Source organism: Molothrus aeneus, chromosome Z (assembly GCF_037042795.1).
Source record: "Molothrus aeneus isolate 106 chromosome Z, BPBGC_Maene_1.0, whole genome shotgun sequence".
NCBI classification, from domain to species: Eukaryota; Metazoa; Chordata; class Aves; order Passeriformes; family Icteridae; genus Molothrus; species Molothrus aeneus.
In genome coordinates this window covers 48,475,095-48,702,635 of record NC_089680.1, presented here as the reverse complement: position 1 = coordinate 48,702,635, position 227,541 = coordinate 48,475,095, and the positions used below count along the sequence as shown (strand labels likewise).

The 227,541-nt window shown below is 40.8% G+C and overlaps 3 protein-coding genes across 3 annotated transcripts; 1 reads left to right on the top strand and 2 right to left on the bottom strand.

Moving 5' to 3' along the window:
- Positions 1-45,227: 45,227 nt before the first annotated feature.
- Positions 45,228-103,319, bottom strand: LOC136568745 (neuronal acetylcholine receptor subunit alpha-7-like). The gene is made up of 10 exons (XM_066568917.1): positions 102,835-103,319; positions 86,756-86,895; positions 73,501-73,545; positions 71,721-71,830; positions 69,330-69,409; positions 67,931-68,098; positions 66,079-66,273; positions 64,709-64,795; positions 51,499-51,608; positions 45,228-46,288 (listed from the first exon to the last, which is right to left on the bottom strand). Exons 1-10 carry the CDS (start codon positions 102,911-102,913, stop codon positions 45,767-45,769), a joined length of 1,536 nt encoding a protein of 511 aa, XP_066425014.1. The 5' UTR covers positions 102,914-103,319; the 3' UTR covers positions 45,228-45,766.
- A 15,292-nt stretch (positions 103,320-118,611) lies between these two features.
- On the bottom strand, positions 118,612-144,498 carry SLC49A3 (solute carrier family 49 member 3). The gene is made up of 10 exons (XM_066569062.1): positions 144,336-144,498; positions 134,400-134,558; positions 133,305-133,524; positions 127,567-127,643; positions 127,312-127,449; positions 126,634-126,750; positions 124,930-125,082; positions 122,954-123,111; positions 121,848-121,960; positions 118,612-120,466 (listed from the first exon to the last, which is right to left on the bottom strand). Exons 1-10 carry the CDS (start codon positions 144,462-144,464, stop codon positions 120,312-120,314), a joined length of 1,419 nt encoding a protein of 472 aa, XP_066425159.1. The 5' UTR covers positions 144,465-144,498; the 3' UTR covers positions 118,612-120,311.
- A 26,721-nt stretch (positions 144,499-171,219) lies between these two features.
- Positions 171,220-226,557, top strand: PCGF3 (polycomb group ring finger 3). Its single transcript, XM_066569567.1, has 10 exons — positions 171,220-171,417; positions 198,379-198,421; positions 205,718-205,835; positions 210,462-210,558; positions 214,305-214,360; positions 215,333-215,443; positions 215,944-216,032; positions 217,699-217,836; positions 219,844-219,924; positions 221,235-226,557. Exons 3-10 carry the CDS (start codon positions 205,727-205,729, stop codon positions 221,280-221,282), a joined length of 729 nt encoding a protein of 242 aa, XP_066425664.1. The 5' UTR covers positions 171,220-171,417; positions 198,379-198,421; positions 205,718-205,726; the 3' UTR covers positions 221,283-226,557.
- Positions 226,558-227,541: the final 984 nt, after the last annotated feature.

Sequence of the window (227,541 nt, the reverse complement as noted above, 5' to 3'; positions counted from 1 at the left end):
TCTTCTCATATGAAGTAATGTTTGTTCAATGGTTTGGCTCAGTCTGGGACATAGTGCTGCTTTGATGAATTTATTCATATTGATATTGAAATGATTTCTCTGGTTTTGCAATAGGTGATTACTTTCAGGGAAGCTAAAGTTACAAATATGGATTCTTTTGTACTTATCTATGTGATAAATTTATGTCATATTTAGAATCATATTATCATAGAATATCCTGAGGTGGAAGGGAAGCACAAGGATTATTGAGTTCAACTCAGACCCTATGCAGGACACCCCAAGAGTCACACCATGTGTCCCAGAGCATTGTCCAAATGCTTCTTGAGCTAGACAGGCTGGGTGCTGTGACTACTGCCTTGGGGAGCCTGTTCCAGTGCCCCACCACCCTCTCTGAGTGGAGAACTTTTTCTCAATCTCCAAGCTAAGCCTCCCCTGATACAATTTCAGGCCATTCCCTTGGATTCTGTCACTGGTCAGCAGAGAGAAGAGATCAGTGTCTACCCGTCCTCTTCCCCTCACAAGGAACTTGTAACTGCAATGAGGTCTCTTCTCAGTTTCCTCCAGGCTGAGCAGACCAAGAGACCTCACCCACTCCTTGTACAGCTTCCCCTCAAGGCCTCACCATCTTTGTTGACCCCCTTTGCTCTCTAACAGCTCAATGTCTTTCTTATATTATGTCACCCTGAACAGCCCCCAGCACTTGAGGTGAGGCTGCCCCAGTGCAGAGCAGAGCAGGACAATCCTCTCCCTTGCCTGGCTGTGATGCTGTGCCTGATGCACCCCAGGACACGGGTGACCCTCCTGGCTGCCAGGGCACTGCTGACTCATGTTCAACTTGCCCTCAACCCTCCCTCAGATCTCTTTCTGCAGTACTGCTCTCCAGTGTCTCATTCCGCAGGCTGGCTGCACATCCAGTACTGCTCCATTTTAGGAACAGAATCTGGCTCTTTCTCTGGTTAGACTTCATATTGTTGGTGATTGCACAGCCCTGTAAATTTGTCCAGGCCTCCCTTTGGGCTCTCTCTGCTTTCGAGGGAGTCAACAATTTAGTAGCATCAGCAGACTTAGTATAACTTCCAGACCTTTTTCAAATGGTACTCTGCAGAAAAATACTGTACAAAACACTTTTAAACCGGTACTTATTCCTCACTCAAAACCACATACCATTATCTGTCTGCTTTTGCTTTCTGTTTTTCACGGTCAGTGGGTGGAAACTACACTGATTACTGCTAATATGATTTTGTTGTATTTGTTTTGAAGAAACATCTTGGCATCACATTGATGCCAAAATGAAGAAATCCAGTAACTCTGTGAATTTCTAGGAGATCAAAGTAATAATTTTAAATGCAGAAAGAAAAATAAAAGTATTACTTTTTTACTGAAATACCATGTCTCAGATACCTATAGTCTTTGGAGGTCTTCTGCTAATTTTTTTAAGCCTCACAACCTTACACTTTATTTTCTATATGTTGTATATTCACTTTCACTTATACAGCTGTCAGTTTATAAAGGCATAGTGTGTATCAACTTTTTCCTGTTTCACAAATTGAGTGAATAATTAAAATGCAGAGCAGTAGCATATCTGGGTACAGCTTTACTCATCATGGGGTTTTTCTTTTTGGGAATATTCACCTGCTGCATAATCACTTGTTTCAGCCAAATGATTCTGTGATTCTCTAGTGGTGAGCCTTCTTCACTCCCTGTGGTCCAGCAGACAGAGTTGGAAAGTTCCTTCCTAGTGTTAATTATAGAGTTGTTAATCTGTTAAGTGATAAATATATATATATATATATATATATATATATATATGTTTGGTGAAAACCTGCAGTTGGACAAAGAGGTATAGCAAAGAGTACATATTTATATATACTGTGGAGTCTTTCAAAAATATCAGACATTGATTCTTAAAACATTAATTAGCAATTTTATAAGCTGAAAAGAAGATAGTTGTATTTCTGGATAGCGAAAATAGGGAGAACAGGATAAGAAAACTGTGACAGTGTTGTAATCAGGAGTTTGCATCTGTTAACAACTCTTAGAAAAATATAACTTCATAGCATAGGAAATGCAATGTTGGCATATGCAAAGCAGTGCTCTCATGGCCAATGATTATCTCTGTTTGGAAATTTTACTTTACTATGACTGTTTTTACATATATTACTTACTTATATTTGTCTGACTGTTTGAGATAAAGGCCTGGGCATCACATGCACAAAGATGATTTTAGGATACATCAAAAGTAAAAAGATGTTAAAGTAGAAATAGCAACCAAACTCAATTTAATTTTAATAACAAAATATACCTGGACCAAGTTATTCTGTACACCTTTCTCAGCTTCATTTATAGGAACATAAAATCAATGCAATTTGAAAAGACCTCTAAAATCATCAAATCCATCTGTTAACCCAGCATTGCCCTGTTCACTACTCATCCATGTCCTTAGGCACCACGTCTAAAATGCCTCCAGGGATGATAGTTTCATCATTTTCTGTTCATATACCTGAAAACCTTTCAGTGAAGAAGTTTTTCTTTATATGAAATTCAAGCCTCACCTGTCACAGCTTGAGGACATTTCCTCTTATCCTACTGCCTGCCGCCTGGAAAAAGAGGCCAAACCTTCCCTAGCGACAATCTCCTTTTCAGAGGTTGTAGAGAACAATAAAGTCACCCCAAGCCTTCTTTTCTCCAGGCTAAACAATCCCAGCTCCTTCAGCTGTTCCTCATAAAACTTGTGCTCCAGACCCTTCCCCAGCTCTGCTGCCCTTCTCTGGACACACTTCAGCACCCCAATGTCCTTCTTGCCATGAGGGGCCCAGAACTGCACATGGAACTTGAGGGGTGGCCTCACCAGTGCTGAGTACAGGGGTGAATTGCTGCCCTGGTCATGCTGGCCAGGAGGTAGGCCAGGAGTGGATTCACCTGCCACCCCAAGAAGCAATCTGATTACATCTCACCCCATCTATTAGGTCCTCTCCTTCTGCAGGGGGTTGAGAGGGTGAAGGATCCTTCCCTTCCTGTGGTGCAGCCAGCTGGGGAGCTTATCTCAGGGGTGGCTGAGCATGGCTCCACCAGACAATCTCCTCTTCAGAAGAGCATCCTTGTCCCTGATGCCTCTTAGCCATTCTGCCTCCTCTCTTAGCTCTGACACAGGCTGAGCAGCTTGTCTACTGGCTGAGCTAGGGGCACCTCACACAAGTGCCATTTAATACCAGTGGCAGGCTCTGGCCCTCCCCACACCCTGACATCCAGATGGATGCATGAATCTGTGGGAGCTCTGTCGAGGTTCCCCACATCCCTTGTGGTGCATGCAGAGGGATTCATGCAGGGATCTGGCTGATGCCACTCCCAGTTGTGCCTGCATGGGATTGGAGCTGCCTCTTGTCACAGTCCCAGCAGTCCTTACTTAAGAACTTCTCTCTGCACTGAGATTGAATTTTTGCCAGTTTAGGAAAACTGCCTGTGGTGCTTGATGCAATCCACTGCTCCAGAGCTTGATGCCAGTGCAGTTCACCTCACAGATTGCATATTTCCTCTGCAATACCTAGTTTTTGTAGAAAAAAGTTTCTGGGATAATATGGCAATTCATTCTTCCGAATGAATTGCAGCAGACATTGCAGGTCTGATGTCCAATATCCTGGGTACATTGGTTTGTGCTGCTGTGTGTCCCTGGAAATGGAGGGGACCAGTGCAGCCGCCTTTTGCAAGGTGACCTGGAAAAGTGAATGAAGGACTTGTATCTGTTTCATCTCTTCCATTACTTTGAATTATATCATGTGCAGTATTCCATAACTAAGCATAAAATGGAGGCATTCACCTATACTCATGGATATACTCTGCCTGTAGCTGGAAATGTGCTATAGTTGTTACTAAAGAGTTCTTTTTCTTTCTGATGTCTGTAGCTACAACTAATACAAGATAAACAGGCTATGTGCCAATTTATCTAAATTGCTGTACTTAGCATCAAGTACACAAGAGATTATTGAATCCAAATTGGAAAAGACAAAGAAATACATTTGAGGTAATTATTTTTCTAATTATTTCTTCATTTGAATATCAACATTTTGAAATACTTTCTGCTGCAGATTTTGATATCCTAGAGTTAGTTCCACTGGAAAGCCACCAAGGTAGTGAGGGGGTTGTTAACACCTGACATATTAACAATGCCTTAGAGAATATTAACAATGTCTGAGAGAACAGGGTTTGTTTGGTGATTTGCCTAGAGAAGACTCTAAGGAGTCTTCTAAGTTGTTTGGGGTCGGGGTTTTTTTGCCTTGTCCTTTTTTTTACCATGTGGGTGAGAAAATACTGGAATAGTTTGCTCACAGAGATTTTTAAATTTCCATCCTTGGAGATATTTAACAGTCTACTGGTCAAGTAGAGACAAGTGCTCCATTGGACAAGAAACCTAACTTGATTAGTCCCACTTTGAGCAGAAGGTTCATATACAAGATCCTGGAAATTTCTTTTGGCCTAAAATATTTCATGATTCTATTGTTCATTATTCTAATTATATATTAAGCACCACGGTGACTTTGCTTTTAACAAATGTGGTCCTTAAATTTTTACAGCTGAGCACAAAATTGAGGCATCTCATAGTTCAGTTTTTTTTTTTACCTTGTAGCCTCTTATATGGCAAAGTTTTAAAAATTATTGCCAGTATCTTTTCTAATGTGATGTTCAATCACACCCATATAGCCTGGCATTACAATTTATTTTGGATTATATTTGTAGTATATTACCACTCAGGCAACTTACTAGCAGTGATAGAAAGAAAACCTATCCGCATTTAATTCACATCTAGGCTTAGCCCTGACAGTTCAACTCAACAAATCCAGACTCTTCTGCTGCGCTGTAAACTGGCTTTTATTATCAATATTTTTGCCAGCAATGCAACCATCCTTTTTCTCACAAAGTATATTCACTCTATGATCCAAACAGCAGTTGCCCCATAAAAACATGTTGATATAAAATAAACAGAAGATGACATTTTGAGGAACCCAAAGAACCCAGCTAAAAAGAAATGGCAGCATACAACAACCGCTTTTATGGAATTAATAAAAATTATTAATTGGGGAGCTTCTCAAAATTTGGCAATTCCTCTTGCCCGATGTAATTTTTCTCTTTTGTCAACCCTGATGGCAAAATATTAAATTGTGGCAGTGAAGAAGCACTAAATGTTTATTTCAATAATTTTTTGTTTTCCTTTCAAAATTTTACCACTTTGGACTTTCCTAAAAGTCAAATGTCTTTTTGAAGTCTGATTTATTTGTCATTGGTAGATCATAGAAGACAGTTAGGATGTCTGAGATAGTAAAACCTCTTGCCTTGATTAATTTAGACATTGAACTAGACAATATAAAAAATACTGAAGAGGTTTGGTCATCTTGAGACTATCTATGATTTAGAGTGATGGTTAAAAATTACTTGCCTGATTTAAGTATTTAGCTACTCTTTGAGATTCCATACAAAATGCCATGAAAATGTTTTTTTCCATCCTATCTGTCCTTATTTACTCTTTCTTTAATACCCACTCTGTTTTCATGCTAAGTGGATTTTGTGGGGTGGGCTTTTTTGGTGGGTTTTTTTCAGTTGGTTGGTTGGGGGCTTTTTGTTTGGTTGGTTTTGTTTTTGTTTTGGGGATTGTTTGTTTGTTTGTTTGAAGTTTTTTTGAGGGGGCTTGATAGGTTGCTTTTTTACTGACTCAACAGGCTTTTCTCTTAAGTTTCACAGCATGAGGATGCGAATAAAACTACTATCTAGATGTCTGCAGCATGACTAGATCTGTAGGATGGTGTTCCTTTGATCTAACACTATATCCTATTGCATAGTGAAAACCTCAGAGGTTACACAAAATTAAACAACAAAACAACAATGAAGCTTGTGTTCCTTGTTTCAAGTGAACAGTTTTGAGACAAAAAATGTGAGAATTTGCCAGGTAAAGAGAAGTGAGCCAGTAGAAATCTCATGAGGAGTTAATAAGACCAAATTCAGGGTGCTGCATCAGTGTTAGGGCATCAGTGTTAGGGCATCAGCACAGGCTGGGGATGAGCAGATGCAGAGCAGCCCTGTGAGCAGGACTGGGGGGTGCTGGCGGGTGAGAGGCTGGACATGACCCAGCCATGGGCACTCCCAGCCCAGAGAGCCAAATGTGTCCTGGGCTGCATCCAGAGCAGCGTGGGCAGCAGGGGAGGGAGGGGATTCTGCCCCTCTGCTCTGCTCTCGTGAAGGATGGAGCATCTCTTCTGTGAGGAAAGGCTAAGAAAATTTGTATTGTTCAGCCTTGAGAAGAGAATGCACCAGGGTGACCTAGTTGCAGCATCCCAATCCCTCTGGATGGCATCCTGTCCTCCAGGAGTGTCAACTGCACCACCCAGCTTGCTGCCATGTGCAAATTCATTGGGGGTGCACTCAATCCCTTCATCTCTGTCACTAATTAAGACTTTAAGTGACACTGGTCCCAATATGGGCCCCTGGGGGACACCACTCATTACTGATGTCCATCGAGACTCTAAGCCATTAACCAACCACCCTCTGGATCCAATTATCCAACCGTTTTCTCAGTCTGCTCATCAAACACTTCTCCCTGCAGTTTAGAGAGAGGAATGGTGTGGGGGACTGTGTCAAAGGTTTTGCAGAAGTTCAGATAAATTGAAGCTGGCCCACTGGTGGAGTCACTGCATCAGAGAAGGCCACTGTAGGCTGATCAGGAAGGACTTGTCCTCAGTGAAGCTATGCTGGCTGTTACAAATCACATCCTGGTCCTCCATGTGCCTTTACATTTAGCAGGAAAATTAATTTTCAGCACTTATTATGAAATGACTGGAAATGACTATATTAATAAAAGAGTGTTCTGTCCATCTGTGGTCTCCAACTGCCAAAAACAAGTTTCCCCTTGTGAATAGTCTGAACTACATATAACACTGTAATGACTGCAGCTTTTGAGGTCCAAATACTTAAGAGGACCTGCTAAAAATTCTGAAAATAAAATGATAAGTGGAAGTTTGATCTGTTTGTCACAGAAGTAGCTGATCTGTTTTTCAGAAGAGCAAGCTGCTAATGCTTGGGAGCTGTTAATAATAATGTGTTTGTAGCTGCAATGGCTGGCAAGGATTTGACAGTACAACTTCTCCAGCAGCAATGTTGTCTGAAAACATCCCAGCTTCCTGTCAGCTCTTTCTTATTCCAATATATGTAATTTCTTCCTTAGTAACTGTTTGTGGAGTAAGGTCATTCAGTCCTTTCTAACAAAAGCAAAAAAAAAAAAAAAAACACATTAAAATATACTTTTTTTTTTTTTAAGTCTGCTTTCAAAGGCACAGTTTACATATTAATTGTAACAGCTGAAATTAATTTATTCCCCCTTCAGTGAGATTTCTTGGATAGACAAATGAGGTCCCATGGTAGTTCAAGAGTTAGCAGATATGCATGTACGATACCAATATCAGGGAGCACTAATTATTCTCCCTGCCTCTTTGCAGGTCCCAGGGGAGGGTAAATTACACACAACATTTTGATCATTCAGCTCCAAGGAGCAAAGGGGAAAGGAATTTGTCACTGACACCATTTGTTTTACACTAAACTCCAGCCCTGAATGAATTTTTTTAAAACAATGAATTTCATCAAAACAATTATGCTTAAAAGGAATTTAAGGAATGAAAAGGAATTAAAGCTAGATAATTTTCATCAAAAAGAGCAGATCACTTAACTCTTTATGAGAAGAGGTTTCAGAGGGAACCACTTTTCACAAAGATACTTCCACTCTTCTCTGACAAGCAAAGGTTTTATTGTGTTTTGTTTGACTTCTGTGAGTGGAAACTTAGGACTTTTTAGGAATTCCTTTCTACCTAGTCCCAGAAGATATCTCATTGTAGAGGTAGGAAGAATTAATTTGGCATGCAAGTAAGCAAGGATATGTTTATGAGATAACAGGTGACAATACCTGAAATATTCCACTTTCGTTGTGAGAGTGATTTGACAAAAAATGAGGCATGAAACATAATTTAATTGTAATTAGAATAAGTTAATTGCCAATTGTAACCTATATTGAAAGATGAGAGGGTGGAGCTTTTAATGAGCTGAAAAAAAACTGAAAATTGAGATAAGGGTGTGAGTGCACTGGAAAAACCAAGCACGAATTTTAAGAATCAGGTCTTTTTAAATAAAAATAAATATATTTATAAGTGAGTTGCCGCATTTCTTATTTTGAAAAGGTGAACCAGTAGACTTCAAGATGTTTTCGAACTGTGCTACTTTATATAGTTTTTCCAGTTTTATTCCAGTTTTGTATAGTATTTTATATAGTTTTCCAGTTTTTCCAGTTTTATTTTCTTCAGATAATTTACACTGAGTTTGGAACAGAAAAAACTGATCCGCTGCATGAAGATCTGGCTGATGTGGCAACAAACAAATTGTGTAAATCGTAACACTGAAGATAATCTGTAGTAACCTAAAACTGAAGGAGACACTTGTAATTTACTGGGAATGTCTCCCACACAGAGTGCTGGGACCAGGAGCTCCAGCAGCTGGACAGACAGTCATGGGTTGGCTTGCCTTGGGATTGCAGTCTAACCAGGGATGCTGCATAGCTTTCTATCCCTGGCTTGGATATACAATACAGAGCACATCCTTCTCAGGAGTTTTGCTTTGTGTGAACCAAAAATCAACGTAGGAGGCTACCTGTCCTTATTACTCCCTTCATGAGAGGTGGTTGTCTGTGGGGATTATTTGTATCAAAAGCAGCTGTTTTTTCCAGCATCTCAGGTCTTCCCTATAATCAGAAGGGTTTCAGTGACCATCCTTCTATTCAAGTATTTCCAAATCTCTTCTTATTTGCAGTCTAAATTCCCTTTTATGGACATTTGAAAGCTCTCATGCCTTTGTGTCTTTGGCTTCTATCAGGACTTTTTCATGCTGAAGGTGATCCATGAACCATACCCACATAGTATGAAAGATGCTATGGGTCTTTCTGACTCCATGACTTAGAGATGTTAAATGGAAACTGTGAAGAATGTGTTTGGAATTTTTGTGGATTTGAAGGAGTGGTCATGGATTTTTTTTTAGTCCTTTTTAATAGTTTGCCATGCTTTTCATTTTTTTTTTTTCTATCTCCCATAGGATTTATAATGTGAGTATTTATGTCATTAATACCAATTTCTGTGGTCACTTTGTCAATTTTCAGTGTTGCAAGTGATAATTAAATGTATGTACAGTCTTACCTCTCCAGGTAAGACAGATGCAATACAGATGTTCTGGAATGATGTAAATACTCGTCATTTTGGGGAATCCTGTAATATATTTGAAAAGGAAGGATTAGATAGGCAACTATCAGATGTAAAGAGAAGTAGAAATACCAGATTGAAATATACAGACAGCATTTTTCATGGAAATCAAGATACTTATTTTGAAAGAAGGAAGAGAGAAATTTTACTCAGTACCATTTATTAATCTTTTTATTTATTTCATTTGAACAGAGAAGGATATTACATTTGCTCTATAGCTGAAAAAACCACTGTGTAGGATTTCTGATTAATACAGTGATATGTCAGGTCTGGATAGAAAATTGATAGCCTGCTTGTAGTGAAAGTCAGTAGGTAAATAAATATTTCAGAGAGGTGACCTAAGTTCATAGTCAAAACTGAATTATTTTCTAGCATCATCAGAGGAATGATTACTAATCAGTTGGAAAGGCTGAAGCTTAATGTTGCAGAGAATTTAACTTGCTTTACCTTGTAGAAACAGTGTTCTTAGTTGAAGGAGAAAGAGGAATAAGAAGGTCCAAATATGCATCTTTTCACATGGCAATACAAAAAGAGAAAAATTAAAACGAGGAAAAAAAAAGACAAAGGGGTGTCCTTAAAATCAAATACATTTTTATATATCTCTGAGTGCTTTTGTATATAAATGTAGTCAAATACTTTGTAAGAAGGTGCAGACAAAATAAGCTACCCTTTAAATGAGCAATAACATCATCATCTTTGTCCTTAATGTTGTACTATAGTCAATGTTTTACTTTTCCAATGATTCTTTTTCAGGGCTTAATATTTCAAGAGTACCAAGCAGGCCTCATACCTAAAACAGTCCAAATTCTTCAGAAATACATACTAAATTATTCAAAAATATTGGCTACTGTCAATTGCTTAACCAAATGAAAAGTTCAGGGGTTTTTGAGCGCTTCTTGATGGCCCTTTGGGAACAAACTACAGTAATCATTCCTTGTGTAACAAACAAGACCAGAGATGCTGTCTAAAAAAGTAGGAGGAAAACCCACCAAAAACTGCTTCTCCTAGAGAACAGTTCTCAGTTTGTGTGGTAATGTGAAACAAGGAACTCATGATAGTTATCTCTGCCTAATAACCTCAAAGGGTAAATCTGTTAATCTAAGACATATTTCCTGGTTTTCTGAACATAAAAAGTTTTATTATTAAAAAAAAATATATGATGGGGAAAAAAAAGGAAACAGCAGAGCTTAAGACCATGACTCTGGAAACCATCTTGGTGGAAGAACATTAATTTTAAAACAACATAGCAGTGCTGTTTGATTTTAATTACTGATGGCAACCCCCACAGACAAGACTACAGTGAGAGAAAAAGGTGACAAAGATTCTTAAAGCCTTCTGAGAAGAAAAAAGAGGCAGAGGAAGAGAAACTACAGAAACCAGATCTATGAAAGCCAAAGAAAGAAAAGCTTTGGAGGAAGCAGTAAGTGTACTGACATATCTGGAGAGAAACTGTACACGTGGCACTCCTTTCCTGGTGTTGTCTATCGGACAGGCTACAGAGAATTCACACTTTCCTGCCTACCCAGCAGGTGGCATCCAGAAGACACGAATCACATCAAAATTTTAGTTTCTTCCTGTAAACCATAGCTAAGAAACTTCTTCTTGGATGTTTTTTCTTCACCTTCTTCCCTGGGGAGAGATGAAAACAGTTTTGTGACCAGAACTTTTGACTGCCTAGTGTGTGACCTCTCCCTGTATCACAGCAGTCAGGAAAAAGAAAGAAATCCTCTTTGAACTAAGACTGACATTGTATAAATGAGAATCCTAATCTAATAATTTGAACAGGTAGTAGTATAGCAGAAAAGTGCTTCCTCCCAAAGTGTTGTTGAGGTCAGAAAATGTAGAGTATTGCCCAGAGTCTTCAAAACCATAATTGTATAGGATACAAGAATACTTTATTATGGCTACCCAGGATGGTTTGCCTTTACTATCCAAGTAGTCCTCAGAAGATAGTTTCTGCTCTTTTGGAAACACAAAAAAGAGTTCTAGGTCAACCATGCTAAAATGTTTGATGAGGTAATTTCAATACCTGAGTGCCATAATTGCCTATTTATTCCATTACATCTATTTTACTCAGAAAATTAAAATCTACTGGAAAGCAGTTTCTATCATGAGGTTTACTCTCTGAAATTCATTCTATGTGAAGATTTATGGGCATATTTATTGTATACATGTGAAGATGCTGGTTGCCAGGTTGTTCTGTAGTTGAGGTCCTTTGGTAAGAGGGGCCAGCTAACAGAGGAAGAGCTCAGAGGCAGCCAAGAAACGTGGCAGTTTGCAGAACAGGCCGCACAGAATGGGGCTCAGCAGCTTGGCATAGAAAGGCATGTGTGTCCTCAGTAGTGGTGTCTCTGCAGCACAGAGCAGCCCTCAACAGCTGCTGGGGTACCTGTCCCTGTGGCCCTTGAGCTGTTATCCTGTCAGAGCTCTGGTGGGTGGATGCTGCCTTCCAGGAGGGCCTAGGGCCTCTTGTTGGGAATGGAGCAGTGGGCTAAGGCTCCCTGTGCTGCAGGAAGTGTGCCTGCGCTGAGAAATGGTGCTCCCAGCTGAAGAAGCTGTAGGAAAAGGTCCACAGATTGTGCAGCAGCAGAGATGATGGAGAAAAGATTAAGCATGTCTTTTCCAAGGTTCTGGCTTCAAGAACTTGAACTTAAAAGTGTACTGAAGGCAGCACAGGTAGAGTGTTGTATGAGAGATGGACACTCCCATTGTGGCAAGTGTTGGAAGTTTGTACGTTCAGGCATTAGGAGAATGGCTTCTGCTCTGTCTGTAGAATTGCTAATAAGGAGTGGGTGCAGTGCTTTTTTAGCTGTCAAGAGTTGACAGCTCTGTCAAATGAAGCCTCTAATTGGGCTGAGCTTGAGCCCTGCATCAGCACCAGGATGAAACAGCAAGTTATGGAAGTGTGAGACTCTCTATGGTGATCCCTTTATGACACTGAAGAGGTGAATAAACAGAAAAGGATCTGTTTTAGTTTTGTTGAGGTAAAATGAGACTTTCTAAAGTCTTGAATTGAAGAAAAGGAAAACAAGGATCACAAGTGTCAGGGCAACCAACAGAAATACAAATCTTCCCTAGTGATGATGTGCATCTGTGGAAATCAGAGCTTGAAGATCAAAGGATTCAAATCACTGTGGGCACCAATGCTGCCAAAAAAAGTACAAAAATCTGGGCCATTGAAGACAAAACTCTCAGAAAGATTCTCATGGAAACTCTCTGGACAATGAAGAAATCATTGACCTACTGCAGCAATCAAATGCAGGAGACATGCTTGCAGTTCCTGAGCAGAAATGGAATAAATTATTGATGCGATGATTTTTGGTTTTGTGTTTCTCCAGGATGGGATTATTTCTACAGAGGAAATGTTGCTTTCTGTTCCATGTCAAGGACTTGCTAAAGTGGATGGATTTCTGCCCTGGGATGGATGAGGAGCCAACTGAGAGGTCATGGATCTGGATTAAAGGCAGGGCAGGGACAGGTGACATTATAGCAGGGGCTCACTACAGGCTGCCTGACCAGGAACATTGAGCAGATGAGTCCCTCTGTAGACAAGACAGGAGCAGCCTCACATTCACAAGCCAGGTCCACAGAGGGAACTTGAACTGCCCTGAGTGCAGTTCAAGGGAGAAAACAGCAGGACATAAGCAATCTGGGAGGTTTCTGGAATGCAGTTATGACAGCTTCCTTCTCCAAGAGACAGAGAAGCCAACAGGGAAAGGCGTTATCCTGGACCTTGTTTTCGCAAGAAGTAGAGGCCAGTGGGGAATGGAAAGCCCAAGGGCAGCCTGGGCTACAGTGACCATAAAATGGTGGAATTTGAGATCTTTGGGGCAGTGAGGAAGCCACATAGCAAGTTCACTACTCTGGATTTCAGAGGAGCACACTTTGGCCTCCTCAGGGATTTGCTTAGTTGAGTACCATGGGGTAACTCCCTGAAGGGATGAGAGGCCGTAGAAAGCTGGTTGATATTCGAGGATCACCTTCTCCAAGCTCAGGAATGATGCACCCCACTAAGGAGGAAGTAAGGCAAAAATATCAAGAGGCCTATGTGGTGAATGAAGAGCTCCTGGACAAACTCAAACATGAAAAGGAAGTGCGCAGAGGTGGAAGCAAGGACAGCAGCCTGGGAAAAATACAAAGATCCTGTTTGAGCAGCCAGGGATAAGGTTAGGAAAGCTAAAGTCCTGACAGAATTGAAACTTGCCAAGGATATCAAGGGCAACAAGAAAATTTACTGTAGGTACACTGGTGATTAAAAGAAGACTAGAGACAATATGGGCCCTCTCTGGAAGGGAGCAGGAGACCTGGTTACCAGAAACATAGGGAAGACTGAGGCACTCCATGAATTTTTTGACTCAGTCTCCTCTGTAAGTGCTTCAGCCACACTGCCCAAATTGAGGAAGTCACAGAAAGTAAAGGGACTGGAGAAACACATGCTATAGGAGAAGATCAGTTCTGAGACCATCTAAGAAACCTGAAGGTGCACAAATCCATGGCACTTGATGAGATTCACCCATGGATCCTGAAGGAACTGGCAAAGGAAATGACTAAAATACTGTCCAGCATATTTGAGAAGTTGTGGCAGTTTGGTGATGTCCCCATTGCCTGGAAAAGGGAACATATAACCTACATTTTAAAAAGGGTATGTAAGGATGGAATGGGGAACTACAGGCCAGTAAGTCTCACCTAGGTTTCTGGACCCATCATAGGTCAGATACTCCTGGAAAATACGGAAGTGCACAAGAAAAAGGTTAGGTAATTGTTGATGACCAATCAGCAATGTGCCTTCGCTAAGTGGATAATGCCTGACAAATGGGTGGCCTTCTCCAGTGGGGTGACAGGATGAAGGGAAATGGCTTTAAACTGAGGCAGAATAGGTTTAGATTAGATACTAGGGAGAAATTCTTTCTTGTGAGGGTGGTGAGTCACTGGCAGAGGTAGCCCAAAGAAGATGTGGGTACCTGGAAGCTGCCCTCCCAAGGCCAGGTTGGATGTAGCTTTGATGGGCCTGATGTAGCAGAAGATATTCCGAACTGTGGCAGAGGGTTGGATCTGGGTGGTCTTAAGGTCCCTTCCAACCTAGGCCATTCTATGATTCTTTAAATAGGGAGCCTTAAGGAATTGGGTACATTTCCCTTTCTTGCAGAACAACTTCTATTTGCACATATTCCATGTAGATTTCTGCTTAAAAGACATTCCTCAACTTCTATGGTGTGGCATAATTTAATTGACATTTTGAGTAGGCTGTCGCTCTGTAGCTGAAAATAACTTAGATATCTCCATCCTGCCCAGAAAGCAGAGCTGAGAAGTTACTTTGTTGAAGTAAAGGTCATCAACAGATTACTTTTAAAATCTTCAGAACATGTTACATAATTTTTTCTTCTTCAGAATTTTTGATCAGGAAGTCAGTTTACATGATCTGCTGGCACAGTGCCTGTAGAATAAATATTAGCTACTACCTTTTCTTGGTATTAACTTCTGCAGCTCTAAAGCCACCAAATGCAACAGAGTCCTCTGGGTTTTAAGTTCACTTCATTATTTTAGAAGTGCACAGTACCCAATATAGAAATAATCCCTTGTCCTGAGTTTCTGCCTTTGGTGAACAGAAGAGAGAGAGAGAAATTTAAGTGGAGTCAGGTCTCCTTCAGCATGACTTAACATTTACATACCAAATGTGCTCTGACAAGCTGTCCCTGTAACCACTTCAGCCTTGGGAGAAGAAAGTTTTCTCCAGTGTTCAGTTCCTAGTTACAGAGAACATGCAAAATATTGTGGGAAAATATATTTCTTTACATTACTACAAGACTGAAGGAGGCAGAAGAAATGTTATAGAAAATGAGTGCCACTCATGAGAAATACTCAGTTGTCACCACTCTGTCATGCATTTTGCAGTGGCAACTCTACCAGAGACAGATCCTGTGTATCAGTTTTTCTTTGAAGTGTTTTTAGTAGGTTTATTTAGAATATCTTTTAAGAAAATAGCCTTTTGCATTACCCATGTTTTAAATGCCCCAAGATAGCATCTTATTAAATTGCAATAAAATTTCCACACTTAGAAACCAGAATATTTGTAGAAAAAAAAGTTTGAAATATTTCCTAGAGATGGGATTAGCATGGACTTTATGAATTTACCCTACAATGTAGGCCAGACTTCTTTATTCCATACCTCAGGTAAGCTTTTGTTCTATATATATGTACATTTATGAGAAACTAAAGAGGTCACTGAAGTTGTAAAAATATTCATGCTTTACTTCCAGCGCATATTCTGTATTAAGTCTTAGTTTAGGTGACAAACAAAATTTCTTTCTCTTTCAAAGCACATATAAACATGTGCATGTATACATATATGTAAGCTTCTTTTTAAGGTTAAGATGCTTAAATAAATCTTACAAAATGCTCTTGGACCAAGAGTGCTCATCCCCTTCTGTTCCAAAGTTGGGTTTGAGATGCCTAAGTCTCTCTCTACAAGCATTTTCTGAAGGGATTATTAGCAAACCACTGACAGAAATTCTGCAAGTTCCTCTTACCATCTTTTGCCATGACTGATTACTATTCATCATCTTTTGAAATCAGGTCATTTTTACTGTGAGGTAGATGAATTTAAACTAAGTATCAAGCAACATTTGACTAAATCAACTTTCTTCAAGGTCACATAAGAACTCTTTAAAGGGACCAGGTTCTTCTACTCTTGTTTTCCCTAATATTTCACTTTTTTTCTCTCTGGTTTATCACTATCAAAACAAAAATAAGAATATGCTGCCTTGAAGGTGTCCCCATTTTAAACTAATTTTCTTGTCATCTTGCCTCCCTAGTGCTGTTTTATGGTGTTTGGCATCTAATACATTGCTACTTCTAGAGAAAAAATAAAGGAATCACTAGTAAGAACTGAGGGTCTATGACATCTTTAGTTTAAACTGTGATCTAGTGCATGAAATCAAGAGTAATGTTTTCAGATAGTCTAGTGAATTACTCCAGGATTTGGCTGTAATTAAGTTACTGAGCTCATCTAAAGCTAATCTGTTCTTCTTTCAACTATTTAGTAAAACTGCTAAGACTTTTGAAGGGAATGATAATCTGGATAGGCTCTTCCTACTACACTTAGTCAGACTCTCCACACAATGTGCACCCATGTTTGTTGAGGTCTTTCTGAGCTTCTGACCAAGTCCTGTCTAGCTTTACACTGTGCCTTGAAACCCTACAGCAAAGCAGGATTTAGAGATAAGGAATGGAATTCTGCCTCCAAGAGACTTCTGACTTTGGTTTGATAACTTGCCACAGGCTTGGGTTAAGTTTTCTCTACTGAAAGTGATGCACTTCCTAATCTTTTATTTGTAGTTCTCTTTATTTGATTTTCACAGAGTATTCTCTCTACTCAAGAGCAATGCCTTGTTAAACTGGATGTGCCATGGCTTGAAGACACGGAGTGATTTATGTGGCATGACTGATATGAAGTGCACAGAAGGAAATGCAAAAGGATGGGATTGGTAGTCCTATCTTCACTAAATTAGGTAACAAAAGAAACTGGATATAGTTGAAAGATATTTCTGTGGTTTTCAACCCATTGTTTTAAAAGGATATTTTTCATAGTGACAGTGTCTCATGTTGTTGAATGTATTTTTTAACAGACACCAGCTCAGCTCTGGCTGAGTAGTTTCCTAAAGCCCATTTCTCTGTTTCCTATGCCTTCATAAAAGGATCTTGCCACACACCTCGATGGGGCAGTTCAAAACTCCTCTTCCACCTCCACAGAAGCAATGCAAAAGACTATGTGGAGTACTTCTCCCTTCTTCCCACACTTACCTGTTCCTTGTTCCAAACCCAGACCATGTCAGTGTTTGTGCCCTTGTTTGATGAGACATGCTGTAATAAACTCTACACATACAAAAAACTTCCTCTAGCAGTAGGATGGGCATGGCTGTCAGTCTGAAAATGATCTATTTGTTACCATAGATTCACTGAAGTTAGACGAGATGCAGGAGATTACCTAGCTCAATCCTTCTGCTCAGAGAAGACCCAAAGAATTATTTACTGATTTTTATGCAGTCTGTGTCTTCTGATTCTCTTTAAATCCTTGTAGTGTGTTCCCAGTGAATGTAATAAAATGTGTGTTCGCTTTGAAGTTCCAAGGGCTTTTATCTTAGAAGTATAAAAAATCTGTTTCTTTTATCTGTGTCATATTTATGACCTAGATATGAGATTATTGATATGGTATGGACTAGACAATCATGGCAGAGAAAATGATAGTTTCATATGTAAAGTTCTTTGGAATTCATATTCATCCAGAATGGGGGCACGATGATTTGGAGCCTTTTCCTATGGAGAAGCAGGAGGAAGAAAGAAATAAAAAAGTGACAAAAGCTTCCTGAGACTCAAGACTGATCAGGTTTTAGAAATTATTTGTGGTAAATTTCCTTATTTCAGAAAAGTTTTGGTTCCTTTTGAATTCTACCTGTTCCAATACTTCTCTGTGAAAGGAATAATGAAATATGAGTCCTGAGAGAGTGAGGGCATGGCTCTCTACAAGCCAGTTCAAGCTGGGTTTAAGGTAGACCCAGACTAGCTTGTAGATTTGTAGCTGTTACAGAGGAACATAGATCTTAAATGTAGTTTCTGTCTGTTCTTCCTGCTTTTTAGAGGTTTTTTACAGCTGTACAGTGCCATTTACAGTCTATATATGTGAATGTAGTGGGAACAGTGGCTTCAGTAAGACTACTTGGAGACACTGCTCTTTTGTAGTTCCTCCCTGTGACATGAAGCAGGTCCAGCTTCTAGAAGGTGACTTCAATTTCTTGAAGCATTGACAGTTACAGGTAATATTATTTGAATTAATAGATTGAAGAGAGTTCTTTCTTTTGCTTGTGGATATACTGAAGCAGTTGTTCCTAGACATGATACATTTTTAAATCAGTACCCCAGATGATTGTGGGTTTTTTTAAATTCTTAATTATCTTTGTATAACAATAAAAAAATAGGATACATGTGATTTTGTCGGGTATTGTTGAAGAAGCAATGGATTTAGTGCTAAGGTACAGTTTGTTTTGCTAATCTTTTCTGCATTCATGTAGAGCTGTATCATTATTTCCTCTGATAACCTCTGCACTTGCAGAGTTAGGAAAAGCACATCTTGGAAAACAATTCAGAGAGAATCTTCAGGCTGGATTTTAACCTCTGCATAAAGACATATCTTCCTCACCTGCATTGGTGATTGTCTTGAGCACATGTGCCGACCCAACTAAGGCTTCTGAGCAATTTCACGAAAAGCAGAGATGTTTAGAAACACATCAATTACACTGTTTGATTGCACATGCTGTTAGGCAGATTTTTACAGATGTCAATATCAAAGTATTTTAGTAATATTTAGGAAATCATATCTTTAGACTTATTTGGAAAATAACTCTACTTGGTCCCTTTAAAATGCCAGTCTCCTTTAAATGTATCCTTATTGTGTCATAATACTTGATGCTACATTGCCATGCATGAAGCTGTGTAACAATTGGCAAGATTTTACTGCTGCCTTAGAAGAAGCTGAGATTTCATCTGCATAGTGTAAGTGTAGATATATATTTCTTTATATTTTAGTATATTATGTAGTTCTTCACCTTTATAAGAACAGCAGCAGGTGTTTTGTGTCTAAAGTAATACGGAATAACTAGATACCTAATGATGCCTTGATTTCTGGTTTTTAGGCCACTACTGCCAAAATTACGTGCTCATGGATTTGGTGGTGTTTAGCTCTTCAGAAAATTAAGTCATTTTCATTTTAGGTCTGAAAATTACACTGAAAACACTGATTTCAACAGTTAAGCTCCAGAGTTTTCAAAATGCAAATCCCAAAGCTTCAGTTATTTCAAAAGTGATACATAATTGTACTTACTATGAACACTCATAAAACATTTGCTTTATTGCAGGCTGGAGTAAATTTCACTGGGATAAAGCCAAGGCTCTGTTGCAGAAAACCATGATGTAGGATGCAATAAAACAAATGGAATACTTCTGGTAAACTGCCAAGTCAGCTTTACATGGGAGTTTGTTCTATGAGAGCTTGTAAAATCTTTAACCCAGCCAAGTATGTAATTTTCATTAGAGCACGTTTTCACAAAGTTAATGTCAGATCAGAATTGTGCTCTTGTAATTCTCACTTACAGTTTAGGATAAATGGAAAAATGCTCTATGATTTAAAAGTCACTATTTGCTGTACTGTTATGTAAAATGTAACCTACACTATAGTGGCCTTCAGGACACTCCCATTTTTTTATGGCTTTTTGAGGTGTACCGCATTACATAGATGTGGTTCGTTTATGAAAGAATGAATGACAATCCACTGGAAAACCATACACTTACCCAGTTCTAAAGCCTGAGAGCTGAATCATAGAAAGGTCTACATAACATATGGCCAGCTATCATTTTCTGCTGCATCTACTCTTCAACCACCACCAGGTGCTCATTTTTACAGCTCTCACGATTTCACTTTGCTTAGATATCTATAGTGTCTGATTTCTTTGTTATTAATTTCATTGACCTTCTACTTTTTTTTCAATAGGTAGCAGTGATTCCGAAAGGGATGTCAGTATTCAAGACATGGTGATAAAATTATATGCAAAAAAAAGATTGGTTTTGCTATTATATGGTTGCACAAACAACACATAATTACTGCCTTTGCAATTTTCAATAAATATCTTCTGTCTTTAGTTTCAATTCTTAACTGTTATCTCCCATAAGTTTTCTGTAGGTTTTGTGCTTTTGTTCATTCTTCTGAACCTCCAACCAATTCCAAACTCCCCAATTCCAAGAAGACTTCCTAAATGCAATTAGAATATTGTTTATTTTGTCCCCCAAATCACACATATAGGAATTAGCAAATATTACTCATTTTAATTAGTTTTGTGACACCATGTTATTTAAAAATTGGATTAGTTCATTAAGCCAAAGTTAACAAGAGAACAAGCTGTTCACATGTGCTGGTTTTGGTTGGGATACAGTTAATTTTTGTCACAGTAACAAGTATGGGCTGTGTTTTGGGTTTGTGTTGGAAACAGTGCTGATAACAGAGATGTTTTCACTGCTGCTGAGCAGCCCTTACACAGACCCAAGGCCTTTTTTGTCTCTCACACCATCCCACTGTATGTGAGCTGGGGGTGCACAAGGAATTGAGAAGCGACACAGCCAGGAGAGCTGATCCCAGTTCACCAAAGGGATGCCCCATGGCCTCATGCTCAGCCAATCACAACTGGGGGAGAGCAAAGGAAGGACATTTGCAATGATGGTGTTTGTCTATCCAAGTCACCATTATTTGTGATGGGGCCCTGCTGTCCTGGAGATGGCTGGACACCTGCCTGCCCATGGGAAGTGGTGAATGAATTCCTTGCTTTTCTTTCTTGTGTGTGTAGCTTTTGTTTTCCCTATTAGACTGTCTTTATCTCAACCCACAAGTTTTCCAGCTTTTACTGTTCTGATTCTCTCTCCCAAACCCACCAAGGGGATAGTGACTGAGTGGCTCTGTGTGGTGCTTAGTTAATAGCTGGGGTTAAGTTGAAACTGTTCGTTTTTCAGGTATTTTTTGCTCATGGGAACTTCCATTTCCATTTAAGCTCTCTGCTTTGTAAAACCTGTCCTGTCCCTGTGCTGCCAGATACTGCCAATGAAAATACAAAGTAAAATAAAAAAACATTTCCTTATAGAATCTCTCAGATAAAATATTTATGCTTTATGTTTTTTTTTAAAAAATATATTTGTGGATGTTGGTTTTACACACTGATGTATTTGTCTTTAGTTATCTTCCTTTATGTTTTAAGACACAACTTATTTATGACTACATGAAATGGGATGAACTGTCATCACTGGAGGTACTTAAGAATATCAAGTTCCAACAAGTCATGACACATTGCAATTTCAGTCCTCATGTATAATGTGGTACATGTAAATACAAGTACTAAGCAAGTACCTATATCAAGTCTCAGGAATGGAAATGTAGGTTCTGAGGAAGCACGAAATAAACTCCAATCTTCCCTTGCTTTTTAAAAACATGTGATGTGTTTGACTCATTCAAAATTCCAGAGAGGTGGTTGCAAAATAAATCATCATGAATAGATCTTTTCCAATGATAGCAGAAACCAGAAGCGGAAATCTCCAGTTAAGTAAATTATCAAATAACAGAATGATTATGACAGAAAGCATAAATTGAAGTTTGCATTTTCAATTCTGGTGGATGAACTTTAAGTAATTCCCAACCAGAACCTCTCTGTTCTGTCTTAAATGTTAGTATTGGCAGAAGTGATGTGGATACAACACCCGATATATTTGAGAGTTGCAAGTAACAAGAGCAGAGGAGCATTGACCTCAAAAATTTGGACCCTTGCAAGGATAAAAAAAAAGTACTACTCACTCAAGTGTAAATAGACCAGTTCAAATTGCCTTGGTATCTGCAGTTCACTTTGTGGCAAATGTGACTGCAATTTTTAAAAAGGACTCAAGAGACATTCTTGGAAGCTACACAACAGTCTTTGTTGAGACTGAGAAAATTTGAAAAAAATATGAATCATAGAATCATAGAATTTACTACTCATTCTATGATTCATTCTATGAGTCAATTTATTCTCAGGAATGTCATCACCCATTTTTCCTAAGAATGGATAAACAAGTACTCTTGGGAAGCATCACATAGCAAGGGAATTCCATTTGTAAAGTGAAGTCAGGCCCCATGGATCAGTTGCAGGTCTTTGAAAGAATTAAAGGTGCAAACCAGTTGTCATACTGGTAACACTCTTGGCATTCAAAGTACTCAGCAAAGTCTCCAATGAAAGAGTAGGAGTGCCTGTACTTGTTTAAACACAAAAACCAACACCAGAGGAGATAGCATTCATAATGGTGCAAGCAATTAGTCAAAACCCATGAACCTCCTTGCTAAGATCACTTGTGTTCATTATGACTGTAACTGCCCTGTAAGAGGGGATGATCAACAAAGTGGCATTATTGAAGACATACAGAGAAGTAAAAACAAAAGCAAACTGAAGAGCTGCTGAAGAATCTCATGCAATAAAATGAATAATAAAATGGCAGATGTATAGATAAACTTTAAATAATGCATGTGGGAAAAAAATCCTAATTCTTCCTTCAAGACAATCCGAGGAGATTTGACACGCAGTCCTATGAAAACCTAAGAGCAGCAATCAGGAAAGGGCAAAAAAGTGGAAGGAAAGTAATGGAGAGGAGCACAATTCTGTACTACACCTCTGTAAAAATCATGTTGGTCCCATTGAATCCTGTGTGCTATTCTGGTCATCCCCTGTCAAAAGCTGCATAAATAATAATGAAAAGAAAAGTTTAAAAAATAATAAAAGATTAGAAAAGAGCAATAAGCATCATCACAGACGTAAAACTTCGGAGGTTTTAAATTTTTTTTTAAGTTTTTTTTTTATGTGGAACAATTAAATAGACTAGTAACTTTCAACCTGGAAAATAAGTTAATGAAAAAAGAAATAACAGAACTTTATATTGAGAAGATAAAAAGAGTGTAGAAGGGGAATAACAGTATACTTTAAAAGAGGAGGATGGGCATCAAATTAAGCCATTAGTTAGCAAAAAAAAAAGAATCCTACTATATGAAATATAAAGAGAAAGAAAACACTCCTAGATTAGGAAAGCATAAGTGCCCCAGAAAGCAAGGTTACCTTAAAGAGGTTCTGAGAAATGAATATTCCATGATATCTCTGATTTTATACTCTCTCTCCATACTTCCTGAACTTGCTTACCTTTGCAACCCTCATCTTATTAATGAAGCTGCTGGCTCTCCTGCCTGGCCATTCTTTCTGCCCGTTAGGAAAGGTAACTGCTGCTTGAAAATGGGATATTATAATAGCTAAACAAGGCCATTAAATTGTAATAGGATGTACTATGTCAACTTTCAGCTAATTTATAGCATGTTTATGCCCATCTCTGCAAAACCATTTATTATACATCTTTTTCTGCTCTAAATCTCTTTCCCACATTCAAATGTCGCAAAATTTTAATGCCACTTTTTATGTAATCAGCATGCTCATCTGACTAGAGCTAAAACCTATTGTAGATAAGTCTATTTAATTCAGAAAATGGAAATCCAGTTTCCATGTTGCTAGAGTCCATCTGTTAACTTCACAGCACCATAAAAAATGGAAAGAAAATTTAAATATATAGTTACTGTTTTTTTCTTTTAATTCCTATAGCTAATGAACCTGCAAAAGGACTTCATGCAGACAGATGGCCAGCATTCACAGAAATGACAGCTACATTTTTTTAAAAAATATTTCTTTTGCAAAATGCAGAGAAAAATATTTTTTGCATTTGTGGGGCTTTTTTTTTCCTGGTGCTGTTAGCCAGGTATGTCTGAAGGTACTGAAGCAGATAGGAAGAGATCATTATGAAAACAATTATTCTGTCTGTTGTATGTAATTAGGATTTTTTCTTCAAGAAGAGTTTCACAGTTGTAATAGTATTTTCTGCAGATTTTATATAGAGACCTATCTCAAAAGAAATCAGTGCAGTATTTATTTCTCTACTATGAAGCATCTCATCAATCATATTAGTTGTGATTCTGCAGAAAACTCTGCACAAGGTTACTACTTAAAACTAACTTATAAAATTGCAAGACAAAGGAAGAAAACACAAAAATAAAAAGTAATCTCTGTGTTTCCAAGCAGTTCAATTAATAAGGTATATATCTGAAATATAAGATCATAGACTGGGAGTGGACACATGGATATATATGCCTCCATTGTTAGTCTCTTTTCATACTGATTTTTGGAAATATTTTTAAATAAAAATACTATTAATGTTCCTTTACTGATTTTACAGTAAGCCAATATTTATCCCACTTTCCACTACAGCCAACAGTAGTTTACTTGTTACCAATGTTATAAATTTTATTTAGCTTCACCTCAAAGTGCAGGAATTTCTTTTTTATCAATTGTTGTAGATACAACTTCTTATTTCTTCAGTCATGCAATGAAAACTTGCCGAGCTATGTGTTCTAAGACTACAAATGCATATTAAAGAGCCATTGGTTTCAGCTTAAATCCTGTTCTCACAACATTTACCATTATTTATCTCACTCTGCACTAAAGATTTCAAAAGCTGAGAGCAAAAATGTATTTTCTTTTTTATATTTTTAAAATATTTTCTTGAGAAAATTGCTGCTGTAACTTAAAAAAAAATGGTTGCAAGATCATTTTCATTCATTCCACTTAGGAAAAAATCTGGAAGAATCTGTGTAAAAAGAAAATCTCTTTACAGATGTATATTTTTAATACAGATATATGTACATGTGTATGTATATGTATATTTTTTATACAGATGTACATATTTTATTTTACAAAGGTGATTAGAAGTTGGGGGAAAAATATTAAAAATGATGGAAACTTGTTTTAGAGTCCAAACCAGGAGATCAACATTCAAGTAGAGATTAGAATTCAAAGAGCTGTTTAAAAAATTTTTCTAGTGCTGAATTGACAGCTTCAACTTTTCCAAGAACTAATGCAGTGGCAATTCAGAGGAATTTTCCTGAGCACTAGTGCTTTCAGCCATAGCACACGGAGAGGTGGTCAGATACACCTCTTTGTGCCCTGGGGGACAAGGTGTGATCCGTGCTCTGGTCATTGCACATTTCTAGAACTGCACAAAACCCTCTCCACACAAGGACGCGCTGCATTTTGCTTTAAACACAGAGGGAGAGGAAAACATTTGTGTCTCTTGTTTGGAACATCTGTGGTGAATTTAATGAGGGTGATACTTTCCTGAAGCCGTTGTTGGCAGGCAGGCAGGGGCCGTGGGCTGCCCTGCCTGGGATAACAAGCGCAGCAGTTGTACTGCGGCGTGGCGGCTGTCTGCTCCTGGCGCTTGCTGGGGAAGAACAGCTCTGCAGAAGGCAGCTTATGTAACGTGGCCCAGAGCTGACACCACCAACTGGCTGCCAGATGGAAGCTGTAAAGCATTTGCAGAACCCAAAGATGTTTTTCTTGTTAATACAGCTTGTCATGGCAAACTAAAGGTAGGGTGAATGCTGGTTACTGACAGGCAGAAGTATTTTGCTTAATTGTGGCATAAAACTAATAGGTCTCTTCTCTGAGCTGTCTCTAGTATCCCTTACAAAAGCAAGGAAAAGGAGGTGAAAGAGGAAAAACACACTGTGTAGACACAGCATATTCCATCTGTTTAACATGTTTATTCCATCTGGTTTAGATATTCTTCCTGATTTATTATGACCTTAGTGAAGTGCTCTTTTTGTTCCATTGACTGGGGAGGGTTCAAGATAGCAGGATAACATAAAGGCACTGTTCTTTCTGAAGGCTAAAATTAGGTGGGCTGAATTCCACATACTCTCTAAAACTGAAGCATTCAGTGAAACAAACGATATTGTAACTGAAGTCCAGGATGTGTGATCCCTACTAATTTCAGACTCAGATTAATGAGTCAAAACTGAGTGCCTTTGAAATATTCTTAATATAACCCAGAGGTTTTGATTTTTTAAACCTCTTTTTTTTTTTCTCAGAAAGAAGAACTTTCTAACTTAAAGACTCCACATATAATCCTTATACACAGAATAGTTAAATATTCTTACATGCTGCCTATCAAGTCATAGGTAATTTTCTTGAAGTCTCCTATTCAAAAATAAGTATATAAAAACCCCCGAATTTCTCATATTAACAGAGACCATTTACCTTTTCCAAGATGAAAAGCAAATTTCCAGTTTTTATCTTCTAACACAAAATGCAATGTCTTTTCCTCACAGTAAGGAGCTTTCACATCTCACCATTTTCAGTCACAGTCACAGTCTTTGGCTTATGTAACTGCTTTACTGCTGTCCTCTTCGAACTCTACCATTATCTTGTCTGCTGAGTGCATTAGCCATTACCCAGCTGATTATCTCTTTCTTGCCTTCACAGAAAGAGCATCCACAGAGAGAGCCTTCATGCCTTTGCAGAGCAGGCAGCAGCTGTATGCTCTCACCCTCTGCAGCAATCCACCATTGCTTGAGTTCATACCTTCATGACATTTGCAAAGAAATACTGTCTGCTTACTTTTATGCCTGAAGTTTCCCCTTTAAGGCTGACCAGGCGTCTGTTCAATGTATTGAGGGAATCAGTGAACAGATTTAGACAATTTATTTCTGGTACCACAGGTTACTGAACAGGGCATTCACAACACTGCAGTGTTTTCTGCAAGGTTATTATAGTTTTTCACTCTTACAAAAACCTCTCTTACATTCTGCTCTAGAACTGGTGATGTATTACCCATTAATCTTAGTACCTGGTACTAAATTCAGGATACTTAAGACTGCATCATTACTGCCCCAACTTCCACTGGAGTCATAGCTTCCAGCTATGATAGCAATGGTAAGGGAACCAAGGTAACTGTGTGCAGTATAACAGAGAAAAATGGCTCCAAAGATGAGGCAGAGCTTCTATACAAACGTCTCCTTTTTGTTGAAATATGAAAGTGCTTTCTTTGCCTAATACTATATATTTTATATAGTCACCTTCCCCATGCGCTAGAAGATACAAATCAAAAACTGGGCATACTATTCTGAACTCTTTTGCAAAGCTTAAGTCAAAGACCCTTGTATATTTGTTGAAATAAGTTTTCAAGCATCCCTCCTAGGCAAAATCCATTTTGATCTGCAGAATGCAGCCCACTATGAGTTTCAAAAGATTTGTTTTTTGGCATAAGAAAGTACATGCTTGTTTAGGTTAGAGAAATTGTTTGGACTACAATCATGTAATCACAGAAAGGATTGAATTTGAATGTCCTTAAAGATCATCTGTTTCCAACTCCCCCACCAGGGGAAGGGACACCTTTCACAAGACCAGGTTACTCAAAGCCTCAACCAACATGGTCTTAAACACTTGCAGTAATGGGCCACCTATTGCTTCTCTGGACCTTCCCCAGTGCTTCACCACCCTCACAGTAAATATTTCTACCATCTTTCTACCATATAACTGACCCTCTTTCAGTTCAAAGCCATTCCCCCTAGTCCTGCCACTACGTGTCCTTGTAAAAAGTCCCTGTACAGAACTCTAGTAGCCCCCTCCAGGTACTGGAATGTGCCCTAAGGTCCTCTGGATTTTTCTCTTTTCCAAACTGAACAACCCCAACACTCTCAGCCTGTCTCTGTAGAAAAGGTGCTCCGGCCCTCTGATCTACTTTGTGGACCTCCAATGGACTTGTTCCAACAGGTCCATGTACTTCCTGTGTTGGGATCTCAGGATAGCTGGACACAGCTCTCCAGGCAGGATCACACACAAACAGATTCATCTCCCTCCCACTGCTGGCCACTTCCTCGCATGCAGCCCAGGATGAGGCTGGCTTTCTGTGCTGCAAGTGCACATCGCCAGGTCATGTCAAGCTCCTTGTCCAGCAACATTCCCGAGTACTTCTCCTCAGGATTGCTTTCTCTTCATTCCCCACTGACACTGATTTTGTGCTTGGGATTGCCCCAACAAAGTGTAGGACCTTGGACTTCATTAAACTCTATGAGCTTTGCACAGACCCACCAGCCTAGATTGTCAAGGTCTCTCTGTGTGACATCCCTTCCCTCCAGTGTGTTGACTGCCCCCCACAGCTCAGTTTCAGTGGCAGACTTGCTCTTGATCCCACCATCCATGGGGCAAAAAAGGTGTTGAACAGCGCCAGTCCTGGCACTGAACCCTGAGGATACCACTGGCCACTGCTGGGACACTGAGCCATTGACCACAACCCTTTGAGTGTGACATCCAGCCAATTCCTCATCCACCTAGGGCTCCATCTGGCAAACCCACATCTCTCCAGTTTAGAGACAAGGATGTTGTGTGGAACAGTGGCAAACACCTTGCACAAGTCCAGATAAGCTCAGTCACTTTCATCCACCAACTTTGTAACACTGCCATAAGCAGCCCTCACATTGCCTTTGAAACTGTTTTACTATATTAGAGAGAGCATATAAATTAATATTTGATTATTCTAATGATTCTTGTGCAGAATTAATTGTCTCTATTCAAATATTTTTTCTTTGTTTCCTTTTATTTTCTTTCTTTCTCTTATGAAATATGAAAATGCAACTGTATTGCTTTGGTATTATGTAGCCCTGACTCCTAAACTATTCTAGAGAAAAAAGATTTTCTTTCTAGATTTTACCCAAGGACTTCAAAGAAATGTGTCATTCATGAGAATATCAACTCTGATAATCTGGTTTTCCATAAATTGCCAGACCCTTAAAAATGGAAAAACTACCAATGACAGGGAAAAAAATGTGTGGAAATGTAAAACCACAAGGTAACTCAGAATTAGATTCTCAGATATAGATGTATCAGCCTTTGAAGACAAACACTGTAAAACATCTCCATGTTCCACACATACCATATAAGGATTTCTTTTTTTATTCTTCTTCTAGCAGTTGTCCTGAAACAAAAATTAATTCTATTACATTTAAAAGACACAGCATTTCTTTAGCCTTCTCATATTCACTTTATTAACCTTTACTTCTTGTTTACTATATCACAAATATTTGCCCTTTGAGATAAAAGTCAGAGCACGTAATAATACCTGACATAATTTTTCTTGTTCCCTTGAGAATGTTTCCACTTTTCATTTGACAAGCCAAATGAAAATGCATTTTGTGTTTTTCAGAGAGTCTCTTTGTATGCCCATGTGTAATCAAACTACTGATACCAATTTAGTTTTAGAAGGTTTGCATGTCTAGGAAGTTTCATTTATCTCTTACCAAGAAACTAGTATTTCCATATAGAATTAGAAACCCTTTCAATCATTACATGAAATTAAGACAAAAATAGTTCATGCATATAGATGATCCCACAAAAGATATAATTTGAAGTTGCAAGTGAAGAAATTGAAAACAAGTGCTTGTTTTGCACATGCATCAATTCTGTTTATGTAGGAAATTGCGCACATATACAAATAGATGACCCAAATTAGCTGTTTGTTCACATGGGCGATGAGGCAAATAAAGGCCATAAAGCATAAATATACAGCTGCAACCATGACCATATTCAAATCAGGTATAGAGTTGCTTATGTATGATGTCCAATAGTCAATGTTTACATCATTTTTACTGCTTGACACATGTACTTTATAGTACTACCAGTATTGCTTTATACTTTGACAACTGAAAAGAACTGATTCTGATATGAGGGCACTTCCACTTTTGTGTACATGACAATTAAAAAAACCTCCTAGATCAATCCAAATACTCAGAATATTTAGAAAGATGAAATAATATTTCTTTGTGCATTTTTATGTTCAGCAGAAATCTGTCAATACTGCATCTGAAACTGCCTCAGTCTTTATCAAGTCTTGAAGATACTTTTTTCTGGCGCATTGAAATACGACAAATATACAGAATCAGGTACATCTATTTCGAGGAAAGGATGAAAATATTTCAGTTATCTGACAATCTGAGTAGAATTATTTATTCAGACTCAGGTATTATATTTGTACTCCATGAATGTGAATAGTTGAGTGTTTTTCTACCTGTTTTATTTGATACAGAGAAGCAATAATCTTGATCCAAAATCAAGCTCACTCAATGCATCTAAGCAATATGCTAAAATTCAGTCATAGTCTTCACAGATGTTTATATAGAAAACTGTTATTTTCCATGGTAAATTATTGCTGATTTCCCTCATTTCCAATATGCAAAATTTTCTGATCAGCAGGCAGAGTTGCAGGGAAGCATTCTTGGCCAGACTTGGCATTAGCAATATTTTATCTAGCAATAGATCTGGCACTAGCAATATTCTATCATGAATCTTGCTTGCAGATTATTTAAGCATTACTTTATTAGTATTATCTGTAAATACATAAACTGACCTAATGGTTTTATTTAATTCCTTCTTCATGTCAGAGAGCAGAAGAGCAACAAATAAACACTCTCCCTTTCAGTGACCACCTTCAGGTGATTCATTTGGCTCACTTTAGCTGTGTGATTTAATTTTCAATACTCAAGCTTGAAATAGATCTTAGGATTTCTAAATCTTTTTTTGTTATTGTGTTGTCTGCAGAACAATTGGGGGATGTGTGTGACAAAGTGTCAACTTTCAGATTGTCCTCCACAGACAAGACAGAGTATTCCAGAATAATATCTGGGATTTTTAATGGGAGCAAACCCCTCAGTTTCAGGGTTCACCTTGAGGATATCAAAAGCTGATACTGATCTGTCACACCTATGTAAAAGTTTGCCATCCATGTCTTCACACTGATATTTCTTATGGTGAATTACATATATCTTCAAATACTTCAAGGAAAATCCTTGGTTTATTTGGATAACATATGTATAGGCTGATTTTAATTTTACCTATTTAATTAATAAGAAAATACTTTATGTGGATGTATAAATAAATGGATGTTTCTGCAACGAGAGTGTACTCTGCTCAGTGCGTGGCAATTGCTGAGACTTTAAAGAATACATTGAAACCTTTTGAGTGTAGATGCAGGATTCCGTAAAATGCCCAGAAATGCCAACCTAATGTTTCAAGTTTGTGGATTTTTCTTAAATAGATTTCTAAAATAGTTTTGTTAAATGAATTATACTTTGTAGATTAAAGGGTGAATTTGATTTAACAATCACAGTTTGTTAAGCAGAAATAATGAGAAATGGCTGTACTACTTGTTAGATCTGGCTTTTCTTGCATAACAGAAGATTCTTGGATGTTCTCTTCAGCCCATTTCCTATCAACTCAGGTTTTAATAAATAACTTCTTAGTATTTATACATTTTATGTTCTACGCTAGCATATATATTATCCATGGCTTTGTGCAAATCCATCACTTTTTGTGGGATAGTGGTTTTATACTTTCTGATTTCACAAAGGAGCACTTTGAAGGAATACTAAAAAGCTATTCATATTCAAGTTCTCAATATTATATTTTTTAAATCCTATTCATTTTTCCTACGGGTACCCTAGTAATCCTCTAAAATCTTCTTAAGCAGGACATTTATAGCAGCTGAATCAAAGTAATATTATATGCTTAGAAACACACAGGATAAGAATTCTGAGACCTTAAATACCAACTAATGGATGCATAAACAAGAAGGAAAAAATTTCTAGTTTATGCTTAAGGTTTTTGGGTAGAATTGCAGGCATTTTGTATAATTCTTAATTGTACTGCAGACCCCCTGGGTAAGTAATTTCATCTCTTTTTGTCTTTGTTTCTGCTCATCACAAGAGTTGATAAGATATGCTTTCTTCTTATACTTGTATTTAATAATGACCACCCTTGACTTTAGAAACACTGTTACATTCACCTTGTATCATTCTGAGTAACCTGAACTGTAAATCATAATTCTGCCATTTATCTGATAGTTTCTACAGGATTTCTAATTATTTAAATTCCTATTCTAAATCCATTAGGCAACAAAACACATACCATTCCTTTTGGGAAGATGGTATCAACTTCAGGTTTTAGAAGCAGTTTTTGAACCAAATTAACGTAGGGGTCTCATAGCTCTCTTTTTGGGGGGAAAAAGCTCCAGTATGTGTCCATAAATTAAAATTAGTTATACCAATTAGGCTTCTATAGCAATAATGTGAATTACTAGCAAAATAAAGGAGAACCCTTCCCATAGAAAATAGGAAAGATAAATAAAACAATATTTAATAAACTTTGTTCCTATGGGCTTGCAACAAGGATTTAATAATATCTAGAACAAAGATAATAAAGTAAAATCATTAAAATTTTAACTAATTTCCTCATGTTTGAGGTCTCATTTAGTAATATATATAAGGAGTTTAATGGTCAAATTAGAAACATACTGAGAAGAATAAGCTTCTTTATGTAGAAATCAGTGAAAATTGTCTTTAGAACGATCAGCTTGAAGTATTAATAAACACTTTAATCTGATTGTAAGCATCTCTTTTGAATTTAAATAGTATTCCTAGTCTGCAATTCAATGGACTAGAATGGTGCAGAATTAAAAAAAATACTGTATATTTCCGGGTATGAAATTTAGGAAATGCATTTTTCCTGTGCATGCATTCTTTTCCTAAATAACTGAAAGAGTTGGTGCATAACTAGAAAGTTGGTGCAGAATACCAATATTAAATTCTGGAGTGAGCCATGTAAATAGGATAATAACCCCAAATATTCCATGGAAATGTGTCCTATGAACAAAGAAAAAAAGAAGAAAAGACAGGATGAGGCTTCTGAAAAGTTCTCTGAAGGATGCCTATTTTTTTCTTCTTTCTCTTCTCTCTACAGCATAAAGAGATAAATACTCTAATTGTAATAATTCTTGAGTTGCAGCCATGAACAAAAACACAGGGATCAGGGAAAAACAGAGATGAAATTGTTCAAGCACTTGCTAGAACTATGTTGTCCAAACTTCCTGGTATGACAGCTTCACTTTCATCCTTATTGGTGCTGCTGTTCTATACTGTGAATATTCTTGACTGAAAAAAATTAAAATAGGTTTTCTCTTCAATAAACTTACTCCTAACAAAAGTGCACTTTGGTGATCCTGATCTTACTTAATGAAATAGAGCGTATATTATAGCATAAAAAGTTAAAGCTTCTAATACTCAAAAGTTTTTTTTGTACTTTGAATGTTAAAAGGAGAAAAAATTTTAATCATAAATTATGGTTAATCAATGGAAGTTGTTGTATAAAGCATCACTGAGCATGAATTCTCATTTATGCTTTGAACATCTTCACAAAGACATTTTGACTAGTGAATATAAAGCATCTATTATTATTGCACTTTTTTCTTTTAAGCTAAAGTGTTCTTTTGCTAAGTACAGACAGGTGCTACACAGCATAAATATTGGGAGTTATAACTCAAATGCTTAAATAAATAAGACCCCAAACAGTAATCATTGTTAAGACTGATGCTAAAAAACATTCTGCAGGGACAAACTGCAGTGTTAGCAGGCTCTTGCCAGGTGCTCCACACACTGGCCAGTGCTGCAAACCACTGTACCTGAAGAGATGTCAGAGCAGGTGGGTGGGATAAACCATTTAAACAATTAGATTAAATTGTGTTGGCTCCTGCTGCCTTGCTGCCCTCGCAGGTGCAGCATGGAACACTTTGTCACCAATAGATCACAGCTCAGAAAAGCAGCAGGACAGAATCCCAGGTTGTGGTAATTTCAGCTGGTGGAGCACCTACTTTTAGGATTTCCTCAGTTTCCCTAATCAGAAAATAAAACCTCTTGCACTTCAGAAAATGTTTCTTAGAAAAATGAAGTGCATGAAGATTGAGTTCACCCTGGGTTCAGCTCCTCCTCTAGCTGAGCTCTGCTCATTTCTCCTGTTTTCTGGAAGCTACTGTTTGATGAGCCCACCAACTGTATGGGAACAGGGAAGGGGGACCAGACTCCTGGAGTCAGAGCAAGCACTGGACATTTTGTGGAAAAATACTGAAAATCTCAGGGATGGATTCAGACAAGCCAGTGGAACTATTCTCACCGAGTTCACTGAGTCTGGATGGTGACAAACACCAACCCTCTTCAATACATCCGTGTAAATCAAGGCAGGCAAATCTTTTCACTGGCCCCTTTTATGGGTAATCACAAGTGAGATTTATGCAATTTAGGTGACATGAGTGTTAAAATTTTCTATCAGAAAATAAAATGTGATAAGATGCAAGGAATGTGAAGTATAAGCTGTTCACCAGAAACATGGTATTCTCTCCAGTGGAACAAAAGTTGCATATTGTTGCTATGATACCTCATCAGGAAAATTTATTTGAGTAGTAGAGATGATTTTTCTAATCACTTAAGACTTACAAATCCTTTTAGAAATACTGCTTTATGTTTCCAAATAGGCATTGCAGGAACATTGTGCATTTGATACATAAGCAAGGCCAATACACTCACTCTCGTGTCATGTTTTTCTCAAAAATGCTTGCCCCGTTTGCCTATAGGAATACTATTATTGGTTAGACCATAATTCTGAGGGCATTTAATTTTTTTCTGTTTTGTAGTATGTTTGAAAGGATGGTATCTAAACATTGTTTTCTGCATAGAACATGATGAAAAGCATTGTGACTAATAATTATTAGGCTGCATTATTCCCAACTACCCTTAATCACACAGTTAATAATTTTCATTAAATCCTTATGTTAGAAGTGTTTACGACATTGTAGTGAAAATCTTAATTGCCCTGAAGTGTATTATGTTTCTTTTCTTTAAGAGATGTCTCTGAATATGTGGGACATCTCTTATTATGCTCTGAAATAGCTGAAAAGCAAAACAGGAAGTGGAAGTTTCTTTTGTATTACCCTGCTATTACACAAATTTTTCTGTTGCTTATAATTTGAAATTATTGTCTTAGCAACTTATATGCCCATTATACGCCAAGAGTTCTTTTACCCAGTCCACATAACAAGTGCAGGAAGAGTTCAATCTTCTGCTTTCATATTAGACAAATCCTTTAGCTTGTACTTTGCAGTGAATCACCAAATGCTCCAAGTTAATTTTAGAAAGGTGAGCTTGCATAGAGTCCATAAGTTGTTGCTGAAAATGCGAGATGAGTGTTTCCATACACAGCTATGAATGAGTCCCAGCATATTTTATGGAGATCAAAGCACTTGCACGATTAGTTTATGTCTGTGGAAAGCAAAGGTTCTGATGATGACTCAAAAAAAAAATAACAATGGGCATTTAGATGCTGAGATGTGAATATAGACACCTGACTCAAAGCTCTCAATTACCCTCCAGATGCCCTTGATAAAGGAAAGCAGGGATCCACATTTCACTAAAAATATGATTATGCTCTGGTATCTAGACCTCCTCAGTCTCAAAGCTACTTTAGCAAACCTGCTTGCGAGCAACAAAACCATCGGTATTTCATTACATCCATGCTATTGGTTAGAAGCGTAGAGAAGATGTGCTGCTAATGTTTCTTAAAATAGAGCAGTTCAGAATAAATTAATTGGTACTGAGAGCTTAAGCATTCTTTCAGTCAGTAAACAAAAGTAATTTTACAGTTGTAACCGTTTTACTAAAGCCAGATATAACTAATTCTGCTTTGAGTATAGGCAGCGCAGTTTTGGGTTTTTTTTTTTGGTCAGTCAGTCTGTGTCAGGCAGCTCTGGATCTGTCCATCAGGAGGGATCCATCCCATTAAAGCTTCACGATGGGTCACTACAGCAGACTCTTTCAGAGTTACCTTCTCTGTGCTAAGTACAAACAGAGCAGTGTACAGCTCCTGCACTGCAGTCAGAAAAGAATATACATGTTCTGCTTCTCTCTATGTTGTGGAGAGAATAATTCCCTGACATCTACCACTAGTATCCATTAGCCTTACTTCTGAGACTATTTCATAAACTCAGAGAACATCTATAAATGATGACTGAATGGAAGAACAGATTTAAATTCAGATAATTACTTTTTAAACATGTATAATTTCTTACTGGATTTTCATATCAGGACACTTTTGTCTGTACTCCTGGAAACTTTTACAGATACTTAGTGATATTGATGTTGAGCTTGGTTATGAATAAACTCTGGTGCTTGTCCCTCTTTTGATGGGTGCCATGTTTTATGAGCACAGTGAACCACTGCTAAATATTCAGTAGATGTGCCCTATACTTCAAATGTTCACTGTGCAATGGATAAATACTCCTATGCCAGGTGTCAGCCACAATTTTATATCCAGCCTCAAGGTACCAAGGGGCTCTGACTGGGATTTCCTCCTGATGCAAAGGAAAGTGTTAGGAGCTAACCAGGGATTCTTATTGTAAGGATGTTTATATGTTGCACTTCTGGGAAGGGGCAATAAAATATTTGCCTTCTGTCTGTTAAAAGAGGTGAACACCATGGCAAAACTCTGCCTGTGTTAAAGACTAAACCCTGAATGGCTGTTTCTGCTACTGGACAAACCCCCTGTTTCCTTTTTCTGTTAGGGAACTCCATGACACAGGCTTCAGTTGTGCCACCTGGAAAACCCTGTCTCAGTGGAGAAGTACTCCACTGCCTGTCTGAGAGTAGAACTGATTGTCATCTTGCTAAGAGACTACTAGAATGTGGTAGAAAATGTGATCCCTGAGCTACAAAAGGCTGGAACTATTTTTTGATGGTTGGTCAATGAGATAAAAAGAAAGCTCTTTTGTTGTGTACATGGGAATGACAAAAGCTACTCTACCATAGTATTATTACATCAAAATCTGTCTAAAATGACATTCTTATTGCTGTCAAACCATAAACAGTGCCTCTGTTTTCATCTATTATCAGCCATGGAAGAAGAGCATGAACACATGTGTGGCTTATTTTTTGCCTTATCCAGATTTGGAAGATCAGCTGGTCCAAAAGCCCACATTTTCATTTGGCCATCTTACCCATGGTATAAATCTGACTGGTTTTTGCTACTGAAAAACTCCCACAAATATCAAAATATCAAAAGCTGAGATTGTTATATTGTTGAATACAAAACATGGTATTATCCTGTGGAAGCAATCATTTCAAAAAAACAACCAGGAATAAAGGACAAGTGATCCAATTCTGATTTTGTGACAATGCTTTTAAGTCTTGTTTTTAGAATGCAGAGGGAACTCTCAAAAAAGGTAATGCTGGGGTTTTTTGAGTATGTCAGAAGAAATGGAGAACATCTGTAGTAGTTTTCTAAATAATGAGGTTTCTGCTCTGTTGGCCAATGCAATATATCCTCTGAAGCCTTAGGAATCTTTGTACAAGATTCACCTCAGGATAGCCATTCTAGATGGCATGTACTGAACCTGACCTTTCTCAGCTTTAACTGGGAGACCTGTCCAGAGATATTAAAGAAAAAGCTGGCCCAAATTTGCTTTGTATTCCTTTCTCTGAAGCTTTCTCTGAAGCTGACTGAAAAGTCAGCTGTGTGAAGTCAAGTCTTTTCCTGGACATCTGGTTGCAATCTGCTGCTATTCTTCAAGACAAAGACTTCTGGGCAGTAGAGAGAAAATGCTGAAACACAGTCCTTGTGGAATATGTGGTAGTCAGCACCTCCACAGCTTGAGCCTTCCAGGTCATTGCACTGCATCAGTCTCTGAGATAGGGTCATTCCCTTCATCTGTCTGATCTCTCTGGAGCTATTGTTTCCCGTTCCACTTTGAATATTGTGTGCTTAGTGCCATTTTCCCAGGTGTGTGGTCTAGAATGTTTCTGGCAGCAATATTCCAATTAAGGCTGAGGACATCTTAACATAATTAGAGAGAGCTAAGTCTCTAGGTGTCCTCCTCATTACCACAAACACTACTTGCCTTTAAAAAACTCCTGCTGAGAACCTGAATCTCTGGCAGTCTTTTCTGCTGACCTTAGATCTGTTTGTGGAGAGTACGCTGGGACACTTAATCCCAGGGCATGTTCATTTTAAATTCAGCAGCAGCAGGAATTTCGTAGAGAGGTTTGCTAGAGTGGTAGTGTCCAGTGGACACATCTTCAAAGAACACCCAAGGGACTTTAACAAACAGGGCATGGCAAATTTTATGTTTGGAGTTGAACTAGTGCTTGAGATTATGTATTTAACACAGTCCTAAACCTTCAATTTCTCCTGTTCAGAATCTTATGCACCCAATAACTAATGCAGAAGATTCTGTTTTTGTCATTTCCATTTCCTTCTACTCATTATTGTATACATATCCTATGTAAGAATCACATAATTTTGCCATGGGATTTTGACATTTGATTGCACAGAATTATATAATTGGAAACTTTCTTGAACTAGCAAAAAACTGTGCTTCAACTCTGACTTCCTTATGGAGTCAAGGTATCTCAGCATTCAGAGTGCTGAAAAAATGCATTATTTAAACACTCAGGCCATATGTGGAGATGTTCACATTAACATGTGATGTTCACATAAACATGTTTTATATTGTCAGTTCTTCTCAACACATAATATGTGGTCTTTTATTTCGTTGTTATCTGCAAAGCTGTAGAAACTAAATTCCATTTAGGAAGGCACAATCAGGTAATGGAAATTGCTGGTCCTCTTAGTTGGACACTGGACTAGAAGGACATGTCATCACCACACTATGCATAATTTAATTGTGCTTCAGATGGGCTGAACTTAGCTATGAATTCCAAGTACAGTTTAAGTATGCAGTGTTAAAACTAGCAAATTACATTCAGTAAAATACTCTGACTTTGTAGTGTCATGGTCAAAAAAGTCACCAAGAGTCTTTCTGTTCCAACTTTTGTTTTTCCACAGGGATTTTTTACAGGGTATAAAAACCTCACTAACAATCTAAAAGTAAAACCAAATCAAAACAACAATAAAAAACAATGAAACAGCCAAACAAAACCCCACAACAACACCAACAACAAAACCTCCAAGCCAACCAAACAAAAACCAATGCTCTAAATGGAAATACATTTGTTTGCTACAGAGTTCCAGAACATGGATGCTAGTTGTTCATATGTCAGGATGTCTCCCTTTTGTTTCCCTTAGATAAAAGGAAAAGGGAGCTATCATCTGCAATTTTGGATAGTCCTCACAGCCTGACAGACTGTACGGACATGGAAGGGTTAATTATGCAACACTCTAGTATTAACTACAAAGTGAAAAATCTTTACTTTTTCTTAGCAGTACTTTTTCTGCATACAATCAAACTGACAGTGCTACCCAAATAAAAATGCACTCTTAACTACTAATAATATGCCTTCTCATAAGATCATAAAAACTAGTGAAAGATTTTCATCAGAATTATTTCTAACTAAAATGAAATTCAGGATAATATTGGTACATCTATTTTTAGAGTTCTCTGTGACTTTGACCTTATCTCTTCCTTCATGAACTTCAATATTTTATGCTGAGTGGATTCTGGGTTTCTGGTTGGCTTTCCTTTTCTGTGACATTTTAATGATTGTTTTCACTTTTTGGTGTTCTTTTCAGTGTCTGTGTCCTGAGGATATTCTATTGGTTTATGGGATGCTTTTGACTGCAAGTCCTTGGGATAATGACAGCACTATGTGCTGGTTTTGAATGGATTAGGGTTAGTTTTTTTCAATCCATCAGGTATGGTGCTGTGTTTTGGATTTGTGCTGAATACAGGGATGATAACATAGAAGTGTTTTTGTTATTTCTCAGCAGGGCTTACACAGAGCCAAGACCTTTTCTGCTTTATCCTACTGCCAAGCTGCTGAGGAAGCTGGGGAGAGACCCAAACTGACCAAAGGAACATTCCAGACCCTCTGACATCCTGCTCAGTGTTTCAAGCTGCGTGCAAGAAGGAGGAAGGAGGGGATGTTGGAGGTGATGGCATTTGTCCTCCCAAGTCCCTGTAAGGCCTGAAGGGGCCCTGCTGTCCTGGAGATGCAAAACACCTGCCTGCCAATGGGAAATGGTGAATGAGTTCTTTGGAGTGTTTTGCTTCTGTGTGTGGTTTCTGCATTCCCTTTGCAACTGAATTATTCTCCACCTGTGAATTTTCCAGCTTTTACCCTTCCAGTTCTCTGCCCAGTCCATCCTGCTGGTGGGGCATTAAGCGAGAATGGCTGTGTGTGGTGCTGGGTTGCTGACTGGGGTTAAACCACAACTCACAGTCACAGAAGATTCCTCATCTACAGAAATTAATCTATTGGTCCCAGAGACTTACTTGGAATTGCAGAGGACATGTGGAGCTGATCTGCAAGTGTAACTTTCAGCACTTTATAACCAGAGCAGGTACCTGCCAATGACAGATAAGGATTTCCTTGAAAATCCATTTTTCTTATCAAAAACTTCATTTGTTTGAGCTGGAAAGTGAACATTTGAATGCATGAAAGATGAAATCTAAACCTTTGCTGAGTGAAAGGTTTAATCAGTGTGTACTGACATAGAATCATTGAACCTCAGAATTACAGGATTATAGAATGTTTGGGGTTGGAAGGGACCTTAAAGGTCATCTAGTTCCAACCTCCCTGCAAGAGACCAGGTTGCTCAGAGCACCATCCGAACTGGCCTTGAACACTTTCAGGGGTAGGACATCTACAAGTTCTCTGGGAAACCTGTTCCAGTGTCTCACCACCCTTACAGCAAAGAATTTCTTTTTAATATCTAATTTAACTCTCTTCTTGTAGTTTAAAACCTTTCCCCCTTTTTCTACCATAATCTGCCCCACTATAATGCTGTACTTCATAGATTTCAGAAATCTCTACCTGAAACACCATCAAGACTATTTTTTCTCCCCCACAATTTAAAAAACATTATAAGCAAGCTTTTTTTTTTGCATTTTCTTTTGCTTTTTATGCTTTTTTCTCAATGAGAAAGGTTTTTCCATTCCTTTTTGACATGAAATTTCTGTGTAAAAAACTTCCCAGTCCTATTTGTTTGCAAAAATAGCTGAATGTACAGCTTTAACCTTGAGGGAGGCAAACAATTAGAGGATATTGAGATTTCTAAGGATGCCTTCCCATTTTTATGTTCTATCATTGAATGTTAATAATGAAAATTTTTGGAATGCAATGTCACGTGCCTGAAAGCTGAGAATGTCACAGATATGATCTTTAAATTTATTTTTATTAGAACTCACTGTACCGTGTCATGTTTATTTCCCCTTTCTGGATGTTGTATATATTGTATAACCATGCAAATTATTTCACCAAAAATAATTTTCTATAGAGGAAATGGATACTCCTAAAGGCAGAGTGCCATATTCCTGTCATTGGTCTGGAATTTAAACCCTATTTTCTCTCATAAATGGATGTAAAAATCCAAGAAGATATAGTGTCTGTAAGAGTTAAGTATGTGTTCTGAAAATCAAATAGTTGAATTTTCTCTTTTTTTCAATAATATCTCTTTTTAGAGTTTTCCATCATAATGAATGAATATTCTTTATTAGCACTCAGTTATTTTTTCCTGCATTCTAATTGTATTTGGGTTTTGGGGTTTTTTTTTGTTTTGTTTTGTTGGGTTTTTTTCATTCAACACATTTTTTCCTTCAGTCAGACAAGTCTGTCTGGTGTGTGTCAAACCTATGTTTTACTTAGTAAGGTCTCCATCAGTTCCTTCCTTTAAATAAAAAATCTACAGGAGCAGCGTGTTGACAGCCTGTGTAACAACTCAGAAGATTCTGTTCACAAAATAAATTCTCTATGTGTTGAAGAACTCGTAAACTTTCTTTTCCAAAATTGTGTCTGTTACATGATCAAGGTATTCACAATATTAAAATAACTGTGCCATGATTAGGACTTTGATTGCTAATAATGATCATGATTATCACCATAAAGATCCTTTTTATTCATACTTAATCAGCTAACAATCCTGACATTTTGCTTTGTCACATGAAAGGTGGGGTTTTCAAGTGATTGAGATGACTAGATTCATTTATATGCTAGATATTAACAAGGAGTAATAAATATGCAAATAATTTCTTAGGGAAATTGAATTCTCTGTTATTGGAAGTTAAGATTAAGCACCTTTTGAAAACACTTGAGACACAGCCACTCGTAGTCCCATACTTGGACTGGAGATAAATGGTGTGAATATTTGTATGAATAACAGACTTGACAAGGAGTCAGAGTCAGAGACCTGAAGACCATCTGAAATGGTGTCAGGAAGCAGTTGTGATGGAGTTTAGCTTTAACAGCTGCAGTATCAAACAAACTCAAGATGCTTTTCTACTGTGGCCAGTGCAGAGCCCTTTGTATTCTCTACATTCAATATGAAAGAAAAGGAGGCAGCATTCTGAGCACATGCTTTCTTACCTACGTTGAAACTTGGATTTTCATATGTTGCATGTCCTTTCTCCCTTAGTCTTTTTGTCATCAAGAAAAGAAAAAAAACCCCAAAAACCTAGAAACCCTTGTTTAGCATCTAATTCCAAACTGGGTATGTAATTTTGGAAAGCCTTTCAGCCAGAGGATCACTGCTCAGCCCAATCCCTTAACCCAGATGTTACCTCACCAAGTCTTTAACAGAGTTCTAAATTTTTGTTCTAAATTCTGCCAAGAGGAGCCTCTTCCCTTACAAAAGGGAAGGCATTTCAGCCTTCAAACCCTAATTGTTTTGCCTTTATTTACTTCTGTAGGGATTTCTCAGTATTTGGGGATTTCTCAGTATTTAACATTCTTATTGTCTAAAATCCCAGATTAGTCCTGTTCTTCATTAACTTTCTTCTGATTTATAGCATCCTCTTTTCCTAGGCACTTGGTAATTCAGAATAATGGATTTAGATCATGATCCCCTACTTCTTTATTGTCATCAATACTGAAAAGTTAATTTCAAATGAAAGACGTATGCAACCTCACTGTAATATAGAAATACTTGACATTCACTGTTGGAAGTTACACAGCTGTATTTCTCATGGTGGCAGATAAATTAGAAAACTTGCAAGACAAAAATTAACCTCCAAAACCAAAGAAACCACAGACTTTCATGTGTGTATCTAGATATGCTAACTCATGAGTCAGAAGTAAATATTATGTTTGACTATATTAATTGTTCTTTATGTTTGATAAATAAACCAGGGCAGATTCTCATTTTATTGTGCTGAATAGTTTTATTGCAGAAACCTATTATGTCTTCTGGGAAATAAGGTGCTCCTCAGCAAGGTAAAGTGCACAAGGACCTTTACTATCATGTTCTGTGTTACCAGGGGACAGTAACATTCCATCATTCCTGTGTAACATTTCTACACGTGCTTGGATTTTGTGGGTTAGTTTCTTGTTGCCCTTTAACTTGTGCAATAAATTAGGGATTTTTTCCTTCTCTTGGAATTAAATACAATACGACACTAACTGGTGATGCCATAAAGAGCTGTGAATCAATATGTCCCAATATTTCAAGTGTACTATAATTCTCAGGAAAATCTTAGATTGGTTCACACTTTATTCTGCAATGTTCTCAATGTACAGTAACCATTTTTCTGTGCTAATTTTACACTGGGTTTTCTACAAACTTTGTGTAACAATGCTATTGCCTTTCAGAAGGCCAAGTGATAAGTGGATAGCAAAAGGATCTCCCTCATATGCGACCTGAAAAAGTAATCAGCAAGTAGTTTAAGTCCAGTGTGATGAGTTCTAAATTGCAATTTGAGTTTTAGGACATGTCTATAAGGGACAATCTAACAGTACAAAGTAATGGCCTATACAATCTAACAGTACAAAGTAATGGCCTATAAATGGATTTTTTTTATTTCTATCAACTTTTACATATGAAAAAAAGTTATTTAAACTAATTTTTCACTGTTGTTTTCAGATAGTTTCCATCCTCATTCTGATCTTAAGGTCTATGCATCTAGTTAAAAACACTCTTACAGAACAACTCATTTAATGTAAGGGAGCAATGCTTTGCATGAGGATGCTAAGTTATTTTGTCTGTGTGATTTAACATTAGCTTTTACCTTTTTTATCCTGTCACTGAAAATTACTTTCAAAAATGCTTTTCAAGCAAAAATATTAGTGGTCCTTGAACAAGTGCTCCAAAGTTCATTTAGCATCCTTTATCACAAGTTGCAGAAATTATGGGATATTTAGACTTTTAACTAACAGAAAAATGAAATTAGTATTTCAGCTGCTGTCCAAGAGAAGAGCCTGGTATAACTAACCCAAACCCCCAGAATGATTCTGCTCTTCAATGAGGTTTTTCTGTTAGGAAAAATCCTCCTGAATTACATTCTATACCTCCTCAAGGACAATTTTGTAAGCAGAAACAGCAAAATGCACAAGAGAAATCACCAGGTATTGGCAGCTTTCTCTGCAGGCTTGGAAAGAGTTACTTAGAGCACAGTGCTTCTATCAAGAAGAAGAGATTTCCCTGAAATATGGATAGAATTAGTGGGGGATTTTACCATTGTTACCACTTGGAGCTGCACATGGAACTGAAGTAACTAGGAAAACTGTGTGAAATATAAAACAGGTCACTGTAGTCAGGACCTTCTTAGGCTGACCTCCTTAGGTGCTTTTTTGAACACAACTCCAAGAAGTATGATAAATCCATGGTTGTGATGATCTAATCTTACTGCTGCAGAGGTTTAACATTCAAAATAGTGAAGTCTCCATTTAAAGCCAGGTATTACCACCTAATAAAGGCCAGAGTGGAAAAGATGAGGGACCTTTTCCTTTAAGAAATAGTAGCATATTCCATCCATAGAACTACCAGCTTCACCATCCATTTTAGATGGAAGTACTTCCTGTTGAGTAAAATCATGATCATATTCTTTCTCTAACGATGATGGTGTAAAGGATCCCATCATGCAGATAGGGGAAATCTTAATTTTTTACTAACCCTGGAAGAACAGTAAGTTGAAAGTCAGCCAGAAAAGAAAATAGATTGTTATTTTCTTCTAGTAAACATTCAGAAAAGTGTTGTGTTACTCCAAAGGGCAAAGGTGTCTACAACAGATCATGTTCTTTCGTAGCTCTGCTGTGATCAGTAGGGAAAATAAAATCATGCAAAAAAGGTGTCATTCCCACCCACAGTACTGGGTAGAAAAAAGCTGCTATTAAGAATAGCGCTTTTTTCCCCCTCTATTCCAGGAAGTGGCATAATTCAATTATGTTTTATTAACATACAGACATTATATTAGAGAATATTTAGGGACAGAAAATTGATAATAAGCATTGATACATTAAAGTTGAGCAAAATAAAAATAGTCTTTTATACACTCCTTTTAACAAAGCTTAGTGATCACATAGAAAGGAAACTGTATTAATATAATTTTCAAAAAATACTACTTCAGTGTAGTAGTAGACTGGATGGGAAATCTGAGCCAAATTAAATCTATGGACCATTTCCTAGATATTATGGAGCCACAAGATTCTGCCTTAATTGCACAGAGTTAGTTAGTATTAGGTTGGCAACTGTGTTCCAAGAAAGCAGTGATATTTTAAACTAAGTAGACTTTCAAGATGACAGAAACAGTTAAGCAAGCATTGTAAATTACATAGATGATTGTCAGCAAGGAGAAAGAAATTTCTTTCCAGTGTCAAAACCAATATTTCCTAATTTAAATTTAAAAAAAAGACCCAAAATGATTTTCTGGGAAAGATACAGTCTTAACAAATTTACCAAGAAAGCATTCCAGTCATTGTGCTAGCTTGAGCTAATATGATGACGGTTTATTTTCATAAATACAATATACAGCATCATGAGACTGTGGAGATACATTTTTCAAATCTGAGAAGTGAATGTCACAGCCACACCAAACAATAATTATAAAACACAGACATACTGAAAACAATAAAATTATGCAAAAAATTATAGTCTTCAATGGTCATTTAAATTAACGATATCCAAAAGTTCACAAATTCAAAGTAACACATTGATACTAGTGTTAACTTGTAATAAATATATTATAGTATTGTAATGTATTGAATTCTTGTATATCACTTACCACAGATCATGACATAATTACATGTGGCACTAGTCTATGAAATAAGTAACGGAGTTCAATACATTTACTATTCAGTAACTACAATCACTAACATCAGGAATAATTATGTCCTGAAATTATTTTAATCCCCTTCTGTGTATGTTAGCACATGTAAGTACACTTCTCTATTTGAGTTAAATTATCTAGTAAAATTACTGGCAATATTCACTTTTTGATTATCATGCTCATCTTTGAAAACCTTACGCAAAATCCTTTGAAACAGCCTCTATAAAATTTGGAGCAGACATGAGTATTGTGAACGTGCAAATGATGGCAAAAAGGGTAAATGCAACCAGACATAATCTGTCTATGACAGCAGCTGCAAACTTCCATTCACTGCAGATCTCTTCACCCTCATCTTGTTTCCTGAACCGCATCGCTATGAACTGGACTTCCTCCAGGATCTTCACCATCACTGGAAGAGTGTCCATTAAAGCTTTCTTTTGCACAAGCTCAATATCTTCTGCTAAGGGGCAGGTCATCTTCCCACCTTTGCTGCCGAGGTCGTTCTGCTGTGGGCAGCAGGGGCTCTCCATGGCATGGTAGCTGTAGATGGTGTTGCCGTTGCTGGACTGGTGCCCGGGAAGGACGTTCACTTCCATGCTGTTCACGCTCAGCTGCTGCTTGGAATAGCTGTACTTGCAAGAGAGGGGCTTTATGTTTTCCCCAGGTTTTTTCATTCGTAAAAACCAAGCACACCAATTCAGCAGGATGACACGGACCTGAAAGAGAGTTACCATGGCAGATATACAGGAGACTCTTCATCATTTAAAATGTTTTTGTGACTACTATAGTTAGTCTGCACAGTTTCTTAGAAATACTGATGGATTTCTTTGTTTTCCAGCTATCTGCTTTCAAAATGTTTATTTGAGGGTCTAGCCTTCTACTAAGGATAGCCCTTTTTTGGATCTGTCTTGAACATAGGGATTTTCAATGCCCACTTAGCTTATAAAGCAAAAGAGATGTAAAATCTTACTTTACAAAATGGTCCTCGGAGACCTATCTTTATTAAATACTTTGAGACGTCTGCAATTGAACAGACAGCCCAAAATTGGCTGCATGGTTTTCAAACATTTCTCAGATTGTAAGGAAAGAGATACAGTTAAATATTTTTGCGTGTCAATGTTTAGATTTTGCTGAAAAAAAATCACTATATGACAGATTCTAGAACATTTCCCATCCCCATTGCTATTGTTTCCATTTAAATAAAAGACCTTGGTTGGGTTTTCATGGCTTTTTGAAAGCTATTTTATACTTCTTTGAGGAGTTCAACTACAGCAGGCTTTTTTTTTCAAAAGAGTAAATCAATTACATTTAGCAGTTCAAAATCTAAGTGCCGCTATTAACTGCTGTCATTTTCCTGTGTGCTGGTGCATCACGAGATGCTCTGACGTGCACATGGCAGATTGTGCCTCATATGCTTCTTGTCAAGGTCATTAAGTGAGCTAACTCCGGAGAGTGCTTCCAGAAATTTTTTCCAGTGAACTGACCTTCAGATGTTTGGTCTGAGCCTGAGCCTGCTAGAATTCCTATTGGTAACATATACGGCAGGAAAAAGGCTGTGGATTCAGTAACGTCTTGTGTGAAGAGCAGCAAACTAAATTAGCAAAATCTTGTTATTATGAGATCCTCCAGGTATTATGCATACAAAAAGGGCATTTGCAATGCACTTGAGAGGGACCCTCCATGCACACAGGACTCTTTGATGACTTTATTTTCCTGGTTGCAAGCCAAATAATCTGACATCAAGGAGAAAAGAGATGCGGCCTCTGGTTTTCCCTTTGAGCCTTGACTCCCAAGGACTCCCTGTGTAGTCCTGCTTACTTTGGTCATGTTTGACTTGGGACCACACTTTGACTGCAAAGATGTTTTAGATGCAGGAAAAGTTGACTCCTGTATTTGCACAGTACAGATACAGGAATACAGGAATGGGGAAATTACAGACAGCACTTGGAGCTACTGCTGTAATGACAAGCATAATTTCAGAAAGGAGGAAGCCTAAGGAATCACAGATAGGAATAGTAATAATAATAGCCAAAACCAATGACCAGTGAAAGGCAGTTGCACAATTTTTTAGTTCTGCAATGTGAGCTCTTCTATGTCACAGTTCTGTACCATTTTCTGTGAGCCACTTTGCTTCTCTCTCTCTAGTCAATGTTTTGTTCTTCATCATTGTCATGGTTTTGGCTGGAATAGAGTTAATTTTTTACCTAGTAGATGGTACAGCATGGTGTTTTAGATTCAGTATGAAAATAATGTTGATAAAATACTGATGTTTTGATTGTTGGAAAGTAGTGCTTACCCTGAATCAAGGACTTTTCAATTTCCTGTGCTCTACCAGTGAGCATGTGCACACAATGCCATGAGGAAGCATAGCCAGCACAGCTGACCTGAACAAGCCAGAGGGATCTTCCAAAAGGATATAAAGTGTGGGGAGTTCGTTGGAGGCTGTCAATTGCTTCTCAAAAACAGGCTGTGCATCAGTCAGCAGGTGGTGAGCAATTGTTTAGTGCATCACTTGTTTCTCTTGCATTTTATTACTCTCTGTCATCATTGCAGTTGTTATTTTTTATTATTGTTACTCATTATTATAATTAATATTATTCATATTATTATATTGTATTCTGTTTCAATTATTGAACTGTTCTTCTCTCAACCCACTAAGTGCTGGAGTTTTATTCTCAGCATCACAAGGGAAGAGAGCTGGGATGTGAGCAAGTGGCTGTCTGGTACTTAAATGCCAGCTAGATTTAAACTATGAAAGTCCTGAAAGACTGTTTTCCATGATTCATATTATTTTGCTTTAAATATTTCATTATTTTCTCCACAGTCACCACAAACAAATAATTACCCATAGTGTTGCAGCCTAAAAAACTGATTCTGCCTTTAATTGAACTTACTTAATTATAATGTGCTCAGACTGCTCATGGACACAAAATGGGACAACATGGAACAAAATGAAGGTCTTAATTTCTAGTAATGTGTCAACAGTGTCAGTTGCAAAGGGGAGAGAGAAGTTAATTCTATAGGAATGTGAAATTCCAAAACACTTAGTCAGACAAACTTTCTTATTAGAAAATGTTAATATGTCTGCCTTAACTCTGAAAGGATACATGAGGTGAAAAAGCACTTTTATATAGGAATGCTGCTTTTCCTTCAAGACAGAGGTTTTATTCCTTAGGGAAATTACTTTTATAACTACAGTCAAACCCATTTCCCATAGAAAAATAAATACCCAGAAGACAGTAACACAGCTTTTAATTAGCTTGGATTTCAAATGCCCTATTTCCTTGAAAACACAGACACTCAGGCATCAATCTGTTCTTGTCATAACAATTAATTCAAGAGACAGCTGCAGCATACAGGTTTTTGGATTACAGCTAAGTATGAAAATATGAATCTACACTTTCACCTGCATTGTCATATATGGAATTCTATGAAGGAAGTACACAGGTACAGCTGTCTTTAGAGGTCAACAACCCCTCTGTGAGCCTCTCCTATCTATGATACAGCTATCCTGCTAGCTTCCATCACAGACACCAGCCTGGCCTAGCCCAGAGCAGACAGTCTCCAGTTAAAGCTCTCTTGATAAGGGACATCTGCACCTAGGAGAACTGTGCATGTCCATATCAACAGAGAAGCCTGAAACCTAACAAACCTGCTTTAAGCACAACAAAGAGCCAGAGTTCTCTTGCCTTTTCCCACAAAACCCCTTCTTCCCTCAGTGCTTGGTCTCTTTATACCTCTTTATCATGAAACACTCTTGGCTGTCAGTAGAGAAAGGCCAGTTGAGCTGTAGTCCATTGCTGATGTTATCCACTCCCAAACAGCTCCTTAGCTGGGCCTTCTTTAGTGTTTTTTTCCATGCTAGCTCAGCAGACATTATCAAAAGTGTCCATCAGTCAGCAGCTCTCATTTCTCAACTGAGTAGCCAACATGCCCTGACTGAACACCTTGAATTTAAGTTCCTCTCTTGGAAAAAGCTGGTTTGTAAGTCATCAAAGATTAACAGAAAGGAAGACACAATTCTAAGCAAGGGTATAGGAAAGTGAACACCTACAGAGAGGATAAACACTGACAGGCACTCTCCTGCCTCTTCTATTGCAAAGTGCAAGCACAGACCCTTTGAGAGACAGGCAGGAAAAAAAACTGCTCAACTGTAAATGGTTTAGAAAGCAGCTGTGTTTAGGAAATGCATCCATTCAAATCTTCTGGGTCTGCAGAAGCTCCCATACATGCCAAATTGTCCAATGCCTCTCCCTGCAACTGACTCCAGCAGACAAATCCATTTAAGCAGGAGGTGAGAACAATCCTGCAACAATATCCAATTAATCAGGGCTAGAGTTTGCAATAAGCTGACGCCTGGCTCTGACATGAAGAGAACATTGTGGGAAGTAAGTAAATGGTAAGGGCAGCAGCTGGTACTGGAAATGCAGAAAAATGTAATGCAAAAAATTTTCTTCTTTCTTAAGTTACTTCTTCATTTCAAGTTTTTTTTTTACTGAGCAAAAGTCATTCAAAGTGTCTGTAAGAAACACCTGACATAGGTGGACAGGCAAAATTGAAAAAAAAAAAAACAACCCCAAAACAACAACAAAAAGAATAGAGACTAACACAAATTCTAACAACTGAGCCTTGGCCATGGCTTGTAGAGTCTAAGTGCCTACTTTTATGGGGTCAGCCTCTTCCCTACACACTTGGCATTCACTCTTTTCCTCCTGAGATCCCTCAGCCCTGTCAACTTGTCTGGTCTACGCCTTTTACAGTCTATCATCTGCACTTCCCAGTTATGCTTTCCAGAGTTTTTGCTTCCTGATGGCATGTTGTGTAATGTATGCCAGTTCAGCTGTCAGGCCACTGAACAAGGTTTCTGCTGAAGGAGAATTTGCCACACACTGTATTTCCAGACAAGAAAACATGAGACTGGTAGAGAGCAGGAGCTGACTTGCAGGGCCTGTGAGGAGCACTAACATGAGGCATTGTGTCTGGGATCCTCAAAAAGCAATAAAATGGGTTCTGTTACACTGTTGCAGACTCTGTCCATGAGGATATCCAAAAAACGTTTCCCATATTTGTGCCCTCAGGTTTTGCCTACAAGCAGGTTCATCCAGAATTCACATTCTCTGCTGCCTTGAAAATAAGAGGTTTTTTAATCATACAGCACTTTGGGAAATAATTGGGAAATGTCAGGATAATTGTGTAGCATGAAAAATGTGGTGAACAAGATATCAGAGGATGTTGTGCAACCAGTCTCCTACAAACAGGGTGGTAGATAGTTGACTGTGACTATCTGCTTCTGCTTTTATCCTTTTTCATTCTCTGAACACAAGCATACCTTGCCTATTTTAAAATCTTTTAAATTGATAAAACATAATTTTCTTTTAACTTGAAAATCTAAAGGAAACATTCCTTTTGAAAGCCAGCTGGCACTGGTGCCAGACCTCTCTGGGCTGACAAAGTCTGCTGCTGCAGAGAAAAGAGGGTTCACATGCTAATGCACTGGGAATAGATCAGATGGCAGCAGACAAACTGCCCAGTAGAGACTAGTGTTTGTTTAACACATTCTGTCAGTACTGCTGTCTGCAGGATAAGAAATTAAAGGTCTGCACTTGCAAAATGGGTGGTGAATGAGATAACTTTGTAGTGACTCAACCACTCCATCATAATGTTGAAAACAAAGGCCAAATAGGAGGAACTATTTTAATGGAGGAGAAACTGGTTTTAGTGGAAAAGCACATTTAGTATGCTTGCTCTTTCCCTTCAATTGCAAACAAAAGCATCAACTATGCTGTTTGTAACTGACTCTTCAAATTAATGGAAAACTACTTCTGCCTCTCACCTATAACAAGATAATAAGTTTACTGTAGCTTTTAGACAATTTTCTTTTCTTTCAGTAGTAACCTCCTGAATGTTTCTCACCAAAGCTGCTTACCCATTTGGGCATCTTTCCTGCTTGGGGGTCATGATGGTGAAACTGCAGAACCAGCACTGTTACCACCACAGACAGACCAACGATGACCATGATGCTAGCGAAATACTGAGCTGCAAGCAAAAGGAGGACTTGGTTACAGAGGGGGGGAAATACAAGGAGCACATAATATTCCTTGGCTATGCCTCAAGATCTACACATGAGAGGCACTGCATCACAGCAAACCAGAGAAGAGCGTGCTCACATGCATGAACACCCTCTTCTCTGGTTTGCTGCACTGGAGCATTTGAGCTGTGTATCTGCTCAGCTCCCTTCTCTCCTGTGAGGGAAGGCCCAGAACATACAGAAGGTGAAAACTGTTTGGGTTTTGTCCCTGAAGAGGAGTGTAGGGCCTCACAGTAAGAACACTTTTGTGCCTGCTGCCAGGACAGTGAGAAGTTGAGCTGACAACACCCACTGACCACCAGCATTCCTAGTCCTAAGCCTTCCAGTGTACCAGCAGAGGTGCTGGAGGGAGATGCTGTCCTCTTGGTGCCTCTGCATCTCTCCAAAAAGTGTCACCAGTTCCCCACCTTTGCACCACTATTGCTCACAGGTGGTTAGGCATATTTCTCATTACTCTTAGCACTCAAGACCACTTCTTCCAGTTCCTATGAAAGTACATTAAAGCCTCCTTGAATGCTAAATTTTAATCTGCTGTGCAGGAAAGAAACCAAGGTCTTGAAAGCCAGAACTGAGGCTTGAAGCCATATCTCCTAAGTGGCAGTACAGCTTCCTCATGCCAGATGTGAGGCTGATGCGCTGGAGTGTAAAGCAGAATTGCCCACAGGGGTAATGACATTTGAAGGCTTCAGTGGCAAAATACCAGGGAGCATTACTGTTGACTCACATAATGGTGCAATGTGGGAGAGCACATCACACTGCCCCAGACTGCAGCCTCTTGCCATCCCCAGCCCTCCCTCCTGCAGCTTGAAGGAAAAGTAAAGAAATCAATCAAAGCTCCAAAGCAAGTTTTGCTCTGCCTGTGTTTCTTAATTCCAAATCCTACTGCTTTGGGTGCAAAAAGCTTGTCTACAATAATGAGGTTCTAAGGCCTTCCTGAAAACAAGGCTGCAATTGCTTCAAGAGGTATGGCTTTGCATGACAAAATGAATTACATATCTAGATTAGAAGAATAGTCCCAAGGGTGACATGAATTTAAAGGTCTCTATTGCACTTATTCATAGAGGGGAGAGTCAACAAGCAGGCAGAAGCAGAGCAAACCAGGTTTCATTGAAGTTGTTACATGTCCCATGTTACAGAAACACAGCAGTGTTGATATTGTTGGTTTAATTACTGCCATGAGTGAGTAAATAACTTCCTTAAACTTTACATATTTTGATGCCACCAGATTTCAAAGGCCTGAAATAGTCCATTTAAAATGGCTTTAGCTAGGATTTTTCACATATCCTTGGAAAATTAGTCACCTGGTTAAACTTGGAAACAACCTGATAATATCTGACTCAAGATCCTAGTCAATGATTAGCAAAGGCATTGATGCTCCCAGGTTTTTTTTGTGCTGTAAAGCCAGGAACAGATGTCAGGAAACTGCTGTATAGAACAGCTGTTAAATAGAAAACAGTTCTCTCCAGAACAGACTGGGAACCAGAAGGGAGTCAGGGACCCATAAAGAAGGATATTTTATAGTTTTGCCTGGTGGTAGGCAAGGAAGAAGCTGGAGATGTGCCATCTGCATTTTGAGGGGAGGAATGGGGTGCTCCCATTCAAGGTACACTGAAGTCTTCAGTTGGAAAATAAGGATGGAGGACATAGTGCACGGTACTTGAGCCCTATGTGTTAGTGTGAGGCAGTCAAATGCGTACAAGATGTCTCTGAAATCTGGCAGGTAGATCTATGCCCATCAGGTAGGTGCAGGTGCTGTATTCAGAGAGAAAGTTGCAAAGTCCTGGAAATACCCAGCACTGCTCTAAGGCTGGATTTTGCCAATCCTAAAGAGACAACCATGAAAGTGGAGGAAAAATATAGCAATGATTAGCACAGCTACTGGTCTTTCACATCTCTAGCTGGAGATATGATGAAGGCTGTTGCCTCCTTTTTTGTGATAGGAGAAGGTAGAACTAATAGCCATTGATCACAAAGGAATTGCTAGATCACATGCCCATGCATCACCTTGATTGAAAACCTGACTGTCCTTACAATCTAGAACCAGGCAGGGATGGCCAAGACCCTGGGTCTAGACTCAGTGACCACTCTCGCCTGTAAGGGAAGGGAAGGAAAGCCCTCAGAAAAAAAGGTATGGCTCTGAAATGATATCCTTACTTACTCAGCATTTTCTGATTTTTCTTCCAGGGTTTAATCCTACATCATCTCTTTCCTGGCAGCAGAAAAACATAGTCTTACTGCAGCAGGAGAACTGATGAGGAAGACTCCTGTGCTGTCCTCCATGCACCTCCTTAAAAGCATGGCCTAATCTTCCAGTCTGATCATTTCTGTTCCTGAGAGTCTTTTGCCCTTGCACCAGCAAGGTAAAACCCATCACTTGGTGACAGCTACAAGGGCTGCTGTCCCTGTTCACCTGTGAGGAGCCAATTCAGTTTTGTTATGCCTCAACAATGGTTGTCAGAGGCACGCAGGGCAGGGGTTGCACATGTGCCACATCCAGGAGGCAGCTAAGAGAAGATGGAGGAAAGCCTTGTCTCTGGGCAGACTTTGCCTGGCCACCAGTTCATGTCCCACATGGGACAGGCAGTTCCATGAGCAGGGGAACACTGAAGACACTGTACCCCAGAGACACTCTCCAGTCAGATGGCAAAAGGTCTCTGCCAATGGACTGCTCTGGGACATCAGACTGGGCCAATGGTCTCCTGTCAGCAGGCAGACTTTGGGAGGAGCTGGGGGCATAAAAAGTAACAGCATTATAAGCCTTGGGGGCTCTGTAGGGCCTGTTCTGTCCTTTGCCTTTTGTCCTTTTGGGAGCTTCTTGAGTCTTATGCTTTTGCCCTGGCCCCAGCTGACCTTTGGGCTCTCCTGCCCTCACTGGCTCTTGCTCACCCGGGCGTCTGCCCTGCCTTCCTGTGTCCCTGAGCAGTGCCCTGCCTGCTTCGTCTCTGCATCCCTGCCTGAGCCACCTGCATCCAACCCTGCCCGCCTCCGAGCCTGCCCACCACCATGATCCTTGCCATGACTCTGTCCGGGGTCCTGGCCCTCCAGCCCAATCCCTCTGCCCTCGTGTCTGGCCACTGCAAGATCTATCCACAGGCAGGCAGTGTGCACAGCCTTGGGACAGCAAGGGCACTCCCCAACCCCTGGAGGTAGCGCCCTCTTCTTCCCTCTATCTCCTCTCTCTCTCCCTCTCTCCCATATTTCTTCCTCTTGCTCCATCTTCTCTAGCTCTCTTTAGTAGAGTAAGTCCTTTTTATTTTGTCTTTTCATTACCCATAAATGGTTCTCAGATATAATATTTGCCTCGTTTGGCTTAATTTCGTTCCAGACCATCCATTATTAAAAGAACTCCTTGCAGTTCCCCACAGTGGAACATGACATCACCTCTGGCACCCTCTCTGATTATGACTATGACTCAGCCCTCTCCAGCAGCCCTGTGAGCAGAGAAGCCTTTCCTCTTAAAGGACCAAGCTACAATGTTCATGGATAACACCTCCTTTGGAGCCACAGGGCTTCAGTCTTCTCTCATTCTACCCTAGCCCCACACTGCCCTGAATTAGCAAACTCTCTTTCTGGGTCTCCACTGATGTGGCTGAGCGCAGAAATAGGATGTTGTCCTGTGAGGTGGGGCATGGTGGGGTACAAGTAATGAGATTTGGTCTCCCAAGCAACAGCCTTGGCCTAGCCACCAGACCTTTCTGGAAGTATTTTAGGGACCATCCTAAATCCTTTTTATTCATTTAGGCCTTTGAAGCTGTTGCCCCCACAAAGTCCTATGCCCATGTGTCTGTTGGCAGAGGCAAAGGCAAATCTGATTTTATAAAGAAGCTCAGCCCCTTTTACTTAAACTGCAAGAGGAAAATGCTTAACAACTCCCACTAAACATCCCTCTGTGTTCTACTTGTAACTCCTAGTTACTAGATTAACTTGGAATCTTTAACAATTCCCTTCATTGTGGGAAGTGTCAGGGACAGCAACCCCAGATCAGGGTGCATGTGAAAGACCAAGGATCTGGTTGCTGATAATTCACCTGCTCTGAGGCAGAGCTTGGAAGCGACTGCTCTGGGTAGCTGCCACAAGCCAGAAAAATGCACCAGACAACCTGTTACACAACACATTCTTCAAAGCCATGCTCTTCCTATGGTCAGGCTCCATCATTCACAGCCTAAATGGTGAACAAGACATCCGAAAAATAGGAGGACTCCCAAAGATACTACCCACAACCACTGCATGCCTCACCATCGGCAACCTCGCCCTAATAGGAACACCATTCCTAGCAGGGTTCTACTCAAAAGACCAAATCATTGAAAGCCTAAATACATCCTACTTAAACACCTGAGCCCTACTTCTAACCCTTCTATCCACATCGTTCACCACAGTGTACATGATCCGCATGACCGTATTAGTACAGACCGGTTTCGTTCAAATTCCGCCCTGTGTTTGGAGCCCTTCAACATTCCTCAGGGATACTGAGGTCTGTACCAGTCACTTCTAAATGCTCTTTATAGGTTTTAAAACCAGTAGGATGCTTTCTTCAGCAGAGGTGAGTGAACAGAACAGGTGGTTTGGATGCTTGATAGGTCTTCAAGAAATATGAAATATTTCCTCTTGTACAATTGATATTCCTCCTTTTCTTTGCCAGAGGCATTATATAACAATTTGGATAGCAGTTTTAACATCTAGCAGTTGTCATCATCTGTCCCAGGACAATCAGAAGATGATCAGGTGCTGTTATAATTACAAATATGGATCTAATAAAACCACAGATAGTCAGAAGATCTTCTAAAAAGTCAGTGAGAACAGCTATTTGTTCTTTGCAGGCATACTCTGATGTCACCTACATCAAAAATATAGCAATGATTTGCAATTCATAATTTGAAGAGCATTCGGAACCATTTTTTGATGTTTTGTGTCATTATCTGATGTTAGAGAAGCACCTTAGCATTATTTTATAGATGTTTTGGAAGACATACTGCTAAAGGGGAACTTGATTAACTTCAAGGACTCATTAGGGTAAACAAAACAGAATCCCTAAGATGAATGTTTTGTCTTGATTTTGTCATGGAACAGTGGTATCATATCATATCAATCATATCATACCATGCCAGCAGTTATCATCTGACCCAGATTTGTTAACATAGTCAATCACAAGAAAGAGAGTGTATCTGCACTGTGACCAGTCACAGTCTTCTTGTTCCTGTGAAATACTAGGGGAAGGAGGAAAGTGTTGTGCTCAAATATTCACATTGATCAAGTTGTATGTTGGATGCCTCCCACCGGTGTTCCTGTTTCTATTCTATTTTTTCAGAAAACATCAGGTTTTGCACGTGAAATCAATAACTGGGTTAGAGCCACTCTAAGTCTGGTAATTTCAGTAATTCAGGCTGAATGCTTGGTATTTCTTGTGAGCTCAGAATGAGATATTCACTGCTCCTACTACTGGAAATGGCCCAGGTGAGAGAACTAAAGCCTGTACAGGTTAATGAAAACCTCAGATACTGGCAGAGGGGCTTCCAACCATCCTTCTTCTTTTCTCCTATGGCAGGGATGAGGCCTGGTGCTCGGCAGATACTGTGACAGTCTAAAAACGGTAATGGCAGAGTTACTGAGAGACCAAGAAATCAAAGATAGAGGAGAAAGCCTCTTTATGACTTACTGTTGTACACAGACAGCAAAGAAATACATAAGTGGACATACAATTAGGGTACTTGTGTTTTGAAACACTTCTCCTTCCACATGCTTTTGAAGAATAGACATGGGAGTTTGAAAAGTAAAACTGTTCTCTAATTTCATTTGACTGTATTTTTCTGTAAAGAAAAAACATCCAAGACTCTTGGCTTTGGAAAAGCATCACTGATCATGGAGATGAAACTGTAAGAGCTGCCATGAATGAGAATTTCTGTTTCATGAAAGAGATTGAGTAGGGGCCTGATTCTGACAACGAACCAGGCAGGACCATGAAAAGATAGGGGGGAAAAGCACTCCAAAAACTCAAATAGGGACAGAATAAAGTGAGATGGCATCAGCTGAGAACATACTGTAAGATGACAAAAAATATAATACGGATTAATCTAATTTTCCCTCTAGTGAGAACAGTTAATGCCTTATGTTCCTAACTTAAAACAATCTGTAACTCCTGAAGGTCGCAAAGCACCACATTGCTTCCCTGTCCTAGTAATTTCCAGTCTCATTTGCTCTATGACTAAATGCAAGAAATCACCCCAAGCATCTGCTGCAAACGTACTTTACTACAGTGCAAAGTGTTCATGCTTACTGAAATGGCGTAGGCATGGTAAGGAACAGCAAGGATGGGACACAGCTGGAAAATATCATTATAATGGAGCCCTAAGCAGCAAGTAAATTGTGTTTTTTTAAAAAGCAGAGGAGCTTAGCAAAATAAGACAGAGAAATTCGATTTTGTTAACTGAAGATGGAGATAACTTTATTTTTATTGTGCTTTATTTGATACATCTAGCCAAAATGTCAAGCATCACATGAATATTAATCATAGAAAGTGCCAGTTCCTCATATTTATGAACCTTTCAAACACTGTCTACATACCAGCTTCCCACTTTCTGCTATAAACTCATTTTAAAGAAAAATACAGTGGTGTTAGTTTGGAGAGAGCTGGTCAAAAATAAGGATTTGCAGCACTTTGAAATTTTTTTAGCATGGAAGACAACCAGATATTATTAACTACTTCTCCTGTGCAAGGGGAAGCCTCAAATTGCAAGGTCTAAAATGTGTTTACCAAAGAAACAAATCATCTGACCAGCCTGATACATCTGAATATCTCATTTCAAGATTTGGATTTTGGGCAGAAGCATGCTTTATCTGCTTTGACAAAGTACTTTGAAAATAATACTTCCTCAGAGCATGGGCTAGGATGGACAGAGAGCTGCTAAGTCAGAGCTTATTGCAGCTTTAGTCAAAAGCTGAAAGAGTCCAGCCATGGGTGCTGCTGGCTGCTTTTCTGTGTGACTGTACCTTCTGTGCTACCTGGGGCCTGAACTCAAAGCCTGCAGAGCTTCAGCTCAATACAAGTGCAAAGAGCTGTGTGAAGTTTTCAAAGCAGGCATTTTAGGGTTTGTCTCTATACGGTGTCACCCTGCCCTCATAGTGGTGGGACTGCAGCACAGGAAAACAGAGATGAATTGCAGGAAGGGGGGGGAAGTGCACACAGTGCCATGCGGCCCCAAAAGTTTTGTCCCTCTGGAGGTGATATTGCAGGCAGGAGAAAAGAATACTCAGGAAGGTGTACTGGTTAGGCTCCTCACTGGCTTGGCCTAAATTTTCCAGAGCAATGGCTTTTGGCCATGTCTGACTTAACGTGGGCTGTGGCTTGATCAGTCTTTCTGAAAAACTGGCTGATTTTGGTAGAAATTAAGTATTACACTAGGAGATGAATTCTTTTAAGTCCATGAGCCCAAACTAGCAACTTATCCTGAAGCATTATTGAAGAGTTTCCTACAACAGTGCCTGATAAATTTGATTCTAGTCACTGCTTTATTTGGTACCACTGGATGTGGGACCACATTACCACCAACTGTGTAATCTTAAGGAGGCTCCAGCCAAACGACAGCAATGAAATGTAAGAGTTATAGTTGAATCTGCATTGACTTTGAGGAATTTGTTCCTTAGTGACTTCTTAATGCATGATTTCCTAATCTTAATTATAAGGTTGCTTTTGGATAGAAAACACTGTTTTATGAAACAGATCAGGGATATGAAGACTTTAAAGGAATTCAGGCGTGTATCTATTGCCTAAGGAAAGAACTCATCCTTTCCTGAGAAATGGCCACATAACCATTACCAAAACCAGATCCTTGTCCACTATTATTTACCTAGAATAATAGAATCATTTAGGTTTGAAAATACCTCTAATATAATCGGTTTCAACCATTCACTTAACATGGATCACAATATCTTTATTTAAAAAAATGATCCTTACAGTGTAGAGCTAAATACCTTCAATGTACTTTTCAGATTAATTACCTAGTCCTTTGATTTCAAGAGGCAGAGCCTGATCTTATACAAAGGCTCTAATTAAAATAACAATACTCGTTGATAGCAGTATTTGTTCAATTTTGATTTAGCTGCTGAACCAGGAAATCAACACAGTCAGACATGGTTACGTCTTCCTATGTAATGCACTGGATAAGTGCAATAATAGGCACTGGAAGGTACACAAAATCCACACAAAATTACTGGCATTTATAGTTCAGAACAAATCTGCATAATTACATAGGTTTTTAAAAAGAGAAAAAAAACAATTGTCTTATACCTGAGCTGTATCACACAGGCCTTATGATTTTACCCAGTGATTAGCACAGTCAGACCTGTAATTTAGTCATGTAGCACATCTGGAGTTCTCTGCATTTCTGTACATACTTTCCTCAAGTAATGAACTCCAGTTTCCTACTTATATGGACTCTTGGTAAAAGTAACTTTGAAGAGAAAATTAAAAGTAAGTAAAATCATGGCTGCAGGAAGACACACTTCCCACAAGGCATGATTAAGATACAGTAGAAAGGGTAAGTTTAGGACACAGTTGCTGCTGTATAGCCATGGTCTGAAAGGCTTTCAGGAGCTACACTCTAGAGGTTTTAAGTGCCAGGAGGGACTTCCAGTACCCTGTAGAGAAAGAATCTTTGTTCATAAAGTTGACATGTGCTGGATTCTAGCCAAACTGTTGTGTTTGTAGATGTCATGGGTCTTTGACTCTTTTTATTTAAATGGTTGAGCTAATTGCTGAGCCATGGGTGACTAATGTTTTAAACAGAATCAGAGACATCATTCCCTGGTTCGGCCTTCTCCTTTCATTGGCATCTTTGTGGAAGGGCAGGATTCAAAATATTGTGGATTTTGAAATATTGTCTTGCCTTTCTTTGCATAGATGTGTGCTGTTGAAAACTGGGCTTTGAAAATAAATATTTTCCCCAAAAGGGAGGGTGTGCTAGAGAAGGATAGGAGCCAGCATGCTGCTGGGCAAGGAGGTGCTGATGGGAATGGAAACCCCAAGAAAGCTGAGTGAGAGCAGGGGGCAGCCTGTCCAACTGCAACATATGAAAGCTCTACCCTGCAGCAGGAGCAGTAGGGGCCTGGTGCTCTAAGGTGCTGAGCAGCCAGCTACTGATTCCTAGGTCAAGTCTTGTCACTTGCTCTTTACAGAAAAAGAAGTTGACCTGTTTTAACATATATTAACATGATAGTTGGTAGGCTGCTGAGAAATGGGAATCTCTCGTCTGGGGAAATTGGATATGTGGAGTAAGAGAGTCTCTGCTTTGGGTAGCTTTATAAACAGACAGAGAATGCAGAACACGTACCAAGGAAGGGGTGACCCATTTTGCAAAGGTACAAAAACGCAGCTGTCTTGTCCCACTTGCATCCTTCTGATTATTTAACCTGATAGGTGCTTTGTTTGTTTAATTTGAAGTTCCCCTCAACTAAGAGGAACTAACTTATGATTTCCACATTACTCTGTAAATATGTTCCAGATCACAAAAGCTAGTAGTTTTCTTGGTGTCATATTAGACAGTTCTCCTTTACTACCTCCATAAAGACACTCTGATAGCAGCTGTGATATTTTTCCATATTATTAGAGTTCAGTTGTAAAAGCCAAGGTCAGAAGGAGAAGAAAGCACAGCATGTTAGGCATTAGTGGCTTTGAAATAGCAAAGGCTGTGAGGGTGCAGGCAGATCCAGAGAGGTACGGATGCATGTTTGTTTCTAAAAACTCAGGTCCTAAAAATATAATGCAGATTTTTAAAGCATGTGGAGTCACGTTTTCAAAGTATCTCTGCACCCCAATGCATGAAGACTAATAACAGTGACTCTTCAGCAGATCAGCATGGGATCTTTCTACTTCAAGATCAAATTATGTGCATCCTTCACAAACCATATGCTTTAGAAGACTTGTTTATTCACACTGATCAGATCACACTGAGAAATTGAAAAACTATGAGCATGACCTGGCATATTCTATTCAGCAGCTAAAATATTCTCTGTGAGATCACCTGTAAGACCACTGTGAGGAAAGGATGCTACGTCACTTTCTTAGAGTAAGGATAAGGTTTTCAGGACTCAAGGTAATGTAAAACTGCACAATCCAGCTTTGAGCACTTACTGAAAAAGAGCTGTTTGGGTGCAGAATCCAAATGGATAAGCAGTCTCCCTGCAAATTTGGAGTGGAGCAAGAAGATAAAGGCAGGATTTTAAACTAGAAATACTGTGGAAGGGAGGTAACAACCCACATGTAAATGCAGAAGTAGCAGACAAGGGTGGAAAAAAATAGTATTGGGTAGTCAGAGCAAGAAAGACCTCAAGAATTGTGAAACAAGGTGGAAGATCTCACCTCCAGAGTGAGAAAATGCATTAAGTCTGGGGAATATGCAGGATCAACTGAAACTCTGCACATAGTTGTGAAAAAATAATGTTACTGGAAAACTGAGATGTTGAGGGGACATTTCTCACTACCAGAAGCTCATCAGGAAAAGAAGTTATATGAAGGAGCCACTTGGGTGTGAGGGGCTTCTGTCTGGATGGATGAGAGCTGCTGGAGAACTTGTGGATCAGCTTCAGTGAAGAGGCTAAAAGGAGCGATTCTGTTGTGGGAGTGCATAATAGACCATCCCAAGACAGTGGACATGGGGACTTCTTAAAACAACTCATGGAAACCTCTGTCTCACAAACCCTCATTGCCACCAGGCGCTTGATCTACCTTGATGACTGCTGAAAAGGCAGCACATATATAATGTACAACCAGGGGTGGTACACATTGTGCTTCACTAGCAATGAAGAATTGTTGGGGAACACAATAATCAGTGGCAAACTAGGCTGGAGTTATTGTGACATAGTGAAGCTCAGGACCATTAATTGAGTGAGGACTAAGAACAGAAAAGCATAGACCTTGGACTTCAGGTGAACAGACTTGTCATTTTGGGGAACTAGTAGCTGGGATCCCACCAGGGAATGCTCTGAAAGATAAAGTAACACAGAAAAACCACAAGAGTTTAAAGCATAGTGCCTCCAAAAGCAAGAAATAGGTAAGCACACCAGTAGAGGAGTGTGGCCAAACTGTGAACTCATGATAGGGCTTCAGTGCAGAAGAGATAAGGGAAGCAGAGACGGGCTACAAAATGAAAATTTGGAAGCATTTTCTGTTCATTATGGTTGGTGTCAGAAATGTTAAATCTCATTAATTGAAGCTGGTGTGGGAATCAAAGACAACAGGAAGAGTTTCCATCACTACACAAAGACTACACAAACAGCTAAACAAGGTAAACATGGACTTGCTGCTGAAAGGAGGGGATGATTCAGTGACAGTGAACAGTGATAAGGTCAAGGCACAAAAGTGTGTACTTTGCCTTAGTTTGCACCATCAAGGTCTCTGATGTCTCTGTGTTTAGAGATGGTTCAAGGATGAGGAACACAACCAGCAATAGGTAAGGAAGGACTCATGGATTGATTGTGAGATCTGAACATGCCCAAATCCGTGGGATCATTAGGAATCCTAATGGGATCATTGCAAGACCAAGGAGATGGAGAAAGATAGATGTTGCATCCACCTCTCAAAAGGACAATCCAGAGAACAAGAGCTTTGTCATTCTGACTCCCTGGGTAAATCAGGCAGCAAGTCCTCAGGGAACATTTCTGGACAGTTGAGGAAGGGGGTGGGGATGGGAACAGCCATCCAAAATTTAATAAAAATAAATCATGTCTGACCAACATGATTGTCTTCAATAGCAAATTAAAATATTTGCAGAGAATGAGAGAGTAGTAGATATCATGTACAACAACTTTAGGAATTCTCTGATAAGCAGAAATTGTCTGTCATTGCAACGTCAAAGTTCATAAAAATACATAATTATTCATAGTTTTTCTCGGTACAAATCCTACCTTCTGTGATAGAAGACTGTATTAGTAGAAACTGTTCATGTTAAAGCTAGTGGACTGGCCATAGGCAAGTGTACCCCTTTACAAATTCTAAATGGGATTTGTTTTGTATTATATGCAGCAAAATTATGTCAACAGTGGTTCAAGATGGCTTGTGTCTGCTCCCTGCGCACAAGTTTCTCTTAGAACTGTGTCTGTCTCCATTGTGCCCTGGGTACGTACTCAGAAAGAGGTTTTATTAGTTTTTTGGAAGCTCCTGTATGACACAAAGCCAAGCCAAGCTTGCTGACTTTCACTGAGATTAGTAAGTTTTTTGGAGGCTTTCAGAAACTCTTGCATATGGGTGCCATTGTCCCTACTGTTGCGTGCTTATCTCCTTCCTCCGAGTCAGGCCTAGTCTTAAAGCCTTGAAGAGAGACCATGAAGCTGTCTGAGTAAATGCTTTTTTTTGTCCTAGTCATTGTATAACTTTTTTGAGGCTTTCATTATACAAAAGTGAGGTGCATCTTACATCAGCATCTAGATATATTGTTGACTATTTTGTTCATTTCTGCTGACTAGAACATGTACTTTAGTCATGGTTTGTACTCACAGGTCTTTTAGGTAGTGTTCATTTGTTACTTTGTAAAATAGGACAGGTTTATTTTATCTACCCTGCAATAAGGCCCCATGAGACCAAGGTAAAGAAGCAGTCCTATAAAAAGAGAGGCTGTAACAATGTCTGTCTGGCCCACAATCCCAAATTGATGATCTGCCCCATAGTTGTCAGTACACATTAAAAATGCTTCAATGATATACTTGAATTATGACTGCTGTATCCTGAATTGCTCTTCAGATTGAGGGAAGAGGGAAGGCAGGAAGGATTTGTGTAATTGTAGGGAGGTGGTGTGATGCAGAAGAAGAAAAATTAATTTTCTGCAGTGTAGAGTCTATGTCCTCTCAATCCTTGCAGTTACCTGCTTATTTCTTATTTCCAGTGCCTTTCTGTAACCTCATGTAGGTCCCTTTCATACATGCACATGGTGAAATCCAGGTTGACCTTCCTGACATTGCTGAATGCAAAACTGTAGTAACAAAGAGTCAGTCCTCAAATTGGCTTTGAGTAGCTCTTGAGAGGTATCACACACAGTGTACAAAGCAGTGAAAATCAACTTACCTATTAGTGGGACAGAGTCAGAAGTTGCAGGCATGATCTCAGCCACGAGCAGCATGAATACAGTCAGGGAAAGAAGGACAGTGATACCTGGAGGGAGTGAACATATTTGGGAAGAATGAGGTAAATGAACTCTGCAGCTGCTCCTCTGATGTCTTTGCTGTTAAATATAGCATTGTCCTGATATACAGCTAAGGCAAACCCATGACTTCATGTCTGTCAATGAAGACTAGAACGTCTACAAAGTGCGAGTGTTTTTAGATGCAACTCTATCTGCTCTCTTTTCACTTTTCTCTAATACACACAAACCCTTGCTTCTGTCAAAGTAATGGAGAAATCTTTTTTGCTGAGTGAAACGAAGCTTGCAAAACTGGTGAACTACAGTTTTCCATAACATTGCACAAAGCCCAAATGCTTGTTAAGGGCTTTGCACAGACAGCAGCCTAGGTTTTGCTATCACATATTATATAACATCCCTCAAAGACATGCAGTCTGTTTTAAAAGAAGCTCTTTATTCTGTGTGGAAAGGCTGTTGCTAAACTTAACCACCCTGATACTGAGAAATCAAAAGGTCAATGCATGAACATTAGCTCCTATTTTTATGTCAACATTGTACTTCAGCTCAAATAACTCTTTTCCTTATCCCCATTTTTATTTCATAGACATCAATTGTACCCCTGATAGCCTGTGTTTTATTTCTTGTAAGGCAGGCTGCTCAGATACCTTTTTTTTAACCAAAAAAAGCCCCACTGAGGACACTTCATATGATTTAGAAGTCTCTGTCCTGAGACAGAATCATGCACAATTAACTCTTAAGATGTCAGCTGGCCCAGTCTGGTGTATTTACAGCTCTTGCCTATCTCCTCTTGGAAGGAGACCCTTCCCAGTTTTATCAACACACACAACAGTAAATTTCATTTAGCCCTTCCCATGGCTTTGTTCACAGGGGACACGACTAGGTGTTTTGGGAGCTAATTTTTAAGGTGAAAATCCAGTGCCCAGCTGCTGCTGTTCACAGCTCTTCCACTCTTTGCTTCCTAGTATGTTTCATCTGAAAAAGAGAGTCAAGAGTCAATGAGCTGTGAAATGCATTGAGATGTACTAAAGTACATAAAAACAGGCATGACAGAATATTATCACTGCCGCCTGTGCCAGCAACAAGTTCAGCTTCCTCCCAGGCCACAAGATATTATATGTAGCACAGGATGTGTGAATGCCATACAGAAAGCTGTTATCCTTGCTCCTGTAACCAAAAAAGTACTTCTATTGCTCTTCTAGTGAAATCTCTCTTTGTCGAGCAACATACTGCATGAGGTATTTATTTTCCTATTTTATAGGACACTTATAAAACAAATGAATATTTTAGCACTTACCTAAAGAAATCTTTTCCCCAGAATCAGCTGGCAAAAGGAATACAAGCAGTGCTAAGCCAGATATGAGAACACAGGGAATGAGTAAATTCAAGCCATAGTATAGGGTGCGTCGACGCATTGTGATCGTGTACGTCACATCTGGGTATGGTTCTTTGCAGCATTCATAGTACATCTCATTCCTCTTCCCTGGGACACCTACAGACAGGATGATCAGAGCAGTGGGGAGAGATGCAGGACTCCCAGTTACCTCCCTGGACTGGACTAAGAAGTGATGGTTTATGAGCCAATGTGTGTCACTCTGCTATTCTTGGTCCACCTTCTGTGTTTTCTAGGGTTTGCTTTCATGCCTTCTGAGTTATTCAAACCTAGCTTAGCTAATGAAGCTCATCTGAGCCAGAACAAAAAATCCTGAGCATCACAACCTCAACAATGTGCATTCTGCCTTCCTACATTCTGTGAATGGTAACATACTGTTGATGTGATATTCACTAGCACATGCAGCAGATTTTCTGGGTGACAAGTGCCACTGCTTCTTACTATTCTGTGATCCTCTATACATTTTTGCTCTTTTTTTTGTCAGGAAAAACAGACAGGCTTACTTTTCAAAAAGGATGCCAAGTAAAGCTCAAAGTCTGTTATATCTCTGAAGGTTAAGAGACCTAGCTGTCCAATACAGCTGTACTGCAGGGTTGCCCATGGTGATCCCGCTGCAGCAGATTGCCTGACATGCTCCATGATGGGGACTACAAGAGCACTGGAAATGTCAGGAGAGATGGAAGAAGTCAGCACCTTGTATCTTTCATGCCAAAATTACTCACTTCTCTTTTGTTTCTGTGGACATGACAGATGATGTGACAATGTGTGCATTTTGGCAGAGGCTTAGGAAAGTTTTTTTAAAGGATATAGCCATGGCTTGCCTGAGGTGTTATTTAATGCTTTTGCTGTATGAGCTAAATAAGTCCCTGTTTTGTTCTCCCCAGTCAGGGTTGAAGGCAGATAAACCACAAACTCTTAATCAGATATGCAAAGTTATTGGACAAAAATACCCACTGTAAAGGAGGACTGGAAGGGAGGATTGCCCTAAAATAGCTGGACTTTAGGAGGACTTCACTATGGAATCTTCTGGCTTCTCATAAAACTGAATATAATTTCTCAGATGCCCTGCATGGTAAAAATACTGCATGCAGTGGGGTAGGGCACTTATTTCCTTGTCTGTATATCCAGACCAGAAGATAAACATATTTTTCATAACCTCTCCTTGCAGTTGTCTAAGTTCCATCAATTTCTGTAACATTGCTTGTGACTTACAGCTACATAAATGAGTTCAAAATAACTTACTAGACTAGTTTTGGATATAAATTCTTTTGAAAATACAGGTACCTTCCAAAGCATAGAAGAGAGACATACTAATCTGGGCATTTTATGAACTGGGAGACATTTTGATGCTTTTCTGGGTGAGAAAGATCCTTTTATGTAAAAGTGTTGCTGAGATACTTTTTACACCAATCATTTTTGCTGATGTATTCGAGTAAATGTGACAGTAGTGTTCCATGCACCTACAAGAGACACATCCAAGTTTAGTACTGACAAACTGCTCAGATGTGTCAGGACTAGTAGCTTTCATTTATGTACTCAGTGGCAGGCAATTGCTTCAGAACACAGTGTTTTCAGACACAGTTCAATGAACATTGCTGAAAGGCTGTCTCTGATATGTGATTTTTTTCCTATTTCTTTGCTTCTTCTTAGATCTATATTTTTAATATCTGCATTCCATGTCCAATTGATTGATAATTTCTATATATTTGAGGTTTGCCTTTGAAAATATTGAAAATTTGTAGATTTGCCAATTTACCCACTAAATCCCATTCTCCATTTGAGATGTAGTTGGAAATATCAGCCTCGAGCATCTGCAGGTCAATCAACCAGCCACTGTGAGTCCAGGAGCCAAACTTCAAATCACACTTCTGCACATCAAAGGGGAACCAGCGGACATCAATGTAACATGTGCTCTTCAAAATGCCTGTAGATAGAAATCAGTCATAATCAAGCATGTGCAGGGTGCATTTCATCTTACCTTTATCTGTCTCTGATTGTGAACCAGTTTCCTCTTCAAATATTCTGTGTGATACAGTCTTGGGGTAACCAAACAAGTACTGCAGGTGGAAGATGCTGCCATGAGTGGAATAACCTCCCTTCCTCCACCAGTGAAGATCTCTCTCACTGCATCCTTGAGGTAGGTTGCCTGGGACACTGTGGCCATCCAGGAGCAGCCCAGCCTGTTTCCCAGTGGCAGCTGGCCCTAGCAGATTGCAGGCAGTGTTGCTTGGTCTGACAGGAGCAAAGAGTACACCCCAGGGACTTACTGCGCTGTGACCAGCTCTTTGAAAGGAGTTCCTGGACAGGCCATGCCTCAGACCCACAGCCCTTAGAAAATACATTGTTCTCCTAAACCTTGCTTGGTGATGGCCTTTATCATCTGTGTGGTAACCAAGCCTTGATTTTAACTCTGGATGTGTCTAGTTCATGTTCTGGGATGCTTTAAGAGGTCTAATGGATAGGGAACAACAGGGGAGCAGCCATCAGGGAATGATTGCTAATCCCTGCTGGGCCTTGTTGACCTGCTTGGAGACAGTGTTATGCTATGACACAAAGTTTAGGAATTTTTTTGTCCACCACAGTGAGCAACTGTAGAATAGCCTCTCTGTTCACAGGTGAGTCCTGGATGCTGGAATACACAGGCAGGAAATCAGCAACACAAATTAAAAGAGACTGAGACTTGGGCCTCACTGGCTGAGACCAATCCCAGTTTGTCTTGTAACCTGGATTTTAGCCTCAGCCTGGCAAGAAGGGTTTCAATGCTGAGCAAGTGCTGCTCTTGGGGTCACCTCTGCTCACACACCTCTCCACACAACAGAGACCTAGCTGGAGTGCACATGAAACATGATGACATAGTGCACACCACCTTACTTTGGATGACACCTTAGGGGCACCTCTGGATGTTTTGAGCAAACTGCTCGAGGAATATTTTACTGCTTCATAAAGTGTAAATGTCACTGATAATGAACTTAAATTTTCATAGTGGGTCTGTCCCATTATTAGGCTGTCTAATATGAGTGAGAAAGATCCCAAGGTTGCAAACATTAGGTTGCAAATTTCCACAGAGGGTGTTTAAACACCCTTGGTTTCATTCATGAAGGAAACCTGCTTGAAATTACTTGATTAAAAGTAAACAAATACTCTTTGTGCCCTACCTGGAGGAATATATTGGCAGGATCCAGAGTAGTTCACCAGCACATTTGTGTGAAATGTTGCATCAAATCTTTCATCTGCACTGTAACACAGTATAAACAAAACAGAACAAAATAAAGAAAAAGCAAGCTGATGTGCAAGTAAAGATGTAACTGTCAACATAAAAATAATCTTTTGTCTGAATTAAGTTCCTACATCTGGGTGAAGTGTCCCTTGATAAATATCTCAGTTCCTCGTAGTTACTGTCAGCCTGCACCTCGGCAGGCTGCTTGCATGCTGCAATGTCCTCAAAGAAGTGAGAGGCAGAGTGTTGTATGTGTCAGAAAAAAGGCAGAAGGAAAAGAAGCAAAAGTGCCACATTAGCTGTATCCAAAAACTGGACAGTTGGGACAATGAGTCTTTTCCAGGGCACTTGTCAAAATGAGCCAGCTCACCACATAAATCACCTTATCTGTTATCTTACCCAGATATCTGTAGTAAGAGATACATAGTAACAGCAATGGTGGCCTGACATAACAACTCTGCAGTCTCCTCAGATGCAGAGAGGACAAGAGTTTGCTTCTAGCATTGGAAGAAACCACTGGAGAGAAGTTATTTTAGGAGCTTGAAGGAGGAGATTCATTGAAACTCCAACAGCAGGAGGGACCAAGAATAAAGAATTTCTTTACTATTCGAAAATTCTGAGATAATTAAAGGGGTAATGAGCCAGACAAGGACACGATTCTTCAAAGAAGCAGGTCTGGGGGCTTGTTCCAGAGGGTCTTTTAGAAAGAGATTAGCCACAGAGGGATCCCCTAGCTTGTAGAGCCTTGCCTGTACTGGCTATGTGCAGATCTGTGTTGCATGACTACACTATCCTGCATACCTGTCTTTCAACTGGATTTTAAAAATTCAGAGCCTCCATTACTCTTCTGATCTGCTTTTTATTCATGTCTTGAGTCTTCAGTCCCCAATACAAAACAAAGGGGATGACACTGAAAAGCCTAAGTCCAGAACAAGTGATATTTATCAAAGACATAAAAGACAACAAAAAGGGGTTTTATAAGTACAAAGAGACAAGGAAAAGAGGAAAGGAAGGGAAAAAACAACAGGGTGCAGCGAACTGCAGTTTCCTGCACCCTGTGTGCCTCACTCTTCGCAACCCATTCTCACACAGTGGCAGGAGTCCATGGCAGAACAGGGGATGAACAGGTTAAGGAAATGTGGATAAGAGAGATTGTACTCAGCAGAGCTGATGAAATTTACTCTTGAGAACTGAAAGGACTGGCCGAAATACCCTCTGAAGCATTAAAAATTATCTGTGAGAGCTTGTGGAGAAGAGGGAAGGGCATGGTGAATTAAGGGAGATCAAAGAGAATTCTGACTTCTTTTAAAGGTGAAATTACAGACATCAGCCTAACTTCAAAGAAAATGGGGTGAAACATATGGCACAGATTTGTGAAGGGCCAACTGCATCAAATCAATCTATTTTTCTTACTAAGAGCAGGCTGGTATCTATCTGAATTTCAGCATGTTCTTATAAACTACAGTAATATGGACCAAGCTGTACGCCTCCTTTTTAGAGACTGAAAAGGAATAAAGGGACAGTAAGAAGCAAAGCTGAGGTAAAGAAAAGCGCTTAAACAATCTAGGTGTCTCCAGGCCTCCTTTGGATATCTTGTAGTGAGGATTTGGAATGGATATAGATCATGGTGAACTCTGGAAACTAACAAAATGAAATTTAATCTGGGTAATTAGAAAGTATTACCCTGAAAACTGTCAGAGAAAGACATAAGAGTGAAAATCTAGTAAGACAGCAGAGCTGAACAACAACATCTGGGGTTTGCAATAGATAAAAAAAATAAGTCCAGAATTAAGATATTATTAGAGAAACCCCAAATCCCCTTCTCCTGGAAAGCATTAAGGAAACAGCTGTCTAGAGAGTTTCCACTTCATTCAACACTGTAGCAATGCTGTCTAGAGAGCTAGATTCATCTCTGTAGAAGGAAAAAGAGATTAGCAAATGTTCAGAGTAGAAGAAGAATGATGGAGAGGTTTATAAAATATGTGATAATGGAAATGAGATGAAAATCCATTTGTTTACTTCAATCAGAAACACCATGACACATATAGGACAGTAGCTCTCCTGCAGATACGGTAATTTTGAAGAGACTGTAATAGTTTCCTCTCTGTGTTCACAGAGAAAAAGTTAAAGAAGACATCTGCGGAAGTACGGCAAGGAAGATCAGATGGGCTACTAGAAAAATCTGTTAGCTGATGCTTGCTTGTTTCTGTTACTATTTAAGGATAAGGCCAAATCCATAGAGGGCAAAAGGCCCATAGTATCAGTGAAGCATAGCTGATTTTCTGCACTTACTTCTAGTCTCCTACCAGCCATTTCACATCTGGCTTACCTGTTATACAGAAGAATGTCTGGTACCCAAATCTGGTCAGCAGGAAATCGCAAGTTCTGCACTCCTGGGTATTCGTATTGATCCCAAGACAAGTAAACATCAACCCAGGACTGTTGACAAACACATACATCAGATTATATGAGCTTTTAAAAGTCTTCTATGTTCTTTGTAATATTATGGGAATAGAATAGATTTTGCCAATAGCAATAGTCTCAGTATGATAATAGTTAATTCTCAGTTTTAATTATTAAGAAAGGCTGTCATATATAGAGGAAATAACAGTGTGACTACTGAAGACAGTGCTTAGCTCTTCATCTTGTGGCCAGGCATGCCAAACCTTTGCTGGATGGCTGGCAAATCCACTGGCAGTAGTCACCTACATGAGGTCTGCTGGTTCTGAAGTAAAGTGGTTTTTGAGGTGGTTAGTGGTAGGTGGACCATGGTCTGAGTCTCCTCATTGGGTGGAAATAATTTAATCTGTTACAAAGGTTGGGTGGCTCTTTTACTAACCACCTTGCTATGAGAGGTAGGCAAGTGAACTTTACATGCCAAGGGACTGTTTCTGATCCCATATCCTCCACCTCAACACAGTTAATTCGAGAAAGGTGCAGGAACAGCTTTTGGGAGGAACCTTCTGACTTACAATGAAGCTCAGTGGGAGGCTTGCAAGGGAAACCTTAATCAGTGAAACATCTCTGTGGAACATCTGAACCTGTGGAACATTACTGCAAAGGACAGGACACCTACAGGCTCTGACCTAATAATCCTGTAGTCATATAGGTTTGTCTTGGTTAGTTTTTGCAATATGAAAACACTCATTTCTGCTGCAAATCCCAGCAGGCAGCTGAGGAAGAAACAGCCTGCTCAGCTGAACATATTAATATGAGATAGTGTTTGGCTGTGAAAATCAAAGTGGAATTAGTTTAATCATTCAAGTCTCCCATTGGTTTAAGAACTTTAAGAACTGCTTCCTTCCTGACCACAAGCCCTTAAGGAGATCTGTTTATGCAGCATAAGAAAACACTGTATCCCTCACCATAGGCAGCCAGGCAGACCTGATGGGAAATTCTGTCCTGTAAAGGAGGTCCCTTTCCTTAGTGAAGGTCAGTTTTGCTTATTCTGTGTGACCATGCAGGTGAATCCTCAGCTGGAGCAGGTTGCAGAGGAGGGAGGAGGAATGTTTATGTAAGAGGTTTGTAAAGCATGAGGGAAAGCAATATTCCAGAGAGCTGCCTGCGTGCTGCCAGCAGCAAAGCAGCACTGGGCCCTCTGTGGTCCCTGGACTACCCACCACCCCCTATGAGTAGTCTGCATGTGACCACTTCTGTGTTCAAGGACAGATGCCCTGGCTCCCAGTCTCAGGCAGAGGTGGAAATTTCCAAGAAGTGGTAAGTGCAGGTGCCTGTTTTATTGGGTGTTTGGCTTGCTCATAAGTCCCCATCACTGGTTATGGAGAGGGCCTTGAGCCCCTCGAAGATACTCTTCTCAGCTATGATGGGACTCTAACTCTGGACTCTTTGTTACTAGATCACTACATCCACTGGCAAAACAATGCAGTTGGTTTCCATGCTCAAAAGGTCAACAGGTCTGTCCAAAGGATTAGTGTAGTCTCCAGAATTTAATTTTCAATTCTAAAAGGAGTACTAGGGAAATTTTAAAGGACTCAAAATGCCTGTATTGCATTATACATAATCTATAAGATAGCAGTCTTGCTTTTCTGCTAAGAAATCACATTCAGTTGTTTTCAATTAGAGTTTCTTTACTAACAGAGTTTACTCACCATCTGCAGCCAAGCATTGGTGATCAACACCTGATTCTTCTCATCCTTTGAACAAAAGAGAGAAGGAAAGACAAGAAAAAAAAGGGATGAAACAGTTTGATTAGAGATGGATGAGTTTCTGTGTCTTTTAGAGAATCCACACTTTTGGAGTACATAAACCAAACTCCATGGAGTAGATTGTGAGCTCACTGGAACACCACTATTTGGCCCAGACAATAGTGGCTCTTTTTCTTATCCTTTAAACCTACAGACTCCCTGTGTTTATCATAACTGATCAACAATAGAAAGGAAAGTAATAGATGATTTCTTTTCTTGGGGATGAACTCCCTACCAAGTTTTACCTTCTAGCTACCTGCTCAAAACAAGATGTTTTTCAGTACCACACTACATGGCATAGCTGGAGAGATTTTATGTTGTGTTTGCTGCCGCTGCAAAGTAATGGTGAAATAATGCCAGAAGTGTTCTTTTCAAGTGTCATTGCTATGTACGTTAGCTCTGGCTAAAGGAAAGAAAGGGCTGGCCTTAGGCAGAAGCTATCACTTGGCTAAAAGGACACAAATGCTGCATGAGAGGGAGCTCACACAACACCTTCACAGAGCAGGAGTCTGCAGGTTCATTCCTGCATGCAGAGGCCACGTGGAAGAATCTCTTATAACAGAAACAAAGATGTTCTCACCACCCACTTGGTGCCCAAGTTCTGTGGAGAGTCACAAGGTGCCCGGCTTTCTTCACTTACTTGGCAGGTCCAGGACCTGCACCGTGGGGATGGAGAAGCAGGGCTGCAGAGTCACTATGATGCAGATACACAGGTTCCCAAACACCACAGCAGCCATGCCCTGCACTTCCCAGGAGCTGAGGCTGTGCTGCTCAGGGGGCCTGGCTCACTGTATGCCCAGCTGTCCCTGTGTGTGTCCATGCCCTAGGAAGCTTATGTGGTTGTCTGCAGTGTCTCAGGTGGGAGACATTGCAATTGCAAGCTGCTTGGCAGGCATTTAAACCATACAGAGAGCTCCCTGGACATGCATGCCCTCTCTGGTCATGTCCTTATTGCAGTACTTACTCTCTAACAAGGTAGAAAAACCTAAACTGCCTTATTCACTTTGAAAAAATACCAGTCTGCCCACCTCAAGCTACATTCATTCTGCCTTTCCTTCCTCCTCCCCTCCTGAGCCACCCTCACAGTACATATGCAAAGAAACTTTCCCAGAAGTGTTATGGAAGGGCTGCTCCAAATCAAACTGCAACATCTCACTGCAACCCTAGGTGTGTCTGGTCATCTGTGTGTCCTCTGGAGTTACTTCTTCTGTGTCCCATGCAGGAACTGCAGATTCCTAGACTAAGGCATGAAGGAGAACTGCCCAGAGAAGTCTCCTAATTACTGATTCCCCAGCACAGCAGGCACTGGACCAGTGGTACTGCTGGATTCTTAGCATGAACCTTGTCTGTAGCATCATCTCCTCTTTTTACATCTGGGTTGTTGGAGCTCCAGAAATACAACAACCTAGAAAGGGAGACATCATTGACTATTACAGAAGCACTCCAGCAAGGAGTCCAGCTGTAACATCAACTTCTGGAGGATTCCTGATTTGGCACTCTGGCCAGAGTTAGGCTCTACAGCCAGGCTTCTTTTTACCAGGAAAGGTAAATTTCAGACAGGAAACAGGTCTTTGCCATAATGATCCACATAAAACTGCCTATCACAGTATCTCTTCTTGAGTCCCCTTGAGACCTGACTACACTTCTTCTGCTGCAGTGAGATGCCACACAAAAATCAGATGTGATTTTATATTGTTACGCTGATCACACATTTCCCTTTCTCCTCTTTGCTGTTCCAGCAAATGTACTCCTCTCTATATGCAAACTACAACCCACCTCCAGAGGCCTGGTCCTTCTGCACCCCCTTTTGTTCCCTTGGTTGCTGTGGTTGAAGCAATTGTAAGAAAATCTGCAGAAAAATAAGAGAAGGACTGGGCTTGTTGAGACAAGTTTTTTAGATGCTGGAGGATTCAAACACCATCTTGAAAAATAAAATTCTAAAGTAAAGAATAACCTCAGAGCTGGTAATTGATAGAGTCATCAGAGCTATCTGTGTCCAATGACCTGGGAAATGAAAGCAACCCAGAAACACAAAGGTTGTGTCTCAGGGATCCTCAGAGGCTAACCACCAGCCCATCTGATTGATGCATTCCTGGCCACCAGTGACTCCTGAGGTGTCCTGTAGGGCTGGCAAGCATGATGGTCATATGAATTGCACATCAAGTAGTAACAATATTTTGTGCTCTTAGCCAAAGACTGCTTTATACTCGTACGCTGCACATGTCCTCCTAACAAAGACTTTCTGTGTACTGTTAAAAGAGCTTGAACAACATGATTAAGAATCTGGTCAGCAACAATCAGCCAATGCCATTGCTGTACAAAACTAAGTATTTTCCCCATCTACACTGAAACCTACAGGGAAGGGGAAGAAGGGACATTCCCCATTTTGTCATCTACCTGTGTAAACCTCACAGGAATGCATTAAAGTCCAATGTACATCTGTGAGGCTGGGGGTTTCCATCATGTGCAGATGCCTTCCATCAGGAGCCTTTCATAAGTGGCTCTGATTTACAAGGAAACTAATTTTTTTCTGGCACAGTAAGTTTATACTCGACAGCTTGCAAAGGAAGATATCTCGGCTGACTTCTGTATTTCACAAAACAGTTTGTTGTCCTTACCTGTTTATCTGTGTGTCAAATACTAATGACCTGGCTAATCAGCTTTGACTCCAAACAATTCTTCAGTCAGGTATTCCACGTAGCGTTAAATTTACTGTCTTGGGTCTGCTTTGCCTGCTTTTTCACAGGGCAACTGTGCTTAGATATGTTTTGTAGTCAACAGAAAACTTACAGTTTTGAGTTCTCAAATGCTTATCTAGAGAGCAATGATGGTCTTCCTTGTCTGGTGTTTAGATAGCAGTAAAACCACAAGGTCTAACAAGGGCTTTGGGCTGCTTATGTTTCTCTTAGCTTGGGTGAAACAAAAAAGTCACTTCAGGATGTTTTCTTGGCCATTCATAGACTATTCCCATCCTTGCCTTCAGGCTGCTGAGCTTTTAAATGGCATCTGACATTTTGGCAAAACAGAGAAAATGCTTACATATGCTGGTCAACATGACATGACCAGCATGATATGCTGGTCAACAGATGCAGCCTGATGGGTCCTTCTCGTTGCATGACAGAATAGAACATTTTTCAAACAAGGATCTGAGTTTTCCAGAAGTGCCTGGTTTACAGAAGCAGCAAAGCTGACTTCACACTGGGCAGGCATTTGTCTGGGTGTAGCTCTCCTGCGAAGTCCTTTCTGGAGGAGTACCCTGAGGAACCAAGGAAAAAGTGCCTTCTGGGGCTGCCAAGGACAGGAGGGCCATGGGAACCTTGAGTTTGAGTTCACCCCCTGTTACAGGAGGCATTTTAGAGCTGAGGTGTCTATGGAGCTTTCCATCTTTGTGGTAGCTTTGCATTCTGTAAGGAAATACTTTGGCCTTTGCAGTAGGCTGATTGTCTTGCTTTTCCAGAGCTGCAGAAGAATTACAGCTCCTGCCATCTTCATCATGATCTGTGTGCTGTATGCACCCCTAAAATAGCTTAGCACAGAAGGGACTGTATCTTTCTGTTACACAGACACGCACAAACAAATAAGTGGACAAAGTCTGTCTCAGGAGATCAAGATCACTGGTCACTTAGCTTTGCAGAAATTAAAAGGTAATTATTGAGCTTGGGAAGTGCTGGAGGAAGTTCCCTCATTCTGTGTCACTGGTTTATGCAGAGGGGTTTAAAGGTTAGTTGAGAGGATGCCTTTCCTCCCAGGAGAAAACTTGAATAATCTCTCAGACTGCTTTTTCTGCTCAAGATTCCCGTCTTGACACTGTCAGCCTTGGGAATGACCTTCCCTCTGCATTGGGCCAGCTCTCAGCTCCCATCTTTTTTTGCAGCCAAGCATTGAAAGCAGTCCTGCAAAGATTCTGGGTGAAGCTGGAAAGATCAGCTCTCAGAGGTGCTGTTCCATCATTCCTCTGGCAGTTCTCCTGGTCCGCAAATGTTCAGCTCAGACAAATAATTTTGCTTCTAGTATTTAAAAATGCCAGAAAAGCTGTGGTCACAAGTGAGTGCAACACTTGTTCTCTAAATCCTTCCTGTATTTATCTGGGTCATTTTCTCCCCTTTCTATCTCTAGCCTTACTCCAGTTAATCCTCTGCCTTGGATATCTGCTTATTCCTACAGCCACCTTTGACCCATGTAAAGTGACAGTTTGGTTTGTTCTGGTGCACATGCTGTGACATGTGAATGTTTTAGTTTGGTTTTCTTTTCCCTGCCCTAAATTCAAAGCTTACAATGTATGTACATCTGCCTACATTGTGCACCACTGCCTGTCAACAGATGCTCCTTTGCCAGGTCAACACCTAAATAAAATATAACTGCCCTTAGCCACATAACTACTTGGGTCACATCACCTGGACAAAAAAACTCAAAGCCCTTCCTGGTTCAGTAGTCACATCATATGATTACATGTCATCTATGCAGCAAGGCATTTGTTACCACGTGATCAGCAGGAGTCATTAATTCTTGCCCTCTCACAGAGCCACAGAACTGGGAGTTGAATCAGCCACTGAATTATTTCAAGACAATGATCAGAAAAGTCCCTAATTGAACAGGTAACTCTCAATGGTCATGTGTGACTACTTAGGTACTACTTCAGGTAATTAAAAATTTTTTCCCAGTGTTTTTATACCTGAATATCTGAAGATGAGAAGTGAAACAGTCAAGTGACATGAAAACATTGACATGGAGACTTGTAAAGTTTTGTTAGCAGAGACACTGATCTTTGAGTGGGATCCTATTAAAAATATCCAAAGGAATTGATCAAGCTTTCAAATGCTTGTATGCTCAATCTACAACTGTACAGGCACTCCTTTCCATTGCTGAACCACCAATCTACCCACAATTTTCAGCTGATTATCTAAAACTCAAATGCATTGAATGGTTGAAGGCTCACAGAGCCAGTAATTTTGAGGAGTGCCTAGGTTGCCCTGGCAACATTCAAGTAAGTATTGCTGGACAGCCTTTTTATTTCAGGCCTCTCATTAAGAAGCTGAAATAAACCTTGTCATGGCAACATCCACTAGGTAGGGATAACTTAAGTTTAAGTACTTCATCTCAATCTCTTTAAAAAAAAAAGCACCCTCAGGAGGAAGATGGAAATCAGACAGGAGGGTCCAGAGTTAAGGTGAAAGACTAGGGAGAAATACAAAAATACAAAGAAATAGCAAAAGAACAAACAGCTGCTGAGTATTTTGTTGCCCATCAAGATGAAGATACATCTGGGCAACTGCTCATAGGTGGATATCTTTGTTGCTCAGGATTTCCTCCTATGAATGGCTGGAAGTGATGTCAAATAAGTGTTTTTTCATCTTGAATCACACTCCCATCTGATGCCACTGGCTTCTCCTTGAAGTCATGCCTTTATTGGTTCCGTCCTGTCTTGTAGAGGAATGTGTTCTTTCACTGTAAACAAGAAGTGCAATCTGCCTTTGGTCTGTCCACTGCGTAGCAGCTACTACAAAGGCAGTGTAGTACGCTGTGTAGGCTGTGTGGTCCCACTATCTTTAACCACCCGCATTCTTCTTCTCCCCCCAGTTTGGGGGACTACCATTGCATCTCTATCTGCTGCTTTCAGCAGAATCTATTCACTTGCTTTTGAGACAGGAACTTTACATATTGGAGGTTTTGGCCCCTGTCAGATTATACTCCTCCCCTTACAAGCCCCTGAGCCAGGAGCAATCGCTTGTGGTGACAGTGGAGAGTTTAAGAGAACCCCGTACTTGGAGAAGCACAGCATTGAAAGAGGGACTGTGCCAGAGAAGCCTGCAAACACATGGATGCCAGCCATATTCCTTAGGCTGTGTAATGGATGGTTATCAAAAGTCCTCAAGAGGTTTTCCTTGTGAAAGCCTTGACTCCCTGTATGTCAGAGACCAACCAGACATGGATGTGAAATGCAAAGGCCTGGATACAAAAGCCACTGCAGCAAGTACTAAATCCACACATTCCCCAAAGCTGAGAGTAGAAGTAAGAAATAAGGGAAGAAATGCCAGTTTCTGTTGCCAGTTAGGGCATCAGAGTAGGCTGCCCTCTCATTCACTGGCACAACTGGTGAGAGTCTCCCAAACCTACTTGATTTGTGTCCTACTTTCCTTACCCCTCAGCATCTTCCCACATTCCAATTTCCATTGTGGTGAAAAAAGGCAGTCTTGTTCTTGTTCTGCACATGCGAAATGACTTCAAGTTCCTCCACAAAGACCTGCAAATTGCAGGACTCCCTGCTCCAGAGCTCTCTGACATCCTGGGAAAAGTGAAGCCACCAGCTTTGTCCCTCTATTTCAAAGATAATTCTCATGGAAGCCCTGGAAGCTGGGTCAGAGGGCCTCACATGGCCTTCCAGCGCAGTGCTGCTCTCTAACTGCTTGGATAAACTGACATACCTGCTTAGTTCCTGGGGGAAAGGGTGTTATGTCACCATACAAAAGCTGTCAGTCCACCATTAAAATCCCAAAATACCCACACATAGCATGTAGGTGGTTTTTATATTCTCCAGGGTGAATACCTCCTCCTGAAATAGCCTCCATGTATTTTGTGCACAGTTGGCAGGTGCTTCAAACAAACAGGATTAGACACAAATCTTTATTCTAGGATATTAATTATTAATTGCCCTTTTCAGCATTTGAAATCACAAGGAAAACAGCAGAAGAATTGGTGAGAAAGCCAACCCTGAGTACTTATCCGAGACTCACATTCAATCTATCTGCAAGGTTCCCTGTGTTTTTTCTTTCTATATTTCCATGCTGGTGTGACAGCACAGCAAAAACTAAGGGAATATAGGTATGTTCCAAAACTCAAATGAGCTCTTAAAGCCTATGATTAGGGATAGAAAATGGGAGGAAAGATTTTTACTCATGAGCTGAATTCATTGTCTCTCAGGAGTTACCCTCAGAGAACTCAGAGAGACTAAGAAATACTAGGTTCAAGGCCACCCCAACAGCTTTGGCTTAACTGTTTTACTGCAAATCTTTCATGCCTCAGATTAGTTACCCAAAATTAAGGAATAAACATGAGCTCAAGATCTAAATTCCTACATCTACAAACAACAGAGTACAGTCTTTTCACCAGTCAGACAGAAAATTGCTTAATTATCATTAAATGCCCAAGCTGGATGACCACAACCAAAAATCTCAGAAGCAAATCAGCCTTTTTTTTGTTAGAGCCACTGCCACTATGTACAGCTTGGGGAACCATGCTGAGAGAATACAAACCATGGCATTTCTTCTCACTAGGTGAGCTACCTCCACTCTGAGCTGAGCAAGGCAAAGTCATACAAAATAAAAAGATGCCAGTAAAGTTCAGGTAATTAAAATTCCATCATAATGTTTCATGCAGGCATGTGCAGGTAGTAATAGTCAGGAAGCCATACTACCCATGGTGCTTAATTTCATTGTGCTAGCAAATTCAGATGTTGTATGTTTAACTGGTTTAGTGAGACTGGCATTTTGATAATGTCTGGCACATAGGGGACAGCCAAAATAATAATTCATTGCTCAATTAGCCTTGAATTTCCCAATTTTCATCCTCCCATGCTAATGGAGAGGAATTTTATTTTTTCTTCCTGGAGTTGAAAATTGGTCACACTAAGTGAGTTCTATGACCAAGAGAGAGATTTTGGGATTTAACTCCAATGAATCTGTTGGTCTAGAATCCTTTCTGTAATTTTTCTGTCTGGAATTTTAATGCTCTTGGTCACAAATTGATTTTCAGCTTTTATGATGGTGTCCAGTCTGTTTTTCTTCTCAGTTGCACCATTTTGCATCAGCCTTGCTGTTCTGGTCTCATTGAATTGTCTCCTGCAAGATAAGAGTGACAAAAACTTTCCAGAAATATATGTGGTTTGGTAGAGTAGGTCTTTCAAGGAGATACAGAGTAAACATTGCTCACAAAAGCTATGCAGGAAGCCCAAAATAAATACAAAGGCATTATTAGGAAAGAAAAAAAAGATACTTTAATCTAGAAGGGCTGAAAGAGTCAGTTGAATGGTCAAGCTTACATAGTTGAAGATATCTATCTGTAAAAGATTTGTACGGGATGTACTACAGGGATTATAGTTTAATCTAGTAAATACTGATACTATATTGGGAATAACAAATGAATAGGTGCTTATGTGAACTGCATATTTTTATTTGTTTCCTTGAATTGCTTGTATGTTGATCTGGGTTTACTACATAACACCCAGCATAGATTTTTGTATGTGTGAGAATGCTAGAATGAAAGGTGGGAGGGAATGACCTAGATGCTGTAAGGTCAGTTTAACAAGGAAGAGGTGAATTAGAGCTAGAAAATAAACCTTGAACTTTCTGGCCTTTCAATACACCTGCAGAACCAGCCCTAGAAAGTTTATGAAACAAAATAATTTAAAAACAAGGATATCAGCTGCTAAACGCATTCAGATCTGACAGAAATTTTGTAAAAAACCCAACAGTAGGAGAGCTGTGACAGACAGGATGCACCCCAGGGCCAGGCATAGCATCCCCTCCTGCCTTCTCACCTCTAACTTCTGGCACAGTATACTTACAGGCAGCCTCTAGTTCTGGCAACTCTCACTCACATAGAGATCTCCTCAGCAAAAAGATCTGAGCTCCTGGGGACTGAGTTCAACAGTCCTATTATTTGATGAGCAGATCACCTGAGAAATGAGCAGGCTGGTGAAGGCAGCTTCAATGTCAACAGATGCCTGCATTTAAAAGTTGGTCTCTTACCAAACTCTTTCTAAAAACACCACACAAACGAACCCAAAAAAAAAAAAACTCCAACTCCTTCAGGGTTATAGTCTTTGATTTAGAGGAAACCAGTGGAAGCTTAAGTTTGAATCCAACATTTTGATAAAGTCTGGGTACAAAAGGCAAAAATATCTACGCTGCTAAGCTAGTATGATGCTTATAGTGATAGTGACTGCATCTGAGCACTCGGTGAAGTATGTGAGGATCTTTACTCTTGTCTTCTCTGAACAGCAAGGCTCAGACTCTGTTTTCAGGAAAAAAATCCAAAGTGAATCTTTGTTTTTATCGTTCTGCTAAACACCTACATTACCTTGTCTTGCTGCTTTCCAAAAATGTGGAGAGCTTTGATACACCATGGCAACAACTCTGTAGTTTATAAGTGAGATTGTTTGCAACCTTGTGATATCCCAACCATGAGGTTTGAGATAACCCTGCAGTTCCTAGGATGCACAATCATTTTACACACTGTGCAACTGAATCAAAACAGTCCATAATAAATTTTTCCAGACACAGTATTTGTTTTGAGCTTACAGCCCAAAATACATGAAGATTATGTATGTTTTGGCTTCTGGAAGTGCATAATGACCCATGGATTGCTCAGGAATTTTTTCAGCACTTTTGTGGCTTACTGGTTACTTGCAATTCCTTTTTTTGTCATTATGACCTCTGACAGTGGCAGCTGGAAGGCTGAACATGGAGGAGAAAAGTACTACAGAACTCCTATATATGCAGGGACATCAACAGATGTTTGGTTTTTTTAATAATTTAACAGCGCAACCACATATACACCCCTTCAGATAAGGTCTCCTGCAGACGCCAACGTGAGAAATGAAAACAATCATTCATGATGACAAATAGTTTTCACCTAGCAGCTTCCTTTCACATTGTGCCAAAAGGAAGCACTTGCATTTCCTCTGCTGCAGAAAATGCCATGCCTCATTTCTTTATTACTCTACCCTCACCAACTGACTGGGCTCTCAAACAAAGTAAGACGAGAAATTTTGCTCCAAGTACTCTTGGATGTCTAACCTTGCTTGGGTTTGCAGAGCTTGGCAGTGTCTGACAGTGCTCTGTGAGAGAGATCACCAGCCAATGCCCTCCTGATGCACAGGGAGTGCCTGGACGTCAAGCTCCAAACAAAAGTGACCCTCAGAAATGGTATACATGAGACAGCTCAGCATGAAGCTGTCCTTTCCCACAGAGGACAAGGCAAACTGAACTGAACCTTGCTGTTAAACAGAGGCTGTAACTGTCCCTCTTTCTGGTCACTTGTTTCCTGAATGTAATGGGCCTGTCATGGCTGTAGTTATGAATTAATGTAATTTTGGGAAAAAGTCCAAACCCCCAAAGTCTTCATTTGCATTTGTCTATCCCAACTGTGACAAGTAGATAACATGTTCTTCTCAGCTTTGAGTACGATGGCTAGCTTTGAATCCTAAAAACCATACATATCCTGTGTAGGCAAATACATGCACAAATAAGCAGAAAACATAATCCAAAGCAGTCATGCTTTGACATTTTCTTTGACGGGTTTTAAGAAGAGGAGGTGAGATTTTAAGTAGTTACTTGTACTACTGCTTGGAAAACCACAGAGATCTCAGAGCAGTCTTTTCTCTCTGTGTAGCAGTGTGCAACTAGATAGTCACCAATGCTGTTCTCAGCAGTCTGTCAGCAGAAGTTGAATTTAGGATTCATTAGATTTTAATACAGTATGTGTAGGAAACAGACTTATGGAGGCATGTGATGGACCCTGTCCCAGATAGAAGTGCTTTAGATGTGATGCCAGGTCTTGGCATGGGTAAGGCACAAGGTTCTTTGAGTATCAGTGGCAGACCCCTTCTCATTTCCATGCAACAATGAAACAGATTTGTTTTCATCTTCTTCACATTGTTTTCTCCTGCAGGGAAACCAGAACAGGGTTTCTCAATGGGTCCGCTGTCTCATGCCCATTGCACTGACTGCTTGCAAAGTATCTGAGTGAGTCCAGCAATGCTGTAGTATGTCTTGGCACATGACACTTCCCTGAGCATGGAGTGTTTTTTTCCCAGGGAGTATGATGTAAAAAGTGCCCTCATGGTGGGGCTCTGCCTAGCACCCTGCTCTTTTACAGCAGTGGACCACACCAGACACACAAGTCCTCAAAAAAAGCAGCTTTTCCCTTTGTTAAAGCATACATAATTGCCAAAACTGTGATGCTGTCTTTCCTCTTCCCCAAGTGAAGACCTATGCACCATCTGCTTTGTCTTCCACCAGGCAGAACAGCTGAGAAGGCAGAGTCTACTCACCCCAGACTCCCATCTGATTGAACAGAGATGGCCACTTGGTTTGCCTCATGGTGTCTTAGCTGACAGAGGTTACCTCTTCCTTGTAGCTTGACTGCTTCTCTTTACATCGTTGTGGTTATAACGAGCCTCCTTTTAAACAGACATTTACTTCAGCAGCTGGAGCAGACAGAGGGGCTCATCCTCCACTGCCATCTGTCCAGCCAGCAGTGGAGGATGAGGGGCTTACAAGTACAGAGCTTGTTGCTGGCATATTTCTGCATTGATTCCTGATTTAAGGACTCAGGGGATCAGTGTTTTGTGCACTTTCAGGATGGTTGGTTTAGCCACTTGTTGATGCCACAATGACATTTTCAGTATAGGGATTCAACTGCCAAGTGATTTTTTGTCCTGCACTGAGGAGACAGGCACCTTTTCACATCATCCAAGCTAAAAATTTCAGGTAAGTCTGGGTGTTTTTTAAAACACTTTGGGTGCAGTTTGCAAGACCACAAGCCTGGAACAGGTTCTGATTAAAACAGATTAACATCTAGCGTCTGTACTTGGTACAAAGGTGTAGCGAAAAAAAGCTTCATTTCTGAAAGGTATGAACATCTAGCATACCTATTTCCTATTGTGGACAACCAAAAGGGAACACTGGAACTACATTTCTTATAATAGACATTGACCTAATGTAGATAAAGTACTTTTAAAAAATACTAATTTCCTGAAAGGTTGGGTTTCAACTGTAAAACACAGTTGAAAATTGTTTTATGTAACTTCTCTTGACTTTGAAAATGTACAGTTACAGCCCTATGGCCCTTTAGTACCCACAACCTTCAAATAAGGTTGAAAGAAAATGCCAAAATGAAATAAAGGACTGAAGGAAGATCTTTGGAGCTGAGACACCTCTGCTAAACCTAGAATTGCTTGCTGAAATTTACTTGAAATTAGCTGCAGGAAATCTTTGCTCTTTCATTCATGTAGAGGCCTTTGGTTGACAGTACAGATTTCCTCTCTCTTCCAGTTCAATGCAATTGGTAACATTTCAAAATAGAAAGATGCATACCCTATCTGAGTGGCTCCTGCCTGCCTCCAGGAATACCACAGCTGACTGGACTTGCCACTTGCATGTTGTGATGCTGGGGGGCTACACCTTCAGGGTCCTGCTTGCCTCTCCAAGGAGAGCACCTGGCATACTACACATTTTCAGAAAGATTGTGCGAGCTTTAAAAAGCTTAAATATTTGAGGCTTCTGTTAAATTGCTTTGTGACTGCACAAATATTTCCACATCTCTCTCTCTATTCCTCATTCCCTCCATAACAGTGACAGTGTATCAGAAACCAGCTCCAAATACTGTTCATGGAAAAGGCAGGATGAAGATAAGAGCACTAGTGTGTTCACCTGTTTGCTCTGCTGACAGGGTGAAGATGGTCAAAATTGCTTGTTTTTCTCATGTAGATGAAACAAATCCTGTCTATATATATCATGGTTTGTCATACAGAATCCTCTTCATGATGAAAAAAAGGATTTGGATTATTATGTTAAAATTTTCCGTGGGTCAAATCTCCAATTCCGTAAAAGCATGTTGCAGTCAAGACAATTAGAGGGCTGTGCCTCCAGGTTTTACTTTTATGTATTTCTAAGCTCATCTCAGGGCAGACTCATTCAGCACAGTGCACAGTAAAAATATGATGGGAGAAGAGGCCAATGCCATTATAATATCTAATGAAAAAGTGTAAGTGCAGTGATGGTAGCTTTGAATGTGCACATGGTCTTGAGTTATTGCATCCCACTCAGCTCTGAGAAGAATGTATCATTAATAATTTGTAGTAACACATGGCTTCTAATTGACTGAATTATTTTTTCTGTTTAAAACAAATGGAAAAAAATACATAATTCATTTCCTTAAAGCTCATGTTGTGTCAGAACTAGCTGTGCTTTTACGACGACATTCACTCTTCTAAAGTGCCAAAGCATTTACTCCAGCATTTTGGGAGGATGCTTAGCAAAAGACAGACTGCTTTCATCTTTGATAGCCTGATAAAGAGGAAAAATATATCTCCTGGATGAGAGATCAGATTTGTTATGCTGAATGGGTGCCATAGAGAAGAAAACAGCAAGTAACTTACCACATCAATTATCTGCAACAAGGAAAGCTGGAGCTCAACTACGAGCGGCTGGGAGTCATTCACTACGGGTCGTTCCAGACGATTGTAGTTCCGCAGCAGTTCTCTGTACAAGCGTCTCTGGCTTTCCCCCTGCTGAGAGACTTGAGGAAAAGAAAGAAGGTGTCTGTCATTCACACTGTCACACAGCCACCATTGTACATCTGTTTTGTTGAAAACTCCCTCTTATTAGGTTTGTAATTAGAAAGCAGTTCCTAAAGATATCACCCGAATTCTGCATATGGATGTGATACAGCTTTTCTGCATATGTGAATGATGAACTCTCAAAAAAATTAACTACTAACACTCTAACTCATTAGTAACATCCAGAAGCTACTGAACAGAATTGGGGCTCTGACTGAATATTCCTTGGAGTTCCTCCTGCTGATGGACAGTAGGGTTGAGGCTCCAAAACTACCAGGCAGCTTCCTGGAAGGCAAGCAAATGAACTCATTAATTTGCTTGTTCTTATTTACTAGCCACTGGCTACTGTGAGCCAGCACTTACTTAGCCATATTGTGTTTATATCAAGCATGGGTAACAGGTACCCTTATTTCTTGGAGCTGATGTATCAGGCTTTTTTCTATGCTCAAGAAACAGTAACAACTGTTCTTCCTATCCTCTTCAGTTTTTCCAGGTTTTGGGTTACTTTCCTTGACTTTTTTCCATCTGATGGCAGCACACTTTGTTAACACCTACTGAGGTGGTGGTATAAAGTCTAGAGTATTTGACAGCTACTACAGAGACATTGAATTTCTGATATTACACACTTAACTCAGTTTGCACTGAGACCTGACTCCACACAAAGCTGTCATGCAAGCAGCTGAGCATGTTGAAGATTAGCAGAATTTCAGTCTATGCTTAATTTCCAAGATGCCCTAGTTCCCACCTTTGGGGTGGGTGTGGAGAGCATCCATCTCACCTGCTCTGCCAGGTTGATGGATGTCATAGTTGAGACAACTATGGGTGGTAAAGGTTTGGTGATTTCCCTCAGCAAAGCAAGGCATTTGCTGGCATACACTGCTCAGAACCCTAGTTTCTCCAAAACTGTGTTGATCTTGGTGCTGTGGCTAGTGGCAGCCTGAGCTCTACCTAAGAGCTGCACCTAAGAGAGGGAAGGTCATGGGCTGCAGGTTCCCTGAGGTCAATCAGTTCTGTCAACATGAGTGTGTATTCTCTGAACTGTATAAATTCAATCCCTGGCAGAGAATCTGCACTCTAAATCATTATTACTTTGGACTGAAGCAATTTTTATCCACTGCAGTTACCACTCTCTGTATATGACGGTTTTTACTTCTTGATTGAGGTTGTGATGAATATTTTCTTGACAGTGCAAACAAACTGTAACAACCCGTTCTGCCTTCCCAGCCTCTTACTGTGCTTAGCAAACACTTCAAGCCTGAGACAAGCTGCCCTACAACAAAGCAGCCATGCCTTTTAAAACTAATAATAAATTCAGTTTATAAACACTCCATAGGTCTGTTTAACTTGTGTTCTTTTCATTTTTGCTGATACTCAAGGGAGATTGTGACTTTCTAGCATGGCAGTGCCTAGTAAACAAGAAAGAAGAGTATTTTGGTTCAGTTTAGTAAACTACACCATCACATCAATTTCATGAGTCCTTTTTCCTCTTGCATAACATTCTACATGATCACAGGCACTCAGAGGAGCAAATGCTGTAAGCAAGCCTTCAATAGCCCTTTTTGACACCTCAGTATTGGTTGCTGTGCTTTCACCAATGTGCTTTCTGACCACAGTATCTCTCCTTCAGCATCTTAAGTAATGTTCCCTACTTACTTAAGCAGAGATCTAAGTCCTCTGTTATGGCCTTAGTATTTTCCAGTGCCTCAGCAGGACCAGACACATCATAAATGTCTTGTGTGTGAAGGAAACCTGTGAAAATCTCACATGTTGTCCTATGGAAAGATGCTCTGAGTTTGGAGCAGATTTGCTGTCCTTTCGCTCACCTACCCACCCATGCTCCTGTGCTTTAGGGAAGAAATTACTTTCTGAATTATTGCTCTCATCTTGAGTACTTACATAATACTTGCCTTCAACCTTTCTTTTAAGCTGGCTCCCTCAGCTTTTAAAAGGAGAAAAGCACCCTTCACCAGTCTCTGAACCCAACCAGGTTGCTAGACTGCCCTGGTACTACTATTGTTGGAGTAAGTTGAAGAGCCCCCCAAGGGAGGGGGGCCTTGCAGAAATCTGAGCATAACCCTTTGCTCTAGGCTTTGGAAAGCTATCTTTGCACTGTGAGCTTCATCCATGCTGAAGTCAAGCTGTTTCCTGTCAACAGTCAACAGTCTTTCCCTGTTAAACTTTGTGAGGTGAAATAGCCAAGAACTGTGCCTAATTTTCCATCCTTTCTTCAACTCTCCTCTCTGTAATATAATGCTGGTACTTTGCAGTCTCTTGAATTCAAAACTATTAACATGGTCATAGATGATTTTTTCTTAGTCTGCCGAGTTGGCATTGGTGACCATATATTTTTGTGCTGCATGGTTTTGCTTACAAAATGACATATATTCAGAAGCGATGAAGCCCTGGGGTGTCCTGGCAAAGAGCCACAGCTGCTGTTGGTACCACAAAGAGGTGGCTAGCCTAATCACACTGCCATGTCTCTGCTACAGCTGCTTTGGAGAAAGGAACTGAGGTGGAAATCTAGTCTGACTTATATGTTCACAGCCTTTTTCTTTAAATTGTAATTTTCAAATACTTAATGTTTCATACTTGAGACAGATTTCTGCTTTTTTTCTCCTATGTTTGTGCTAATGCATTTTGACACTACAACTCTGTGTGCTAAATGGAGTGCTTGCTGGTGATGGGGAAGCTTGAATCTCCCAGGACTAGAATAGAATAAGCTTTACCACTGACTACCTCTCAGTCATACCAAGTTTAACCAAAAGCAGTGGCACTGGTTCATCTTTTAAACTAGGCTAGATGACGGCTGTCAATATTTAAGGTTGCCAAGTCAGTCTCCCAAAACCAGTGCCAGACTTGCTTGCCTATGTTACTGGTAAGTAAAAGTAACTGGCAAAGGACGTGTTTTCTAAGGAAAGGATCTGAGAGTTTTTATGACCCACTGCCTCGGATAGTGTCTCCTTTGTCTATGAAGTATCTTTGAAGCAGTAGGAAAACATACAAACTCATTAAAATTTGAGTGAAGAGCAGATTAGAATGTTTACCTCAAGCTTAGCAAGAATCTTGACACCATCTCTGAAAAATTCTCACACATATTTGTCTATGCCTTGCAGGCTAGATAAGAGAACAGTGGGCAGAAAAGTGGCTGAACTCTCAGGCTCAGAGGATTGTAGTCAGCAGCAAAAAGTTCAGCTGAAGGCCAGCCAGTGGTGGAGTACTCCAGGGATGGATACTGGCAACAATGATATTTAACACTGTTATGAATGAATGGGACAGAGTGCACCCTTAGAAAGCTGGGTCTTTTTCAGATGGTGCAAAACTGGGAGGAGTGGCTGATACAGCACAAGGTTTTCTGCCACTGAGAAGGACCTTGAAGAACTTGAGAAACGACTGACAGGAACCCCATGAAGTTCAATGAAAAAAAGTATAAAGTTTTCCTGCACCTGGGAGTAATCCCAGGTACCAGAAAAGGCTGGGGGCTCGCTGTCTGGCAGGCAGGATAGCACAAAAGCCACGAGGAACCTTATAGGTACCAAGCTGACTATAAGCCAGCAACGCACCCTTGTAGCAAAGGTCACCAGCACCCTGAGCTGCAACAGGAAGAACCACACAAGTAGATCAATAGAAGCGATTCTTTCTCTCTACTCAGCACTGGTGATACAGACCTGGAATGCTGGATCCAGTGCTGGGGCTTATCAGTAGAAAGGAAACATGGAATTACCAGATCAAGGGCTGGATTGTTCCTCAAGATTTACTGTTTAATACTTTGAAAATGAGTATTAAACTGCTAATAAACTAAATAACAAAACAGCTCCTGGAGCTTGCAGACCACTGGGAAGCAGAAGGCAACCAATCCTTGGATTGGCTGCTAAGAGCTCTATGGAAAGCAGTTTTTTTGTGCACTACATTAAACTTTTACACGCCTCTCTGGAAATTCCTTCTGTGCTTCTGCATATGCAAAGAAGTCTGCAAGAAGTCTGCTGATTGAATGATTCATATAAACTATAAACTGCTACCAATCTTTTGAGCATAGATGCTATAGTTGTATTTCATGTTTCTTTCCAAGATGTAATTGCTGAGAATTGCACAGCAAGGGAACCTGCAGTTAGGTCCGGCCAGACTATCCATATGGCATCCCCAGGAAGGACAGATGCTCTCTCCTTTCCAGGAGCTGTGCTGTCATGCCTGGTCTTGGCTGGTTGATTTTCCTGCTCTGCTTTGCGTGCCAAGGTCTCCAAACTATAAGGCAAGAGTCCAGCCCTTCCAGTTCCCCAGGTTTGTTCACAAAGTAGTCAGCTTCTTAACTGAGGATGCTGGTCTGAGACATATTCTGGCTGGTTGTGCACAGCAAAGAATAAATAATGAAATACTGACAAGATAGTAGATAGGTAGTAGAACACGGATTTCCACTAGTTTTTCAACAATGACATCTGTATTATCAACCATTCTATATCTGTTTCATAGTGTTCCCTGGTTTTGTTTTCATAATCTCTCAACTTTTGGAGAGGGGAAGCTTCTGTTTTCTAGCTGTTGCTCATTTCTTTAGGCAGACACTTGAGTCCAAATATACAAGTTATTACTTTATTCATACAAGATTATTGGTACCTAACATGATGGCTTTCAGACAAAATATCATAGTCTTTCCATATCACTTTTTATTAACATATATGCATGCTAACATGCCTCTGAATTATAAAATGTCTCTTTGTTTTCTTCTTCTGTTTTCAAAGACAGTTCCTAAAATCACTTTCATTCATAATCCTTTTGAAGAACATGGTAAGTTACAATCAACAGTATGTTTCTGATCCATCACATTATTGCTTTTATATATTTTGTCCCCCAATACTTCATGAAAGGTCTCAAAATTGAGTGATACTGTAGTTGTGACATTTATTCTTTCCCCTTGTAACTTCTGCAAGTATTTCACCACATCTATGTCACTTTTTTCTCTCTGAACTGCTACTTTGATGTGTATCTTTTGTTTTGGTTTATTTTTTTGTTATTTGTTTTGTTTGTTATTTGTTTCATAAAAGAAAATGAGTAAAGTTCTGGCATTTATAAAAAACAAACACATCAGTGCCATTATACTGTGCAGTGTTGTTAAGTCTAGTTGGGTAATGATTGCACTTAATTTTCTTATAGCTGGAATATTTACAGAGGAAAAATCCATTAAAAACTATGGTTATCAGAGCTAAATCCTAGAACTTAAAACTGTTTTCCTAAAACCTTCCTGCCACAGCTCCTTCTATTATTTATTTTCATTTCAGTTTATCACTGTACTTTTGCAGGGATATTTAGCTATTTTTTAGCTATTGCTTTCAGAATCCAAACAGAATGATCACAGGAAACATATACGCACACACACACTACATGCAATAATGAATTATGGGGGAAGCATGAAAAGTATCAGGAAAAAAGCAGGTTGTTTCACAGACCATTTCATTTGCAGAAAGAACTGCAATGGCAAGAGCATTTACAAAATGAGGCATGTTCTAATATTTGGTAGCTATAAAAAACAACTTATTTTTGAATATTTTGCAGATTTTTGAGAATGTAAAGGATGTCATTGCCATATGTCACTTAATCCCCAGAGACACAGATGTGTCCCATCTGCTTTTGTTCTTATGTGCAGCATTGTTACTTTTATCTGTGGCTGCAAATGCACTATTTCTTTCAATGCCCTTTGATTTAAAATGCATGCCATCATGCCTTCAGGGAAACGGATTCACATAAGAAACAATGGAATCACATCAGCTACCTCTACCCCCTGTGTGTCTGTCTGTGTGTGTTTATGTGTTGTGTATTTGAATATTTCTCTCATTTAAAACCTCTTTTTAATCTACTTCCCTTCTGGGTAATCTTTGACTCTAATCTTTGTCTCTCGCTATGCAGATTGTTTCTGCATCTTACACACAAAATTCATCAGCTATCCAGAGGAATGTGAGATATTACTTGACTTCCTAAGCAAGAAGTGTCTAATATTCCTGATACGGGTCATTTTTGTTCTTTCATAGCAGATAAAGACTTCCCAGGAGAGATGGGTATCAAAAAGGTATGCAAGGAAAGGTTTTTTCTTAAAGACTCTAGGCCCATGACAACATACTAAAACGATATAATGAAAGGATGAGCTTATATTTTTGGTCCTATTGGCTTGGTTGCGGGTGTTTTAAAGGCTGAGTAATGTGTGTAAGGTAGAGAGACTCACTTTGAGGTATTAAGAGTGGGATGCCTCTCAATCATATTTATCAACCTTATTTAAACTGCCTCATTACTCCAGGTCAGAAACCTAAGTAGCTACAGCCAGTAAAGGCAAAAAATGTACTTTTAGTGTAATGCTAGTTTGCATTAGCTCCATGCAATACAAGAGTCATTGATACAATACTAGATGCACAGGGAGCACAGGAGGAGGAATCTGGAGCAGTCATGAAGAGAAGGACACCCCTTGTTACACATTACAGAGTGCTGTGGCTGTCTGGAAGCAACTCTTGCCAACTATCCTGGGATTTGTGGAGAGGAGTAGTAATGGAAGACAAAGGGAAGAAACAAAACCGTAAGATAAAAGCAAGGCACCAGTGATATGGCCATCAGTATACTGGACTGGCCTCCTGCACTCCTGATCCCACTGGCTTGCAGAGTATCTTGTCACATCCCTTCATCTCTATGGGTTTCAGCACCCAAACCAGTCAACCCAGGGAAAGCCCTTCTTGGGAAAGCACTATGAGCTTCACCTGTTAAGTGGCATCAATGTGGAAGCTATGGCATTATAGACAGCATTATCAGATAGCTCTGAAAAGGGTCAAGTCAGTCTGCACCTCCCCATCAAAAGTCCACTCTACACATGTGGAGAGCTCAGATCCAAGAAAGTCATAAGTTAACTGACAGGTGTAATAATGATTTCTGTGGAAACAGATAGGCAAGTCTGATTAGGCTGAGAAAAACAATATGTAGGAGGAGTTCTTTTTCCTAAACCAGTGCAGATAATAGCAGTGAGGGAGCCTGCAATGATGTTGTGGTTTAACCCCATACTGCAACTGAGTACCATGCAGTCACTCGCTTACAATCTCCCCTCCCCCAAGAGGATGAAGAATTAGAAAAAAAATTACAATAACATTAATGAAACATATTATTAATAAACTATAATGAAACATAATAAAAATGAAACATAATAATAATAATAATAATAATAATGATGATAATGAAAAGGGAGACCACAAAAAGAGAGACAGAAATAAAACTCAAAGAAGAAAAATTATGCACAACACAATTGCTTGCCACCCACTGATCTGTGCCCAGCCCACCCCTGCCTGAGCAGCAATCAGCCTTTTCTAGTCAGTTTTCCTCAGTTTATATACTGAGATATACTAACTTTCCACAAAGAGAAACATAATCATTTTGTCCCAAGATGTGAAGAGAGCAAAGATTCCAAGAGCTATTCCTTAGTCACAGGGATGTCCTTAACAGGAAAAAAAACTTGTTGCCTTTTTTTATGGTTCAAAGATGAGGGAGAGATCTTGCTCTAAACCATTGCCTCAGTGTGTTATTGGCGAAGCAGTGGTAATCTGGTTAAACTCCTCTGGGCAATGTAGAGGATATGCTAGAGTGGAAATGATACAGACAATAACACTATGAAAAGGAACTGCCCAGTGTGCTCAGAGATGTTGCAGTGCTTCTTTCCATTTTTCCTTCTGCGGTACTCATCAGCTGGTTATAATCCCAGAGACAGCTAGTTTCCCAAGCTGTGAGCTTCTGCCTTGCCAGCCTGCCACCTGTACTTGCATAGCAAAGCTAAGCAGCAAAGTCATTGAGGATGCAATAGGCAAGGCTAGAGATGGCTTCTCCTGCCTTTTTCCCTCATCACTCAAGTTGCAGCTGTTGTCCATGAACAAAGTAAGAGCTCCACTGGCTGCAAGGCACAGGCAAGACACAAACGTCCTTAGTGAACATGGATCTGGAAATGCAAAGAAAGTTCCAGGTTTGTCTTTACAATACCAGAAATTAAATGATGGATAATGAAAAACACAATGTAAGAGCCCTCTGAAAGGGATGGGGGTTAGTCAGATGAAAGTTTTGACTGCACCTTGAATGACTCCTAATTTGTTCAGTGCTTAGTATGTGAACTGGGAAATATGGAGAGACATTTTCTAAATGTTTCCTAAATCTGAAACAGTTTCACACTTGGGGAGCAGAACTTTCATAGCCAACCTATAGATAAGACTCAGCCTTGTTTTAGGCAGCACCAATGAGCTTTCACTAAGTCAGTTCAAACATGCTGCCTGTCTGTGTGAGATATTGTGCTGCCAATCAGCTGGTGATAGTTTGGAGGTCTTGGCAGCAGAAGTGGCTGCTATCAAGGGAATTTTTTTCTAAGGGAAAGAAGTCTGAGGCTTTGGTGGTAGAGGTCTTCAAAGACAAAGGGAACTGTAAATAAGGGTGTGAAAATTCTTAGCAAGAAGTCTGAATTTATTTCACATTGAAGAGAAGAGCTGCTTCTAATACCTCTTGATGAGGAAAATGACTGGCTCTGAGGAAATTGGACTTGTGACCAATCAAACAAGGTTTGTCAAGATCTGACCTAAGACACTTGAAACTGTATGTACTATGCTTTGGCTGACTCAGTCCAGATTTACTTATATGCATACAAAATGGCTTAAAAGCTTACATCTATTTTGTTGTTTGATTTTTTTCCCCCAGACTTTAAAGGTATCAAGATCTCAGTGACAGCTGAGTGTTGGTCAGCCTTGATCTGTTTTCAGAACACTAGATGCTATTGTCTTTTCCTTGGGTACATGGCTCAGGTCCTGGTTTTGTTAGTGATTATATTAAATATTGGTCTCTCCCTGCTGCACCCTGCCAGCCAAACCTGCATTGGCTGAGTCACTCATCCTGGCTAAGAGCAGAAATGAATCACAGTGAAATTGAGGTACTTCTAGAGAATGACGATCTGGGGAGCGTGATTTTGTCCTGTCTTTACTCTGTTGCTTTTAAGCTTTGGTAACTTCATTCTACTGCTCCTGAATTATGGTGGTGCAGACAAAAAATATTAAAACAGAAGTGATGCCCTGTGCATCCAGAGGGAGCAAGACTGTCATCCTGTAATACAGCAGCAATGCCACAGATGCGGGATGCTTGGTCTCTGAGCGAGACCAGAATGAGCCTAAAAGTTAGAAAGTGATCCTGTACTGTCTGGGCAGCCCTCTTGTATTCCCCAGCAAAGAATTCCTGAGACTGCTACAGCATTTTGACCCAAAGGTGAAGTAATTTGTCCATTTGACAGAGACCTCCTCTGGAGAAGAATGTCTCTTCTCCTTACCCACAGACCGGTTTCCTTAGACCTACCTTCTCTGTCATATAATCTGGCAACACATAAGTATATCTGATGGTGCCAGGAGTGCTGAAGTGCTTGAGCTGAGATACCTATCCAATAAATTTAAATTATTATTGGTGACCCTAATATCTTTGGAAATTACATTCGAAGTCTCAGACCTTGAACAAAATGCTACTGCAGAGAGTATGCTACAGGATAGCTGTTTGGTTATAAAAGAAAGGCAAAGCTTTTGCTTGGAGCTCCTGCAGCTGCTCAGTTGCCATTTATGGATTGTATGTGAAGCCTGAACATAAGCAGGTTTAATTCAAAGTTGCTGCCCATTTGCTACTTGAAACAGTGGGAACTGCAAACTATCTGGCAACTTTTTATTTAAGTTTTGATCTCTTCTTCCTATTGTTATAATTGCTTTCCATTTTTATATTTGTTATAAAAGCTGGATTTCAGTTTGCTGACTACCTTTCTAAAATGACACAATATTAAAGGGAAAGCACTCCATCAATTCCTTTATCACTCCTGCAGGATCTTGAAAAAAACCCACAAGATGGCTAAGAATTATGTAAAGTATTATCTGCATGATTATATGACTTTCTACTTTTCGTTTTTCCCAAATGCACTGACTCAGATCTGGTGAGAACATTAAGAAGCATCATTCTTTACAGCCAGCCTGTGCTCAATGAGACCCACTGCATGACACACAGTTCTGTGTCATGAAGCCTCCATAGGGCAGCACTGATCCCTTGGAGTGAGTGAAATGGAGGCCACAAACAACAGGCTGTAACCGAGCAGATGGATTAGAGTTAAAGAGAGATACTTTTGATCTGCTTGGAGATGAGAAAACAAGGGGGAGTTATTTTGGCTGCCTTCAGCTTCCATGAGGAAGGGCTTCATCATGAAGAAGCCAGGCTCTCCTGGGAGGTGCACAGGGACAGGACTGGTAAGATAAAGGTGCATGATGGGGCATTCCCACAGTACTAAGAGAGCCTTTTTTTTATCTGCATAAGGAACACCACTGTCCTTGGAGATGTCTGCTGGCTGACTCCTCAGATAAAAACCCAACAGAGAAGAAGGGTGGGACTGAACAATCTCTGAAGGTCCCTTCCAGCCAAATTATTCTACCATTATATGAACCTGTATAGATTAGACCCTCCCTCACCTCAGCTGCCACAGACACACCTTTTCCAATCTACAACTTAATTTTCTCCCTTTGTATGGTGAAGATCTAAGGGACCAGTGATGTTTTTCCATGTAATCAAAGCTGAGCTTCAGTGAACATTGTGTACTGTCTTGGTCCAGTCTGCAAACTGACTTCAGCCTCTTGGAGCTTTCAGTGAGAAATGAGACCTCCTCAAGCCTGTCTGTTTCTTCTAAGTAATTTTTCTGATCAAATCTATGTTGCATTAAGAATAGAAATGAGGACTGTGGTTTTCTCTTCAAACTTGTGGAATGCAAAAGTGTTGAAAATACCCATTTCTGAATGGTGATAAGGTTTGCAGGCATCTGTTTCAGCACTCCATTAAGCACAGATTTTCTAATTGAGCAAAGCCAATTGATAGCAACGCAAGACGGAGACACATGCACCTCACTGTTTACATACATAAGTACTCATGTTCACTACAGGTTCCTTTCCATTGCAATTTACTGACTCAATTGTAAGCCCTGGGTGGGGAGATTCTTACTTCCAAACACTATATCTGGTTCTGGTCTCAGCCTTCTCATCAGCTGTTTTGCTCAATGCAGAAAGTATTTGATAAGCAAAACTCTTTCTTTAAGCCATATTTTCTTGGGACTGTGTTCTAAAACAGCAATAAACTCCTGTCTGCCTTTCTCATTTCCTGGGTTGATACTGATTGCCAGTGCTAGTCCTACCTGTCTCAGTCAGATTTGATCTCTTTCTTAATTAGTTTATGTAGGATCTCTAGTCAGCAAACATCTTCAAACAACCATGTCAGGACTGATGCAAAGGGTTTTCATCTACATTAATCACACTTTAGAGCTGAAGAGACTATACCTCCCTCCTTGCTTGTCACATGCAAATGAAAATGTATGTGCTACCACCATAACTAACTCATGTTCTTTTCCACAGGCCTTAGAAAAATAAACCAGAGAGAAAGAAAAGTTCTGAAGCTGCCTTTAAGAGATAAAACCTCTGCCTGGAATGAGAACTTCTGCTCTGAGGCCATCAGAAAACTCTGAGAGCTGAAGCGAGGCTGAAGGTACCCAAAGTGCCATCTGGCATCATCCCAAAGACCAGATGGATGCTACTTTCTCATCTGCTTTTGGACCCCTCCCTACATGCAAGACTGCTATACCAATAGCTGCATATAACAATAGGCACTGGTGATGTCATGACTCAGTTGCTTTTTCTGGAGCTGCCCACTTTTTCCAGTTAAATTTGAAAAGAATTAACACAAGATTTAGCTCAGATCCCTATCAGCAAATGCACATAGAAATACCTCCAACTCTCCTGGAGCCTGGCAACTTCTCAGAAGCTTGGGCCAGCTCCACTGTCACAGCTGTGCCTATGATAATACAGATCAGCCTTAGAGCTGTGCCAGTGAATGCACATAGAAGATTACTGACTGAACACAAGGTCTGGTTCATTGAACTATAAAGTCAACCTCAAGAAGCAAGCATGAACAGCAAGTTACTGCAGCAGACAGTAATGCAGAGGAAATAGGGGTTTGCTGAGGACCCTGTTTTAAATGTATTGACAGATATCAATGGCACTAGTGCTCGGGATAACAGAGCATATGTGCACATGCTAGGGACAAGTACATTTATTCCCTTGGCTCCATGAACATGCAATGCCTTAGCACGCTCTCAGCATTCAGAGTGATCAGCTCTGCTGTCTGTGCTATTAGATATTAAAGTAGTGGCAGGGATCTGACAGCAATTTGCCACATCTGCAAGTTGCATATGTGGCATCTTCTTATGCCATCAATATGGAAGAAAAGAGCTACCAGTACAAGCTAAGACCTAGCTCATGTATTTGCTATTTTAAATGTGCATCAGCTGCATTGTTATCTTTGAAACTGTATCATTCAGAGCATCAACATAGAGAATATGGAGAGCTGAGGTGAATAGAACCTTCAGACCTCTAATTAAGGTATGAAAGATTCTAAATGATTTAACTTTCACACATGGTTCTACTCAGATAACAGTTATGAGATGTAAAAATACAGCTACTTCACCAACCACATAAATTACCAATGATATTACACTGTACTCCTATAAGGCACAGGAATCCTTTTATCTGTTCGACTGTGTCTCTTTGGAGTACATAAGTTTGATTAAAACACATCATTGCAGTTCTATCAGGCTTAAACAGCTGAGGCCTGAAGTTTAGACTCCATATATAGGCATTTACGTAACATTATTTGCTCTTCCTACTACACAGATCTCTCAACTCATGTCACCTCAGTCTAATTAGCTCACATTAGAGAAATTGTAGCCTGGCAGTGGAATCTGGCCTTCTGAGGCTATCTTGCCAATGCTTCTGCTGTTGCAGAAACAGCACCTGCTTGCATGGAAGTGATCCAAGAAATTTGTGAGGATTTGCTCCAAGAGATCATGAGTTCTGTTCTGATGTGATCACTAGACCCCATTTAAATAAGCAAAGGTGTGAAAAAGCACGAAATTGGGTGTAGCATTGCAATTCAAATCTGTATTGTGAGTGAGCCAAAGAAAAGCTGCTTGCACCAGCTGGGTACACCCAGTCAGGCTGAATTACTTCATCATTTACATATTTGAGCTGGTTAGCTCACTTGAAGCATCCCCTGCCATAGGATTTGTCCCATACAGCTGAGCACTTATATTCCCACCAGACTGCAGAGAAAGGTTGTTGTCCTCAGCTTGCCTTTGCCTTTGCTGGGCTTTTCAAAGCCACTTGCCCAGTACGACCCTCCCTGATGGCAGTCTGTATAGAACAAAGAACCTGAGAGCTCTGACTCTGGTCTGTGTGGCATGTGGGCACTGTAATGGTCTCACTTGAAAAATAAAAAAGGATATAAAGGCACAGTAATTAGAATACATGGTTTGACTGGAGGCTAGCCAAGTGTGTGTTTAACTTCCCTGGCTGTTCAAACCCTCCAGGTGACCATGCCCTGATCTAAAGGTAACTCCTCAGAGACGCTATGCATCTTTCTGGTCACTGTGACATGTTTCTCAGAATGTACTTGCAGGGTTGTCTGCACCCTATCTCTCAGATTGCATCACATTCAAAAAAAGGAGCAGGAATGGGACTGATCCCTCCTTTGCAATCAATCCCTAGACCAGGTTTTTCAAGTTTCTCCACCCAAGGTTGTTAGGTAGCTGCTGAGACTCACTGGGTCCTTCTACATTCTGGGTGCTTCTTCAAGGATTGCCCCTGGCCTGGAAGGGATGCCTGACCCTGAGAGTATTCACCTGGGATATAGGAAGGTTGAAAACCAGTTTCCTGATTTTTCCTTAGACCCATGTCTCAAAAAAAGCATCATCAGCCCTTTGAGAAAGAGGGCTGCAATGACCCAGCTTCAATGACATGACTACTGGGGCTTCTAGCATTATTGGAAGTAAAGTCAGGTTGAAGCAGACAGTTGAGGAAAGAACTGGGAAAAAAACTGAGTTCTTCATGTGTTGTTTGTGTTTGGTTTTTATCTAGTTCTTGCGACAACTTTCCTGTCAAACAGCCCTACAGGAGTTTTCAGTACTTGATAAATTGCTATGAACAATGTTGAAAAAACTCAGTGCTATGTGAGAGTGATGTTAGCTATGATTTGAATTTGGTGTGACTTCCTTGTGGGTGAACTAAGGAACCCAGGGGGATGTTCATCTGGATTTACTGTTAAGAAATAAAAAACTCTGCTACTGAAAACATGCTAATATCATCTTGAGTTTTTTCTCTTCTGCCCCAACTGCTCAATTCCCAGGTCATTCTGGGGTTTTTTTCCCTTTTTTTCTTTTTTTTTTTTTTACTTAAAAAATCTGTAAAGCTGAAGTCAGTTACAGACCAACACTATCAGAGATTATTTTATTCTGCTTTAGCATTTTTCTGTAAAAGTGCACACTTATAAGCTGTTGGTAAGAGCACCTAACAAAAAATTCTCTGAATTATTTATAAAAGCAGTTTGTCTTCATGTGCTGTATAGAGAAACTAGGCATCCCCTGATGAATTAGTGATTACTCATTATTTAAAAGGCAGGATTTACATGACACACAACTTCTCAAAATGGGAATGTCCACAAAATTACTTATCTTATAACTAGATGTTATAACCCGCTTGTTAGTTCAGCTCCTACAGTAGCAAAGAAATGTCCTGAAGATAGCAAGGTTCTTAATTCAGCAAGGTGGGGAAATATTTTTCTGCAGTACCATTACTACATTAGGCAGATGAAATGTGGATATGTAATAATGAAATGCCCAGATGTTTTACAGCTTCAGATGAATTAAGGAAGGTGAGGAATTATCTTTGGCATGAATAGTCTAGTGCAATATCCCGTATATGCAAGTTTCCAGTGTCCTTGCACTTCTGAAATAGATGGACAACTTTCTCTGCTTTAAAAAGACACTCCTGCTTTATACATAAATTGTGAGAAACAAAACATGGCCCTTCACAACTGGAATACCTAGTTTTAGAATTTTTGATTGCTGCAGACATTTATGTTTCAGCTGAAAGGGACCCATAAAAGCACATTTTGTGTAGAATACTGAATATCTTTCATGACTGTGGCTATTTCAACATTCTCATTTAAAAACACTTTATTGTCAGCCTTGCTATCCTGAATGTTTTGAAATAATCACACAGCTCCTATTTTTTTAGCACCATGCTGAAACTTCTGAAGACAGAAGCTTAGTCAGAGCTGACACCTTAGACTACAGAAGCCCATTATTCTTATTAGATATTTTCAGCTATAAATCAATCTCTGTCTTAACTGTTTTTTATTAAGCATACTAGGAGTATGTTTAATAAAAACAAACCAGAATTAATAAATTTATGTATTTATACAGATTTAATATTTCTACATGATGCACAGAGAATAAGCAGTTATGAATTTTCTTTTGCTTGTGTTTCTCTGTAGAACACCATTGCACTCATACACCTACAGCATTCCCAAATCATTCTGCCCAGCCTGAAGTTATAAGTTCCTGTTGTCAAAAAACCACAGTAAGGTTACATTTTTCAGGAAAGCAAGAAAATATTTCTTTTGAAACACAACCATTTCAATTAATTTACGGAAGTTAAAATAACTCACCTTTAATTAAAAAAAAAAAACCAAAAAAACCCACAAAACCAAACACACGCTTCTTCCTTCTCTAAAAAAATGTAAGATCCCAGCACAGTAAGATCCACAAACTTACCCAAACTGATTACAAAAGTCAGTTAAACCAGCATGGGACTCTAATGAAGTCCAAAATACAAGCAGATACAAGACTTACTGAAAAAAATATTTGGGGTTGGATGTAACTAGCATTTAGAAGATTAAAAAAAACAAACAAAAACCAAACAAAAACCAAACAACAAATCAAAACAACAGCAACAATAAACCCAAACCACTACAAAAAAATGAAAGCCCTGGACAAACACCGATTAGCTTACCTTTAAAGAGTGAGAAGAACAAGGATGACCAGAGGTACAGTGCAGAATAAACAAATGCCAAGCACCTTTCTGTGAGCATTGTCAAAATAAGCTGGCTCTCCTTCCTGAGCAGAGGGTGAAAGAGGATGAAGTCTTGAAGACAGCCTGCAATGACTGATGGATTTGGCAATTACGGTAATAAGGCATCAAACCAGCTTCCCACCAGGGGGGAAAAGTGCATTTGCTCATGTGCTTCTCCAGTCCCCAGGAGCAAAGTCAGCTCAGTGCTTGGTCAGTAAATCCAAACACAAAGGAACAGGTTACATTCCTTTGGACTCACATTGCTCAACACACTCAGCCCTTCCCTGGTCAGGAGCAAATGCAAGTGATCCTCGCACACAGCTGTCTGTGTACTGCAAGAAGGGGGAGTGTGCTGCCTCGGAGACGCTTTCCACATCTCCACATATTGTACCTAACTTGAGACAGCACGGCTGCAGTGTTTCCAGTGCTTGCACTCGAGTGCCTCTAGAGTTGTTTCCCGGTGAAATAAATTAGTGTGTGTCCCCCTCTGCTCCCTCCAAGCTGCCAGGGCAACTTGCAGCAAGCACCTGTGGCACACACCTGCCTTTTCTCCCAGCAGAGGTGGCAGGGGGGATTCAATAGCGCAAAAGTTTGAAAATATGAATATAGCCAATCTCCTGTCCATTTTTTGTGCACCCCTTCCTGTAATCACTTCCACCAGATGTAGGGAGCTGCTCTGAGTGCCCTCTTCCCCAGCTACTGTGGGATTTCGCACTCACCTTGGCTCCCCTTCCTCTCCACAATTTTATCCACTAGCAAAAGAGAGGCAAGGTGAGGCAAAGGCTTGAATTAATTATATTCATCATTTGGGCTTTTCTTTTCTCATTTGCCTGTTCTGAACACTCACCCACTTGTCTTTCACTGCAAGCAGGGACAGCACTTCGTACTTCCCCTTGTTGAATTTCTTGGGGCTCCTGCCTTGACAGGGTACAACCCTGGATTGACTCAGAGAGGATCAGCAAGTCGTGACTCTGGGCAGGAGGAGGGATTTGGGCACTGCCGTAGTGAGGCTGCAGCGGGCAGCGCAAGCTGGCAGGAGAGCAGAGCCCCGGGATGTGGGGCACAGGGTGCGGAGGAGAACTTGCGAGGTTGAGTGGTGGGGCACGGGCTGACTGTGGAGTCTCCCTGGCTGAAAACATCTGCCCTGGGATCAGCTGAGAAATGCAAATTTATAATGCTCAGGAAACATGTGAAAAATCGGTGGTCAAAGAACCAGGAAAGGGGAGGGAAACATTACAAGTGGGGAGAGCAACACCACCAGCGTTAGTTAGTAACACACAAACATCTTCTGCTGTTTTCATGCTTTCATTTTCTTTTAATAAATGTTAAATAGATTTGGAAGGCTGAGACCACAAGGGGCTGGCGTATACCCCAGCTGCAGCCTGGATTGATTTAGCTATATCCTCATACCCTCTCAACCCTGTCACTGGATGGTGGGCTGTCTTCCTGGGGGTCTGGGAAGGGTCCTCAGAGCTGCTGGCCCTCCCTTTGCAGGCTTGCTGGGACGCCCCAGGTGAGTTTTCATTGACCAGCTGCACGTGGAACAACCAGGCACAGCCTCCTCTGGGTTCTCCCAGGCTCCTTCTTGCTCCCCATGGGTAGGGATGGGGACAGAATGGGAATTGCTGCTGGGACCCCATGAAGGCTGGCCTAGGAGACCCCCTGGAGTGGCATCAGGGCCAAGGACTGTAGAGGGGCTGTTCTCCCACTCTCCAGCTGCACTGCTGACCTCCGGGCCCATTTGATGTTGGGCCTCCCCACTGAGCCTGTGATGGTGTCAATAAGCTGGTGGGCAAAGCTCCTTGTGTGCCTGTGCAGGGAAGCCCATAGAAGCTGGAACAAAGCCTCATTTGGGCCAAAGTAGTGCAGGCTGGATGGGACAAGGCACTGCACTATTGCTGCTTCCTACCATCCTCAAAGAGCTGCCTCTGCTCCCGATGCAGCTATGACAGCAGGTGGTGGAGAACAGCAAGGTAGGGGAGGGATGCTGAGACGTAGTGCAGGAGATGCTCACTGACCCCAGGGCAGTGGCCACACGGCTGATGGCAGGACTATTGCAGTGCTGTGGGAACTAGGGGCAGCAGGAGTCCTTGTCTCAGGTCTGATAGTGCTGCAGAGCAATGGAGATTGGGAGCAGCTAAGTGCTTAGGAGATCAGTGAGTTTGATACATGATCACAGCTTCCTGCAGGGGAGATCACTTGAGCAGAGCCCATTGCAGAGTGTGGGAAATGGATTTGTAGATGCATACTATGTGGGCTTTCTGTCAGGCCCTTCTCAGGCCCTTCTCAGGGCCTGACAGAAAGCCCACATACTATGCATCACATGTAAGCTTTGAGACAAGAAATGTTGACTTAAAAATGCCATGGAATAGAACAGATATCGTTGAGAGAGAAATGGAGGTAGAAAAAAGTTTCACAGGATGGCCTTGCAAATAAGACTAGATGCTTTGAAGACACAGAACTATGAAAGATGCATTGTAATGGGACACATGACGGGTAGTTCTAGATGATTGGCTTTAAGGCATCTACAGCATGGTGTGGCAAAAAGCTGACAGGCCAAGAAATGCATATAGTGTATTGTAATTACAAAATAGTCATCTTCTGATTGTGATGGCGTGAATTATAACATCTGTATTGTGACACCCTTTTCATGAGACTAAAAATGGAATTAAAGCTTTTAAAACAACTCTCCATTGTCACATCTTTGGGTCAGGAAAAAGGTATTCTCCAACAGCAGAGATGCCTGTTCTTGCAGACAATTGTGCTGACTGCGGGGCAGCTGCACCTAAACTTCTCCTTTTCTCATTTTCTACTCCCCTCACATCCCCACAGTAGAACAATGTGGAGCATAGTTGTGTCCATGATTTTTGGTTTAGATTTGGGTTTTTCTTAAATTCCTTTAAAAATGAAAGCTTTCATCAGTGAGTGCAACATCACGCATATTGTAGTTCATTTGCTGTATTCACCTTCAGCCACTGAAGGTGGCTGTCCTCCCATTGATGGCCAGGGTGGGGACAGGGAGCAGCTAGGAACCTGGGACCTCCTCCTCTCAGGTGGAACATGTCCTATGGTGCCCTGTGGGCTGGAATGACATGCTCCTCAAAGCTGTCATCCCTCCACACCGAGTACAGGATGGAGGTCACCCTCCTCTTGCAGAGGAGGCACTCAGGCTTGCTCCCAGCCCACTGCAGAAGGCACTCTTAGCAGAAGCAGAGAGGCAGTGCATAGCTGGCCTGCTCCCAGCTGACCAGGCAGATGGGACAGCAGTTGTCCAGCTCCATGGCCATGCTTGCCATGGGCGGTGGGGTCTGAAGACAGCTGGGGATGACAAACCACTTCACTGCCTGTCAGTGACACTGCAGCAGCAACTGTTGTGCTAGATAAGTGAGGCCACAATTGTTGTCTGGCCCAAGTATGGATGGAAGTAATACCCACGTCCCCCAGGAAGAAACCTTCCCAGCTCCCCAGATGGAGTTTTCCCCTCCAAGATAATTTCTGCTGCTGCAAGAGTGACTCCTGAGTGCCTCGGCTGCCTCAACTGAGAGCTCCATTTTGCAAATTACTCACAGGGGCACAGGCTGAAAGTCACTGATCTCACAAGGATGGAAAATCCACCTATATTATGGCTCTCTGCAAGTAGGAGACTTGGTGCTGCAATATCCCACTTTGAGCATGCAAATGCAGACAGGCAGAATCCAGGGGCTTTGCAGTCTATCTCCTTTTCTGTGCTTCTCAGCTCTTAATCACATTTCAAAATTAGGCTACAAGTGAATTCTTCGAAATGCCTGGGTTGCTTTGTTCCACAGACAGCCATTTAACCATGTCATCTGGCAGAAGTGAGCATGTCTGACAACCAAATATACACTGTGGAGTCTATAAAACATAACTTATTGCACTACTGAGCTGCAACCAGGTTCTTTGTTGGGATTGCTGCTTACATAGGTTTCATCATCAGTGCAGGGGCCTGAAGGTGTACTTCTCTCACAGGTTGTGGTTAAGGAAGGATACAGTGAGGACAAAATTATTGTGCAAGTTGTGCTCCTCCTCTCCCATGTCCTGAACTGTGCAGCCACTGAAAAAAACTTTCCCAGAGAAGATAAAACCAGCCCTTCTGGCTGAGATCCTATAGTAAGGATGTACACCTGCCCCTCAGCTCTGGATTTTTTCATTGCTCATCTCTTACAGAAGCAGATGGCATAAATACAGAAACCAGGATTTTTCACCCAAGAGCTTAGAGGCACACATTTTCTCTCACAGCCATTTCCCTGTGAAGCCTGGGATGGACTGCTGCAGACTGGAGTCTTATAGATAGGTCCATGTCAAAGCTCTACCCAGGGGTTCAGACTGTGTTCTGACCTTGTGAACTTATGTGACTTGTTCCTCTTCCTGAGCTTTTGTCTCCTCTGGGTCACATTGGTACAACTCAGCAAGTTTGGAGCTGGGCATCCTTCCTCTGTGGTTTGTCTGCAGGTGAGACAGCTCTTCTACCAGCTTTAACCATGTTTGCTGCTGAGTTTGCCCAGTCAGCCCTTCTAGCATTGACTTGACTTCCAAGCCAAACTCAGCACCTCATGCTGCAAGCGAACAGAGATAAAGGACAACTGGCCACAGTCACACCTTAACAGCTGCTCAAGAAGAAAGGAGGATAAAGAAAGCCCTCATAATGCAGGAAGTACTGGAAAGTGCTTTATCTGAGGAGTGGTTTGGATGAGTTACGAGTGATTTGGGGAATTCTGATAAAGGTGTCAAGTGCTGAAGGATACAGAGCATTGTTCAGAAGTCACATCACCAGGGTTTCACCATGCATGTCAAGCTGCAGAGAACACTCAGTGGGTTCAGCTCCTCTCCAAGGAAGGTAGATGACACCAGGCCACACATACGCAGGCCAAGTGACCTTGCTGGTGAGGCTGGGGATGCTGGAGGATAGGAAAGTACTGCAGCTTGTGAATATATCTGGCTGGTTAAGCAGGGAGCTGGGCTGGGGTAATCCCCATTCTGCTGGGTGCTAGGATGAGGAAGCCAAGGAAATGAGCTATGGAGGGGTCCACTCCTTTTGCTGGTGCAAAGGGAGGCAGATGGTGGCAGGAGGGTCTACATGGACTAGGGATCTCATGGCTTCCCACTCTTGTAGGCAGCAGATGCCTAGTGGGTGAGCTGAGGTGACAATGGAGCTGCCACCTGAACTCTGCATGCTCCAATAGCACGTGGAAAGAGCTGCACAACAAAAACAAGGCACAAGGAGCTCCAGCCTTGTCAGACAGGCTGGCAAGTAGCCCCTTATCCCCAAAGGCTCAGGCTCTGATTCTTCAGCCCCTGCTCTGTCCTTTCCCCACACAAGAGAAGCAGAGAGAAGAGAAAGAGAAGCATATAGGTGGAGGGCACTGCACCAGAGCTCAGCCTAGAGGGGGATTCCGCCTCCTCGGCTGCTTGGAGTCTGCACCACTGGTTATGGTGGATGCTCAGCTGGTCAGGGAGCAATGCCAGCCCCTGGCCCTGCTGACAGGGACTCAGCCAAGACTCAGCCAGGCTGGAGTCAGCCAGCATCCTTAAGCCCTGCAGATCTTCTTATCTGTCCTATTTCCCATCTCTAAATTTCTTTCCCCAAATCAGCGTCCAACTTCCTCCTTCCTGCTGTGCTTCCTTCCTGCTTCCCATGCCTCTTCTTCTTTGTTTCTACCCCACTTTCTGGTTATTCCACTCTGCCCCTCTTTCCCAATTTCTCTTCCTCCTACTGCCAGGCCCTCAGGCTTGATTCTGTATCCTTTTTGTGTATTTTCTTAGCCCTTCACTTCCCTATCACCAGACTTCTTTCTTTATCCCTGTCTCCTTTTGCTCTCTTCCGCTTCTTCTCCTCCTCCTCCTCCCTTCCTTGTCCCTATTTCATTCTCCCTATCCCCACTTTTTGACTCACCATCCCTTTTCCACTCCCGGTCCCTCCCTTCCACTCTCGAACACACGTCCACTCCTCGGTCCCTACCCCTCTCCTTCTCTCCCTCCCGCCGTGGGGCAGCGTCCCTCAACCGTCCCTGCCTCTGTCCATGCCCGGCACACGGGCGCTGTTCCCTCGGAGCCCGCGGAGCCGCGGGCACGCCGGGGCCATGAGCGCGGCCTGCGGAGCCGCGGGCACGCCGGGGCCATGAGCTCGGCCTGCGGAGCCGCGGGCACGCCGGGGCCATGAGCGCGGCCTGCGGAGCCGCGGGCACGCCGGGGCCATGTGCGCGGCCTCCGGAGCCGCGGGCACGCCGGGGCCATGAGCGCGGCCTGCGGAGCCGCGGGCACGCCGGGGCCATGAGCGCGGCCCTGCGCGCTGCCCGCTGCGGCGGGGCCTCCGCCTCCCCGCGCTGTTCCCGGCACGGCCGCGCCGCTCCGCTGCTCCTCCGCAGCGGCCGCCGGCACCCCCTGAGGGTGGGCACCGCCTGAGGCAGCGTGGGAAGGCGGTGCTGCTGCGGCGGGAGCGCGCTGAGGGCTGAGGGACGGGGGCGGGATGTCCTCTGCTGGCGGGTGCCGGGCAGCGGCAAAGACTGGCCCGGAGCGTGTTCCTGCAGCGTTGAGCCAGCCCATCGCCACACCTGCGCTCAGGTGAGTTTAAAAAGGCTCCCCACACTGTCTCGGGGCTCTTGGTTATCGCTGGACGCACGCAAACCCACTCTAGTGCCCCCCAGGAAAGCCTGAACCAGCCCCATAGCCTCAAACAACAAGAGCTCTGCTTGAGGCCCCCAAGACTCAGCCTCACATAATCACAGAAACACAAAATGTTCTGAGTTGGAAGGGACCCACAAGGATCATCCAGCCGAGCTCCTGGCCCTGCAGAGTGCTATCCCAGAGAATCACACCACGGGCCTGAGAGTAGTGTCCAAATTCTTCTTGAACTCTGTCGGGCTTGGTGCTGTGACTACTTCCCTGCGGAGCCTGTTTCAGTGCCCAAACACCCTCTGTCACTGATCACCAGGGAGATCAGTGCCTGCCCTTCACCTCCTCTCACGAGGAAGCTGAACAATGGGATGAGGTTTTCCCTCAGTCTCCTCCAAGCTGAATAGATCAAGTGCCTCAGGCACTGCTCATATGGCCTCTCCTCAAGGCTCTTCAATCATCTTTGTAGCCCTCCTTTGGATGCAATAGCTTCAGGACCCCAAATCCCTGCCTGACTAAACCCGAGGATGCCTGAGTTGTCCTAGGGCCCCCAAACATCCCAAACCCTGCTCTAGTCTCCTCCCTCTGAACCTTGCTCAGCAGTTTCCCCCGACCCTACCTAAATGTTCCCAAACACCCCCATCCCCATGCCAGCAGCTCAAAACCCTCTTAAGTCTGGCTCCAGGGTACCTCCACTTATCCCCACAGCCTACCTGAGTATCTCTGGTATTCTCCAATCCTGTCAGAGTACATTCCAAAAACTCCTTTCAAGGCGTCCAAATACATCTGAATGGTCCTCTGAATGGGTCCTGGAGAATGTCATCTAGGTGTCATGAATACCTGAAAACCCTAATCAAGTACCCTCAAAACCCCCCAAACCTGCCTTGCAGACCCCAAAGTTCCCAACCCCTGCTTCTGAACCACTGAAAGTCCTTCTTCAAACACCCATAAACTGTAATTTCCTATAAACACCCCATAAACCTTTTTTGTAGTCCACAGAACATCCGTAAGTCCCTTCCAGGAGCAACCAAAGAAACTACAAGCTTGTCTATGACCCCCAAAAGTTCCTATACCCTGTGTCCAGGGCTGCAACCACTAAACACCCTGAAACCTTTTCTTTTGAGCCAGGAATACATCTGAAATCACATCCAGCTGCCCCCAAAGACTCATCTAAAATGTCCACAAACAACCTAAACCCTAAACCCTCTGAAGACTTTCTCAGACTTCTCCAGGGCCATGCCAAAGGTTCCATAGATGTCTCACCAAACCCTAGATATACCATGATGTACCATAGCTCCCGCTGCCTCCACAAGATTCTGTACCCTGCCTAATTCTACTCAAAGCACCCAAAATTTGAGTTCTTTTCTACAAGGGGGATTGTCTGAAAGGACTGCTTTAAACACAGAGGTGTGCTGCTTTCCTGCAAAATAGACTCACAATGGCCATAAAGTTTTGCAAATACCTGGCAGGTTCTTTGCAACTTTTCTGTAAGTAAGGTGCTAGCTTCACACCAAAGGATTTTGTACAATGCCTGGTTCCTCCAGGACAGCTCCTCTGCCTCTGCACCCACTACAGTTTTATTCACCAGCCAAGAAAATGAAAGGTTAACAAAGGCTTGGATTAATTATATTCATCATTTGGGCTTTTCTTTTCTCATTTGCCTGTTCTGAACACTCACCCACTTGTCTTTCACTGCAAGCAGGGACAGCACTTCGTACTTCCCCTTGTTGAATTTCTTGGGGCTCCTGCCTTGACAGGGTACAACCCTGGATTGACTCAGAGAGGATCAGCAAGTCGTGACTCTGGGCAGGAGGAGGGATTTGGGCACTGCCGTAGTGAGGCTGCAGCGGGCAGCGCAAGCTGGCAGGAGAGCAGAGCCCCGGGATGTGGGGCACAGGGTGCGGAGGAGAACTTGCGAGGTTGAGTGGTGGGGCATGGGCTGACTGTGGAGTCTCCCTGGCTGGAAACATCTGCCCTGGGATCAACTGCAGAAATGCAAACCTGGAGCAGAGTCCATTATTTTTGTGTTAGATTTATTTGGGATTTTTGTCGTTTTTTGTTTGTTTGTTTTGTTTTGTTTTTCAAATTTCTCTTTAAATGAAGGCACTTGCCAGTGAGTACAACTTCACACATGTTGCAGTTCCATTTGCTGTACTCACCTCCAGCCACTGGAGGTGGCTGTCTTCCCATTGATGGCCAGAGTGTTTGTTGCAGGGCTGTGCAGATGGGGGAGCAGCTGGGTACCTGTGACCTCCTCCTCTCAGGTGGAACATGTCCTATGGTGTCCTGTGGGCTGGAATGACATGCTCCTCAAAGCTGTCATCCCTCCACACCGAGTACAGGACGGAGGTCACCCTCCTCTTGCAGAGGAGGCACTCAGGCTTGCTCCCAGCCCACTGCAGAAGGCACTCTTAGCAGAAGCAGAGAGGCAGTGCATAGCTGGCCTGCTCCCAGCTGACCAGGCAGATGGGGCCAAGTGCTGAGAGCAATACCACTAACCAGCAACAGCTTTGCATGTCATTCCTTTCTGGCTGTGGCAGCAATGCTGTTGGCTTAATAAAAGCCTTTGGGACGGACGCTCTCTCTTGCCCACAGGCAACTACAAAAAGATCTTGAAATTACTGTGGAGTGTCAAAGTGATAGACTTAGGGAAGGGATGCTTATGCTTCAACTATTTGATTTTTGGATGTGTAACTTTCTCAATTCTATGTTCTTTTCTTTCTCCTCCAAGTGGAGGAAGAGCACTTATTTGGGGGGAGGCCAGGCCATGAATTCCCTGAGTTGCATTATCATTCCCCATTCCTTCCACATCTGGAGGATCAACAGGATTGTGCTGTGCATGCACAATCTGTGTTCCTGGTACAAACAGTAAGCACCAAGTCAGAACAGGTAGGAAGTGCTGTCTTCCCTCACTGTGGGCAAGAAGGCTCCATGGGAGTGAAGACTGCTGGACAAGGAAGGGAGGGAAGAGACAAAGCAGTGTGCGTACAAGGGCTGCCCATCCATATGGAGGGGCTGCTGCTTTAGCCACAGGAGCTTTGACCATTGTGACAGCATGGGGGAACTCGGAGAAGTGTTGGTGACGGTCAGCAAAGGAACAGCTTCAGATTGACTCCCCAGCTCCTTTGCAGGCTTGCTGGTGGGACTAGTCAGGAAGCTGAGGACACCTTCAAGACACTTGTAAGCTCCTGAATCCATGTGCAATTAGCACCTCAGAGATGAAGATGTCTTTGGAAAGCAGAGCCCCTCTGCCCAACTGAAGACTCTGCCCTGTTGCAGGGTGGACAGCCCACTCATCCCAGGTGACACTGGTAGAATGAAGCCTCCCTCTGTCAATATCCTAGCTGACCTAAGCAGCCTGAGTGCTTTTGTCTTGTCTGTGCTGACTCCAAGCACTGCCCATCAGTGCTTCCTCTGCCCTTCCATGTCTCTCCTTTGCATACTGCATGCTTCCAGAAACAGCAGTCCCTGAGTGGGACCTCCCCTTTTCCACTCACAACTTGCTTGGCAAGGAAAAAGTGGGTTAAGATGAGGTTGCATGATAGGTACAGCAGCATCTCATATAGCTTCTTTTCCTCTGTGTTTCCTCAGTGCCAGACAAGGCTCAATGAAGGCTGTCAGGTTTCTCAAACTTTTCTGAGAATCTGTCCTGCAGGAGCCTGCAAAGGGAAGTGGCGCAGAGACCTGTGGAGGAAGGCTTGGAGTCAACAAAGCAACCCAAACCATGACTGATATCTAAATATATGTGTATTTATCTATCAGCTGGGGAATTGCAGATCTATTCTGTAACAACACAGTTCTTGCTAATGATTCATTCTTGCATGCTGTTCATCATATCTTCATTTCCCACCCTGTGTAGCTCAGTGCTCAGTAAACTATGAGTACCATGTAGCAGATGCCACCTCCTTAGCATTGCCGCCTGTGGTCCTGAGTGGCTTCTAGTCATGGAGGGAATGGCGCTAAGTCACAAAAGCACTTTGAGGAGAGAGGTTAAAGTAAGCTTGTCTTATGACTTCTGATTTTCCTCCATTTTTGTGTCTAGCTTCTTTTATGCTCTTTCCCAAAATGGGATGGAGGTCTCCCCCATTCCTCACACTGTTTATATTGGTTTGCTTTTGCTACTGTGTATTTAGAATGTTTCATATTTCCAGTGTCTTGTGCTCACTTTCTAGCAACATTTAGCTACTCGAAAACCTTTATTCTGAACCTGAATCCTACTTTGCCCCTTTACTGATTACATGGTTCACATACTTAACCACAAAGTGTGTCTGGCTGTGCCATCAGAGTATTAAAAAGTTCTTGAACACTGCTTGCAGAAGAGTAGTTGAGTATAGTTACACATGTATTTAAGAAAATTTGATATTTCTTATGTCTTGATCAGTGTATTTATAATTCATGGGTAACTAAAACTTTTGCTTTGGTTACACAACTCCCTAACTGAGTTACAGATTTCTCAAAGTCAAGATGTTATGGAAGGTGTGAGACACGAGGACTCTTGCAGAATGCAACTGGACCCAATAGAGCCCAACCCGGACCTATCTAAAGATAGTATGTGAAGTTTCGTACCTGATGGTGGGGAACATGCAACTAGATATCCTCTACAGAACATGTGGCATGTTTGAACTGCTTGACATCATTTGGAAACTGTAAATAATGATCCTGAAAGTCTAGGTCCCATGGTGCTTGAATTACTAGAGGGGATTTGAGGTACATACTACCCACTTGCTTTCTTCATCTCATTGGGGACTTACAGCTGTGCTGCTGGCAGGACATTTTCAGTCCAGCCTTCTTCTCACATCAGGACCATCCCCAGCAATATGTCTGTCACCATGCCTTTGCCAATGCCAAAACAGGTGTTACTTGACAGTGACTGAGACAGCCTAGCTACCGTACCGATACAGAATACCTATAGAATAATTTCTTGTTGCCCTTGTTGTCCCTGGCCAGATTTATATCTATGAGGACTTGTCATGGTTTGACACCATGGGTGCCAAGTGCCAGGCACCCATGAAAGCCACTCACCCTCCTCTGCTACAGCTGGGCAGAGGAGAGAAAAATTTAATGTAGGGTTCATGAGCTAAGGACCAGGAGAAAATACTCCAAGGGCAAAATAAGCTCAGCTTAGAGATACAAAGTGAGTTTATTACTAACAAAATCAGAGGAAGATAATAAGAAGTAATATAAGCCCTTAAAAACACATTTTCTTTTCCCAACCACTCCCTCCTTCCCACGAAGAGCACAGGGAGACAGGGCACAGAGGCTTTGGTCAGTTCATCACCCGAGGTTTTCTTCTGCTGCACAGGGAGAGGAACCCTTTCCCTGTGAGACCATGGGGTCCCTTCCTACAGGAGACAGTTCTCCGTGAACTTCTCCAGCATGGCTCCAAATCTCTGAGCAGCAGTCCTCCCAAAACTGCTGCAACCTGAGTCCCTCCCAGAACTGCTGTGGCGTGGGTCACTCTTCCACGGGGTGCAGTTCTCTAAGGACAGGCTGCTCCAGCCTGGGTTCAGGGCCCGATCTCTCCACAGGGTCACAGCCTCCTCCAGGCACCCACCCACTCTAGCACTGGCACCTCCCCCAGGGGCTGTGGGTGGATCTGTGCATCCACCCTGGATCCTCATGGGCTGCAGGGGCACAGCTGCTTCACTGTGGTCTCCCCACAGCCTGCAGGGAAATCTTGGCTCCAGTGCCTGGAGCAGCTCCTGCCCCTTCTTCTTCACTGACCTTGGTGCCTCACTTATTCTCATTTCCTCCACTTCTCTGGCTGGAATTAAAACTGTGCTCCCACCTTTGTTTTGGTTTCTTATTAAAGATGTTATCACAGAGGCATTACCATCATCTCTAGCCTTGACCAGCAACATGTTCATCTTCAGAGCCATAAGGGATTGGCTCTGCTGGACACGGTGGAAGTTCCAGCAGTTTCTCACAGAAGCCACCTCTGTAGTCTCCCCCACTACCAAAAACCAGGCCAAAAACCAGCTTTCCTTACTTGATCCCTGGTGGTTCAGACAATCTCTCTGCACTTCTCCCAGACTACCTGTGCTTGCCTCCATCCTCTGTGTGTTTCCTTGTTGTGTTTGAGTTTGTCCAGGGGTTCCTGGCATCTATGTAGGCCTCCTGGCATTTTTTGCCTGAGTTCCTTCTTGCTGGGGTGTATTGCTGCCGAGCTTGAAGAAGGTGATCCTTAATATCAACCAGCTTTCCTGGGCTGCTTTTCCCTCCAGGACTTTATCCCTAAACACCCCTGAAGAAGTAAAGATCTGATGTCCTGAAGTCCAGGGTAGTGAGCTTGCTGTGCACCTTTGTCACTGCCCTGAAGATCTCAAACTCCACCATTTCATGATCACTGCAGCCAAGACTGCTCCTGGGCATTACATTCCCTGCCAGCCTCTCCTTCTTGGTGAGAACAAGGTCCTAACACATCTCCTTCTCTATCACTTGAAGAAGGAAATTGCCATTGTGTTCCAGGAACCTCCCAGATTGCTTATGTCCTGCTGTATTCTCCCTTGAACTGCTCTCAGGGTGATTCAAGTTCCCTCTGTGGACCTGGCTTGTGAATGTGAGGCTGCTCCTGTCTTGTCTACAGAGGGACTCATCTGCTCAATGTTCCTGGTCAGGCAGCCTGTAGTGAGCCCCTGCTATAATGTCACCTGTCCCTGCCCTGCCTTTAATCCAGATCCATGACCTCTCAGTTGGCTCTTCATCCATCCCAGGGCAGAAATCCATCCACTTCAGCATGTTCTTGGCACAGACAGCAACTCTTTTCTCGTCTCTCCTGCCTGTTTTCAAAAGAGCCTGTAACCTCTCATTCCAATGCTTGTGTCATAGGAGCCACCCCACCATATCTCTTTGGTGCCTCTTAGCCCATCTCTAACTCCTCTTGATCATTCCCTGTGATGTCTGTGGCATAAGTTCCATCCCTGATGAAGCAGACTTACTGGCTGGAGTGTCAGGAGTTCCTTCATAACTTTTCGTGTATTCTGCTCCTGACCCGCTCCAAGCTCTGGGCATCTCTTGCTGACTTCCCATCAGACTGGAAGGACTAAGAGGGACTGAGGTTCCAATCTCCTGACACCTTGAATTCAAAGCCCTCTTCACCAGCCTGGCAAGCCTATGGCTGAAGATGCTCTTCCCCTTCCCTGACAGACAGAGCCCATGAGCCCTCAGTACACCCAGTTCCGCAAGGTGAGTTATGTGGTCCAAGAAACCGAAACCTGGACTGAGGTACCAGCCTGTAACCATTTGTTGATTTACCTGCCTGACTGGCCCTTTCAAACACCTTCCCTTTCAGGGGGGAATTAATGAAACAGCAGTGTGTAATAATCAGTGGACTGTACAAGGCTCAGCAGCCTATCAGTGACATCCCTGCTACGACTCTCCAGAAAGCAGCACCTCTCCAGAGACTGTGTCAGGGCTCTCAGTACCTCTGAGCCTCTCAGAAGTCACCTACTGCTACCACCCCTTGCCTTTTCTTAGTTGTGCTGGCTGTGAAGTGGGACCAGATGGGGCTGCCTTACTGGTTGTTATACAGGGAGCAGATGGGGCTGCCTTACTCAGCTCCAGTGCCTCTCATGATGTGACAGGTCTTTCCTCTTCAGTCGACAGGGAAACAAAGTGGTTATGCAAGGCAAGGGCACTTCAGGCTTCAGGAAATCTGTGGTCCTTGCAAGCTTCCATTCTTCTGCAGTATTAGCCCCTGCCTTCCATATGTGCTAATGAGGGAGATTTTCTGGCTGTTAGGTCGTCGGCTTATGGGGCCACTGCAGGCTGAGCTTGGGACCAGCTATCTAACACCTTCTCAGTCTCCCTGATGTTATGCACCCTTCTTGCTGTCTGCTGCAGCTCAGCCACCTGCTGCAGGAGGTGCGCCACCTGAGCATGTGTTCTGCGCACAGGTCTGTTGCCTGTCCCTGCCCCAGGAGAAACATGTCTCTTCCTGCAATCTGCGATCTATCCTGTCTATCCTGGTGGTGTCTGCTGTCCCCACCCAGACAGAACTGCTGTGGGGAGAGGCTGCCTGCAGACCTCAGACTGCAGTCACAGCAAGATTGTGTAACCTTGCCTGTTTCAGAAGGCTTCTCTCTGATCCACTGCTGTAATGGGACCAGTGACATGACTGTCCCATCTCCTCTGCTTTGACTTCACAAAAACAGAAGGGTTCTAGTGAGACCCAACTACAGCCAGCACCTCCTTTGCAGGAAGCTTTCTGCAGATTTCCAGTGATACCTACAGACCTAATTGTAGACGTCTCTGCTGGGGTCATGGAAGGCCCCTCCTTTGGCAGGGAAAGGACACGGGTCCCCAGCATACTTGGCCCATGCCTCAACATCAAAATCCCTCTGTTCTGCTAAGATTTCAGCTTCACATTTTCCATAGGTTTTCCAAGGAAAGGCACATCTATAAGTGAGCTGTGAGATAGATCAGTTACACAGTCTTGAAGAGAAGAGTACACAGCAGAAAGTCTCCTTCAGCTGTGGTGGTAATTACAGACTAGCATGGACACTCAAGCCTCTTTTGTTCTAAACACAAAATGGGAAGTTAGCTGAGCCAGCAGGAACAGCTAATGCTGCAAAGCAGGTACCTGCATGAGCTGTCTGGCCTCACTGCATGACAGTGCCATCACACCTTTATGGCACACTGTCAGCATATGACAAACCATAGAGTGAGGGAGCAACTACTCATCAGGAATCCAAAAAGAGCCTTACACATCTCTATGTCTCATCCATTAGTAGACAGAAAAGTCTCCCCTTTTTATCATCTCTTTTATGTGCTTGGATGAAGATAATAGTGTCTCAGCTGGTGCAAGGCAGACTCTCTCTCCAGGGCAACAGCAGGTTTTGGAGACAGTTGCTAGCAGTATCTCCTTACTCCTTTAACCTATCCTTCAAAACAGAGCTAACCATAGTTTATCCTACAGCTAATTTCACACGGTCATTTTAAGAATCTGAGATTATTCTGAGATTATACCTCACAGATTGTCAGTGTAAGTGCATCTAGCAAATACAGGGGCCTATGCTTTGTGCTGCAGATACAACACACCCTTGCATCTATAAAATACTTTTTAAAAGATGATACAGTGAGAAGAGGTTAATCCTTTCTTAAACCACCCTTTATTTAAAAAAAACCATAAACATTTGTAAATATATAAAATTATAAAGTATCAAGTGCTTCTTGCTTCCCAGTACAGTGGAATTCAGAAGTGGCAGGTAAATTTGGCGTTAATCTGTTTGGTGTGTTAGTTCCAGGGCTGCAGAACCGACCAGCTAGTTTTGCAAAAGACAGATATCTCATTCCTCTGACAGGTTTAAACAATCTTGTTTCACTTTGGTTTCAGACTTCTTTCCTGCTCCTTTTGACAAACATCAGTGCTTACTAGTGAGAGCATAGCTGGAGCTGTAGGAACAAGCAGGCTCCTTAGAAGGATGCAAACGTGTTTTACAAAGGGAGAGCCTTCCAGCTGCTAATGGGGGAGAGAGTTCAGGCACTGATAGAGCTCCTTTGTACAGTGTTCCTCAGGCACAGTGTGTTCTTGGCATTGGGACTGTCTTCTAGCTGGACTGGATGAAGGTACTCACAGGTTCAATTTGCATCAAAGTCCCTTAATCAGCAAGTACTCAGATTCCCTAAGTGTTATAAAGTAAGAATTTCTCAGGTAGTACACCTAGACCTGAAATCAAAGCAGGACATTACACTGCCGTGGAAGTTCTGTAAAATGAAAAATCCAGTTGTGCCCATTGTAATTGTCAGTGTAACTGAACTCCAAATGGGATCTTTTGTGTCACTTCCCATCTCATTTAACACTAAAGAACAGATGTCAGTTGCAGAGAGAACAGGTGTTTTTTGATGTTGTTTCTTACTTGGTCTCCTCCCCAAAGCCCCTGTCACCTGCAGAAACTTATGACAAGTCCCTGCACTAGTGTCACCATTGCCAGTTCTTCTGCCAGCTTCCATCATGCCAGGCACTACAGTGTCATTCCCAAAGGAGTGATCCTTTATAGGAGAGCATGACATTAGTCTAATACTAAACCAGCAATTTCATCTTCTTGTGGAAACTTAAACCACTGAAATTGCAAGAGAGGTGAAGAAACAGAATCCCAAGTAAAACAAGCTAATCCTGAATGTCTCAGCATTTTTCAGGGAAGCAGAGGGGTGAGAAATGCTGCTGTATTTAACTTCTGCTGTTTACTGATATTTTCTTTTATAGGCAGCACTACAGGCAAGACTTTTCTTTTCTTGTAGAAGAGAAAGTGACTTATTGTAACAAACTTCCATTACAGATCACATACTTACATATCCCCACTGGAATCGAAGGATGCTCTAGCTTCTACTGTCCTTTAGTTAAAAGGCACAATTACTTCCAACATGAATGGAAGAGTTGTTATGCTGTAACACAGTCCTTAAATAGAAGTTTTCCGCTGGGTTTGTGGTAGGCACAGCTTCCATCTTTCTGAAACCTTCACCCTTGATCCACGTACATGAAAATTTAAAAATGGCTGAAATACAATGCTACCCTCCACTGTGGCATTTCTTTAGGTTGCATCAAGTTAGCTAAAAATTTTAGTTGTGAGCATAGTTGTCCATTGCCACTTTGACCTTTCTGGCAGGACAGCCCTTAACAGCCCAGATCCCCAAATAAACACAAGACTGAGAGATGTACAGCAAAGGTGCTATTTGCTCTAGTCCTTGCTTATTGTGCAACATGACACAGATATCCCAGTGTACCAGCTCAGGATTGGTCCATGCCCACTAGTCTGAGTCCTGGCCCTTGGCATCCCCTTTTGGCCTGTTTAGGATTCAGGAACATGTGCTGTCACTGCATCTTCTGCCTTGACCAAATCAGTACTGATTGTCTCAGCATGGAGCCGCTTGTAGTCAGTGTGGAAGAAGATGACGTAGAAACAAGCCATACCACTGCAGAGGCCAGCCAGCACCAGAACCGGAGCTGTGAGAGAGATACGCTTTTAGGCAGTGAAGCCAAAACTCCCCATGGGTGCAGAAATGGACAGGCCAACTCCCCAAAACAACACATTCTGTCTGACCTCCTGCCAAAGGGTACCCCTGAGGACAGGGTGCAGACCATAGTGGGACATCACCAGTTTGGTAACAGACAAGTCTTGCTTTACCTACCACTGGCATAGAAAGAGTATTTACTTAAAATGTGGAAGGCTTCCAGAACACTGTTCTGCATGACCCCCCAGGCTGGAGGTCTTACATCAGAGCAGACACCGTGCTTGTAGGAGTGTGTGTCCCTCTGTAAGTGTACACGTTTGCGTCCTGGGGGTTAGTGAAAAACATTACAAAAAAGATTGAATCAAATCACTTGAGCTCCACAAGGGAACAGCTCCACACAGATAGTGCTTCTTGTAATATCATCTGAGAGCAACATGTAGAAAAGTATGCTTAACATGAACTTTTATTGATGACAAATTTCTGTTTAAAGAATCTTTTCTGAAGGGAAAGAAAAAGTATATCTAAAAGACTATGCAACAAAGCCTGGAAATAGTTCTAATTTCACCAGTGTCCCAAATGAACATCTTCATCTCCTTCTCCACAGGTTTTTTTCCTGTAGGTATCAGACCACAAAAGGAATATGAATGGGTACCTAATCCCAAGATCCAGCTCTGATCTGATTAAATGGCAAATTGCAGACTTTCATAGGTGAAGCAGTCAGATTGCTTTTCAGGGACAGTTATTACAAAGCCTTGATCCCTTACAGCTAGCAGACCTTATTCTGGGGAGTTTCTGCTCAGCGGTGTCCCCAGGTGGCATGAACCAGCTGAGAGATCAAGACTAGGGTTTAGCCTGCACTGAAAACACTTATGTGCTCCTGTTGATCTCAGTTGCTGTCTCTTCTGACCAGCTAGGAAAGGAAGGGAAATCTGGAGTAAGTGAGAAAAAAGCTCAAATACAGGCAGCTGTCTGTGCAGAATAAAGGGATGTAGCTTTCAGTCAAAGCATTTGTAACCTTGGCCTCCGATATGAAAACCTGCCCTGGCTATGCTACATGGACAGTGTCTTCCCCTCAGAACAGCTGCTTTCCAGTTTTATGAAACTCAAGCTTCTGCAGGGTGACTGCAAGAGAAATTTTAACCCAGAGCTAGCAGTGGCATTCATGGCACCGTAGAGTTCTTTCTATTTCAATCTTGCAGGATTGGTTTAGCAGGAGCAACAAGGAGTGCACCATCAGACTCAGAAAGGGGGTTAGAAGATATTCTACAATAGGAATCAGACTTGCAGGGTTCCTCACACTGAGACCTGGAGAAGAGTGGGGAGTACCTGGGGTGCAACCAAGTGTCCAGCATCATTTCCAAGAACATACTTACTTGTCCAGTCCAGGGCTCCATCCTGGTCAAGGGCACAGGTGGAAAATGGATCCTCAGAAACACGGACAGTGAGAGCTTGTAGAAGAATCATTAAAATCACACCCTCAATCTGGCTGTGGGAAGAAGACAACATGCAGTTATGTTACCTGCCTGAGGTACCAGTGCTGCAGACAGGGCCACCTTCCCCAGCTGGAAGAGAATGATGTCTCTTTCTGCAGCATGGTCCTTCTAGCAGAGAAAGCTACTGCTGGATTCCTCTGGCCCAGGCATTTGGTTAACTGGTTCTGTCCCACAGGGTGTCCAGGTCAACTTCAGACAGAGGGCTAGGGTGGCAGGATCACTATATACTCCCTCTAAAGGCGAGCAGGTGTTGAACTACACCTGTCAAAAACCTGAGGCATATTCACTAGGCAGAGACTTGGAAACACTTCTCACTGCAGGACTGAGGATATAAAAAAGGCAGTGGCTTCAGCCTCCTCCTCATTCACAGCTGGCTGGCAGCAGTCACTAAGTCCACAACCAGTAAGAGACAACAGCCTTCAAAGGCAGTGTCTGATGCCCCTCACTGACGTTTCTTGCTGCTGCACCTCCTCCTGACACAAACACATAGCATCATATCACTGGTGTCACTGCTTAGAGCTCCAGCAAGTCATTCCTGCTGAAATGCAGAGGCAGCCCTAGGCAGGTAAATTGATAACTGGAAGGACAGTCACTGTCCCTCAACAGAGCACTGGGAACTGACTCATCCGTGTACTGTTGTGGGAATGGTGCCTCTATTAGCCATGTAGCCCCCATCTACTTCAGAGGCAGGTGGTGCTGGGCATGGTTAAATCATACTTTGTGCCAACCAAGGGAGACCTTCATCTTCCCTACTGCTTTTCTTGGCCTCTTCCACAGAGTCCTCCCTTTTTAAAACATTTAGCTCTTCAAGTTCATGGCTTAGCCAGCCAGCTCCCCTTGCCAGGGGCATGTGCACAGACACCAGAAAGACATTCAGCAGGACGGCAAGCACTGATATGTCTATCTGCACCCACATCCCTGTGCGTGTGTGTGTGAGTGTTGGAACCCAAGCTCACGTTTCAATTGGATTTAATCTGCCTGCTTACCTTGCAACAAAAATCAGGCCTGTAGATGTACCTTCTCCTACGGGGTAGGAGCACTCCACAGCCAGCTCCATGGCAATGGGGTAGATGGCAAAACCAAAGAAACCAAAGAGTGAACTGGTGATGGCCAACGTGATGGCCTGATGTCTGAACCGAGAAGTCTGTAGGCAAAACAAAACAATACCAAAACCTCAATGCCAGCACTGTTTTGCAGAAAGTCTCTGAACTTTTAACCTGCAGAAAGTCTCAGGGGGTGGCTCACCAGTATATTCCCTACCTTTTTCTGAAAACAATTTTTTACTTTCAGCCCTCTAAAGTCAACAGAAGGCTACAAAATGGAGAGGTGTCTGTTGAACTGAAGTAAGGAGAGGATCAGCAGAATTATCTGAAAAGCACTGGTGTAGTTGTACTACAGTAACTTCACTGGTCAGTAACTTACCAGTAGTACGTTCAACATCTCTCTAGGGCCAAGTGAAACACATACCTTTGTCCCAAAGCAACATAATATCTTGGAAATTATGTTTGCATTAGATTACTTGTGAGAATTCTGGGTTGCTGCAGCTCAATGATAAGGAAAATCAGTCAGACACACATTTGTAACACTAGGATTTTAACATCAAAAGATCCAAACAAAAATGCAAACAAAAAAACCACCTGAAACATTTACAAAACCTGGAGATTAGTTTAGTGCCTAGAACAGCCTGTCCCTAACTCTAGAGGGAAGAGCATGACCTTGTTCAGCCAATGCTACTAAAGACAAAGTACTTTGCAGCCATGCTGCTAGTACCTCCTTCCTTCACCATGTAATAAATTCCCAGAGAGGAGCACAAGGTGTCTGTCCTGGGATGGCAGCAAACCTGGCCCAGCTAAACTGATTACGTCAAGGAAAACTATGTGTCTGGAATCAGAGTTCAAAGCACAAAGGGATCAAACAGATTTGAATGGGTGATTTTTGTTCTACCACTTTGAACTAATAGTCCTTCTGGATGGGATGAAGGTGAGGAGGGAAGGGCAGGAGGAATAGGTTTGCTTGTTGCTCCCAACATAGCCTCTTACCTATTCAGTGCTTCACCTGAGTCCCTGCAAGCTGGATTGTATTCAGATCATCCTCAAAACAAATGCCAGAAAATAAAAAGGGAAAATGCAAGGTGTGCTTTAGGCACCTTGTCCTACATTGACAAAAGCATTATATTTGTCTGTCTCTTCCAAATGGAACTACAATCTCTGGGGCCTTGGTCCCAGGGAAGGTGTGATCACCCTCTAGTGAAAGTCTGGATTTTTTATCACACAAGAGAAATGCACAGGATAAGACTGCTGGGAAAGCAGAAACCTGCACCATTCTGGGTCCTCTGTGGTGCTGTGTGTTGTGATCAGATTCCTGCTGTGTGATGGCTCCCATTGGCAATGGCTGTGCTTGAGTGCAGTACTTGTAACTTGGCCTCATGGGCGTAAAGTCTCCAGGTTGTGCATTCCTCTCCTGGCTGAATTCAAGTGTTTTCCTCTTCTGCCTCTCTTGTCTCTCTCAAGGAACTACTTCAGAACTAGAATATAACTAGGTCCTTCCCACTAATGTCACAACCCTAATACTTACCACTGTTAAAGGCAGGAGTTGGAAAAATATGACATTCTTGTTCATTTTTGTGATATAAATACTTAGCAATTCCCTTTTTTTTTTTTTCTTTAAAAGAATGGTCTCAGGAGTCAGTAAGCAAATGGTGATCCAGTATGGAGAAGTAAAATTATGCCTATTTATCTTTATCCCAATTCAGTCTGTCTCAGGCTCCACAGTGACTGTCAAATCCTCAGTAAAGGATTTTTCTTTAAAATAAGAAATTCCTAGCCCAAAGAGATAATCCCAAAGCATAACACAGGGCTTAATAAACACCATGACATCAAATGACCTTGATTTAAGTTGATGATTAATCAGATAGCAACAGAAATAAGCCCATGAGAATGGCACAATGCAAGGGAGAACTTACCACTGCAAACATGATGCTGGCAAGCGCACTCAGACAGAAACTGATCTTGGTGGACTCTATGAACTTCCTTGTCCGGTCGACATACATGCCTAGCAGGAAAGCACCCAACAAACCACAGACTGTGAACAGTGCACCATTCAGGCCAGCAAAATCCTGGAGGGCAGAAGAACAAGTAATGAGAAACTAGAGCAGTTAGGAAAGACGTTTTAATGTCACTGACCCATCTGCCAGCTAACAGTGGTTCACTTACTGAGGTAGGAAAAGCTTCTTTGCCCATTGCAGTAGCTGAGGCCATCAGAGGGCTATGAGTAGCAATGACAGAGTCCAGGTGCTTTTACAAGTGTGTGGGGGCAGCATGGTGACAGCACTCCCAAAGGATGACAAGTCTCTGGACACTTGTCAAGGGAGGCTGGATGCAGAGCTATAGCAGGTCCCTGGCATTAAATTTTCCAGCCTGGCGCCACAGGGCTCTTCCAGGGGTCGTCAGGTGATTTGTCCATACTGGTGACAACAGGCCCAACTGCCTTGGTACCTGCTGATGTCTATAATTACCCTCCTGGCCCTTTTCTAACCAGGGACCTGCACTGGGACACCCAAAGCATGTTAGAGGAGACACCAGCTGAGTCAAAGTCTAACTAGGGAGGCAGTAAGCAGTGGCTAGGATAGGGTACATGCTCTGTTGCCTGCAGTGATTGCCCTTTGCTTGTAGCACTTCTTGAGCTCCATAAGAACTCAAATGCAGACAGCAATCCTGAAAGCAGAGAAGCTTTTAACAAACTTGGAAAAGCATTTTTGGGACCCTGAGTGGCACTGGAAGGAAAGGGTATATGGAATAGCTTCTCTGGGCTAAAGGGCCAGGACAAGCCAGTCACACAGAGACAAAATCAGGATGCACATAAAGCAAGGCTGCAAATTTTAAGAGGTTTCCAGTTAAAAGCCAATGGAGTGTGCAAAATGTGACCTGGCTATAGAGCCCTGAGCCAGATATCATCAGATCTGGGAGATGAAGAGGGGGTGGATAGAAGCCAGACACGTTAATGTGCATATGTAACAGCTGGAGAGGTGTTTTAAGAGGACCCCCGTGGCAATACATATACCAGAACTGAAGTGCAGCCTGCTGAGAGGAAACGCCTGAACTGGGGGGGCCTCCTAATAAGCAGGAGGGGGAGAGCAGCAGGACCCAGCTGTGCACATACTGTGCTGAACCGTAAAAGTAGCACCTGCTTCATGAGAAGGATGAAGAAACGGCTGTTACAGTACCACTGACCTCTTCTACTGCCCTGGCTTCATGTAAATCTGTCCAAAGAGGAAAAGGTGCTTGCATCAGCTGGTCTTTGACTTCACTCTAGGGCCTGCCTGGGCCCCATTCTACTCTGGAGTAGGTGACAGAAGGCTGCATAAGCAGTGCTCTGGAGTGGCTTAGAAAAATCACAATATTCTTTTTTCCTGAAAAAATTTTTGTTTGCAAATGGGAGCCTGGCCATGGGCAGTAATGAAAATGCATGTCATCTATTATACTAAGAGTCTGACTGTGTTCTGGATTAATCTGCTGCTTAATCTATATTAGATAACATGAGCAAATAAGATATGAGACTGCAGCATATTAAATTGTCTTCATTTTGCTCTGAGTCCTTTATGAGGGAATATCAATCTGACTGTATCATAGACAATGTGGACAGTGGGGAGAAAAGGAAGAAGACTCACATTTGAATACCCCTTTTCACAAAGGATCTGTTCCAGCAGAGCTGAAAAGCAGGTGAACATCCCAATTCCTCCTCCAAAACACACTGCAAGGATGATGTATGGCTTGTTTCTCAGGAGCTAAAAAAAGAAATTAATGTAAATAAGTGGAGGAGGAAAAAGGCCTGTCTGCGACAGCAGACTTGAGGGTCAGTGGCTCTGACTCCTCAGTTGAAATTGCTGACAAGGTAACCCCATGATCATTGACAAAGGTGTGGCTTTGTCCCAGCAATTCAGCCAGAGGACAAGTTTCAATGGGGACCATGTTAGGGAGGGAGGAAGTCTTCAGTGCTCAAATTCTTCTTTGCTTTGCCATGTGCTATCCTAACTGTTACCACATCTGTTCAGAAGATTCAAGTTGTATGGTCCTCTTGGATAAGCCCAAGTCTGCCTGTTGGAGCTATCTGAACGACTGCCAGCCCACAGGTGATTGATCAGACAGTGTCTCTTGCAGCTTTGCTGTGAGCAGCTTCCACTCCCTGAGGAATGAAGGAATACTGATCTCCTTTAAGGGGCTTCCATGGCAGGTTTGGAGGAGGGGCATTCAGAGTTTCTTTTGTAGGCAGATTGTTCAGCATATCCCCTCCTTGCAGGGCTGCATCCCTCAGTCGAGCATGGCAGTCTCTAGGTTGCAACACTTACCATTTTGAGCCCTGTGAAGAATGGCTGTGAGTTGGAGTTGGTGGCACTGGCTGATGGAGGCGTTGGTGGGACCTTCTCACGAATCCCCAGAGTTGCTAGAGCACAGGCTGTTACTGCTGGGACAGCATAAATACCCAGCTATGCAACAGAAGGACAAGACAAGTTACCAGTCTTTCCAGCTCCACCACCTCCAAACAAATAAATCAGCTGGACCCAAATCAACCCAGCTGACTGATTAAAGCAGTTCTCATTTACCATCAATGGAATGTGCTTTCCTTCAGGAACTAGTGCAGGGGACAACAAGTTTGCTATAAGAATGCCCAAGGGATTGGCTGGAAGGAAATAGAAGAGAAATATTTTTTTCATGCAAGCAGTCAGAATCAGGTATCCACCCCTACTGCCTGCCAGCATCACAGCTGCAGTGTGCAGCACTGTAATGAACAAGGACAAAATAAGGCATATATAGGGAGAACCAGGAGGGGAACATTTGGAGAAGTTGACTGTGTGATCTTACTCTTGCCACATCTGTTGTCTCACTTGCATGAAATCCATTCTATAAAACCATCTCCCTTCAACTCCTAACTCCTGTAAACTGTTTTTCAACTATGGACTATGATGTCCTCACTCTTACAAGGCTGCCTCAGTAAATGTCAAGCTAAAGGGACAAAATTAAAATGGGCGAATCCATGTCATCTGTCCTGGTGTTACATAGCAGGAGTTACAGAGGTGTTTTTCTTTATTCCCCTATACCATTAGGCATGTATACATTGTGTAGAGGATTCCTCTGCTCAAGGGTGAACAGCCACAGCTCTCTTAGCCTCTGCTGCCATGACAGATGCTCCTTTCCCTTAATTGTCTTAGTGGCTTCTTAACTGCACTTACACTAATACGTCCATATCCTTCTTATATATAGGAATCTACAACCAGACACAGTTCTTCAGATGCTGACAGGCAACCTCCCTCAAGCTGCTGGCAATGCTCTTTAGGAGGGTCACCAGGATGCCATTACTTTTCTTTGTCAAAAGGCCATGAACAAAAAAAGTCACACTGGGTTCATTCCTGAGACCTTTCAAGCCTTTACATTTCATTTGCAAAGGCCAGGCAGGTATACAACATGATCTCTGCTACTTATCTAGTACAAAAATTACATGGCAGCAGAGAATCTTGCAGATTTTGTACAGGAGGAGGCAGTTGCATTATTATGGGGCTGGAGCTGGGCAGTGTGTGAAGCAGCACTCCTGGGACTCAGGTTGGAAACATCCAAAATTGCAGGCAACAATTTTTTAATGTTAAGGCAACATTCTGGAAATAGTCAAACAAGTAAAGCTGCTTTTCTACTAGCGTGCAGGGATGGGGTTAAGAAAGCCAAAGCCAGCCTGGTGAGCCTGGTGAAGGGCAATGAGAAAGGTACCCTTAAGCACTTTTGCAGCAAAAGGGAAATGTGGGCCTTCTGCTGGATGAGGCAGGAGACTCAGTGATAAAGGACACAGAAAACATAAATGAATTCAATGCCTTCTTCACCTCTTCTTGATTGGTAAGACTGACCTTCAGCCCTGGGATCAGAGGTAAAGTTTGAAGCAATAAAGACTTACTCTCAATGGAGAAACAGTAGGTTGGAGAACATTAAGTAAGCCAGACATACAAATCCATGGGACTGATAGGACACATCAGTGCTGAAGTAACAGATTGTTTCCATTGCAAGGCCATTTTTGGTTACCTTTAAAAGCAATTCCAAGAGGCTCCTGAGGACTGGAAGAGAGCAAATATGACTCCCATCTTCAAGAAGAACAAGAAAAAGAATCCATGGAACTTCAGGCTTTTCAGTTTTACTTTGTTCCCTGGGAAGGTCATGGAATAATCAATCCTTGTCACCATTTCCAGGGACATGAGGGATGAAAAGGTGAAAAGGAAAAATGCTTAACTAACCTGGTAGCTTTAATACAGTGAAATGACTGCTGGATGGATGAGGAAAGAACAATTGACACTGTCTCCATAACAACCTTGCAGACAAGCTGAGGAAGTACTGTCTGTCTAGACAAGGGAGCAGTGAGATGAACTGAAATCCAGCTGAATGGCTGGGCCCAGAGGATTGTCATCACTGACACGAAGACCAGCTGGAGCTCTGTCATCAGTGATGCACCACAGGGGTTGATACTGGGGCCATACAGTTTACCTGGATGATAGGACAGAGTGCACCCACAGCTAGTTTGCAGATGATGTGACAATGGGAGGAGTGACTTGCAGAAGAGATGGCTGTACTGCCACTCATAGGCACTACAATAGACTGGGGAAATAGGCAGAAGGGAACCTTGTGAAGTTTGTGACTACAATATGCTGCACCTCGGGAAGAATAAGAACTCATTTATCAGTACCCCTTCAGACTCACCAACTGGAAAGCAACTCTGCAAAGAAGGACCAGAGGAGGAGTGGGCAGGGAGTCCTGGTACACACTAACTTGACCATAAACCAGCAACACAGCCTTCTGATAAAGAAAACCACCACAATCCTGGGCTCAGCATTAGGCAGTGTTGTCAGCACTAGCAAGTCCACATCTGGAGAACTGTGAGCAGTTCTCAGGTTCCCAGTGTGAGAGAGACATGAATTTACTGGTCCAGAAAAGAGAAAAGATGATTAGGGGACTGGAGCTTCTGTCATGTGAAGAGCCACTAAAAGAGGTGGGACTGATCAGCCTGGAGAAGCTGCTGGAAAGCAGTTTTGCAGAGACGGACGTGGGGTCTTGGTGGATTGCAAGTTGACTATAAGCTAGCAATGAATCCTTGCAGAAAGGTGTCCAACAGCATGCTGGGCTGCATCAGGAAGAGCAGGTGGAAGATCATGATCCTCCTCCTCTGCTAAGTCCTGGTGAGAAACATAGAGTGCCAAGTCCAATGCTGGGTTCCTTGATACAAGGTACCAAGTTAGTGAAGCAAGTCCAGTCAAGGGCCAAAGACATGATTAAAGGTCTGGAACATCTCTCATACCTAAGGAGCCTGGGACAGCCGGGACTAGTTAGCCTGGAGAAAAGAACATTGATCAGCAATTATAAAGATGGAAGCAGACTTTTCTCAGTGGCGTACAAAGCGTAACACAGGAAACTCCACCTGAATATAAACTTCTTTACTGTGATAGCTGTTCAGCACTGAAACAAGATGCTCAGATAAGCTCCTACACCTCCATCCATGGAGATAATCAAAACCTGACTCAACATAAACCTGGGCAACCTGGTCTTGACAATTGTGGTTGAGCAGGGGTGTGGACAAGATGATCCCAAGAGGTGACTTCCACCCCTGTCTGTTCTATAATGATGCTGAGGCATCATTAATAATCCTATAGCACACAACTGTAGCATTTCTACTCTGTGCTTGGGAAAGTACTAGCTTATGATGCCGGTGAAATATTACCTGCTTCTAAGTACATGGAAACAATTAAACAGAGTTTCCAAGGAGATGGATTGCATCTTCTCTGTTGGGATAAAATGCAATTGGGCCTGTAAACTAGTCAGCTGTTTCCATGAGCTATCAACATACTGAAGCAGTTCCAGAAAGTGTAGATGAGGGTTGGAAAGGTATAGGTGAGCATTGGGCTAAATTTGAAAGGACTGAGACCACTTGAGGAATTACATGGTTTCAGTTGCCTTCTTTTCCTGGGAAGAGCTATTGCATGGCCTAGATTATGAATGGAAAGGAAGACACTGGGTTAATCAACTATACATTATGATGGAGGGATCCTGGTGGACTAGCTTGCAGTACTCCACAGTGGGGCTTTGTGTTTTGTGGTCAGTGATCCTGATGCACTGGAACACTTCAGGGTGAAGAAAGTGATATACCAACAGACTTCAGTAAATGAAGACTCCTTTGAATGAAGCAAAGGTCACTTCAGTGCACTCAGACAACTCTTTCTCCTTCTGACACAAGAGAATTTCTTGTGATCTTCACAGGGGATGAGTTCTTGGTCCTGCACTGCTTCTCTCTGAGTAAGTCTCTACAAGTGATGGGCAGAACAAACACTTAAGCTGAGTCATTAATCATTATGACAACTGAGTCATAGTAATTTCAGCTGCTCAGCAGGATCCTGAGTGCAAGGTTCATATTTATCACAAAAGCCCATGGAAGCCTATCCATAGGCATTAACAGCAGGAGGATGTGGAACCAGTTTCTGTATGCAGCACTGATACTGACGGAACTGGAATTCTGAGTGCTGCTCAGCATTAATTACACGGGAAGTGGGCACTGATAAATTGGAGCAAGATGACACAAAAAGCTCACATCAGCAACAGCAAGAATAGAGACAAGTGCGAAGAAGCAAAGGGAAATTTGGCTGTAAAGTGCCTGGGTGGGAGCCATTTGGTCTTTCAAGACAAAGTAGAGAAGAGCTGATAACTACCTGACAGACAGGTGCAACAAGACTGAATAGACAGGGCATAAAGAGCATTGAGATAATGACATTTGCCATGAGTTAACTGACAACTGGATTAAAAGACTGGGGCTGCGGCAGATCCTCCTTCCAGACAGTATTTAAATTTTCTTGAAATTAAATCCTGATATTGTACAGCAGACATTATGGATGTAACCAGGCATTATTAATGGAAGCCTTCCGTAGAGCAACATGCAGGTGCTGCAGCAGACAACCATCACCATTCAGCCTGCACTCTGACATCCCAACACGCCAGACACTGAACAGCTTCAGGTCTTGGGATTCCACTGTTCCTTGCTCTTCAGGTTTGTTCTTTGTCATAGTTAGATTCATTTGGTTCTGTAAAGACCAAGGAGGCTTTGTGAATAAAATGCTCTTTAGCTTCTCTGGCTGCTCTCTCACTTAAAGGAGCCCTTTGTTTGCAGGCTGCAGTCCTTCAGGGCAGTGAAGCACTGAGTGCCCAGTGGTCCTTGGTAATGCCTGTATCATGCCACACTGACAACAGAGCTCCTTCTCCAGCAACGAAGGTGAAGGTCTGTCTCAGCACTAGGAAAAGCAGTGCAAAAATAATTCATTCGTTCTGACACCATAGATCCATTCTTGCTAAACAACAGTGCCCATGCTCTAGTCCAGCAGCAGCATTAGAAAAGCTGCACAGGGCTGCTCTTCATTCCCCACGCCTAACCCTTCCTTACAGCTTCAAGGCAATGGGGAGGGAAGGCAGCTGCTGGCTGTTTTGAGGGAAGGACAGATGGGGCTGCCACACACATAGAGGTACTATGAGGCTTCACAGCTGGAGCCAGTGAACCAGCCCAGTTTCTGGAGCACCTCTCAAGTCCTTGGAGAAAAGAGGAAGAGATTTCTTTGGCTGCTGGGCAAAGTGTCACATGAAGAGAGGAAACAGGTCTATCAAGTGTGGTATCCTGTCTCGATCTGTGCCCAAGAAGCCAAGAGAGGAATGTGATTAGAGCAAGCTTATCTGCTTATCCAGTTTCCCAGATTCCAGGCACTTAGCAAGGCAAGTGTGCTTTCTGCATGGATAGTCCTGCCATTTAGCATCCCCAACATGTTTGTGCAGACAGACAAGTATATTTTGTTTTGTTTCCAATTAGGAATATGTGCTCAGCCTTCCTACTGGATGAACTGGTGGGCAAAATTGCCACAGCAGCCTCACCTCCCTTCCATCCAGTTACAGAACTTAGCAACTGTGACCACTGGCACTACAATGCAATTTAAGACACCTTCCTAAGAAACTGCAAAATTAGGGCCCCTAAATCTTAGTAACATTAAGGGCTGTCGTCACCCTATGTGATATTTAGGCAAAGATGACAACCTGGTCCTGGAAGAGAGAAAGAAGGTTAGGAGTCTGGGTGGTGAGCACTGCACCTGGATGTGGCTTATATCCACTTCTTGTTTGTCTGTGTTGTTGCACATGACTAGAAGACTTTTGGGTGAAGCTGTATCTGCAAGGGCAAATGGCTGAAGTACAAAGGACTTCCTCTGCCTGCTACCTCTGAAAGGCAAACAAATTGCTAACAAGTTCTGTGAGGCAGCAATGTTACTTTGCAGCTATCACTTACACATTGATGCAATCATATTTGCTGTTGCTCTCTGGTGGTCTGGGAACCATAGTGCTGCCAGCTTTGTTGGTGAAAAGATGATAAGAGGCTGTGCTAATGCAGAGAAGCACTGTCCAACAAACAGGTACCAGTAACTCTGGGAACCCAAGCTCAGGAACTTCAGAACGCTGAACATCCGGGTGATGCTACCAACCATGTTCAGCCATGCACTCAGGACCACCTGCAGGTGAGCAGAAACAAACAGGGTTTGCATGCTGAAGCCTGAAGGGCAGAACTTAATACAATGGATTAGCATGAGCAAGGTCTCAAACGCACTACAGGAAACACTGGGTGCTAGTAATCACTGCCTGCAGACCCTCCCCACCCCTCTGGGCCACTGTGAGATGCTCCTGATCCTACCCGCCTCCTTAGGGAGTGTCTTGGGGTGACAGGGAGCAAGGTCGCTGTCTCAACCCCATGTAAGAACCACATTGATGAGAAATCTGAAGTTCGCTAATTACACCTTGCTATCAGTTTGCGCCATCACCCATATTTTGCTGTGAAAATCCAAGGATAATGGCAATGAACCATCCAGCTTATGGATCCTGCAAATGTTCTTCTATTCTATTAGCATACTAGTGTTTCACTGCTGCATTCCACAACACAATTCTGGGATTGTGTACAGATCTCAAGCTGGCTTAGCAGAGGCCAAGCTCTAACCTGACAGGGGTCTCTTGCTTGCACTCTGTCCTGCTATTCCTTAAACTGGCCCAGACAACAAAATTGTGGTGCTAAGACTTTTCCATAGCGGATCTGACCTAATTACAGAAAGCTCTTCACAGAGTCAGTTCACAATATCTGTCCCTGTCAGTTGGCTAAGACAATGAAAGCTAAAGCTGGAAAAGGCAAGCATACAACTTTATTCTGACTTTTCCCACTGCTCTCTCCACCATCACCACAGAGGTGATGTTACTGATCTAGAATAGAGCTTTCAACGTGCTAATTCTCTGCAGCATTTGGGAAGACTCCTATTCAAAGCATGTACATTACTGATTTGTGCTTCTACTGCTACCTCTAGGTGAGATTTCCTCAGGGAAGCAGAACACTTCAACTCACAGCACAGCGGAGCCCCACGCTGTCAAGGACCCATGTTGCCACCAGACCAAATGGGATTGAGATGAGGAGGTACACCATTGAGAGCCAGTTGACTGTCTCCAGGGAAATGTGGAAGTAAGCAGCTGTCTTATCAGCTACAGGAGCAAACGTCAGCCAGAGCTGCCGAACAAAGACCAAAAATCAGTAAGCATCAACACCCCCAACAGAACAGTAATTCAGCATCCCCTCAAACTGAGTTTTGAGGAGGCTCACTGTCTTAGTCTCTCCTTGAAACTGTGATGTTAAGGCTGGTAATAAAATTTCAAACCTTCAGTGTCTGCAGTTACTTGGCCCAGAGCACCCCTTACATTTCACTGCCTCATCCCCAGTCCCCTAGTCCTGATGCTGGAGGCTGGCAAAAGTAGAAGTCAGTACCTTTCCTGTCCCCATGTTGAACAGGTTGGCTCTGACACACTTACTTACCTGATGGAAACCACATGGACTCATTCTGTGTTAGCATAAAAAAACAGAATCTGCCACCTCCTCTCTACAGCTAAGATCCCTTAAACTTGGACTGGTAGTTTCAGTTCCATTTTAATACCTGGATGTGGCCTTGTAAGAACAACTTTACTATGTGTCAGCCAAGAGATACATTACTCCCTGCCTTCTAAGACACACTCAACAGATATAAAATTACCTAGAGATTGCATTATTTAATGTATTAGAACACATAACAGGGAGGTACACACAAAAGAGGTACTTCAACAACTATCCACGTTTTTCTTCCAGCCATATCTGAACACAGCTCCCTAAACTTTGTTGTAGACACTGATTTCATTGTTCCTGTCTGCTTCTGGTTTCTTATGAGAATGACAAGAACTGCTTGATCCTAAAATCAGGTTCTGAGATCACATCCATGAGAAAGAAAATGAGGTACTGCAAGTTAGAGGATGTTTCTGTAGATTCTTTGCCAAGATGCATCCTAGCGCTTTTCAAAAAGACTGGTTTAACCTATCAAATGGCCTAACCATTCAATGATGTCGATTACAGGCTGCCTCACTGTTAGAGGATGATCTTGCTGCTGCTGAATACTCAAGATTATAAAGTTTGCAGAAATGTCAGCAAAAACTTCAGTTATAGCTTTCTACAAAAGAACTACAGCCACAGTTGCTTTCCAGGTACTCCCTTTTGTCATCACAAGCTTCCTCTTCACAGCCTGCATCCTGCACCCAGCATCAGATGTGGCGTTTATGTGTAACTGAAAAAGGCTTGGATAATCTCAGGGGAAGGTGTGCTCTTACAAACTGTTTCTTGTTATTTCCAGGGTTCCTGGGGTTTTTTTCTTACATGATAGGGACCATAAAAACTGTCACATTATACAGGAGCAGAGGGGAGATGGGCTTTTCTTCTCCCTAGAGTCATGATGTGACAACAGCCACACACAAATGATTCTTTAGCTAGGCTTTTCCCCTAGCAGGGAGGCAATGAGTAAATGGTAGTAACAGAGAAGTTTTGAATATATTCTCAGCAGCCTTGCAAGGACTCCTAGCATCAGCCCTTTCTTCTTTTCTGAAAGGAGCTGCCATGCTGTACCTCCTGTATTCAATTCAAAGAATTGAATCAGCATGCTGGGCTCAGACACACCTATGTGACATCATTTAAAGGTCTGGTAGGGGACGGATTTGGTGTTTACTCAGCTTCTACAGCCTGGTGAAGGAAGATGCTAGGTGCAGAAGCAAACTGTACTCTTAGACAACAAGGAGATGAATCCAGGTCACTTTCCAGACTTCCATCAGACAGGGAAGGGAGTTTAATTGTTTAATGCTAATGTAACTGTTTAGATGTTACAAGCATGACTAAGACATGAGCATTAGTTTGCTTATGGGATGCTAAACTGCTGCTAAACAAATCCCAGCTGTGTATTTCCAACAACAGCACTTCTGTGTTCCTCAACGCCTTCTATGCAGGGGTGGTGGTGATGAAACACTCTACCAGGAAACAATTAAAGAGATGATACATTTTGTAAGCCAGCTTCAGGTACATTTTCACCCCCTTGCTCCTCTACGCAAAATGATCAACCATGCATTACATCATTAGGAAAGTGATGCCACTAGCCAAAGCACAGCATTTTCTGTTCAGTGACTGTATGCATCTAGGTGATCTGGGACCAAGCACTGGCACAATTCCATTAGATCTATTAAAACCATTTCATGCAGAAAACCAAGCATAGGGGCTGCCCCGAATTCCTATCCTGAGCAAGAGCTCCAGTCCTAGCATATCCATGTGAGAGCATGGAGGGTGGAAAGTTGCAGCTTGTCCCTCAAAATAGGAAGTGGGTCTATTTATGGGTCTGGAGAGAAAAAGTATGTTTCATTGTTTACCATGTGTTGTTCTAACACAGAAATTCAGAACTGGGCAATGGAGCTCAAACTGTAACTGTAGTCAAAGAGGCCAGTAAATGCCCCTACAACAAAGAGGTGGCATTGTGGGGTTTTGCCTACACAGGGAAATACACAATCAGTATGCCACCTTCTGCTTTTGGTTTTCCCAGTTATGGTAACTTCACCCACAGCAGTTAATAAGCTCTTCTGCTGGAAGCCAGAGCCCTTATCCAACATGCTTTTCTGAAACTTTGCATTGCCAAGGCTGGCACCTACATAGGGGCTGCCCTGAGGTAAGCCCCCTCACGTAGAGCCGGTAAAGAAGATGCAGCTCTCTCTTGGTGAGATCAAAGTCCTGTAAGCTCCAAGGATACAGAACAGAGACAGAGAGAGATTCTGGCCTCCAGCACTCTCCAAGGGCCATTTTCTTCACTAATCTTTGGCACACCAAAACCACAGAATCACAGAATGATGGAATATTCTGAGTTGGAAGGGTGCCACAAGGACCATCAAGTCCAAGTCTTAATTGCATGGCCTGTATCAAGGCTTACCACTGCAGATCACAGTGACAGATACAAGGGAAGAGACAACGTTTGGGGTTACAGGATGTCAGACCCCAGAAGCTTGTTGCTTCTGGAACAGATAAAGAAAGTAGAAACAACCCTACCTCTTGCGGGGTTGTTCAGTCATTGCAATTTTCAGTCCCTGCACAAGCTTCACTTTGTGGAAATACACCCTTGTGGTCTGGTCAAGCTGCATGCAGCTCTATTGCCTGAGAGGCCACACAAAACCAGAGCCTCAGTGTGAGTTGCAGAAGGCATCAAGATGAGTTCTTGCTATGCACTGCACTGCTTCATCTGTGCTCACATGAGCTTCTCCAAATGCAGCTCAATAGATGCCAAAAGGTCAACTCCTGACTGTGATGCTGGCAAGCAATTTTCACTCACCTACTACAGCTTATATCCCTTCAAAGCCCTGCCAGTGCTACAATTAATGAAACCTTTTGGCAAGCTTTGACAAAATTCTCAATTTGGCACAAGTTAGAGTAGATAATGATGAAAGTCAGCAGCAGTTCACTTTCTGGACCACGGCAAGTTAATCAAAATATTTACATGGAAGCCCATGTGTCGGGATCTTTAGCTTGTCAGAGTGACCCCGAGAAGAGCTCAAAAGTCTCTTCTCCCAGACCGGTGCTTGAAGGAGTCAGGGCTCTTAATTTCTCGGTCTCAAGGTTGTTTATTGTATCTTATCTATAAAATTCTTTCTCCTGTCCTGCCAAGATCTGCTCAGCAAGACAGTCCGAGGCATTCTGCCTGCCCCCGGGGCGGTGTTATGTCTTTATACTAAAAACTACGTACACAATGTTTATAATTTCTTTCCATTACCTATCACCTATGTTAGACAGTGAGCTTCTACTCTAAACCAATCTAAAAGTGCCAACATCACAGCAGAAGATGGAGGCCTAAAAGAAGAAGGAGAAAGGCTGGACACACCCAGATCCCTCCATCTTGCCTCCTGAACCCCCATTCCAGAAACCCCAAAATCTACTTTTCCACCCTGTGATAACTTCACTATTATTCTATTTAAACTGTTGTGGCTTGCTGATCTTCATATAAGGTTGGTAATTTGCTCCACGGGTCATAATCAAAACCACAGGTGTTTTGGGCTCTGTGCCAGGGCTTCTGAGACCCCTGGCAGGGGTCTTGGCCATTCTGGACAGCCAGAGGGATGTTCTGGGTTCCCACACCCATGCAGAGCCACTAAATCACAGGGACTCTTACCTTTGCAAGCCAAAAAGCCACAATGAGTTTGTGAGCTCAATCCCCTGACACCTGTCAAAACTCCCTTCCCCAGCAATCTGTCATAGATTTTGAATTAGTTGTTTTCAAATTGCAGCTCCTCCTGTAGTATAATCCAATATCAATCATTATTTCACTGATGTTTGAGATCATGGTATTTGCTCCTTCAGCGTTTAGTTATGGACTTTTCTCTCCTTTCAGATATGCACCTAGCAAATGTAATAATGGATGCTTATTGGAGTTTCTTCTCCAATAATTGGACGTTTCTTCTCCAGGAAGAAGACAGGAATTTTAGTTCCGACACTCCTCTTCTGAGCTCAGGCCTTAGAAACACCTTCATCTCACTGTGGTTTTAGGTTTAAAGATAGCAAAAGCTCCAGTGCTTGCTAGTCTGGTCTGGAATACATACCTCAGCAGGTATACATACACTCTTCACTATAAAAACTTGTGCTCAGCAGCTGAGGAGGAGAACAGAAGGGACCCTGATGATCCACAAGCCTGTTCCAGCTGACACTGGGGTACAGCTGTAACTCCCACTGCACACAGCTGCCTGACTGGGGAGCCATGCCCCAACACTAGAAGAAAAGGACAGAAATGTTTTCTACCCACAGTCAACTCATATCCTCAGCTACAGGAGGGCCTTTCCACATCTTCTTTAACAATGAGGCTTGCACCAGGGCCAGGGCACTGACACTCAAACTATCTGACTAATACCGATGTTGGGAATGGTTCTGGCTCCACTTTCAGCTCTCTTGCCCTCTGCTTTAATCTTCTTCTAGCTGACATTTTAATTCTCCTGCACCAGCCAGAGACTGCCTGGTCCCTTCTCCATTAACTGAGATTTAATCTTCATTAAAGGTGGCTGAAAGGAAGGATGGAGAGGGACTTTTCACAAGGCATACAGTGGTAGAACCACAGAGAATGGCCTTAAATTAAGGGACGGTAGATTTAGATTAGATATTAGGAAATTTACTTTAAGGTGGGCAAGGCACAGGAACAGGTTGCACAGAGAGGTTATGGACTCTCCATGTCTACAGGTATCCAAGGGCAGGCTGATGAACAACTTGGTCTAATGGAAGGTGTCTCTGCTCATGGCAGAGGGATGGAACTAGGTGATCTTTAATGTCCCTTCTAACCTACGCCATTCTATGATTCTATGATCATGATCTTATGACAACTGCAGGCCTGCATGGGCATTCCTGTAATCAAAACAGGTTACAGCTGTTCTCATCCTGATTCCATTTTTAAGTTTTTATGTTGTCCTTTCTGATATCCTTGTAGACCCTTAGCTGACAGGTAAGGGTTTACAGGTGTCCCACTCTCTTCCTCCCAGAATCAGATCAAGTTCTTTTGTTTTTCTCCTGCACTCATTCCCCTTACAACTCCATCTTTTCCTGGTTCAGTTCTTCCACCCTACTGCCTTCACTGTTCCCACTCCCACACAGACTCTCCAGGACCAATTTCACCTGCAGGATCTGGTTTCCCTCCACCCATTTGAAGGGAGCCCAGTGTTTGTCCTTCCTCCCATTTCTGCAGGAGGTAGGCTATGAGACACCAGCTCTCTGTCTACAGTGGTAGCAAGGTGGTGCCTGAAGGCAGGACTCCACACAGGCTCTGCACTTTGGTAAGCAACAGCTGTGAGCTGTCACATATGATGGAAATGGCATACATGACAGATGCAAGATTTTTGGATCTCAAAGTGCAGCAACATTGATGCACCACACATATAACCAAGTACAACCCTGACAAAAGCAGTGCCAGACATGTTCTTCACAAAAGACAAGCTGGTAATCAATGCCTGCTTTCCTCATGAACAAATCAAGATTCTAAAAGTGGAAAGTATTTGCAGAAAGGCAAGCATATGCAATCAGGTAGCGTGGGACTCAGGCCACTTTGCCATGTCAGTGGCAGTATCAGCTAGCAAAGGTTGCTAGATGGAGTATTTTTCATTGTCTAGCATACTGTATAGCTGACTATAGAATGAGACTGTAGAAATGCCCCCGCAGTACCTTTTATGTGCAGTTTTAAAAGAAGGAGCCAAGGGGGTTGTCTTGCATAAAATGGGAATTTCTGCTTCGTAACAGGCACCAGCACAGCTCGCCAGTCCCCATACAGGCTTCGCCTACAGCAATTCTGCCAACTCCAGCATGCATTCTTTCATGTGCCTGAAGACAGCTTACAAGGTGATGTAAGAGATCTTTCTGTGACATGGATGCTGCCTCTTTCTCCCCTGAAACTGGATGATGAAGCCCTTACACCAGAGTCCTCATCTTCAAGGTTAAAAGGAACACACAGCTTGGAAGCAAACAGCCCCTGTGCTCAGCTGAAAGAACCTATGCTGACACAGGAGTTTAGGACATTAGGACAGAGGTGTGATCTTCAGAAAAGGCCAGATTCTTGCCAAGATGTCTCTTTTAGTCTCTACAGCTCTCAAGAGAAGTAGCAGGAAAAAAGAGCAGCAGCTGCGTGCACACGCGTATCTATAAGGGCACTGCTGGAGCAGACAGGTGTGGGTGAGGAGCATGTGCACCCTGCCCTGAAGCATGCCAGGCTCCACTTGTGCAGCTCTCCTTCCTCTCCCAAGTACACTGAGTGGTAGTGTAAGTCCTCCACTTAGTGAGTCAGGAGCCACTTGGCCAAGCGTGAGCTAGCGCCAACCCTCTGCTCCCTTGCTCCTTCCCAGCTTGCTCATGCTGCTGAGCAAAGAACCAGGCAGTAAACACTCTTGGTTTCATTCTTCTGTCTTTTTCTGTGTCTCCGGTGCTAAAGCAAGAGAAAGTCCCTCCTGTGAAACACGAAGTTCCCACCTGTGCAGCTTCACAGGAAGGAGGAAAAAAGGGAGGAGCTATGTGCTACAGCAGCTGCAAGCACAGCATGAATACTCTTAAACATTAAGCCTTCAGATGAAAAAAATCATACTCAAAACCACAGTGGAAGTTTGGCAAAACAAATCTGGGGAGAAACCACAGGCAGAGTTATGTCAACCCCCCATCAGCAGTGCTGCAAAAGACAGCTGGGGATAAATCATCTAAGTTTAGCTGTGGTCACAACATCCTCTTTGCACACGACTTCAGGCAGCAAGTATATTATGCTGATGTCTGCTTATGGCTTTCCTAAGATAAGGCAGCAGTTTTTTACACTATATTGTCAGTTAGGAATTCCCAGAATAGCCCTATTTAGGAAATGACAACAAATTCTTGATAAGGTAGTACCCACTTTGTACAGCAGGGAGAGACAGAGGCTTTTAAACTCAGGCCAGTAATAAAAGCACAAGTAAGGGGCTATATTTATCGTTGGTGTAAAAGCCTCTATATCATATTAACTCCACTCTGCTCCAGTTAATGCAAGGATTTCACACGATGAAACAGCAGGAGGATATAGGGAAGAGTGCCTCTTTCATCACCACATGGTCTGCTCTGGCTTTGCTCAATCACTCTCTAAGCCAGACTAAGAAATACTCCTTTCTCAGCCTGTACTTGCTGCATGACCAAATGTGCTGTCCTGCAGTTAAGTTGCTTCTACCTTGTCTCCTTGACACTGAAAGTCTCCCCCACTCAGTACTGTCTCCTGATTGCCACTGCTAGTGGCACCAAAGGTCACTAATAGAAAACTGCATGTCTATGGACAAGAATGAGGAATACAAGGCATCATTCTGGAAGCTGGATCCAGCAAATGTGGTTCAAGCTAGACAATTCAAAAGTCCTGTGTCCTCACTACATGCATTTGCAGATAGCCTTACACAGATGTACATAGAACAAAATGCTGCACGCAACATCTGCACAGGAATTGATGACACAACTTGCAGGGCAATTTTTCACATCACAGAACTGGTTAATTAATCTTTTCATCTGTAACTTTTAAATAGCAACCAACCACTTTGATTTCATGGACTTTCAACTACTACATCCATTTTAATGTGATTTTTATCAGGAACATTCAGAAGAAACTTTAGCATCAGGAAATGTTTGCTTACAACTTTATACGTTAGCATAGTTGCCATTCCAGATCCTTGCAATGGCTTAGAAACAATAATTCCACTCTAGGATACTTAGTAGGCACCCAGTTTTGAAGTTGTAAAGTTCTGGCCTAATTTCATACCGTGGAAAAATAGTATTATGGGCAGTCAGGAAGTTGTCAAGATACAAAGGAGACAGAACAGGTCATTCTTCCAGGGCTACAAAGTTTTCAGCAACACACTGAGGACACAGTAATACTTGCAGATATACTGAAAAGTTCTGTTTCTTAAAGTTTCACCTTTAAGATTTCAGCAAAGTCAAAATCTGACAAGACATCCTGAAAAAGACTTGGTACAGTTTCCTTCACCCATGCTGTCACTGTCCACTTACAGGGTTTATTTCATGTCACATAATGTTCTTCTGTTGTGCCAATTTAACTGCAAGCAAGCAGTGGGGCCTTTCTGCAGTACACTTTTTTACACTCTTAAAGGATATACTGATTTTCCATTGAGAAGGTGCATTAATTTTTTTCCCCATATACAGCCAAATTCTCACTATGTTTTTTCCATTTCTCTACTCCAGCACTCTTGCATCACGGAATACCTAATCATCCTTCAAAGCATTTAAATGTTTGCAGGTTGCAGTGCCTGATCTTGTCTGCCAGACAGCCTGCATTCACAGCATAGTAATCCTCAAGAACATGAATAATTCTACATCAGTCTGATAATTATCAACAATGTCCTCAATGACTTGATGAGCAAAGATCTGGGCTTCTTTTTCATATACTAAGCCTTGATATGAGGAAGCTTTATGGGTTTATCTCTAGAACTACTGAATTTAAATCAGTTCAACAGGTGGGGTATGACCTGGCATCCAATTTTTTCAAGTCTCTCAGAACAAGGCAGACTAGGCAAAAAGAAGTTCATACAACCATCCGTTTAGTGTATAATCACTCCTATAGTGTTCTGTATATGCAACAGACCCTGAAAGGAAGCTTGCTTCTTTTCCTGACCGGATAAATCTGCTGTCGCAGGCAAGCAATGCAGCAGTTAGCTCCAGCTCCTCTCCCATGGCGTTTCAACACTGCTCTCCTATTCTTAGGCTAGAAACATGTGACCCTCAGAGACGATGAATACTTTCTCTGTCTCCCCATGGCATACGAAGTGTACTCGGCAGCAATTTTTGCTGTGCTCCAGGACACATTTTGCTTCATCCCAGGCTGACTTGACGCTGCGGTACTTCCTGCTGAGCTCTTGGAGATCCCACACACCCTCCCGCCCCATCCTGCCCTTCCCCCGCCACACCCCTCGGTGTCCCGGATCCCACCGGTCAGAAAGGAAAGCGTGAAGGCCTAAGTCATAACCAGAACGACAAAGTTCAAAAGTAAAACCCGGTTATTCCGTCCGTAAGGCACGGCCAGGCTGGCGCTTCTCCGAACTGTGCGCGTACAACCGATTCGGGTGCTCCAAGGATGAGGGGGTGGATCTGAGACAGGGCACTGGGGCAGAGCCCTGAGGATTGCCTGGCTGCTTCTAGGAAGAAACAGGAGGTGCTTTTGGCTCTGGCGAGCCATGTCAGCCCGTCTTCCCTCCGCACCAGCAGCAGCAGCAGCAGCAGCGGCCAGACCTGCTCTCCAGATCTGCGGCACAGCGAGGCGGCAGGGAAGGGCTGTGTGCCCTGTCTGCTCTGCGCCTCCGCCTGCTGCTCGGGCACCCGGGGCTGCCGGCGGCCGCCCCCTTCCCCAGCACTCCGGAGGAGCGTCCCAGCCCAGGCCGGCTGCGGGGAGCGGCTGCCCGCGCCGGGAGAGGCGGCCGCACTCACCATGGCGTTGGAGCAGTTCAGCAGGCACACGACGGCCAGCAGGAACCACCGCCGCCGGTACGTCCTGAAGCGGGCCGGCGGCCCCAGGCTGCGCTCCCCCAGCAGGCTGGCCGTCTCGGCGCCCTCCATCGCGGCTCGGCGCGGTGCGGCACGCTTCGCTCGGCTCGGCTCGGCTCGGCTCGTCGCTGCCCCGTCCGGCCCCGCCCCGCCGCCCTTCCCGGCCTCTCGGGGCCGCCCCGGCCGCGCCGCCGCCCGGCTCGGCGCGCTGGGCTGCGCTGCGGGCGTGCCGTCGCTGGGGAGCCGCCCCGGGCCGGGCGCCAGCCCTTCCCCGCGGAGCCGGGTCTGGCCTGCCGCGCTCCTCGGCGGGTGAAAGCCCGGCGCCCCGCATCAGAGCTGCTGAGGTGCGCGGAACGGGGCTGCTCTGGCGAGGAGACGCCTCTCCTGCTCGTGTGTCGCCAAAAAAAACAACATCAGCATCGCCTCCATCACTAATGCCCGCTGACGGCTCCGCGTTCCCGTGGGAGTCCCCGTTAGCTATCGCCTCCGGCAGCAGCCGAGCGGCATCTGCTGCAGCTCGGGGTGCTGGTGGTGGCATGAGCTGGGAGAAGCCTTGCGGGAGCAGCCCTGTTCGAGGGATGATCGCTTACTGGAGTAGAAAAAGGACTAGAGGAGAATAAGGGGAGAAGTAAGACCCACAGGGGTCTATCAGCCGAAGTATATATAGTTCGGTTATGGATTTTTATGACTGGTTTTGCTGCTGTCTTTCCCCGACGTAGAGACACCCTACTAGATGTTATCTCCTACCCAAAAACTCACCAAGGGAGAAAAATGTAAAGGAATGCAAAAGAAAAGTCTCCACTGGTTTCAAACAAGACCTGTGACTAGATCAGATGAACACTGGTAGTGCCTCGGCGTCTTTATGTCAACTCTGAGATGTAATCACCCTCACACACCCACTGCACACCAACACTCGGCCTCAGCAGTACTGAGATGACAGGCTGATGGATTCCAGAAATGACCCTAAAATACTAACATCCACCATGTCACCGCTTGCTCAGGCCTTTGAAATCCTTGTGCCATTCCTCACCACAACCTGCTAAGACCATATCACCCTCTCAGTAAGAGGCTGAGGTCACTTACTGTTAGAACGACTTTATGCCAAATGCATTGAGCATATTTGGAAGAGTGGGTAAGGAAGGTTATCCTGCATGCCAGTATTCTCTCATGAACAATTTTAGCTGAAATTTTCGGGGATCGGAGAGGAGTAGGGAATAGAGAGAGGAAAATGAAGAAGAAGGAACTATTTCTATCCCATGTCAAGCCTGTTGTTTCAAGGTAGAGGGAAGCATGGGTTATTTGTGCAAGTGAGCAAGCTACTCAGCTTTACTGACTGATAGATTGTGCCTTCTAGTCTCTCTTAGCTGGAATGAGGGGTTGACATTTAGTAATACCAGTTGACATTTTGTAATAACAAGTGGGAATATTAAGGTAATATTATTGATTGACATGTTCATTTATCTACAAATACCTGACCTGGTTTGCCTGGTGTGTGAGATGCTGACAAATGTGCACTGTTGTTTGTATGTTGTAGGCTGATGCACAGCAGCTTCTGCCCTGCTCTGGATAGACAGATGATGCAGTGATCTGAGTTGTGTGCATGAGTGAACTGCCCTCCTGACTCAGCAGTGCTGTCACATGCAGAGAAACTTATCCACCAACATGCTAGGAAGAGCCCAGATGTGTGGGACAGCAGAAAGGCACAGTGGCCAGTGCTCACCAGGAGAATCATCATTCCCTCCTCTCCCTTGTCTCTCCTGGCAGAAAAAGCCCTGTGTGAAAATCAACTTCACTAAGACTCTGTGTAGATGAGCATCACCATGCTCACACCCTCTTCTGCTTAAAATCTCTATTATCATTAAAGATGTCTGAAGAATGCTGTCAGAAACCAAGATCCCATGTGAAATTCCCTTACTGATTTTTTTTTGTGAGTAAAATATGTCAAAAGCTCAAATATTTGTAGGACAGATCAGAATCAAGTCTGCCCCGTTTAGCCCCTTTCGATATTATTTATGTCAAGATAACATGTGCTGTTTACTTGAAATAGTGTCCCCGAAAAAATTGGAGCTGGATGGTGACGGAGATACTTTCTGTGAGAGCTCTGCCATTTGGGTGCAGACATCAGAAATCCAGTGTCAAACAGGGCTACAGAAAGGGAAAAGGACAATGCAGCAGAAGAGAACTGCTTTGATGTTTGAAGCAGAATAATTTACTCCCACACCTGGGAGTAAAATTAATCCTTTTCTCCACTTATCCTTCTAGATGTATTGCCTAGTTGTATGCACCCTGTAAGGACTGGTCTGGAGCTGCAGAAACATAGGAGTATTTCGAGCAGCTCTTTGTGACCTCATTCCTCTGCTCTACACCACATCCCTGATGAACAGAGGCACCAATTCTATTGGCAGCACAACCAGGACAGCAATAGGATTAGTGTTGAAGGAGAATGGCTTTGTCTGCCCTGCATCTTCTCATTCTTTCCTAGTCCTTTGTTTGTTCCTAATGTATTTCTATCAGTCTCTTTCTCCCCAGTGTTGCCCTCTCTTTCCCATCCTATCCCTATTTTCATCCTTGTTCTTGTTTCTATGATCTGGAAGGATAAGCCAGATTTCTGCTTCTTAGTTAAGCAGTTTCTTAGGTACTTGTACTGGGATACTTGTAGCCTCTGATGTGTGAGTATATCTAAAATATACTGATATCTAAGATATACTGTTTCGTAGGTACTTGTACTGGGATACCTGTAGCCTCTGATGTGTGAGTATATCTAAGATATACTGAACAGATCCAACTATGCAATTGATACAGTAAGTAAGGGAAAGAAAGTTTTCAGCAGTGGAGTAGTTGAAATCTCTGTACCTTGGTTGAAAAATAGATATGAAATAACTTTGTGTCAGAAGAGAATTCTGCACCCATAGCACTTTTCAAGTATTAAACCCTCATGATGGTAATTACATGATAATCCAGGTTCCAAGCAGGGTCAGAAATGGTGGCTTAAGGGGGAGGGGAGTATCCAAGATTTGTAGATGCTCATGGTTGAAAGAAATTACAAATCAGAGGGGCTGCAAAATCTTACAAAGTTTTATTAGTAAATGACACTCTTGGCGTCTCAATTGGTGTAAGCACATGGCACTGGGTTTGGGTAATGGGGTAGGTTGAATGAGAACAGAGGCATGAATTGGAGAGGAGGAGACAGAGTGAAAGGAAAAAAAGTCCTGGCTCCAGCACTGATCCAGCTGATGGTATGTTCAGGGTTCTGGGAGCACCTGTGCACCTGTGCACCCAGGCTTTATAGTGGTACCTTCTACAGATAAATCTCCCCATACTGGAGGTAAGTTTCTCACTTTCTATGCAAATTACTAACCCTGTGCAGTCCATTCCTCTAGACTTTTCTGGAAATGGGTTGGGGATGGCTTTGGGGATCTTTGGTGGTCTCAATCCCCTCTTACAGCCCACTTCTCAGCCTCATCCCTGCATTTGTGCTGCATTGTGCTCATCTCCAGGAGCCAGAACTAGGACATTTGTCCCAGAAATGTGCTGCCCTACCTCCTTATGGCCTCTTCTCCAGCCACATCCTGTTCTTTCTCAGTGTATTATTACCAACAGTTCTTGGCTGTTGTCACCAACAATCCATGGCTGGCTCCACAGCTATCTGGCTATTGGTGTTTGAGACATACACACTAGCCCTCTTGTCTCCTAAGATTCTACAGAAATGAAGTCAGACCAGTTTGCTTAGGACTTAATCTGGTCTTGAAAACCCTCAGCAATGGAGACTGCACAACCTCTTTGGGCAACTGATTCTCCTGCTGGATCAGTCCCAGGATAGATGCCACAATGCAGCCCTCAGATAGAGTACAACTCATTAAGCACAACCCTTTGACCTCATTCAAAGTTGGATCAGTTGGCTAAACATCCAGACCAAAATGTCTTCGCTTAAATACAAGAATGCTGGTAGACAGAGTTGAAAATGTTGCTACATTCAAGGTAATTAACATGCATTGCACTCACCCATCCACAAATCCCATTCTTTTATGAAAAAAGGGCAATCAGGCACGTTCACTGTTATGACTTATCCTTGGTGAACCTGTGCTGATTATTCACAATTGCCTATTTCTCCTTCATGTGTTCAGAAATATAATGCGAGAACTTTTTTTACGGTCTTTTTTGCCAGGGATTGAAGTGTGATTGGACAGTCTGCAGTTGCTTGGGCTGTTCTTTGAGTTCTTTTTAAGTATAAATGCAACATTTCTACTGTTGGCAGGGATATCCATGGCTCCTCAAAGATGATTGAAACCTTGTGCTGGAGTCAGATGTCTCTCTCAGCATCCTTGGACACAGCCCTTGTATTTCCATGGACTTGTATAAGCCCAGTTTTCTCCAGCAACTCCTAATTCACCCACTCATGGTGATCTCTTCTGTCCATGAATACCAGGCCTGAAGCCCTAGGAGACCTTGCTGTGTAAAGAAGGCATTAAGTTCCTCAGGTTTAATTGTGTCCACTTAGAGTAAAACACCCAGCCTACTCAGTGACCAGATGCAATTTTCCTTGTTCAGCTGCTTACCATTTAGCAGCTGAAGCTCTTTTTGTAACTATTGACATGAAAGTTAAAATTCCAGCCGAGCTTTTGCTTTCCTGACACCATTCCTACATGCCCAGGCAATGTTTGTAAATTCCTCCTGCGTAGCCCATCCCTGCTTCCATCTTCTGTATATTCTTTTTTTGCACTGGAGTTCTGCCACAATTCCATATTTACCCAAGCCGGTCTGCTTATTTATCTCCTTTTTTCTTGAAAACTGAGATAGCCTGTTCTTACACTTGGTGGAAGCTTCAGAGATCTCCTCACTCCTGGAAAGAGTGACAGGGTGAAAAGCAGCTGTGCGAGAGGTGAGGAACAAGATGTCCTGAGCTGCAGAACTAAGGAGTCAGATGTCTTGGGGCTGCACCTTTGGGTTGACTAGCACTGAGAAAGTTGCAACCCTTTCATCATGGTTGGGGCATTGGTAATATTCTCCTGCATGGATCATCTGCTTGCTGCTGACACTGCAGGTTTCTGTGCTGCTGTGCTAATAGGTTCTTTCCTTAGCCACAGGTTTTCAGGAAACTGTGGGGGCTTTTGTTATATTAGGAATGCTGCCTCTCTGCCATGTATCATTAAAACTTGGTAACATTAAAAAAAATAAAGAGAGAAAGGAAAAGGAAATAGGCAAACTTACTAGTTTTGTGTGTTCTGTACTATCTAAGGAGCCCGCATGGTACCTGAAAGTGTAATTAAAGGCCACGCAAGCTCATGAAATACAGAATGTGTGTATGGGGTGGAGGTGGAATTAGGATTGCTCAAGCAGTTTTTATTCTGGCATTTCCTAATGTTTTAATGTTTAAATTAGCAAGACTTAATTAATTTTCATTACACAAAAATATGGTGACAAGTGATGTTGTAAAAAAAATGGATCCACTGTCCATTGCTTTTTTCTTGCTAGATCTCAGAAGCAAAAGGAGGTTTCTCCAGGGAATCCTGAATTTTTTTTTTTAATCTGGATGTTTTAAAGCTAATAAAGTATGTATTTTTTTGGTTTTTAGCAGAGAGGGCTCTGAAGACTCATTCTGCAGACCTGGAGGCCAGAAGTCATACTGTGTTTTTCCACAGTGCACAATGTGGAAGATGAATTGAAAGAAACTATTTAAATCTTTATGTCGAAGACTGCCATGATACACGTCTAAGACCCTTCATGGAGCAGATCATAAATTAAAAACAACAGCAACAGCAAAAGATTTCAGAAGAGAGAGCAATTATTGAGTGCACAGAGCAAAACAGCAGCAAAGTATCTCCCAGACTGCAAGAGAGTATTGCATATGCAAGTTCCGCATTACTGGCAGGTATGGAGAGGAAACAGGAATGCAGAAGTCACTGCACTGGCATGTTTGCAGACTGCTGAACCAGACACTTTCTTCCGGACATAGATTAGCTGCTTGCTTTGACAAACAGAGCAAAACAGGCCAATCGAATCACAAAAAATATCATAGGAGACAACAAAACGCATGTCCCACACTCTGGGTAGCAAACCAGTTGTCCAGTGGCTGAATCTCTTCACAGTGAGGCATGTCCTGGGAATGATTCCTCGTGTTGCCATTACTGGCAGTTGTGAGCCTAGAAAACCAGCTGTAAGGGAATTGCGAGCAGCTGCCAAAAGCATGGGAAGCTGTGTCACCTCTGCTGCTCTAAGTGCCAGTGAAAGACAAAAGTACATTATGCAGTCTCTGAATAATTTTCTTCTGGGTTGTCTACACTTTGTCTCGCTCCTCCTTGTGGAGATGTTCCTTCTCCCAAGGCTGAGTACCAGTTTGTCTTCAAAGCTACAACTATTACTTCAAATGGGGAGATCCAGTCTCACAACAGGTCTTTTTTGGCAAAAAAAAAATTACATATGCCTTAGAAAGGGGATCCCATGAATGTGAAGTAAAACACACTCCTGACTGCTGTATTTCTGCTGCCAGTCTTTTCTGAAGCCTAAGATTACTCAATGAAAGATGTAAAAAAATTCCTATTTATTTCAAAGTATTTTCTTATTTTGTATTTAGTCCTCCTTGAGCTATTTTGTTTCCATTTATACTTGTATCAATTTTTCCCACTTATACAAGACAAGCAAGTGGAATTATAGTTTATCTAAAAATCTGTCCTTTATGAAATCACAACTTCCTTAGCGACTTGTAGAATAAATTTTTCAAGAACAGAAATGGAAATAACACTTTAGTTTACTATTTTATTTTATTTTATGTGTGAAAAGAAATAATAATTTTAATTTTAATGGCTTCGCAAACATGCATAGCTGAAAGTGTTTCAGAATCATTATATCAGACCATATTTCATGCTCCATTTAAAATAAGCAAATGCAGAATCCAAACAAAATAGGTCCAATTTACATTTTGAAGTAAAAGAAAATTTTAACGATTAGCTTTCCTGAGACAGCATTGTCTCTGCTCTTCTTTTTTCTTTTTTTCTTTCTTATTTCTTTGTCAGCACAAAGGTGTTTCACTGGGTCAGCAGTGTCTGGGTCTTGTCCCCTTGTATGGGCAAGACAAGACAGCCTTTTTCTCAGAAACATTCCCAGATTTGTCCTTTGCTCTCTGCACAAAGAAATGTGTTAAATGGGAGCTAATGAGTGAAGCAAAGATCCACATATTGCCAACACAATTAGATGCATGATGGTCTCAGAAAGCAACAACTACAATTCCAGGTGCACTGCAACAAAGATGAAGATGAGAAGAGATGGTTGGTGCTATCCAGGTGGAGCACACTGGGGACTTAGTTAAATCTGCTTTAAGGATACTGTGCAAAGGCCATACCATTATCATTTTTAAATACAAGACATTATTGTTCATCTTCCCAGAAAGCAGTGACACCTGTAGACAGTAGCTCCATGTCCTGCCTTTCTATCTTCTTTTCTCTTGCTCCTCTTCCTCTTTCATTTTCCTTCTCGCTGAAAAACAAAAAAATGTTGGGTGATTTATCTAGGCCTTTTCTGCATATCTGAGTCATCTCAGTTCAATTTCTAGTGTTTGGAAGACATATTTTGTGGTATTTTATTTCAGTTTCTCTTCAGAGGACTTTACCATGTCATTGGATGCACATTCTGTTATATGCCCCTTCAGCTGGACATTTTTCTGGAATGGAATTCCCTTCCTAAACCTAATTCAAAACACCAAAGAGGATGTTGTCATTTTTGACTGCTAATAACTACAGAGTTCCTTAAAACCTTTTTTAGTTTTGCCTTTCAGTAGTCAAATGCACTAATGCATTCCTTCTGCTTCATACACATTTTCAGATGTAGAGAGCAGCTCAATTATACAGGCTGGGTGAGGCATATATAGGCTGGCAGAGGATTTTGGACAACAAAGTCCAAAGGTCTACAAGGTTACTTCCTCCTCTTCTGCTTTGCCTGTATCTGTGCATGCCAGAAATCCCCAGCAGGGGACTTCTTAATCTCTCTGCAGGAGGACACGCAGTATGTTCTCACACCCACAACACATAGAGGCATGCATGCTTGCTTTGCTCCTGGTCTTCTTCTGTCAGTTTGTGTAATTGGAAAAGAGCAATTCAATATTTCTGTTACACAGTGGTGGCAGAAAGTGGCATGTGAAAGCTTCACAGAAGTCCAGAATTAACCAGTTAATCTCAGTCCTTCTTTTGTTTCTGATATAGCTGCTGACCAGTAAATACATAACAAACCAACTGGACCTAAACCAGCCCAGAAGGATGAGAAATGGAAAAGTAATTATGTTTGTCATGCATGTAGTCAGTGTTACTGAAAATGAGAGCTAGCAAGTATTTGTGAAAGAAGTACAATTTGCTTAGTGCTGCACTAGAAGACCCCTCCTTTTGCCAAGGGAAAAGTCTGTGATATGTATAAGTAACTTTTTGTGTGTGTTGACCTGTTTCAGTCATGCTGGAAATCCCAATGGCTTTGATGTCATATAAATTTTGTAAAAATTGGTTTCTAGGAAGACTAAAAGAAGACACAGCACTGTGCATAAGGAAAGGCAGAGGAGGGTCAGGTATTCTGTGTTCTGGTGAGTTCCCCAAAAGCTCAGGAGCAGAGTTAAGCTGGGCAGTTGACACCCTGTCTCCTGTTCTAAGCCAGCCAAGGCACACTTGCCTCTTGCCTGCTGTCCACTCAACCAAAAAGAGCTCAGGGTCATAAAAGACACTCTATGTCTTGAAGACCAAAAGAAAAGATCCATGTGGTAGAGTGGATACTGGTAAGAAATGCATGAAAACTACATGTTTTCTGCAGAAAGACCAATTTGTTTAGTTTTTTATTACACCCGGCCAGAAAGTAAAATTAGCTAGTTAAAAATCATGCCTATTTTCTTGCTGCTCTTTTCAGTTTTAATGATTTTTTTCCCACAGTATCACAGAGTTGTTAAGAAAATACCTAGGGTATAGTTCAAGTCTGTCTTCAAATTTGTTAGGATAGTATTTCACAAAGAACTTCTTCTGTGTTCTTGTGCTGAATTTCACAGTTGCTTCCCACCTTGAGCAAATACCCAGTTCTTGTTTCCATGTATAACTAACAGATATGAAGACAGAATTATTTAATACAGATCCCAATTGTTATGATTTTAAATTCTCTTTAGGGTCCTGCAGAAGTACTGAAATGCTTTAAAGCTCAACTCCTGTTAAAACTTTATCCACCAGAGGCTGATTTGTTCTCTCTTGTGCTGTCAGACGTGCTAATATAGCTGAAAATGCAATTACACAATTTAAATGTTCTCAGCAGCACTAATTTTTAAAATCAAAATTGTTACAGAAAATTTTAAATACTTTTAGGGAATAATTAGCCTCTGTGTAAGTGATGGGGTGTGGGCTGTTTACATCCTGTGGCTTGAGACTACAAAGCTGGAATTATCATTTGATTTTGAAAAACTCATAGACTGCATGGATGGTAAAGCTTTCATGTGACAGACCTGAACAGTTTTTATTCCAGCAGAAATAATGAGATTGATATTTGATTGTCATTGTGGCCTTTGCACATGCTGAAGAGAGACACTGTAATGTGTTACCCAGAGGAGCTGTTCATACAAAGAGCATGGGATAAATTACATACTACAGAGGCCAGTGAAGGTAACCTGTGTAGAACTGGTTGCTTGTAAAACAAAGGTCAACTGTGATAGCAGAGCCAATGCAGTCAGCCGTTCAGGCTGGTGCTGCAGTATATTATGCCAGCTCATCACTAATGTAAAGGAAAAAAACTACACCAAACCAATTTATTTTACTATATTAATGCTCTAAAATCCAGCTGTTCATTTCCACATTGAACACATCATGATCTCTGACATGACTTCTTGGGCAGAGAAGCTGTCTGAAATGGGCTATGAACTACAAGAGACTTACAGACTGCCTGGCTGTTGTGCTTCACCACAGCATGCTCACAAGCTTTCCTTGCAGTCAGCTGCTATACACTCATCACTTCTGACAGTGGTGCAATTTGTTTATATTCCTGAATTCCCCTTGGGTTGGGGATAAGACTGTAGCTCTGATAGCCATTCTTAAAAACATATAGGCCAGGTTTTCTCCTCTAACCCATCTAAACCTTTAGCAGTCTGCATTTTATTTAAAAGATAAGGCTTCCCTCTATATTAGAATAAGTATTTCAAACACTTTTGAGAAAGCAACAAGCCATCTCTGCAATTTAGCCATACAACTTTCTCCCACATTTTCATTTTCCTAAGGAGAATTATTTTGCGTAAGACTTATTGATAACATTCTTAAAAACAAAGCCATTCATACATTCAAACTTAACTAATTCTATTTTTTGACCTCTGACTATCTTATTGAAGTCTCGGCAGACTCAAAGGTTGACCTATTATGCTAATTATATTGTAAAAAGTATATATAGTTTCCTTTATTTAGGTCCGACATGTAGGTTCACTGCAATAAAAGACTTTATAATAAAATAATCACTGAAGATCTCAGGGAGCTTTTCAAGCATGTATTTAGGTCCTGTATTAATAGTTCATGTTCTGTTCTTTAATCTGGTTTTAACTGGGTGAAGTAGTACCATTTCAAGTAACAGCATATTAACTAATTAAGGAAATAATAAACTAAGTAGAATTATATCACTGAACAGTAACTATGCTAGATAATGTCCAGTGTTTAAACTAGGGTAAGTATTTGCAAGCCAATAGTGGAGAAACTGTGATTGGAGACATTTAATGAAGATGAAGAGTTTTGGTAGGGGAAGGAAGAGAAATCATAACAGCATGGACATCCTCTTGCTGAGAATGTGCATGTGGAACAACAAACACCACTCAAACCAAAGCTTCTTGTGCTCTATGACACTGGCGAACTGTTTGCCTTTCTTTTTTGAAGGCCTTCTCCTGCTGTGGATTGTTCTGGATCACAGGGTCAAATACGCAAATTGTCTGCCTTGGAAACATGGTTGAAGAGCTGTGTAATAAGAGCCAGTCATGTACTGGCTGACCTGTAGCTCAAAGCACATCAGAAATGCAATTTAACTAATCTCATTAATAACATGATGAAACCCATAGCACACACATTGGAGGGCAACTGTTAAGTTAAAACTAATTTGCATGAAATTGCAGGAGTTTTCAATAGTCTGAGTGGAGAAAGAAGTATTATTTTAGCATGTTTGTCATATGTTGCTGTTGTCAAATATCTGGAAAAAGTATTAGGTGTAATGTGCCCAATTTTCAAGATGAAAACATCTGACACGGGTGTGTTGGTTGCAATTAAGCCATAGAGGGTCCTGATGTGAAGTTGCCTCCCTCTTTGCAGGATTACTTTCCAACTACACAGATATAATGTCTCTTGAGCATGCGTGAAGGCCACAAAGTAAAATCTCTGTGAGATTTCTGCTGGAAAAAACGTCTTTCAGATCTATTTCTTAGAAGTCTGCACAGGCAGACTTCTAAGAAATAGAAACAAACTAAGGTCTCTAGGCTGCTGAAGCATTACTGCTTGAGAAAATGAAGAAGAGCTTTCAAAATCTGCTGCTGCATCCCCTCTGAAGAGCATGCAGAAAGCCTGGCTTGCATTTAAAACAAGCAGCAAAAGCATGTCATAGTAATGAATCCTTTTGTACAGCAAAGTACCTATCTCCACTAAATCCTCCTAAAAAAGACTTCTAATAAGATAACTTACAGGCCTGCCTAAGTGGGAAAATGCCTATTATAAAAGTCTGCTCTGTCCTGAGTAAATTGGGAAAAGAGCAACTTTTGGGCAGTAGCACATCTATGATGGCAATGTGGTTTATAATTTCCTTCTTCAGATAACGCCTTAGTAGCAAAACATCAACATGTCTAGTGGTTAGCCCCACATCTGCCTGACCTAAACATTCAGCAATGAAGATAAGATAATCCCTATGGTTTCCATTTTCCCTAATGCTACTCAGATGGTAAATCACTCATTTAAGATAAATAAAATGTGAACTTTATCACTGTCTCCTGGTCATCAAGCTTTTAGGATCTCTCATTTGATTTTGACATTATTTCCAGAAGTCTGGAATTTTACTTATGCATTCAAGAGGTCTTTCTGGTAAAAATTTTACATTCACATGCAGTCATACATACTATAAGAACTAGTTCTCACTGCAGAGAGATCTGGACAAGGTGAGGAAACCCCAATGCCCATTTGCAGCAATATCTGCAAATTGTCCAGTGTGTTTTCCCTTATGGGTATTATTACTCGGACTCATGCTTGGCATAAAATTTGACAATGTATTGTTGCCATACCGACATCTCTAAATTGTTCCAAGTTCAGGAATTTTTTCTCTTGCTTCTATTTAATGAGTCAGCAGTTGAATTATGTTTTTTTAATTTATGTCCAGCAGGAATGACTTGTTAGGCTATTTTTTAGCATCCTTTTGAACAGGGTTCATTGTACAGATGAGAACAACAAGATTGTTTTTGTTGCAAGAACATTAAAGAACATAATAAATTAGATCAACCATGCTCAGGTAATTTCTGCATATAATCTGTAAAATTGCTCTTTAAAGTAATTTCAGGGCAGGAATGTATTTGTACAGATTAACAATGTCTTAAAGGGTATGGAAAATGAACTCATGTCAGCTCCTCCTATCCCAACAAATGTTCTACCTCTGATGTGCAGCCTGTTTTTCCTGCTGGTAGTTTGCTGTGGGTGGGTATGGGAGGATGTTTGGAGCATGGAAATGTTATTACAAAGGCAAGTCAGGACTCCAGAAGCCAGGCTCCTAAAATCTATGGTGTTTGTGAGGGTTTCTCATATTTATCACTCTGTCTGCACTTGGGTCTCCTGTTCATGACCCTGCCAGCACAGTGCCGCTCTAACCCTTGAATCATGCTGCCTGTGAGCCTATGGACTTCTGTTTTCTCTGTCTCACCACTATGTTCCAGGGACTGATCATAGCTTTTTCATTGAGGACAGATGGTGGCTCAGTCTCTGCAAAGGGGTTCCTCCCACAGGCAAAGACAGCAAACAAGGAATTCCTCAAGATCTGCCCCATCATCACCCAGCAGTTTCTGTTCTTCCATAGCAATGTAAAGCTGCCCTCAGCACCAGCACTAGCCTCCAGAGAAGCAGCCTGTGTCACCTGAAAGAAACCTTTATACATCTCAGCTGTGAGTCCATGCTTTCTGGGCTTCTAAGCTTTGGGGTATCCTTGATGCCTCAGGTCAGGCCAGGAAATACATGGTGCTTCAGCTCTAGTGGAGCAGCTCTGCTCTGCAGCTGGGCATTCCACGCCGAGGTAAGCACCTTACCATTATCATCCCTCTTCATCTTTCTTCTGAGTGTGAGCTCCTACCAAGTGACTCCAGCCTGTCAGGAAATGCTTCATCTTGCTCTCACTCTGCCATTGCAGCTGGTAGGGGTCTTGCTGGGCTCTGGCATAGGGCAGAAATAAGGAGCTGAGACCTCCTGACCTGGGGTTTGACTGGGGCGCTGCTCTGCACGGGGAGGAGGGCTGTCTTAGGATGGCTGCTGACTGCACCTTCTCATTGCTGTGGTGGGGATCACAGCCTCAAAGGGCTGAAAAACAGCTGAAGGTGGCAGGGGTCTCTGGAGGTTGGTCCAGTCCAACCCCCATGCTCCAGCAGGGTTACTGGGGATCAGTGGCCAGATGAGGTGTGAATGAGCTGGATTTAATTGCAGAGAGAGTTTACATTAGACAGAGTATGCAAACTCTCTGCAATTAAAGGCAGCCAGTGGCTCCAAGACTGCAGACAGTAATTATATGTGGTTTCTCACTTCCCCATCATATGAGAACAGACGCTGTGGGTTTGCAACAATAAGCCCTTGCCACTCCAAGGAAAGAGCTGATCTTGTTTTCTCCACTCCTGGGGTTGTTGTAAGTATTTTTTATCTAAAATGATTACAGAAGATCTGAGTTTGAACCATGGGATTTACTCTGCTTAAGTGATTGATTTTAGTTTCTCAAATTAACATCTTAGTCGAGCTCCTTAGAATATAAAAATAACTGATCATTTTTGAAGTCCAGCTCCAAATTCAACAGTTTATTTAAAGAATATAAAAATATTTCTATAGATTTTTGCTTCTGAAATTAATTCTGTCTTTTTGAGAAAAGAAGTTTCAGAGACAATTTTAGATTAATTCTTTAGTCCTGAAAATAATTTGTTTCAAGGGAAGTGGATAGCATTTAGATGATTGTACAAAGACAAGTGTTTGAGCAGTTTCTGAAAGGCACTTACAAAAATTTTAATTAAAATACTTTTATCAATGTTTAAGTATTAGTATGGAGTATGTAGATATTCCACATAAAGGTTAGGGAGCCTTTCAGTGGTTTTCTCATGGACAAGAAATCCCTCTGCCCTGGGCAGACAGGCAGTGGGACAGTATTCATTTTATTGTGCTAGACTCTGGATCACTGTTTCACATATCAGCATCTGCCAGAAATGAAAACCAAAATTAATAAGTACTTAATAGTACTTATAGTACTAATAGTAATTAAAAATTAATAATTATATAGGGGGTTTCATGGCATAAAATAGATTACAATCTAAAACCTGTCACTTTTTTACCTCTTATGAGGCCAAAGAAAATCAGGTACAAGGAGTTAGGGCACAAGACAGTGGAAAGAAACACATCTACTCCATCCCTTGGGGACAGTTTTAAACAGTTTTAAACAGTGTTCCCCTGCAGGGCTGGCACAGTGTTAAGGAACTGTTCTATACACCTGCTTCTATGCCATGCACACCTAGATATCTCCTCCTGGAAAAACCAGTATCTGGTACACAAAAACTTCTCACCCAAGAATTCCCCTGTTAAATTCAGGAGAGCACCAAGACCAGTGCTTCAGATGACTAATAAACTCAACTGCCTGAATTTGCTTCTGTGCCACTTAATTTCAAATTCAGGTGTTTTTCTCCTTGCATCAGCACCAGTGAGCCTGGCAGCATCTGGAGATCTGTGCTGAGTTTTGCCTCCCTGGAACTGGGCAGCCATTAACTCCATGGAAAAAGCCCAGCAGATGCTACAGAGATAGAGAAAGTGCTGGAGCGTAGTACATCTGGAAAGGGATGGAGAAAAGACTTTCGTACTGAGACACAACATCTGGAGACAAGAAGGGAGAGAAGGACTCTTTTGGATGTCTTCAACTTCTTTGTGGTGAGGAAACAGAAAGGAAAGAGACAGACCTCTTCTCTGAGGTATAGAGGGACAGCACCAAAGACACTTGCCAGAGACCAAAGGGGCCCCTTTATTCCCCAGCAAGATGCTTGACTGAAGAAGAGACATACAAAGAAGCCATGGGATCTCCACTCCTGTAGATCCTTCCTGCTCTACTGAACAAGTTCTGAGGCACCCTGGTTCAGCTGGTACTCCTTTAAACATGGAGTTTAAAAGTGTGATGGGGCAAGTGGTGGATCAGACCTCCAGAGGTCTCTTGTGAAAAAAATACTCTACAATACTATATCACAGCTTCCTGAGCACTGTTTCAGCTCATTTTCCTGAAATATCCTCTGCAATCTGTTAGCATTCCAGAACTAACAGGAGTAGTACTCGGTGTGTTGGATGAATCCTTGTCTTGGAGGACAAATGCAGACAATAGGAGATAATTTGTTGTGAGGCTTCTTTGTCCTGAAGCTGTAGTATTGGTGACATTGCCCTGGTGGCAAGCTATCAAGTGCATTTCTACTGCCCGTTCCTCATGAAACTATGATGCCTTGATTTATCCTGATTTCAAAAGTTACTAGTGTTTTAAGAAAAAAGACTTTTAATGTGTCATGTTACAGCCAGGCAAACAAGCTGGGATTATTACAAGTAAAGCTTTAAGAAAGCTTTATGGGAATAAAGGGAGTCAGAGGCTTCTGCAAGTCAAGCTAGATGATGGCTACTGTAGAGGGCTAAGGAAAGTTGGTGGTAGAATCTGTAGTAGCAGCACCAGGTGCAAGTAGGTACAAGAAAAGACTAATAGCTTAATCCAGGATGAAAGTAGCACAAGAAGAGTGAAGAAATTTATGAACATATTACTGGAGAAAACAAAACAGAACAAAAACCAGCTTAGCAAGGAACAGGGTAGACCTGAAGTCCAACAGAGGTATATGCTTTTTGCTTATCACAAAGATAGAATACTATCAGTTTGGCATGCTCAAAATATGAAAGTTTTTCACAGGAAAATTATCACAAAGCTACGAGACAATGTGTTTCCCTTTAAAGATAGCTCTTATAAAAAAAAATAATGTGTGATTGACAGCTAGATATGGACTTCGGGATTGTTTTCTATTTCCTGGGTCTTAGCCTTGTATCCCATTATTTGTCCTGGCTTCCTTATCAACAAAACATCAGTGTGCAAGCTGAAAACAACTGAGCTGTGCTGTTCTCCTCATAAGAAGAAAAAAATACAGTCTTTGTATTCCTCTGGTATCCAGCTTCACAAATGTACCCATTGTTTCTGCTTGTTTTCTGCCTGTTGCACTAGCAATACTGAAAAAGTAGTGCTGTACTCTCAGAGCTGAACTTGGGGATTCCAAGAGCCCTCATATCTCAGCTTCAAACTTCTGCATGGCTAGGACAATGTTTCTGTTTGTGTTTTTGCTTTGTTATCTCTGGGAAATACCTTCATTCTCCTTTTAAAGTGTACTCAGCTCCCCTAAAGGTCTGGCTGCTTCAGGAGCCCTGGATTCTGCCATCAACATCTCTTATCACTGTACTCTAAATATGATGCTGCACTGGTCACCATAGTAATACCCTGTCACTGTGAGTCTTTCATGCATTTCTCATCATGCAAATACATTTCTCAATTTTCTTTTTTAAAACTGAACTGCAGTAATCTAACCCACAAATGTCTTGGCATGATCACACTATTAATCACTGACATTGCTTTTTAGAAGCCTGGCACCTTGCTTCATTCTCTGTTTGCAGCTTGCTCTTTGATATTAAAGCTGACTTGTGAGAAGGAAGAAAGGTGGGATGGCAGCTTTACTGCCCTCCAACTCTTTGCCCACTCAAGGCTGCAAAAGCTTATGGAAGTTCTATGCCACTGAAATAAACCTGCAGCCTGCAGATCCTCCCCCACGTGCTTGGAAATGTGGCACAGATGGAGCTGTACTGTCTGTGGGGATTACAGACTGGGGAGAGTGGCTGTGCACAAGAACCCTGTCAGTATTTAAACCCACTCACTAGAGGCTCATGGGGCGAGTGGGTAGAAAAGAATATGGAGAAGAGTTATGATATCCCAGTCTTGGGCTGGGGCCTGTCCTGGGCAGGGAAGCACAGACTGAGAGGTTTTCTTCTGAACAGAGACAGAAGAACTTCTGGAGAACCACAGTGGAAATGGATTTCCTAGCACCTCTAGGAAGGCCATAAGTGAGGCTGAAAAGTAGATTTTTAATGGGCAAAAGACAGGAATAACCCAATGTATGTTTTCTGTTTGTACAGACTGTGAGTTACAATCCAGGGACCTAAAAGGATCAGACCACATCAAATGGAAGTAATGTCTGTCTCTTACTACTGTTCTTTTCAGGTCTGCTTCTCCTCAGCTCCTATTACAACTGTTCCATGCTGCACCATTCGAAGGCTACACATATTACCAAATCACAAAGTGCCAAAAATCATTGTTGAAATAATTTCTCCTTCTCAAAGGAGAATTATGTGCTGTTTTGAATTCAGGAGAGTTTTTCAGGTTGTTCAGTGTCCATCTGGCATTAGACATGGGGCTAATGAGGAGGAATTACTTCTGAGACCACTTACTCAAGTGTAGGTCTCTGAGCTCTCACAGATTTTTTGATTGCTGTGGTTTTTTAATGATAGTTGAGCATTACATGTATTTTAGATAACACGGTAATTGAGCTGGTACTGTTGACCGAAGAGGCTGTTGTAATGAAGTCGTGGATGGCTGCTCAGTATGCAAATGTCATAATGACACTGAACTCCGGAAAGCAAAAAGCACCCATATGGGAACTGTTTGCTGTAGCATGCAACAAATCTTTGAACTGCCCAGTGTTAAATGAGCCAAGCTGGATCTTTAAATAAATGGGTGTAGATTAACCATTAGATTATTATCTTCAGTAATTGATTAAATTCTACCCCACGGCACTCAACAGAATTCTCTTTGACAGAGATTTGGACTCCCCAGGAGAACCCCTTCCTACTCTCACCCATCCCATCCCAAAGAGAAAGGTCATCTGTGGGAATCTGCTGAGGGATTTGTTCATCTCTAAATGAGGAGCACAGAACAGCTGCAACCCCAGCTAAGATGGCCCCAACATTGTTCTCAGTCCAGTCACAGCCTATTGAACACATTGACCATTTTATTAGACTGGAGATAAATGTAAAGGTCTGACTCTGTCTTACATATAATGAAAATTTAATTTAAATGTCTTAGGCATAAATTTAAATGCAAAACTTTTTATCAACAAACTTGGTTAGTTTACATTAGGGACTCGATCTGATATCAGAGAGTGCTGGCAAAACCAAATATAATTGGTTTTGCCATGTAAACTGCTCACCTTCTCCAAAGTCCTTTACTGTCAGCCTAGTTTTCTCCCAGGTTAACAGTGAGGACTAGCTCTCCAAAACCACCAAAACAGTGCTAATAAGGTAGCATTTGAGGTACAAATAAGGTAGAAAAATGTTAAGAAAAAAATCCAGATTTCAAAGCAGGCTAGTACCAGGGGTGGTACTTCACCAGTTCTTGTAGTTTTATCTTTGTTCTCATAGAAACACGGCACACGTTCATTCAAGCTAAAAACCTGAGGGAACCTAAAAGGGATTTAAGAATGGAAGCAAGGTTCTAACTCAATTTTGCTTCTTATTAAAAAAAAATAATTAAAGGCCAATATATTTCAAAAGGGACTAAAGGTATTGATTTAAGAAACCAAAACGAGATGCCAGACTTCTAGAGTGATTATGCAATGCTTCTTATACTGCATCAATTTGAAATACCCTAAGTCATTAATCACTGGTGACTAACATCATCTTCAGAGTTCATAGAAGGAATAAATGTGTTGCTGTCCATGACTGGGAACCTTAGCAGACTAACATTCATTAATCAGAGCTGTAGAGCTGTCTTTTCCTCAAGGAAAATGACAGCTTTATAAATTTTATCTGTAGTTTTCATAGGTGTGGGTGATTTGGCTGACTCATTAATCCAGGCAGAGTTTGTTAATCAGTGGATGACTGCTATGTGTGCCACAAAACCATGATTCAGATTTGCTCCTTTATGGAAATGCCTGATTGAAATAATAGTATGTCTTACATTAAGCTGTAGCCTTCTTATTTTGATCTTTGTTTTCCTAAGAAAAATGGTTCATGTCTGCCTCCTCCAAATCTTTGCTTTCCTTTGCCAATTCAGCAATAAAGTGGCGACCTCAGTCTCTAGCTGTCACGAGGTTTATGATAGCAGGTGGCTGGGTCAAGAGACACTACATCACTGTAGCCCTCTTGATGGAAAGAGCTGCAGTCCTTACTAAACCTGGGAAGGAAGAAGGGGTACAGGAGCCAGGCCTTCACTTCCTTTGTTAGGCTCAGTGAGTGTGTCATTGCAGGAAATTCCTTTGTGGCCAATGCAGAAGGAGTTTTAGATAGGCAATTACAGACGTCCTGCTGAAATGCTTGCCCTTTTCCCACTCAGAGAGCTGATTTATTTCTTTGGTTTTGAGTGAACTAGTTCTTCTACAGTTGTGTAGAAAAACTATCCATGTGTGCAGTTACAGAATGGTACAGATACTGTAGAAGTGAAGAAGACTAAGAGGAGGTAGTTAGTATTCAAATCTTAGTATTCTCCAGTATAAGCTACTGTAAAAAGGTTAGTCATAAGCCTGAAAGTGTTGCAGGCTTTGGTACATGTTGTTGGACAAAGGCTAATCACCTCAAACCAGCAATTCCTTTACTAAAGCTATTAAAAAGAAATATGAAAAAAACTCAACCCAGAACTTTCTGGGCTTTATAGTGGCTACATTTTAGAAGAAGGCCTCCATTCTAAATGTCTTTTCAAAACCTGTCATAAATTCACAGCTTCAACTATATCATATTCAGCATACCTTGTGTTGAAAGTAAGAGGAATGCACTAGTGTCAATTTGAAAATGCAATAAATCTAACAAGCCACGTGGCTTTAGGTCATGGCACATAACCTTGAGACTGCCACATAACCTCTTAGGCTCAATAACAAAAGGGGGGATACCCAAAGCGGTGGACACAAACAGAAGGGGGGACACCCATTTCATTTCCCCTACCAATGCTTTCAAGTTTCCTGCAAAAGAGAAGTGTGTTTGCAAAATATCTGAAAGCGATAAATGGGTAATTGACTTTTACATACACTTACTACATTTTCTGTAAAACTTAAGAAAAAACAAATCCAAACTTTATATGCTCTTTCCTCCACTTTCTCTCTTTGCCCTCTTTCTCCCCTCCTACAGACTTTCAAAGTTTGTTTTAATTTTTTTCCTCCTTCTTTGCAGTGTTAATTAATTAATTAATTTAAAAAAATTAATCTTAGTATTAATTTGTGCTTAATTTTCCCCCTGTTTAGTTTGCCTAGCAGATGGGGTCTATCTCCCAGCCTCTCTTCATTCCTCTTGCAGAGCCCATTGCTTTGCTCCTTGGCCATTCTCTTAGATAAGAAAGAAAAACACTATGCAGTATCAGATGATGGAGAAGTGGAGGAAACAGGTAAAGATTTATGGGTAGGTTCACTGATTATAAGGAGGAATATAGTCCAAACACCTTCACTGTCAATATCAACAAGAGATTTGCCTTCAATTTGAGATGTCTAAGACTGTCTTTGGACAATTATCCCACAAAATTACATCAGTATCTCATCCAAAATAAATAGCTACTTTGGTGACTTTCACTCACCATTAAACATTTCTCTATGTCGAAGGTTCTATCTGTTCCTCCTTCCTGGTATACTCTTCCAGGTATATATGACAGAAGGAGGAAACTTGTTCCCTTGTGAGACAGGGTCACGAAGATCAACCAGAAAAAAGTGATTTACAGTAAAGGGCCTTGCCATGCCAAGTGCCTTGGGAAGGTGGCTATTTTTCACTGAGTCACATTATCTATCTGAATGTTAAATTAAAAAAGGTAGTTCCTAGGTGTGGGCACAGCTCTTGTAAGGTACAGGTCACTAGCAAACTGGTTTAATCAAACAGCTTTAGACATCCTGTTTGCCCTTCATATATACACACATTAGAATCCTTTTCAAATCTGGGAGTCTCTGCCTAAAGTTGAGTAGCTCACATGCTTCTGTGGAACTTCATGGTAATTAGGTGGTACTGTTAGTAGTTCCTGCTTCACGAAAGGCTGTGAGAATCACCCACATGATGCAGATCGAGGTATTTCACTGGATGGTTTGGGTCACTTAGCACAGAAGGTCTCATGCAGAATCCCTGTAGCTCTTTTAGTCACAATAGAAAATGCCATGAAGTCCCATCTAAAGCTGCTCAGGACGTGGTTTCTCCCTGTGCCTGCAGGTGCAGCCTATTCTTGCTGTACTCAAGTCCAGCCACATGATGCAGCTTATCATAAGATAACTTTTTCATCATGGACTATAACTATTTCTTCAGAGTGGGGTGGCTGTTTGTGGCTGTGGTTCGCACAGTATGAATATGCTAGTCTCCCAAACGGATATGATCAGAAGGTGAACACATGAATTCCTGAGGTCTTGATGGCAATAAATTATTATTATTATCGAGCCTTTTTTACTTCCTATGTCATTCTCCTGATTCCTAGATCAACAGCATACTTTACTTCAAAAGCTGTAGCAGCATCTGGAAATATTTGCACTCCAGTACATCTGCTATTGTCACTGATCTGGCAAACTTTAGCCTATCATTAGGATGTTCCCCTATTTTTCCTGCCACAAGAAACCTAGATATTTACCCAGCCAAGAGTGCACCAATCCAAGCCATGAACAGCCAGTTTCTGCAGGAGAAAGCTGTGGGAAATGGTGTCAAAGGCTTTGCCAAAGTTCACAGAGACAACATCCACCGCCTTTCCCTCATCCACTAAGTGGGTCATCCTGTTACAGAAGGAGATCAGGTTGGTCAACCAGGGCCTGCCTTCCCTAAACCTTTGCTGGCTGGGCCTGATCCCCCGGTTGTCCTGTATGTGCTGCATAATGGCCCTCAACATGATCTGCTCCATGTCCTCCCCTGGCACCACTGCCAGACTGACAGGCCTGCAGTTCCCTGGATTGTCTCTCCAGCCCTTCCTGGCAGTGGGTGTCTAGACTAACTTCTGGTCACCTGGGACCTTCCTCTTTAGCCACAACTGCTGGTACATAATTGAAAATGACTCAGTGACTCCACCAGCTCCCTCAGTACCCTTGGGTGGTACCATCTGGTCCCATGGACTTGTGCGTGTCTAAGTGGTAAATCAGCATATGCTGGATTCTCAAGAAGAAATTATTTTTATCCCTTTTTCTAAATGTTCCTTTTTTCTGGAGCCTGCTCCTCTTTACAGACTTTACTTCTGACTTACCACCTCTGCTTTTAATTTTGTACAGGTTGCATGGAAGTGTGTCTGAAACTAAATTGCTGGAATTTAAATATTGATCTTTGTGGTTTGTACTTGTGTAGTCAATCAAAAGACTGACCAGTGTTCTTGTCAGTGTTCACTGTGGCAAACTAGAGCCAAATTAAAACTGATGGTCATGAAGAAGTCAGGAAGGTAAGCACCAGTCAGGAAGAGAACTTCCTCCTCAGTTTCAATGCAATATCTATAGGTGACAGTCACAGGGACCACACATTGCCTCGCACAATGCAGTAGACTGCTGATAACTTTCCTCTTACTGGAGCAAGCTCCAGGTTCTGAGAACAGAATATCCAAGATGCAGAACTCCTGGGACCTGAGAAAGAGTTTCTGTTTTGCTTCTCCCTCTTTTACAAATGATTGCTGAATCAGTTTGTCTCATACAGTTCAGTGGATTTGACTAGGGAATGAACTTGATTTATTTGACATTGAGACCAGAGAGAAAATGAAGGATTTTTTTTCCATGGGAGATGGAGGACCTTGAAAACCAAGTAACAGTGACGATTGAACAGCTCAAGTGGGTTGGAATGATTGAGGGTATAGTTAAGTATTTATCACTTGGGTTTAAACCTCTCTGAATTTTATAGTATCCTTAATTCATAAAAAACAATTATGCAGATCAGTTTAGGAATAAATAAGACTCAGGAATAAGACTCAGAAAATGCTTTATCAATTCTTTAGCAAGGACAGCAGGGAGAAAGATACCAACTCACCAAACCTAAAATATTAAAGGTTATTGAAAGAAACAGGAATTTCCTACTATTCTATAGATGCAGGAGGTTGCATAACAGTTATAGTGTTAAAAACTTATGGTTATTATGCTTATGCTCAGGTAACATCTATAACAAAATGCTGAACAATATTTCAGAATGTCAGAATTTGGGAAGCAGTGAACCTCCAAATAGCCTCTGGCCAAGACAGTTTGCTGGTTGATTGGCCTGTCACCTATGCAGCCGTGTCTGTAGGGGGTGGTAGCTCATAGCTCCTCCTGTACAGGACCTCTGGGTCTTTATTTTTAGATCAGAGGATTAATATACCACGTCTCTGAAGCCAGAATATCACTGTGGTGAAACTGACATTCAAATAACTGTCTTCCAGTGGTTCCCGGGCAAGAGTGAAGTAATCATTCAGTCCTTAGGATGACCATGCAGAACCTATAATGTAAGAATGGCAGTGCTTGGTCTGATGATAACTAAAGAAGCGACACTGCTGCTCCACCTTATCCTCCTTTGTGTAGGGATCTTGAGTGATCTCCAAATGCCCCTCGCAACCTCACACATTCTGTGTGTGTGTTCTGATAATGCCTATATCTTATAGACTGACCCATTAGAATATGGTGCTTAAATAATTTATGCCTAGTGCATACGTGTATAAAAAATAAGCTGATCAATGCTTGAGCTCTTTGGTTTTAGGCTGCATGTTTGAGCCCAGCCCTGAGATCTTTGATTTCTCCATGATTCTCAGGGACCAAAGTGAGGCTGCAGTTCTCTAAATTATCTTTCTTACTGTTTTCAAAGACAGGTGAAATATTTACTATTCTCCAGTACCGGGGGTCTTGCCTGGTCATTATGATCTCAAAAAGGTAATAGTTGGGGAGTAGCCTTGCAATGGCATCAACAGACTCTCTCAGCACTCGCAAACAGTCTCATTCACAGACCTACAGAATTGATGTAGCTGTTGTGCTCTGAGAAACTACTGGATATTAGTTCTCAATATTTCTCTTTCTAAACACTTTATCATAGTAAGTCTTAAATTAGAGTAATTATGTCCTTTATTTTCCTACTTTGTGCTTTATTAATTTTATTTGCTACTTTTCTGCTTTGCTTATGAAAATGTGTTGCTTTGTTGGGTTTCTAGTAATTTCTTTGTTTATACCATTACTATTAACATCCTCATGCTGACCAGTTCCTTTTCACTGTTAGAAGACCTAAAGAAAGTAAAGAAAACTTCTTTTACCTGAGATGTTTGGGGTTCTTTTCTGTCAAGAAGTTCTCAGATTCTGTTCTATGAATTGTTTTAGTGAGGAAATATATGTTTCTGGAAGGTAGAGATTTAATTTACCCATGTTCACATCATGCTCTTATTTGGGTGAAAATTGTGAAGACTAATGCATGTAAAGCGAACTTCAAGATCATTTTAAATGCAGTTTCTAGTTCTCATCAAGTCACTCTCTGAAATTCAGTAGTTTGACCATGGCTCACTGACTGCAATGCAAACAAAAAGTTTCACTTCTCTTCTAATATCCAGTGTTGTAGTTCAGAAAAGGCACTCTAATTGTGATATTAGATGCTTTAGTCACTGGTAAAGCTTATATTTCAGAAACACCACTGAAGTGTGTCTAACACACACTTTAATGGTACTGCCAAAGGCATTAGCACCGATGTTGGGTGATGAGGTTGCGAAGAGAGCAAATCACTGCCTGTGCTCTGAGGGTCACAAATCTTGTCACAGTGGGTATTTTACAGTAAATTGTTGTAGGAGACATGGTCGTATCATCTTGCTTAAGGTGCCATCTTCTAAAAAAATTCTATAGCAAGAGAAAGTCAACATCTATACACCATGGCCTTAATGGTTTTCCCAATTTGTAGTGTTTGGTCTGGAAACACTAGGAAAAAACAAGCCAACCAAACAAGAAAAACAGGCATACAGTTTATAATTTTCTGTACATACTTATAGTTTGTTACTTTTTCTTCTGGCTACTTGAACCCCAGTTCCATGGGTCAGATGGGAAGCCCCATTATTTTGTACAACACACAACAAAGTAATTTGTGGTTAAACTGGAAACAGAATTTATATTTCAGATAGACAAGATGCACTCATGTAACTACATAACCCTTGAACTGAAACAAAGCAAATCTAAAATGCTGACATATTTTCCATTAACTCAGGCTTAGCATCTGGAAAACATAGCTCCCAGAGCCAAGCACAGCCCCTGTCTTGGCACACAATAAAAGCTCCGTAGTTTGTAGAACATGGAGGGCTTGTGCCATATCAGATAGCCCATTTCCAATGGCATTTTTAGACAAGGTGGAAGATTGTCTCATGGCTCATTCTTTGTTGGAAAGGAAGAAAGAAAAGAGGGAAATATGCAGATATTTTAAAGGATCACATTCAAAATATGTGCATATCTGAGAAGGTGAAGATTGGTTTGGTGTCTTTAGTCTTTGGACAGGTGAATTTTTAAGTACTTGCCTTTGTAAGTTAAACATTCAGCTGTTTGGTACAAACTTGAACTCGGCATGGGCTTCCCAAACTTCGTGCAAGCTCTTTGACCTATGAATTCACACCTTCAGGAAGACAGGATCTTGTCATTTTATCAGTCAGGAGTGTTTTGAGCCACCTACAGTTTGATACAGTGTGTCCTGTGACCAGCACTCTTATTAAAATTTCTCCTTCCACCAAGCTCCTACACAAGTTTCCACTCTCATCAGTTGGAAACACACCTGTGCGCTTTTGAGGAAAACCTTTCAGCGAGAAGAGGCAGCTTGGAGCAACACACAGGCACATCCTGCCTAAAAGCCAACCACCTTTGCTGATATCACCTTCCTGCTCACAAGTTGCATGGATTTTTCAAGGTTGGGCACACAGCCTCTACTCCTACCCCTGCTCTCTGCTGGTGTGGCCTCACCTTGAGTGTTATCTACAGTTCTAGACACCTCAATGTAAGAAAAGTAGCAAGCCATTAATATCCAAAGGAGGGCAGTGAAGACAGCTTTGAGGGGAAGCCATTCCAGCAGTGGCTGAGGTCAGTTGGTCTGTTCAGCCTGAAGGAGACTGAGGGGGCATTGGAGTTTCCAACATCCTCACCAGGGGAGACACACGGGCAGGCACTGATATCTCCTCTGTGGTGACCAGTGACAGGACCCGAGGGTATGGCCTGAAGTTGCGTCAGAAGTGCTTTAGGCTAGGTATTGGGAAAAGGTTCTTCACCCAGAGGGTGTTTGGGCACTGAAACAGGTCCCCCAGGGAAGTGGTCACAGCACCAACCATGACAGAGCTCAAGAAGCCTTTGGACAATGTTCTCAGGCACATGGTGTGCTTCTCAGGGGTGTCCTGTGCAAGGATGAGAGTTGGACTCGATGATCCTGATGGCTCCTTTCCAACCCAGCGTACTGTGCGGTTCTGTGACCGGGACATGGCTCGGGCCCAGGCCTGTCGGGAGCTCCGGACCCCCTTTCGCCGGCCCCGCTGCCCGGGGGAGGGAAGGAGGGGGCGGCCGGCGCCGTGCCCGGGTGAGCGCCCCGCGCGCATGCGCCGCGAGCGCGGCGCCCCCGCTCGGCTCCGCTCGGGCCGCACTCGGCTATTTCCGCCTCTTTGTTTTAAACTCCGGGCCGAGCCCTTTAAATCCCCCGTTTTTCTTTTTAAAATTTTCTTTGGAAAGGGAAGAGGGGGCCCGTGTTTCCCTCCGCCTCGCGTTTCCGACTCCTCTGCTCTCTGCCCTGCGGTGGCGCTCGGAGAAGGACGGGCCGGGGAGCGGAGGGTCGGCGGCGGCGGGGGGAGCCCCCGCTGTAGCCCCGAGCGGCGGCCGCGCCCCCCCCGTCAGGTCAGTGCGGGGCCGGGGCGGGCGTGGGGGTCCCGGCCTTGCCCCGCCGAGGGGCTGGGGGGCAGCCGAGGGGCTCGGGGGCGGGGCGGGCCCGGCGCCCCCCCCCCCCCCCGCCCGCCTGCGGGGTATTTGCGGTGTGGGCTGCGGGGTGAGGAGGGGGTGCGGGCCGAGCGTCTTCTCCGCCCCGACGGCTTAGGGGGCTGCGGAGGAGCGGGCCGGGGCTGGGGGGGCCACGCTGGAACTTTCGGGGCGGGCGTGGGGTGGTCGCAGGCGGGGTGGGCGGTTTTGTGGGGTTCCTCTCCCGAAACTGTCAGGGAGTCTCCGTGGGCCAGGGGAGCGACTGTCCCTGTCCTGCCCCGTGTGCCCACCGCGGGGGAAGGAGGCTCTCGGTGCTGGGGGAAAGGCAACCCGCACACCCCCCGCCCCACCCGTTCCTGCCCGCGGGAGGAGTTGCGGTTGTGTGGAGGGGCCTGGGCAGGGAACAGAATCCCACGGCTTGGGGAGAAAGGGTCTCTTTGGGTGGAGGGGTGAAGATGGCGTTTCCAGTAAGGTGGAGATAGAGGGGATACGTCCCTTGGGTGTGCGACTTCAGCCGTGCAGGTATGTGGCTCCAGTGCTGTGTATCTATGATATGAAGTTGTGAGAAATAGGAAATGAATTGGTACTCGTAGGTAAAGTACAGGGGCTTGAATTGTTTTACAGTCTATAGTCTGTAGTCTGTTTTACAGTCTAGAGACAAATACATATGTATGCGCACACACACATGTATATACGTGTGTATCTGTTCAGTATTAAGAAATTTGGAAAGTTTTCTAAACCACTGAGTTCTAGTAACTTGTAGTGTCACATTTGGCCTTTTAAGTTGGTCACTTCTAGCCTCAAAAGTGTTGGGCGTTACTTCAGTGTCCTGTGTGGAAAGTTTTTCATGTCCCAAAGTTTATAAGGTTCAAAGAGGTTTGATTATTGAGGGTTATCAAGCACTTGGATGTTCTTTTGCTGCTTCACATATTTGCAATTTCTCTTTTTTTTTTTGGTTACAAAACTGTTTATGCAGGCTTTCTGTCAGATCAGTTTAGGCTCTTCCTGCTTTCTGTATGAAATGCATGCCTCTGAGAAAGGAGTTCAAGAAATTCTGGTTATTACCCCTACATCCTCTGGAATGTTCTGAAAATATTTTCTTTGGTGTTTTTCAAAATAATACTGTGTATTTTCTTCCAGAGTATCACAGAAGAATTAAGCCCATGGATGAAAAGCTTTGAATTAAAAAAAAAAAGTTGAGATGTGCCTTTATGTTTAAGGAGCATCCTCATCCCATGTATATGTCCTCCATTATAGATTAGTTTTGTTTATACAGAATGAACAATTAAGCATGTGGTAGCTATGTTGTTAGGAGTCGTTTTAGTTCTAGGTACTGTGCTGTTAAAAGATTATTATTAGTTATTTTGGGGTAGGATACTTGTCAACTTTTCTATTCATTCTTTTAGTGGCAGATGAGATTAGAATCTCAACTGTGGTACTCATCATGTGTCTCATAAAGGTGCTCTGAAATTTATGAAATTCTTTTGTGACAAGGGGAATAGAAACAGAAACTTTGTACCCTTTCAGTAGCATTACTATTTCTTTTGAAGCTATACTTGTAGACAGCTTATAATGTGTTTAAGGGAATACAGAAGCTGTGCAGAACCCAAGATACGTGGTGGAAACACACAGGATGCATTAGAAGAGGCTCAGGTGACTTTCTACAGAAAGCTTGGAAGTAGAACATTTCATAAACCAGTTCTGGAGGAAAATTTATTAGATTTTTTTCTTTGAGCTGATCTGGCTGATTTGATCTTGTTACTCTGCTGTCACTGTAGGAAATCAAGACTGAGCACTTGTAAATGTTACAAAAAAGTAGACTTAGAGTTTGTAATTATCCTAGCCTAATGGTAATGCCAAGAATGGCAGAAATTAATTGCTATGATATGAAAGATTTCTGCTACTAAGAGGTTGTAAAGTACAGCATTTAGTTGCTGCAGCTGTCCTGCTCTTACATCTCCTGTCCACTTACATGATTTAGAGGAGGTCATCTCAAAGCTTTATATTTAAGATACAGGTAAGTTTTCTTGTCAAGAACCGTTCTACACTTACTTTAATAGCTTTCATTTCTTTTTTCCCATATGGCCATTTAATATAGGTAATGTGGCCTTTTTAGCTTTTCTCATGTAATGAACTCTCAGGACTGAAATAATTCTGGATTAAATTCCTGAACTCTTTGGGTGACACTATGAGAAGAAGTTGAAGCATTTCCATTGAAACTCTTAAGTAGAGCTACTAAGCTCTGAGCTACAAAGTGGCTGTGGACATGATGTTTTGAAAAGCATGCATGTTGATAGCCTTTCACTCTACAACTACTGTTCTAAATTACAATACCGGTTTACAAGAAAGTGTAAGGACATCTTGTATTTTATAAATAAATATTTTCTCTACTTCTTGCTTTGGGACTGTTGTTGTTTGAACATGTATGTAGTAAGTCAGTAGTTACTAAGTGGGAATTTGTTTTGATAGTAGCATTTGGAGATGCAGTTGATTTAAGACTGTCAGCATTCCTGAGAGGTTATTGATCTATACCCTGGTCTCTTTTTGTCAGTGCTACTAAAGTGATGTTAAAACTTCTCTGATTTGCTGGGTTAGGTTTGCTGTTATTTTTAAAGGAAATGGGGAGGAAAACCTTCTCAGGGCAGTTTGACTGCAGAGGTTAGAAGCCAGGCAGAAGGTGCCCATGTCTTCTAGCTTACACAAGACTTATTTGGAAGCTCTGTCTTGAAGTAGTTTTGCATTACTTACACCACCCTTTTTAAAATACAAGCTTGCTGTATTAGACTGCAAGTTTAGGTGGTATATGAAAGTCTTACAAGCAGTACAAGAGAAAAAAGAATCAGGTTATTCTGCGTTAAAAGCAATCTTACCTATTGTGATATGTAACACATTTTCATTGCTAACTGAAAAAACCCTATAAATAGTGGTTTGTTCTATAATTGCTCTGAAGAGCCTAGAGAAAACTTGCTGCTTTTATTGAAATTCATAGAATCATAGGATGTTTGGGTTGGAAGGGACCTTAAACATAATTTTGTTCCAATTTCTCTACTGTGGACACGGACACCTCCCACTAGACCCAGTTCTCCGGGCAGCATCCAAACTGGCCTAAAACACCTCTAGGGATGGAGCATCCACAGCTTCTCTGGGCAGCCTGTTTCAGTGCCTCACCACCCTTACAGCGAAGAATTTCCTTGTGGTATCTAATCAAGACCTCCTATCTTTCACTTTGAAGCCATTCCACCTTGTCCTGTCAGTAAATGCTCTTGTAAAAAGTCCTTGTCTTTTCTTGTAGACTCCCTCCAAGTACTGGAAGGCTGCTGTTAGGTCACCCTAAAGCTTTCTCTTTTCCAGGCTGAGCAACCCCAGTTTGCTCAGCCTTTCCTTGTAGGAGCTCCTCTAGCCCTCTGGTCATCTTGATGGCCTTCTCTGGACTCGCTGCAACAGGTCCATGTCCTTCCTGTGCTGCGAGCCCAGAGCTGGATGCGGGGTTAGGGTTAGACCCATGTGCAGTCTCACCAGAGCAGAGGGGCAGAATCCTCTCCCTGGCCCTGCTGGCCACCACCAGCAGCCCAAGTCCTTCTCCTCAGGGCAGCTCTACATCTGTTTATCTGCCAGCTTGATTGGCTCACCAAGGCTTCCAGGTCTGGATGCAGCTCTGAACTCTTGCTCAGGAGTCCCTGAGCTTGGGAACCCCCCTGTACACCTTGATCTAGTGCTCACCCTCACACTTAGCTCAGTCACTGCTGGTGATGCTGCCTCATTGTCTGACTGAAAATTAGCTTTTCTCAAGTCAATTTTACTGAATAAGTGCATCTATACTTAAATCAACAGAATATGAAATTGAAATACTCAGTGTGGTGAGAACTAATTGGACTGAAAACCTTATGTGCTACTGGTAGTTTGACTGAAGTTTGTAGAGACCTGAAGTTTTGCAATCATACTGAAGAGCCAGCATTGTAGGAACAAATAAACCAGCAGTGAGTTCTTCAGTGACATTATTTTCTTTCCAGGTCTGCCTTTTCTTTTATCTCTTTAATCAGAAACAATACTTTAGACTTGGAACTTCACACTATATGTAGGAACTTAAGGGTGTCTTTATTCCTTTGACAAACACAACACATACTTTGCAAAAGTAGGGGGTGGTACAGATCATTAAAAGTAGGGGGAATGACAAACTCTGGTGGGCTCAAGTTACTTGTTCTTTGTGCCAGAAAATGAGTGTTCTCACAGTTATGACTGCCTCTTTCAAATCACAATTTTAAGTTGATGGAGCCAGTGGGGGAAATTGTTGAGGAGGTGGGGGTGAGAACTGGGGTAAATCAAGGTATGTATGGTAGCATTATGATAGTGCAAGGATTGTAAGGAAGAAATATGCAAGAGTGATAATCAGGGGTTTTTTTTGTAGTTTTGTTGCCAGTGGAAGAACTTAAACTAGCTCTGACACTATTTTTCATCTTTGTAAAGTGGTATGGAGAAGACTTACTCTCCCTGCAGGTGTCTATATTGGATGATCTTAAGAGATAACTATTTTGTCTTCTGAATTTTTAACTAACAGTAACCTAGAACTTTGTCTACATTAGAAAGGTTTGTGTTCTGGCAGCAGGAAGGAGCCTTCTTGTTTGATACTGAGACTGTCCTAATTGCTGGAAACTGTTGCTTTATGAATAGCACTAAGTTAATTTTGATTTAAGACAGAAAGCATTCTGTGTATGTTTGGTGTCAATGAGAAAATGCTGTGCAGTACCTGAGTAATTAGGAGAGGAAAAGTTAATTTTTTAGGTTCATGGAATGAGTTTGATGTTATTTGCTAACTTACAAATCATTGTTTTGTCAAGATTTTCCCTTAAAAACTTTTTTTTCCTCTCTACATAACCAGACAGCATACAATGCCTTCTCTAGTTGATTATTATCCAGTAACATCACAATTATTATATATAATGCAATTTTTGTTTGAATTATGATTATATTATACCAGTACAGGTCATCTTTGTTATTCTTTTACAATATGCATGCAAACATTACAGTTTTTGTTATCATGAATGTCATTTTTTCATGCAAATGTATCAGTGCAGTGTTTGATGAATTTTCAGGGAATGTGTTATGCTGTATAATTTTTTCTGGTTTGTCACTTGAAAGAAGAAGCTGAAAGATACAGCACAGCTGGCTAAGTTAGAAATTTTTTATTTATGAATAATTGTATGTGACACTTACTGTTGTATTTGAACTATTGAGTATAGAGATTGGCATAATAAAGGCCATGGGTCAGCTGATTACTTAATTAAAGGACATTGCCAAATTTATTTTAACTGACTAGACAAATGTTTTTACAATAAAAAAATATTTGTTTTACTGAGCAATGGCAATCAGTCCAACAGATCTGAGGAACAGGATTTTTTTGGGGTTTTTTGGATTTTTTTTTCAACATACTGTCCATACAAAGTATGTTCCTTCAGAGTGATTTTTCCCAAAATTTGTTGGAACATGGAGACATTTAGAAGCTTAAGCTTTGTCTTGGCACTAACATCAAGGTGGTCTGGGATCCTAACTCCTGCATTTCAGATGATTGTATTTCCTACTTTTTTGTTGTGATAATAACTGGATTTTCTTTTATTTACTTTTTTTCCCCTAATATATAAATTAATTTCTGGACACAAGGACTCAGATATTGATATCAGGATTCCAAATAGGAGGAGGTAAGGAAATTTTTTATGTGCTTTGTAAGTACCTAATCATGCATGCTGCTAAAAGTATATATGCCCCTGTTCCTACATCCAAGTATTTACATTTTAGAATGTAACTTCTGTTAAATCTGTATCTGTTAAAGATACTTCTAATAGTATTTCATCACTTTAAGAAAGTGCTAACACACTGTATTCAAACCCGTCTTAATGCTTGAAAAAATTTTCTTTCCATCTTGGAGTTATTCCTTTCCTCTGAGGTCTGAACCCCACACCAGTGTACAGTGTTTGCCTGATTGCTTCTGTCTGTACTCAGGAGAGCCCCTAAGTACAGGGGCAGGTTACTGTCTGGTTTTGAAGCTTTACCAAACCTTTTTTAGAAAAAAGCAAGCATAACTTGTTAAATGCTTGCTTAAAATTTCTTATCCCTATGTGCAAGTTGTTCTTACCACGTGCAAAAGACCACACTTGCGGAAAAGTTCCATGGTGTGGAACGTGTAGTAAAAAATTACACTCTTGTGTGAAATCCGTGGTCTTAGAGAAAAATGTTTACCTTTTTTAGTAACATTTGCATGGATTTATTTAATTTGTTGAATGAAGTAAGTAATTAAACTATGTTTTCCTGTAGCACTTGCCTTAAACCAATTGCAAAGTACACTTCCATCTTAAATCAATTTATGCTTTAAGATCATGCTTTTTTCTTGGGTTGCCATAAGATGATGATTACTTCACAGATATTTAGTTTGAATATTGGTAAAATAAAGTTCTCTGATTTATGCTTGTTCTCAGATAAATTGCAGGTGGACAATATTTTTCTATTTTCCCTTGAAAAATCCACATAGGCCTTTTCTGTGACTGAAATTTTACTGGGGTAATAACATATTTTACCAAAAGTTTCAATCTAACTATTGCTGAGTAGGAGGAGTTTAACTGAAATGCTTTTTAATATCATGTATTCTTGTTAATAGTGGTGTTAGACTTGGTAGCACCAGAGTAAGTAATTTATTGTCATATCAATTTATTATTTTTCTGTTTCTAGTCTTGTACTTCTCTTTCTTGATTGGCTAGAATGAGGTAGAAATCCCTCCCAAGATCAGGTTATTCTGCAACAATTTCAGAAGACTTGTGTTTATATTGGTAAAATACTTCATTTGTCATTTTTTGACCATTGGCCGTAGTAAAAGTAGCCTAGTATTGTAAATGGCACCACACCAGGTAAAAAGGATTCCAGGTGGAGCAGTTTTCTTCTATTCACTTTCTTGCTTGTGAGATTCTTTCAAGTTTTTTAAAATGTCACCAGAACTGATCTACGTGGTATTAAGTGAATCTTGGCACTTCAAGGTTTCATTTTACTGTCTTAGAAATAAATAGGTGTAAAAAGTACTGTATCAGTTGCAGTATTTTTTAATGTAACATTTTAGGGATCACCATAGATACTGCCCCTGGAAATTGTTGATCTATATCTGTTTTCTCTAATCTGTAGCAGTTATTCAAATTAATTAAGGTTATTTTGTCCAGACAATAATAGCTCTTGAGTTGTGTGGTTACGATTTTATGACTAAAAATGGCTTGAATTTGGACAAAGTTTTGCAGATAGAGGGAGGATAATATTTTGTTTTGTTTCCCATTGGTTTTGTTTTTTCTTTTTTTTTTTGGACAAAGATGTATTTTACCCTGGCCTTTTTTCTAATTTACTGAATTTATCAATGCTATGGGTAGAAAATAATTTTAGGACTAATTATTTATATAAGCTATTCTGTGATCAAATATGTAAATCAATTATGGTTTTCTTTTGCTGCTTCCCTTAGGGAAGAGAAAGTACATCCTGTCCCCATTCTACAGTTCTGCTCTCCATCACTCCACCAAATGGGTCAAATTACTTTCATAGTGGAACTTGATGTACATTTCCAAAGCCAGTGCTCTGTCAGAGCATTTGTTCTCCAGTCACAAGCATCAGTTGCCAATGAATTGAATTTCTGAAGGTGTTTGGAAAGTGTCATAGGGGTTTTTTTTTCCCCTAATCTCTAGTATGGGAAATCCAGACTATAAGTAAATGCGAAAAGTTTCTTGAGTCCTCTTCTGTAGCTTCCATTATTAGGCCTGATGATACCATAAGATATATTCACTGTAAGAGTGAAGACAAGGGAAAAATGAGCTGCTTTTGCTTCTCCCCCAGATTCCTTAGCCATTTATGGTTTCCCATCAGTAACCTTTTTTTCCTACTTACTCATCCATTATTGCCATCTGCAGAGTTTGACAATTTTAGCATTCAAATGGGAAAAAACCTCCAAATTCAGCTCTCTTCTCCCGACTTTAATCCAAAACCAAAGTAATGATTTTTAAAAATTTTTCCCCTGAAATAACATCTTTCTAGTATGAAGAGACCTATACATGGTAAATCCTGAGAACAGAAAGTCTTTGAGATGCCCAGGATTTGCTTTGTGAAGATCGATGGAGACGCGGTCCTTTCTGACCTTGTCAGCCAAACTTTTACTGGTGCATGCTTGTTGTGATGAATGTTGTGTTCTGAAGAATGGAGGGAGACAAGTGTCAGTGTGGGTGTCATCTATTAAAAAACTATTACATTTTTAATAAAATTGGTAAGTTATTTTGGTTGTCTCATATGGCATAGTTCAGTCGCCAAAAGCAGGTCTTCATGAATTCCAGAGGACAAAATTCAAGCCTGCAGATACTACTAGTAGGCTGCAGTAGTTAATAACTTGCAGTGAAAGATTTTATTTTCTTTTTATTGCATGTCATACATCCATCTAGCATTTGAAATTTAGGGGTGTATGAAAGTGATTTGGCCTTAAGAAATTCCTAAGGGTAGTTTAAAAGTATATCTAGAATGGAATTATTAAGATAAGTAGCAGAGATAATGCTTATTTATTTACTTATGCCTTGGATGGACTGTCAGGGTCTGTTTAAGCTGAGCCTTTTCAGAGAATAGTTTATTTCAATAGTTTTTTAACAGTTTGTATCAATGTGCAGCTGAAAAGTTTTGAGTGGTAATGACTATCTGTTTGGATGGTAATTGTCAATTCTGTAAGTTCAGTGATATTTCTAATGATGGATAACTTTTTTATACAGACTAAGCAAAAGATAATTATAAAAAGCTGTAGCTCATCAATGACTTGCCAGTGCTTTCTTTGTATTTTGCTGCTTTCTGATCTTAAACTGTGGATTAGAAAAGTTTTCAGTATATCAGAAAATCATTATGACCATCTGAAATGCTGTCATAACTCTTCACAGCAAAAAAGCCATTTCCATTTTAGTAATTATTTTAGTCATTATTTGTCTGCTTTCATACTAGTTTTCCACATGGGTGTTTTTACTTCGTTTCACCTGTCTGTTAGTGCTGTCTTTTTTACTTGAAATTGGCAAGAGGTAGCTGGTTATTCGGTTTCTGTTTGGGCGTCTTTATTTTCACTAACAATTTCCCATTACCTATAAAAGGTGATATCATGTCTTGTTATAAGGGATTCTGAGGAGTTTCGTGCAAAGATCTAAATGCAGAACATGTCTTCAACTCTTTTTTGGATTAAAACTAAACTATTCCAGAAACTGTAGAGTACCATTACCAGGACTGGATAAGGAAGAACAATTTAACTTTTGCCCTGCTCAAGTATGTATTTTCTATATTTCTGACTTCAGAGAGACAGGTTTCTGTCTGGCCAAATGACAAAAGGCAAGACTGGAAAGGGAAACTTCTACTACCTGGATTATGTGAATCTTTTGTTAATGTTGCAGCCGGTGCTGAGGTCCTTTTAAGAAAAACTGGTAACTAACTGCTTACCTTCTCTGGGATTCAGTTAACCAGCTGGTATTTGGCAATTTAGCAAGTGTTTCCTTGGCTACTCCTTCCTGATTAAACCACAACTCTTGATGGACTAGAGGAAGGAAATACAGACCATCATTTTGGCAGATCTTAATAATGTATGCTGTTAAAACAGCACTTGAGAATTAATGTCAGGCAGGTAGGTGGATGTACCTCTTCTTACACCTGCCTTTTTCCCTGAAGTTTTTCCTTTCTCTTCTGCTATATGAAGCCTGTATTGCCAGAAACTTGCCTTCATCATTAATTTGTAGTAGTATCTGTTAAAATAAGCACCTGATCTCTAAGAAGGTTTTGCTTCCAGGTGGTCGTCTCCAGCAAGAGGAGTGGACAGTTCCAATCAGCAGTTTCTAAAACTGCAGAAGTGAGTTTGTCTAGGCTCTTGCACAAGTGAGACGAGCCTCAGATGAGATTTCGTTGCCTTAGTAATTTAGACCTTTCAGCTCCTGCATACTGCCAAGAAAATTTTCTCAGTTTTAAATAAACCAGCAAATGTCACATCATGGCAGTGATTAGGTCACTGCAAAGAATTCAGATGTAAGTGCTGAAGTCTCTAATGGTATTATGGTTCACTATGGACAGTGTTCTTCATTGACACTGACAGACAAAATAGTGATGGTGTAATGGTGTCACTCTGCTTTTTGGTCAGAGTTTGAGGAGCTATCTGTTAATGACTTGATGCAATGGTTGGAATGATTGATATTCTGTATTTACTATCAGGTTTCCTTGAACTGTGACACATTATTCAGTTATGCAATGAAAAAAAAATTGTTACAGTAAAACTTTGGAAGTTTTTTCTTTCTGCAGTGTCTACAGTGAAATGTAAAAACAAACCCAAAATCCGCAAACCACCCAACAAACTGAAACAAAACCATCAAAAACCCTCAAACCAATACCCAGCAAAACAGAAGAAGTTTTGATAACTGTAGATATTTTTTTCTGTGAAGTATCATTTCATTCAAGATAATGCATCTTTTCATATGCTAGACATTTTACTTCTTCCCTTTGTTCCTACATGCATGCAAAACACCAGATCTAATGCTGACAAAGAAATGAAAATAGAATGTGAGTGCTTTAAAGGTATCATTCTTTCTACAAGTGTAAGTTTTCAAATGTTGATCTGCTGAGAATATTTTAAAATGGGAAGTGGAGTAATTCTCATTGCTGAAATCATTCCGACTTGGAAGTGTAGTTGTTGTTTTACATGAGCACACGTAGCAATGTAAAGAAATTTCAGAGGTGCCTGGCTCATGTCTCTGTAATTATTTCATTAAGCCTGCCACAAGCATGAGCAGAATCTTTCCTTCACATAATGGGACCAATCCTGAGTACAGACATAGTAAGAAAAATTCAGAATACATGAAATGTGAGAGACATGGCTGATGAAATCTAGTTATGAATGTCTTTTGTGTTTTGGTAGAAGACACTCTGTGCTGTCTGAATGGATACAGCACCTAATTGCTGAAAAATTGTAAAGGTTAAAAAAACCCTCTTAGGGCAGCTGGGTTAGTAGTTTAGAGCTGCTCTTTATGTTCCTATTTTGATTTAATATGGTAAAAGTGGTATGTTCAAAATAAGCTCAGATCTTAAAAGCTAGAGTTTTACTGTATTGGAAGGATGTGGTTTCATGCTTATTGGATGAGTCTAGAGGTTTTTATGCCCTGTCTTAGTCCTCCTTTGTTCAAACTATTGTTTTTCCCTTTCCTTTTTATTACCTGTCAGTGTGCCCATTTCTTTCCTAATTCCTCTTAGATATTCCTTCTTCTACTATAAGCCTACATGTTTTTGTCACTCTATTTTGGCAGCCTTCCTTTTAGTCTGGTTATATTGAAGGCTGTTATTTGAGTGCAGTTTGCATTGGTACAAAGGGAGAAAAGGAGAGTTCTGATAAGTTTGATTTGCCCAGGTTACTGTTTTCTCCCTGCCTTTGTAGGGCTGACAAGTGCTTATTCATTGCCCTTGATTCTGCAGAGGACAGATGGGCCTAAGGGGTTTTCGTGCAGCTGAGGAATAGTGTCTCACATTTTTCAGACAGTTCTGCTGCTCAGTTTCAGGCTGATGGAAATGGCTTTTGGACCTTCACTGCTGGCTATCTGCTGTCTTTCAAGGGAAGTTCGTCACATGCCATGAGTGGTACCTGAATGAAAAAGACTTAACCATGAGAAACATATGTGCAGTACAAGGCCTGTGAGGTTGACACTGAAGAGGGGTCTGCTAGAATAGGAGTGGATGCTTCTTCGTGACACTTGCAATCTCAATAATAAGTGATGATTTTTTCCTGGTATATTATTTTGCTTGCAGTGACTGACAAGTGTGGCTTTATCCCAACCGTTAATGGATTAATGTATCATTGAAATTATTTGTAGGTCTCCTTGTTAAAAAAGGGAAGCTTTTAATAGTGTATTCTGGCATATATTTAACAAGGAGAAATCTTCCAGTCTTTGTAAATAACACATAAAAGCCTCTTGTGGTTTAACTCCAGCCAGCAGCCAAGTAGATGCCTGTATTATCAACACTGTTCAGCATATATCCAAGACATGGCCCCATACTAGCCACTCTAAAGAGAATTAGCTCTGTCCTATTCAAAACCAGCAGATTACACCCCTTATTCCATATCATTTTCATCATGCTCAGGTCCCACACTATTCCGTACAAGCTCATTAACCACTATTCCCCTTCCCTCTCTTTGATAAAATACCCAGATGTCATTCCCGTAGTCCGTGGACCACCCCTGCAAAATGTCCGTAATATATCTTTTGATTTCATTTAGTCTATGACGTTGGGCTCCATCTGTTATGGTAATCACTGAGGACAGGAGAGGAGGTGTGTTGCATGCAATTAATTTAGTCCAATTACTGGGCACCAAAGCCAGCTCAGGTTGTGTCACTGCTGTGCTTGGACTTCTGGAAGGCTTCTCCTTTGTTGGTTTGAGTAGTTCCTGTTATATTTACTTCTGCAACATACAATTCAGATAATGGATTGTAACAATTTAATGATATATCCAATATAATCTTCACACCTGATCCTTTTGGGTTTATAGGGTGTAATATTGCAGTGAAATCCTCTTCTTGTCCCCAGCCTTGCTGCAAGGCATTTCCTGTTAAGAGCCCACTGTTAGCGGAGTCCACATCGTAGGACTTCCCGGGGCAGCAGGGACACAGCCTGTCTTACCATGGTCTTCAGCACCGGCTGCGAAGGACTGTCTGCTTCCCCTACTCCAGTGTGGGCCCCACTGATGGGTAACATTGTCAAACGTGTGTCCTTGCCATGGGTTGCAGTTGTTCATAAACTGATTCAGTGAGGGCCCCCTGTGGAGACACAGGTCCTGCCAGCAAATCTGCTCTAGCATGGGTTTCTTACAAGGTCACAGCCTTGTTAAGTCATCTGCCTGCTCTAGCGGGGGATTCTACATGGGCTGCATGGATCACTCCTCCACCGTGGAGAACACATCAGAGTCTCTTCAGCTCATCTTCAGACCAAAGTTGAACCTGTCAGCACAGTGGCACTACCCTGGCCATCTGCCAGTCGTACATCAATGTGGTGTTACCAAGGTGTTCCCAGGCATAACTCGGGAAGGTGAGAAGCAGTGCAGCAGTACAGAAAGCAGTGAAAGCAAAAAGCAAGCATTATCAAGCACTAGACTCTTAATACATGTCAGGAAAGCAAGCCCCAAGGCAAGCACAGGAGGCCGCTGTTTTATCAGCTGAACTAACAGCTATTCAGTCTAATACATCCCAATGGAATGTGTCATTGAAGCCTTTGTGCCTCGTATCTGATGCAAAAAAGGACTGTGATGGTTTAACACGGTTTAAGGGTGTACTCTAAAAAAACTCATGGATTTAGGTAATGACAGTTTAACAGGGAAAGCAAAAGCTGTGTGCAGAAGCAGAGGACACAAGGAAACAAATTCACTGCTACCCATGGGCAGTTATTCAGCCATCTCCAGAAACATTGCCCCGTCTCTTTTAACTGTCACTTGAGAAGACAAATACCATCATACTAAATGTTTTCCTTGTTCCTCTTTCTTCCCCCCACTTAACACGCTATGCATTTTAACAATTACATTTGAGAGAGGAAAAAAGATGGAAAATGTTTTCAAAAACCAAAGTCGGAAGACTTCAAGTTAAGAATTGAGGGAATTAAATGCTAAAAGAAATGGAGGACTGAACAGCTGTAGGTGGAAACAAAAATAGCTTTTGTGCTCTATTGGTTAAACTCCTGCTGTAGTATTTAATATGAAGTAAATAATGTAAACAATTTGTTTGTTTCTCATTGCCAGATACGAGGATTGTGTCTGGGGTAAGAAAGCTGCTGCAGCAAGAGTTCAAAGGAGACTTTGAGTTTGTTGTATCATTGCAGTTTATATCTGAAAGAGCAGAATGTCGGAATAATGGGAGAAGCATGTGAACAGAGTGCATCTTAGAGTCCTCCCAAGCTTTCAGGAACAAAAGGACAATTTTGCAAGGCTCCTTTATAATTTGAATTATATGGTACATGGATAGGTAATTTTATGTAATTTACTGTCTGTTCATTTGAATGCACAAAGACTCCAGAATACCTGCTAACCACTTTGAGGTTATGGAGCAATTCTAGCAACATTTTTGTGCTAGAATTGTGGTGTTGTAGCAGCACAGAGGCAATTATTTGGCAGACCAATGAAGTTGAAAGCTTTAGTCACTTAACTTTTTAAACCAAAGGATATGTAGTTTCTCGGGGCCTTTCAAATCTTTGGATTATTTAACCATCAAGTGCTGCTATCTGGGGTTAATCTACATGGGAATGTGAAAAAGTGATTGTTGGTAAAATGTGTCTTCAGTTGAATTGTAGTACCCTCCTGCTTCTTACCAGCTGGTAGCTTCTGGCCTGTCACTACATATTTCTGTTTAAACGTCTACTCTTACTGGTCTGCCAGTGTACCTGGACCAATAAGTGGAGTCAGGTGACTGAAAACTAGAATTTTTAAGGACCTTTTAATAGATAGCAAGAGGAATTGTCTTCTTCCTCTATTTCAGAAACGATAGAGAAAATTGTTGTTTCTGATAGAGATCTGTGGTGAAAGATATAAAAAATCCTAGTGCTCAGATTATCATACAGTTACTTACTAGGGATACACGTTTTTCTTGTCTTTGTTAATAAGTGGTTGATTTCTGGGGTTATAGAATTACATTTAATTTCTTATATAACGAGATGTTTTTATTGTATAAGTAGGATTTTTCAACAGTGGAAATTAAAACATACATGTGTAAATAGAATGAGGAAGGCAAATATCACCAAAGCTTAAAGATTTTGAGGAGCTGATGGCACAGATCCATAAGGCTTCTTGCTTCTTCAAGGTAAACCTTTCAAGCCCTCCTGGTTTTCTTGTCTGGATGGAGTCAGAGCAATCAGTTCAAACGTACACCGTCAGATTCAAATGACAGCTGAAAGTCATTTGTTGTTTTGAGTTGTCCATCTGTTCTGCAGAGGTCTTCATAATGAATGTTACAGTCTGTTTCAGCTGTGGTTAAGACTTTAAATTACTTCTCTGAAGTGCATGGATATTAAACATTCAAAAAGTGATGTGAAATCAGGTAGTGAAATCTCACTGAAGATTTTTTCTTCATGATATTCAGGACTGGTTTTGATCTCAGTTTTAATTACTGGAAGTCAAGGATCTCTTGGTCTGTGTGAAACAAAGTGCTTTTGTAATGACTTGTAGTTTACATCTCTAAAATCTCAGCATCTAGTATGCTGGAATATGTTCTTCCAGTGTATGCCAAATGTTTCCATAACATTTTGTCAAGACTTGATCTGGGACAGCACTCAAGAGTAGTCTTTTCTTCAAAAGCCAGGAGACCTCTAGCAATGATTTTGATTTCTGATAATGAGGCAGATTTTATTTAGAGAAGGTCGTAATGGTGTTCATTACAGAAAATAAGTTCAATTTTGCTTTTATAATATTTTAAGACTTTGGGAACTTTGGCACTCTAAGACCGCTTCCCAGTTTTATCCATGCTTGTAAATGGATGTTGATTGGAAATGACCTCAGCACTAAAAAGGAAATAGCAGAATGTAATTTGAATGTAATTAAATCAGTGTTTCTTTGTCAGAAGTTGGAAAATGTTTAGTTTGATAAAATCTTGCCAGACAGATGTTTTTATTCAAGCTATCTTGCAGAGAATTTTATTTGTTGTTGCACAAATATTTTTCTGTGTCCTTGTATTTGTTACTTTGTTCTTAGGACTGTGTCAAGACCTTGTCGTGAGCATCTCATGGTCTAAACAATTAAGCATGTTTTAATTGGAAGAAGGGTCTGGAAAGCACCTAAATTAAGAGTTTTGAAGGAAGTGGCTTCACAGACTGAGGAGCCAAGGCAGTGGTGTTTTGCTGCCAAAAAATTTTCCGTTTTCACCATGCAGTGTATCCTCTTTGCTTGAGCATTCTCAAGTTCTCCATTAACCTTCCTGTTAATAAGTGAATTTAGCAGTCCTGCAGAAGACCATCCACAGATTTGAGTCATTCCCAAAGCATCTCTAAGCTTTGAAACAGCGCTACCTGTCTGGTAGATACTGTCTTAATGTGACTCTATTAGGAGGTGCTTTGAACTGTACAGTGGTGAAATTCCAAAGTCTGCTAATCAAGACGAGCTAGATGTCAGTTAAGAAAACATGTTTTCTAATCTAAAGTGCCACAAAATTCTTGCAAGGAATTTTATGGACAATGTAATTTATAAAAGCTTTTCTAAGTAAAGGTTTCATTAATGAAATTTTACTAAAATGTATACCTTACTAGTCTGTATAGGACTTTGTGTACATACAGGTATTGTACAATCAACCACAAATACAGTAGTAAGTCCATTTGATTTTTAAAAAATCCACCAAAATAAAAGCAAAGAATAACTGTGGTATTTTAGAACTTTGAGACCATTAAATCACTATTTCTAGTTGGATTATATTACAAATGCTTAAGATTCTTTAGGTTTTCTCTTACCAAATAAAACATTTGCTTTGAGGCAGTGTTTTCCTCATTTTCCTGTTGTAGTTCTCTGTTTATGTTGCAGCTGCCTACATCTTAACAGAATGAAATAGAAATGGCTTACATTACCAAAACATGGTTTCATATAGATACATTAAATACATTACTTGCATTAGATACGTTACTTGCCGTTAGTGAAAGCAACTCTGTCAAAATGGTTTCTGTTGAGGGCAAGGTAGTGACTGGGCTGAAACACAAACTGTAAGTGTTTGCATGTGACAGTCAAATGAGTTTTAAAAACCATGCCCTCCCTATTAAGAGATGAGCACAAAAGTTGTGAAGAATAATTCTTTATCCTATGACTCTTTATAGTCTGGCATTATAGTTAAGTATGCATCCCTGATTTCTGTGATACTGAGTACGAGTGCAGCCAAAACAAGTACAAGACACCAAGTTTTAAAGGTGTTTTGTTGTTTTCAAAACCTTTTTGTCTTGCCTTTCTTTCTCTCTGGTTTTGTGCTGCTGACTCCTGCTCTGCCAACTGCATTACTTGTCTCAGGGGTTAAAAGGAGTGAATGATTCAGAAGGCTGGAGCTGAAAATGAAAGAATCACATTTCCCTTAGCAGCTGGCACTGCAGGTACAACAAAACTTAAAAATTTTTGTGCTGATGCAGTAGAGCCACCTCATAGGCTGTCAGTTTGAGTCTCCAGATACACCGCTGCTCATTGCAGATCTTCTGCCCAGACACTTTTCCTCCCAAAATACAGAAATTCAGTACTAGGTCAAAAGCTTGTAAATCTGATCCCAGTAATTAGGGTCTCTTACTAATGCAGTTCAGTATCTTGCTTCTGAAATTTGCCTGGCTAGCCAGTTGCCTTCATCCTGCCTGATGAAGGAAAGGTTGATGTGGAAAAAGCATGTTTAAATTATAGGAATTCACAATAGTAAATATCCCTGTATTTTTCTGGTATATTTACTGCCATTTTAAATGTCATTCAAGAAAACCTTGAAGAGTATAATCACCTTTTTATCCCCTTTATTGAGGTTTACAGTCTAGCTTTATGATATTAATACATAAGACCAATACAATTTAGGAATACTGACTGTAGCATGCTGTTTTTGAGATGACTACTTGGAGACAAAATAGTGAACCACTATATAAACAAACAATACTCCAAACCCTAGTATCCTAATACACTTCAGTAAAATAATAGGAAAAAAATATTAGCCAATCTGAAAGTACTCTGAGAATTGGATTTATCTTGTGTTTTCTACATTTTTGGCTAGCTATAGGAATTACATGGTCTTTATAATTGATGTTTCCTTCTCTAGGATGAATGTTTTCTCCAGTACTCAGCCCCACGCCCCCTTTTTTTTAAATCCTTTTTCTTTTGTAACAGCAGCAGTCTTTGGATTAGTTTCAATAAATTTTGAATATTGATTTTAAGATAAGATATCATTTTACAGTGAAATCTGTATTGTGACTTACAAGCTCAAGTAAAAGCACTGCAACTGCATTTACTGTAACTTTTTAAGTTAATACTGATATTGAAAGAAAACTGAAAGTACGTATACAAAATTCTCTTATAATGTATTACTTCATGTTCATTATCATGTTTTATTTCTGATAAGAAATGCCTGCCATCTGTTGCCACTTGCAAAGCTTCCTATTGATGGACTGTGATGGGATGGGAATGTGATCTCTTCCATAATAATGCTTCCAGTGTCTTGGGTGGATGGCAATACGTATTTATCCCTTGTCTGACTCTAAGAAATGTTGAGGCAGTGGAAAAAGTGGAGGAGGAAGGATATGGGGAATAATGCACTGGGGCTGACAGTAGTGATGGTAGGTGGGAAGCAATCAAGTAAGTAGGCCAGGATGTTGCATTTAGTGTGTATGTGTGTACACGTTCCTTACTTCAAAAATCTGCCATTCTCCCTTATTTTTCATTCTCACTGCTCTTCTTCCTAAACAGAACCTTTCAAAATGCCAGCTCTGATTTAGTATTGGTGCTTTATGCATATTAATATAAGACAATTTTTAATCATCATTGCTTGACATCAGGAAAACCTTAATCTTTAATTGCTTTGCACTGTGTTTGCTTTTGCCTTTAGAGCTGAAGGCAGCTAATGCCAAAATCTGTCTCCAGCTTCCTGTAGGGAGGCAGGGTGCTTGTTTCTCTGCTCTTTTGAATTCCCATTTGTACATTCTAAATGCAGTTCCATTTTCTTTCCTCATTATGTACTCCTGCAGCAAAACTCTGTAGTGGGCTTCTATAATAAAGATTTGGAGAAGTTACAGGTGGTCTTTATGGGAGAGGTTAAATAATGGTTGTGCTGCAAGTCAGAGTTGAGAGTATGACATCGTTTGCATTTGTTTTTCTGCAGCTAGCATACTGAGAAGAAAAAAACACTTTTATTGTTATTTTCCTGTATTTGCTTTGACCTTGCTGTATCAAAGGCACCATCTTAGAGAAACTATAAAGCCTGAAACACTTGTCTGGATCATTTAGTTAACTTCACTCTCCCCCGGTCTTTAAGTAAACAAACAAGGTGCTTTATTACATTTCTACATTATCTGAAGTATAGAAGTATTACAGATATTTGGGAACATTTTTCTAAAGCCCACCTAAATATAGCTCTTAGATAGTTTGCGCATGTGGTTTCTTTCCAGTGTATATTTAATTTAAAAAACGCTTTCAGTTTTCTACTTATCTTGTAAGTAATAGTCATATAGCCCTCTCAGATCAGGATGTGATAGGTGAATATAGGAAAGACAGAGGGATTGTTTTACTCACACAGTGTTCTGATACTTGGTCCAGTTTCATGTCATTATTCCTTGTGTTCATCTAGAATTGAACATTATTTCAAAAGATGCTTTACTTAGTGGCTTACAACATTGCATTTAAGGCAGACTGTAACTATTTAAGTTGGCCCATGATACATTCTGGATTAGCCTCTATCTGATTATGGCTGCAGTAAATATTGTCAATGTTTGAAGCCTCTCACATGTTTGGACGGAAGGTACTGTCCATCTGTCCATGCACAGTTTTTATACTGTTAAGTCTTGGCATCTATTAATTCAAATCTACAATGAATCTAATGAAACTCAATATTTATTGAAAATAAAATATGAATCATAGTGCAGGGATTATGTCTTTCTTCTTTGAAGTCTTATGTTATTGGTAGGTGAAGGTGTGGATGTGTTTTAAAGTAAACACCATGTATAATAACACTCTAGTGTTGCCATTTTTCTGACAAATAGGTATTTGTTGTCTTTGGTTGATTTTATTAGAGGAATAATGGTTACTTGATTTTCAACGTATCTTCCTTACTTTAGTGCTTTGTAAGCATCTGTTGTCAGTTGAAATTTTAAACAAGTCTTACATTGTTGATTTTGGTATTTGTTTATCTCTTTGGCTGCAAACACATTGATGGATCAGTTTTGCAACCATTTTTAGCTAAATTTAACAGCTTCCTTCCTTTGCTTCATGGTTCAGGATTCTAATGCAGTAAATTATTTTAATAAAAACTCCAAATCTAAGTAAAGTATAAGAGAAAATACTGAAATAAAACCGTATATTAAAATGTCATTGTATTCAACCTTGGTATTAAATACATGTCTAGTAAATGAGATTTTTGAGATATTTGGCAAACTGAGATTGAATGGCTCTTGTTGTTTGTGGTGATCGCTTTGTGTGTGGGAAATTATTTTTAATATGTTTAACATTTTAATAGTATTTATATCTTACAAATTTTCTAAGGAAGTTAATTCCTGTGACAGCTGGGAGGGGGTGGTGTTTTATGTTCGTCATTTCATTCTTCAGATTGAAATGACAGAAGATGTTACCAAAATTTGTGTGAAGGGAAGGGGTGTGGGACCTAGTTTTGAGTCACTCAGTCACTTAGACTTCAACTTCATTGCTGTTTCTCCTGTCTTAAATAAAATCCTTCTTTTCTTCATTATGCCTTTCACTAATGACATGTAAGACAGAAATTTTGAACATCTTTGCTGTTCTGACAATTGACTGCAGGGCCTGTTTCATTTACTCTGGACACGTGTTTGGTGGGGAAGTACCAGATAGATCAGCCTCTCATTGTACCATAAAAGAAAATATGTGATGTGAATAAAGAGTAGATGGGTAGACTTAAAACTTCTGTGTCCTGATTGTTGCTTCTACTTTATCTCAAACACTTGTGTCAGACTTTACATATAATTTATCATCAGTACTGTCTTTTAATTTACATTGAAATTAATGAACTGTGTGTAAAAGTGAGTACGTTTTGCTTTGGGGTGAACTTTTCTTAAGCCACCTTAATGCAATTATTAATAAAATTGTGAATGTATTTTGAGTAGTTCCTCTTTAACCAGTTAGTCAAGTCTTCTCGAAAAAAGAGCCAGGTTCTCTTGAGTATAATAGGTGAAAGAAGTGAGTACTACATGGTCACTTTCAAGGATGTTTTCATGGAAATGTTGTAATCACGCCACTTCTTTGTTTTTGTGGTGTTATCACACCACTTCTTTCTTTTTGATGACTTCTTGTATTATCTGATAGCTGATGTTACCATTAATCATGATCCAAGTTCTCTAAAATAACGGGGCAAACTTAATTACAAATATATTGGCTAAAATCCCATTATTTGTATTTGGTTGACTTGTCAGCTCTTTGTCTTTTGATCATGAATGTGAAGTGGGAATTGCCTGGTGAATAGTAAGAACTTCTAGAGTAAAAATCTGTCTAGCATAAAGCTCATCAATGAAGCAGCCTCTTGGGTAGTATTGAAGATCAAGTAATACTTCCTATGTATTGGAAATTTTGCCACAGAAATGTTCAGAAAGAGTTTATTTGAGTTGTCAGCTGGTTGTAGGGAGGGAGAAAAAACCATTTCATTCATTTGTTGAGTTCCAAAAGCAATACTAGAGATGAAAAAAAAACCAAGCGAAAATCTAAACAGCTTTTTCAGTTACCAACTCACACAGTCACTTTAAAACTAGGATCATAGGCTTTGGTTTGTAAAAAGTTTTCTCCAGTATTCTTTGGCAATAGTAATGCTCTTGTATAAATTAGGAATTTTAGTATGTCTGTATCAAGGATGTTTTTACTTGCTGTGTGCAAAATAAGGTGGGGATTTTGTCCTTGGTTGGTTTTCTGGGTTTTTTTCTCCTTTTTTGATTTCCTCTAAACTGGACTTGAAATAAATAAACTTAGACTTAGGGAGTATTGCAGGGAGAAAAATGTGATAGTCTAGAGCTTTGAGCTTTAAGTACTGCTCCAGTTTTTCTTCTATCACCTTCTCTTTTGCTTAGTTGTGTTCTCAGGGTTTATGAATGTGTTTGGTAAGCATTGTTCTTGGAAGCAGTTATCTCTGACACAAGCATGCAATAATACAAGTTACTGGGAAGAATTCCATGACTTTTTTGCATCTTATAAAGTTATCCCTGCTAAAGAAAGTTCCTAGTTTATTAAGGAACAGTGAAATGTCCCAGCATCCCCATCCACCTTGTCCTTCTGAAGTATTGGAATATGTAAAAACAAAATAGATGTGGATGTTAGCCTGGAGTAGGAAGGCATGGTGGTTTTCTTCCTAATCACTTCACGAAAGGTAAATGCATTCTCATAACTTTTATATAGGCTTTGTACTGACCTAGTTTTTAATCTTGATTGACTGACCTGATCTCCTTCAGTGACAAGGTGACCCACTTAGTGTATGAGGGAAGGGCTTATCTTGTTTATATGAACCTTAGTGGAGCCTTTGGCATCATTTCCCACAGTATTCTGTAGAAACTGCCTGCTTAGGGCTCAGACAAGTGTGCTCTTTGCTGGGTACAAAGATCTCTGGATGGCCAGGCCTAGAGACTGGTGGGAAATGGAATGAAATCCATCTAGTCATTGGTCACAGGTGGTGTTCCCAAAGGCTCAGTACTGAGGCTGGTTCTATTTAATGATTTTATCAACAACCTGTGTCAGGGGATTAAGTGCTGCTTCAGTCAGCCTGCAGATAACACCAAATTGGGTGGGAGTGTTGATCTGGAGGGCAGGAAGGCTCTACAGGGTTATCTGGACAGGATGGATTGGTAGGCTGAGCCAGTGATATGAAACTGAACAAAGCCCAGTGCCATGTCCTGCCCTTGGATCAAAACAACCCTATGCAGTGCTACAGGTTGGGGGCAAAGTGGTTGAAAAACTTTCCAGCAGAAAAGGAGCTGGGGATGCTGGTCAACAGCAACTGAACATGAGCCAGGAGTGTGTCCAGGTGGCTAAGAAGGCCAGTGGCATCCTGGCCTGTATCAGCAATAGTGTGGTCAGTAGGACCAGGGCAGTAATTGTTCCCCTGTACTCATCATTGGTGAGGCCACACCTCAAGTTCTTGTTCAGTTCTGGGTCCCTCATGACAGGAAGGACATTGAAGTGCTGGAGCAAGTATGGAGAAGGGAAAAGGAGTTGGTGAAAGGGTCTGGAGTGCAAGTCCTGTGAAGAGCCACTGAGGGAGTTGAGGTTGTTTAGTCTGGAGAAAAGGAGGCTTGGGTAGACCTTCTAAGTCTCCACCTGAGAGGAGGCTGAACCCAAGTAGGGATCAGTCTCTTCTCCCAGGAAGCAAGTGATATAAGATGAGGAAGTGACCTCAAACTATGCCAGGTGAGGGTTAGACTGGATATTTGGAAATATTTCTGTGCTGAAATAGTGGTCAAACCAGGCTGTCCAGGGCAGTGTTGGAACCCTAAAGGTGTTTAAAAGATGTGTAGATGTGGCATTAAGGGACATGGTTTAGTGATGTGCTTGGCTGAATCTGTAGTTTATAGTGCCAGCAACTATAGTAGAGTGAGTGAGTGCTACTGACAAACCAGCCAAGCTTACCAGCATGGACAGGCAGGTGCATCTCCTAAGGGGGAGATGGGAGGAACTGACTGTTGGGGTGACCAACTGAGTCTGGATGGCTTCCAGGGACACAGGAGGATCTGGAAGTCTCCATTGTGAAAACGATGGTGAATGTGTTTTTTTTCTGTTTCAGAGCAATCCTGATTTTTTTCTGTGCTCAGTTATTAAGATACAGCTACTGCTTTATTGAAGGTAGGGTACTGGTGCCATCTGGTGGTGTTAGGACATTCCCAGGAATGAGAAAAACCCCTTGTGAGGAATTCCACTGAGATGTGAAAAATTGCTGGCATGATATTAAAAGAGTACGTGGATATATTTTCTGACTTAGCATGTAATTATTCTCTTGAATTAAGTCATAAAAATCTGCACATGTACTCATAACTAAGCTTGCTAGAGCAAATTTAAATATTTAATCTATTACTTTATGCTCAACAGAAAGGTTTGTTTCTAGTAGTATCTTTTATGAAACATTGCTTTGCAAACACAACATAAAAGAGTTTTATTGGACCTTACAATATTTTAAAACTAATTTTAAAAGACAAAATATTTTCTGTTACGCCATTTTGCGAAACCCAGCACAAACTTCTCACTGCTAATGTTTGAAGTCACTGTGTTCTTTTATATGTCGCTTATATATTGTTTCAAAGTAAAAGTTCAACAACATACAACTGACAACAGTTGAAATAAAAAACCTTGGTATCTGAAGCAAAAGCAACCACAGTACTGTTTTCTTTGTCCGTCTGTTGAAATTGTGTCCTGCACCTTAAGTTGCTTACCTGGGATAATATCCTCATCCTTCTTCAGAATACTGTACTGGCTGTATTGATGTTTCTAGCAATGGAAGTAGGACTATGACTGCTTCTCCAGTTCTCTTGAAGTAAATGTCTGACTGATAAGTATCTTGCCCTAGAGTGGAAAAACTTGTAAAAGAGAAAGGTACTTTATTTTAAGCTGGTGAGGCTTTTTAATTAATTTTATTTAGCTGTTACTCTTCATTTGTTGCAGGTCACCATATTATTTGAATAAGTTATTTTAAAATAAATTTCCTTATGGAACAGAGGTCTGTTTGTTCAGTCATTAACAACTTCTATCTTTCTATTGCAACTGATTGGAAAAACAGACTATTTTATTTATAGTTGAAAAAGACATATTCTGTGCTTGTATCTCTTCATAATCTCTGACCTCATGACCATACAACACTTTACTTGCATTGTGATGGCAGTGTGAATTAGACTTAGTTCTAATAACTAACTGCATTAGTTCTCTTATTACATGGTTGTGTTCACAATATCAGGAGCCATTTTTTAATTCTGTCTTTATGGAATAAGGTGTTTCCAGGCCTGTTCAGCTAGTATAGTTTGTGGAATTAGATAATTTAATGTTAATATTTAAATTAATAGTTAAGATGTTAATTTATCAATATTTTTTGGTCAACTTTGAGAATAATGAAACTGATTGCAATAGCAAGGTTAATTCAGCTCATTGAAAATCTAGGTTTAACTAGTGAGTGAGATGCGTGACTTTTGTGATCTCACAAAAGTGAGATGATTATGCCCGATGTAAGCCACACAATCATAACATCTTCTTTTCCACACTTAGTTTTGAATCTGAACAAAGATCTATTGTTGTAGTGCTTTGTTCTTAGAGCTGTGACTTTCACCTTAAATACACTGTCCTTGTGAGTTGAGGTACACCTCTTGCTTCCAGTACAGTTGTTATTCAGCTTTCGGTGCTGTATGACTTTAGTACCTTTCAGCAAAATTATTCAGCTAAACTGTTATTATTTACTACATGTAGTTGTTTTCCTCAGGGTTCCCCCACTGTGAGCATTATCTTTCTGGTTTTTAATGAATTAACATTATTGTGCTATGTTTCAGCGAAAGAAAAATACGTATGCTTGTTCTGTTAAAATAGAGCAAAGTTGTAATGGTTTGTAAATCTGCCATTCTCTTCATTTCTGAATTTGTACCTGGTAAGAATAACTTCCCGTCTTGTTGTACCACAAAGCTAGGTGGTACAAACTACAGTTAGTTTGATAATCTGACAAGTTGTTAATAGCAATCCCAGCACTTAAAAAATCATTAAAGAAAATATTAGTGCTCACTTCTAACTTACTACAAGATCAGTACAATGATCCACTTGCCCAGTCTCCAGCAACCATCTAAATCTAAAAATGAACTGAATTTCCCTGTTGTTAGCTTTCATAGTGCATCACTATCACCCTGTAACTAGAACTGGAAGAATATAGTGATGATTTAGGACCAATTTGGTTGGTTTTTTTCCTCACAAATTGATTGCCACTTCCTTTTTCAACATGAAGCAAAGTGTAACCTTGTCCCCTTCCAGCAGTAGCAAGGGAAGATGTATGACAAGGCCTTTTGGAAGACTGGTTACTCAAGTTCATGTTGTGATGTGCTTTTGGAGTTGTGATAAGCTTCTGAGCTGGTTTCTTTAGAAGCAGAGTGACTGCTCTCCACATTTTGCTGGAAAAATAGGTCTTTTAAATAACAAAATCTTATGGAGTTTATTCTACTGTATGAGAGGCTTTGTGTCCTCAATGGGGATCTTTTTTGTGGATTCCAACAAAAGAGCATCTCCTGCAACTCTGCATTGCTTTCCGTTAATAGTAATTTTTTATTTTGAATTCAGTCAAAGATGTCCACAGTGGAACTGCAAAAAGATTTTTATTGGCATTGTTCTGAAGTTTTTGTCAAGTGCTATCGTTAACAGCTTGTTTTGTCATTGTTTCCATAATTCCCTTAGGAATATAACAGCAAAATCAGTAACTACAGGCTATGCCTTTGATTTTTTGGAGCAGGAAGATGGAACTAGTAGTACTCTTTAACCGTCACTGTAACAGCTGAATCTTCTCTGTGTGAATGAATAAGAAAAATTGCTTCTTCTGTCAAACTTAGCTATTCATGTGAGATTGTTTCACTTTTAGCCAAAGAATAAAGATCTTATTTTTTATTATTTTTAAAAATATAATTTTATTCTGGCAAATAGCTAGAGATTCTGGAAATACTAGTTATTTCCTTGAAAGAATTTTGGAAGATTAAGATACAAAGAGCAGATTACTTGAAAACATAGCTTGAAAACTGAGAAGGCTGCTCGTCTAAATGTCCATCTTCAATTCAAAATGTTTTCTTTTCTTCCAGACTTTCTAGTCCATATGTCATTGTTAAAGAAATCTGCTTATTTATTTGGTTATTTTCCCTGTCACTTATGAAGATAATGAATTTCTTTTTATTTTTCCATCACATGCTAACAAGACTTCTTAGAACTTCTTTTTTGAGCGATTTTCTTGGTCTAGAAGGAGACTGTGTTAAATCTTATTTTTCTTTATTTTTCCTGAGGATCAATTTTTTCCCCATTTTCTTGCTTACAAGTGCTTCTGCCCCACTGTTCTCTTAAATTAATAAATTTAAGAGAACTAAATACTTAGCTGAATTTAGTGAGCTGAGTATTTCTTTGTGCCAGCTTTATTTTGAGGAATTTTGGATTTTAACTTTCAGACTATTTTTCTGTCTTTTCAGGTCTCTGGATGGCAGACTCTGAAAAGAAATGCTGTTTTAAGAGGTATGCCTCCTGTAGGCCAAAATATTCTGGACTGGTTTCTATATAAATGATAAGGCTGTACTTCTGAGGAGTCCCTCTGCTCATCCTCTCTGTAATCTTGCATGAATAATAGTTTCAGTGCTGACATCTCTCTGCAATGTGAAAGCTTGTGCTGAGATATGCAGGCTTGTCATATCAATTTTAGTGGAGAGGTCTGTAATATGTTGCTTAACTTTTTGCTTGATCATCTTAGGAGAACACTGCCTTAGTGGACGAAGAGGGTGATGCACAAACAAAACAAGTCTACTTTCTGAAATGTTCATGTCCACTTTCAGCCATTCATGACTTTGTGTGTGTATGGGTTCGTTTGTTTGCTTGTTTTTTAATTGGAAATATAGTCCAGATTTTGTAAATGCCCTCACTCCCTTTTTAGTGTTTTGTAAGACATCCAGACAGTGAGAGGTTGACACTGTGCCAGCAGTGTGGTTTAAAATAATGTCAGTTAGATCCAAGATGAAGAAATACTAATCTTTTTTGCAAATGATCTTTTTTTCATGTTAGCTGAATGTTTGGAACATTTTCTGTGGTTTTTGGGGTTTCATGTTCCAGTACTGAAAGAAAGTTTCTCTTCTCTCTCCATTGTTGGTATGTTGTTTTTGAATAATTCGTTGCTTGGCAGCTGTTAAGAAAACTGTCTCTTCAAAATGGAATTCTTCTACCAGGTCTTCCATCCATTTCAAGCAGATGTGGTGGCATATGTTAGAAAAGTAGGCTTTTTCTTTGTAAGAGAAAGATTGGTGTGTTTTCTTCTTTTAGCTTTTTTAAACAGGATCTCTCAATTCTTTTTAAGCACCTTGGAGGGCTTCCTATTTCTCTAAAGCAGTGCAATGCTGATTTGTTCTGCCTCCAAAATAATAACCAGGATGAAGTACTAACAACTTGGGTGAAGAGTGGCTCTTCAGCTATTGAAAAAGATCTTGGTGTTGCTCTTTTTTATGCAGTGTTTACAAAACTCCTAAAGAAAGTGATGCTGTGAATTAGGGAAGATGTTATTGCTATTTTCTACACAACCTGTGGACAGAAATCAAGATGAGGTATGCCTCCACTGCTCTTGGAGGTGCACACTTGTAGGATGAGAGGCATTGTACCCAAGTTACAATGTGGGAGATTCCTATGAGACAGTAGGAACATTTTTTGCCAGTGAGGGTGGTCAGGCACTGGAAAAGGCTGCCCAAAGAGGCTGTGGAATCTTAATTGTTAAACATTTTCTGAGTGAAGCTAGAATAGCCCACTGTAACTCTATTTACGTGGGCCTGCTTTGATTGCAAGGTTGGATTAGAGAAGCTTGAAGAGGTTACTTCATTATTTCCATAACATTATCCTATGAATCTGTGTAACATGTTGAAGGGACACTTTTTATGAATTTTAAATTTCCTGTAAAAAAAGTTAAACAGTTGAGGCTCAGGTTGGTGTTTTGTGTGTCTTTTTTTTAGATGGGTTTTTGTTTTCTGGGGATTTTTTAGTTTGTGGAGGGGGGTTTGTTTTTGCTTTGCTTTGCTTTGCTTTGTTTTTTGTTTTTGTTTTGGGTTTTTTTCGTGGGTTGGTTTTGTTTTTGATTGGTTGGTTGGTTAGTGAGTTGAGTAGAATTTTGTGATTAAAGAACTGAGGAGTGACTCCTTACTATTCCAGCAACATGGTTTTGAGGGAGACGTGTGGAAACCCAGGGCGCCATGAATATTTCTCTCTCTGCTCTGGGGTGCCCTGACCCCCAGGGGACCACTGAATTTGACCCTCATTCATTGAGAAAGTTTCCTAGACTTCAGGATAGACTAGAATCCACAAAAGTGTGAAATAGATTATAGAAAGTAGTGTAGGTGTATCACGAGGTGAGAAATTTTGGTTTTAGGATTTTTAGTATGTTGTGGATGGAAGCAACATGGAGGGCATAGGGTGTCGTCCTGGATTTCTTCATGCTGCTTCTTCCTTCTTCTTCATGGGTTTGAGTAGCATTTTGTAATTGGGCAGAAAAGTCTGTATTGTGGGCTCTTTGGGATCAGTTATTGGGTTAAAAGGGAAAATAATCTGGGTGTCAGTTCTTAAATGGATAGTTTAATCTTAAAATACCTTGTAACAAGAGATGGTTAGCCATTTTGTGCCTTCTAATGAAAAGCTGCTGAACTCATAATAATGAGACTGTTTTACTGATAAGAAATAATAAAAACTTGAGTCCTAACACAAATTACTGTCTCAAGTGCCTTCAGTCTAGACCCAGAAAAACTGACAACTGGTGCCTCCACAGAGAAGAACTGTGTTTTTGCTCCAGTGTTTGTTGACTAAGTACAGAGCAAGACTTTAAATTTATTTAATCAAGTGTCACAGTTCAGTCAGTGCATTGAAAGTTTCAAGGTTATCTACAGTTCTTAAAGTTTGAGATTGCGTGCTGTCCAAGGTTACTATTTGAGGAGGTAAATCTCAGAAGAACTAACAATTTAATTAAGAAGAAATAAAGAATTTATGTTTTACAGAAATTTGGCTTTCTTGGCTTTGACTTTCTTAAAACTAAATTAAGGTATGGTATTTTCTCTTGTCTGCTAACTGCTGTGGGGGTTCAGTGGGGGCCTGAGGTTCACAGTGTTCAAATGAGCTATTAGGTTTGGAAAATGATACTGTAAATGTTCAGAATTTGGTCTGTCCTCTGAATTTACCTGTTTTTATATTGGATGGTAGCTTTCTGTGAAACTTTTGCTTATGAATTTGAGTGTGATCCTGTGATCCATGCTCAAGAAGCTCTTGAGCATGTGTCTTCTACAGTGCATGGTGGGTCACATTACAAAAGAAGGCAAATGTAAATTGTGTGTATTAAAGCTTTGTTATGCCTACTAAATCCTACACAGTCTAGTGAATCTCTGTTAAAAAAAAAAAAAAAAAAGTGTCAATTGGGGGATAATGCTTTTGGTCTGATTTTTTTAAATATATATGTTTTTAGGCAAGGAGGTATCAGCCTAGGTTGCACTTCGGAAAAGTAAGCTTATGTTTTATTATTGGTTCAAGCTGGTGTGCATGACTTAAATGTCAACCCAATTCTGTGTGTTTTCTTTTTGCAGCAGCCAGGTTTAGATGTTGTGCTCATGCTAACTTCATTGAGTCAGCGTCTCTGATTTTCTAATGGTCATCAGCAGCTTGAGATCAGTCAATATAGTAAGAACTTCAGCTTGCTTAATACATGGATAGGCAGAGGTAGTAAATTCATTGGATCATATGATGATTCAGATTAGAAAAAGATCATGTCCTTCATGTAAGGTGGTTACCTGTAATAGGGTGTCAGGGAGTGGCATGACTTATGTCAGCAAAGACTTAAGTTGGGTATTGGGGAAAGGTTCTTCCCTCAGAGGGTGGTTGAGCACTGGAACAGGCTCCCCAGGGAAGTGGTCACTGCACCAAGCCTGACAGAGTTCAAGAAGGGTTCAGACAATATGCTCAGGCACATGAGACACGTTAGGGATGTCCTGTGCAGGACAGGATTTGGACTTGATTCCATGGGTCTCTTCCAAATTAGGATTTCTATATAATCCAGCTGCTCAAAGAAGAGTAGACTGAGGTCAGACCAAGTGGATCAGTGTGTTATCCAGGTATCTGTCTGTGCTTTTAAGCTGCATGGTTTCTTGGGAATATGTATTGAGATTTGTGTCGTTTTTGTTTTTAAGGTTAGATTACTTGTTTTGGAGGTATGTGAATTCATTTTTAGCTTTCTTTTCAGCACATAACTGTTTGAGAGATGAGAAGATGAGTTCTGTGAAAGAGATCATCAGGAATTCAGGTTTTAAAAAATATCTCCTTTTCAAAGGGAAGTTGTTTAAGGGAGACCTGGATTTGTCTGGAAAATAGAAAAATTGCTTGTGTGATTCTTAGTCAGACTTGATGTTTAGGATGTTGTGTAGTCTTGCTGTTTAGTTCCCGTTTGTATGAGATTACTGGCATGGATTTTGGTGGGGTGATAACAACTTGGCTGTCTTATATGATAAAAGTGGTGCTTAATTTCTGTTTGGCACTAGGCTGTAGAAACATGGGCATCTTGGGATGCCTTCCCAAGAGCAGATGTGTGGTTCAAGTAGTGCTAGTACCCTGTCTGAACTGATACTGTATTCCAGATAGGAACATGAAAGACATCCTGTATTAGCCACCTATCCACATGGAGTGTTTCTTCTTAAGCATTGTGAGTAGTAGCCTAGCTTTGTATTTCCTAGTGTGACTGTGTATCATATTCAAATGCAATAATAAAGAGAAAAAAAAGTAGTTAATGATGAAATCTGCAATTATGTTATTTACTTCCCCTCAAGTGATACAGAACAGGCAGGTGAATAATGTGGAATTACTTTACATAATCTGGAATTACTTTATGTTTTTAATTAGTTGCTATGATTAGTGAATTTAATTTCTTATACCAGGTTGTAACATTAGTGTCTCTATTTTTCTTTATATGTGTCATTAGTTCTGCTAAATTTTTTTTTTCTATTTCTCTCTAGGAAGCAATTCAAGTTTTCTGCAAAGTCTGAGCATTTATGTTATCTGACTGAACTGACATCTTGGTAATATGCCTATTTTTGCGAGCTTCTCTCTACCTTTCTAAATAGATATGAAGTGGTCTGGCCTTTTTTAAATTTTATTTTTATTAATTTTCAGATTTTTAGTAAGTCCTCTTGTTGTAACAGGTTAACTGTTTTGAAAAGCAAGAGAGGCATTCTGAGTTCTTTGTTTTCCCAAGACTAGAGGATGTGGGTCACAATTGTAGAAGACACAGGCTTAAATAAAGTCTGACACTGATAGCTTGCTTACAAAGCCAGTTACCTCAAAAGCTGTGTTGTTTATTGGAGATTGAAGGTGTGCTGAAGCAACCATGGACTCTGCATGAGCAGAGAAGAGATCCTTCTCCTGTTTTAGTAGCTGCAAGAAGGCAGCAGGGGACAGGCCCTCTGGAGAAATGTCCTTCTGTAGGTTTTATCACCTTTTGAAGTGTCTACTGCCCTGGAAAGACCTCTTACCTTTCTGTTGCTTCTTCCAATAGTTCTTATTTTCAGTCCTTCAGACATCTAATGAGAGTGACTTTCTGTGCTCCTTCAAAAAACCAAATTTTCATAAGGTTGATTTGATAGGCTTGCTCTTGATATTTTAGAAGATACTCATTTTTCCAGTGCCAAAATGTGTATGATTTTTTTCCTATTAGGTTGGAAAAGTGTGTATTATTCTTGATATCCTCCTTTTTTCCCCTGGCACAATGGGCTTTATTACTATTTTGTATTATTTTTGCCTTTGTTGTATGGTTCAGTCATTGTTCTCATAATATTATACCCCATCTGAATTTTTTTGTTTGTTTATTTATGGTTCTTCTAGTGGCAGCATTTATCTCTACTGTTGGGAAGAAAAATTGTAATTTTCTTTCTAGAAAAAAAACCAATTTCTTTGCTTCAGATTTCACTGTTAAGTCTTTGGCTCTTCTGCCTTAGAAGTGCTTGGATTTCTGCCTGTGGTTATCCTGAACACCTTCTTCTGAATTCCTGTCTAGACAAGCAACTAGTTATATTGGTACTGCCTTTTTCAGGATCTGTTTAAGCTAATTTTTTTTTTGTCTGTCATGAATTGTGTTTTTTAGCATGCCCACTTTCAAATTAACTGGTGGCTTGATGCCATCCCTTGAGCTCTTCTTGAAGAGTGATGTTGAATAGCTCTTCCTTAGCACCACAGAAACCTATATACCTCATGTAGTAGTGTTTAATTGATGACCTCATCACTCACCTGAAAGGATTTAATGTGTGTCTGGTTTTCAGAGAGTTAAAAATAATTCTAAAATTAGGAAAGTAATTCAGGTTCTAAGTAAATGTTTTTCACCTACTTTGTCTACTGCAAAACCAAGCTGTTCTTTTATTCTTCTTTAATGGGAGGTCACTAGATTTATAACTAAATCTAAATCTCAAATTCTATAAAGTAATACTGATTTTTTTTCTCCCATTGTTTACTTCTTAACCATGAGAACTAGAAATCTTCCTAGTCTTTTTTGTATAGGACAATGCAGATTGGAATGGGTGGGTGTTGGATATGTTTCTCCATAGTTCACAGTGGAACATTTTGCACTTCTCTGCACTGGAATAGTTCAGATTGGTGTGGAAGTTTGCCATTTGATAGTTCTTTTTTCTTAGTACCACTTCACTGAACACAGGGGAAAAAAAAGATGACAAAATTAAAGATCAGACAACCTTGTTGCAATATTTCAGTGTGAAACTTAGGGAACATGTGTCACCATTCAAATTCTGAAATGTTTTCCAAACTGAGCTAGATGAAAACCAGTATTTGTGAGCCAGGGACAGTAAAATCACTTTAAAGGAAAACAGTGTAATTTGGTGACTTCTGCAGTACGAGAACCAAATATAGTAGGTTGTAAGCAAGTATAGCCTGCTCTGTTAATTGACTAGAATGCTGGTCAAGTTCTGGTAATAGTACAATTTTCAAAATGTTTTGAAAAAAATAATAACAGCTATGTTTAAAATGTAACAGTTTATTTGTAAAGGCATGGGCTTTGTGTGGTGTATTCTCTCTAAGCAATTGGGGTTACTGCAAAAAAAATTTAAATGAGCTTTTTAATTTTTGATTTCTAATATTTTTTCCTTTTAAAGATGTTTATGCAACCCCATGCTCAAAAGAAAGGAATGATGTTTAGTTCAAGTTTTAGCACAACCAGCTGCTCCTCTGCCAGTGAAATTATTTTAATCTGTAATGTAGTGTTCAATTAACTTCTGTTTAAATAAAAGGGATTTCAGAAGGTTTACTTGCCAGCCCCATTGAGAGACACATTCAAAATTATGCTTTAATATAGTGACACAAGGCAAACACTTAAAAGTGTAGTTAAACTGAACAGTTGCTTTGACTTTTCAATTGTCAAAACACTTTTGAATCTGAAAGTCACCTACTTTGAGGATTTTCTTCCTTCATATTTTGTGAGTTTTCTATCATAACTAGACGGAATATGATGACTCAAGCTACCAGGATAGTAGGGTTTTCATCTTAAATCTGAGTCTGTTGGTTGGTAAAGGAACTTATTAGTAGCCACTGGAAGGGCCATTTCCTATGCTCTTGCAATACTGACTTGCAAAATAGTGTGGAGTTTACATTATTTAGTTTCTGTGAAGTCGCATAAAAGTTAGTGCCACGACTGTGCACACACATCTGTATACATTGTACAAAAGTCTGAAGCTGGCTTAACACAAGTTAATCATTTATTCCCAAATGACTTCAGCTGTGTTACTTTATGATACATCTCTTCCACAGACACCAAAGATGCTAACAAGGAAGATTAAGCTTTGGGACATTAATGCCCATATAACCTGTCGTCTGTGCAATGGATACCTGATCGATGCTACTACTGTAACAGAATGCTTGCATACTTGTAAGTAGAAATATAATTAAGTTAAAGTTGCTGACTTGCTTTCTATTTGTTTCTGGTTTTGGGTTTGTGGTTTTAAAACATTTTGTATGGTTTTCAGTTGAAATTTCAAATAGCTATTGTGCATCACCCAAAAAAGTATGTGTTTTACTAGACTGCTTTTCTGTAACAGTTGATTTGCTTTTTTAGCAAAGCAAATGGAGGGAACATTAAAGCTGTGCTGCATAAACTTGAAGCCATATACAATAATAGTGGTAATGTAACTATTAAGAATGCAGTCTGTCTTCATGCTAAAGGAATGTGGAATACCTAGTTCTCTCTTCTGTGACAGTTGATGTAGCATATGCTCTCCACCTGGAGCCTTTCAGATGTCTCTTTCTCTCCTGTTCCTCTGCAGAAAACAGAGTAGTTTATCGATAAAGAATAAGTATGTTGTATTGTATCCTAGAAAAAAGCTTGTATTCCAAAACATTGTGATAAATTAGTTGTTTGTTGATGAGTTACTCCATGAATTTCTATTTTCATGTAAGCTAAGGATGACTTAAAACCTTGCAACCCATCCCATGTTTTAAAATTGTTCTGCCACAATATTTATGTTTATTCTGATAAAGCTAGTAGGTTGTTTAATTAGCTTAATGACTTAGTCCTAAATTTTCTTGGAAGGCAATTATTCTGTGACTGTGTATTTATCATAAAACAAAAAGTGTCGGCACACTTCACCTTTTATATCTGACAAAGGGGAAAGGCAATGTTCATGATTTGTCAGTGATAAGGTTTTTTATTGTATTCCATTTAGAAGCTCTGTTTATCAGCGGTGATGAATTTGTTGCACTTGTCACACTTCATGTTGTTCTGAATATCCTCATAGAATCTAGGATAGTAGAAGGGTTTGTTCTATGATTCTGAGAATCACAGAATGGTTCTAGAATCTATATTCAGTTGCCTGGTCATGGGCAGGGTCAGCATCTGCTGGATCAGGTTGTTCAAAGACCCATATAACTAGCCTTGAATGCTTCCAGTGATGGTACATCCACAGCTTCTTCGGGCAGCCTGTGCCAGTTACCTGTGCCAGTTCTTTCTAATCTCTAATCTGAACCTATCTTCCTTCAGTTTGAAGGCATTCCCCCTTGTCCTGTCGGTACATGCCCCTGTACAAAGTTCATCCCCATCTCTCTTGTAGTGCCCTTCAACTTTTGGAAGACTGCTTTAAGGTCTCTCCAGAGCCTTCTTGCTTCCTATCTCAATTTCCATACTATTGTTTTCACAGCTAGGCTTCTACTTAGTTTTGCCCAAATTTCTTTACTGCTGCTAGTTAGAAGAGTGTATCCAAAATGAGTATCATAACAAGGTAACATGGCTAACAGCTAGAGAGAGGTCATTTTTTATTGTTCTTTAAAAATAAAGCAGAGCCTCACAAATACCCCTCAGCTGATACTGTCTGCACCATCTCTTGTATTTGCTTATGGAGGAAATACATAGATCCACAGCTCTACGGCACTTGCTGCAAAAGTCAGGAAATGCACCATACTACCTTTTCCTGCTGCTTTTTCTGGGGTTTTCTTTGGCTTGTTTCTCCCTTATTTTGACAATTTATATTTTATGAATGCTACTTCGCTCTGTGCCCTGTATAATAAGTTTTGTGGGAAGAGGCACAGAGTCCTTCCTGTGTTTTTAACAAAACTTCATACATGTTTGCATTGTTTGTATTGTGTAAGATATTGCTAATGATATATGTTCTGTAAAAGCATCCTTGCAAAATCCATCATGAAATTACCCTGTCTGTTGAGATAGTGAATTCTCTTCTAAGTCACACCACCTTGAAATTTTCATTCTCTTCTACTCAGAACTGTACATTTTTCTTACCTTTTCAATTTTTCTCTCATTTACTGATCTTTAACCATCCAAAGACTCTTCAGTAGTAAATGAAGTTCTTGGGTCCTTTAGTGAAAGTAATTTGGAGGACCAAGGCCAGCCCTCTGGAGGAACAGGGCAAATTTTTGTAAAAATGAATTTAGGAGAAAGCAAAGTGTTTTCACTTTCTTTCCTACTTCTCTGCTGTGGTTTTAGTTTGTTGGTGACAGGTAGGCCACTAAGTCGCTAAAAATTTCATTAGTAGTAACTAAAAAAAAAGTCAAGTCTTTTTTTAGTTTGTATCTGTTCCTTGATTAAAATTCTAGGCTACATTATAAACACAAAGTTTATAATGTTTCTATGTTTTGAAAGGGAAAACCTCACATTATGAAACGTATCATCTTCTGAATGCATCAGCATGATAAAAGGTCAACTTGAACTAGATACAGAAATGAAAAAAGTCAAGAGAAGTGAAACTGTTGAAATAAAAAGTGAACATTAGCCTTGTCTGTTCCTGTTCCGATGAAACCTCTCTGATGTGTATAAGAAATCAGAAAATGTACAGCTCATGTCCACAATCAGTGCCTGTATATCTGGGTAAACAGAGATCAGAGATACTGGAAAACCAAAGTAGTGCAAAATTCTAGAAGTAATATTGTTTCAGACCACAGAACAATTCCCATGTTGCCTGTCCATTACTCCAAAGACTTCTAGTTTCAGGAGAGTTTATAATCCTGACCTGACCCCAGAAAAAAAAGAACCTAGATGGCTGCAGCAAGCTTCATAAGCCATCTAGCGGCATTTATTTGGATGCTGTGCTCAGACTGAAACCTGCCAGAACATTAGCTAACTTGTGACTAGTTCATTTTAGGAGTTAGTGTTTATTTAGTCCAAGCTGGAAGATGTACTAACATGAGATGATATTTTAGATATCACAGAATGCTTTGGGTTGGAAGGGAACTCTAAAAGTCACCTAATGCACTGCCACAGCAATGAGCAGGGGCATCTTCTACGGCATCAAGTTGCTCAGAGTCCTTGGTGAAGCTGTGCTGGCTGTCTGGAGTCACCTCCCTGTCCTTCACATGCCTTAGCACACCTTCTAGTACTCCACGGTCTTCCCAGGCACAGAGTTAAGGTAGACAGGTTGGTGATTTCCCGATCTCTCCCTTTCTACCACTTCCTAAAAGTGGAGGCAATGTTTCCCTTTTCCTGGTCACTGGGGATTTCACCTGACTGTCAGGACTGTCGCTGTTAGTGGCTTGACAACTACATCAGCCAACTCAAGACCCTGGGACACATCTCGTCAGGTCTCAGAGACTTACGTGTATTCACATTCCCAGGTGTTTGTGAGTCTGATCTTTTCACACAGTCAAAGGGACTTTACACCCCCAGTGCCTCCTTTGCAGTTCATCTATGCAAGAGCTGTGGGAGGAGAAATTGCCAGAGAAGACTGGGGCAGAAAAATTGGATACCTCAGGCTTCACCTTGTCCGTTGTTACTGATTTGCCAGTCATTTTTATCAGGGGTTTACACATTCTTTGACCTTCTTTTTGTGACATACTTACAGAAACTCTTATAATGCTTCATATCCCTTGCCAAGTTCAGCTTCATTTGTGATTTGGCTTTTCTGACCCTTCCCTACCCAAGTTAGCAACATCCCTATACTCCTTCCAGGATACCTGTCCCTGCTTCCTCTGTCAGATTCTGCTTTTATTGACTTGGTAGGAATGGAGTTTGGCTTCACTTTTGCAAATGGATCTACTGTTCTGGCACTCTGCTGGAACAAACTGCTGTGCAAGATGAGCTTTGTCTAACATCTGCCACCAACAGTGCTGTCATCCTAGGTGTGTAAATACACAACACAATGCAAAGTTATAGTACTTCATTTACTGTTACTTTTTTTTTAGTCAGTGGGTGTTTATGTAATTGTACTGTCTTCTTGTTTGAGAGGTAGATGGCACTATAGTTACAGAAATCCTTTTGTTTTGTGTGAAAAGTGCATTAATACCATGACTACATGAACTAGTGCACTTCAAGAAAACCTCCCTTCTTTTCTCCATACCTTTTCAGTTGCAACTTCAAGTGAGTGAGGATATCATTTAGTAGTGTATTTTATGAGTACTGTTTTGGGGCAGGCGAGTGGTGTATAAATAGTTTACTTTGAAAAAAATGGATGATTGTGTGTATACATATAGAAACATGCAGCTTAATAGTGAATCACTACTTAGCAACTCCTAGCAGGACATTTTACTAATAATGAAGGTCTGTGACAATGTAATTTTTTTTTCTGGTGGAAGTTCAGCTGTAGTATACTCTGTGAAAGTTAGAATTAAAATGACACACAAGATATCCACTTTCCTGCTTTGGAATTCTTTTTGTGTGCTGCCACCACACACACTTGTTCTGTAGGTGTCCATGGTTAAAGCAAATATATTTTGTTTAGTATCTTAATGGCAAATAGTTCTTGTAATGCCATCCATGCAAGCTGAATGTTGACCTGCTAGAAATTGTTCTAGTAAATTTTGAAGTGAGATTTTGTGTTGTGTACTGTGCTAAGGTTTTTGATAGTTATAGATGCTCTAATTCTAGTGCATTTTTTCCCTGTATCAGGAAAATTTATGAAAGGTACTTGAAACTGTGTTCTGCAAGATTAGACATATTATGCAGAAAAATGAACTTCATGTAAATTTCAGTATTGTGCATTCTGTGACTGTATAAAAGCAGACTTCTGTTATGCTACTTTTATTCCTTTTTAATTGTGAATGTCTTTTTTACTAGTCTGTAGAAGCTGCCTAGTGAAATATTTGGAGGAAAACAACACCTGTCCAACCTGTAGGATTGTTATACATCAGAGTCACCCATTACAGTATATTGGGTAAGTATAAAATCAGAAGTGCAAGTAGCTTCACTCTCGTCTGGTTCATCCCCTTTGATACAGTACAGCTTCTCTCAGAATTTTTGCTCTTGCTTATCAGCATGTTAAACATTGAAAAAGAAGTATGAGGGTGACTGAGAAGGAGATACAGAATGAAACTTCTGCTATGAGTTTGCAAGGCCTTAGCATGGCAGCTTGTTCCAGACTTAGAAACAAGTTAACTATACACTCAAATGTTTAATTTCTGTGTGATTTTTAATGGGATATAGTCATTCCTCATTTTGTATGCTTGGGTTGTAAAAATTATATATATGAAACATTTGTAGGAATTACACTTTTACAAAATTATCAAAAATTAGTCTCAGTTGAACAGTGCTTTTCTGTGTGACAGTAATAAGAGAAATAATTTTCAGCTTTATTGTTCAGTTAATCTTTCAAAGGTCTGCTTAGGTTGTAGGAACAGATAAGAATGTCATAGAATCATCATAGAATGGTTTGGGCTGGAAGGGACCTTTGAGATCATCTAGTTCAGGTTTCTCAAAGTTCCCTGAAGCCTGGACTGACACCCCGCTCCCCCCGCCCCCTCCTTTCTGGGGGTGGGGTATGCACAACTTCTCTGGACAATCTCTTCCAGCCTTGCCACTCCCACTGAAGAATTTCTACCTATTATCTAACCTATATCTGTCATCTTTTAGTTTAAAACCATTCCCCCTTGTCCTATGACTACATGCTTGTCTAAAAAGTCTATTTCCAGCCTTCTTTTGGGTTCCCTGCATGTACTGGAAGGCTGCTCTGACGGTTCCCTGCAGTCTTCCTTCTCCAGGCTCTACAGCTCCAACTCTATCAGCCTGTCTTCACATGAGAGGAGGTCATTTTCATGGCTCTCCTCATTTTCATGACTTTCCTCTGGACTCACTCTAACAGGTCCACATCCGTTGGGGCCCCAGAGCTGAAAGCACTGGTCTAGGTAGGGGCTTTTTACAGGCAGAGTAGAAGGACAGAATCACCTGCTTCGATCTGCTGACGAGTTTCTTTTGATGCAGCCTAGGTTGCAGTTGGCTTTCTGGACTGCTCTTGCACATTGCCAGGTCATGTTGATTTTTCCATTTGCTAATATCCCAAGTCCTTCCCCTCAGAGCTGCTCTCAGTCACTTCTCTGCCCAGCCTATATTTGTGGTTGGGATTACCCCAGTCCAGGTGCAGGACCTTGTACTTGGCCTTGTTGAACATTGAGCTTCACATCAACCCACCTCCTAAGCATTACTTCCTTCCAGCATGTCTACTGCCCCATACAGCTTGGTGTTGCTGGCAAATTTGCTGAGGGTGCCCCTCAATCCCACTGTCACTGACAAAGATGTTAAACAGCATTGATCTCAGTACTGACCCCTGAGGGACAGCACTTGTGACTGGTCTCCTCTTGGATATTGAACTGTTGATCACAACTCTTTTGAGTGCAACCATCCAGCCTTTCTTGATCCAGCAATTCCGTATGCACCAAGTGCTGCATTAGTCAAATCCAGATCTCTCCAGTTAGGGACAAGGATGTTGCGCAGGACAGCATCAAATGCTTTGCACAAGTCCAGGTAGATGCCATGACTCACCCTTTCCTCATCCACTGTCTCTGTAACCTCATCATAGAAGACCACCATATTTGTCAGACACGGTTTGCTCATAGTGAAAGCCATGTTGGCTGTTGCCAGTCACCTCTTTATTTTCCATCTGCATTTGAATAGTCAAATTGCATGTTCACTAAGTATTTTTGTTGGCTTTTTTCCTCCTTTGCTTGTCAGAAAAGACATTCTTTTTCTTTTCCTTGAGTGCTTTCTTTCCTTTTTACTCCTGCTGATGAAAATACATTGTAATGGTATGTCTGCATTAGCTGTTGCATATCAAGTAGTGTTTTGTCTTCCATTATAAGGAACTTGTGTTTGTTCATAGCATTTTTCAACATGCCTTTCTCACTTCTATAACAATTGCGGAAGCAATGGTTTTAGCAAATGAGTATGATTGAACTTTTATAGAAAACTGTCAATGTTCTATACACACATTGCTCAAGCTCATCCTCATTCAGGAGCCTGTAACTAAGTATACTAAGCATATTATAAATGCCTCCACATTTATAATATACACTCATACTCCTGTATGAGTGTATAATTAAAGGGACAGGTACATGCAAATAGGCAAGAATGAATAAATGACATGTAAGACAACATGTTTGCCTTGGTTCAAAAACCTGGTTTTTGTGCAAAAAGGGCCAGGAAACAACATGATATTGAGAGCAGCTAGAAGGCAATTTGTTATTTGTTTTTTATTGTTGAATACACTTCAACTTAAGTAAGCTGCTTAAATTAGTTGTAAAATATTGCCCATTGAAACTGAAACAGACTTTGTCCAGCCTAGTTTTGGATATATTTATTTACCTTTTTAAAAAAATAATTGACAGTCTGGAGTATCACAAGTGTTTGAAAATGGAGATTTAAACTCCTATTCATCTCTGTCTGAAAAATAGGTAAATCAAATGTGTCTCTTTGTTTACATTTCTAGATACTGTTAAATAGCATCAGAGTCTTAAATTCTTTGGTGCCTTAAAGATCATCTGTATGATCTAGTTCCAACCCCCAAATTGTCACCTCTGATTTAATGGTGGTGTCATACTTACATATTTTTGTTCAAATAATTTTGGCAATGTGTTTGCAGTCCATAAATGACACTTTATAATCTCAGCTTGTACAAATGAGATTGCTACTGGTGAAAATGACATGAATTTAGGGTAAGTGGTATTCTGAATCTTGTAGTGCTACTAAGAATATTGTAATTACTGCTTGTAAATGTCTTGATTTGTCACGATTTCTGTACTTGCTTACTGATCTCCACTGCTGCAGAGTGCTCATGTCAGGTGATGAGAAGCCTGAGACTACTCTTGTAGGCCTTTTCTGTTCAAATCCAATTCAGGACTTGATACTGCAGACACTTTTGAGATTATGACATTGCAGCAGCCAAGGCAGACACTTGAAATGTTTCTTATACTGTTTCTTAATTGGAATTTAATGTAGTACTTAATTTCTTTGAGACCCATCACTTATTTTAGATTAGAATAGGATTTTTCTAGGTGAGCTGGGGATTAAAGTTTAGAATCTTAACTGGCCCCACTGTCCTGCAGTGGGATTGTTGACTTTTTTTCATTTGAGCCACACTACCTCTACAGGCTACTTAGCTAAATAATGTTTCTCACAGTTACTTTGTCCTTTTAAGAAAAAAGTAAAACTTAGTTGGTTGTGGTCTTTTTCTGTGAACTCATCTCATACATTTCAGAAGATCCTAGTAAAGATAATTAATCTAAAAATGTGAGAAATTAGTCTATAGGGGTGAGAAATAAGCTATTATTGATTCTTTTGTAATAAAAATGAGTTTATCTCTAAGTTGGAAAAGAGTTTTAGGTTATTATTATCATACTTGCCTTGTTGCAGAAGGACATACTCAGTGGGGTGAATTCTTCTACAGACTAGTTTTTCTCAAACTTTCATTTGTTTTCTGTCTTAGCTTGTACTTTTTCATAGTTTCTTTTGTGTTACTGTTCTTTCTGGTTTGATAGAAATACTGATTGAGAAGTAAAATTCTTAGGTGAATTTAGAGATTTTTGCATATGGTTAGTACTGGAACTTTTTAAGAGAAATGTTTTCAATCAAGATCATGAACTTAAGCTTTTGATTTTGTTTCTGGTTTTTTGTTGTTTTTTTCCTTGCTAGTCATGACAGAACAATGCAAGATATTGTTTACAAACTTGTGCCAGGCCTCCAAGAAGGTAAGTTGTGGTGTGACCTTTTTAAAGGTCAGTTTGCACATACTTCTTTGACATTAAATATAAAATAAAGTTTCAAGTGATGAAAAGAGAGGCTGGGGGGGTGCAACTGAGAAAAAATACAGTGGAAAATGAGACTCTTTCACTTGTGTAATTTTTAGCAATTAATTTAATTTCATACCTGTACTAGCAGCAACTGAGTGTGGGGTTGGTGGGAGGCAACGTGGGATGTTTCTTCCAAAAGCAGTATTATGTAAAGCAGAATAGTCATTCAGCTTTCAAATGTTGCCATACCATAACTCTAATTTGTTTTTGTTATACCTGTTGTGCAAGCTTTCTAGAATTCTCAGAGGTAAAATGCAATTTTAAAATGCTTTTAGTTTGTGCTATTTTTGAGAGTTCTTTTTTGTTAGAGAACTTTCAATTACTGTTTTCATAATCCTCTTTGATGCTAGATCTGTTAAACTAAAGAAATACTTTATAAATATTGCTCAGTGGTTTTTTTTTTGGTCTTAATGTATGTTAAAGTTTTCATTTAAATAGAGTATTTAAATCTATTGAAGCTGCTTTTTAACCAGAGCATTTCCAACTGTCAGTGTGATTAAATAGATATTTTAAAAATTATTTCTGAGATATTGAAAACCAGAACTATAAATAAAAATTCAAAATCAATGTTTTGACTGAAATACGGTCATATTCAAAATGGGGGATATTCAAAATTAGCTGTAGTATTTTAAATTCCATCTCATTCTAGCAGTAATAGTATAGTAGTAACTATACAGATTACTTTATGCTTTTCTAATTCTGAAAAATAAGATTAGGCATAACTTGATGCAATAGGAGAGATAGAAGACAGTAAATAATGACACCACTGCCACTTGTTGGCAGTCCTAAAGTGGGAGGGGATTTGGAATAACTTCATAAATGTTGCATTAGAACTTTATTACAGGAATTAATATTTGCAATTTTAAACAGCGGAAATGAAAAAGCAAAGGGAGTTTTATCACAAACTGGGCATGGAAGTTCCAGGGGATATCAAAGGGGAGACATGTTCTACAAAACAGCACCTAGATTCTCATCGAAATGGTAAATAGTCCTTTATTTATTCTGTCTTTGGTGGGTGACGTATAGTAAATTGATGAACAGATCTGTTTGAAGTATGTGCCCAGTGAGTACATTACAATCATTGTTTCGTAACAGCAAGGAATAGAGTCAGCATAGGATTGTTGCCTTGTCCCTTATTTCTGCACAGAATTTTTGGTTTTAGCTGTTAATAGCATGTTGCTTGTGGCAAAGTTGGTCTCCACAGCAGTGCCTGCATGGGGACTGTGAAATTACCCAGCTTCTGGGCTGCTAGCAGCTGAACTCCATAGGTGTTCTCCTCTTTCATGTCATGGGCTGTTGGCTGGAAGTGTTGCTTGAGCCGATAAGCACAATTTGAGGATAGCAAAGCTTATTCTATACTGCAGTCCTGAAACTTGCTGTTTTAATTGTATTAGCTCTATCAGATGCTGCTGAGTATGTATGGAGTTTATATATGATAATAATATATATGTATCCCATATATCTGGGTTTTTTTATCTAAGGTGAAACTAAAGCAGATGAAAATATAAATAAAGAAACTTCGGAGGAAAAACAGGAAGAAGATAATGACTACCACCGAAGTGATGAACAGGTAGGCTCATAGGGCATGCTCTAGTTTTATCTTCTGTTTTAGCTGTTGTGGTTTGGTAAGGTAACTTTGATAATCTAACAGAGAAGAAAATAAGTTTATTTCAAGCTACTTCTTCTGTTCTCTGATACAAACACGATGCAGTTTGGGCAATGCTTTTTTGTAAGCATGAGGTTTTACCTTTGGATTTTGGCAGGAATGGAGAATACATTCAAATCTTCTTGCAAATATCTTTATATTTTTGACTGTTTTTGAGTCTTCAAAGTTTGCTGTCAAAACAAATTAATGTAATTTTCTGCTTTCTACAGGAGTGCACCCCAGTGTTACCATCATACATTAAGCTGAATGTGTATTGGTAATTATGAATTAAACCACTGGCACTGTTAACACATTCAGTGCAGGTAGCTCAGAGTGCAGTTGCAATGAGAGCTGCACGCTGAGCTCTGGATGGGAGCCCGAGGCAAGAGGCCATGAACTGCCAACCTTTGGCACAGAAAGGGGCACAGGGACCTGTGGCACCAGCCTGGGGACTGGACAGTGAGACACAGAAGCAGCTGAGACCCCCAGACTTTGGTTCTGTGAGGGTATGAAAGCCCAGGGGTTCCTTTCTTCAGGGCCCCTTCTCCGAGTTACCAGCTGGAGCTGTTATTATTTAGTTACTGCACCACAATTAAGCTGTTTGAAGGACCTGGATGTCTGAGACTCTGCTATGGGAAACCTGGGGTTGAGCTAGTAAGGAGTCCTGGCCTGAATGTGAGTGTGAGGGGTGTAGCTGTGAAGGGGCTTTTTTCCCAGCTTAGGTGGTGTGAATGTGACTGCCAGAGTGGCTCCTGGATGGCCAGACAGGTTTCCTTAACAGCAGGGTTACTAACTTATTACATATTTTGTTTTCAACCTTTAATACTAATACAGTGTTAGCCCTGAATCATAAAAATATTATAAAAGCAGGGAAGCCCACTGTTAAGTTTAGAACACAAAGCTTGTTTGAAGGTGAAACTTCCCTTTGGTATAAACAAGCCATGCCTTTTATGTTTTCTGGTTATGTGAGTCCAGAGTAACTTTAGCTTGGGTTAATTTTCTTCCCAGTTGCCATGTAAGGGAACTTTCAAAGGGATTGTACTTGTTACTAGATCCTCCTAGTGCAATACAAGCATACCATCACAAAGAGTTTAGACTGTAATGAATAGCTGCATGGGAGAAAAAGTGAGAATTTGAAATATTTGTCGTATCATTTATATTCATTCTTTTTAAACATGTTAAAATTAAACTAGATTAGCAGTTGCATTGACAGCAAGAAATTATGTTAGAAGCAACCATTAAGAATTGACAATGGTTTTCTTAATGGTTTTTTCAATGGTTTTCTTCTTCTTCTCTGTTTTCTTGCTCTAGCTTTTAACATATGGCCCGTTTAAGCTATTGACAACCTATGAATTTGGACTGAAGCAGCCTTGTTCCAACATCAAAAATTACTACTTGAACATATTTGTCTTATTACTTACCACTTGGCTTAGGAAATCTTAGAAAATGTGGTTTTCTTAATAGGCATTTCAGTTTAAAGAACACTAGTACTGTACTTTGCTGTATTGGATTAATAAAAATTGCATGTGGAATACATAAGGCTGCAGAAAATTGTTGCAGCCAACTCTTGATTTTTTGCCTTTTCCTGAAGGTAAGCATCTGCTTGGAGTGCAATAGCAGCAAACTGCGTGGATTGAAACGAAAATGGATTCGTTGCTCTGCACAAGCAACAGTCTTGCATCTAAAGAAGTTCATTGCCAAAAAACTCAACCTTTCTTCTTTTAATGAGGTAATATTTTAATTTTTAAAAATAAGTTTACAGCTACAAAAACTTGAAAGGGGTGGGTTTGTTCCTTTGTAAAAGAATGTCTTTTATTCTGATTTTATTTTCAGAAAACAGAAGCATACACTGCTTCTTGAATGCTATATATGTTACATAGCAATTTTCTTATCCTTTCTTGGGTCTGTACAGGACTTTCCAGTTAGTTTGCAGTGCATCTTTTCATGTGCATTTATAAATAGTTGAGCAAAAAGGTTTGGTTATGTGCTTCCACATGTGTTTAAATGGACTCTGGCAAGATGATTTCTTTGATATATTGTAGTTGAGTTTATCTCAAACATTTTAGGAAGTTTGCACTCTACAGGGGCCAGACAGAAACACTTCAACAGTGAAGCCCCGTTGAAGAGAAAGCACTATAAATATGTTGTTCTTTTCTGTGCTCTTAGTGAAGCTCAGTCTGAAGTTGCTGCCTACCACAACCAGATTGTTATCAGATGCCTACTTTTCCCTGTCTTTACAGGGTATCATGAGAAGAATTTAAGTTGAAAGGTACAGAAAAAAAGGCAATACTTTGAACTTCTCCTAGATTCAAAAATTAAAAGTGGCAAACTATGAATGCAGCCCCTGTTTATCACTTGGCTGGATCTTGGTAACAGTTTCTGGACATCTCAGTTGACTCTCAGCTTGACATCTCTCAAATCCATATTATGACACGGATTCACTGAATTTCATTAAGACATTTCATACAAATCAAATAATCTGCTTTCCAGTCCAGTATGTCAACACCTTGCTGCTCGATTTTGTCAACAGCCAATTTGCATCTCTATCACTTTTCCTCCATAGCTTCTGTACACTTCAAACTAACACTCTCTCTCTCTCTTATGGTTCAAGTATATCCCCAAACTCTGCCAGTTTTCCTGAAACAAAACCATGTATCCGGTCTTGTCCTCAGCTGGCTCAGAGGTGGTTGACTCCTGGCTTTAGCCCAGCAGCTAGATAGCTACAATGATTGTTCAAAAGGTTTTTTTTTTTAATATATTCTTTTGGTATATGCGAGTGTAAGCCCTCCGATGCAGTGTGCCAAGATGTGACTTAAGAATCTACTTGGTTTCTACTGAAAGAAAAACTTTTCTGGAGTACTGTTTATTTTTTTGTTATCCCTTTCTGCCTTCTTAAAAATACATAAATGGTCATGTAATCATTGTACTAGTACTAAGTCATATAGAAGGAGAATTTGAGTACATGGTTACTTGGTTGCTTGATACAGACTATTTCAGGTTTGAGTTACTGCTATGTAAGTGGATGGCATGCACATTCAGGGCTTCCTGGGCTATGGGATAAAACATTGTAACATAAGCCAACTTGGTGGAACTTGTTTTCATACATGTTCCCTGGTTTTAGTTCATGTTCAGATATTGTAGTTCAGCTGATTAGTAGTCATATGATCCCTCATACTTTTAGGTTGAGATCCTCCCTGTTTCTAATATCAAGATTTTTAAAAACAGAGATAGAAAACAAAAAATACCTGTTAAGTATCTGTAAAACCCCTATAAATGTAGCATATAAGTAAATGGCAGACAATGTTTTTTTAAAAAAACCTCTGTCCTTGTAACAATGCCACCTAACTGGTCTTAGGTAAAAAAAAATTTCATAGTATTCTAAATAACAGCTCTCTTTGAGATTTCTCTCCCCTTGTTCATGTATTCAAGCTTTTTAGAAGCATGTAAAGCTTTCAGGAAAGGACATTAGTATTGCTTGGGAAGATAAATCAAACATTAAATCCATATCATACTATATTTCTTAGGCAGGCATTGACATGGTCTTTCAGTACTTTATGTTGAGAGCAGATTTTATCTTGTCTTTCCTGGTATGATTTTTGTCTGCAGGGCAACTTCAGGATTACCAGTTCCAGTGTCTTCAGAGAAAATAAGTCTTGTCAAATGTATAGTAATATGTGAAATACATTGTTTGGTGCATTGGGTCCCAGTGAATTAACTGTCACCTTTATTTTGTCAGCTGGACATATTATGCAATGAAGAGATTCTTGGCAAGGACCATACGCTCAAGTTTGTAGTTGTTACTAGATGGAGATTTAAGGTATGACACAATGATTCAATGTAAATCATGAAATGGCCAAATAAAATGTTTATAAAATAGCGATAATTTGGAACTGTACTGCAGTATAGCTTTATAGAAGGTACTTTTATAAATATCTACTATGATATCCTTAGACACCAAGTATTTATTTGTTTCCAGTAAGTGAAGGAAAGGAGAATTAAATATTCATTGGAAGAGAAAAGGGAACACTGTATTAGTTGTCAAATTGTTATCAAGTCTGTCAGAGGAAGTAGAAGCTACAAAAAGTGTTATTTTTAACCCCTTCAGGCAGTAAGAATGAGTAGCAAAACAGAACACTTAGGAGGAGAGTCAGTATATGTACACATGGAGTTACTGGAACAAGAAGTTTGTATTTGTAATGCAAAGCCAACACATTCTGAGCATACAGTGTACGCTGAGGTGAAATCACTTGGTGGCTTTGGATGCATATCTAGAAGAGGTCCGTGTGGGAGTAGAGAAGCATTTTTCTGTCTTGGAATTACAAAATAATTGACCTGTGTAAGAGTCACAGGGTAAAGTCAATGGTCAGTGTTAAAAATGCAGAGATGTCACAAGTGGAATCCTGCTGGAATCTTTTCATATGTGTTTCTGAATGACCTGGAAATGGTCTTTACAGTTCTGAATGACAGGTGATTAACAAACACCTGAAGTTGAATGTAGCTATAGATAAAAGGATACAATGCAAACATTAGGGTTTTGTGGTGTAGCAGAGAGAACCAAACAGATTGATGTGCATCTATACAGTCTACTCTTCACCTGTGAGAGATCTGTGTAATTGTGAGTCATGTGGAAAGCAGAACTGTGAACTGCCCTCCCAAGTGAAAGAAGTGGTGGATGTAAAATGGAACTGAGACACGGAAGGTCCAGAACAAACAAGCTGAAGTAATTGTTTTTATGAGACATGGAAGTCCATGGTGCAGGATGTTGCGGTGTAAAAGTTTGCCTATTCATAAAAAAAAATCAATGATGCTTTCACAGAAGAGGAATCAAGTGAGACCTATTAAATGTGAAGTACCACATACTCTAATTTCTGCTTTCTGGACATCCCTTACTTCAGGGAGTTTTCCAAGATAAACAGATCTGCTCCTGAGATTAAGGGGAAAGGGTTCTTTATCACTTGTTTGAGCCCCACAGATGAAGTTGCACTTTGTCTTTGTCTTGGTGAATTTTTGACAGATCAGATAGTTGCTCTTGTCTTTATTGAAGCTTTAGTTTATGACACAGTTTTTCCTACTGAACAGATTAGTTCTGGATTTGTTTCTTAACTTACTGGTATTTCTGTCTTGCAGAAAGCACCTCTACTGCTACATTATAGACCCAAAATGGACTTGCTGTAAGGGAACTTAAGTGTCCTTCTGGACAGAGCTTTTTGCAGAGACTATCATCTGGCACCTTCTTAGTGCATCACTAATCACATGACACAAACCAGCTGAATAATTTTGGAAGACTGGAGGGCTTTCATAGTGGGCTGTCCTGAATATTTCTTCTAGGGATGTGTTACCTAGACTTCTGGGCAGACAATATTTATACTTTTTTGTATGGAAGAAAGAAGTTTCAACTCAGCAAGACACTACCAGCATTAAGTTTACAGATACTGAAAACACTTCACAGTTCCATGTAGCTCAGCCTGATTTGTCTCTTACAGTTACACACAGAAAAAAAGTTTGAGTGTTGTGGGGTGATATAAATATGTTGCTTTTGACACCAAGTTGCTTTAGTTCTCGCATTCTAAATCTTTAAAAACTATATTTTTGCAAAGTGTTATTGTCTTATATAGTATGCCTGATTGCATTGGCTTTATTGAAGTTATTCTGTAGAGCATTCAACATACCTGATAATACAGTGACTGGTGATAATTTATTATGCTGCATTGAAAACTTAAGAAAATCTGGGAAACCAGTAAATTTGTCATTTTTGCCCAGTTATTGCTCTCCCTCACCTTGTGTTTTAATAAAGTTTTGATACTTCTGTATACGTGTTAATTTGGTAAGACTAATAGAAATAATTTCAGTTGATTTTAATGTGCTGTGATATATATTTTGCTATGGTATAAATTGCACCACGTAATGACAAATACTCACAAGTGCTAGATTTGTGAATTTCTTAAAAAATAAACATTTCTTATGTATTTGTGGCTTGCAGAAATCAGTTTTTAATTTAGAGAGAATTTGCTATCACTAGCTATTGAAACAGTGGCTCTTGGACAACTGTGGGAGTATTGTAGGTTTTTCATTTCACTGATTAAAACTTACAGGCAGCTTTAAATTTCTTTAGCTGTTTTCTTACAAAACCATAGCATTTTCTGTACTGCAATTCCAAACTTACATGGGGTGGGGAGGAAGGGGGAATCAAGACAAGATTATTTTAGCACCTTTTGGCCTTAACTAGTAATTTTGCTTGCATCAGCCCTAATTGGATGCAAGGTAATACACATTAATGTATGTATGGGTACATACATCTATATACACATATAACTATATATGTTATAGAAAGCACCCTCAATGGCACTTAGCAGGGCTCACTGCACTTTTTGTAAGGCTTTTGGAAATAATTGGCTTTTAAAAAACTGTAGTTGAAAGTGATTTCTGCAAGCTATATCCACTATGTATCATCCATAGAACAATTGTAAGAACATTTGTCTGGCACAGGTGTGAAGTCACTGAAAACAGTGTATGCCCTATTATGGCCAGCTGGAAATAGTTAACCTAATTTTTGGAAGAGTTTTCCTATCAGCTGAAAATGCTAGTCGCTATTCCTATTATTAAACCCTGTTATTTTTTGATAAATTGTCTTTTGATAAGAAGCCCTGCTTCCTCTTGCTGTGCTCCTTTGCTTCTTCTGCTAGAAAGTGTTACTTAGTAACTGGAAGCTGATACTGCAAGAGATTTATATAAACATTTTAAATATTCTTCCTCTTGAGTTTTCAAAGCGCTACATTCCTCAGCACATTTCCCTTAATTTCCCTCTCTGGAGTCTTCAGTTCTCCTTTCCCAGCTCTGCTGCTGCTTGTGCTTACCTTTGACAACAGGGCTCCTTATTTTGATTACAGTCACAGATGTGAGGAGGAAGGAAATGAAAAAGAAATTATGTGAGCAGAGAATGAAAGGGAGCCTCCTGAATTGTGGAGATGGAAAGGAGAGCCACACAAAGGCCAGAACATGCTGCTGTCCATGCAGGTGAAAGTGTTAAGATAGCTGCATTTGAATGTTTAGGTCACACAGAACTCCACATCTGGTTCTTGTGTGGTGTTTGTGTGCATGTCTGTGATTCATGCAATCAAATTTTGCTCTGATTTTATCTTGCTGTTTGTGTATTTTCGGCTTTTTTTCTATCTTGAGCATTACTTGATCTGGCAGAAAAGAACAAACAAGATCATGTGTCTACCATTTTTAAAACTTTCCATGAAAGCAGTCAATGCAGGTGGTATGGATGTGTACACAAGCTGACATACTGGGCCTCTCTGGAGCTGTTTCTTACGTGATTGTTACTGTTATAGTGTGAATAAGAGGCTGGCTTTGCCACTGAGGCCCTGAGAATGTGGACAGGACTGTAAGGGTCCCAGCTCTGTGCACCCAGAGTATACACACAGTGGCTGTACCTGATGTAGACATTAAACTAAAGCTGCCAGACAGCATTCTGATTAACCACCTTAATCAGAATATATATATATATATATATATATATACACACAAACAAAAAAATATATATATACATATACACATATAAATGAGATCTGTCTACCTCAAGTGTGTGTACTGCAGGAAACTTTTGTATGATTAGATATTGACGCAGTGCTGTTAAAGTACATTGGGATTTCATTTCTTCCTTGTGTACTTGAGCAACTGAGAAATTAATTACGAACACGCAAATTCAGAAGCCTTTCAAATCTATCTCTTGCTGTAACAACTTACAATAGAAAACTTATAACTTCATAACCATCTTTAGAATCACTTGAATTTGTTATGGTGCTATGAGTATATAGAAAACTCTGTTTATATGGATACATAAATTCAAGCCAGTATTAATACCTATAGCTGGGGTTTTTGCTTGTAATTGTGTGTAACTGCTTTTGCAATGTGTTTAATCTGATAATACTGCACCATTAAAAAAAACAAAAAAACAAAAAAACAAACAAAGAAAACCAAACAAAAAACCCCCAAACCAACAAAAAACTCCAAAGTTACTCAGTTGTTTTTCTAAATCACATGTGATAACATCTTCACTTCAAAAATTGCCCTCAGGAGTGGTGTGACTCTGTCTGTACCATATGTTAGTCTCACTAAAAGACTACAGTGTAGAGCGAGGCCTTCTTTGGGTCAGAGCCTTGTTTAATTTCTGTGACACTTAAGAGACAATTTATATCAAGATTATATTGGGTAAAGTAACCCTGATACTGTTGAAAGTTGAACTAAAATTTGGACACGGCCATACATATTTCTTAGTTCTGATGAGATCATGGTAGTTGATTTTGGCTTTTGTGAAGATGCCATTACTGTGAAGTAGTTTTTATAATTTCTTACGCTGGTAAATAGTTGCAGTAAGGAAGTATCTTGTTGCATTATCCTCAGCAGCAGTGAGACTGATGAATCACCTGGGCTTAGAGTCTCACTAAGTATACTTTCATTAAAAATAAAGAATTCAGATAGAATATATAATATTGAATTTAAATAAGATTTGGGGGTTTAAATTTTAACTTTATAAAATTATTTATTCTATTTTAAGCCTTCTGTCTTATTTTACCATCCAAGTATTTTTGGTTTTAGTGGTCCAGCTTTATTTACGGGCATATAAATTGAAATTGTAAGATGTTTTTACAAGCTTCTTCCTTTTACATTGAGTTTGAGTAGCTTTCATCTGTATGTTTTTGTTTTGTATGGATAAAGAGCATTACTTATGCTTTTGTGCAATAGGTTTGAAACATGCATTTATTAGGCGTATGTTTAAATTGTAAATGTAGCATCTACTTACCATTACATTTAAAAGGAATGTAGATGGCTTTTCTCACTTGTTCAAATGGAGTTTTATTTGGGGCTGTTATTTGGGGGTGGGTGTGTATTTTATGCTTTGTTCCATTTTTTATTTTATGAGTGAAATGGGGGATTTAAAATTTCTGTAAGTACAAGAACTATCTGTCAGCAATATTTTAAAATAAACGATCTTGCAAGAAACCTTAATGTGAATTGTGGAAGCAATCGACAAGACTTGCAGCCTATCTGAAAATGTTTTGTGCCATTGTTAGGTCTGGTATATTTGTGTACCATCACACCTGGGAATATTTTTTCTATGGTTGTGCAATAGTATACACAACACTGTCACTCAGGAGATATGGGACCGTAAAAAATATCAGACTACAACTATGATGGTGCTATTTTTTCCAGTAGGCTATGAGCCTTTGAAAGCTTATCTGGCTCTTATTGTCTTTATAACAACACAGTCCTAGGGGATATACAGATTTTTTTTTTTTTCTACTAGATGATAAATATAACTTGCTGTTTTACAGCATTCTGCATATTACATTGAGATAAAGATAATAGGAAAAAGCCAACCAGTCTGTACATCAGTGAGATGAATCTTAGGTACACATTTTGTACAGAAGGCTTTACTGAACAGCAAAATCAAGTTTCTGCTTTTCCTCAGGTAATCACTTCAGTTTGGATGCTTCACTGAAAACATTAATGCAACTTTAGTTAGTCTGCCTAAAGTTGGTAACAGAAATTGTTCCACGCACGAATCTCCCTACATAAGATACAATTAGATGTTACTTGGGTCTTGAGATCCATTTTTGAAGAAAAAGTTGCAGAGAACAATACTAAAGAACATGGAACAATGCTTCAGTCTCTGCTCTCATCAAAACTTGCAGTCAGGACAAAAATTACCTAGGAACTTGGGTCTTGTGGCAAATCAACAAGTAATGTTTTACCTATTTATTTATATACAAATTAAAGGTATGACTCTACTGTTTGTTCCATATTTTATCCTACTTAAGAGTTTTTTGGAAATCTTTTGAAGCCACAATGACCTGTCCATGTCCTGGTCGTAGGGTAGGAACTACATGTCCAATTCTATGAACATTTACATTGGTAGCTTTAGTAATAACCTGGATGGTTCCACAGAAACCAGTGGGTTCATTCATGCAAACAGAGGTATGGCTGAAGGAAGAAGTCCTGAGTTTTGAGTACTGATACTCCATTATTTTTGTTATTTCTGTTTGAAATGGAAAGTATTGGTTTGATGGAATCTTTAATTCAAGTGACTTATCTGGACAAAAGGAAAGTTTGTTCTTTCCTTCTGCAAACAGGATCATTTTGCAGTTAAGGGACAATTAGCCAGTGCAACCACTAAGCCTTTTATCCTCATATGTGGCGTAATAAAGATTCTGGAACTGTCAGAGTGTAAAACCATATTTTTGGCTTAGCTTCATTTAAAAGTTTACAATTTTTTATGCTTTGTGTTGCTGTGTAATTTCTGTACTACTGGTGGCTAGTTTTGTCTGAATAAGCCTTTTGGGGATTAATGCTTAATGTTTTGATTTTATGATAGTGAAGCTTGTATCCAGTGTTTTGCCAATGAATATTATATGCTTGTTAATAAAAGCAGAGAAACTAACTGAAATGCTGTGAGGCTGAAAGTTTTTGTCCCATTCTTTTGAAGGAACATAAGGAGCTAGCAGTCATTGTAGCACTGAATAAGTGCAGTGTGACTGAAACAGAGGTGGTGTGGCATTGCATTGTCATAAAATCTGCCTTTTACTCAAAACAGAAGAATGGCTTAAAGTATTACTCCACTGGCAGTATGTCTGTGACAAGTGTGTGCCAAGTAACTGCCAGATAGGAAATTAAATGGCTTCAGTCACTGAGAAGGAAAACAGCATTATCCTGGTGTCTTTATGTACCTGGATAAAAAGGTACTTTCCGGACCTGTATTTGTTCCTTTCAACCTTACCCTTACAACCTTACCCTGGTTGAGACATTAATAATGCAAAACAGATGCTACAGTAGGTGAATTTCTTGCAGCATCTGCATTACATGTAATGCAGATGTATAGCTTGTGAATTGCTCTACATGCTGGGTACCTTTATTTATACTCTTGGCTTGCTAGGAACTGCCAGCAACTCCAGGCTGCTTTGAAGTCAGTTTTATTCATACATGAATTTCTTATTTACACTGATATTACCCATGCACAGTTGTCCTGAGGCACTTGCCACTTACTATCTTCATTTAAATATCAGTATGAGAGACTAACTGCAGAAAAGTCCCTTTTTCTGTGTATAGTCACTTAAAATGGAATGAAAATTAGCACTAATTCAGCAAGTGTTACATTTTGGAAGTCTTCATGCCTTTATTATAAGTGGTTTTAATACTTACCTGAACTTTGTACTACTGGTTGTTTCCATCTCTCTGTGAAGTAACCAGTGATGGGCCTGGCTCCGTCCCTTTCCTGAACACGGTATTATTCCAATAAATAAGGAGTAAAAACATCTCCTGTTTGACTGAAATTCCCAAGCATTACAAAAAGAAATTGGGCTAACAGTTGTGTTTGCTAGCCCTGAAAGCATAAACCTGCCCTGCAGCCAGTAGGAGCTAACTACGTTTTTTT

Coding starts and splice junctions, on each gene's coding strand:
- LOC136568745 (XM_066568917.1), bottom strand. CDS start 102,913: ATGCTCACAGAAAGGTGCTTGGCATTTGTTTATTCTGCACTGTACCTC. Junction 73,546..86,755: donor TGTTGCAGATAATTGATGTG/GTAAGTTACTTG, acceptor TTTTGTTCAAAG/GATGAGAAGAATCAGGTGTT. Junction 51,609..64,708: donor TGACTCTGTCCCACTAATAG/GTAAGTTGATTT, acceptor TTTTGCTTGCAG/CTCAGTATTTCGCTAGCATC.
- SLC49A3 (XM_066569062.1), bottom strand. CDS start 144,464: ATGGAGGGCGCCGAGACGGCCAGCCTGCTGGGGGAGCGCAGCCTGGGG. Junction 133,525..134,399: donor GCGTGGGGCTCCGCTGTGCT/GTGAGTTGAAGT, acceptor GCTCACCTGCAG/GTGGTCCTGAGTGCATGGCT. Junction 120,467..121,847: donor TGGAGCCCTGGACTGGACAA/GTAAGTATGTTC, acceptor TCTCTCTCACAG/CTCCGGTTCTGGTGCTGGCT.
- PCGF3 (XM_066569567.1), top strand. CDS start 205,727: ATGCTAACAAGGAAGATTAAGCTTTGGGACATTAATGCCCATATAACC. Junction 205,836..210,461: donor AACAGAATGCTTGCATACTT/GTAAGTAGAAAT, acceptor CTTTTTTACTAG/TCTGTAGAAGCTGCCTAGTG. Junction 217,837..219,843: donor ACCTTTCTTCTTTTAATGAG/GTAATATTTTAA, acceptor TTATTTTGTCAG/CTGGACATATTATGCAATGA.